General features: G+C 37.1%; 2 protein-coding genes across 2 annotated transcripts; one reads left to right on the top strand and one right to left on the bottom strand.

Moving 5' to 3' along the window:
- Positions 1-6,917: 6,917 nt before the first annotated feature.
- tafa3a (TAFA chemokine like family member 3a) lies at positions 6,918-130,682 on the top strand. Its single transcript, XM_082189661.1, has 5 exons — positions 6,918-7,366; positions 88,199-88,311; positions 123,286-123,435; positions 126,476-126,600; positions 129,938-130,682. The coding sequence occupies exons 2-5, from the start codon at positions 88,200-88,202 to the stop codon at positions 129,947-129,949; spliced, it is 399 nt and encodes a 132-aa protein (XP_082045787.1). The 5' UTR covers positions 6,918-7,366; position 88,199; the 3' UTR covers positions 129,950-130,682.
- On the bottom strand, positions 70,610-72,889 carry LOC309473814 (baculoviral IAP repeat-containing protein 2-like). Its single transcript, XM_082135981.1, has one exon. It carries the CDS (start codon positions 72,856-72,858, stop codon positions 71,434-71,436), a length of 1,425 nt encoding a protein of 474 aa, XP_081992107.1. The 5' UTR covers positions 72,859-72,889; the 3' UTR covers positions 70,610-71,433.
- Positions 130,683-226,279: the final 95,597 nt, after the last annotated feature.

Raw genomic sequence — 226,279 nt, 5'->3', positions numbered from 1 at the left:
AGAAGAATTGTAATATAGTGCAATAGTATTACTCATGCAATATATTACACTACTTTTAGTATTTCTAGCTCTTATTCCAGGTCACGCATAGCATATACAATTGAATCAACATTTTATTTTTTCACTAAAAGATTGTTTCTCGCTTGTTTGATTTTTTTTTTTTTTTTTTAATTAAATTTCTAAAATGTTGGGTAACACTTTACAATAAGGTTGAATTTCTTAACGTGTATTAACTAACATGAACCACGAGCAATTGTAACTGTATTTGTTAATCTTTTTTTAATTGTTTGTTCATGTTACTTCACTGTGCATTAACTAATGTTACCAAATACAACTTTTGATTTTAATTATGTATTAGTAAATGATGAAATTAACAAAGATTAATAAATGCTGTAGAAGTGCAGTTCATTAATAGTTCATGTTAATGAATGTAGTGTTACCAAACATAAGAGACTTCTTTCAAAAACATTAAAAATTGTAATGTTTCCAAACTTTTGACCTGTACTGTATGCTAATATATTTATTGTGAGAGATGCTGAAAATAAATCGGATTATAACTAAAACAACTACTTTCCTTCTTGTACTTATAACTTTTTCAAATGAACTCATCACAGTTCACTGTAAAAAATGATATTACCAATAAGTTGACAACATGTGTTTTACATTGCGTTAACTCACCAAAATAAGTTAAGCCATTTTTAAAAAAAATTTAAAGTCAGATTAATGTAATTTAAGTTGAAATTACTTAAACATCCAGGTTGATAGTACTTAAAAATTTAAGGCAGCAACTTTAATGGCATTTACACTGAAATGGTAGATTTTTTAATTCTACAATCGAACATTTTCCATTATAAAAACAAAAGAAAACGGTAGAGAAAATCTTTCACTCACTCATAAATCACTAAAGTTTTCCAGGACTCTTTCTCATTCTAAGCTAAAGACTGACATCTACTGGCTCTCACATGAAATTGCAAGTATTTGTATCCCCCCCCCCCCCCCCCCCCACACACACACACAAAACCCCCACCATTACAGAATTTGACTATAAACCTTGCTATAACAATTTCTGTTTCATTGTTCTGAAAATCATACATGATTATTTTCCATCATACTAAAACTACTGTATATTTTTGGAAAACGTATATTTCCAGCTGAAATATTTCTATTTGATTTTCCACAGGAAATGCAAGAGACTGGATCAACTATTGTATGACCAGCTGCAGATAACAGGTTATATTGGGACAATCTATTGATTAAAGTGTAAATGAACACACAGTAATGTGTACATAACTCCCCATGACTGTGTTGTGAACCTGTTGCATCATGTTGGCAATAACAGGAACTCATATTGAATTATTGATTCACAGCTACTTTCCCCCGAAACCATTAGTTCCCTGTTCTCTCTCTCTTCCTCCACATTACACTTTAATTTTGTTTTAAAGCTCAAGACAAGATGCATTCATCACATTCACAGAGGATACCCTTTGAGTTAAAATGAAGAACATGGTTTTGTTCGAGCCATCTTATTTTGACTCAATGAATAGCTGTACCCTGTTAGACTGGAATATACTTTAGTCTTCCTGGAAGTGAGTTTTTTTTTAATACATTTTTTTTTAACAAAGGTGTTTTTTTTTTTTGTTTTTTGCAAGGTGTGCATATGTTTCAGAAATATTTCTTCTACCACATCTTAGGAGGTCAAACTAAATATTTTATGAACTATATTCTCCAAATCCCCTGTCTTAGGGTTTTAACTATTAAACTTAATGTGTTGCATATTTATCAGTCATGCATAAATGAAAACCGATAATAAACAGGTAATATTTCTACACTCAAAAATCATGCATAGTTTATTGTTAACTTTGCATCTATTTAATTTCATTTAAATAATGTATTTATTTAAATTGCTTAGAGCAATCAGTATGAATCTGTTAATTTTATTCAGTTAAAAAGTATGCACATGGTTCAGTTATGGATAGCTGTGGAACAGGCAATATTAATTTAGTTAAAATGCATGGATTTATTGAGGATAAATAAACCTGGATATTTTGTATTGAAAATAAATTCAGTTTATTACTTCTACAGAAATCTTACCCGTTTCATTTATGACTGAAATATGCATCACATTAACTTTATTAGTTTGTTTATAATAAAACTGTAATCCAAATGGATGGAAGTTTTATATGCAATTCAAATACTCAAATCTTAAATTTCAGTCTAAATATGTTTTGAGTATATGAACTCTTTTTTAAAATCTATTTTATATGTTCATATAATATCACTTTATGGCATGCCTGTTTTCATTTATTTTCATTTAGGATATATATAAATTATTTTAAACTCAGGGTTGTGTGATTGCAAAAAAAAAAAAAAAAAAAGAAAAAAAAAAGATATATATATATATATATGTAAAACTACTTTTCTTGCTACACTATATATTTTATGTTCAGCAAGAGTTATCAAACGTATCAAATAATTCTCAAAAATGTAGGCCTAAATATATGTTTTGAGTATATGAACTCTTATTTTCTATTTATTTTAAATAAAGTTTATGGCATGCCTTTTTTAATTTAATTTAATTTAATTTACGATATGTATAAATACAATTTATTTTCAAACTCAGGGTAGTGTGATTACAAAATAAAAATAAAAAAATAAAAAAATAAAACGAAATAATGATATGAAATAAAATAAAATAATAAAAAATTTAAAGATATTGATTTTCTACAATAAACAAAAATAAATTTAAAACGATCTTTCTTTCTATATATATTTTGTTCAATGAGAGTTTATCAAATGTATCAAATAAATTAGCAACAATTTTGTCCTAAATTTGTTTTGAGTATATTAACTCTTATTGGAATATTTGAATAAAATAAAATAAAAATATTGATTTTCTAAAATAATCTGATGTAAATGTATCTACTTTTCTTGCTATATATATTTTATGTTCAATAAGAATTTATTAAACATATCAAATTCTCACTAGATATGAGCAAAAATGACGTGTTTCAGTAAGTATATAAAGGTTAGAGTTATATAAAATGACACCTTGGCCATAAACCTTGCTCTATGTATTTCCACACACACAAAAACACTATTGTGTCCCAGTCAGCCTTCCACTCACAGTCACAATTGCTTCATGCCCTTGCGTCTCCACACGGTGTGATGGACTGCTTGGCCCTGAAACAAAGGAAACTCAGGAAACATATAACACTCTATCTCCGAGGCTTGAGTTTCACCCTTAAGCGAATGACTAAATGAGATATGCACCAAAAGTGCTGGCTCCAAATAAGGACAGATGTGAGCAGTCCTTATCCTCAGCATATCGCAGATGTGAGCCACTTGTCACTTAGCTCTCATGTGCCTTTCACTAACCCGTTAGAATTCAGAATTTGTGCAAATGACCCCAAGGGCATGTCATTACATCACAGCTGTTATTTCACAATCATGTCATGTGTTCCAACCTGGATATAGTGGCGTCCTGCTTCAATTTTGTTTTGATGCATGCACTGCCAGCAATTCTTTGGGAATATTACACGGCCAGCGAAGATGAAGCACCTTCAGAGCAAAGGTTATATAACGCAGTCCCACAGACACACATCCATCATGATAATGAAGACAGATTACTCCAGAATTCAGATCCTTCATGTTCCTCATCTTCTATGTGCTAACACCACAGCTGAGGACGGGAATATTGTGTTTCTGTTACTAGTCTTGGATCAGTTTTGCTTGTTTATTTCATATAGCACAACAACAAAAAATCAGCTGTTCATCTGAGCATAAGAGCTGCAAATGTTAGTAGTTTTCTAATTCACATCATCACTTCCCATGGCTAACATGTTCATTTATTTAGGTGAATCAAGAAAACTGTCAAGAACTTGTCACTATAAAATGTGAAAAGAGGTCTATTTTAGGACCATGTTTTTATTATGACAGTATATAGCCTACAGCAGTGGTTCCCAACCTTTTTTTGTCTGAGACCCCCTTTTTCCCAAGAAAATATTTTAGGGCCCCCCTTCACATTTAATGATATTTTCGCTCTTGTAAGCTTGCAGCAAGGATGACAAAATATGTTGTTTTCAAACAAACGGTATGTTTACTATAAACAGATATGTTTATGCACAAATAATAGCCTATAATATTGAAAAAAACATATAGGCCCTTTGTAATTTAAAAATGTAAGCCTAGGAGTAGCCTATAAATTTGCCCTATTTTAAATGCAATAACAAAAATATCAGTATTCACACTTGTGTGTAGGTAAAAAAAGAATTAATATAGGCTATTACTAAATGACTTCTGTCTGGGGCCTCAATACTTGCATGTTATTTGTGAGGCTTTATCAATGTGAGGCTTTATTTTTAAGGCTTTTGGCGCTATAGCGAGCGATAACAAACATGATTAACAGAATAATGCGTCTTTCGGAAGAACATTGTAGCCGGAACTACTTCTCTCTCTGTGTGCGTCTATGACGAGTCACGCAGGTACTGGGCTACTCCGCAGCGGCAGCGATCCGAACCAGGGTAAAATAGTCCCAATGTAATCACTTATTATAGGTGTACCATAGTGATTCAGGATAAGACAAAAACACGGTTTGGAAAATGGATTAAGTTCAATTTCCAAAAGATGATTTTTTATTCCTCTTTTTAGTCAACTTTAGCATGGGTGTCTAAAATTATGCATGGCACTGTATATATATATAGATAGATAGATAGATAGATAGATAGATAGATATAGTTATACAGTAATTTGGACACATTGAACAAATTAATTGGATAAACACAGTAAATTAAGTTTCGTTTACTAAAATCCAAAAAGATTTTTTACAGTGTAATTTAAGTAGATTTAAATAATAATAATTAAGAATCACCACTGTTAAGAACATGTCTTGCTATATTTCACAATAAAATGTAAAATAAAGTCAATTGGACCATAAAGTTTCTTACATTATAGGGCTCTACCCAATTCTCATTACCGTAATGCAAAAAATGTCTCTTATGTGAAACAAAAATATATATCATTTTAGTTAATTATTTACCTGTGAAGTATTTCAACTTTATGGTATTACTGCTAATTTTAGCACTTCTAGATAAGAATAAAAAAAAAAAATCTGTTGTATTCCAATAAGGAATCACCTTTAAGAATAATGGAAATTGCAAATAGACTCATTACGGTAATGTCAACGTGTTGTGATGAAAATAGTGTCAAAAATCTTCATGGTCATAAATAGGCTTTATTTCTTTTATGCAGAATATATATTTTGTCTTTTCATTTTCATGTTTTTGTGAGAATAACCTATTTGATACTGACTTCATGTTGCATTTGGGTCATTAGATGACCTGATATATTGATTTATTTATCTGTTTTAAAAATTTATATTTGTAAAAGTTCTTAAAATGGACCAACCGTACAAAAGGCAACAACAACAGCAAAAAGCATTGATCGGTTTGTGCAGGGCACGAGCCATCAGCGGGAGGGTTTTGTTTATGATGCTAGTAGAGTGTCTATGGCCATTAAAGGTGAACACTAATGTACTGTGCATCATCCCTGAGCCAAAGCAATCACTGACCTCATTGATTATTCTTCCCATCTGCTTCTTATGGAAGTGGGAAGCCAGAGCAATCTGATGAAGTCATAATAGTACTGGAATTACCATATGGAACCATTTTATGAGTGAGACCTAATAGAGAATAACAGTAGAGGCCATATTCTGAGCAAAAACATGAACGTGAAAAGATGCACATTTCATTTTGTGAGGCAGCTGAGAAAAGTGCGGCCATCTTTGCAAAGCAGAATCATTCATGCAATATCAAACTCGCTTCTCAGAGGAAATCATGTTGGAATTGACTGAACAAATTAAATAAGTGATTAGTGATCAAAGTTCTGTGCAATTTGGGGTTCATTAACATGTGTTTTGATCTTTATTCCCCTACTTTTGATTCCAAAAGTATTTTGAATTGTAAACAAACTTAACTTCTATGCATATAAAAAATCTCAAATAAAGTTACATCTGCAAACAAATTATGCTAGAGTTTTAAAAAATGAATATGCTTGTTTTTTTTTTAAATTTTCAATGATAATATTTATTTTGAGTTAGACAAAACTGTAGCTCTAAGATAATAGCAAACAAGTTGTTATAAAATATGTTAATATTAAATATTTATCATAAGTATTATTATGAAAAGTTATGCCTGTAAGCAAATATATGGAAGCACATTTCCGCCACATAAAGACATAAAAAGTCGAAACTAGGACATACTAAGTCATATTTATGAGATGAGAAATCTAACTTATGACTTAAATCATAATAATGACATTAAAAAGTAAAAATTATGCATTAAAAAGTCATAATCATTAAAAAAATGTGGAAATTGTTACATAAAAGTAATAATTATACATACAAAGTAAATTATGACAAAAAGTCATAATTATGATATAAAAGTAAAAATTATGACTTAGTATGTCAATTCCGATTTTTTTATCTCATAGTTATGATTTAGTATGTCATAATTTCGACTTTTTGAGCTCATAATGATGACTTAGTATGTCATAATTACTACTTTTTATCTCAAAAGTTCGATATCTTTAAGAAATATCTTTTTTAAGTCAAAATTGACATACTAAGTCAAATGTATGAGATGTCAAAATGATGACTTCAAAAAAATCATAATTTTAATTAAAAAGCCGAAATTATGACATAAAAAGTCATAATGCTGACATAAAAGTGTCATATGTGGCGGAAATTGGCTTCCAGATGTCAATGGGTCTGATATTTTGCAATCTAATAGCAATGACATTCATTTATCACGTGTAACGAGTCAGTAGCCACCAGGGGGCGCCATTTCTCCACAGCGCCGGGCGCGCACAGAACCCTCTCCCATGGGTTCCTCCGGATGCTTGAAGTGCTGAACACTTGAGAGGCGAGTCGAGCACCTCACCATCCCTCTCCACACAACACAGCGAGCAGCCATCCTGAACGCATGACTGCAGCAGCCCAAAGCCCTGACTTCACAACCACATGAGAAACCTAGAATGGATATTTGAACCCTTCGTTACAATAACTGCAACTAAATATCTCATCATCCATGCTTTTTCAGACCCGTTCCAGCGCGCAAAGTTCAGACGCATCTGAAGGAACTTTGGAGAGTGGGAGTTTGAAGGACTCATTTGAGACTTTCTGAACTGGCGCAGGAATCGTTTTAATTTGATTTGCATTCTTGTTTGAATCTGTAGGTGATGCTTTCCTCGGGATCGTTTTTGCGCAAAGGGAAATTATCAGTCTTTGGCACTGCTGGGGTTTTACTTCTGACAATGAAAAGCAAATGAGACCGTTATTATCCCTTCACTTTTATTGACGGCTCAACGACAGGTAAGTCCTAGATTATTATTAGAAATTAGCTTTGAAATAAGAAAAATGCGGTGTATATCTGAGTTACTGACGGAGCATAAAGGATGTTGGAAATGGTATGAGATTTTATCATAATTGATGATTTATTTAATTTTAATATATTGTTATAATTTTAGTTCCAAATTAAAAAAAATAACAAAAACAACAAAAACAATACAACCACACACACACACACACACACACACACACACACACACACACACACACACACACACACACACACACACACACACACACACACACACACACACACACACATATATGAACATAATTGACAGCTATTCTACCTATTCCTGATTTAAAGTGTAGTGATGCAGATTTACTATGTATTTATTTCATAACTGTGTGGAATTTTGATTAATAAATGACATTGAGCTGGTGATATGATATGAAGATGATAATGGTAGTGAGAATACCAGAGCTGATGATGATATATGATGTCGATGGATTGGGTAGTTAATAATAGAGAGATGATGGTGACCACTAAAGTTGGACATATGGTGGAACACATGAGGAACACCCAGCCGATCCGATGCCAAATCTTCTGTGCTGGTGTGTTTGAGAGTTAAATGGCTTGTTTGGATCTGAATCATTGCTGATTGTTGTTGGGGTTGCAGATCAATGTCACATAACCTATAATTACTGAACAAGGATTATTATAGTCAGTCAGCATCTGTGCTGCAGGCCACAGTACAGGTGCACCTTTGCAAAAAAAATGCAATGACTGTGTTCGAAATCTTCAAAATGCTGCCTTATCATTATCAGGCAGGACTGTAGGAAACAATCCATGTTTGGCTGACGTTCCTTAACTTCCAATCCAATCCAATCCCAAAATTAAGTCCCTCCCTACACTTTTTTTGGTTGCACTTTATTTGACAGTTTGTGCACTTTCAGTGTACGTATCCACAAATGTGTAAGGTACTGTGACTGCATGGGTTATGGGGTTTTCCCCAGAAGTATGTCACACTACTAAAGTAAAATGCTTCGAAGGGAAGAAAGGTGTATAGAGGACCAAAAAAAAAACAAAAAAAAAAACTGTTCCTTGGAACGCACTTCTGCGTCATCTTGGAGGCGCAGTGGTTGCACAGTTGTGTACGCTGCTTGCCTGCTCAAAGAATCATGGGAGCGAAGTGTCCATCAGTAGTTCCCTTCGAAATCCTTAATTCTGAAGGTTCCCATTGAAGTGGTCAGTTTTAAGCACTTCAATATGCTGGCCATCAATGATTGTTCTCACTCCGAAGTACCCTTCAGAATACATCTCATTTAAAACACAGCAATTGTTTATATTCATATTTACTGAAATTGCTCCATCTAGTGTTTTTTAAAATCATTATTACACACACACACACACACACACACACACACACACACACACACACACACACACACACACACACACACACATATATATATATTAGGGCTGGGAAAAGATTAATCGCGATTAATCGCATCCAAAATAAAAGTTTGTGTCTACATGATATATGTGTGTGTACTGCGTATAATTATTTTGTATATATAAATACACACACATATGCATGTATATATTTAAGAAATATTTGCATGTATATACTGTATATATTTATATATAATTTATATTATATATACATTTAAATATTTTATATATAAATAACAAATATTTCTTAAATATATACATGCAAGTGTGTATTTATATATATACAAAATAATTATACACAGTACACACACCTATCACGTAGACACAAACTTTTATTTTGGATGCGATTAATCGCGATTAATCTTTTCCCAGCCCTAATATATATATACAGTATATATATATGTGTGTGTGTGTGTGTGTGTGTGTGTGTGAGTGGGATGTGTGTGTGTGTGTGTCTACTTCACTAACAATGATTCCATGAATCTGTACAGTTCAGTGGTTGGTTCAAAGAATAAAAATGGCATCTGACGGAGCGGTTGAAAGTAAATTCATTTATGAATGCCATTTTTTCAGCTTGCATTGCGGTTATTAAATATTCACTTGGTTGTCTAAAGCTCAATTACATTTGTTCTATAGATCATCAGAATTCAAAGCCTTCTGAGAATTTTCGAGTTCTGAAGTCGTAATTCTGATGTGTGAATTTGATGCATCGGATGATTCACAAGTGATTTGGTTCATTTAAGTGATATTGTTTGGAAGTAAATGGACACAGTTAAGCACTTTCATATAAACTTAAGCTCTTTTCACATCCTGACAAAGAAAGGCTTTTAGAAAGCTTTTTACTGCTATTGCAACAAAGTGAACAGCAAAGGTTGCATTTATCGGTGTATTTTATTATTCATATGCTGCCGTCAGAGAACGATGAGAAATTAAGTTTTGTCATGAACGTTCCTCATGAACTGGCTAAATAAGTAGTGTTTTCTGGCATGCCTTTTGCACAAAATGCGAACAGGTTTAAATAGTACAGCAGCGGCTGTGTCTGAAAGCTGCAAAATGCTGTCTCTGCAGGCCGGATACAGAGAAGGCAACGAGGCACGTCCGAATCCAATGTTGGTGCCACATTCTGTCTTAACATCCTGAGATACTTTCATCTGATTCATTTTTGAAGGCAGCAGAGATGTATCATGCACTGCCTATGGTCTCCCACAACCCTGCGTGCTCGATTCCATGATAGTTGAGCGAAAAAATAAATATGGAGCCTGAAAGTGGTCAGTTTGTGTGACCAACTTTTTCATTTCCAGCAAGAACTTACTATTGAAGTTATTAAGTATTTGCTTTGTTATCACCAAAGCTCTTTCTAATTTGTTGTAGATCATTAAACCGTTATGCTGTATCAGTTTTGTGAGGTACCTCCTGCAGAGTCATTGCCTGATAGGGTAGCGAGGCAACAAGTCATTATGCCTAAGCTTTCAGACGCAGCCAACATTTCCCAAATGACTTCGCTTCCACATGATTCTTTAGATGACACACCCACGACTCCCACTTAAAGGAATGACAATTTTCACTCAAAAATGAAAGTTTACATCATTTACTCACCCTCATGGTTTTCTTCTTACGCAGAACACAAAAGAATATAATCTAATCATACAATGAAAGTCAGTGGGGTCCAAAGTCCTTTTTAGAGGTGTCATCGAATAAACTACACTCTGTTAAATCACTGATTAGGCAAGTAAGCAGCTACCTTTGGTTTCAGTAGTGATTGGAGAAACAAAGCTTTTTAATACTCTGAATCAATTTGCTTTGCTTTGATTCACTTTCAAAGCCCTTGAAACACCACATGCTAGTGACACCTGCTGGTCAAAACAGCGTAAATGCAACGAAAACCCAGCCCAAACATACATAAAAACACAATGTATGTTGTGTTACAAATGTTTTCTTGGCCCTCAATTACAGATGTTACAAATGTTTTCTTGAAAGGTTAAAGGTAGGGTAGGCAATTTCGGAGAGGCTAGCAATAGCAAGCTAGCTATCCTCCTCCTCCAAAGCCACTCCTCCTCCAAAACATGAACGTGTACAGCAGGGCGCAAACAACTACCTCATATCTCAAAGCACATAACATTACAATAATAATGAACATAAACAACTTGAAGAGCTCTGAATTATCAGCAGATTCATTTTGGCGTTTATAGTGTTGCCATTGAAATGCAACAGCTCAGAGTTAAACGTCACGGGATGCCATCTCTTTAATGCCATAATTACGACATGGCATGAGCGCAGCACAAGCTCGTAGTTTTGGTTCAGAAGGAACTGTAAAAAGGGGCTGTTGTTTGTTTTCGGCACTCGGTGACTGTCTGTCTACAACTCTGCAAAGCCTCATAATGGAACATACTGATGATGAGCAGGTTGCTAAATACATAGGTTGACAGGCGGGTAAGACATTCTGTCTGAATGCAATGATTGAATAAAAATTTTTTGGTCCTGAGTCTTCCAAAGAAGATATATGCACATTTTTTATATTTAAACCACTTCTATTATTGATTTCTCTCAGGACGTGAAGAGAGTTTCAACCAGCATAACAAAAAGTGTTTCTGGAAAACATTTCCCTTTAATCTATTAAATGCAATATAAAAATCATTAAATACCATTAAATATGAAGTGTCTGTATAATACGGTATGTGTTCTTTTATTAATTTCTAGGGCTTCTTTTTGCATTTAGGCTAGTCAGTCCAATAAGTGACAATTAACTACTGCTCTTCCTGTTTTACTATACAAATGTGTCAGTACAAATGTTTACAACTTTATAAAACTGATCCAACATCAGGTAAAGACCATGGGTCATGGGTTCACTGAGATCTGAAATGGCAAACTTCTTACTATGTAGTAGGCGAAAAACAGTATGTGACAAAAGAAGTATGTCCGAATTCACAGCACTCATAAACGAGTCGGTGAAAAGTACCCGGATGTCCTGCTACTTCCGGCGAGATTCTGAAGTGTTCATATGATGGACACTTTACTTTCCCATGAGGCCACGGGAGAGGATTTATGAATGGCAGTGAAGCGACACAAATGACACTGGTATGTCACATGATAATGACAACATGGCGAATGTACGTCCAGATTACATGTACACATTCATTCTATATAGAACATTCTTTTTTAGCGGTCGTGAAGTAATCACTTATTCAAAATAAGTACCTACTCAAGAGAGAATGTGATTCCGGATGCAGCCAGAGTGTTAGTAATCAAGACCCATAGCTTATTCGCTTATAGCCTGTAATGAAATCCTAAGTGTCAAAATGAAAATGAACCATGCCGTAAAACAAGAGCAGAGCGGCAGAAATGAAAGCGAACACCCCTGCTTATCTTGTCAGCCGGGCCGGGCCCTGACTTCACCAACTCTCTGCACAACTTCTCCTCCTTTTACATCCCCTCCTTTTGTCTCCATCCTTTTCATCTGCCCTTCATCTTGCTTTCCGTGTCTCGTGTGCGGTCAGCTGTTTTTTGCAATTAGCGCTATCATCGCATTTCATCCAGCAGAACAGCGGCTGTAATAACCTTACGGCTTTTGTTGCATGCTGATACTATTCGCCCTTGATTAATTGCGCTCCCAGGAGAGCGACTGGAGAGCCGCCGTAGATCTTCCCTTTCACGCCCCATGACAAGTGACCCATTACTGTGCTTTATAGATCGCCGTCAGCAGCCTTTGAAAACGCCTGTGGGCCTGTTGGGCGATGATTTTATTGTGCCGTGTTATTTGTGGGAATTGCTGACAGACAGACCAAAGGGCAGCTGCGGATTTTTTTTTTTCTGGTTTGTTTCACTGCGAAACGTGGCGCTGCTCTGTTAAAGTCAATGTATCTGCTGGGCAACTTAAATTGGTTATGCTCCCCGGGTCACGCAAACAAAGGTCACAGCATCGCAATCTGTCTCGCATCTCAGAGCATCATTTGACAGTCTGATGACAGATCACAGTGCATTACAGAAACAGACGCTCGCTTTCACCCACATATTGGCATTTCAGATCATTTTCTGCAGCGCCACCGAGAGAATTTGTTATCAAACAAGGCCCAAGAAAAATCCCTTGTGTGTGCAAGCAATAAAGCTCTTTCTGATTCTGATTCTGATTAATCCAATTATTAAAGAAATTTTTGACTCAAATGCAAATTCTGAAACTTCATTATTTCCTCACCATCATGTCAATTAAAAACCTGTATGAACTCAAAAGAAGATCTTTTGTACAATGTCCTGGCTGCTAATTTCCATGCATTTACTTTGAAACAGTTTTCACTCAGAAATTGCTAATAAATTTCACAAAAAAATTAGAACAGCAACACAATTAATTAAATGGGAAATTTTGATGTTGAAAGGCTGGAATAGTATTTTTGTTTTTCATTTACAGTGCAACAGAGTACCCTATAAAACAGTTCATATGACTTATGAGATTTGAAATCTTCTGAAGCCATATTTTGAGGAAAATACCAAAATGGAAGCTGTTATTGAAGTCAAGTCACCTTTACTTACATAGCGCTTTATACAACAAAGATTGTTTCAAAGCAGCTTTACAGTGATAACAGGGAAATTCTTAATTTTGTCTGTTGTTCAGCTTAAGTCAGTTCAGTGTGGATTCAGTTCCGTTGAAAAGATGATCAATTATTAAATCAGTTGATTTCATCTAAAAAGCAGTTATGTCGTCATCCAGCTCAGTTCAGTTCTCAGTCAACAGCGTCAGTACAGTCAGATCAATAATATTGTTGAATAATATTAAGTGTCTCCAACTAAAATCAAATCTCATTCACTCCTGCATTCATGCTAGGTTTCTAGGTTTGATGATGTCAGACATTTTATTTTTAATGGGGAAACTATTCCTTAACTAGAGGTTGCAGCAAAAGTAGCTTTCATATTTTTCAGAATATTGCTCTTGACAAGATGAAAACAATCCCTGGCATTTCTCCTTCCTCTAACAAAGAACAATGTTGTTTTTCCACTAATGAACTTGATACCCTAAACTGAAAATGACAGCATTTTAATGAAGAGTGCTTTTCTAAGCACTTTATCTGACAAGATAGTAAAGGCCAGTTAGATTTGAACAGATATTTCTCGTTTGTAGCCGTGGTCAAGCTCAGGTACTATCCGTTTGAGAGCGTGTGACCTTCTGATCTGTGAGATATAGATAGATGGCGGTCTAGAACGTAGGAAGAGCTCTCAGACTTCCTCTAAGGCAGGTCAATGCGGCAATCGTTAGCAGTAATAGGATGACAAGATACTTTTCTATACAGACATTTGCGCTAGCAATTATACAGGACTTAACATTTGCTTTTAAGGTCAGGAACGTTAGAACAAGACTAATGGATCTGTGAACTACACATGAAGCATATCTTGATCACATTTAGTTTTCCTCTGCAAGTGTACGTATGTGTAAGAAGCAGTAAGCAGGTGGTGTCTAGCTGCCTTTTTGTTTCCTACATCAGTGGTTCTCAAGTGGTGGTTCGCAAAATGGCTTGCAGGTCTAAATACAATTGTAAATGCAAATGATAATATATATGAATATACTGTGTATATATATATATATACTGTATATGTATAAATAGCACTCTATATGAATACAAATAGTGAAAATATACTAAATAGTATTTATGTACTATTGACCAACCTAGTAATATCACTAAATATATATTAACATTGTTTTAATATAGCAATATATTATTGGCAAATTAGTAATATGCATATTATTTGGAATTAATATATATTATCAATTAAATTATACAATGAATATATATATATTATTATATATTAATATATATTATTAATTATATTCATTGTATAATATATATAATGATATGTATTAATTATATTACTAAATAATTATTATTAATATTTTATTAAAATATTATTATTAATTATATTCATATAATTTTTTGTCAAAAAAACAAAAACAAAAAAAACATATATATATATATATATATATTTTTTTATATGACACTTTTTCCAAAGAAAATATGTTATTGGTTGTTGGTAAATATAAATACTAATTAGTATATTGTTTTGCTAATATATATATAAACATGAATTCTGCATTTTGTTGGTCATACGAGACAAATAATATGTTCAGAACTGGATACAACCCATATCAAGAGGCAATGGATGGAAAAAATATTATTTATATATATATATATATATATATATATATATATATATATATATATACTGTATATATACTGTATATATTGTTTTCTTGGCTCTTGATGCCTCTTGATGTCTAATGTAAAATCATGGCCCTGAAGCGAAACCAGTTGAGAATGTCTCTGCATCTTCTATATTGATCCAACTTATTTTTCTAGCCACACCGAGCGATCACAGATCATCATTGTTTGGAGGGAGGGGTGTTTAAGATCACTACACATGCATGAGATGGCAGGTGATTTATTGCAGAGACGAGGCAGAAGTGCGAGAGGGCCGTCCAGCCTGTTTTGTTTCCTGGGGAACAGAACGCTCTATAGTCGTGTCCTTGGACTTTAGCCTGTCGAATTCTAGAGGCTGTAATTTGGAGATATTGCTTTGCATGCTTGTGAGAGGAAACTGCAACCGATGCGAGATAGATTTGCCATTGTCTTCCTGCCTCAGAAATGAGGCTCGGCTCAGTGCAATCACACTGTTGCTGTGTCAAATTGAAATCATGCAGCCAGTCTGGTCTCTGTTAGCAAGGAACGGATGAAACACAGGGACATTGTAACAAGGGCTCGGCAACTAAGAGCTTTTTAGTCAAAAGACCAGTGTTTTTATATGTTATCTAGGGCATGACCAGATCTCGTGCAACTTGTTGGGTTAGATGGGATGTTCAATAAAACCATATGATTACTTGCTTTTGATACTTTATTTGAACCAATTATTATTGCCTCTTTATTACATATGTATTTAAGTCATTTTAAATGCTATTGTTAATTTCACAGTTCTGTTCTTTTACCATAAAATAATCGACCGATAACTGAAATAATCGCTAGTGACAGCCCTAGTTTCAAAATGCATCTGCGTTGTTTTGCTTGATTTTCAGTCGAATAAAATACTATTTTTCTAGTCATATATTTCATCATGGAAGATTTCTTAAAAATAGTGTCAAAATCATCTCCTTTCGTTCTCATGAACCCAGTATCATGTATTGTCTCGTCTAGTAGAGTGTATCGTCATCACACCCCTAATGTTACCCTTTTTGTTGTTTCATGAATTGTGTAGTGTTTCATAAATGTTTCACTGTTTAAATGTAGCTGGAAAACCTATAATAGTATGTTTAATAGCAGGTTTCATTGTGACAACTTACCCCATGTATCTATGCTAACAGAAAAAAAATAAGATATAATTAAACTTATCAATTTGATTGCGGATCCAGAAAGGTTCAAACGTCAATCACCAGTGACAACTGTAGATTCACCCGTAGTAAAATGCAAAAGACTTCGGACTTCGGAGTTGCTACAGAAAAAAAGAGACTGCAACCGGGCTCATGCGAAAACAAGGATAATATCTGAAGGGCATTTAATGTAGTCACGCAATGCTGATGTTGTTAACATTAACAAAGTATAATTTGCACGGTTTGACGTGATATGATAAGCGATCGTTTGATTTAATCAGCGCGATTTACTGCAATGCTTTTTCCCCCTTAGTTGGTCAGGACAAAAGTGGATGTTAATGACTTTTTCAGATTACATTTTCCAGTAAAAATCCTTATGTTGGTCATACTTCCAAAAAGTGGAATCTGTGATTCCGAATGACAGTATCCACACCGGCGCGGCGACTGACGGCCGCACATTCTCCTCAAAACATTGGATTCATCCGCGCTGTGCCGTGCCGAGGCACAACCCACGTAAAGTTGATAATTCCGGGAATAACTGCAATTGCAGATTTCGAACAGAGATTGCGACAAAGAGGAAAAACTACGGACTGCAGCTTTAAAGGGTTAGTTCACCCAAAAATGAAAATTCTGTCAGTAATTACTCACCCTCATGTTGTTCCAACCCCGTAAGACATTCGTTCATCTTCGGAACACAAATTAAGATATTTTTGATTAAATCTGAGAGCTGGATCACTCCTTCATAGGCTTCTAAGACACATTGGGCCCTATCTTGCACCCAGCGCAATTGACTTTGTACATCGACGCATGTATCATTCCTATTTTGCACCCGCGCAAAGCGCGCTTTTCCCTCCACAGAAGCACGTCGCTAATCTAGGGAATGAACTTGCGCTCCCTGGGCGGTTCAGCGCAAAAAAGGAGGTGTGTTCCGGCGCAAACGTTCCTTCATGCTATTTTGATGGTTTAGAAAACAATTGCGCCACTAACCAGGAAAAAATAGTTTAAAGTGGCGCGTTGCGCATGTTATTCATATACTATTTTAAGGGCGCATGCTTGGCCATAATCAATGTAGCGTGTGCACAACGCGCATACACTTTGATTCTCTCATCTACACAGAAGCAGCAGTTTTCATTTTTGCAAATCATACATTATTACGATAGATAGATAGATAGATAGATAGATAGATCGATAGATAGATAGATAGATAGATAGATAGACAATTTATTATAAAAGCATACATCTAGCTTACACATTTACCCAAATTATCATACGCCTGTTTAACCGAAGTTAATTTGGGTGGGTTTCTCCATTTCAATGTAACTTCTCTCTTTTACGGCCGTGACGAGAGCGTTGCTCTCCTTGGCTGTGAACCGCTCCTGGCGCGCGCCTGGCAAATACGCCGTTACAATAGCAATCCGCTATGGAAAAAGCGCGTCTGCTCTTAAAGGGAATGTGAGATGACGCTCTGATTGGTTTATTTCACGTTACGCCCAAACCACACCTATGAATAATGAAGCTACTTCAGACCAACCCATTTTAGATTTGCGCCTGGCGCAAGAGTCATTTATCCTGCCGGGAAAATAGCAACAGCGCCCAAGACCCGCCCACAAAGTTACTTGCGCTTTGCGCTTGACACTTGCGTTTCAGATCGTTAAAATAGGGCCCTATAACTTGCTGGCCAAGAAAATGCATTAAAGAGATCGTTAATATAGTCCAAGTGACTCCAGTGGCTCAATCTTAAGTTTATAAAGCGACGAGAATACTTTTTGTGCGCAATAAAACCAAAAATAACGACTTTATTCCACTATTCATTTCCTTCTCTCTGGGCCTCGAGTTTTTTCACGTAGAATAACTGCGTAGCGCGTCTGTGTTATACGTCACACGTAGGCTCACTATTGGCCGACGCTGGTCATGTGTGTGGTGCGTGTGACGTGCAACACAGAAGCGCTACGCTATTACACTACGTGAAAAAACTCGAGGCCCAGAGAGAAGGAAATTAATAGTGGAATAAAGTCGTTATTTTTGTGTTTTTTTGCGCACAAAAAGTATTCTCGTCGCTTTATAAACTTAAGATTGAGCCACTGTAGTCACTTGGACTATATTAACGATCTCTTTAATGCATTTTCTGGGCCAGCAAGTTATAATGTCATAGAAGCCTATGGAGGAGTGAGACAGCTCTCAGATTTAATAAAAAATATCTTAATTTGTGTTCCGAAGATGAACGAAGGTCTTACGGGGTTGGAACAACATGAGGGTGAGTAATTACTGACAGAATTTTCATTTTTGGGTGAACTAACCCTTTAAGTATATTAAGATTGTGCTAAAGTGGAACTATTGCAAGTATACTTTAGGTACACTTTAAATATCTTGCATTTAAACACTGATATTATAGAGATCATACTATCCTTACTAATAGTGATATTAAAAGACATTTTAGGCTTAATATTAAGAAATGTGTAATTATAATTATGATTATATTAAGAAATGTAATTATAATATTCATATCAGTAAGTCTCAAGTGATAAAGTCAGTAAATATGTTAATGGATTTGTAGTATACTTAGTATTAAATACATGTATTTTAAATACACTTTGGTATGGATTTTTTTCACTAGGGCAATTTTCCTATTAAGTTATAAAAACATTATTTTTGATGAACGTCCAGTTTTTCTTGGTTATGCAAAACGTTATTAAAGACCAGATAACTTTGAAAGAACGTTCTGTTAACATTATTCAAGGTTCTGATAACATTCCTTGTTAGCTGGTATGACAACAAGCCCATTACAAGAAGCCCCAGTCTTCCCATTTACTGTCTTCACTTAGCTTGTTTTCATTCATTTTAGCGCATCCACCTGGTTTTTACATTCTTGCAGAGCTAGCATGGATAATGAAGCAGCATTGGGGATTTTTCCTCTATCGAGTCTTAATCTTTGGGTTTGTAATTAAAAGTACTAAAGCAGTCTCAAAACAGCATGCTTGAATTACCAATTCAGAGCCACTGCAGAGCATTGAATCTGCAAATATAGCAGCTATAGCACACATTGAGATGGATGTCACACTCCACGTAATGTGTCCAAAGCTCAGTTGCGTAGCCAATTGAGAAAGCTGTGATGGCTCATGAGCCATGGCTTATCTCACTGTGTGTGTGTGCAAGAACAATGACAAAGCCTCTACAAAATAACAATAAACAGTCAAGTAACAGCACAGACCAAGAGGAAGAGAAGATGATGCTGGTCCTAATGATGGCCACACTGTTAGATAAATGAATACTTTTATTCAGCGAGGATGCATTCAATTGATCAAACATGACAGTGAAGACATTTACTGTATAATGTTACAAAACATTTCTATTTCAAATGAATGCTGTTCTTCTGAACCTTCTATTCATCAAAGAATCCTGAAAAAATGCATTATGGTTTTCACAAAAATATGAAGCAGCACAACTGTTTTCAACAGTGATAAGAAATGTTTCTTGAGCAGAAAATCAGCAGATTAAACTGATTTCTGAAGGATCATGTGACACTGAAGACTGAAGTAATGATGCCGAAAATTCAGCTTTGCATCACAGGAACAAATGACATACTTTTATATAAAAAATATTATTTTTAAATACATAAAAATAGAATTACAATTTAAAACGTTTTTTTATATTGTAATAAAATTTCACAATATTACTCTTTTACCATATATTTGATCAAATACATTTAATAATTATTATATTTTGAAGACAACTGAAACAAAATGACTATGGCTGCACCTAATTATTATTACTCTAATGTTTAGTTTGGCATTAATGTGATAAAAATCATATTATTCTAAAGATGTCATGGTAATGTTTCCAAAATTACCCCCCACCCACTATTGTAATGTTATGTTAGATATAAACCATATCTATGTCTGTCTACACTCTAAAAAAATGCTGGTTTGTTTCAACCCAACTTTGGGTCAAATATGGACAAACCCAGCCGTTGGGGTAATTTTTTAAATAAAATTTTTAACCCAATTTTTGGGTTTTGTCCATATTTGACCCAACCCCAATTTAAATTTGACCCATTTAAAACAACCCCAAACAGTGTATAGAAAAATCATTGTTTTTTAGACAGTCAATTATATTACCTTAAATGTGTAATGTAATGAGTTACGTTACTAACTGCAATTTTCTTCATATAATTTGTAATCAGTAACAGACTACAATTTGTAAGTAATCTACCAAGCACTGACCATTCATAGGTCTATGATATCTTATCATACTGTTTGCAGCCAGACATAGCAACCAACTCATCCAATGATGTGAGTTTGGGGGCGGAACCTATACGAAAACAGGTGAAATGATCTGGAAACCAATTCGTAAACAGTCATTGTTTTGCAATTCCGTTTGGTGACTCTAGTGGTGCTGAAGTTACTTCACCTTTAAATTGTTTTTAGAGGGAAAATCCATTAAACAGAACTTAGTTGTTCACCACTTAACAGATAGTTGGGAAGCATTAGTCTAAAATCGCATAACCTTGATTATGCAACAGCGTAACCTTGCGGATATTTTGCAAGTGATTCTTCCCTGTGCCGATGTGCTCTTTTTTTGAATGCAGCTCCGTGTGTGATTGGATTTAGCAGAGAGCAGGGCGGCTTTGTGAGCGCAGAGAATGTGAGTGGGCATCCTGGAAGCTTCTGTGCCACCACATAATGCCTGACTGATGTGAGGAGCGAGAGACAAAGAGAGAGAGAGAGAGAGAGAAAGAGAGAGAGAGAGAGAGAACGAGATACTGGAAGAAACAGAAGGAGGGAATGAGAGAGAAGGGATAAAGGCGACGGATAAAGAAAGGGGGATACAAAAACGACAGTGCATGAGAGAGGGATGAGGAAGACGGGCGACAGAGGCCGCATGTTTTATAGATGTCATTTAAAAGAGCGTGCTGGAGTGGAGGCAGACTGCAATGAACTGTGACCGCGACAAAACACCAAGACAATAAACAAACAAATTGGTTGCCTTGGAGTCGTCGGCGTGCCATCCCTCCTCCCACCAGAGCGAGAACATCCCCACATCCTGCACGGTGTGTTCCTTTGAGATTAAAACGGGAAACACATCTCCCTCAGTCTCCTTCTTTCTCTCTGGCCACCGGGTCTCGATTGCTCTCATTCTTTTTCTTTTCTATCTCTTTCTCTAACTCCTTATGTCCTCAAAGGAAAATGTTAATGCTCATTGGTTGCTTTTTCATAGCTCATGAGATCTCAGTTATGTTTCATTCACGTATCAACTTTTTTTTCTTAAAAGAGATAAAAAAGTGAGACAAAAGTTGACAACTTTTTTTTTTTACAGTATGCTCTTGAAAGAAGTCTCTTATGCTCACCAAGGCTGCATTCATTTGACCAAAATACATTAACAACAGTGATATTGTAAAATTTTTAAATTAAAATATTCAATTTTAATATATCTTAAAATGTCACATGGTCCTTCAGACATCATTGTAATATGCTAATTTGGTGCTAAAAACATTTCTTATTATTATCAATTCTGAAAACAGTTGTGCTGATTAATATTTTGAGTAAACTTTTTTTTAAAGGATTCTTTGATGAATATAAGTTCAAAATAACTGCATGTATTTGAAATATAAATATTTTGAAACATTGCAAATCCACTGTGGTTAGTGATTTTCCAAAGTTACTAGCCACATTTTCACTGGCCCCAACTGTGACATTGATACCTTGGGGAAAACACTGCCATATAGATATTTTTAATATCTCACAATTTGGCTGCAGGAATATTAGGCTGCTGTCACTTTAAGACCTGACGCATGGATCCATTATACTGTTACACATGGATTTTTTCCAACGGTTTACTTTCACTTAAAACATATTATTGTGTTTACATGTATACTCGTCAAGCATTGCTTTTTAACATTGTTTTGTGTGCATTTGACTGTTTAAGTACTCAATTTAGTACTGAGAGATGGCTTTATGTGCATTGGGTGAACAGATAAAATAGAAATAAAAAGTAGTAGCGATTTCAATCAGTAGCACAGTTAAGATTATTTTGTTGGATTTGATGAGAAATATTCGAGATTACATTGAGATTTATTTTTTCCTTGCACACTTTGGTATATTTGCTAATCTCAGCAGTTTGCCATAGTTTTTCCCCCTGAAACTCTAAAAGAGACACATGAGATTACTGGAGGATAAATCTTTATTGAATCTCATTGCTTTAATCTCATTCGTAATTTTGCTATATTTATATCTCTACCTCTTGTTTTTATTCCTACTTGCAAATACACCAAATATAATTGTGTATATGCTACGGTAGTTGTGTTTTACTGCAGTGACATCTGTGTGTTGCTTGAGTCTCGAGTGTAATGCTTCCTTCATCGGAATTATCGTAAATACGAGTTTCCTAGTTAAAAATGGACATGATCGCCCTCTCATGCTGTATTTACCACTGGGAATCTCTGGGATAATTTTGATACCCGAGTTCCCGAGTCGAGCGTGCCATAAACTATAAACATGACGGAGGGAAAAACGATTGCTGTTTTGACAGGTATGCTTTATTAGTTATTTCACAACAGCTACAGTACAACACCTTGTTTTATCATTAAAGTAATGCATATTTACATATATGAATAATAATCCTTTGAAGCGTATTGTAGAGCAAAAATAGCCTGTATTTGACCAAAATTCCAGAATCGTCAGTAAGCTGATTATCTAGACAGCGCTGTGAATGTTTATATTGTGGTCAATGAATGGAAATAGTGGAAATGGATTGTGGAAATAAATATCATTTTGGCTTTAATAAGATTTTCCCCAAAATAGGGAAGAATAAACCCAGTGTTTTCCATGATTTCTGTTCTTTCCGACAACAAAGCACTTGACTCGTAATCACGACTTCAGAAGTGGGAAGTAGGATATTTCCGACGGCACACGAAGGCGGTATAATTCTTACAGTCCGCGAGCTGGTCACTGTTTGTCCACTACTTGCCCTGGGCTCCATCAGGCTGAGTTTATGTGGCAGTCTTATTGTGAGGCGCTGTGTAAACACAGTGAAATTGCTCAGGGCCATATTCCTCTCTCCACACTCTCTTTTCGATCCCACCGGACTTATTTTCAATATGCCACTCTCAAAGCAAACCATATTACCATAAGCTCTCTCAATATAGCAGGGCTGTGCAGAAAAATATCGTCCCAGGCTGAAATTTTGATGAACAGCCTAGCGTGACTTTTTCAATTTTCCCGTGCCTACCTGATATCAGATCGACCGCTCATTAGTTTACTTTTACTTACAAGCTTGGAAAGCACAGACGGACAAATTGAGATGCGCTTGGAATTTAGGCATACATGATATTTCTGGTACAGCCACATTGTTTCAGTCACTTGGTCTAACAGCAGTGTGGCTTACTGGTGTATTATTTTTCTCAAAGCCAGGGTGAGAACTGGTTTTGTTTATTAAACTGTGAAGAACTTAGATTAAGGTCTATTCAAATCAAGAGAAAAAAAATACTTCTGTATGGCAAAACTGAATTTTTAGCATCATTACTCCAGTTTTCAGTTTCACATGATCCTTCTGAATGCTGATTTAGTGCTCAAGAACATTTTTGAATAACCAATGTTGAAAACAGTTGTGCTGCTTAATATTTTGGTGGAAACCATAATGCATTTTTTCAGGATTCTTTGATAAATGGCATTTATTTGAAATATAGATCTTTTGTAAAATTATAAAAATGTTGGACATGACTTACTATTTAACAAAACACAAGGGTTACGCTATAGCACACTAAAAACAAATAAAACAAGAAACCAATACACTTACACGCTACTGCTGACATCTGCTGCTTGTCTGCTTCTCCAGTAATACTATACTATTCCCTTGATATGAAATTACTCTTTTTTTCTTTTCTTTAAAAAAAATACTTTTCACCTCTATTGTCAAATTTTAGCCTGAGGAGTTAGCACAACAACCATTAGGATCAGTATCTGACAAGAACATTTGGGTTGTATGAGGATTGTGTCCTTAAAATACCTGTAGAAAAGAAATTCCTATAAACTGGTAGCATAAACTGCTACCTAATAACTGATTTACGGCTTCATTCATTGTATGTAATTAAACAGGACATATTTGTAATGACTATCTCATTTGTTTACAATGAGCACAACATATAATTGAGACATGAGGTGTTTGCAAATGGAGAGCATTCGCTGTAGAGTTGTGCTCCACCATTACAAGTCACGGATGTACCGCCCACGACGTTCCTGACAGCATAATCATGGCAGTGCTGGAACTGGCCTCAGAGGCGTCCCACTTGCCCTCCCCTTCTGTGGGTTCCCGCTCCTGCCACACACCCATGCCACGTTTGTTGCAGCGTGTCGGCGTTTGGCAGCCCTTATTCCTTCTCCTTTCTGTTTTCCCAAATCTCCATTATCTCCAATGCCGCAGAACGTCCTGAGGCCTTTACTGTCAGTTCTAAACAGCTCTTAACGTTCGGTTTGGCTTTGCGTTTTCAGATAAAGCGTTGTGTTGTGACGGAACAGAAAAAGTTGTAATTTGGTGTTTCTTCAACTATGGGAACTTTTGCCCTGTGGAAAATTAATTTTCTCAAAACACTTTTCAAGCTCTTCCCGAATTTTGCCTGCTAAACATATCCAACAGTATATACAGGAGAATTCTGTCGTTTTTGCCTTCTTATGAATTGCCTTCTCATTTCTTATGAATGTCATATACAAATCACCATTAATTCTATAAAAGACGGCAGTGGAAATGACATTTTATACATTTTCAAGGGAAAATGGTCTTGCTAAGGCTAATTTGATAACTTGCATTTCATGTATCTAAAGACACAGAAAAAAATCTATCTATCTATCCATCTATGGATAGACAATTCCATCCATCCATCCATCCATCCATCCATCCATCCATCCATCCATCCATCCATCCATCCATCCATCCATCCATCCATCCATCCATCCATCCATCCATCTATATACCTATCTATCTATCCTGATACTGTTGTCTCACCAAGTGACTCCCTCTCTCGCTCTCTCTCTCTCTCTCTCCCCCCCCCTCTCTCTCTCTCTCTCTCTCTCTCTCTCTCTCTCTCTCTCTCTCTCTCTCTCTCTCTCTCTCTCTCTCTCTCTCTATCTCTCTATCTATCTCCCTCTCTCTCCCTCTCTCTCTCTCTCTCTCTCTCTCTCTTGCTCAAGCAGTTTTCATGCATCCCAACCTCTGCCAGGTCCGCCCCACGCCTGTAATCATTAGGCTGTAATTTGGGGCTGAAAATCGCAATTATAGGCTACGGCAAATCGGTTGTTATTTTTCTCTGATGCTTGTTATTTCTTTGCCTGGGCAGAAACGACCCCTCTCTGATTGTAATTAGGGGAATACGAGACAATAAAGCACACAATTATGTGAAAGGTTTCCACGTTTTTGCGCTTGTCGGGCAGGGCTGGGGGCGGGAGTCCCCGGGTGTAAACTGCAGCAGTGAAGAGTTGACAGATTGAAATGGGCGCCCCTGGCAGTTTTTGACCCTCTCATGTCTAATAAATAAGCTGGCAGAGCAGAGATCGAAAGATCGACAGAGGAAAGATTTCACTCTCTTTTTCTCTCCCTTTTCCAAAACCTGCTAGGGCACTTTCTTCTGACCTAACATAGAAAGTCTTCAAGTTACTCATCGTCAGACAATTCTTTGAAAGAACAGCGAGAACTTCAAAGGAGGTCTCTGATCATAAATTCATTCCACGCCGCCATGTCTTGGCCTTGATCTATGACAAAGAATATGAAACAGAAATCGGAATATTCGCTCTTGTTATCTCTCCCCCTCCCCGCCTCAAACCCCACCCACAATTTGGACTTGGCTCAAGGGCAGCTTTGGGCCTTTTGATCAAGCCATTTTCTCTCATATGTATATGTGAATACGTTGAGATAAGACTAGATTGTCAGGACTCAAGATCGAAGCAATTCGCTAGTTGGAATGGAGCCGTTTGAAAACCTAACAAGCGATCACATAAAGATTCCGTATCGCTGGCACATTTTGCGGGGGAGGGAAGTCAAATCCTTCACGGTCCAATCGAGCCTATCAGTTTTAGCAGTCAAATGCAATATGTGCTTGTTTTAAGCGTTTTTATGACCATCGTGGAAGTCTAACACTGTGCTGAGATTCATTTTTTTGATTGAGTGCTGAGATTGAACGAACCTGGAACACAATCGTTAAATAGGTTCACAACACTCATCAGTCATTGGTTTAGGCTGTTACTACTGTCTACAGCTTGATAAACGTCAAGCCTAGCAAGTAAAGTCAAAGTTGGTTTGTGTCTTTTTAACAAAATGCTTTTTTTTCATTCTTAAACTTTATTTCAGAGCCCCTAAAGGCACGTGGGAATGGGCAAAAAATGAGACCGAAGGAAAAAAAAATATTTCAAAGCTTTTGCGTTCTCTCATAAAACTTTTGCTTTCGCCTGAGAAACTTTTGTTTGCATTAAATCTCGACTCTCTTACAGATATTGTAGACATGGATAATGTCTAATGTTCAGCTGTGAATACATCTCTTAAATGATATAATGACTTGATTGACATCATGTATGGGATATATTTTAAGCAATTAAAATAATTCAATTAAAAATATTTTAAGCAATAATGTAATGTACATGTTTTACACATTTTTTCCCTGATGTTTTTAAAAAAAGATTCCATAACAGGAAAATATTTAATGACAATTAGGGCTGGGTATCGTTCAAAAAATTTCGATACCAATACCGATACCGATACCTTGATTTCGATACCGGTTCCTGAACGATACTTTTTTTCGATACCAATTTTATGAAATCCATTTTAACAATATTACATAACACATTACCTCAGAAAAACTTTGGTTTTATTTTTTCAGTTTGACTCATGCTCCTTAGCCAGTGCACAAAGGAACAACATTTTTTTTATAAAGAGCTCATGCTCACCAAAGCTGAATTTGTTTGATCAAAATTACAGTAGAACTTGTAACATTGTGAAATAGTATTACAATTTAAAATCTTATTTGAATATATTTCAGAATGTAATTTATTCCTGTGATGTCAAAGCAGAATTTTCAAAATCATTACTTCAGTGTCAAATGATCCTTCAGAAATATGAAAACAGTTTGCTGCTTAATATTTTGGAAACTATGATACATTTTTTTCATGATTCTTTGATGAATACAAATTTCAAAAGAACAGCATTTATTTGAAACAGAAATCTTTTGTAACATTACACATGTTTTAAGGTCATTTTTGATCACTTTAATGCATCCTTACTGAAAAAAAATTCTGACTAACCAACACATTTTTGAACGGCAGTGTACATTCAGTAGGTCATTATTGCAATATAAACACAGTCAGAGTGATCAACAAGGTATCTCTTCATTTACCAGTCGAAGATGCAGCAACTTTCTGCTCTTATGTTTACTCCGTGCACTGTCAAGGTCTTCATATCTGTCGTGGTACCGGTCTTTGCAGCAATTATTTTACCGCAAATACTGCATCGCGCGCTGTTGACATGGAGCCTGGAGAAATGTAGCCACACTTTTGATCGACTTTTCCACATCTTTAGGGTATTGTGTGTGTGTGCGCTCGCGTCTCATATGAGTAAGTGCGCGGAGAGTTTGTGTGTGTGTGCTCGCGTCTCATTGAGTATGTGCGCGAGTTTGTGTGTGTGTGCTCGCATCTCATATGAGTATATGCGTGGACAGTTTGTGCGCGCACGCGTCTCATATGAGTATGTGCGCGGAGAGTTCCGCGCGTCTCGTGTGTGTAGAGTTTGCGTGTATGTGCGTGAGCGACTTTAGGTGTGTCGTTGTGCATTTCATATGTATTTGTTTGAGCACTGACGTTGACGAGTTAACCCCTTAGGTATCGAAATCTGGTACCGAAAAACAAGTCATTTTTCGATACTCGATAGTATCGAGGCAATTCGGTCGGTACCTAAAAAGTATCGAACTCGGTACCCAGCCCTAATGACAATAACAACAAAACTTCATAATACTCAAAAAGACACTCGCCATCTACCAGTAAATTACCATATTAGCCAATATATTGGAGTAGTACTGTTGGAAAAATAAGCAAAGTATGTACGCATACATAATATTCATGGTGATTTGAGATTTACTGTTTGAGAATTAATGACTTTTAAAGCATTCTGACAGTGTCTCCTTCATATCTGTCATATCATACTACAAGAATTCAAGATAATGGAAAGACATTTTGTGCCCTACTTATCTAATTTAAAGGTCTGAGGCAGATATCTTTACAAATTAGATTTTTTGGGAAATGAACTTGCTGGAATTTTACACATTTTTGCAGTGAAAGTATTCATTTTACACATTCATCTCATTGATTTCGATTTTCTATGGAGCCAAGAAGCTTACAGAACAGCATCAATCAGTCCAACAAACACTCTCCCCCCCAAAAAACTAATAATAATAATAAAAAAAAAATCTTGTCACTAGGGCAGTTCCCTCAAATGGACATCTTTGTACATTAGGGAATATTTACATGACAAATTATGTACAAAATACGGCAAATTTTTTCCATCGCGTTTTTTGCGTATAGACGACAACGTTGTCAAAATGATTCCTGTTCACAAGGATCCGCAAAAACGACTAAAAATGCTGTATTATCCTGCCAGGCCAGTAGTTGGCGATGTCACTTTGTAAAGAAACACTATCCGGCTATAGACGGAACCTGGACTAAACACTTAATAATACACATGCACATGATGTCAGTTTTCACAAATTCGCGTTCTTGTAGTTTACACCGAGTAAATAATGGTTCCGTTTTCAAAAGTTTGCGTTTTCAGACCCCCAAAACGCCATTGTCGTGTAAATTAACGAGAAAAGAAACTCATAAAAAGTCATTTTTTTGTTGAAACAGTGACGTGTAAACGGCCCCTTATTTACCCCTAAAATGTTCATCGCAGTACCTTAAGGGTACATATTACTACTCTGAGGAAGTAATATGCACCTTGTAGGGGTAGATATGGTATAAAGTTGTCCCTGTCCCAGTGACAAGCTGCTGTTTTTCTTCTGACAGTAAAGAAATATACTGTACATACGGCTAATTGAGAAGAGGTGTAATATTACCTTTCCAGACTAATATTGACCTGGTGGAGGAAATTTTCCATAGACTTACATTGTCATGTAATATCATGAGAGTGAAACGTTTGGATTGTTAACTTTGGACACTCATTGATAGATCACCAGGCAACCAAAAATGCTGCTCTTTACAAATTAAGCCCATTAGGCACATATGGTTGGACATCTTGAATATTTATGTCACAGTCACTCAAAAACAAAACAAAAAACCTTTTCAACCATTACATTCTCCGGGTTTGCTTCCAGAAGAATTTTAAGCAGTCCCGCGGATTTTACCCTCGATTCTCCTTTTCCACAAGGCATTGCAGTGGGTTGGATTCCAAAGCAACATTTTGAGACAGTGTCAAGAATTACAATGTAAGGAGAGAGAAGACAATGGCTTATCTGCAGCGCCTCTGCATCTGTGGAGGTGACTAATTTCTCTGAGCTACGGAACCATCACTTAGAGTTCAGCGGGAAAAAAAATTATAACGTGTAAGAGAAAGAGGCACGCCAAGATTGGATGAGCTGTGCTCTACTTTTCACAGGAAGGAAGAGCTACCCACATCGCTGGAACCTGACATGCTCTCTTTTCCCACTCTATGGCCTCCTGTCTGTTTGACAGCCTGATCCATGTTTACTTCCTCTCAAAAGCTACGGACAAATCATAGACGGCCATGAACGCCGCCTCCTCTTCCTCTCCCTCAATCTTTTTTCTGTGTGCGAATGTGTGTTCGAGATGCCAACCCTGATGTTTCCTCTCTCCTGCCGGTATTTCCACTTTCTCAATGCATGTCAGCCAAGTGGAAAAGACCTGTCAATCAAATAAAGCATGCACACAAGCCAGTATTTCCGAAAGAATTCTTTCTTTGCAGAAACCCTCCATGCAACCGGGTCCTAACTACATCCCTTATTTTTAACATTTGTTTATTTATAATTACAATTAATGTTGTGAATTTAATTGATTCATTTGGAGGAATTTGCACCTTGACCATTGCACCTTGACCACTACAGTGCATGGCATAATAATAAAGATTTTTTTTCTTTCACTGGAGCAATTTGATTTCATGCTCATTACAAGTATTATTAGCTCATAAGAGTCATCTAGTTGTGTGCAGCTAGCGAAACCAATGCAATAGAAAAGACGTGTTGTCTACAACATTTTTTTTTATGCCATCACATTCAATTCAGACTGCCAACTCACAACTCGGGAAAAACATAATTTCTTTTGTCATGGCGCTGTGAAGGAAACACTGGCACGCACATAATTAAACGTCAAAGAACACATGCGGATCTTGCAGTAAAAGTAATTCTACACTTCCAAAATTACTCTGAATTTTGACAACAGACAGATGTTTCCATTGATTCATTCTTTCAACGGAACGTGTTCTCTTGAACTTACATGAAACTCATTACACAAAACTTTCTAGATGGCTTTCCTAGAGAGCCACAATTAAATGTCAAATACCATTCAAAAGTTTTGGGGTCAGAGTAAGATTTTTTTTTATCTTATGCTTAACAAGGCTGGATTTATTTTATCAAAAAATACAGGGAAACAGTAATATTGTGAAAAATTATTACAATTTAAAATAACTTTTTTTCTGTTTTAATACATTTTTAAACACAATTTATTCCTGTGATCAAAGCTGAATTTTCAGCATCATTACTCCAGTCTTCAGTGTCACATGATCCGCTGATTTTCTCCTCAAGAAACATTTATTTTTATATGTTTGTTGAAACCACGATAAATTTTTTCAAGATTATTCGACCCCAAATTTGTGAACGATATATTCATGATCATTAGATCATCATCAAAATGAAAAATGTATTTCTTTTATTATCCTATATATAAAATGTTCAAACTTTATTGAAAATTAAAAATACACAGAGATAAAAGGAAGGTCTTTAACGACCACAGTGATGAATGTGTCTCACAGAAATCTGGCCATAAAGTTGTACGATCCGCATAAGTGGGCACTTAGAGGGAAAATCTTTCTAGGGCTAAATTAAGTTTTAAACAGGGCGCTGACCTACAACCCACATCTCCATAACTGAGATCTCTGCAATCATTTTGAAAGGATGCTCAGTTTCTCAGTGTCCAAACAGTTTGTGTTAGTGGTGTTTTTTTATTTGATCAAGCCATTCTCATTCACTTCCAGGCACTATATTTTGTTCATTGAACTCTCTCCCTTGTGCACATGGCTTTGACCTTTTCTAGTCTGACTATAGCACAGGGCTGTGAAGTAGCATATCATTGGTTGGACATACTGAATGAATATGCCCGTACTACTGAATGAGCAATACTTTCCCTGCCGATCAGAATCAAAACACATCATTAATGAATGACTCTTTTGAGTCGGTTCACTCGTGTGAGTTGGCTAAACATCATAGCAGTATTGTCTGAATCGGTTCTGCATTAAGTTCAAATCTTTTAGGCAGTTCATTCACGCACTGAATCATTTGTAGCAGTTTTTCTCGTTCCATAAAACAACGCAATAGACTGAACAAAAAAGATCAAAAGAGCGAAGTGAATATTTACTTAGTCTTTTGTCATCAAACATAGAAATCCATCCTGGTTAGATTCGAAGAATTTAAGTTAAATCCTGGTTAAATCCCATCATGCAGCCTGTGAATGACTCTGTATGATCAGGCATATCCAACCAGAAAATATATCACGAAGTAAAGTAAAAAGGATATCTTACGAATTCATTTAAAGAATCATTATTACCGTGTGTCTGCTGAATTCCAAACGCTATAGAAATACGGTTGGAATCGGTTCATCATGATTCAGTTCGAATCATTCGGTACAGCCTTTGCTGTGACGCGCTAACAGTCGTTTGAAGCGGTTACTCGTTCCGTAAAACATTAACACGAAATTTTTTGAACACAAATAGCGCCGGATTAAGTAGATATTTCCATACAATCCATAGAAATACATCTTATCGTCTACGAGCGATGAAGGTCTTCACTGTGTGGAAACACCTGCACGCACCACCGCCGAATGACTCTCCAGGTAAATTAAAACTCGAATGTATCATGCAATTACCATACACTGTGGTTCTTTGAATTACCTTAGAGTAGCCTACTATGTAAATATCAGAGACCACTGAGGACATTATATGTTAGCCTCATTTAGGCCTAAATTGCATGGTATTACCGTTTGAGTTCACTGTGCTATGGAAGGCTACTTCTGTAGTTTTAAAGGGTAGTTTTGATAAACTGTATCGTGTGAGTAAGTGGTTTAGAGATAATTTGACTTTGACAGTTTGTGCACCTTGCATCTGGCTTGTTTGTTAACCACTTTTCACTGTCTCTCCTTATTAACACACCAGCTGGCAACACAGGTTTTTTGTTTTAGTAGGCTAGCCTACTCTTTTAGAGATATTTTTTTCTTCTTCTAACAATTACATCATCTACAATCTAACATGTAGGCCTATATAGTCCTATGCAGTCACAAAATGTAGTCGCCTATATAGTGCTATGTAGTCACTAAAAACATGGTCACAAACAACTGGTGAAATTATGTAGTTTATAGAAAGTGTCACTGAACAAATCGGTTAACAAATCAGAATGAATTTTTTTGGTGAACAGAGTCAAAAAGATACAAATCTCGAAATCCCCTGCACTAGCTCGGCTCCTGCATATGCATCTGCACACCCACATCTGTGCATTCATGTAAAACTTCGAAAGCACTATTCTCCATTATTTATAGCCTCGTGTTTCAGGGATGGTGTGTGTGTTTGTTGATGAAAGCAAGAGTGTGTGTTGATGGACATGTCGTTTGGCCCCTCATTAATGACAGCGAGAGAGCATGAGGCTTCTCTAATGCATTCTCTTACCTTGTTCTCTCTCCTCCGTAAGCGGCCTTTGCCTTCCCCTGACAGGACAGAGCCGGTTCTCAAAACAGGTGTGATGTTCGACAGACAATTTTCTAGTTTTTTTTTTCTTCAACCTCCTTTTTTACCTTCATTCTCTCGGGTGAGAGCACCGCCTCTGTGAGATGGAGGGATGAAGTGGGAAGAGCAGGGACGAGAGTGGGCAGGAGAGTGGATAAAAAGGCTGCTGTTCTTTTTCATTTGTGTCTTCTTTCTATTCCCCCCCTCATTTTCCCTCTTCTCTCAGCCAGCTTTTTCTCTGGCTGTCCTGGTTTCTGGTTCTCCAGGGCCAGGGCCTATATTCGGCCGCCATCGGTGTGGGGCTGAGGTTTCTCGCAGATTCTTTGGTTTAATCAACATTCAGCAGGCTGATAAAACAGAAAAATTCTAAGTGGAAAATCCAGCTTTAGTTGCTCTCTTGTAGTGATGGACGAAATGGCTGGTGCCGGTATCTAGAGCATATGGTGGCTTATTGCTGATATAATGCCAATGCAATGAATGAGTTCATTTGCAGCTAAAGCTATTTAGTCTATAGCAAATATTTATCATAAAGCTGTGCTGATTTTGATTGCAAAGTAAAATTATGCAACATTGTGATTACTGTAGTGATCTTAATGCACTTTTTATTTCATTAAGTTTCCTGAGGAGTTTGTCATTAGACAGTTTTTGCGATCCTTTCTTATCATCGTTTGAGAGCATATTTAATTAGTGTGCCTGATTAAAACTTTTTCATTTAGTTGAATCCACCACTTAAGCTGTTTGTTCGAAATTAGTTTCTTTGAAAAAGCCCACTCAAGTCAACCTGATGGCATTACATGATGGTAAACTTTACATTTTTTTTATGGAAGTTAACAAAGCATGGGTGAATTTCATTTGAAAGTGTGCATCATTCACTATGTATGTCCTACACTGTAAAGTCCCCATGAAATCAAAATGATTGTTTTTTGGCTTTTAGTATGAATATGTTAGCCTTACTGTTATCTATATGCTAATGTTCTCCAAAACAATGACAAAATTAGCATTTAGAAGTTATAAGCATTAAAAAATTACACTTTCACCAATATGGATCAAGCCTAAATTAAATCTGTTCATCATATAAAGCGATTGAGTCCCTTCAGAAAATTGGGACTAACTTGTCTGATTCATATGGATTAGTTTTACGATCTCATTATGAACTTTTTGAAGCGTAAAAGTAGTAGTTGTGTAGTAGTTGTCAACAGAGGGACAGAAAGCTCTCAGATTTCATCAAAAAGATCTTTATTTGAGTTAGATCTTTTTAAGTCTTGCGGGTATGGAACAACATGAGGGTGAGGAATTAATGACAGAAATAAAAATTTTGGGTGAACTATCCCTTTAAAATCCTTATGGAGAAATTTAATAAGAAAAATACTCTCAAGGCTCCCTAAAAAGCGTTAATAAATGACCACACATTTCAAAATAAATTGTCAGGGATCATGTTGATCATAAACCGCACATTACTTCCTTGAAATGACTGTTGTATTTACATTTCACTAATGGCCTTCGAATGCCTTTCCCTTTCTTCAGTGATTCCGAAACTGCCATTTATAATTCGCCCCATAACGTACAGAATGAGCTAGTTAATTTAATAAATGTGGGGTGCAAGTAGTATAGATTACGGTTTACATTAGTGTGCAAATAGCATCTGCCAAACTTTATTTGTAATGTTTCATTTAAGGTTTTGTATTAAGAGCTGTACCTGTAAACAAATGCAATGTGCAGTTCCGTAGCTCATTCACAACGTGGCTGTTCTCTTTGCCACTATTATTTGCTAAATGACAATAAACAAACACAAGAGCAGAATGATCTCTTTTGCCATCGGATATTAATAAAATTCTCTTCCAGTCAGGCTGCTATAATGAGACTTATCCTTTGTAAATAATTGCAAGTATGTAAATGGCATAAAACGAGGGCTACTGCACAATGGCTGTCAGCAGACTTTGCAGTGAGAACTGTATTAAACTTGCACAAGAAAATCAATTTGGAAAATATAGAGGCAATTATTTTGTCTCCCACACAGCCTGACAAAATAACTGCCAAGTGAAGCTGGGAGGAGAAATAAATAATGAAAGCGAGAGAATGAGAGCAAGCAGTGAAGAGACGTGACTACAGGAGACACATAAAGAATCTCGCAGCCGCACAAACCCAAACAGGCTTTTAACACGTTTATTGACATATGTAAATGTAAAATGTAATGTTGCATTGTGTTTGTCCTACTAAATTATAAGTAACTTATAGAATGTAAAGATATTTTAGTATTACTGTCCTTAGGAGTTCGTTTTAAATTTTTTTTTAAATTTAAAGTCACCACTTAATCAAAATTGACAATTCCTATTTTATGGAATATTGCAGTATTTATTATAAACAATTTATCTGTGCATGTGTCCTCATAATCTTTAATCAAAATAACTTAAAGGGATAGTTCACTTTGAAATTAATTTTTGGTATGTTTTAGCTTACCTCAAGGGCATCCAAGATGTAGGTGTCTTTTTTTCCGCAGTAGTTTCAATTTTGATATTTTTAGGTCAAACCGTTCTTGTCTGTCAGTCATATAATGCAGGTCGATGGTCATTATCTCAAAACACAAGCACAGAGTTCAAATTAAAACAATTCCCCGTCGTCCAAATTACACAATTCCCCATCGTAAGTACACATTGATGGCCTAAGACACGAAACGAGCGGTTTGTGTGAGAAAACGAACAGTATTTATATCGTTTTTACCTCTTATACGCAGCCATGTCGAAGTGATCTGATCTGACGTGTACGCAGACTGGTGGATAGATATATACACTAGATGTCGCCTTAAAGACATTCGTTCCAATGAACTGCCGTAGACAAGGCGACATCTAGTGTGTATATATCTATGCACCAGTCTGCGCACACGTCAGATCAGAACATTTGGCACGAGAACACACGTGGCTGTGTTCAAGAGGTAAAAACGATATAAATACTGTTCGTTTTCTCACACAAACCGCTCGTTTCGTGTCTTAGGCCATTAATGTGTACTTACGATGGGGAATTGTTTAATTTGGACTACGGGGAATTGTTTTAATTTGGACGACGGGGAATTGTTTTAATTTGGACTCTGTGCATGCTCTTTGAGACAGTGACCATCGACCTGCATTATATGACTGACAGACAAGAACGGTTTGACCTAAAAATATCAAAATTGAAAGTACTGCGGAAAAAAAGACACCTACATCTTGGATGCCCTTGAGGTAAGCTAAAACATACCAAAAATTAATTTCAAAGTGAACTATCCCTTTAACCCCTGTTTTTGACGTGAGGGCGGGACCACCTGTCACTCACATGACATCACAGCAATAGCAAACCACAACAATCCAACCGTCCAATTAATTCCTGATGGACAAATTCAAGTCCCGTTCTAATTTTTTTCTCTTGTTCGAGAAGCCGTTTGTACTTAGATATACGTCACAATATGGAAGAAAAGACTGTTGCAACTTCGCAATATCGCATCTGATATTTCCCCCATAGTTTGCATGCAACAATTATGCCCCTGCGAATACATTTTGGGGAATTAAAAAAAATTTTTTTGTCAACATGAAATCAAAACTGATCCCATTTGCTGTCTTAATGCGTGTTTCTGGTCTTCATCAAGATATTGTGCAATGAAAGTGGTCGACTGAATTTTTTTGATGTTATAATACATGGGTGTCATTTTTTTTGTTGGTTGTGGCAGTTTCACAAACATACCATTTTTGGGGGGTTCAAATTATCCCAAATATTATTATTTATTTACTAAACCAAGATTGCATTCATATGTCATTGCATGTCAGAGAACACATTTGTTTGGAGCAGTTATCAACTGTAGTAAAATGCCCCTGAGAACTTATTTTATGGTGTTCATAAACCTTTTGATCTATACCTTGAGTCCACAGTTTAAGCAAGAAAACAAAAATATTGCTTGAAAGCATAGGCGGAAATAGCCAAGCAAACCATTGAAAAACACCAGATATTCTCCATTCATTTTATCCAATCAAAAAACCGATTGAGATTCTGGAACCTCTCTGATTGGTGGATCTCACACTGGGTTTTGGCGAGTCGTAAACACACACAATTATACCGTTATATTTAGCATTACAATGTAACCTGACACAAAAACTTGTGCTTTGTTTTTTTGCACAATGATAAATTGCATTTTGTTTCTCTGTATGTTTCTATACTCTAAACAAGAAAAAACGGATCTGCTGAAACAGAAAATTGTACTGTTTAAGTTAAAGCATTGTGCATTTGGTTTAGTGGATTTTAAAATATCCCTGTTAAAACAGACACTACGTCCTTGGAATGAATTATGTTGTTTTTGACGGCATTGGCAAATATCGAGGGACTAAAAAGCATTTTGTTGAGTGCTGCACTTTTTGTAGAGCTGATGGAAATGACTTTGGACCGTCGTGTTGGACAGAGAATGAGCCAGATGAAGACTCGGGATCCATCAAGATGAACTCATTAACTCACACTCTACAGAGAGCTGATGAATGGACGGAAGTTTGGATTTTGGAGGTGTGTCTAACTGACAGGCTCCTCCCATCTCCACAGGGTCTATCTATCTGTCTGTTGCTCTCTCTTTTTCCCTTTCTGCCGCTGTATCTGGCCCTTTGGGTAGGGTGATGTAACCGTGTGACAGAATCGTGCAAATAGAGGAAAGAAAGAAGAGGATGGATGGAGGGATGAATTTGTAAAAGAACGAGTGGGAGATTGTGAGGACAGGAAGACACAGTGGGAAGATCAGGTGATCTGAATCTGATTAGACCAGGAAAGCATGACTGTAGTTCTCAAGGGCTTGACTGTATTCTCAGATGGCTGATTATTTTTGCCTACATTTCAATTGGACCTCAGTTGTTATACAAGAATGGGAAACCGTTCATCCAAAGACAGTGAGGCGTATTGACTAAAGTGACACTTAGTGTAAAAAACAGCATTTTATTCACTAACCTTCAACAATTCAGCTTAACCAGTGACTTTTAGTCAATGAAGTAATAAATCAAAGCAGATAGTGTGGGCAAATAAACTGGCTCAATGCATTCGTTTAATTTTTCGCCGAAGTCGACAACCACATTTTGCCCTCTTGTCCTCCCACATCTACTGTAGGGGTTTTATTTTGACTGATTCAGGGGTGAATTTTGAGTGAGTTCTCTTTAAACTCAAATCATATGGTGTGTGTTTGTGAAGGTTGTTATTTGATTTAATAGCCAGTATGTCAGTGAGCTTTGAAATATTCATATTTTTGAATATGACAGCTGTGAGAGCTGGAATATGGGTATGCGTGTACACATGACAGCTGACGCAGAGATAATGATAAAGGTGACAGAAAGAGAGGTAAAATCGGTCAGTTTTGTGCCACTGAGTGACTCTTTTATTGACTTATTACTGTTTTTGAACATACAGTAGCTGCTGTAAAACAGTTTTGATGTGAGTTACAGTACAACTTTTGATTGATACTAGAGCTGAGCAGTATAGATAAAAAGTTGATCACAACATTTTTTTTTTTTTATATCAAGATGCTTATTTATCTGAAGTGCTGGAGAGGTAGATTTATAGGGTTCCCACGGGTCCTTGAAATCCTTGAAAGTTTGTGAATCTGAAAAAAATAAGTTCAAGGCCCTGGAAAGTTTTTGAAAATAAACAAACATAGATACAGGTCCTTAAAAGTGCTTGAATTTATTTTGTGCAAGAACTTTTCTGGAAAAAAATCTATTTTATTCTCTCCGGTCCGCTAATGTGTTATTTCACCAATGCTTCGTGGCCTATGCGTACTAGCTTGCTTGATTTACATTAGTTACGCACATTTACGCGTTGTTAAGTGTTTCCCGCGTGAGGTACTTTGTGTTGTACGTTGCCATGACGTTCACATGCACACGAAACTACTGCGATGGTACCAGGGCCGTACCTACCATTGAGGTCTCCGAGGTTCGGACCTCAGTAATTTTTTGGAGTGTATATAATGAACGTTGTGAAATAAATGGTAATGTAATGATTCGTACATCGCGACGAACCGATCTTCTCATCGGAGCTGCTTCAGCACTCAAACGCCGCTCGCCGGCAATGGCAAAATGTTTGAGACCAATCAAAGCAAGCAGGATTTATGTTCACAGAAGCACGAGCCGAGCACGAATCCCAACGCCACGCTTCAGTTAACGGTCATACAGTGCGAGATAAGATGTAAGTAGCTTAACTAAACAGCTATTTTATGATAGAAGTTTTAAACGACTGACAGAAATAATCAGTTTGCAAAGATCAATCAAAGCTCAGCTTTGGGAAGGGGAAATTTACAGGTCAAGATAAAGAGACTGAGAGAAGAAGAAAGAGAGAAGGTGATGGAGATAAGAGAGGAAGAGCAGGTATTGCGTACTGTGCCCAGAATGAGATTAACATTATTCCAATGGATTCTTATTTAACACAGATATACTGTAGGCTACATATGTTCTTTGCCAAAGACTTTGGAAACTATAAGCTCAATTTAACAACACAAGCACCTATTAAATATATTGCCATTATTATTGTCTGTTTGCGCAACTTGCAACATCATTTAGCCAGTAGGTGGCGTCAAGTGACATGAGTGAACAATTGAACCATTAAATGAATAGATAAGTCCAAAAATATTGATTAATTTAGGGGGAAAAAAGTAGAACCTCCCGAACCCCCCTAGCAAGTTCACTTTTGGTACCTCGGTATTTATAAAACCCTGTGTACAGCCATGGATGGTACCTCAACGTTTCACAGACACACTGTGAAACATTGCAAAAATAGGCTGAAACTTGATGCCTGGAAGATGCAAGGTTCAAGACATTTGGCTCACCAAAGAAGATGGCTTGTAGGGTTGCCACCCTTCCCGTAAAATACGTAACCGTCCCGTATTTAAATAACATATTAAATACATATACTGAAGAGTTATGTAGAAATAAATACAATAATCAAATGTAAAATAATATGTGTTCTGTTGCAAGTTCACATACTTGATCTCATGCTTTCTCATGGTTTATATTTGAGATGTCATGTTGAAATAATCAGTTCCAAGACCTTGACACATTTTTATTTTATTTAATATTTTATTTGATTATTATCATTATTATTTTTTATAGGAAACAGAAATACGACAAATAGAATATCAGATCTCTGTCACATGGGCAAAAATAAATGAAAAAAAATACGCTTTTTTGCATAGTTGTGTTTGACACATGAAAACTGTAACAATGTATCTTACAAGGTTTCATGATGTACTGTAACCTTGCTCTCACTTGAAATGTGTCCCCACATTAAGTCCTTTTAATTTGAGGGTTTTGGACCTGGAAAGTCCTTGAAATGTCCTTGAATTTGAAGTTAACCAAGGTGTAGGAACCCTTATTGATGCATTATTGATTTATTTTATTCATTTATAATGGGAGGTAGACTTCCTTGAACATTTAGTGATAAATAAATGCAGATAAATCATTGAATCTATTTTGAATCAGTTCATTGCTGTCAGCATCTTGGCTTCAACTGATTTGCAGAATCGAGTTTTCTAGCGCTGGTTTTGCTACTGAGCAAGGAAGATTCATTAAGGTAATCTAATAAGATGTTTTAACTCTACAGCTAAATAATAAGTACAGTAATAAGCTGTAAAATCATTGCAATATTTACAAAGTTGTTTAACTTTAGATTTATATACAAGATCTTTATATTGAATATTCAATATATCGTCTAGCCCTGATAGTACAATATTTAATAAATTTTTAGTTTTTTTTTGTGCTTTGCAAATTAAATCTTTTGAAAAGATGTACAGTATTTTCATTGTTTCTTCTTCAACATGAACTTCTTCTGTCTGAGAACTGGCTTTTTGGCACGAGCTTCAGATGTGTGCGCACACAAAACTGGCAAGGCTTATAAACGTGCAAATTATAAACTTTTCATGATGCCTCACTGGCCCGATCAGGCAAGTGACAGTCAACTGTCCCGAAGGACGTTTACGCTGGCCCCAGGCCATCGGGCAGTCCTTATTGTCTAGCCCTGCTATCATGTCTTATAAATTATTTAGAGAATAGCAGTGTTCACTAAAATCTATTATTATCAGCACTTAGTAGTGAGCTGCATTTGTGTGCCACAACAAATATTGAATCAGCTAAACCACACCTCAAGTAAAATATTAATACTCTCAAACTTAATATGGGTTTGTAGGACTAGGCCATAAATACATTACATAGTATAATATTTTACAATTGCTGTATCAGGGATTTTTTTTATTTTAAAGATGATAAATATATTTTGTACAAAATTGAAAGTATGCTGTGAGTGACAGAATACTGTATATTTTGGACTTCATTTTAGCATTTAATTTCATCTTTTAAAAAAAAAAGAAAGCAAGATCTAGTGTGCAAATATACTAAAACATCAAATGTGTTAAATTACCAACAACAAAATTACCCTTAACACTGCAGGCCCTTAATTTAACTTCCGTTTAATTAGCACTAGCGACTACTCTGCAAATTTTGGTAGTTATGGGCATATGCTCAGCAGGCATTGCCTGAATCCACAAAAAGTGTGTTCATAACTGATATGATTCTGCATCATATACTGTTGATCACTTCATCTAAAAATAGTCAATTGCATAGTGTGGAGTCTCAATGTAACATTTCTTTATTTTATTTTGTTTTATTTCCTCCGTTGTTTATCTTATATTTTAGTGTTGTCTATAGGGACTTGATTTGATCTTAATGATGTGGCATCAGATTGTATAATGATGTGTTCATTCCTCCGTGCCACTTTCTTGTTTTTCTTCCTGTACTCTAGAAGAAGAGCGCAAGAGAGGCCACCCGGTAAACAAGGCTAAAAATAATGACTCCTAAGCAAGGTTTGATTCGGCCGGCTCTGTCTTCTTGTCCCACAGGAATTACTCTCTGAATGCACACGACACCAGTTTTGCCTTGAATTTGCCTTTTCTCTGTCATCAGAAACATACAAATGCCCATTCAATGGCTTTTGTTAAATGAGTTAAGCATTTATTTGATAGTCCACTTATACATGGCTATAGTATTCCTCCCTCTTTGCTGTGTGTACGTGCGTGCGTGTGTGTGTGTGTGTGTGTACAGGCCAGGGTGCACACGTTGTTTCTACAAATTTATTGCTCAGGTTGTTTTTTTGCTCCCAACAAATCAATTTAGTAGCGAAGCAAAGGCCTTGTAGAGATGAAGATGCAGTATAGTAGGGCTTTGCATTATGGTGGTTTATACCAGTACACATTGTACACTACCGTTCAAATGTCTGAGGTCAGTAAAAATTGTACAAATGTTTTTGAAAGAAGTATCTTATGCTTGCCAAGGCTGCATTTATTTGATCAAAAATACAGTAGAACAGTAATATTGTAAAATATGATTACAATTTAAAATAACTTTTCTATTTGAATACATTTTAAAAAGTAATTTTTCCTGTGATGGCAAAGCTGAATTTTCAGCATCATTACTCCAGTCTTCAGTGTAACATGATACTTCACAAATCATTCTAATATGCTGATCTGCTGCTCAAGAAATAAATGTTGAAAACAGTTGTGCTGCTTAATATTTTTGTGGAAACCATGATATTTTTTTTCCTTCAGGAAACTGAAAGGTCAAAGGAACAGAATTTATTTGAAATGGAAATCTTTTGTGACATTATTGTTCAATTTAAAACATCTCTACTGGAAAAAAAGTATACATTTATTTAAACTAACATTTTTGAACGGTAGTATATGTTTTTGTCTGTATTGTTGGGATTGGATTGATAACTTTTGACCTCTGGTACTTCGGTGTCAGCACCTCAGCCAACGAATAAACAGTCTTGGGCGACTGATGAAATGAAATAAGAAAAGACAACAAAATAATGTGTAAGCAATTCATTTAGATGACAGCTATATATACTTTAAGTGCATATTAGATCAATTCAACAGACAGTATTCCAAACTTTTTGAGCTTCAATGGTAATTTATATCCCTGATAAAAAGAGTGCAAATGATTTCTGTTTTTGGAATTGGTTTATATAAATTATATTGGTTTATATTTGATAAATGAAGTGTTATAAATGCATTAAAGCAATAGGCTAGATTACCCAAAAATGATACTTCTGTTGTCATTTACTCTAACTCCTGTTGTTACAAACCTGTAAGTCTTTCCTGTCCTATTGTGGAACATTCAACCAATTTTGTCCAGTCAACCAACATGCTTCAAAATATATTGTTTTGTGTTCCGCAGCAAAAGAAGATGCACATGTTTTGGATAAACATGAGGGTGAGTCAATTTGCTGAATATAATCGTGTGAAACGATTATATGAAAACGTGGTAAATGCTGGTTCTCTGGTGCTACAAAACAGCAGTAAATCCAAGCTTTCAAACTGCAGTTAGGCTCTATTACAGGGACACCATGGGTAGTGACATTTAGAATTATGATTCATAAGTGAGTACTACGCTCAACTGTGTGGCTATACTTTGATAACTGTAGCTTTTGACTCAAGCTTTTAAGGGCCTTTCAAGTCTCAAGACATCCCAGAATTCGTACGGTAGACTGGCTAAAGCATTTCCTGTGATGTAAAAATGGAGCTGTAGTTTGCTTTTGTTGAAGTGACGCTCACCTCCCTGTAGGTTTGATCCATTTGAGAGCCTGTCTTGCTTGTGTTCTCCACCGTCAAACTGAAATGGCTTCGTTTCCCCAAAGCTGAGACATCCGGAGATCAAGCCATCTCGCCTGGTCTGTCTCACAGCTCCAGCTGAAGACTCGACAATGGCGGCGCGATGTTCTTCGCATACCTGCCGTGTCAAAAGATAAAAGCCTTTCGTCTTTGTGGCGTCTGAATACAGATTGCAGTGCGGTGGCAACTCTCCATTCTCTGACCTCCTGCCCAGGCATCTGCCATGTTTGTGCACTAATTAATTGCCTTTTCGAAATTACAAATGTCACGTTCTTCTCGCAGACAGATAAGCCAAAATGACAGCTAATAAATAAAAGCCGGAGCAACAGAAAATGCACTGGGTCTTCTGGATTAGAGAACAGATGCTAGGGCTGCTTGTGTCGTGCTGTATTTTTCCTGAGTTTGGCGGAAGCCCGTGAGGAACATTGCCAACCGATTAACAGCTTCGTTTGGCAGATTCGTTGTTTTCACACCCTCTGATGTGAAACAAAAAGGAAGTATGACATCACAGAAAGCTTGACAGGAACATGCAGAACTGTGGCTGAAGGCTAGTTTCGCTCTCTTTATTCGTGAGTTGCCCTTTCCAGCTTTGCGCCCAAACTTTTGAGAAGAATGTCAAAGTTCATTGATCTCATTTCAGGTCTAATCCGAGTACAGCTGCACAACGTCTTGAAAGAAGAATCTGATCGTTAAAGTGATGCTATTCTAACTTGAGAAAGACGAGGTGCGCTCGGAGCTCACCTCCAAACCTCTTCAAACCCTCAATATCATCTCGACTAGCTCACCTTCAACACATCACTGGTTAACATTCAGCTCACCGTCAGTTCCAGCCTGACAGGTCACAGCCTAACTGAGAATTAAAGATTTGTTTCCCTGAAAGGATGGAGTATTTTCTTTCAAGCTAATGAGAGGGGCTCAGGGCATTCCTGAGTTCTGTAAAATCCTTAGCATACTCATCCAGAGGGCTAGCAGTGCCTGCGGTCTAAGGGTCGATGAACCGTATGTGGTTCCACCTGAACTTCAAGGCTGTCATAAGTTAGGCTTAAGAGGCCTTTCTTCTGAAGTGGATAAAGAAAATCTTGCTACTACTGAATCATGTTTTATCATGTTTAGGGATGTACCGATATGAACATTTTGGCCGATACCGATAATTCTTATATTTGAAAGCCGATAGCCGATATATTGGCCGATTCAAAAAAAAGTTTTTGAGAGCCAAATTACACATTATTAAAAGCCATGTATTAAACACTTCAACATAATTCGTATACAGTTCATTAGCCTAGTTTGAACCAGTGTAAGTTTTAAAATTAATTTTACACTACTAAATATATAAAACAATGTCTAAATAATGCAAACAAGTCATTGAACAAAATGCATATGCAATGGATTAGCGTTAAGATATCAGACAAAATTTCTTATCGGACCGATAACGATAACTTTAAAAATGAACATATATTGGCCGATACCAATATGATGGCCGATATATCGTGCATCACTAATCATGTTGTTGCCTGGTATCTCAGTGCAAAACCTGTGGCTCATTTACTTTAACTACAGTAGTGGCCAAAAGTGATGCCCGGAGGGGGATATTAGTTTATGTTCGATTAACAATCAAAATATGTGGAAAATATTTTATATATAAAAACAAAACTTTAAAAATGTATTTTATAAACTAAATTGAATTGAAATTGTTTATCCAAAATGTAAATTCTGTCAATTTTACTCACCCTCATTTCATTTGAAATCCATATGACTTTCTTTCTTCAGAAGAAAGATAATTAGGCTATTATCTTTTTCTTTTGTTTATTATTTTATCTGGTTGGGTAAATTACAGCATATAATTTACAGCAAATTGCAGCATATACTGGCACTTTTTTACAGTAAAATTTTTCTTTTTTTCTTCAAATTGCAATCACATTTTTTAAAACCTGATTTGCATAATTCCTTTTTTTAATTTGGGTGCTACAACAGCATCAACGTGTGTGACTAAACAGTGCTGTTAGCCAACGCAATGTGTTCTCGATGAACTCCCATCTCATTGTTTGCCCATCATTATATGATGTCCTGTAAGTTCAAAATCAAATCAACCTTCCTTTTCTAAAATGTGATAATTGCTGATGAATTAGTAGCTCAAAATGACAAATGTGCAGCTTTTTCTCAGAACAACAGAGCTGCAAATTACAAGAGAAATATTAATTATGCTAGAAATGAACCCACGGCACACAAACTGTTCACGGCGGGAGAATGCTAAATTTGCTGCAGTCTTTTGTTTATTTGATCCATCAGTTTCCCCTGTTGTTTGCAGATGCAGTTCTGGAGGAAAAAAAAAGAAAAAAAAGAAAAAAAAACTCAAATAGGTTGGGAATTTTGTTGCTGTGTGCAGCTACATTATGTTCAGCCTCCAATTCCAAAGAGTTAGATGTTATGCCTGATACATTCTAATGCTTGTATGCTAATATGCTTCGGGTTTGTTGCTGTCAGGAAATGAAAAACGGTTGGTCACACATTGAACTGTTTCCCTCACCTTATCTCTGAGCCCGGCCACAATACAGTAATGAAAACCGCAGGCTGTTCCTTTCAGAGTTTGACTTTCTTACGGTGATAAGGTAGATGTGAATACAATGTGAAAGGCTAATGGATGAAGATGTCCAACAGGTTCATGCTGTCATGCAACTGAATTAAATAATGCCATCATAAATCAAGGAACGCTGCCATAAAACTATAAGTCTTTGTCATTGTGCTGACACTCACACAGCAGAATATTGTGCAGGCTTTTTGTGTATTTCTCAGTAATCTTCTCCACAATCATCTCCATGATTAATCATCTTCTTGATTAAAAAAACACACGACGCTCCAAAAAATGTAATTATTAGTGAATCTGGTTAATATAAGCCTCACTATTATTTCTTGACATTGCAGCCCAAACGGTGCGTTATGAGTTAAGTTACTGACATGAATGATACTTTAAATTGTATAGTTATTTGTGAAAAGAGTTGTGCTTTAACTGTACTTAAGTGATCAGACTTACTTTTCTAATGGCTGACATTAAAATGTTAAATCCCTTAAACTTACATTGAAAGAAAGCATGTTTTTGGAGTATAATATTGGGTGGTAGTGGCGCAATGGATAAGACACATGCCTTTGGTGTGAGAGACCCGGGTTCGAATCCACTGTGAGACACCAATGTGTCCCTGAGCAAGACACTTAACCCCTAGTTGCTCCAGAGGCGTGCGACCTCTGACATATATAGCAATTGTGAGTCGCTTTGGATAAAAGCGTCAGCTAAATGAATAAATGTAAATAATATTGCCACTCTAGCAACTGCAAAATAATAAAGTCAATGCTTCTTGCGCTCTCTCGCAAATGTTTTGCGTTCCCCAAGAAACTTTGTGTTCACTTGCAAAGAGCTCAAAAGGTTTTGCAAGCGAATTAAAAGTTTCTCGGGGAATGCAAAAGCATTGACTTATTATTTTTTCTCCAACACCATGTCCCTTAGGGGCTCCGTAATTATATATATATATCATCATTTCAAATTATTTTGAAATCATTTATATAGTTTTAGGTGTGGATGGGTATTAGATGGTTTTATGCTTCAGCAAGTGTGTCAGTCAGCGCGAGCACTGCATTTTGTGCTTAACACTTTTTAACATCAAGCATGTCCTGCTCTTTATTGTCTCATTTATGCGTTTCATCACTATTAAGTGTATATATTTACAATACAGTGATATACACAATATAGCAAAATCTCTAACAATAGACATTTTATACCATCGCCAAGATACAGTATATATCGCCATGCCGCCCAGCCCTAATGGAAAGTATTTCTGGTCTTATATGTTGTAATCGTAACAACTATGAATAAAGCTGTTGCACAAAATAATAAAATGGACTTTATCTAAGAATATTTGCCTGATGTTATTGCTTTATAGATACAGCTGTATATGTCTCTTCTCATTGAGTTGAGGACATGGAGTATAGGAGGTTATTTGAGATCATGCAATTGGAGACTACATTCGTTTAGGGTTAGTGTAATTCTTGCATTTGTGATAGTTGCAAAGTGAAATAAAGGGAGGTTTGGGGGGTTTTACTCATCAGTTTTGTTTTGTTTTCAGACACTGCCTATCAGATATTATGGATCTCAACTAGGTTTTTACTTTGTCAATAAGAATGATCTTGTGCTATTTTGAGCGTTTGCTTGACAAATGATTCGGGCATTCAATGAAATTAATTTGCTTTATCTTTTGGATGGAAGGGCTTATCGTCTTCACATTAAATGTAAAATCAGATAAGCCCTCTGGAAATAAATCTGTAGAGAGCACATTATATTTATGGATTTTCAAAATACAATTTTATAGCTTCTGTCTGTACCGAGAGGAATTTATTTCAGTGTTTACTCTTGTAAATATTTGTCTGTACTGTTTCATAGTAAGAGATCTGATGGAAATAAAAATATTTGGCATTTGCATCCATTAATTTATTATTTATTGCATTTAGGCCTGAAAGTTACTTTTTAAGTCGAGCATTTTTTAGATACACAAGCTCGATTTAACAACTCAACGGGACACAAAAGGAGTTATTTATTGCACAAGTCCAAGCTGTTCTTTTCCACGCAATGAAAGTGAATGGTGGCCATGCAAGATTTTCAGTAAACAATGACTTGAACATCTCAACAAACAAAAACATCTCTTTTTGTGTTCCACAGAAGAAAGAAAATCATAGTGAAGAGTTGGTAAATGATGACCATTTAAATTGTAGGGTGAACTACACTTTAATGGCATTGACATTAACTTGATTGCCCCTGAAGTAATGAGGTTTACCACTATCAAAGTATTAGCCAAGCATTTGTGTCTTTGTTTGCATACTTGCATAGACCATGTTCTTAGACACTTTCTTACTAAATCTGCTTTCAATACAAGGCATACTGCATTTAAGGGCAATGCCCTTAACCTCAACAGCATGCCATATTTGAGAACTCCTGAGAGCACTAAACTGTCTGTGCACTGGCACATTTTCAGTTGCACTATGGTAAAGTCTGTGTGATATTGAAAATTATGTCAAAGCTGGCTTGCAGGGGAGGGGAGGGGAAAGGAAGAAATGATGTGAGGAACATGTTTCAGAACCATGGACAGCAACCTAAATAGGCACTACACATTAGCAAGTGCTTAACGTCTAGACTCTGCTAGTTCTCCAGAATTATAGAATTGGGTGCAAATGGTTTATAATTTTTTAGTGTTCTTCAGTCTGCCGCTGGCACTTATGTTTAGTGCGGTAATGAGGCTCTGTTGACGGGACCTTGTAGTCGAGCTAATAGAGCGTAGGATAGATTTGACCAGCTCATCTCATTAATTGTGGCTGTGTGACATATACCATTACCACTTCGACCCAGATTAAGTGGACTATATTTTAACATTCAGAGGTCAGCGGTGCTTGCTCACGCTCAGATTGTCCCGGTCACTGTGACTTTTTAAAGTCACTTTGAAATGTTTTTGCCACCCCTTCTACTTCGATAATATGACCCAAGTAAAGAGGAAATTTAATGAAGAAAAATGGGGTGATCATGGCTGGTGGTCAGATGGTAACATTACATAATTGCAAAATATTCTGATTATTCTTTGAAATACTAGTGAATCATTGAGGTATTTGTATGAAGAAAATAAAGAGGGGCTATTTTGATGTTTAAATCTGTCTCTCTTTCTGTTTTTGGCATGATCTAGTGCCCCATTTTTGCATCTGGAGTGCTGAAAGGATTCCAACCACAATATTGCCTTGAAGAGATAATTTATGTAGAGACAATCATGCAAATCAGTGTTTAACATACACATTAATAACTGTTCTATATTAGATTGAAAAGAAGGTTCTGGGTTCAAAATAAGTTCTATCAGTAGCATCTCTGGCTTGCTGTGAATTACCTGAGATCATGTTGACCTTTAGTTTGTTAAATACACTTGCACAATGGAGGGGCGAGGTGTTCTGAAGTGGTTAAAGCAGTGTTTGCATTAGCATATTATTATTACAGGAATGTAAAAGACATGTTAACACTAATGCAATTGCAATTGAGGCCAATGGGCAGGGCATTCAATTGGGTTTGTGTTACAGCATGTTTATGAATTCTTATGTACAAAAATGATAATCTTATTTATGCTCAAAAGAATACGGTCTTCACTGTAAAAAGTGGTAACCTGCAATTGTTACCTTAAAGTGTGATTTCTACCTCATTCGTGTGAATGTAATTGGTTCAGTCATGTTAAATAATATTTTTGGCTTGAATATAACCAGTTAACGCTTCCCCACCAAACACGGAATTTTACGAGTTTCCGTGTTTTCATTGTTATACGCCAGTTTCTGAAAGAATACTGAATCTCCTGATCAAAGCACATGCGAAGAATTTGCAGAAACAAGCAATATCATATGCATGTAAAATAATGCCATCACCAACATTAAACAGCTTATATTTAAAACTGCCTAATGTTACTGAATGAAATGTCGACCCAGGATGAGCTACAGGACTGTGAAAGCATTAGGGGTGTTGATGGACTCGATCTACTCCATCTATGTTTTGATCATTGTTCTGTATCCGATCCAGACGTAGTCTTTGGCAAAAACTTGATTTTCTCTGTTTATTGCTCAGAATGTTTTTTTTTTTATGAAACTTACCTATATTCAAGAGTTGATAAAAAAAGAATGCATGAAGCTAAAATAAAATATTTGTTTAAAAAGCAGAGAGTCTGTTCTTTCTTTCGATGTATTGCATGTTCAGCTAGTCATACAACAAAATATTCTGGGGGCCATGACATTTTTTTGAAAAAATGATCAAAAAACGCTGGCGGTGACTGGCAACTTAAAAAAAAAAAAAAATGCTGACATTTACATTTTACATTACATTTACATTAACAAGAGTTCATTTAGATTTTACTTTTTTTTTTTCAGTGTTAAATTATCTTGTGGGTAAAGTTTGCTTTGTTTATTCTAACTCATGTCATTCCAAACCTGTGTAACTTTGTTTCTTCTGTGAAACACAACATGGTCTGAAGAATTGTACAGGCCAAAGTCTCAAAAACACCATAACAGTAGCTATGTTTCCATCCATATTTTTATGTGCAGTTTGGGATATTGCATAAAAATGAATGTAAACGGCAAGATGCACATGAATTCTAAAAATGCACATAAAAGTATCCGTTCAATTTGCACAACGGGACATTATAACCGGACCAATCGCGTTACACAGCATCTGAAATTTTATTTTGGTCATTCTGAAATGCCTTAGCCCAACGTCTGTCGTCAAAGTGGTTCGGTATAATTATCTCCCAGAACTGTCTTAAACTACTGGATTCCCAAACAGCATGTATCTGCCCCTGAAAGTAACTTAAGCAAGATAACATGACACCATTTATTGTGTTTCGTCTGCGCGCTCTGAGGCGCAAGTAATTTATTATGAAAAAAAAAAGACCCGCAGTGGTTTCTCCTACTGCAGCAACTTCCATTTTTCTTAGTGATATTTTGCTCTAGTTTATCAGGAAGTGACAGTTTTGTTCTATTCAACTCACTGGATGGAAACAGTGTTTTATATGTTTTATACGATGTTCCAATCTTGCGCACAAGTTAAATTTGCAACTTTGGATGGTAACATAGCTAGTGGTCCATATGACTAATGTGTCCAAACCCCATTGAATGTAATTGAATGCAAAACACGAACCATTACATTATTCATAACCTGTTCCTTTTCTGGAAGAAACTAAGTCACCCACAAACATGGGTTTGGAACGCCATCCAGAACATTCTTTTCACCGCAAACCAGTTTATTATTTTCTTAGTGCATGTTCTTGTTCTAAAAAAGTTAAGTAAGATAGAGAGAGTGAGAGTTGGAGAGAAGGTTTGATATTGAGTGAAAGTGAGGGGACAGACAAGAGGAAAAATAATTATAAAAAAAGAGTTGACATAAACGGAAATAAATAGACGTCTCTCCGTCACCTGGGTGGCCCCTGGGCTACGCCCCTGAACTCTGCGCTTTGGAACTGCAATTGTGGAGGCAGTGCCCTGCCCCAGGCTTCCTGCAAGGGGTTAACTGGCAATTATGTCTGTTTAATGCAATGTCAAGAGCATCTATTCACAAGCGAAGAAAACGCTGTTCCCCTCCCAGCCCTTTCCTCTGTTCATTTTACACATAAGCAAGCACAGGCTCATGCAGATGGCTTGCCGACAGCACAATCTTTCCCGGAATCCCTCAGTAGTTCTGTGATATTCAAAAGGAATACATTTGTTAAAGGAGTATTAGCATTTTGAAGTCCATCAAAGGGCTTTTTGTTAGTAAAAATGAACTGCATAGTGATGCCTTCTTTTAAAATGGCTGTGTAAATGGCAGAATTTTTTCCAGTTCTGTCCAATACTAAATTGTTATTTAGAGAAGATAAACTACACTGGCCTCCTTTGTGGGCAAATAGTTTGTTTACTTCTAAGTGTGTGTACCTATTTGACTTTATTTCTTATTTTAACTCATGACTCATGCATGGTATTCCAAGTTTCCTAAAACCATGCAGTAGTGTTGTGTGATGGGGAAAAATTGATCAATCAAAGTCATTATTCACTGATAATCTTTTCCAGCGCTGCTTTCGTATCTCATTTGCATATATTCAAATATGGTAAGTCAAAATGTGTCAAATGTCATGTGGTTCTTATGGGTATCATAAGCAATCACAACATGCCAAATTTGAATATGCAGATATTTGCAGGAATAAGAGCTATGGCAGTGATTTATTTTAATTTTTTTCATTTCAGTCTGTTTGCATTTTGTCTCTCAACACAAAGCTACTGTAAGAGACGTAATGTTGTGCACAAGTCATATGGTTTTGTTGTGCTTTTTTTGGTCTGTCTTAGTTGTTTTGGTCACTTTTTAAAAAATATATTTAGCACCATAAACATAAACATCATCATTTCTGTTTGACACTAGACAGAAACTCAGATTTGCAGCAACATAAAGTTGAGTAAATAATGACATAATTATCAATTATCATACTGTTGTCTCTACGAAGTGTCTACATCCAGTTTGTAGCTGCTTTATGTTCAATCATATTTTTTGTTAATCTGCTATATGTTTTTATCTTTATTCACCGCAGTTTTCTTGCAGCTGAAATATAGCCTTACGGTCTTAATTAAATTATGAATAATATATGGAAAGAGTGTTTATTTCTCTTGTAATTTGCGTTTCGAAATCATGGTGATAACAGCAAAACATTTTGTGTCATAAAAGCAGCTACCAATTTAGTGAAGCACTGCTAAACACACAGCTTTATGTAACACGTTAGTTTATGATGATATCCGGTAATATTTTTCCATAATGCTGCGGGTGGGTGTAAATTTGCTTCAAGACTGCTATAGGCAAAATAAATATTAAACTCTATGCATAGCATCAAGTCAAGACTATGTGCATAAGAATAAACGGAAGAAGGTGGAAATGTGCTTCGGCAAAATTGCTTGTGTGAGATAAAAAGAGGAAACCAAAATCTTTACAAAAGTACTTTAGAAAGAAGAAATGAAGCAGTTAGGAAGTCAAACATGCCATTTTCTTTGTCTATCAGCTATGGAAATTAAGAATGTCATATATATGCATGAACACATACGGCCCTTAAATACTAGGGATGGGACGAAATATCGTTTGACAAAATATCGCGATACAAAACGTGACGAAACGCATCGAGGTCGAAAAAAATGGATCGCGAAATAAAGATAGATGGCACTGCTGCATGATTTGCGTAGTATATAAATAATTTAGTATATTATATGTGTGTGTATGTATATGGGGCAGACATACAGTTGGTGGCAGGCTGGCAGCACCATCTGCTGATCAAGCAGGGTAAAACTAAATGAAAAAAAAAATTATATCCGGGGAACGGTGCGGTACGTCGTCACGTCAAGACAGCGGTTTGTTTCTCACAGTAAACTGCCATGCAGGCTAGAATTGCGAAACATTATTGGATAATTCTTATAATTTACATTTCTCTGGGCCAATCGGAATCTTAGCACTTTTTCTCTTGGCCAATCGGAATCTTAGCACTTGCGTCATAATCTTGAAGCACACACACATACCGTGCGAGTCTAATGGAAACTCACGCATGAATTTTCCTGCATTGAACTTGTTTTAGCGCCCGCCAAAGTGAATTTTTGTCCCGCCAAAGTCTTATTTGATCGGTGAGTAATGTAGATGAACGGCTGCGTTTGTGACAGGGCGCATGTTTTAACTAAAAGAACGACCAGAGAGAGAGAGAGCCGGCCGCGCGCGCGCACTCTCTGTGTAAACGACTTCACCGTCTCCAAACTAGGCGGTAGGCGCTGTGTTGCTCTCTCTCCCTCGCACATATTAATCAAAATAAATCGACACGGTGGTAAAAGGTTGGAAGACCAAAGTTTCGTGTGGAGCATTCGGATATTTTTTTTCCCTGAATTATACTGCTGGGTGTGAATTGTGCTAAATAAGTTTCCTTATCTTCTCTGAAAAGCGTTCCGGACATTCAGCTGACATAAAACAACACTTTAATTAAACGAAATAAAACTATACTGTGATGAAATGTTTTCTATGTTGACAACTTGACACAAATCTTGGATGTCCATGTCCTAACTGCTGGGATAATCACACAACGCGCACGACACGTCCAATTCGCGAACTAATAATGACTCCTTTGAACCGATTCATTTTAATGAATCGTTAAAACAACTGATCTTTCCAACAGTGAACTCAGGAGACGTCTGAATCGGTGTATAACTAATCAGTAACACTTTACAATAAGGTTCTATTTATTACATACATTATATAAAAAGTACAGTTTGCTAACTCAAGCTTAAACTTTAAAATAAATAAAACCACTTTTTTTTAAAAGCATTTTAAACATTTTTCCACACAGTGCTATCAAGAATCGATAAGAGAATCGTTAAAGAATTGGATCGATAATCAGAATCGTCAGTGGCATTATTATTGATAAAATCTTATCAAATCCCATCCCTATGTGAAGACAGTAAAATTATAATCAAACATTAAAGAACATACATAGGCCTAAATAAAAAGATGCTAACATGAGGTCTTATTGTGTCACTGTCAGTCTTGTTACATCTGTGCAAAACTAGGGTATGCAGATTAATTATTATTATTATACATCATTCATCAGCATGCATTGATTAATCCCATGGCATGTATAAAAAAAAAAGTTAGTCTGCACTACCTTTTTTTTCTTTTTTTTTCTTTTTTGATATCGTATCGTGACGTATCGTATCGTGACCCTGGCATATCGAGGTGCATCGTATCGTGAGTTTAAGTGTATCGTCCCATCTCTATTAAATACTCCACCTATGGTACATAGTGACTATTTTCTTACAGTTCATAGCTTTATTCCTGACGTTTTCTTGCTGAGAAACTGATCTGTATGCATTAGGAGTGGCTTGCGTAATGATTTTAAAGAATTCAAGATTGTGGAACGTTAACAACTGAAATAAAGGAATAAAGGCTCAAAATTGCTCTGAGAATTAGCTTGTCTAAACATGCCAGAAAACTCAATTACATATCTAATTAATGTCAGCAGCGTCTCACAAGGCTAAGAGCTGTAGCGGTTTTTATTAGCTGCCCTTGAAAGGAATTTCACATTTTGCAAACAAGCACATATGTTGTGCAGATTCAGTACAAATAAATGTCATCTGCAAGGCTTTGAAATTTAGTGCTGCTTGCTGAGGAACATATCATGATTACTAATGCTCATCTTTTTTTCTTTTTTTTTTAGTGTCTGAAAGTATAACTCATCCTGTACCATTTGTTCTCCAGATGTGAATAATATTTCAAATCATGTGGCATGTTGAGTAGAGGTGTTGGAATTTTTATTGTATTTTATTTCATTTTATTTTTTTAAGTGGTCAGACTTACAATTTTCACCTGGCAGGCAGATGATAAAATATGGGGGGGAAAATCCACGGCTTACATTGAAGCAGGGACCCGAACCGTATCTAGGGACTTCTCTAGGGTTCTTTTGACTTTAGTCGGTAAGCAACCACCCAGAACACCCTAGCAACCACATAACAACATGCTAAAAAACTGTACTGTACACAGCTGTATCAATGCCATGGATGTACATTTGATTCAAACATTTTTTAGCGCAAACTCATGCAGTCTATACTTTAGATTTATAAATGAAAATAAAATTCTAGGGATATTGGTAATATTTAGGAGCCAATTCAACACACACACACACACGCTCATGCACAGAAACACAAACAGTAGTACATTGTAGATTTGAAAGTCATGCTTTCCCCCATTATGGTTGAATCACGGAAGTTACTTTTGCCAAGAGATTTCTTTTTTTTTTTTTTACACATGTATCAGACACAGAAAAACAGGCATAGAAGAATAAGGCTATACAAGAGGTGCTCTTCATTCCAGATTTTTCTGATCCCCATTTCTCTATTCCCTCACCCCATCATGCCAGCTGTAAATGTGTTTCTCCTCCCTTACCCCTCATGCCTTTATGTTTCTCTGGAGTGGTACAGTAAGGATTGAGCTTATATACACCACTGAGGCAAGGTAGAAAAACATGTTGCTTATGTTTAAAATGGAACTTATACCTCATGCTTACACATGGCACAATCCACTTTCCACACTAAGAAAACTCTCCCTCAGTGTATACATTTGTGGTAGATTTGCATCAGTTAAAAAACATTCCTTTCCTTGCAAAGAACTTGCCAACTGTACACAGTTGAAGTATCATCACCAGTGGAACATCTCTGCTCAGTGAACATGTTGCATTCCACACATACTTGTATGCAAAATATAGCTCATCCCATATCTCTCATCAGCACACATGTACAACAGACTCCACAAAATACATTATGAAATTATTATGAAAATGAATAAAGAAAAATAATACTAAAAAATAACATTAAACAGTAAAAAAAATTGTCTTCATACACGTGTATATATATATAGATAGATAGCATTCTTGTTTTTGACTTTAGTGGTCATGGGTTGCATATACAGCTTGTAATAAACCAAACAAAATTGCTACTAAATGTTTTTTTTGGGGGGGGGGGGGGGGTCATGAATGGGTGCATTTTATTTCGTGACTTCGCCAGAACAGAGAGTGTGTTGCCGAGCGAGGTGGATTGTGTACTTCTCCAGAAAACCGTGTCAATTAAACCCTTTTGCATCCATAAACCAGCTTAAAGTATCAAAAAGAACTTGAACAGGACAAACACAAAAAGAAAATCCTTTCCCATTTAAATTGTTGGTATGTAATGACTTCGAATAGTCGTAACATGGTGGCAAAAGTGTAGGCCGTGGTAATTCTTTTGCGTTATTTTGTCATCCTATTATTCCTTGTGCTTGCTCATCAAGTGGTGTTTTTTTCCCATGGTAGAATGGTGCAAAAAGCACCTCTTTAAACTCAGATTATCCTGCTAACCCTTTTGTGGACTATCTTGCTCTCTCTCCCTCCCTTTGCTCGCTTCCCCTTTGCAAGCTGCATTGGTCAATAATGTAAGACTGCATGCTCGCTGCTTCTTGACAGCAGGGCAGCAAATGGAGCAGCCAAACCTGTCTGCTGGTACTGTGAATAATGCAAGGAGGCTGTTCACCAGGCAGTGCTGTTCCAGAGGCACACCGTCTTCTCTCCGCTTGCTGACTAAGACTAATGCGGAGAGAGAAAGATTCCTGATCCTAGATCAGCATTCTCACTCTGCAGACCTTCACAGCAGGTGTTTTAAAGAAGCCAAAGCAGGTCTGAGAGTTTGTGGTTTGCCTCTCCCTCTTTTGCTTAGCTTTAATTCCGCTGCTCTCAACCCATTAATGTGAATAATTTGTTTACTTACTAAAAGCTTAGTGCTTAATAAAACACAAGCTTATAGTAACGGCTGACCAGTTTCTGGAGAGCAAGGCAGCCGGTGCATTTGAAATAATTGCACTATTGTAGCTTGACTTTAGTTTATATTAGTTACTTTGGTGCTTTGGACTGAACTATAAAATGGAAAACTTATTATTAAATATGGTAATTTTATTTTAGTGTCATTTTAAAATATTACAAATATTTCTTTGGTAATTTTAATTTGTCATTAATTTATACTTATTTTGCATGTCCTGCAGGTTTTCCTGTTAGTCTTTTGTTAGACTTTAACAGTTGCCATTTCCTCAATGATTCTATTCTATTCTATTCTATTCTATTCTATTCTATTCTATTCTATTCTATTCTATTCTATTCTATTCTATTCCGTTTTCTTGCCATTGTGTAAATAATCAAGTTAAAAATGTATAAAGTTTAATTTTGAAAGTCTATTACCCTGTAATACAATATAATATAATATAATACAATATTATACAGTATATATGTGCAATATACAGTATATACAAAAGAAAAGTGCCTCTGCTTCTTTTTTTTTTATATCAGCACTTGAATGTGGATAAGTTTCATAAAAAAGCAACATTTAGAAAAAAAGATGAGAAAATCTGTCTGTAACGTTCATAAGCAATGCTATTATCGCTTGTTTCTGCTTCGTTTTTGCCTGTGTTTAGATCCAGAGACTCACAACTCTTTCAGAAATTGCGTAATGGTGTCTACCGTTTAACAGTGAAAAGTCGTAAGGCCGGAAAATTTCGTTAAGTGAGACATGACTAAAATTGTTAAAATGGATGAACTCTTATTTTGCACAATACTATTTAAAACTATTCAAAAAATATTTTTAAACTGGAAAATGTGCATTATTGTGGTGATATTGGCCATTTGATCTGTGCGTCTGGGGTATTGGTCGACTGCTTTTTGTTAATAGAGCCTCCTGTATGGTTTTAATATTTCACGGATATGATTTGAATATATACGTGTAGGCAGCTGAAACCTGGTTGTAGAAAACAGAATGTTTCAGACAATATATGTCATTTATTGCATCATTCTTTCATCTGTAGCTTACAGAAAAAAGTCTTGCTGTTATTGTCTGTACAGATGACAAGTGCAACATTGAAGAAAACACAATTATCGATCAAACTCGCAGTCATAGAGTGAAAATCACAACAGATCATTCTGTTCGAGCTCTTCTCTGATAGAAACTCTGCAGTGTCCAATGTTTCATGGTGGTCTGGTTGTGAGGGAAGAATATAGCTGTCTGATGTTAATTGACAGTAAAAAGTGTTTTGTGTTCGAGTCCAAGAGAGAGCCATGAGACGATTGACACTTGCAAGAACAGAGCAGCATGATGTCATATGATTCACAGTTACTAAACCTCTCTGCAAAATCATGTGCTTATCATACACACAACTTTTCATCTAAATTATTGAATGTGTACAACTGTAAGAAAAAGAACCTTTTCTGGGAGCACTTTATAATAAGTATACAGTAATAAAGTAGTTACAAATTTGCCAACTATTAGTTTATAGTAAATATATTGTAGTCTATTCATTGTTAATATATTAATAGGCTAAATAATGAGTTCTTCATACATTGTCACTGCAATTAACCAAATTATTATTGTTTAATTGGCTCATATGTAAAGAGTTTTATAATGTTTTTGACGCTATAACAACTTCTCTAAAAACAGTTCTCAGTTTAGATTAGGTCATGAAAAATGGGAAAATGTCATCAATTAAATGCATTAACCAACCATTATAAGATATTAGTTGCATTAGTATTAAGTAAGTGTTTCTTAAAACGTGTGTGTGTGTGCTTATTGTATTTGTAAACTTTTTTTTTTTAGGAACACTACTCATTACTACTAATTAAACAATAATAATTGTTTTAATTACAGTGACAATGAATGAAGAACCTTATTGCCTATTTATATATTAACCCTTTAGAGACTACAATATATTAACTATGAATTAACTATAAACTAATAGTTTGTTAATGATTAGTAAATACTTTATTACTGTATACTTATTATAAAGTGTTACCTGTTTTCTTCATTGTGTAGAAACTCTCTCCCTGAGTTCAGCAAGACATCTATTTATTGTTCACAGTTTAATCTGAGAGATGTTAGTCTTCACTTGATAAAACAATTTATCAAGTGAAGAAAAAGAAATATCGCATTGTAGTGTTCTGGTGAGGTCTATATATATATATATATATATATATATATATATATATATATATAATAATTTTTTTTGTGGGAAGAACAGTATGCTGACTTTATAGCAGTGTGCTGACTTTATGAATCATTGGGTTTTATAAATGTTTGGTCATGCCTGTTGAATGTTGGTTTTGCATTGTTTATGGTTTTGAATGCATGCAAGTATGCTCTTTTTTCCCAAATGTTTACAATATGATGTTAAAATAGAATGCAATGGTTTCTAGAGCCCTATTCGGACGGGATTCGTTTTACAGGGGTAGATGTAGTAGTAATATAATTTTACCACAGGACGTCTGTAATATTAATGGGCAATTCGCACGGGACAAGAGATTTCAGTAAAACTAGCAGGAGTGGAATGGGTAACTCAATTTACGCACCGACTTTTTGGGACTTTAGCTTATTCACTGTATCCCCCAGAGTTAGATAAGTCCATACATACCCTTTTCATCTCTGTGCGTGCTGTAACTCTGTCTGATGCACCCACCGCTAGCCTATCTTAGCACAAAGACTGGAGGTAAATGGCTCCAGCTAGCATACTGCTTAGAGCCCTGCACGGGGCAAAAAATCCAGCCTTAACCGAGACCTGGCTCATGGTGTTCAAGCCCTAATCCGGCCACAGCCCCGAAAACGTCTGCAATTTTTCAGCCCGAACCCGACCCAAGACCAACATCAATATCACTTTAAGCTCTCTCTGACGCGCGCTCTGTGATGTGCGCTGTCTCTGCTAGACGCACACACATCCACACACGCTACTAGGTCAAATTTAACGGCTCAAACATAACTACCACCACCGACAATTATGCCCACAAATATTAATACAGACTGTCCATTACAGAGAAGCATAAGCATGCAGTAGAGAATATTATATAGCCAAATGTGATCCAGCAGTAAATAAAGATTTACTGCCTACCTCTTTTTGATGTTAAGTAACTTTACTGAAGAACAACGTTTCAAAGAACTCTTCGCCAACTGGCTAACGTTAAATAATAATAAAAATATAATAAATAAATAAAAATCCGTTGAACTGAGTAGGCTCATTCACTGTTTATTCGTGAGTGTTGTGAAGAAAAAGAATAGCATCCACTGTTGAAGGCTTCAGGCTCATTGTTTGTTGTGGTAATCAAATCAAAACTCTTTCAAAATGCAGCTCTTCCTGAAGTATTGGGAACTTTTAGTAACTCCCCACGCTCCAACTTCTCCCTGATGCTCTGCATGCTCAACTGTCACCTAATGCATTGCACGCTCGTCGCGTTACTCGCGTAATCGCATATTGCGTTGCATATAATATTATCAATATAACAATATTACATACAGTAGCCTGCGCTCTGCACGTATATTATGGGCACGATGAAAGGAGAGAAGCTAAATGAGCCCGAGTCCGACCGAAGCCTGATCTGTAAAAAAAGAAAAAAAAACTGCTCCCAATAAGTGACAAAATAACGCCAACATTTTCCTATTTACATGTTGTGATTTGTATAGTCACAGCGTGTACAAATAACAAGGTCACATGAGACACAGACATCTTCTAACCGTATAGCCTACATACTGGGAACTATATTCTCAGAAGGCGAAGCACTGCTACTTGGGCGGAGTGATTTGCTCGCAGCACTTGAGAAGCCCTGTGGTGAGCAGCAGAGTTCGCTCAGAGTTGGAGTAAATCACTCCGCAGTTGTAGCAGTGCTTCGCCTTCTGAGAATATAGAAGATGGTTGTATCTCATGTGACCTTGTTATTCGTACACGCTGTGACTATACAAATCACAACATGTAAATAGGAAAATGTTGGCGTTATTTTGTCACTTATTGGGAGCAGTATGCTAGCTGGAGCCGTTTACCTCCAGTCTTTGTGCTAAGCTAGCTTAGCGGTGGGTGCATGATGCATCAGACAGAGTTACAGCACGCACGGAGATGAAAAAGGTATGTATGGACTTATCTAACTCTGGGGGATACGGTGAATAAGCTAAAGTCCCAAAAAGTCGGCGTGTGCCTTTAACTTCAGATTGGATTATGTTGGTAATAGGCATTTACCTAACGCTAAAAGAAGTTTCTTGTCTCTAACAAGTGATTTCGACCTTCTTTTTGATCTGAGTGGTATGTGGAAAACACTTGAGTTTGGCCACAAGACTTATCCCAGCGTCTAGTATTTACATACATATTTACAGCGGGTCTATTAGCATGGAATTAGTATTACCTGAGGTAATTTTTCCGGACCTTTTTACAGAAGGTATAAGTCACCTTACATTTAAGGTGCACACCTGACATTGTCCGTAATGATTACTGAGATGCCACATTCGGACGGGACTAAAATAACAGAGAAGCTCTGGTAATAATTACTTTACCCCACCTCTCCATGTTAAACTAATCCCGTCCGAATAGACACTTGTGTTTACTGGGTTGATGTCCTCTGATAATCTATTGATTAATAATGATACATTAAAGCAATAAGCCCCAAGAAGCTGTGCAGTGAATTTAGAACAGCTAAGGGGGATTTATGCACCCCACTCAACTCCTGTGCCTCTAATAAATGCATGGCCATCGTCAAATGCAGGTGACACCCGTAGTGACTACATCACTAAACATCTCCATTTAAGACACAGCCGTGTCAGGGAAAGAGCTCAGGGCAGTCCGGTCACGGTGTGGTGTAACAGCCAGCCGAACCACCACAAACAACCCACGGAAATCTCTTGATTTTAATCCAAGAATGTCCATTTTATGGCTGTTTAGAATATCAGAGAGAAAACTGCAAAATAAAAAGAGCCCACTTGAATGAGTCACTTGGCATCTCTAAAGTGCCAAGCTCTTTAACTCATCTCGGCCTTGCATATTTCTTTAAACAACAGCATGGAAACTGGAATGCAATTAATCAGCTTTTTGACTTCGTACACAACACTACTGCAAAGCTTCATTTTGTGCAAAGAATTTCACTTCAAGACTTTTCTAATGCCTCTAAGCAGGTACAGTATTTATTTCAACTCTTAAATCTAGTTCATGCCAATTTGTGGGTTCTGTCATCAGTATTAGAGCTTTCAGACTCCAGGGCTCACAGTTAGGAGGAGGAGGATTTTCTTATGACTGACAAAAACAGAAGCATAATTTTCTGCTCGGGCAGACACAGTGTCAGCTGAAAAGCACTGGGGGGAAGCCTGGAGATCCACTCCGCATGCCTTTGATCGCATTACGGCTCTTCTGGCCTTCAATATGCTTTCAATTTGTGTCAGATTTCCCCCTCGTGCTTTAGCATTAGCATTTAGCAATCATCTGCTTGAGTGAAATCTCGCTCGGTGGAGGAGAGAGCAGTTTGGGCTTTGGAGGAAAAATACTAGTAGTTTGAAAAGCGGGAAGGTTTTTAAAATAATCCAGAGCCCAATATTCAGATGAAAGAAACTGTTAAAAGCAGTCAGGGTTGCATACTGATTGCTCTGGTTATTCAGAATGCACTTCGCTGGACTCCTAGAGACTTTTGCCTGGAAAATGCAATGGAAAATGACAGCTTCTAGCTGAATTTACATGTTTAAAGGTGTATCATTTCCTATCCTAGGTTAATGTGCAGAGACCATGACCTTGATTTTCCCCTTTACAAAGTTGCTCTTAGTCTGACATAGCCACAGGCGTTTCTTTATTTTCTAATTCCACAAATGGTGCAGCAATAACAACAGCTTTTAAATAAATGGGATATTTCAGTACTTTTTGGATGTGCATGCTTTCTATTACTTTTTTTGTATTTACTCGATGCACTTAATGTTACCTGTTGAATGTTGGTTTTGCACCGTTTATGGTTTTGAATGCATGTGAATATGCTCTTTTTAAACATTTTTTGTAAATATAATGTTAAAATAGAACGCAATGTCTTGTTGGTTTCACTGTCTGTGACATACGTGTGTTTACTGGTTTGATGTCCTTTGATAATGATACATTAACTTTAAAAAAAAAACTTTCTATTAAAAAAACAATACAAAAACTTGGCAAACATTTGAGTTTATACTTATTGTAGAATAAATAGAACAATATTATAGTGTCCTAATCAAACATGACGTGATAAGGCATTAAAGGGATAGTAAATTCTGTCATTAATTCCTCACCCTCATGTTGTTCCAAACCCGTAAGATTTCCGTTCATCTTCGGAACATTAATCTGAGAGTTTCCTGTACAAACGCAACTAATGCTTTGAAAAAAAGATTTAAAGAGATTGTAAAACTAATGAATTGAGCTGTTTAGTCCAAATTTTAATACCAGTCATGTATGTTAATAATAGAATTATGAGGTGGTGGTGGGTAATTAGGGCCTGAGCACCAATGGTGTGAGGAATTGGAATTGCTCCGTTTTTGTTGTTGTTGTAATTGTCATGTGATGTCTGGTTAGGACACAGTGTTATGCAACTGTAAGAGATTGTGATGGCTTTTGTCTCACTAAATACAGTTGTTTCGGGCTTCATAAGCGTGATTTATTTATTCATTTATTTATTTGAGTACTGTTTTTTTTGTCCGTGGTACATTGTCATGATAGTTTTATTAGGGTCAGTTGTTATTGCAGGTAAATGCAAAATTGAATTAAAAAAATCCATGGGGACAGATCATTTAAATAATACGATTAAATTGTATAAGTAACTCTTGCTAATTTAATGTAATGTTTAAAATAAAATCAGGTTGGAACATAATAAAAGTTATTTTCTTAATAATCCTACCATTTTTATTTTTCACCATGCAACTGTTTTATTAAAAATACAATTCAGTATAACTGTCCCCCAAAAAGATGAAAGTGACATATTTTTGTTCTTGTGGTGTTGTTTTTTTCACCCAATGCCCAAACGAAATGTCCTCTGATCTGACATTACATGTGACATGTTCTTTGCGTATCCTCTTTGGAGTTGTATGCTAGTCCAAGTCATTCCGAAATCTTTGACCTCTGTTCCTCAGCGGGACCAATATGGAGAGACCTGGAAAATGAGAGACACTTGCAGAATGAGTTGGGCACATCCTCAGGGCAGTCTGACACAAGCAGAGCCAAGATAGTGTGTGTGTTTGTGTACATTCATGTACCATACGCGTGTGTCTGTAATCCAGGAGTTTTAAACAATGGGCCCATCGGTCAAATGTGTGTATGCTTATTAAGTATTATTGGGATAGTTCGCAGACTCGTAGATATTTGAATATATTCGAATACATTGCTTGATATTTGATACCCGTTCGAATTAGATTTTTCTCAAAAGTGACAGCCCTAGTTCCAAACAACATTAGACCCCTTTGACTTGATTTTTTTTTTCTACTGTCCCTTTAATAATTAAGCCTTAAATCTGAATGTGTGAATCAATTTGAGGTTTTCTTCTCCTATAATCGCATTAAATGTTCTCTCGGCCTAGTTTAAGTAACATTGACTTATTAAGATAAGATGACACTCAACTGGATTCTAACGTGTCTTTAGTTTCACGACTCTCCTTTGCACATCATTCCATTCCTTGTTCCAACAGATGTTTACTGGTAGACTAAAGACAGGTTTCCAGCAGCTCAGTTCGTGTTGTTGCGGAGTCTTTCATCTGTAAATGAAGAGCACAGGCGAATTTGTAAGGAGTTTCCAGGGTGCCATAAAGTGGAAAGATCACCCAGAAAAACAAAGAAAACCCTTTGTATTCTCAGCCCGGTGAAATGCATGCAATCAGTGTGAGGTTTGACTTTTACAGAAGAGATATGCAAGACTTCGACTAGCTTCCCCCATATTTCACAGCCGCTTCTTGAAAAGGCTGTCTTGAAGCTGCAAGGAAAATGAGGTTCAGCTCTCACATTCATACAGGTGTGTAATCTTGCAGAATTCTCTTTCTTGTATCTATATTGCATTCTCTTTCCTTTTTCTCAGTTTTTTTTCCCCAATCTTACAAAAAATTGTTCCAGTCATTCAAAGTTATGTGTGCCTGACGGTAAACCATATAGCATCAGATATCGTCCTTTGAGTCAGAACCTGGGTGTGAATTAGGACTATATTCAACGAGGACATTTTTGTTAAGTCTAAGCTGTGAACCAAGACTTGCTACTTCCTACTGCTAAATCACAATTTAGTCTGCATATTTTCATGTCACACTAAAAAATGCTCATTTACATAAGTTGAAAGGTAACTATAGCATCAGTATGCTTTGTTTTCTTTACTGCTCAAAACCCCAAGACTATCACAATAGAGAGAGTATAGAGGGGTACCATATGTCACTTTTGAGTGATTTATGGCCCCTCTAAGCCCCGCCCCCTTTTTGACCGTGGGAATATTCCCACGCTAGCTCCTCCCACTTATGGGCTGTACGTACACCGTGGGAAAATTGGACTTGTGGCACGCCTCCTTATGGGTTGAACATCTGAAGCGTGGGAAAATCTCCCATGCTCAGTAGTTCTAAACAGTGTATATTAAAACTTTTTAAAGAAATGTACAATAAAGACAATAGTCGGAGATGAGATCAATGTTTTTTATTTATTAAACAAGACATATGTACATTCACCACTTTTAAAACGTTAAAACATCAATGAAATAAGTTTAAATTGAATTTTTTCTCTAAAAAGAGTTATTAAAAAATGAGTTAGTGTTATTTTAAGATGTTAAAACATTAAAACAACTTTTTCATTTACAAAAAGATCATTTTTACATACCCAGTTGTTAAAAACTCGAAGGTTTAAAGACAAAAGTGTTTTCCATGTGTATTTTTTCTGGAGCAAAGTGAAAAAATGTCCACACACGCCGAAGATTTGTCAGGACTGAGAGTGTGTGAAGGCTGCAGAGAGACAGACCCAAGCTCCGCCTCTACCCCCACCCACAACAGATGTCACCGTGGGAAATTCCCACATCTCCTATCCACTCCCAAAAAGAAAACACATCCGGTCATCTCAGTGGCCAGACTTAAATGACCAAAGAATCATGGTGCAACAGCTCGAAGAGACCACACCCCCTAACACACCCCTCTCAAAAGTGAGTGGTCAATTTCGATTTAAGGGTGTGTGTAAAAAATGACATCACTAACGGGAATCCCCCTCCCACAGCGTCACAGTCACATGAGATGTTTAAAAAGGAGCGCAAACATGACAAGAGATACTTGTGATTTTACAAAACAAATCTGCAATGGCAACGGCTGCAACCCCGAAAACACCTGAAAAAAGCATCGATATGAAATGTCTAATTGTCACAAAGTTATCCTATGTTTTAAAGTTTAGGCCATAGTTTTTAAGGTTATACAACACACACACACACACACACACACACACACAAACGGTCGGATCCATCAGGTCTGCAGTTGCGCTGATATCAAGCTGTTTTATGCTTTGTCGAGCGAGAATTAGTTTTTATTACAGGCTGTATCCGGGAAAGATTATCCGGACATGTAAACAAAACGACCATATGTTGTTCTAGTTGTAGAAATCACGACGAAGACTTCACGCTTGTGAAAGGGTGAACTATATCCCTTTAATGAAAGATGCAGACATGTGTTTGGCTTCTTCAAAAAGCAAGGAACAAGACAGTATTGCACTATTGCATTGCACTATGAGTGGAGTAGCCTAAAGTTAAGTCTCTGTTAAACTGCCACCATGTCTTTATTAGTTATTTGTAACATTACAGAATTAATTAATTTACGTATTGTTAAGGTCAATATAGACTAAAAACCTTAATACATTATCCTATTAGTTTCCTGATTCCTCCGCTTATTTAGCTTATTTATTTCGAAAATTAATTTTCTATGGGCATATATATGGCTGAAACAGGTAGCCTAGTGCATCATCCCAAATTTTTCAACATCAACATTTTAATATAATTATAGTCAAATATGGCCTTTAGAGAAATGTGTTTTTTTGAGGAGGGGGGTAGTGCACTATAGGCCCCTGTGGCGCGGCCTAAGCTTTTGTCCTTAATGGCATTTTTTTCCTTACATTACTTTTACTTTTATACTTTAAGTAGTTTTGAAACCAGAACTTTTATACTTTTACTTGAGTAAAAAGCTTGAGTTGATACTTCAACTTCTACAGAAGTCTTTTTAAACCCTAGTATCTATACTTCTACTTGAGTAATGAATGTGAATACTTTTGACACCTCTGCTCATCGCCGGTAGAAACATGATTGAGTATAGATCATGTGTGAAGCAGAGTCTCCGCCCACCTAACGCTAGATTTATTTATAATTACACTAGTAAATAACATTTATAAAAAATAATAGTTGTTTAAAAAATAAAAAACTCATGTTTCAGTTAATTTTGGACTTTTGGTGAAGTTAACAAATATTCACTACTGATTTATTCACTCTTCGATAGGATAATCCACATCTCCCAATGGAGAAATCTGATCATTGTTTGAGAATGCGTTTTGGAGTAAAAAAATAATAAATCTGTTCAAAACTATGTGATTTAAACTGTAAAACCGTGAAACGTAAGCGGCAGGCAAACAGTTTTCTTTTCACAGACATGTAACACTTTCACATATAACTTTTTAAAATGATACAGACCTTTAAAATACAAAGGTGTAGTATTTAAAACGTTAGGCCTATCAGAAAAATGTAAAACAAGTTAGAATGTTTTCCTTCACCTACAGATTTTAAAACCTGTAAAAAAAAATATTATAGAATGTCTATAGAAAGTTATAGAATGTCTTTCACGAACGACTTTTAAAGATACCAGAAAAATGGTAAATTATGTTTTTTAAACAATGTTTCAAACGTGAGCAACATATCAAACATATCAAACTACAACAGTTAAAAAATACATCAAACAAATAGATTATAAGCAAAACTTTTTAACATAAACTTTTGTTTAGTTTTTAGCTAACAATATCTCTTACGCTGTCCTGCAAAGCACATGAATGAGAAATAGAGTCTCCGCCCACCTAAAACTCCGCAACATGAGAATACACATGCGCAGCGCTAGCCTATAGCTACAGATTTAAATCTTGGTAAAAAAGACTTATCAAAACAACGTTCAAAATGTTTACATTTTTTATTTAGGCTAATTTAGTTATTAATTCACTATTAGATATTTCTAGCCTAATATTTTCAAGCATCTGTCCACACACACACACACACACACACACACACACACACACACACACACACACACACACACACACACACACACACACACACACACACACACACATACATACGGATGAACGTCTTAAATTTTACGACATCATAGAGAGAGAGAGCATCACTTTGTACCATGCTGTGTTATGCCTAACGAGAAATTATCTCTTCTGAACTCTGAATGGCATTGTGAGCTTTGGGTGATACTGTAAACTTTTGGTTTTCTTTACAAGAAATTGATGAAAGCTATTTTTAGAGTCGACATGAAATCAAAATTTATCCTATTTACTTTGTTAGCGCATATTACTAGTCTTGTGGTGAAAAATTAATCCGTGCAAGTTAATACACAGGAAAAATGGTTGGTCATGGTAATCTTTAATCAAAGTCTGAAAAGCGACTTCCGGTCTGGAAATGGCGTTTCTTTTCTGATGACGTCAGTTTGACGGCTTAACCACTCCTTAAACCGTCTGCTATGAGCAGAGATGGACAGGAGGAGTCTGTTCAATATTCCCTTTCACTTGGAAATACGTCACAACAGTGGAGAAAAGTCGTTTTGCAACTTCCGGTTCACGGGGACTTTAAAAAACATTAATACAACTCTTTGCTTTACAAAAACTGTTTATTACACTAAAACAAGACACAAAATAGGATATTTCATTTACCCCTACAGTAGTCATAATAGTTCTTTCTTTATTTTTATTCTGTATTTTTACAGACCTAAAACCATGAGGCTTCAAAGTATGGATTGGAAGTAAATTACCAAAGACACAAACGATTTTGAACATTTATACATTTGTGTGTTGCAAAAGCAGAAGTCTATCTTCTTTATATAAAGAATCACCTTTATTTATGCTTTAATTTCTTTAAAACAATCTGGTGACCTGCATTATTTCTGTGATTACATGATTAGTAATATTGCGAGAGGTTTCCTCACACGTATAAAAACTCTTTAGATGTCTTTGTGACAAACACAACATCTTCACTTAAAATACTTTTTTTTAAATGTATGGCCGATCCTTTTTCTTCTGACAAACTTACATTTCATATTAATTACCTGAGGCGTTTAACAACCACATATAGGGAATGCATGTTAATTAAATGTTCGAGAAAGCTAATATTGGTGTAATCTCTGAGAGGTCTCACCCCCAGATGCAAAACTATGCGTTGGGATAATCCAGACATAGCTTTACTAAAAGAAAATATTATGGAAGTCATTTTCAAACTGTGCGTAGGCTATGCTTCAACATGTAATTATACAATATTTTATATATTAATATCATGGTTCCATGTTGTTTGTTTGTTTGTTTGTCTGTTTGTTATTAACTAATACCTTTATCTTTTAACTAACACTTCAACATCCAGAACTAAATTAAAGAGATGTATGAGCTAAGGATGTTCTCTGACCCCAAATAAACGGATAATGGAATGTTCACAATCTACAATATACAGTTAGATATTCTCCTACTTAGTATGTGTAATAGTTGTGCTTAATTCTTTGGGTGTATTTTTACACACCCTATGGACTAACTTTAAAACATAATCTTTATACACGAATCACACATGTCCTTATAATCCATGTAAGATTCAAAAGACCAAATCACTAAGAAAAGAGCCGTTTATAATAAATACACAAAAGTTTTCCAAATGATGGATTTATTACTCCGCTAGATTTAGTCATCTTGTTCAGATAGCACAACGCTGTTTCACATGTTGTATGTTGGACTGTATGTGTTTTAGCTGAAGACGTTTCTTTGAGAGCTGAAATAAATGACAATTAAGAATTTAAGTGATAGTCTTTCTGTCTGACTAAATTGATACTTCATTTAGTGCAACTTTCCCTCTATCTACGAATTACACAAAGTGCATGCTGTTTTACACTTAAACTATTACAACAGAATCACATCTAACTATTGCACTGAGAGAGGCATATTCATCCAAGCTCGAGGCTGTTAAACTTCCACACTTTGGTAAAACCTAAATTCTAGAGGTCAATTGGGTTAAAAGTAAATGCATCATCATGAGCCATTTTAAAACAAATACAGAAAAGCCACTATAGTGACCAGTTTTAGCGTGTGAATTGACATTTTACATATTACGCTGTTTACATCTTGTTTTTGTACAGTTTTTGTTCATATAGGAATGTATGAAAAACATGAACAAATATTGCATAAAGATAATTAAATGACGGTCCTTCAAGTATGAGAGTGACTAAACAAATCATATTTATTTTAGAACATCTTTCTGCTATGTCTACGAAACATTGACGTGAAAGATGAGTATTACACTTCAAACTCGTCTAACACTTATTTTGTTATTATTACACGGTTATTTTGTGTGTGTGTCACTAAACAACATGGTTAAGCTAATGAATTATAGTTGATGCGTGGTATTTTTACGTGAAAGGAGGAAAAGGAATATTTAACATGTAAAAATACAAATATTTTAACCTATCGTCAATTTCAATTGTTAGATAAATCATCTAACAATCAACAGTTATATGTGAAACAATTAGAGTTGGTGTAAATTTGCACATCCAAAAACTGTTGTTACTTGGATGATGAATATCTTCACTTTATGATAGGAAAGTACGTACAGCGCCTTTGACCAATCCTCTACATATGGGACACTTGCGCAGAGAAGGCGCACATTCTTTGCACACAACTAGGTGACCACAGGGCATGAAGACAATGTTCACTTCCTTATCCATGCAAACTTTGCATGTGCGCTCCTCTTGAAGTCTTCTTAACTGTTCCTCCATAGGCAAGTCTGAAAGATCTTGACTCGGTGATGCAGCTTCATTTGTCTGGGTCATCAGTTTTCTCAGCAGGCAGACATCATTCTTCTTGATCCAGTTGCGGAAGACTTCTGCTGCTGCATTTCCTTTCGACAGGACTAACTCAATGAGCTGCCCTGTCTGCTGCTTGACTATAGTGCAGTTACGAATAATGTCATACTCTTTCTGTGAGATGACGTTCTCCTCTAGAAGATGGTCCATTAAGCTCTGCACGCTTTTTAGCTGCTGTGAGATGACATGATGATGTTTCTTAAGAAAAGTAAAACCATCTGATGCCATTTCCTCAGCAAGAAGCTCTCGCTCCTCCTCTCTCTTCTCATCTTCTGCACTTAGTAAATCAGACACCAACTCTTGAACGGTTTTGTAATTTTCTCCACTTGCGAGAATTTTGCTCTGCACGGTTTGCTTCACCAGGCCACGCTCAAATCCCATCTCTAAAGCAGACTTCACCACAGGATTGTTCATCATCACTGCATCTTCTGAACGGTCTTCTCCAGGATCCAGGTGTACAACAGCTGGATCAACAAATTCTCTCGAGTTACTGTCTCCATTAGTCAATAGCTGTTCAAATAGTCTTGGAAATCTTGCTTGAATCTGATGAACAAACTCTTGGCCCTTTTCTTGCAACAGGTATTCACATCTTGGAAACCACTTGGCATGCTCTACCCATGGATCATCACCAGACTCCCAACATCTGAGTCCACCATCACAACAAAAGCACTTCACGTCATCACGACGACCAACATAGTAAAAACCAGCCTTAGCCAATTGGTCTGGTCGAACAGTTATTCTTGAGGGCCAGTAGACAAATGTGAGCAACCTTTCTTCACACTGTTGCATTGCCGAGTTAGATACATTGGAAAGGTCGCCGCCAGATAAAGGTACATTATCTGCACGGTCACCTCGAACAAAGCGGCAGTTGGGGTAATGCCTCTGGTGCTCTGATACTGCCCGATCTCCCGGTTCCCAGTTGCTAAGCTGGCCTCCACAACTGAAGCATGCCACTCTGTCGCCCTGGCCAAGGTAGTAGAAACCACTTTTGGCAAGCTCGGCTGGACTTATTGGTGCAAGAGTCCAATTCTGAAAGGTGTCAAGGCGTTCCTGTTCCCGACGCATGTCAGGACTGTGACAAGCCGGAGGTCGCTGGTGAGACATATCCTGGTGAGACATATCCAGGTTTAAGTAACCCACCAGCTCCTCCATTTGGTCTGAAACGGATGCCGTGGTGGTCGATGTTACGGGTGTCGCAGGGGCTGTAGGATGGCTACTTTGCGAAACGGGAGAAAAGGCAGGGTGTGAGGACGACAGGAGGTTTTGTCCGGGTTGTGTGCGAAGTCCTGAAATATTTATCAGGACAACAGCTCACTCCGCCCCGCTGGAGGGGTTGTCATCATGACGCCGTAAACTGCTGTAGGCCTATAGGATTACATATAATGCCACATTGAATCAGAAGTATAGCGTCATGGAGAAGTTATGCATATGCCACCGGAGAGATGTCTATAATTACACCAAAATTTTATATATAAAAATATACATATATTTTTAAAACATAGCCTACAGTATGCATGGGTGAATTGTACGTCATAAGATCTGTAACAAGCATGTAGAAAGTAGTTAGGATGTATTTCATTTTGCCTAGGCTTTAAGTTAATTTTACCAACTATTAAGATGTTAAAGTTCATAGACCTTTAGCACATTCAAATGTATTGAGTTAAAATGAAAACGTGATATCAATATCGCATTACCGAATTCATGGGTGTTTAATAGCTTCCAGCTGATAAAAGCACCAGCTGATTTAAGTTTTTCTTCAAACAAAAGTAATTTTCTGACAAATCATTGTACACATACCCATGTGTTTTGTTGTATGCACAGATTTTGAGGGTCGCTTATAGAAAGATGTGTCCTTTGTTTCGCGGTATTTTTAAAAAACATAGATCTACATAGATGTTTTACACGATAAGATATGTCAGAGAACCTTGTACGACATTCTATATCCGCATAAAGGGTTAAAATGTAAAATATACATTTTAGCGCTATTTAAAAACTAGGACGGCATAATAATATAATGTAAATGTCTCACGTGAAGATGATGGTTTAAACCATAATTTTATCAAATCAAGTCAATTCATGTGAATACTGTCGTATATGAACAAAGAGAAGACCTAGAGTTCACTAACATCACAGCTAACTGTAGGAAACAGATATCCGGGGGAAAGTGTAAAGAAAACGCCATACAAAACATTACAATCACACCCGACAATATGATAAGTGTTACGCTAGTGATGATAAAAATTGTTAAACAATTTCAAAACAGGGTAAGATGCCTAAAAACAAAGGTGTCCAAAATGTTACATGCTAATACTTGGTCTTGTTTCAGAGTCGGTATGCTCCGGTGAAAACTGTCTGAACTTTGATGAGGCCGACAACAATATAGGGCTGTTAAACATGCGGTAGAATAACAATGTTCAATATAAACAAGAATTCTGCTCTAATGGATGTGCAAATTTACACCAACTCTAATTGTTTCACATATAACTGTTGATTGTTAGATGATTTATCTAACAATTGAAATTGACGATAGGTTAAAATATTTGTATTTTTACATGTTAAATATTCCTTTTCCTCCTTTCACGTAAAAATACCACGCATCAACTATAATTCATTAGCTTAACCATGTTGTTTAGTGACACACACACAAAATAACCGTGTAATAATAACAAAATAAGTGTTAGACGAGTTTGAAGTGTAATACTCATCTTTCACGTCAATGTTTCGTAGACATAGCAGAAAGATGTTCTAAAATAAATATGATTTGTTTAGTCACTCTCATACTTGAAGGACCGTCATTTAATTATCTTTATGCAATATTTGTTCATGTTTTTCATACATTCCTATATGAACAAAAACTGTACAAAAACAAGATGTAAACAGCGTAATATGTAAAATGTCAATTCACACGCTAAAACTGGTCACTATAGTGGCTTTTCTGTATTTGTTTTAAAATGGCTCATGATGATGCATTTACTTTTAACCCAATTGACCTCTAGAATTTAGGTTTTACCAAAGTGTGGAAGTTTAACAGCCTCGAGCTTGGATGAATATGCCTCTCTCAGTGCAATAGTTAGATGTGATTCTGTTGTAATAGTTTAAGTGTAAAACAGCATGCACTTTGTGTAATTCGTAGATAGAGGGAAAGTTGCACTAAATGAAGTATCAATTTAGTCAGACAGAAAGACTATCACTTAAATTCTTAATTGTCATTTATTTCAGCTCTCAAAGAAACGTCTTCACCTAAAACACATACAGTCCAACATACAACATGTGAAACAGCGTTGTGCTATCTGAACAAGATGACTAAATCTAGCGGAGTAATAAATCCATCATTTGGAAAACTTTTGTGTATTTATTATAAACGGCTCTTTTCTTAGTGATTTGGTCTTTTGAATCTTACATGGATTATAAGGACATGTGTGATTCGTGTATAAAGATTATGTTTTAAAGTTAGTCCATAGGGTGTGTAAAAATACACCCAAAGAATTAAGCACAACTATTACACATACTAAGTAGGAGAATATCTAACTGTATATTGTAGATTGTGAACATTCCATTATCCGTTTATTTGGGGTCAGAGAACATCCTTAGCTCATACATCTCTTTAATTTAGTTCTGGATGTTGAAGTGTTAGTTAAAAGATAAAGGTATTAGTTAATAACAAACAGACAAACAAACAAACAAACAACATGGAACCATGATATTAATATATAAAATATTGTATAATTACATGTTGAAGCATAGCCTACGCACAGTTTGAAAATGACTTCCATAATATTTTCTTTTAGTAAAGCTATGTCTGGATTATCCCAACGCATAGTTTTGCATCTGGGGGTGAGACCTCTCAGAGATTACACCAATATTAGCTTTCTCGAACATTTAATTAACATGCATTCCCTATATGTGGTTGTTAAACGCCTCAGGTAATTAATATGAAATGTAAGTTTGTCAGAAGAAAAAGGATCGGCCATACATTTAAAAAAAAGTCTTTTAAGTGAAGATGTTGTGTTTGTCACAAAGACATCTAAAGAGTTTTTATACGTGTGAGGAAACCTCTCGCAATATTACTAATCATGTAATCACAGAAATAATGCAGGTCACCAGATTGTTTTAAAGAAATTAAAGCATAAATAAAGGTGATTCTTTATATAAAGAAGATAGACTTCTGCTTTTGCAACACACAAATGTATAAATGTTCAAAATCGTTTGTGTCTTTGGTAATTTACTTCCAATCCATACTTTGAAGCCTCATGGTTTTAGGTCTGTAAAAATACAGAATAAAAATAAAGAAATAACTATTATGACTACTGTAGGGGTAAATGAAATATCCTATTTTGTGTCTTGTTTTAGTGTAATAAACAGTTTTTGTAAAGCAAAGAGTTGTATTAATGTTTTTTAAAGTCCCCGTGAACCGGAAGTTGCAAAACGACTTTTCTCCACTGTTGTGACGTATTTCCAAGTGAAAGGGAATATTGAACAGACTCCTCCTGTCCATCTCTGCTCATAGCAGACGGTTTAAGGAGTGGTTAAGCCGTCAAACTGACGTCATCAGAAAAGAAACGCCATTTCCAGACCGGAAGTCGCTTTTCAGACTTTGATTAAAGATTACCATGACCAACCATTTTTCCTGTGTATTAACTTGCACGGATTAATTTTTCACCACAAGACTAGTAATATGCGCTAACAAAGTAAATAGGATAAATTTTGATTTCATGTCGACTCTAAAAATAGCTTTCATCAATTTCTTGTAAAGAAAACCAAAAGTTTACAGTATCACCCAAAGCTCACAATGCCATTCAGAGTTCAGAAGAGATAATTTCTCGTTAGGCATAACACAGCATGGTACAAAGTGATGCTCTCTCTCTCTATGATGTCGTAAAATTTAAGACGTTCATCCGTATGTATGTGTGTGTGTGTGTGTGTGTGTGTGTGTGTGTGTGTGTGTGTGTGTGTGTGTGTGTGTGTGTGTGTGTGTGTGTGTGTGTGTGTGTGGACAGATGCTTGAAAATATTAGGCTAGAAATATCTAATAGTGAATTAATAACTAAATTAGCCTAAATAAAAAATGTAAACATTTTGAACGTTGTTTTGATAAGTCTTTTTTACCAAGATTTAAATCTGTAGCTATAGGCTAGCGCTGCGCATGTGTATTCTCATGTTGCGGAGTTTTAGGTGGGCGGAGACTCTATTTCTCATTCATGTGCTTTGCAGGACAGCGTAAGAGATATTGTTAGCTAAAAACTAAACAAAAGTTTATGTTAAAAAGTTTTGCTTATAATCTATTTGTTTGATGTATTTTTTAACTGTTGTAGTTTGATATGTTTGATATGTTGCTCACGTTTGAAACATTGTTTAAAAAACATAATTTACCATTTTTCTGGTATCTTTAAAAGTCGTTCGTGAAAGACATTCTATAACTTTCTATAGACATTCTATAATATTTTTTTTTACAGGTTTTAAAATCTGTAGGTGAAGGAAAACATTCTAACTTGTTTTACATTTTTCTGATAGGCCTAACGTTTTAAATACTACACCTTTGTATTTTAAAGGTCTGTATCATTTTAAAAAGTTATATGTGAAAGTGTTACATGTCTGTGAAAAGAAAACTGTTTGCCTGCCGCTTACGTTTCACGGTTTTACAGTTTAAATCACATAGTTTTGAACAGATTTATTATTTTTTTACTCCAAAACGCATTCTCAAACAATGATCAGATTTCTCCATTGGGAGATGTGGATTATCCTATCGAAGAGTGAATAAATCAGTAGTGAATATTTGTTAACTTCACCAAAAGTCCAAAATTAACTGAAACATGAGTTTTTTATTTTTTAAACAACTATTATTTTTTATAAATGTTATTTACTAGTGTAATTATAAATAAATCTAGCGTTAGGTGGGCGGAGACTCTGCTTCACACATGATCTATACTCAATCATGTTTCTACCGGCGATGAGCAGAGGTGTCAAAAGTATTCACATTCATTACTCAAGTAGAAGTATAGATACTAGGGTTTAAAAAGACTTCTGTAGAAGTTGAAGTATCAACTCAAGCTTTTTACTCAAGTAAAAGTATAAAAGTTCTGGTTTCAAAACTACTTAAAGTATAAAAGTAAAAGTAATGTAAGGAAAAAAATGCCATTAAGGACAAAAGCTTAGGCCGCGCCACAGGGGCCTATAGTGCACTACCCCCCTCCTCAAAAAAACACATTTCTCTAAAGGCCATATTTGACTATAATTATATTAAAATGTTGATGTTGAAAAATTTGGGATGATGCACTAGGCTACCTGTTTCAGCCATATATATGCCCATAGAAAATTAATTTTCGAAATAAATAAGCTAAATAAGCGGAGGAATCAGGAAACTAATAGGATAATGTATTAAGGTTTTTAGTCTATATTGACCTTAACAATACGTAAATTAATTAATTCTGTAATGTTACAAATAACTAATAAAGACATGGTGGCAGTTTAACAGAGACTTAACTTTAGGCTACTCCACTCATAGTGCAATGCAATAGTGCAATACTGTCTTGTTCCTTGCTTTTTGAAGAAGCCAAACACATGTCTGCATCTTTCATTAAAGGGATATAGTTCACCCTTTCACAAGCGTGAAGTCTTCGTCGTGATTTCTACAACTAGAACAACATATGGTCGTTTTGTTTACATGTCCGGATAATCTTTCCCGGATACAGCCTGTAATAAAAACTAATTCTCGCTCGACAAAGCATAAAACAGCTTGATATCAGCGCAACTGCAGACCTGATGGATCCGACCGTTTGTGTGTGTGTGTGTGTGTGTGTGTGTGTGTTGTATAACCTTAAAAACTATGGCCTAAACTTTAAAACATAGGATAACTTTGTGACAATTAGACATTTCATATCGATGCTTTTTTCAGGTGTTTTCGGGGTTGCAGCCGTTGCCATTGCAGATTTGTTTTGTAAAATCACAAGTATCTCTTGTCATGTTTGCGCTCCTTTTTAAACATCTCATGTGACTGTGACGCTGTGGGAGGGGGATTCCCGTTAGTGATGTCATTTTTTACACACACCCTTAAATCGAAATTGACCACTCACTTTTGAGAGGGGTGTGTTAGGGGGTGTGGTCTCTTCGAGCTGTTGCACCATGATTCTTTGGTCATTTAAGTCTGGCCACTGAGATGACCGGATGTGTTTTCTTTTTGGGAGTGGATAGGAGATGTGGGAATTTCCCACGGTGACATCTGTTGTGGGTGGGGGTAGAGGCGGAGCTTGGGTCTGTCTCTCTGCAGCCTTCACACACTCTCAGTCCTGACAAATCTTCGGCGTGTGTGGACATTTTTTCACTTTGCTCCAGAAAAAATACACATGGAAAACACTTTTGTCTTTAAACCTTCGAGTTTTTAACAACTGGGTATGTAAAAATGATCTTTTTGTAAATGAAAAAGTTGTTTTAATGTTTTAACATCTTAAAATAACACTAACTCATTTTTTAATAACTCTTTTTAGAGAAAAAATTCAATTTAAACTTATTTCATTGATGTTTTAACGTTTTAAAAGTGGTGAATGTACATATGTCTTGTTTAATAAATAAAAAACATTGATCTCATCTCCGACTATTGTCTTTATTGTACATTTCTTTAAAAAGTTTTAATATACACTGTTTAGAACTACTGAGCATGGGAGATTTTCCCACGCTTCAGATGTTCAACCCATAAGGAGGCGTGCCACAAGTCCAATTTTCCCACGGTGTACGTACAGCCCATAAGTGGGAGGAGCTAGCGTGGGAATATTCCCACGGTCAAAAAGGGGGCGGGGCTTAGAGGGGCCATAAATCACTCAAAAGTGACATATGGTACCCCTCTATACTCTCTCTCACAATCATACATTTATTTATATACACTACCTAGTGTTGAAGTACTCAAGACCGGTCTTGGTCTCGAGACCATTTTTGAAGGCCTTGTTCTTGTCTCGGTCTCAGACTAAGTGGACTCTATTTTATTTAAAGACCGGGCAAGACACAACTGCAGGGATATCACATAAGACATTTCCCAGGCAGTAAATATGGATCTTTTAGATGAATTTAAGGAGTGTTGGTCTGGCTTTGGTCTTGGTCATATTACACTGATAAAATTAAATGTTTCTTATGCACCAAATCAGCATATTAGAATGATTTCTGAAGGATCATGTGACACTGAAGACTGGAGTAATGATGCTGAAAATTCAGCTTTGCTGCACAGGAATAAATTACATTTTAAAATATATTCAAATAAAACAGAGCTATTTTAAATTGATATTTCACTTCTACAGTGTACAGTATTTTATCAAATAAAAGCAACCTTGGTGAGACTTTTCAAAACATTTAAAAAAAACTCCAAACTTTTGCATGGTAGTACAGAATATGTTTATTTTATTTATTTTTTACAGTTTGAAACAGTTGGCTAACCATGTTAGGGACTTTTGAGACTAATCTTAAAAATAACTTTTGAGACTAACCTTAACAGATTGCTTATAGAAATTCCTTTAAAACATTGACAACTGAAAGTTATTGTTTTGCAGATCAGTCTAAACTCAAATGCAAGAGAATCCATTTAAAAATCTGCATATATTGCTATTGATTTCACCAACTGACTGCCATCAAACGCTGAGCTTTGAAGGTTCCATATTGGCTGGCATTAGAAGTTTTCAAAGTGATTGAACCAAAAGGCTTGTCACACAAATGGTTCTGCCCACCATATGTTGTCTTTATTAATTTCAACACAAATACATTTTGATAGAGTTTCTGATCAAAAAACGAATCGTATTGTTCTGTCAGTGATAACAATGCTGTCTGACAGTCTTCTATAGATAAACAGATTGTGTCCACATTCATTTTTTATAAAAATTTTTGAGATCATGAAATAAAAGATCTAGTGTTTAAATATTACTTGTGGAAATCCTTTGAAGGAAAAATCAATTTGGTCGCAAATAGCCCCTTTGAAGTGAAAGTCTAATTTTGATGATTTTATAATTGTATTTGATTTTTGAAGTTTTAAATTAGCAACAGACTAATATATTATTTAGTTTGATGATCACCATGTTTTGAAGGCTAAGCACCTTCTTTGACTGAGCATTTGTAGAAAAAGGAAACTAATGCAGTACTTCAGACCCATTTTGATTCCTATTTGTGGAAAGTGCCTAGTGCCCGAACGTCTGTTTTCCCCTCCTGGCTCTTGCTTGTCAAGGCCCATCAATGGTGCTGTGGACCCATAACTACACCTGAGGCCCTCATTTCTTCCTTTGAATACATTCCTCTCTCTTTCCTTTCAGACATTCTCCATCTTTGATTCCCCACTTCACCCAGCAGATGTCTAGATCTTAACTTGCTCTCCTGTGGTTGGCGAGCTGGCAGACGCGAGCCTCGCGTGCCCGGTTCCTTCAAGCCCTGTGGGGGAAACGCGCCTACCTGGGCGGCTCTGTAATTTTGTTTTCTCTTCGCTTCTTTCATATGAGCGCACTTACATCCACGCAGCAAGGTCAAGCGAGTCTGGAGAACTTGTATGATTCTACATCTGCAGGACTAAATGCATTTACCGCCTCCGTACGTACGAACAGGGTGAGTTTGAGAACCAGAGAAAGGAGTGATTTGACGGGAAGGACCAAAATAAATATGTCAGACATCTTGCCATCTGCACGAGGGGCATTCCAAAGGGACTAATTAGCCAGCCGTGGTGGGCTGGATTGCTCGTTTGAAAGTGATTCGCTCTTCTAGGGGAGAACAGGTGGAGGAGTTGTTTTTTTTCCCCTTCACTCACTTTATCGCGTTTGAGTGGTTTGGCAATTGCACTTTTACTCTTAATGCCTGTTCTTCTTTGAGTGTTTCATAAAATGCCTTCATTGGTGTCTTTAACACTGCCAATCAGCTGCTGTTGTTGGTGTCCCTTAGGTGAATAGTGTTTTACACATATTGCAGTGAGATGATGAGTCTGTGGAGGAGACGCTTAATAACTTGTTGGTTCTTTCCTCCCTCTGGTTTATGTGTTTATACGCTTTAAAAGTGAGTCATACTGCCTCAGAGGGAGTGAAGAATTGTGGGTCCACAAAGGAAAAAGCAGGATTTGTAATAGTTTATTACTATTATTACTTCAATGTGTTGTGTTGTTTGCATTGTATGCACATTTTATGTGCTACCACTTATAAAGATAGTGTGCAAAATATGCATTTTTCAGCTAAGAATGCAAATGAGTTATGAGTTTTATCGCAACATATGTGCATTTATTTGAAATAGAAATCTTTTGTAACATTATATGCTAGTCGTTACATTCACTTTTGATCTTTGCTAGATAAATGTATTAATTTTTAAAGTATTAGTATTAATATTAGATGTCCATCCATCATCTTCCGCTTATATTATGTATTAATATTAAATCATACTGACCCCAAATTTTTCAACAGTAGTTTCTGCATTATGTAGTATATATACTGTGCACAGAATGCAAATGTTTATACTACTTCTTGAAACATTTACCGTTGTGAAATGCATTCTGCTTCACATATTATTTAAAAAACTTAGTAGGCACTTTAGTTTATACTGGCCAAATTAATAATGAACTTATTGGATGCCTCTATCATACCCTGAATTAGATTATGTTTTGAGAATTTGATCGGATCACATGAGGGCTTGTCAAAGGCTACATTGTTTGAATCTTAACACGTTAAAAATGCAATTGAATTGTTCTGCCCTTAAACCAAAACATGTCCGCTTAGGAAAGTGTTGTTGCATGCCGGGGTTTGTTAGGAAAAAAACATTCTGACCTCTTTGGCTCCTATTTACCAACGTCTCTCTTCAATCAATATGTGCAAGCCCTTTGGGTGCATGCAGGGCGACGTCAGCTATTTACAGTGTGTGTGTTTTCAATACTTCAACTCCAGTGACTTGTCAACGACCTCATAAGCTTGTGAACCCCATCGGCTTTGTGCGGTTATTGCGGACAGAGAGTCTAATTGTGCTTATGGGTGGGAGAAAGAAAGCACGAGGGAAAGAAAAGACGCTGGGGTGATGAATGATACTTATGTGTGCAAAAACTTGAATTTTCGAATCAAGTTTTAAAAAGCACATTTCATTTTTTTAGTGTTGTTTGCTAAGGCAATCATCGCTGTTATTATTTCTTGTAGGATTTTGAAGTCTGTTGTAGTTTGTGTTATGGACATGAATAAAACCTCAGATTGTGTGGCTTCTTGAGGAGAGGTGTTATTACTTTTCTAGGTAATCAGACTTGACGTTTTTCACCTGGCGAACGATCAAAAGGGAAAACTGTACAGTGAAGCAAAAACTTAGCAACTCCCTAGCAACAGCATTCTAAAATAAATATACTTTACCAACTGCATAACAACATCCTACCAACAATACTAATAGCATGCTTCAAACACTCAGAATACTTTTTCATCTGCATAACAATGTCTTTGAAGAATCCCAGTTAGAACACCCATAATCAAGCATCATCTTAGCTCGAAACACCTTACCAACTGCATAGGAACACACTGACAACCATTAAATAACACCATAGCAGCTACATAGCAGCATCCTGCCAACTAGAGCTTCACGATAAATCATTAAAAGACAGCAATCTCTATTCAAACACCCACGTGATCTTGTTCCTAAGCAGGGTTGGGGAGTAACGGAATACATGTAACGGCGTTATGTAATCAGGATACAAAAATCCAGTAACTAATCCGTTACAGTTACGTAAAAAAACTTAGTAATCAGATTATAGTTACATTTTGAAAAAAGGGGGAATACTTTCAGGATTACAATGGTTTCATTTAAAACTAAATAAATAAGTATTTTGGCATAATAACACTATATTAAGCGCTGCTTGATTGTACAGTAGTTCCTGGTTCTGTTGCCAGTAATGACTCACGTGTGCCACGCGCTGGTGCGTGTGCAAATAACAGCTTTCTACAATCTCCTCAGACGCTGAATGAATCACTGCTGCTAGTAGAAACGATGCTGCCTGCGGGTAAAATCGCTTTTAATTCATGGAAATTCCGCTGCTATTTTGTAGAAATTAGGAGAGTAGCTTTTTTAGTACACAAAATGTCCTTTCTTAATCTTTTCTCGCAACGGGATGTTCGCTGTCTAGGTAACGTAGGGGAACTCCCACTGCCAACGCCCCAAGTTCAGTCAGGCAAATTAAGAAAGATCACGGCTTTAGTCAACATGTTGGCCTATTATAAAAATTGTAAATGTTGTGTTTTTATTTTTTAGTTAAAAATTTGTAAAAAATATAACAAAATAATCTGTAATACTATACATTAGCCACTAGATGTCTGTATAGCCCTTTACATAAATATATATTCAGGCATGTGTGTATATTTTGCAAATATTGTACACTGGACCAAATTTTTTATAAATATATATATATATTTTTTTAATAATATTTCTTCTTGCTTGACTTTATTTATATACGTGACCTTGAAGTAATCCAAAAGTAATCAGTTACATTACTTTCATATTATAGTACTTGGATTACGTTACTGAATACTTTTTTTATGAAATAATTTGTAACTGTAACGGAATACATTTTTAAAGTAACCCTCCCAAGCCTGTTCCTAAGTGACAAGGATTTACCTGTCTATTAAGCCTTTGACAAAATCACACTGTAACATTCAAATCTGCGTTGGCGCTGACCCAGAGAAAAGTGTTAACATGTGTAGGTATGAAATGGCTTCACAAACACATCCAGTAACGAAACACGTGAAGTATTTATATGAGTGAGTCATTGAATCATCCGTTTAAACCGAGGTTTTTAAATAATTCAGATTAATTAAACAATTAAAAGACACTGCAGCGATTAACATTTTGTCAGAAACTCTGGTAATTTGCGTTATTTTGTTTCGTTGTTTGTGCAGAATCGTGGGGGAATCGTGATCTCTGTTTGAAACAAAAAAAATCGTGATTCCCTATTCAGAATCATGCAGCTCTACAGGCAACCACTCAGAGCTTGCTTGCATCCACATAGTGACATTGTAAAAGTCACTCTGAGCACTATCAGCAACACAGAAATGCCCTGACAACCACCAGTACACCTTGCCAACCGAATAACAAAGCCCTGGCAATCATCCAAAACACCCCAGCAACCGCATAGCAACACCCTGACAACCACCCAGAACACCCACCACTCACATGAAACTCAGATATAGGCACTCGAATATTAGTTTTTAGAAAAATATAAAAAGCCTTTATTATTTCATGGCTTAAATTTTTAAAACAGGTGACAAGCAATGGCACACCTACGCGTTGCGGCCAATAAGCCTTCATCAGGGTGTGAGTAACAAACACAATCAGAGTTCTTTTAAACAGCAATCAATTAGTCACATGACGATCACCTGGTCATGCAGCACAGGACAAACCACCTTTCTGAATAGAATCACCCAAGCAACCACATAAAGTTGTACTAGAAGCAACTTGTATCACCTTTCCTACTGCAAACTCCATGATTTCCATGGCAACATACTACACAGCTAATAAAAGTATGTTCTAAGAACGCTTTGCCAACATTCCTATTAAGTTCTGAAAACAATTTTTTTTTTTATGTACTCTGAACGTTCAAAACGTCCAGTTTTTTTTATTTAAAAAAAATGAACAATCTTGTTTATGTGAATGTTCCATTTTATAATTTTGAAAACATGATGGAAACTTTACCTTTGAATGTTCTCTGAATGTTCGGAAACAAGTAGTAACATTTAAAAAACATTACACGAACATCCAACAACATTTTTCGGGTAAAAACTTTCCATGAACGATGTTTAAGTAATGTTTTTGTGCTAACATTTTGAGAACATTATGAACTCTTTCCCCACCATTGATGGAAATGTCCAGATTTCCGTGTTTTCACTGTTATACGTTAAGGGGCGCTTTGACGCATCTTCTGAAAGAGTACTGAATCTCATGATCAAAAGTTGGTAGCAACTTCATAGTAACATGGTGAAAACACTCTATGCACTATAGCTGCATAGCAACACCCTGACAACCACAAGAACACCCTGGCAACCACATAGCAACTGAAAAGCAAAGCTCTAGCAATCGTCTAGAAATCCCTAGCAACTGCATAGCCACACCCTGGCATCCAGTCAGAAGTCTATTAGCTGCATAGGAAAGCCCCAGCAACCACCCAGAGCACTACTGTAGAAATCTAGTTCTTTCTATATATATTTAAATCGATGTAGTGTTCATTAACATGTTTAAGACTTTTTTTTTTTTTTTGGCTTGCAAAATGCAACTGAGGGCTTTTTCTCTAATCAAATAGTGCTGATTCAGAAAACGTCTGCCTTAATCAAAACCTCAAATTGGGTTATTCGCATACTTCTGCTGCGGCCATAAAAGCCAAACCAATGTTCTTTTAGTGTAGTGTAATGAGGGACAGGGAAACCTCCAGAGTCTGACTTACTGCTGAACATATGCAGAAAAGCCTCACAGTCTCTGCCAAACACGCAGGCTCACAGCCCCTCACATGGAGCCCGCCTATGCTGTAATTTGAGGAGAGATGCTGGCAAAAGACATGAAAAGATGCCTGTGATACTGCTGTTGTCCCCGCTCCACAAGTATAAGACAAGCTTGGCATGTCGGCACGATGATTGCTTTTGTGTGTTCTGGTCTCTCCGGACCCCTCAAAGACAGAGAGGGAATTACTGGCCTGCAGCCTCTGATAGTATATCAAGATTACGGTGCTTTCCAGACAAGAGCGGACCACCACCAAAAAGCTTGATTGTGTCACTCGCTAACACATTTGAAGGATGGCTGATATTTGAGGAAATTAATGGCTGTTTAGATTCGTGTCTGCTGCGTTCCAAACGATTTCGCATTTTGAGGATTTATGGGTCATGTTGTTTGTAGTTTGACTGACTGTATTTCAGAGTAAAATAGGATATTTGATCTGACATTTAAATGGTAAATGGGCTATTTTCTAGGTGTTTGAGGCAATTAAGGGGAATTGTAAAGTTGTTTGTTTGCCAAATGGGGTAAAATGAGAATGTTTCCCTACAGAAAAGTAGCATGGTATCACATTACAATGAACAAGAAATCATAATTGCCGTTTTAATGTAAACATTTGTCACTTGTAGAAAAGAACATGATTGAAGTACCTTGCAGTGCTTTCACATAACCGATTTTAGGCTAGAAAAAGCTGTTGAACATTTCCACCCTTATTACCGAACACATCTTGACCTTTTGTGACAACATGTCCCGATAGTTTAAACAATATTGTGTTGTCAAAACGACAACAGCAGGTTAGCAGTTTTTTTTTTTTTATTGTAAGTAATAAATTGAATTATGAATTTATAAAATTTTAAATACAGTACAGGCCAAAAGTTTTATTTTTAATGTTTTGAAAGAAGTTTCTTCTGCTCATCAAGCCTGCATTTATTAGTCTGCAAAGATACAGAAAAAAATGTAATATTGTGATATATTATTACAATTTAAAATAATTGGTTTTCAATTAATTATACTTTAAATGATCATTTATTTCTGTGATGCAAAGCTGAATTTTCAGGATCATTACTCCAGTCTTCAGAGTCACATGTGACATCCAGTCTATCATATGATCCTTTAGAAATCATTCTAATATTCTGATTTATTATGAGTGTTGGAAACAGTTCTGCTGCCTAATATATTTGATGAATAAAAGGTTAAAAAGAACTGCATTTATTCAAAATAAAAATATATTTTCTAATAATATAAATCTTCTTTACTATCACTTTTTATCAATTTAACACATCCTTGCTGAATAAAAGTATTGATTTATTTCAAAAAAGAAAGAAAAAAGATGACTGACCCCAAATTACTGACCAGTAGTGTATATTGTTGTTACAAAATAAATTCATCAAAATATTCATCAAAGTATCCTAAAAAAGTATCACAGGTTATGAAAAAATATTAAGCAGCAGAACTGTTTCCAACTTTGATAATGAATCATCATATTAGAATGATTTCTAAAGGATCATGTGATAGACTGGAGTAATGATCCTGAAAATTCAGCTTTGCATCACAGAAATAAATGATAATTTAAAGTATAATAAATTGAAAACCAATTCTTTTAAATTGTAATAATATATCACAATATTTTTTTTTAAATCTGTATTTTTGATCAAATAAATGCAGGCTTGATGAGCAGAAGAAACTTCTTTCAAAAACATTAAAAATAGTAATGTTTCCAAACTTTTGGCCTGTACTGTATATCTGACAGTAAAAATATGAAAAATTACGGTTAAAATCTACCTCTATTATATTGTTGCCTAAATATGCTAGTGGGGTTAATTAGATAAATTAGGTTAATTAAGGCCTATGTGACAACTAGCCTCGTTATCTAAAATAAAAGTACTGTAGTTTTACCATTTGATAGCATTACTAAACCATAGTACTATTATTTCCATGTGTTTGATGGTGTATTTAAGATAAATTAGCTGTTTACTGACTGTTATTTCCCATATGTCATTGAATCATATGTTAATAATTGCCTCAATGTATTGTGTGTGTGTTTGTAGGATGCAGGAGAGGGAACTGCAGCGTGTGGGCAGGAGATTGCTGCTGTTGGGCATCTGTCTGCTGTCTCTTTGGGGTCAGCTGAGTCTGGCCTCAACACATCGCAGCCATATTGGTGAGTTGCATGCAAACATATAAATATACACATTAACTTTAATGGGAAGCATTAGAGAAAACAGACTATCAACTCAGATGTTGCCCACTCAACTGCTGCATTTAGCGTAGGATGAGCTTGATCCCCAGGTTCTGAAGTCCATTTTTCCTGGAAATTCATAGACAACTGTTGCTTTGTTGTACTTGGGGTTGAACAGCCTTGCGTAACTTGTTTTCGAAACCATCTGCTTGACCTTGATCAGAAATATGGCATTAGCTTGAATGAAAACAAACAAAAAGATCTAAGCTTACATTTCTCATATTGGAGATGCAAGCTGCTGAATATTCAATATGTTGGTCTTTCTAAGCTTTTGAGATTGATCCGAGTTTGTGATTATGGTTCATCATTACAGTATCAACTTTGTCTCAGTTTGCTATAGGAGAAAAAAAGGGCAGTTATTACAGTTGTTAAAGCTTCTCTTTTGTTGACAGCAGCTGATTTATAAGCAGCACTTATAAATTACAAGTATAAGTTGTAAGTGACCCAAATGCTTGTGTGTAAAAGAACACAGTGTCGCTCTTAATTCTGAAACATGCAGCACATATATTCATGTAATTAAGTTGCAACTAGTCGCATCACCGCAATATCGCGTTAATGAGATGCCTACCGCGGTGTGAGGTCATCACCGCACTTTTTTTCTTTTTTTTTTTGCTGAAAGTTACAGGAGTGCATATAGTGTGTGATATGAACTATAAACACATTAATATTTGCTAATAATTTACTGTATTCTGCGAGTCCCATGTTCAAGGGCTTCTGGAGAAAAAAAAACGCTTCCTGCTCAAGGGAGGGACAGTCCATGGGGGATTTATTTTTTGTGTGTGTCTGATTATTATTAATTAACTGCTAGGTTTCAGTACTTGTGATGTTTACAGATAATGTTCAATTAAATACAAACAAACACAGGCATAAAAGACAAGCATAACGTAAACAGTTGGAGTTAGATTTTAATTGCAAGTAGCGATCTCTCTTATGTGATATAGGCGATAACAGTTGATGGCGCTAGCCGAATGACATTATTCAAAAAATAGCCACGAATCTAGTGTCTAAGCCAAATATTGTGTCGCCTTTGAGGCAGGTGACAATTAAGGGGAAGCCGGTGAATTTGGAAAAGGCAATATGCCGTATTTGTCGCACAAAAGTATCCGTCTCGCGAGGAAATACCACTAACTTAAGACCACATCTTAGAAAAATGAACCATCCCTGTGGCGTTTGCTGGACTTAAGTGCAGCACACCTACCTTAGGTCGGTGACACACTGGCTGCGTGGCGTGTCCGTTTTTATTTCGGCTCCCATGTTAACAGGTTAGAGCTTGCACACTGCCTGCGTGAGACGCGCGTCTCAGTTGCGGCACGAGCCGCGCGGAAAACGCGTGCATGCTAGAAATAGAACCGACGCCTATTTTTCACGCAAGCCTGTTGGAAGCGTTTCCTGGCAAAATAGAATAGGAAAAGATGTTTGTATGTCATTTTGACATGAATGCATATAATGCATATCGGTTAACCGCCAAACCGCGAGATTTGTTGCTTCTTTACCGCGGTAATAAAAAATCCCATACCGTCACAGCCCTAGTTGCAACCTTTGCATTTTGATGAAAAAAAATGTGTGTTTTTACTCACTCAGGAATTGCTAGTAAATTCCACAAATAATAACAAAGAAATGTCAATTTATGAAAGTCTGAAATAGTAGTTCCTTGTAAAATGTATTCCAATCATTTTTTTTATTTACAACTACGAAATAAGACAGTAAGCATTACGGTTTTATTCCAATGAATTGTGCAACCCTAGATCTGTTCTCCATTTACTCTCATTGCTCCTGTCTAGGAGAAGCCATTTAGATGTAAAAGGGATAACTTTTGTGATTTCTCTTTCTGAAGTCTCTTGATGGGAGTGCAGCGTTAGGTCAGTGGAGCCAAGTTGCAGGCCAACAGGGGCGCCAGAAGAGAAGGTGTCAGGCTTGTCACTGAAATGTCATTGTAAGGAGAAAGCGACAACGTGAAGGAGAACCCTGGGCAAAAGGTGGAAGATGTGAATACACATCGCAATAATGAGACCCCATCCACAGGGGCCGAATGGCAAACCGTAGTGGACCAGGAGCGATTAGAGAAAGTCGTGTTTGAGCACATACACACACAGACATTAGCTGCGTATATCCTGGTGAGGCTGTCTTCCTTTCTCTGTGTTCGCCGAAAGCCACAAAGACCCATTGGGGAAAAGCCAAGCAACAGCGACAATTAATCTCCTCTTATCAAGTCAAAGGCCGACTCTAAATAAAATCATGCAGCTTTTCAGGCACCGCGACAAAGATAGCAACAAGTTTAGGAGGGCCCCATCCTTCTCCCGTTGGATGTGTACGTGCGGTATGTCGGAGGTAGAAAGGATGATTGATTACAGAGCAAGTTGCCCAATCATTCACCCTGTTTTGGGAAGAGAGTGGCTTTCCACCCGATGCCGGCTCCTCAGCTCCAGGCTAGCACAGAACTAATCACAGAGTAACTCCCAGTGGCTCGGGGAGGTCAGGCCAAGGTGTTACCCAGTAAACAAACCTCTTTAGCCCCGCTATTTAAGAGAAGTGCGGGCCTCCTGCTGCTTTGGAGAGTCAACCTCTCAGAACACCCTTAAGAGCAGATCAGCCCAATAACACCTCAGGGACAACAGCAATGCCAGGACTCATTAGTTAGTCATGAGAGAGAGAGAGAGAGACAGGGTAACATTGGGAGGAAGATATGGCATGAGATGAAAAAACAGAGTCAGAGGGAATGAGGGAAAATCTGGCAACATCAATAAATAAATAAAAACATAAAAAACTTGCAGAAATGCATTGAAATGGCCTAGTTGTTTTTGGGGTCTCCCCAATAAGCATGGACAATTTAAATGTGTGCATATCTAGAGAAAATGTTGCTAGGTTTTTTATATTTTAGGAAATATTTGAGACCTGTCTCAAATATTCCTTGAGAAGGCTGCTTTGAAAATGCACTGCAAAATCCTTTTCCTTTTTGTTTGCTTTTGTCCCCAGTAAAAATATCTTAACATCATTAAAATAAAATCCCTTGAGAAGCAAAAACTAACAAACAATTAAATAAAGAATATTTTTTCAGACAATATAACTTGAATTACACTTTTCTTAACCCATTTGCAACCCATTTTGTTTTTAATGGCTAGAAAATTTTCAATGGACTCGACTGAATATTTGTTAGTTATTAGAAAAAGTAACTTGACACTGGAGAAGCTATTTAAAAAAAAAAAGAAAAAAAGTTGAGCTTAAAAAGTTAAGTTAGCCATTGCTAATTGTGCTCCTTGTCAACCGTATTTCCTTTTCATAGATACAAATGAGACAACTGTTGACAACAAGATTTGATCAAGTGGTATTCACCAGATGTCGCATAGGTCATACTAGATTGCTTAAAGGCGAGGACCCAACTCTATGTATGTTCTGCAAGACCCCCCTTTCTCTTAAACATATTTTATTGGACTGTCCCATGTTTCATGCAAGTAGACAACATTTTTATGCAGCAAGCTCATTTAAGGACTTTAGTAAGATTTTACCAGAAAAGGTTTTAGAATTTTTATCATGTGTAAATGTTAAACATTTTGTATTGTATTGTTCTTTTGGTTTTTATTTTTTGTGTATTTATTAAACTCTTTTGTGTATTTATAAAAAAAAATTGTGACTCTGTTTTTGCCATGAAGATAGCCTCAGATGCTGACCTGGCATTAAAGAGCTATACTACTACTACAGTAAGAGCTGTAAAATTGGGTATTTATATTGGTAGCTTTGATCATTTGGTCTTGGAAGAATTTGTTGGGAAATAGTTTATATTGAAATTTCTGACTTTTTATTACAGACTTTGGTGTCTTGGCATATCTGAACTCAGTTTGTGAAACTCAAAGCGATATTTGAGAAATGTCCCATTTGCTCACCTCTTAATCTTATTGCTCTCTAGGAGAAACAATTGAGATTTTATTTATGTCATGTATGTCCTTTGTTGATTTTGAAGACGCTGATGTGATGCATCAATGTAAAATCATAAAGCAATAAGATCATCTCTTGGTGTTGATTAGATGAAATGTTTCCCTCCTCTTTTCCTTAAATAGATGCGTCTCCATATTAATATGCAGCAATCAAGCATTTTCTGATTTGTTCGTCAGTAGCTGCAGGGGGAGATTCTGCAAACGCACGCTGGAATAATGGAGGCGTGAAAACCACATTGCAAGAACCGATTATCAGATTTAATCTGACAGCTGGTTTCTTTTCTTCAGATATGGGGCTTGAAGTGATACAACCTTGCAGGTCATAAAGTTATAGATGTAACTGGCTTCTGGAATAATGTTATGTTGATGCTGAGATGAAATATGGCCCCACACTGAATTGAATTTGTAATTTCATGAGATCACCAAAACAAAAAGGTTAATTTGCACATACCCACTTACACTTTAACACTTTCACTTGTATAATAACCTTCTTTGTCCAGAAAAAGAATGGTTGACATTATTCATTAGCATTGTCTTAGCCCCTGCCAGTAGATTGCATAATTACACCATTCATATCTCACTCCAGGTATAATAGAGTTTCTGGGTTGTTATTATACATTTCATGAGGGATCCTTGCTGGTATTGTTCAGGTAAATTTAATTTTTAAACATTTTTTTTTTTTAAATCTTTAAAGTTCGTTTAATATTCGTTTACATGTTGGCTGCCTTGCCACAGACTGCAGAATTTAGAGTGGGCTTGCATGTCTACAAGGGGCATGCCTCAGTGCACTTCGTGTAGAATAGTGTAGCTATAGCTTGTACCAGGGAAAGACAGGAGGAAGACAGTGACATTTTGCTGTCTGCAGGGCAGGTCAGTGTTTCTTCCGGGACACTGGACCTCATGGAACACATCTCACGGTATACTGGAGTAAAGACATGGTGGATGCATGATACACAGATAGATAGATAGATAGATAGATAGATAGATAGATAGATAGAGTAGACAGACATGGCATAAATGGCCTCAAATCATTTTGATATATTTTGACTTAAAGTACTGCATGTGACATTTAATGCAGGTAGTAATTGTTTCAGCTGTCATAGATGGCATTTGCCTTGGGTGAAGTTTGACCATTTGTTTGACACAACACTGAAAATGTGAAAGAAGTGAAGGGATAACAGCCAGCAAGAGTCTGGTAAATACAGTATGTGAAGTCCTTTAATACCATTTAAAGAGCATCCCAGGAGTGTGCAGAGCTCATCTAGATAGAGGGTACTTTTTAAGAAGCTGATAAATAGATATTTTTTGGCCTCTACATAATTAACTTCCATATTGTTATTTATTACCGCAACATCTTTCTGTAAAGCTGCTTTTGAAACACTGACCATTGTAAAAAGCGTTATGTAAATATAATTGAATTGACGTCTCTTAAAGAGCTAGTTCACCCCAAAATGAAAATTCTCTCATTAATTACTCACCCTCATGTCGTTCAAAACCTGTAAGACTTTCGTTCATCTTCTGAACACAAATGAAGATCTTTTTGATGAAATCTGAGAGATTTCTGTCCCTCCATACACCAACGCAACTATCACTTTGACGGTTCAAAAAGTTAATAACGAGATCTTAAAACTAATCCATATGAATTGAGCGGTTTAGTCCCGATTTTCTGAAGAGACACGATCACTTTATATGTTAAACAGATTGAATTTAGGTTTATGTTTAGGTCTTTTTTTCACATATAACTCATACATTAGTTGTTGTAAATGGAAGCTCAAGCATGTTTGCTTGACGTGTAAGAACCAATGAGGTTCATTCTCGTGTTACACTGCACGTTTGAGTTTCTGCAAGAACCAATGAGGTTTGTTCTCACATGTCAGGCAGGTTCGGTTGAGCTTCTGTTCGCTGATCAATGTTTAAATGTGAATAAAAGCCTAAATTCAATCTGTTCATCATATGCAGCGAATGTGTCTCTTCAGAAAAGTTGGACTTAACCACTAAATTCATATGGATTAGTTTTACGATCGCTTTATGAACTTTTTGAAGCGCCAAAGTAGTAGTTGCGTAGCTGTCAACGGAGGGACAGAAAACTCTCAGATTTCATCAAAAAGATCTTGTGTGTTCCGAAGATCAACGAAAGTCTTACAGGTTTGGAACGTGAAGGTTAGTAATTAATGACAGAATTTTCATTTTTGGGTGAACTATCCCTTTAAGTGTTGAGTGGACGATAGTAATAGTTAAGATAGTAATAGTTTAAGCAAACATATAGCAACAGTAGTAATCAGTTTACATTCAACATAATTTACTGTTCCCATTTTCACTGTTTAAACAAGTTGTTGTTTCAAGTCAAAGTCCATGTCATTATCGCCATCATTATAATTCATTTGACTATTCATACAGGTGCCGGTTGCATGAGTCTTACAAGCTAGACATCTTTTTTTTCTTTTTTTCTTTAAGACTGTTCATAGCTTTTTAAAATCAGTTACAAAAAAACATAGATTAGCCTAATATGATACTGAAAAGTAAGACTGACTGACTTCCCCTGACTAACTGCTAGTGGGTCATACTACAACTTAAAGGGATAGTTCACTTTGAAATAAAATGTTGGTATGTTTTAGCTTACCTCAAGGGGATCCAAGATGATCTGAGGGCGCGGGCGGGTAAAGATATATACACTAGATATCGCCTTGGCTACGGTTTCGTTCCAATGAACTGCAGTAGCCAAGGCGATATCTAGTGTATATATCTATACCCGCCCGCGCCCTCAGATAATTTGGACGCGGCTGTGTTCAAGAGGTAACAACGATATAAATACTGTTCGTTTTCTCACACAAACCGCTCGTTTCGTGTCTTAGGCCATCAATGTGTACTTACGATGGGGAGTTGTTTAATTTGGACGATGTGGAATTGTTTTAATTTGGACTCTGTGCATGCTCTTTGAGACAGTGACCATCGACCTGCATTATATGACTGACAGACAAGAATGGTTTGACCTAAAAATATCAAAATTGAAAAACTACTGCGGAAAAAAAGACACCTACATCTTGGATGCCCTTGAGGTAAGCTAAAACATACCAAAATTTTATTTCAAAGTGAACTATCCCTTTAAGACACTGTCTTAACATAATGGCTTTGTTTATGCAACCGGCCCCAGAGCTCATACGACAAGCCTTTACCTATGACCAGCATCTCATTAGTAGCCATTGAGACTTCCTGGCGGTCAGTCTTTGACTGAGCAACATGATTTTTTTTTCTATTTTGTGCAGAATAAAAGGGGATCATAATGGTTTTAACTGAGAACGGCAATTAGCAGAGAAGTGCTGACAGCAGTCTAGCGGGCCTTGCTGAGAACAGTGTTAACATCGCCATCACGAAGACTTTAAAATTACTCTGTTGTTTTTTAAACCTCACATTTATGTGTTCTTGGACCCTGCAATTGTAGCCATTCATTTTTGAGACAAGTGTGACAGGTGCTTTTTTTTTTTTGCTATTAAAGGAATGAATTAAATACCTTAGCTTTGGATTTTTGAATTTGAACTTTTTCAGTGGGTGTAACCTTTCCCTGCTTTATTGAAGAGTGCATGTAAGATACAATTAATTTTAATTTACCATCCAATATGTAGCCTGTCAATTATTATTACTATAATTAAAGTAATATTGCATAGTAAGGCTAAACAAGAAATCAATTGATTTTGAATGCGCACATTGCTTTTTAGATTTCACTCTGTTAACTGCGGTGCTATGATAACGCAAGGTATTTTTTTCTCACGATTCGTATGCACACCTCCAGTAGAGTCGCGTTTCATGATTTGAGGACGGTTATATTTTTACCCAGCTGAGGATATGTCAGGAAACTCAATATTTCTCTCTCAGCTCTAATAAGGAATTCCTTGCTGTTATTACTAGAACAGATTGATGGCCCCAGATCGCAAATTAAAGATATTTGCTTTAATAACTGTCCCTTTGAAACTACCCACTCAATAAGTGCAAGTAATAATACGATATCAATCCTGGAAGACATTTACGAGCAGACATCCTTAGCAAAACAAGAGGAGGCGAGAGAACTATTGTGAGAGATGCTCCACAGATTTTGTGGATTTCTCGGGTTGTTGTTTCCCTCCTCCTTTCATTGGTTTCAACTACCTACCTACCTAACCCCCCCCCCCTTAATACAGTAATATTAATGACTTAATACAGTATTTAAAATGAATTCTATCAGTCCATGCAGTCAGTTCATAAGTGCTCATTTTCTTGGTCTTAATGTACATGATTCATTGGTACACATTATTGCAAAGAATACATTATTTTGTCTTGTCTTTGCAAAGTGAAATCGTGAAATCGAAATATTTGTATTTTTGTAATTAAATGTTTGCCATGAAAATAGCCTTAGATGCTGACATGGCATTAAATAAAACTATCTATCCATCCGTACGTCCATCCATCAATCCATCCATCTGGATTTTAACAGTAATAAAGGCACCAGTATGTTACCACATGAAAAAATAATTATGTTCATCCTATTTCCAGTGCTGATTTTACATAATGCATCAACATAGATTCCTGTGTTTGTGAAGTCAAATGTCTAAATATCTGCCTAAAGGGTTGTTAACCCATGGATGCAGAATTTTCCTCCATAGGCCTATCCGTTTACTCGTAAACCATCTGCATGCTAGTGTACTCCTAAAATAAAGCAGATATACAGTACGCATTTTAAATTTAAATGACTTTCTCTTCCCGGAAAATGGACCAAAAATATTGATGACTCATCTTGTACACTGCAATTACATTTTATCCAGCATACAGGGGGCCTTTTGAGTCAGATATACTTAGAAATGTGAATTACCATAAATCTCCATAATAGCACATGTTGGACTAACAATATTCTCTTGAAATTTGTACCAACAAGCCTAAAAGAGTGTAAAAAAAATAAAATAACATTGAACAATGCGATTGAATATTTAACCAATATTTAACGATTGGTTAAAGGGTCCCCTATTATGGATTTTTGAAAATGACCTTTCACGTAGTGTGTAACATGAAAACATCCTGCAAAGTTTTAAACCCTGAAAGTGCACCGTATATAAAGTTATTGTCTTTCAAAAGTAAGAGTCGACTCTGAGTCAATAAAATGAATTGTTTTTCAAACGATTCATAAGCCGTTTCGTTGTGACGTCAAACAAAACATTAGCATATTGCCCGCCCACTTATTGTGCGCGCAGACTCCAGGGAGAACTTGAACCTCAAACCAACAGCTGATTCCTGTGGACAATGGATAGCATCATGTCGAGAAGACGGCGCTGTGCTCTATAATGTGAAGGCAAAGCCAGTTTTTTTTTCACTGCCCAAGGACGAGCATGTGAAGAATCAATGGTTGAAGTTCATCTTTACCATGATATCACAGCAGTATAATCCTAAACTTTTGCTGTGTTCCCTTTATTTCACTGATGACTGCTTCTCAAATCTCGGAGTTCAATGCAGGATTCACAAACCGCTTGCTCTTGAAAGATGGTGTTCAAAATACTTACTGTAGTTTTGAGTTTAATATTGGGTAGGTCTCCTGCTAACTGGTTAACTCACATTATTACTGTCTTACTGAAATACTTCTGCTAATCAGTTGTGGGCCACTATTATGTCTATTAATGCAGATTGTCTGTCGTTCCCACTACTTGAGGAAAGATTAAGCATGGAGAAAGATTTGTTTTTACCAACATTTATGTTACATCAGTCATTCACATCAGTCATTCACACTAGAGCTCGGCTAATGTATACATTGCATACATGCACTGTTATTGATATAGTTTCCACGTGTTCAGCGCAATATATTAGAAAAATACTCGGTAAAGAAATGAGTACAAGTAAAATAATCGGTTTGTTGATGGACATGAACTTGTTAATGCTGATGGTGAGGAATAACAGTTGCAACATCTCATAATGTACTTCAAACTGAGTCCTGCTCGAGTCGTCCTTGCGATGGAGGTTCGGGTTGAATAACTAGTTCTTCCAATATTTCTTCATCGGACTCACGTTCGCATTGATATGGTAAAATTGACGTCATTGTTCATTACTGTCAGGGTTCCAGACTGCGACCATTTTTTGAGAATGTGCGAGTTAAAATTTTATGTGGTCGCATTTGTTCGAGTGCATGGTTGTTAAATTCACGCATGAATTTTCCTGCATTGAACTTGTTTTAGTGCCCGCCAAAGTTCATTTTTGTCCCGCCAAAGTCTTATTTGATCGGTGAGTAATGTAGATGAACTGCTGCGCGTGACAGGGCGCATGTTTAACTGAAAGAACGAGCAGAGAGAGAGAGCGTACGCACTCTCTCTCCTGAGCCAGGCGAAAGTGTAAACAAGACCTCACCGTCTCCAAACTAAGCGCTGTCTTGCTCTCTCTCCCTCGCACATATTAATCAAAATAAATCGACACGGTGGTAAAAGGTCGGAAGACCAAAGTTTCATGTGGAGCATTCGGAGATTTATTTTTTATTTTTTTATTACCGCTGGGTGTGAATTGTGCTAAATAAGTTTCCTTATCTTCTCTGAAAAGCGTTCCGGACATTCAGCTGACATAAAACAACACTTTAATTAAACGGAAAAAAACTATCCAGTGATAAAATGTTTTCTGTGTTGACAGAAATCTTGGATGTCCATGTCCGAACTGCTGGGATAATCACACAACGCGCACGACACGACACGTCCAATTCGCGAACTAATGACTCCTTCGAACCGATTAATTTTAATGAATGGTTAAAACAACTGATTTTTCCAACAGTGAACTCAGGAGACGTCTGAATCGGTGTATAACTAATCAGTAACACTTTACAATAAGGTTCTATTTATTACATAAATTACATAAAAAGTACAGTTTGCTTTAAAATAAATAAATAAAACCACTTGTTTTTTTGAAAAGCATATGACTACATTTTTCCACACAGTGCTATCAAGAATCGATAAGAGATTATTATTAAGGCATTATTATTATCAATTCCCATCCCTATGTGAAGACAGTAAAATTATAATCAAACATTAAAGAACATACATGTTTTTTTAATAGTTTTTTTTTTTGAGAGTTAAAAGATTAAAACATTTTGCTAACACAAGGTCTTGTCACTGTCAGTCTTTTTACATCAGTGCAAAACTAAGGTATGCAGATTAAGACCACTATTCATCAGCATGCATTGATTAATCCCATGGCGTGTATAAAAAAAAAAAAAAAAAAGGTGCGACCAAATCATATGCTGGTGCGACCAACTGAGAAAGTTGGTAGCACCAGTGCAACCAGTGGAAAGGTTAGTCTGGAGCCCTGACTGTGTTTAGTTTACGGTGTAAGAAGCCTCAGGACAAGCAGAGCTGACGTTGTAATGGCAATGGGTGTTTTTGTTTTCAACACGTACGCTGTACAGGGGTAAACCAATCACAACAGACTGAGCCGTCTGGCCAATCAGAGCAGAGTAGTTCGCGGAAAGGAGGGATTTGGAGAGATTGATTCATCTGACGAGTCGTTTGAGAATTATTAGGAACAACATAGGAAACTATGAACAACATTGAACAACAAAACAACATTAGGAAACTTTAAAATAGCATAATAGGGGCACTTTAAGGGTCTGCAAGCTCCCAGCATGCATTATTGCATGTGGTTAGAGTTGTTGGATTAGTCACTATTAGGTATTTGTTGTGTGATGTTGTGTGAAGTCTTAAAAAAACTAAATATAAGAAAGAAATCGACAACCCCATAATTCGCTCTCAAAAGTGGATGGTAATTTATTATAATTTTTTTTTTAAATGTACCTGTGCATATCATTTTTGCTGTGATTTAATTTGGCATTCATATCGTATATGCAGTCTAATCCCTGTCTGGTGACCCACAGTGACCAGTGACACTACTAGAAAAGTGATGCTGGTTAAATTATGCAAAACAAAATGTTCAGTGTCAGGGAGCGATGTGGTGTTTTCAAATGTGAATTAATTATGACCAGCAGCTACCATTCAGTAAGTTAATGACTCTTGAACAGACCTAAGTTAAAGTAATTTAGACTATTAAGAATTCATAATTGTAATATTTCACCTCTGGCTAGCAGCAGCTTTGCTTAACACTCATTGTAATTTGGCCGATTAACAATTAATGCTAGCAATATTTCACCTTGACCCGAAATGGCATACTTGAATGAGTCAGAGCTAGTAATGGAGGTTTTTTTATGCCCTTTGCCTGCCATGGTGGTTCTGGTTGGAAATCTATTGGGTTGGGTAATATTTTTGGTGAACTATCCTAAAATATTGCCCTCAGAGATGAACAACCTTCAAATCTTAGTTACATTTGAAAAATTGCACCATAATACAGTAATACAGTCCTGTTAATATAGGATTTGTTTTATTTTGGAGCATGCACTATATTTGATATGATTCTGAATCCGAGAGAGTTGTGTTTGTTTCCTTTCCACCTCAGACTGTAGACGACAGCACAGGAAGCTGATTGGTGTTGTTTGTTACCACGGCAGCATGTGTGATGACATCTCTCCTGTCAGTCATGTTTTGCAGGCTCAGAGGAGAGTGTATGTGTGCGTATGTGTGCATATGTGAGATTTAAAGCACTACTGACACTTGAGGGTGGGGACAGCATGCTATTTAGAGCAAACACTGTAGTGAGAGACAGGATGCATTCGGAATGAACAAACACACGGGAAAACGAACACCGAATTCCCTGCTAATGGAGGTATTAGGCTGAATGTGGCTCCAAAAATGAAAATGCACCATTATAGTAGTCCATATAAGTAGCCTTTGAGCATATTTTGATATATCAGTATTTTTCATATGATATTACATCATGATTTCATTTATTTTATCAGCTTTGGGAATTGTGGACTAGCTAGAATGTGCTGTTAAAGCCATAAAGTAATATCAAACTTGAGCCTTTATAAAGAACTTTGTTGTGTTGCAGCATTTCTGTCATTTTATACATTTTTCCTCCCTTTATTTTCCAGTAGAGTCAGGCGCTTTGATGTGAATGGTATGTAAGCTTTTGACCTCGGATGCTCCTCTAATGGATGAGGAAAGTAACTAAATACTGAAGCTATTGTCTTGAAAGCTAGACAAGACAAGAACACGCAGACAGGCAGGTGTAATAATAGTCTTGGAAGTGAGAAAAGTAGATTTCGCCCCTCAGTTCCCAAATGAACGACAGAGCAGCCAGGGCACAATTTAACTATGGAGGGATATATTTTTTAGAATATCTATATTCAGTGTCCCATGATCCTTCAGAAATCATTCTAATATGATGATTTGATGCTCAAGAAACATTCATTATTATTATCAATGTTGAAAACAGTTGTGTACAAATTTTTTTCTAAATTCTTTGATGAATAGAAAGTTCAAAAGAACAGCATTGAATATTTTCTAACATTATAAATGTCTTTACTGTAACTTTTTGATCAGTTTAACTCATCCTTTATGAATAAAAGTATTGATTTATTTTATTTATTTCCCCCAAAAATAAAAAATTAATTCTTACTGACCCCAAACTTTTGAACGGTAGTGTTTAATGTTACAAAAGCTTTAGATTTCAGATAAATGCTCTTCTTTTGAACTTTCTATTCATCACACAAAAATGTAAATAACTGTTTTCAACAATGATAATAATCATAAATGTTTCTTGCGCATCAAATCATCATATTAGAATGATTTCTGAAGGATCACTGAAGACTGGAGTAATGAAGCTGAAAATTCAGCTTTGATCACAGGAATAAATTACACTTTACTGTGTATTCACATAGAAAACAGCTGTTTTAAATTGGAATAATATTTCACAATATTACTGTTTTTGTTATAAATGCAGCCTTGGTGAGCAGAAGATACTTCTTTTAAAAACATTAAAAATCTTACTGACCCCAAACTTTTGAACGGTAGTGTGTGTGTGTATATATATATATCCTTTTTGTGAGCACAGAGAGTCAGGACCTCGGTTTAACGTCTCATCCGAAGAACGTTCCATTATGTATATAAACATAATGGAACCTATGGAACTTTGTATTACAGCACAACTTACTAACTTACTGCCTCCTTATATGTAACTACTTTGTTGTATATTCCTTATTTGCAAATCAGTCTGAATAAATGTGTCTGCTGAATGAATAAATGTAAATTTTGCCTAATGTATCAGCCAATATTTGGCCATCTTGAGAATATGGATCAATAACTAACTATGGCCACTTGGCTGATTAACAGAAGCATTATAACTTCCTTGGGTTTGTTTCAGAGTCTACCAACAGCCTTTTCTGTTTTCAAATATTTTATTTATTTGCTTATTTATTTAATTGCTTATTTGCTTATTTACATATTTATTTATTTATAACGTAATGTTACTTTTAAGTACACTGATCATCCAATTCAAAAAGTTAATTCTGAATGCATCGTGTTTCCTTCTTGAGCATCTGTGAATGTTTTCAGCTTTTGTAGTAGTTGTGTGTGAGTCCCTCAGTTGTTGCTGTGTCCTGTCCATGTGAAAAGATGGATCTCAAAATCATACAGTAATAAAGGGTTCAAATTTGCAAAAGATGCTGGAAAACCACAGATTGTGCAGGGCTTGGAGGATTTTTTTTTGAAGAACATTGGGGAGTTTAACTGCTCAGGACAAACAAGGGACTCGTGAAGAACCATCATAAAAAAAACAGTCGTGGATCATCCAGGTAATGACAGTATTAAGAATCAAGAGTAGGCTATAAACTTTTGAACAAGGTCATTTTTATAAATTCAATTATTTGTCTTGTGGACCATATGTAAACATCTGTTACTGTATGTGAAACAGTATTAGACAAAAAATAACATGCAATTTTTATGATTTATTAACATTTTCACATGGGTATGTAAACTTTTGAGGATGTATCTGTACTGTATGTATGTCTTGAGAACTGCAAAACACAAAAAATAAATCCTGGATTTAAAATCTCACAGCTCTTTTTGCCTTTCTAGACTGGCATTTCTGAAATGCTGGAATAGCAGTATTCTTCACCTTTACTTTCATCCACCATTTGCCAAGTGCGTGTCAAACAGTGACAGCGACTCTATTAGTTTCAGGGTGTTGCTCTTTTTCACAACAACTGAAATGTAATAACATTCAGAGACCATTGACTGAGATGGGTGCGTGATTCCTCAAGGGAGGACCATTGATCAGGGGCAGCCATTAATGGTGCAATGTAGAGATGGATGGTGTTGGACAGAGGTTCATTTGAGCCCTTGGCCGATGTGTTCTGAATCTGTCAGCTACTGCAATCTGTCACCAAACCTTTGGCTTGACCACTATGTGCACTCTGGTGTCTGGGAAAGGATACAGCAGGGGAAGGAAAGAGAGCCAGAGAGATCTTTCAAATGGATACCGCTATGATGAATGATATTTACAGAGGGAGAATGGTAAGCAATGATCTGTAGAGAATTTTGGAATCACTATCCCTGCCTCATTAAGCTGTGTGATTATGTGTTGACCCAGAATGCGAAAATAATATTTCTCAAACTGTTTAAGCATTCATGTAAATGCAGATTTGTTGATAATCGCATTATGGTTAATGCGATAATTAGGAAAAAATCACTCATTCGTTTTTAAAAAGAAATAATGCCAACGGAAAACTCGGGTTGTGTTAAATGATAATGATGTCGCTGGTGATGTCTCAAGGCATCATCAGTGAAATGGAATTATTAATAATGTTGACTTGTGCTTAGAGGGTTGTAATGTTTATTTGCAGAATGCTGTCTGGGAAATAAAATGAATGTACCTTGAATTTGTTATTAGATTTTGTGTTTGCACAATGGAGGGTCAATCGAAAACCATAGTATTTCTGAAGAATACATTTGATATGTTAAGGAAATTTATTTAGATAAATAAAGAAAATATTAACAATATTTGTACTGAAGATTTTAGTCTGTTTTCAAATAGTGTTTCTTTACATTTTGTTTTGTATAACTCAAGATATGAGCTCAGATCAATTATACAATTTTGTTGAATATTTTATATTGTAAAAAAGAAAAGAAAAGAAAAGCATAATAGAAGCACTTTCAGTAACTAGGCACAAATGGATATTTTGACCCTATATACTGGATGTATATTTACTCTTTCTACTTTTCTACTTAATTGTTAATATTGAGAAATTCATATATTTAAACAAATTTTATTTTATTAAATTTTATTTATATATATATAAATCCCACATGTCAGTGGGGAAACTCCTCAGTGGGGGAACTCCCAGACTAGACAGCTACCTTACAGTACATTCCCTACCATCAAAATCAAGCCTTTTTCATTTACAGATATTCATGTGTGATGCGATTGTGTGCTTTTCAGTTTCTGTTTACACCAGTGTGAGGTTTTGGACCTCTGCCCAGACTCACTCCTGTTTTGGGAGTGTTGACTTCATATTAGCCTTTGCCAACCACAGAGGTACTTCAGCCGTGTATGTGTGTTGTTCCTCAGCAGAACCTGAACGGCCATATCTTGCAGGCGAAAATTTGCTGTCAGTGCCCCAGACCGGGCTTTCCACGGCTCGTTGGTTTTCAGAGTGCGTCTTGTGTCAGGGAAAAACACAGCGTATTTGTGTCAAAGCTCTGACCCGTTAAAGAACATTTGATGTGACATGTATTCATTTAGAGTTTTTAGAGACCATCTCACCCCTCTTCACACCCAAACACCTCTGATCAGGTAACCAGTGCGACGTCGAGACGGAACGTTTGATCTTCCATTTCTGCCGAACGCAGATGGCTAGCTCTCCTATCGCCTCATAACAATTTCATAAGTGACTTGCTGTAAATTGCCATGGTGATGGTATGGTAATTGGGTTGCCACTCTGCTTCACTTGCTCTCTCTGATCAAAGAAAAAAAAAAGAGAGAATCATTTCTCTTTCTTTTTGCTGCAGTCACACTGAGTAATAAGTGTTAGGACAGACGGAGTGAAAGTGAGCTTGATCATGAAGTCGAGGAAAAAAGAGTGCACTTATTTCCTGCAGCGCAACTTGGAATGTGCTAGTAATGTGCAACTCAATGTATTCGAAGAACATTTCCTTCACTGCCTCTACTGACCACCCATGTTGTTTAAAAATGCAGCTGCACAATTTTTTTTTTTATATATATATATTTTTGGTTGTTGAAGTTTGCAGCTTTGTTTCTTGGCATAAAAAGTTGGTCTACAGACATAGGTTAGTAATGAAATTTCCTTAAAATGGTAAAATGGCAGTAAGATTTTTTTTAATGTTTTTGAAACATTGAAACATTTGAAACACTCTCGATGCCAGTGAGCTCTGCTCCACTCATGTGCCACTCACGCTCACCGGTAAAAGAATGTTCTCTCAAATCCTGCTCAGACATGAAATTTCTCTGTACTACATTATACATATTTCTGTTTGTAATGAAGTTCTTGAATAAATGTCTTGATTACGGTAGGCCTATAGATAACAGTAATGTTATGTGTGACTTTAAAGCAGTATTGTAAAGTGATATAAACTAGATGTACCTCATGGCGGTACAAAATATGACCGCCGCTCAGGCCTGCACTGGCTTTCCACAAAAATAAATGACGTGGAGCAATTTGGCTGTATTGCGTGTTTATGTATATACCTAAAAAAAAGTAGTAGTATGTGCATGTCTGTGTGTGTGTTTGTGTTTGTGTATGTGTGTGTGTGTGTGTGTGTGTGTGTGTGTCTGTGCGTGTATGTATGCGTGCGTACATGTGTGTGCGCGTGTGTGTTTGTGTTTGTGTGTGTGTGTCTGTGCATGTGGATTTGTATGTGTGTGTATGGGTGTGTGTCTGTGCGTGTGGATGTCAGTGTGTGTGCATGCTTGCGTTTGTTTGTATTCCTGCATGTGTGTGTGTGACAGTATCATCCTAAACCAGCAACCCTTCGCTCAACACCACCATCTACAGGCCGATGAGTGTACAGTCACTAAATGTGCACATAAATGAATTTATTTTATACCCCCCCCATGGATGAAATTCTACGAAACTTAGCATACCCCCAGAGGATGTCAAGTTAATCATACACATGAAATATGGTGCAGTTCTGAACATCTCAACTGAAGATAGGGGCGATTAAAGCAGAATAATATTGCATTTTCATTTTTTATGGGAGGGGCGCAAATCACAAATGAGTGATTATGGGCTAGGTTGATGTGGGCCCTTAAGACCAACATACCATAAAAATTTCTTCATCCTCGGTGCCACGGTTCAGGTAGTTATTTTGGAAAAACTGCATTTTTTGGGTTTGGGGGGGCCCAGCGCGCGGGGGGGGGGAGTGGCCCCCGGGGACCAAACGAAATTTTTCCGTAAAAGTCTAGTGGGGCTACATGCCCACCAAATTTCATGTTCCCCGGTGTTTCGGTGTCCCTGGTATCGTTGACGAAAAATTCAGTAGATGACAAAAAAAAAAAAAAAAAAAAAAACTTTGACAATCCCTATATGACCGCTTTCGCTAGCTACGCTAGCGGCGGTCATAATAAGTGACGTGATTTGACTGGATAGTGCCGAATTGCTAGCCTGGAAATCCAGACCTAAATCTGAAAGATTAATGGTCTGGCGTCGACTAATGAAAATCAGCCAGCTCGAGGGGCGGCACCAAGCATGCATTTGAAACAGGGATGGAAATTAACTTTTTTTGTCCACCGGCCACTGTGGCTAGTGGATTTCAAAATCTACCAGCCACTCAATGTTTTTACCAGCCACTTTCTTGTTTTTAACCGACAATGTGTAACTGCATGTGAAAATTAATACTACAAGATCTACAATATTTAAGCAGTTTATTTAATCTCAAGTCTCAATGAAATGCTGACATTTTCTCTTTCTTTCTTATACACACCAATGTATAAATGTTTAGTTTTAAATTTTTTAAAAAGCTGGTTATGTCTCTATTGATGTTTCTGCGCAAGTTCAGCAGACAGCGGTTCGGGTTTGTTCCGATCAGAGCTTGTGAGTGGAGAGCGAATGGCCTGAGCCTGGCTCGAAAATATGTGGAATAAGGGCTGCCTCCGACTTAAAAAAATTTTTTCTAGTCGACTAGTAGTTGTTAATTTAAGCCATTCGTGGACAAATCACCCCTGTATATTATTTTAATTATACTACTTAAATAGGCTATATAGCCTACACAGGATAATGAGCGTTTACGTAATATAGCCGCACTCAAGCGCACAACCGCACGCTCAGGGCCTGAAGTTAACTTTTTTGACCACCAGCCACTGTGGCAGGTGGATTTAAAAAATCCACCTGCCACAGTAACTTTTTACCAGCCAGTTTTTTTTTTTTTTTTTTTTGCCTCATAAAGGTGAAAAATAGAAATCACACAAACATTGTTCTTTAACTTGTAAGAATACACATTTAGGTGCTGCATCTTTTTATTCATTTGTTGTGTCACAGACATAGTCATATGTCATATTCATATATACTGACTGCTGCTAATCTGAGTCCACAAAAAAGGAGCAGATGCACTCCTCTTCCTCCACTGCTGCATCTTCATGAGGTCTGGTGGTCTCCTTGACATGTCCCCACCACTTTTTGACATGTCCCCACCCCCACCAGAACTGGGGCCCCCCGCACCCAAGACAAAAATGGTTTGGCCACTGATCAAAATTTGATGTTATCATTTAATTTGAAGTTCAGTACGCTTAAAATGCCCGTTCAGCACAAGTCCGGTGCTCAGAAGAGGAAAGAAAAGAGAAGAAGAAAATAGAAGTTTTCTAAACATATATAAAAATATAAAAAAGCGGTGATGGTGAAGCTGGAACTAGTAAAGTCAACGTAAATCAAGGTAAGAAACAGCGCAGCAAACGCTTACGAGCATTGTCAGGAGTTTTCCTGCATTTAAATTTTTGGGGCGGCCGAAGATTTTTGTCCCGCCAAAGCCGTCTCGATTTTTGTCCCGCCAAAGCCTTATTTGATCGGTAAGTGATGTAGAATAGAATGACTGCTGCGCCTGACAGGGCGATAACGAGCAGAGAGAGCCCCGGCCGCGCGCGCGCACTCTCACGTCTTCAAACAACTGGTTGAGCGCTGTCTTGCGCTCTCTCACTCGCGCATATTAATCAAAGTCAGTTGAACCGTTAAGCAGAACTAAATTAATATTAATATTACTGGTAAAGTTACCGGGTACCGGACATTTTCTCACTGGTTCCCAACTCAACATACACACGCACACACATCTGTGTAACTGTCATTGTACCATAACCAACGTCAGCTTTGCTTTATCTCATCTCATCCCATCTCACCAACAGTTTAATACTGTTACTCGCACATCCAAAACATCGTATTTTACGTCGCGGACTTAAAAAATAAATAAATAAAAAAACAGACGCAAAAAAACCCAACAACTAATGAATCACTCAATTCTCATTGGCTACCCGCCAATGTGGCAGGTAGATTGACAGTTTTACCCGCCAATTGCAAAATTCACCCGCATTTGGCGCGTGGTCGGGTGTTAATTTCAGGCCCTGCGCACGCTTAAAGCTTGCCACAAAGAACCGGTTAAAGTAATGATTATGAATGTGTCTAAAATAGCAAGGAGACATTTAATTATTTATTAATAGTGGTTTTCTGTGTCGCTGCAAAGATGAAGTTGACGATGCGGACTCGCCATGAACGCCAGAGAGAAATACACTTTTCATATGGATATACATATTTCACATTTCACAATCAGAGAGTAGCCCATTTATTTTGGTTTTGAATATTTTCGTTTAAAAGTAGACATTTCAAGCTTTCTGTAATATATAGCCTATATTTCTCAAATCTGTGAGGCACAAGCTGAGTTTCGGCGCCCTTCAGTTCACGTGCAATGCAAGTGATCGTGTCGGCGCCTTATTACATTGTCTGCTATATATTTTCTTTTTATTTATTATTAATACGGGCAATTGGTTGATAAAACGATCAAAATTAAGATACAATTTATACAAAACGAAAATCTTTTAAAAAGAGTCTTTCTACAAAACAAAACTCAATGAAGTGGTCAAAATCATGTCTTACATGTCATGTCTCCAGGCATATTTGCGCATCTCATGATGTATCATATCCTTCTCGGCGACCAGCGCCGTTGCTGGGAGGGTGCCAGCGCCTCTGCCTCGCGAGTGGATGATAGCCCTGAAGACGCCTAGCAATGGTATACCTTTAGTGGTAGTATACCTTTAGTTAATTATACCTCAAGAGTCTTCGTAGCACACTAAGAGACAACGCCAGGTATGATGCGTAATGGAGATTACAAAGCGCTCTTCTTCTTTGGTCAGAACCATGGAGAGCGATCGCGGATTGGGCCGTCCTATGCACCGACACTTTTTACAACGCAACAAAATATTTAAAGAGCATCAAGCTATTAAAATCTATATTATACGCACAGATAATATAACAGTATATTAGTCCGTAATTTTTATTAGGTTAAACAGTGATTGAATAACGTTTTTAATTTAAGGCCCACCCACAATTGGTCTGGCCCATCCAAAACTGGAACCCTGGCGCCGTGCCTGACAGTATTAAGAGCAGGCGTGCTCAACTCCCAAAATAATATATGGGTGCGAGTAATAAAGACGTTTATCAAAAATAAAGATGAAAAACCGCACTCTCAAGTCATATTTTCATACATTTATTACTACTATGTCCTCACAGACGCGTTTCGGCCTAAGCCATCATCAGTGTGTACTGTGAAACACCGAAAAGATTGTTTTTTAAAAAAAAAAACACACATCACAGGTGAACCTCATTCCGCAAATCATCAGCACCTTCAGGTGCATCAAGTTACCAACATTGTGGAAACACCAGAAATGACACAACACAATATACCATCTGTAATGTCCATGTGACCCTTATGAACACTTTATACAAAAAAAAAAAAAAAAAAAAAATATATATATATATATATATATATATATATATATGAAAAAATAAAATAAAATAAATATAAACAAATTAATTTCAGAATGCCTGGTAAATGGAGGGGCAGAAAAACCCCTCATGATTCTGGAATACAAAAATACAATAGTAACAGCCTCTCCAAAAAAAAACATAAAAAAAAACAAACAAAAAAACATGAGTAATAAATGTAATTGATTTCAAAATACATGATTTCATAAAAAACAATTCAAAGGCAATTCTTCATTTAAACCATTGGGGTATACTGTTTGAAGTGTATAAATCCAAAAGGCCTCTCGTTGAAGAAGGTAGCGCTCCCTATCTCCACCCCGTTGAAAAGGTTTAACTAACTCGATGCCTTGAAATTTCAAAGTACAAATATCATGTCCAAACTCATTAAAATGTCTCGCCACGGGTGACTTAATATCGTGATTACGTATGTTACTTTTGTGTTCGTGTAGTCTTGTTCTTAACTCTCTTTTTGTTTTACCAACATAACAAAGCCCACATGGGCATTTGAGCAAGTAAACAACAAAGGACGTACGGCAAGTAATTCTCCCTCTCACAGAGAATGTCTTGCCGGTCCGTGGATGAGAAAAGGAATTACCCATAATCATCGCATTACAATTAATGCAACTCCTACAAGGGAAATTGCCCGGATCAAGGGCTGTAAGCCAATTGGTAGGCGGAATATAAGAATCAGCTCTAACCAGCATATCTCTCAAATTACGCGATCTCTTATAAGCAAAAAGCGGAGGGTTTTGAAAAGACTGACCGATCTGTGTGTCACTAGATAAAATATGCCAATGTTTATTCACTATTGATTTGATCTTACCCGAAAGAGGAGAAAATGTCGTAGATAAGACAACTCGATTATCTGAAATGACTGTTTTTTTCTTAAAAAGTAATTCACGTTCAATGCCACGTACCCTGTCCAAACTCGAGTCGAGATTCATATTATCGTAACCTTTTGAAAGGAACCGGTTATATACTACTTTCACCTGATTTTCAAATTCTTCCTCGGTACTACAAATCCTTCTTATACGCAAAAACTGACTATACGGGAGGCTTTTTTTCATAGATGGAGGATGGTAACTTTTAGAATGTAAAAAATTATTCTTATCTGTGGATTTACGAAATACTGTCGTCTGAAGAGTCCAGTAGATCTAAAAACCTTAACGTCAAGAAACGATATAGAAGACATACTGTATTCCAAAGAAAATCGTATAGAGTCAAGTCTGGAGTTTAAGAATTCGTGAAATTGAGTCTTCTGAACAATCTTCTGAAGCGTGTTGACGACATACCGAGCAGAACTTGTCTCGTCGTAAACTAACCAATCGCGGGACTCCCCATTGTCTGCTTTTCTCCATCGTTCTTTAAAAAAACGTTTTTTTTTTTTTACCTTCGCCTATTTGTCCACTGGCTCCTCCTGAGATGTTTTCTCTGCAGAACTCTTAACGCCTGCGATGTAACGCCACATTTTTTTGAAGGTGTGCCTCCTCTAAAAGTGTCCGCCGTCCGTGTGAAATAGTATGCTATTTTTACCCGCCACGGTGGCCGGTAGGTGAAGCGAGTTTACCCGCCACAACACAAAATCACCCGCATTTGGCTGGTGGCGGGTGCTAATTTCCATCCCTGATTTGAAAATCTCACAGCACGCAACTGGATAACACTACGACCAATCACAACAATAAACCCCATACGCTTAGCTACCAGCGGAGCTAACTGGTAGATTATACTCTTACCGTATCTGGTCGGCAAAACAGCAAAAACGTCCTTCTTGCAAAGGAATGATTTGAGCGGTGTCTTCTGTTCCTGTTTTAGATAAAAAGCCAAGTCTAACTTGTTCATTGTAGCGGCCAAAGCCATTTCAAACAACTGGTGTTCATCCATAGCCATCTTGCAATGTTTACTAATGACTTCGACGTCACAGCGCTGTCGTCATCTGTTTAGCTCGCCTCTGGCCCGCCTATATCAGATAACCTGAAGTGATTGGTGCAGCTCAGATCGAGGGGCATATTTAATGAGCATTGTTACTCGACACCAGAGTAACTCGCTGAGCAAATTCAACTTGTGCTTTCGCGAGAACTCTGGTTTACCAGGGTACCGAATTGCAGAGCTTGTGCAAACATATCCACATTGCTATGATCAGATGCTTTCTTTACTGCTGTTTTCTCACCGCAGGTTTTAATTTGTTGTATGTTTATTTTGATATTGGGAGAAAAGCACACAGCACTAATTTACATATTCATCTAAACGGCGCGTGGACGACATCGGGATGTTCGTTAACGGTATACTGTACCACTGCGAAGGTATTTCAAACTTCTTTTTACCTCTAAGCAAAGAACGCCGCTGAGTAAATCACAAAATGAATCTTTGCTAACGCAGTTTCTCCACACTCCCTTTCAATTTCTTCTCCTCCTTCGTTCTTAACTTGTGTTTGCTGTGAATTTATAGGCCTATAAGGTGTGCAACTACAATAAAACAATTTGAATTCCTTAAGACATATTGCTTATTTCACGTATTCTCGAACCAGCATAAAAGGGCATTCTGGGTTGAGTGTGCGGCCCTGAACGGAATAAGCGAGTTGAGAAACTTCAGAAATCATTCTAATATGCTGATTTGCTGCTCAAGAAAGATTTCTTACAATGTTGAAAACAGTTGTGCTGCTTAATATTTTTGTGTAAACTGTGATGCAATTTTTTCAGGAACTACAAGGTTCAAAAGAACGGTATTTATTTGAAATAGATTTTTTGTAACATTGTAAAAATTGTACTGACCCCAAACTTAAGAACAGTAGTGTACATGTATGTAGATAAATATTTTATATAATTTTTTATTTGCTATATACTGTGTAATATATATATATATATATATATATATACTGTATGTATGTATGTATGTATGTATATTAAGGTGGCCCTTTTTTTTCAAGTTTTGATTTATAATTGTCTGACCCCCTCAAGTTGTTCCAATACATGAAAAAATAATTCAGGCAAAATATGAGCTCATTTGAACAATATTTAGAGGTGGCTCGATGACGTTGAAATTTTGTATAATCAGTTATTATGCTCAATTTGTGATAATTACCACTTGCCTAATTTGATCTAAACTATTTAAATTACATACTTGCTTATTTAATGGCAATTCTGAATTTACACCTATTTTGCACAAAATATATTCTATGCATTTCTTGCAGAAGCATAAATTGTGTTAACGACGGGCTAACAAAGCCACTTTCACAGAAATGCGTGGTGTTAAGAAACTCTGAACTATTGACTTTGAACTGTGCAAACTTAGTCCAGGCAAAGTAGCGTTTTACGACAGACTAACTGTAAAATAATTTTTTGCAGCTTAGATCATTTCTATGAGGTGTCCAGAACAACATACTAAGTCCTAAGAAATCCTAGTTGAGGAAATATGTTAAATTCTCACCAATCCGAGATGTGTGCCAATAAGGCCAGGCAACAATACACCCCAATGGGGCTATTTTTTCCTTTACTCCTATCAAAATGAAACTTTACACAATGAAAGTACCCACGAAAAGTTTGTTTTATTTTTATTACAGGTTTCTTTGAAAATTTATTTTAATATGCAAATGAGCTATATACTAATCGAATATGTCCAAAATACACCCAAATAGGCTTAATTTTTTCCTTTACTCCTACCACAATAAAACTTTACATAGTAAAATAAATGAAAAATCATTTTTTTTGTATTACAAGTTTCTTTTGAAATGATTTTGAATATGCACATGAGTGCCACACTTATTGAATATGTCCTAATTTGCATATAGGCAGAAACACCATTCATATGTATGACAAATACATCGACCCGATCTTCATCCAATCATCCTACTGATGGCAATGCTGCTTTTAGACTGGACTCTAACCTGAAAACTGCCTGGCTTGGTAGTACCTGCCAGGGGTATAACCCCCACTGGTATAGTCTTTAGGGTCGGTAACAACAGGTAACAACAACATGGGGAGGTTTTTATTTTTATTTTAGTTTTTATTTTAGTTTTTTGTTTAGTTTTTTTCTTTAACTAACCTAGATATTGCTGTTGCTAGCTTCTCATAACACAGCAAAGCTACTTTACAAACGGTGGAAGTCTGATGTGTGGTTCGCCTGGTCTGAAATACTTGCTAACTACAAAAAGAGAAGCAGTTTTGGTGTCTGGCAAAATTATTTTAAAGAGCTGGAATGTCTGGAAAGTGTGTCTATCCAGTTTTTCATCTGTCTTCTGTGTGAGAGTGAATCGTTTAGTTGGTAAGAATGACTTCTGCCTCTAATCTCGTAATCTTACCAACAATACCAATCATTTGTAAATCTACCAGCCCAAAATTTAATCTCACCACGTTACTAATGACTAAGATGGCTATTCTGACTTTCTTCTGATGTTATCTGTGGGGGAATGTCATTAGGTAAGGCTTGTTCGCAAAAAAAAAAAAAAGAATTTAGAAAGCAACTGCAGGCAAGATTGTGCAATCAATTCTTAAGGTCAATATAAGTCTTTTTGTGGCAAGTGACTTCAAATTTATCGTGTTTATGCATAGGTTAACTTACTGAATGGACATGAATGTGTTAGTTATTTGGCCCCTGTTTTTTTCTACTTGTGACTTTATGGTTTCTTGGCCATAAGTCAATTAGGCCTAGTGTTGAGCTCATTTGCATATTTAAAATAGATTTTTCAAAGAAACTTGTAATACAAAAAATGTGACTCTTCATGGGTACTTTCATTGTGTAAAGTTTCATTTTGATAGGAGTAAAAGAAAAAAATAGCCCCATTGGGGTGTATTGTTGTCTGGCCTTATTGGCACACATCTCGGATTGATGAGAATTTAACATATTTCCTCAACTAGGATTTCTTAGGACTTTTAGTATGTTGTTCTGGACACCTCATAGAAATGATCTAAGCTGCAAAAAATTATTTTACAATTAGTTCTATTTTTGGCTCCAAAATTAGTTACTTTGCCTAGACTAAATGTGAAAAGATGCGTATCATCAGTTATCTTACAATAGTCAAATGTATGTTGTTTAAGATATATTTGGTTAAATAATTAATATAGTACTCACATTGAACTGTGATCAAGTAATAGGCTATGTGATTTGATGCATTCTGCAAACTGTGTATAGTATTGAATACAATGCTCAATGCTAAACGTTTTAGAATGAAGAATTTTGCTGACTTGTAGAATTGCCTAAAAAAACCGTGAACTTTGATGTGCTTGAGCTACCTCTAAATATTAATATTTTTGCCCCGTTTTTTTTTTTCTGGGGTGTTTTTAGCATAAATGGAACAAATCTAGCGGGTCAGGCTGCAGGAAAAAAAAAAATATATATTTCGTACATTTAAGGGCCACCCTAATGTATATATATATATATATATATATATATATAGAAAGGCAATATATGGTGTGTTTTTTAAAATAAGCAGCAGTTAAATATAGCTAAAAAACATAAGATACATTTAAAACAGAAATTTGCTACTATTTAAATTCCATATATGATGATTGTTGCTTTTAACATTGCCGTGCATTTCTGTTTTTTTAAAGTTTTTTTTATATAGGCTACTATTAATCACAGTGTACGTGCGAAAAGTAAGACTTCTGTTTTCTTTTTTTTTTTAAGGAAGGTGTTCTGTGCATGTGCCAGTGTGCTCTGGTCAGTGCACCATTAATGAATACTTCATGATGTTATTTAACTCTCGGATGACTAAATCAATATTAACCTTCCTTCTTCATTGAGCATAGAACATTGATGAAGGAACAGATGGTTCTTTACTGCCATGAAGAGTCAGTCCATCTTGGACATATCATACTCCTTCCATCATACAACACACACACACACACACACACACACACACACACCATCTCTGCTCCATTGAACCGTTGAGGCTGATATTGTCTGTCAAGCGCCTTGGGATGGAGAGACTACCAAGATTCTTGCGATGAATGTGTGTTTGGTTCCAGGATGAACCTGCCGACTTTGTGAATTCTTTAATGAATGTTTTTAAGCATATTGCATTAACCATGTGTCAGACCAGTGGTGTAGCGTTTAATATACGTGTAGCTGTTTGTGAACAACTCTGCAAAATTATTGCAAAAGTTAGTGTCTCCCAAAAGAAAAAAACAATTCTTCCTGAAACGAGTTGTCAGTAATTCTTCCTGGTTTGTAACAAATCTGCATAATGCCAGTCTGGTCTTCATTGGCTGCCGGCGAACAATGTCTCAACCCAACTTGTAGTTGTATCTGAGGCCTGGAAGAGTTGTCGACATGTCGAGAAGATGCTGTTTTCGGGGCTGCGAAAGCAAATCCTCTTTGCATGCACTTCTAAAGAATGAGGACTCGGGCTGGAATTGAAATGGAGAAACCGACGGCATTGTTGATGTTTGTATCACTGTGCATTAAGTGCCGAGGAAGATCCAGAGCTGAAATTCAGAAATGGTGATTGGTATTTCGTTTCTGACACGCACTGTAAGCGGTAGACCAAACACAACAGACTGGGCCATCTGACCAATCAGAGCAGAGTAGGCTCTCGGAAAAGAGGGGTTTAGAGAGACGGATTCCTTTACCAAACCATTTTAGACGCTGTGAGAAAAGAGTTGATGTTGCAGTGTATATTATGAGAAAATTGGATGCATGTAAGTTAATTGTAGGAGACCTATAAAAGAAAATTAGGAACCTTTAAAATAGCATAATGGGGCCCTTTAAAAATGACTGAATATCTTTGAATGAAGTTTGATTGTGAGAAATCTGTGTTAGTTATATACAATTATTCAGTGCAATGACATTTTTTACGTGAGATTTAAGTGTCAGAATGTTTTGTGTGATACAGAATCCAATCTGGTCTGCAATGGTTTATTTTTTCTCTTGGTTAAGCAAACTGTCCCTGTAGTTATTAGCTTTGAGGCTGCAAACAGAGCTTTGCGTTTGAAACGTAAGAGGAGTTAATAGATATGAAGAGGCTTTGTTATTGCTCATGGGTAATTGTTGCCTGTCACATGAAACGAAAGAAGATTGTACTTTTAAGGACATCCCTTTATGCTTTTGTTCAGCATGGCAACATAATAGCTGTTTTGATGTGTCCTCGGCTAATGATGGTTTAATCATTTGTTTACTACATTCAGTCGTATATGGTTATATTTTGTCAGCCTTTGCTTTAACGGTTTAGCAGCTTGCACTCATATTTTCGTCCGGCGTCTCCGTCACAGTGTTTCTAGGTGGAAAAACAACCTTTGAATAGCAATTTTGTGAACACAAAGTCTGTCATCTCTCTCTCTTGCACCAAAGCAGAGGGTGTCTGTGTTATGCTAATTCAATAGGAGCTTAGCAGGAACATTTTATGTATTTTCTCCCCTTTTTTGTTATTTGTCAATATGTTCGCTGACTATTTGTGGTAAAAGAGCCGCTCTGCTCCAAAAAAGCTCATCAATGACAGACTGGAAAAGCACAAAAGTAAGGCATAAAGGGAGAAAATGCATGCTTAATGCTCATACTTGCATCTGAGGCGGCAATCTGTTCCGTTTTATTTTTAAAATGGCCTTTACCCTTGTGGAGAATGTCACACATCCCAATGTTAGATGATTTTACCCTTCAACTCACATTAATGAGAAACTGCATGGAGACTCTTAGATCCTAACCACATCTGACAAGTGCCAGCAACATTTGCAAATCCTGTGAAATAACCATATGTTTGTCATTGCTTGAAAGACTTTTTGGGCAATTGGAAAAACCTTATGTTTTATTTTTATATATTTATAAACTATTGTTTTTGGAAAGGTATTTGATATTTGTAAATAATAGTATCCGGACACTTTAGCCACACTTAAAATATGATGGCCTGGTTTCACAGACAGGGCTTAGATTAAGTCAGGATTAGACCTTAGTTCAATTAGAACTTTGAAGTAGCTTTTATAAACATGCCTTAGAAAAAAACATTACTGATGTGCATCTTGTGAAAAAACAATGGCAATGACATTTTAAGATATGTCAGTGCAAGTTTCTTTCAGTTAAAACAGCTCAAACATACTGTACATTTTAATCTTGGACTAGTCTTAAGTTTTTGTTTTGTTTTTTTTGTTAAAGGGATACTTCAGGATTTAGCATTAAGCTTTGTATTAGTTGAAATTTTCGAATTACCGTGCTTTCCACCCTCATATCCCCCTGAGACGAGAGATTTATGTATTTTTTGTCTGAAAAAAATCCTCCGATGACGCAAAAATCTACATTTGGCGTCATCTGAGAATTTTGTGGCCAGAGGCTAAAGACTACAGCCAGTAGGAGGGGCTGTCCCGCATGTTTTCAGCCCGCCCATAGGAGGTGGGATCTCACTCACAGAATGTACACATAGTATCAGCCGTCTTTCTTTGGAAGCTAAGCTAGCAGGCTCTTGTTCTGTGGAGAAAGCTGAGTAGTAAGAGAAAGCTGAGTAGTCGGGGTTACCATCCTCTTTTTCCCGGACATGTCCGGCCGTTGAGATCGTCCAAAATGTACGGGATTCGGCTTTTGCTTTCTGCAGTCGCCGTTCATTGTTTACATGCACACCTTTTGTTTCAATCTAACTGAATTCATTCCGATTGGTGAATCATCTGAGTGTTTACATGAACGCTAAACAAGTGATCGGTTGATGTGCGTTTTAACATTGCTAAGAAAATTCCCGCTCCTCCGTGAGAGATACGAGATCGGTGCGTCTCAGTAATCACGCCACCGGCCTCGCGCCGTTCTCCCGCGCCCCTCAGTCTCGTCCTGCTCGCCACAGTAAACATGATGAATGGCGACTGTAGAACGCAAAAGCCGAATCCCGGGCATTTTGGGCGATCTCGAAATCCCGGGCAGACTCTCTTTTAGGGTGACTTTTAACATCTGTCCGGGGACTGCAGATGAAAAATAGCCTTCTGGCTAACTCTGGCATATTGGCAGAAATGTTTATTAATATGCACTGTCCCTGTAATAATAAATAAATAAATAAAAAATAAATAAACTCTTCACGGAGACTTACTAGTAGCCTAGCCTTGTTGTTTTCAACTGCGCTCTCTTACCGGTAGGCGTGGCTTGGGAGTGGCCTCCTAGGGCAGCGAAGCAAGTGCATTCTGGGAGTTGTTGTCTTTCATCCACATAAGCCAAAAATAAATTTTCTGGCTTTTCTCAGTCTAGAAAGCTCCAAATTCAAAAATAATTTCACATTTCTTCTACATAAATGTAGAGGTGAAGTATCCCTTTAAATACTTTTATTCAGCAAGGAATCATTAAATTGATCAAAAGTGACAGTAAAGGCATTACAAAAGATTTATATTTCAAATACATTCTGTTCTTTTGAAACAAGTTTTCACAAAAATATTAAGCAGCACAACCGTGTGTTTTTTAAGTGCCACATCAACATTTAAGATTGATTTCTGGAGGATCATGTGATACTGAAGATTGGAGGAATGGCTGCAGTATTTACTTTTAAAATATATTAAAACGGGCTGTTAAACGATTATTTTTTAAAATCTAATTAATTACACAATGTGGCGATTAATTAATCAGATTAATCCAAAATTAATCGCACATCAAATTTGGCTGAGAAATTATCCCTTAAAGATCATTTAAAGTCATTATTGTGTTAGATGAGAAAAGCATCAAATAGACATTAGAAAAAGTTTTGATTCAACAAAATTTATTACATAAGCGTTTAGGCTTCAACTGCCATGAAGGGTGAGTAAATAACGACAGCATTTTTGGGTGAACTATACCTTTTAATGTTTTTTTTTAATTAATATGGAAATACGATTTTTTTATTTTTATTAAATGATACTCTAAATAAGAAACTAAAATTGCCAATAGGTGGTGGTAAATGTCTAAATTAAGTAATTGAGTCATTCATTCATTCGATTCGTTCAAACGACTGATTCATTCAGGAATGGAGTAAATGGCTCTCTTTGCACTCATGCTTTTTGGGACAAAAACAGCACTCAACATTCAGCACTCATTACTCGTGTGATATTGCTTAACTACATCATGATATAAATATAAGACAAAAACTCATACAGGTGCATTTTTGTCTTGATATCTTAAATTGTACGGGCATAACTGCATTCAGGCTACATCACTCAGTGAGTTGTTGCCCTGCTTCATGTTCGTCACCAATCAACATTATGAAATGTAAGATGAACTACATAGGTTTGTGGGCTGGGTGCGTTAAATGAGTTAATAATTTCAACACGTTATTTTCCCTCATAACTAATTAATTAAATTAACGCGTTAAATTGACAGCCCTAATAAAAAAATAAAAAAACAAACAGTTTTTAAAATTGTAATATTTCACAATATTACTGGGGTTTTTTTTTTTTACTGTATTTGTGATCAAATAAATGTATAATAATAACAATTTATATCAAATATAGCTCCTCATTTATTTTGGCTTTTGTCAAATAGCATAAACTGCGTTTATCATCCTTCTAGTTTATCCATTCCTCACCTTCCTCAGTGCTTGTCAATGTGGGATCAATGGATGTGATTGTGGTGTTGAGAGCAGTGCTTATAAGAGCTATGCCAGCCTCCATTACTGTTAGCGCCCCGATCGTGCCCCCTCCTGCTGCTGAGGCAGACGTTCCCTGACTCTGCCAGACGACCAGCCTGCACACCTTAAGTGAAACATATCGATCGCAGCTATTGCAAGTCCATGGAAATTTTGCACAGATGTCCAGAGATAGACACAACACCTTCTTAGAAAAGGTCTCACATCAGTCGAGTTTACGGAGCCAAGAAGTAACTGTTTAATTCTCTTTGTTGGTCCTCGGGCACCTTGCTGAACACTGGCCACTTAATCTTCACAGGAGCCGATTGCTCACGTACACACACACACTGCCTATAGATTTGGTTGGCTTGTTTATGACCTTGGTGAAAGGGTTATGGTTTAATCAGTAGTTTGCACTGTTTCTCTAGGCCCCGCCAACCTATTCCTGCAGTGTAATGAAGGCAGCTATTCTGAGAGAGGGTTCCCACAGCAAGTTGAGCGCTGATCCGGGATCAGGTGCTCCTATGTCAGTGCTGATCACTGTGGCGCTGCCAAAAACATTCTGTTCCAGGAACACGACACTTTCTTTGTTTTGCAAATTTGATTCAATTTCAGTGTGACCTCGAGTTGAGGAACACATTTTGATCAGTGCCAAACATAGAAACTGTTAATTTTCACTGCCAAAATTAAAAGCTTTTGAGTTTTCACTGAAGCTCATGAGCACACAGATAATATAATTTACATTTATGCATTTTGCAGACAATTTTTTTTAACCAAGGCAATTTACGGTTCACTCAAAATATTTAAATATGTGTGCTCTTAAGGATTGCACCCATGACATTGGTGTTGCCCGTGCCATGCTCTTCCACATGGGTGTCAAACTAATTTTAAGTGGGCTGATGGAAAAAAAAATTATACATTTTTTTCTAAACTTGCTGTACCCATTATTTACCTAGTTTTTAAGAGCAGATTTTGTATACATTATACTTAATACATCATGTTATTTTCAAAAGGTGATTTACTCTATTTTATATTTGAACTATAAACTTTTATCCTGTTACTTCTGTGATAATTTGAATTATTGTAAGACTTAGATACTGTGTGGTTGAAAAGACTGTTTGTGAATCTGTTTCATACCTTTACATGACAACGGCTCACTCTGGCTCAGCGGCGGCGCAAACACAGGTTTGAATTGGTGTGATCGTTCTTGTCAAAGTTTTAATACTGTAGCCGAATCCTTGTCATTCAGGAATAAGATTGCGTGGGTGTTTGAATCGAGATTGCGATCTTTTAACAATTATTATTGCAGCTCTAGTGTCAATATTCTGTTTTAAATAGCTTATTAAAGTTAAAGTCATCCAGCTAAGAGCAGTGAACAGCTTCCTCTGTTTCAATATTTCCTGTTTCATTTAATTGCATATTTTCTTATGATCATTTAACAGTGAATTTTTACATAGCTGAAATTGAATATTCTTAATATATCATGCCAATAAATTAATGAAAAGTTATTTAGCATGTTTTAACTTGACTATTTACACTCAAACCATACAGTATTTCACGTCATTGCTACCAGTTAAGCGAAATTAACGTAAAAAATTCAAAAGGTAACTTAAAATTCCCCCAAAACCCCAGCTTGGAGTAACCCAGCCCAGCTTGTTTTTCTTATAGATTTTTGAAGCACTGTTGAAGGTGCACAAATAAATAAAGGCGGTAATGCACATTGAATGAGTCAAAGCAATCATTTTCTATAAGCTGTAGGAACAAACTCCCACCATTGAATATTCAATTTGCATCCGCTCAAACTTTTTGAAATTAACTTTGGCCCTGCAGTGTGTTCGGGCTGAAAGATAATCACACAAAGGGGGTTCAGCCCTTCACCCGCCAGCGTTTGCATCGGTAAATCTCTGTTTTTCTTTTCCAAGCCCACAATCGGCCTGCCGCTCGACAGACTCTTTTGTGCGCACGTTAAAGGCTCTTTATTGATTGTAGGCAAAATGTTTTTAATGTTGTTGATGAGATTTTGAGATTGGCCAGCTAATGGGAAAACGGAGGCCCGTTTTTCAATCAATTTTAAACTCAAGTCTTAAATTGAAAATCTTTACCAATGCAATTAAGGCTGATTTGAAAGGTACACTAAAACTTTCAAAATGTTTTATTCTCTTTTTTTTTAGCTCCTCAATTTAGATCTTCAGAATGATGTGTGAATACACACTTTCAGATGCTAAGTAATGTTCCTCCCCGCTGCTGTTCAGTCAAAGGTGAAAGATAAACAAAACAAAACAAAAAAATTAATAAATTGCCTGAAGACCCTTATAGATGCTTGAAGGCCTATGATTGTCAATTAACCGTTTTACTTGTAATTACTAAAACCCATCGTAAAACCCAACCTGATGATCACAGAGATCATTTTCTTCTGATTTCTGACCTGGGACAAATAAAACTGCTTGCATTAGCATTAATTAAATTGTACACTGCCTCCATGTCAAATTCATTTCCATTGCAGCCAACGGCAGCAACAGAATATGCATTAGTGCCTCATCGTTTCCTTTGTCGGCAAGGGGAGTTTGAAACAGCTGGTTGATTTTAATAGACTCGGTGTCCTTGTTGTTTTTCCTCAGTGCACGTCAAAGCGGGAACCTGTGAGGTCATTGCAGCCCACCGCTGCTGTAACAAGAACAAAATCGAGGAGCGCTCCCAAACTGTCAAGTGTTCTTGCTTCCCTGGGCAAGTTGCTGGGACAACAAGAGCAGCTCCTTCCTGTGTGGACGGTAAGACTGTTTTTATTTGTTGTGTGTGTGTCTGCTGTTTGATTCTATTAAGCTATATATATTAGCACACGCACATACGTTAACATATAAAAAATTAATGAACATAATTTTAACCTGAAACAAATTTTTGTTTTGTTTTTACGAAATACAACATAACTAAGTTATAATGTAAAAATAACTAATTAAGCAAATTTGTGACATTGACCATGTGAACTTTGTACAACTTTTCACTCAAATTATAGTTCTGTAATTTATATATACGTGTTTATACTGATGAGCCAAAACATTATGACCAGTCAGAGGTGAGGCAAATATCATTGATAATCTCCTAACAAGGCCACATATTAAGGTCTGGTAGATTAGATGGTAAGCAAACAATCTAGCGATTGTTCTTGAAACAAGTTCTCGTAATCAACGTGTTTGATGCAGGAGAAATTGGCAGGAATAAAGATCTGAGCGACTTTGTCAAGGGCCAAATTGTAATGGCAAGGCGACTGGGTCAGAGTATCTCTGAAACGGCAAGGCTTGTGGGTTGGAATATGTCACAACACACAAGTGCATCGCACTCTTCTCCGTATGGAACTGCGTAGCCATAGACCAATCAGAGAGCTTGTGATGACCTACAATGGGCACGTGAACTGGACCTGGGTTCCATTTTCTTTTACATCAAGTGGATGACTGTGTAGGTGTGCGCTGTTTACCTGAGGAAGTGATGGCACCAGGAAGCACTGTTGGACAATGACAAGCCGGTGGAGGGAGTGTGATCCTCTGGGCAATGTTCTGCTGGGAAACCTGGGTCCGGCTATTCATGTGGACGTAAATTTGACACATGCCACATGTAAATTTGTACCTTGCAGACCAGGTACGCCCCTTCATGCCAATGGTGTTCCCCTGGTAGAAGTGGCCTCTTTCAGAAAGGATAATGCCACACTGCACATGTAATGGAGGCCAGCTAAAAGTCGCTGTGCGAGTAAACCTCACTCCTCTGATCTCAGTAGGCGCTCTAGCGACAGATGCTTGAGGCTGCAGTCTTTAGCCTCCTTGTTAAAGCGCCTGACTCTCACGCCGGAGACCTGGGTTCGAGGCCCGCACAGAGCGGGGCGAGTAGGACACGGTTGGAGGGGTTACACACACATTGTTCAGGAATGGTTTGATGAAGAGTTCAAGGTCTTCTAAATTGCCCAGATCTCAATCCGATTAAATATCTGTGGGATGTGCTGGACCAACAAGATTGATCAATCTACAGGACTTGAGGGATCTGCTGCTAATGTCTTGATGCCAGACACCACAGGACACCTTCAGGGGTTTTGTAGAGTCCATGACTTGGTGGGTCGGCACTGTTTTGGCATCACGAGGAGGACCAACAGCATATTAGGCAGGTGGTCATAATGTTTTGTCTCATCAGTGTTTAAATGGAAAGAACGTACTACTACGTTTTACAAAAGAACACAGTAGAAAATGTGCAAGAAATAGCCAGCTGCTTTTGTCTATCGTTTGTCTGTTTTATTATTTTAATTAGTAATGCTTCTAAATTAAACTGTCAATTTAAAGTTGGCTGTCTTTTTTTAAAGTCTAGCTGCCCCTCTTTATCTCAGTCTCATCTCTCTGGGCTGTCACATCAGAGTCAGGGTCCGTTTGAGTGTGACACTGTCATCCTGCTGTTCGCTCAAGTGCAGCGTGGGCTGCTTGTCTAATAACATGTCAACGGCCCCCTCACTGGACAGGTCAATCGATCTTGATCTTCTTTTCTGCCCTCTAATGCATCTGACAGGTGCTGCCACCCCCTGCTGAGCACCGAGACCACAGCGCATGATTCTACCTGCTGTACGAGGACAAAAGCCACTGCGCTTATGACTGAAAGACATTTGACCTCTCTACATTATTTTTATGCTGTAGATTGTCATACTGTGGGTTAAAAAAAAACTGAGACCACATTGGAAATCATGTTTTTTTTCATGCTTTCCCCCCCCCCCCAAGCTTTTTGCCTAATTTCTTTGTTCTGATAAGTAATTTGTAATAAAATAATAAAATAAAATAACAAAAAATCCAAAATAGAAATTTCACTAAGGATATCAGATTTTCGGACACCACAAGCAAAAGAAGTTTTCAAAGAAATACCTGTAGAAATCTGCAGAAAGTAGCATTTGCTATTGAAATATAAAAATGACCATTAATTATAGTTGTGATATTCACTTTGCTTATTGATATTACTGTAAAATTTTAATTCATGTGGGATTTCCTTCAAATAGTGTAAGAATATCATCAATTACCATATATTTATTGTAGTAAATATAACTGTAGCAAATGTTTTTTTGGTAAAGTTTTGTAAAAGTGTCCAAATTTTGACCATCATAATGTTCTTTCTCATTTTGAAAGTTGGGATAGAAGATATTAAAGGGCTATTGTTAGTCATTTGCTGGTGTTATTTGGAACATTCTCATTTCAGCACACAACATTTGTGGTCTGTTTTCCTAAAAATATATCTGGTAAAAGTTTCAACACAAGAATTTTATATTATATTTGGATTTAAACCCAATAGATGTAGACTTAAAGGCAAAAAAACTTTTGTTTAAACAGTCAGTCAAACCATCTTCCTCTCTGCTCTGAATTAAAAATTGAGGCCCAAAGCTTTACAATGTCTCCCTCTACTTCTCGATTCCTCTTAACCCTCAACATAATGCCAGCTCCCCCAACCGCAACCCTTGTCATCTTGACATGAAGGTTGAACTTTTTCTAGAAAGACATAGGGGGCGTCGAGCCCACTGAATTGATGGATTCAAACTGTCAGCTTTGAATCAAAGACCACCTCCTTTATAGCCTCATTGTTTTAGGGAGAAAGAGATAGATTGAGGTAGTTTCATTTCTTTGTGGACGTGACTGAGATCTTCTGAGGTTTTCTCCTCTCAATCTTCATTGATTCATCTTTTAAAATATTGGGCACCATGGTGATTTGGGGATGTGTCTTTCCCATTTTGGCAGTTTCCACAGAGTGAGTGGAGAGCTGAGACTCTTCTTCCTGTCTTTTTCTCTGTCTGCGCAGCTTCAATAGTAGCACAGAAGTGGTGGTGTCAGATGCAGCCGTGTATGGAGGGCGAGGAGTGTAAGGTGTTGCCAGATCTAAAAGGTTGGAGCTGCAGCACAGGAAACAAAGTCAAGACGACCAAGGTGAGAGAGAGCCCATCAAATCACAGTACTATATCCATCAGAATAATATCAATACCAGAAAACACCTCCGACCCCAGAGGGTTAAGAAATGTTTCAAAATATCTGTCAGACCATACAACAGAAATAAAGTGGGCCAATGTATATATATATAAATAAATATAAAACGCTTGAGGTGCTTTACAATAAATTAATATTTAAAAATAATCATATTTAAATGTATACACAAAACTGAATATTATATATTCTTTAATTATTATTATCATTATTAATAATAATTCATATAATTTTTAAATGGTCAAGTATTATATGTTTTACTGTTGATTGATTTAAAAGAAAAAAGCCTTTTGCTAACTAGTGTTAAGGCCCGTTCACACAAAGAACAATAACTATATTAGCATCCACACCGATGAATGATAACGCTCTGTTTATTCTAAGCGCGCACTGCAGTTTTGTCGTCTGCCACTTTAAATGCTGAAGCTCTTTAAAGCTGGATGGATTCTGATTGGCTGTCAATGTTTTCACCAGCTGGAAAAAAAAAAAACATTCTGAAAGTGATTCCAATGACATTGTTTCTCTCTGCCGTTATTGTTATAGTTGTGCTGTGGACTATTCTTTTATATTTACTTAAATCTTTATCAATATTGTTATAGTTATCATCCTTGGTGTGAACAGGCCTTTAGTCATCGCTTCCGTTCTTCCACAGAATGCACTAGTTTTCTGCTTTCCTCGACTGTCATGCTTTCAGCTTGTTAGTGGTCCTTGCATTTGACTTGGACTTTAAATAAAACACAATATGGGACCCTAGACAAACTTTAATGTGCGAAAAAAGCCCAGAAAAAAGAAACACAGCGTGGCGTTGAATTTAGGAGAGTCAGGGCAGGGCAATGACGCACTTCTGCAGGCTAATGCGAGTTATCGTTTTTATGTTTGCCGACGTGTGTTTTGCGAGCCACTGTGTATGTACGGTTGACATGCTGGGCTTGTAACCATCCATCAGGCTGAGAAGTTTGACTCACCAAATGCTTGCGCTTGAGTCAAGCCCTCCATTATTCATGGGGCAGAGGGGCCTGCGTGAGGCAGACCTTTTTTTATTTTAGCCCTGTTAATAATTCATGCCACTGCACTCACACGTCAACAGCAGGCAGACCTCTGAGGTGTTGGGAGCTACTCTCAAACCTGAGCTTGATTTTGGGGCCCTCCAGGCCACCGTCCTTGCACATGGACATGCAATAACCGCAAGAAGAAACACCAGAAACGATGAGAGCATGATGGGATTGTTTAATCTGTGCAGTTTATCAGAGGTCTGATCACTCTGATCATTACTTTTAAACTTTTGCAGCAGGTCCATTGACGAATTATGTTCAATTGGATATTTTATGCATTTTACAATTATTTAGCCATGTTCTGGTTTCAGCATTTTGTGCTAATTTTGAAGTTTTTGTTTATGTACTCAATATTATAAATTTTATGTGCAACAGACTTTCGTATTCTGTAAAACAGGGTGCATCGCTTTCGGTTCAGGTCTTTTGTGTGCTTTGTTTAGTAGAGAGCCGTTTTACTCCATATACCTTCAAAGAAGGGAGCAAAGATGAGCATAACCGCTGTCCATCGCATATGCAGGTTGATATCTAAAAGGTTTTATTTTTCATCTTCACACTAACATTTAGATATTTAAATCTAATAAAACGCCATGAGATCTGTTTTCCTTTTCGCTCATGTGTCAAAGACAATAAAGCCTATTTTGATGATACCAAATTTTCAATGGTCTATAACAATAAATATGATATTTCAAATTCTGAACACCACAGCAAAAATGAATATACAAACTAATTTGTAATTGGGGATAAAAAGTGAAAATGTATCAAATGTTGCATACACCACTGTGTTTTAGGGCTCAGTATTTTATTCATCAAAGGTGCATTGTGAATTGATCAAAAGTGACAGTTAAGACATTTATAACAACAAGATTTGTATTTCAAACAAATGCTGTTCTTTTGAACTTTCTAAACTTCAAGGAATCTAAAAAAAAAAAAAAAGCATCACATTTTCCACAAAAAATATTAAGCACCACAACTATTTTCAACATTGATAATAATCAGAAATGTTTTTTGAGCATCAAATCAGCATATTAGACTGATTTCTGAAGGATTATGTGACACTGAAGACTGGAGTAATGATGCTTAAAATTCAGCTTAAAATTTCAGTAAACTAAAGTACAAAACAGTTGCTTGTAAATATATTTCACAATATTACTGTATTCTTGATCAGATAAATAGAGCCTTGGTGAGCATAAAAGTCTAACATTAAAAAATACTTACGACCCCAAATTGAACAGGAGTGTAATGGAATTTACTGTGACCAGCACACCTTCCTCTTCCTCTGTGTCCTCCGGCTGCCTGCTGGCTGTGACCTGAAGGTGTAGATTACACTGGGCTTCCCTTAGCAGCCTGCCAGTCTGGCCTCATCCACAGCTATAGAGACCTGCCCCTCCCTGGCCTCTGAACCCAGAGCCGTGCTTTCGTGTTACAGAGCTGGAACAGGACCAGACTTGCATGCTAAACCCTCTCAGATCCAGAGGAACTAATGGCTCCAATCTCTCAGTGTGTGTCTATTTCAGGCCGCTACCGCTGAGCTCATGCTGGTGGTGTGGTTAATGACACTTGTAGGTGACAGTACAATGTGCCTGTGTGAGCATGTGTCAGTCTCTTACTAACACCTCATGCCTTAGAGGAATAATTCTAATAGTAGAATTTTCCAATTTGATAGTGCTGGAGGCCCTCTGATATTCAAGAGGTAATTAGCTAACACTCTGTGATTGTTGTCGTTATGTTATGATGATATAAACTGAAGTGTTATAATGTTTAGTCCAGCGATGACACCTCACATTTAACATTTCAGACAGACTGAAAAGTAGGAGTGGGCTATACACACACACACACACGCACACGCACACGCACACACACACACACACACACACACACACACACACACACACACACACACACACACACACACACACACACACACACACACACACACACACACACACACACACACACACACACACACACACACACACACACACACACACACACACACACACACACACACACACACACACATATATACCTGTGATTCAATTTAATGTTAAAGCTGCATGTTTATTAATAATATAATTGTTTTTATTAAGAAATAATTGTTTTTTTTTGTCCCCAGCTGTGTAGCCCTTGCAAATGTATCTTCTGGTATAAATGGTTGACTCTGATTTTTATCCAATCCAGCCCTGCTGAAATAATATGCAGACATTTACGAAATAACTTGGACTCCTCTTTTTCAGGTCACACGATAGTCTGGGACCAATATTCATTTGGGACTAGCAGCATTTTTCTTTTTTCTTTTTTTTTTGATCAAAGCAATGGAAATGAAGATACATAGACTTCAAACTGCTTCATAACTTTTGGGATCAAGTTGTTGGACTTCTGAATACTAATGTCACTTGGAATGGACCATTTAAACACATGGAGTATTTCTCTTTCCCCCCCTCCCTCTTCTACAGTATTTTCGCTTTTCCAAACTCCCGTTTTTGTTTTACAACAGTGTTGGACAAGATCATACACCATGTAAAGTAAATATTCCATAGAAATCAAGATGTGGACCAGTTCAGAGACAATTCTGCAATTTCGGAACAGTGGATTACATTTTTGAAGCGAATGTGGACTTGAAAGGTTCACTTATTACTTGAATCATATGTTCCAGAGGCACTAATATTCAGTCCCCTATCTTTTGGTGCCAATATTTTCTTTCTTCTATCTACTATGGACAGACTTTTTGATCCGTGTGAGGTGTGTGATTTTTGGGTATGGTTTTGGGGCACTCTGCTCCATTTTGAGACGGACTTGAGCAAGAGGCGAGTATAACGATAAGAATTACAGGTATTAATAATGGATGAAAAGTTGAAGTGGTCTACGGGAGCAGCGAAAAAAAAGATAGCAAAAAGATTTATTGTTTGTTTTTAAAAGCCTTGGTGGCCAATATTGAGTCAAAGTGTCAGTATTATCTCAAATAAAAGTATCTCTATGGGAAATCTTGTCCAGTTGTAACTTTGAAGAAAGTGCATTTAAATGTAACATCCACCCACCAACAGAACAAAAAGAATAAACAATCAGACATCTTTCATTATCCATTAACACATTCGCCAACTTTGATGAAATCTTCAAGAACATCAAGATGTCACATGACTATGCTAATGTTCGCATTGACATTGACATGTAGCCTCTTTCTTTGATATACATATTTGTGTGTAGACGCCACTTTATTAGCATTCAGTCTGTGAATCACGTAGCGCTTATGCAGCTGTCACAGAACACTTCAGACTGACTTGCATAGGGCAGGGCTAATGCTATTAGCATAATACCATTTGCCAGCGATTTTGTCTGGCTAATTTACCATTAACAGGATCAACAGTAGAACAAGGAGGGGCACTGCGAGGTTAGTCAAGATGTCATTTACTTTGACAAGTCAGTCACACAAAGGATAGCTCCGAACATGTCATAAACATAACATTCAGGCGTTCATAATGATGGACTAATGTACTAATGTGTTTAGCTAATTGCAGACAGTGAGCAAGCTTTCAAATGAAAAAAATGTGTCATTAGCCAAGACTAGGAGATAAAAGCATTTAGGAATGTGTGTGTGTGTGTGTTGTGGCAGTTTTGAGTGCTTTGACTGTGTTTTCAGGACATTGTGCGGCAGGTCATGGCATTAGGACGAAGGTCTGTCCTCTGAAATGGAGTAATCAAAGACCTTTCTTGCCCTTGAATCACGGTAGGTGTTTGAAATATTCATGACAATGTTGTGGAGTTATAACAAAGTATCAAGGCTAGAAACTTTTACTTCAAGACTAAAAACTACATCTTACGTAGTGTGACAATAATAAAGTACTTTTCCATCCAAATGTTAGCTTTACGGCTGAACTGAGGCAGTAATCAAATGATTCTAAAAGTGTTTTCTGTAGGTGCGCATTCAGAAATATGATTCTTTTCAGTGAATTGCCTCATTTGGTCTGAACGATTCAACGATTCAACAATCCATGTGCAGCATTTAATGATTTTTTTATTAGTAGCGAAATGTTTTAATAAACTTTGTGACTCATTACGTTTTTTTAAAGTAGTGTAAAAAAAAAAAAAGTAGCAATATTCCCAATTCGTGAACAAATTGTTATTTTGAGTCAGATCTTTTCAGTGAATGATTTGTTCACAAAATGGACTGCACAAATACATTTGTATTTTGGGTTGCACTTTATTTTAAGATAACGTAGTTACATTGCACTTACTTTGTAATATTAATGAACTACATGTACTCTATTATGTTAGGGTTTGGTTTAGGGTTAGTTACCTGTAATTATGTATAATTTATTGTTATTACTATAGTAAGTACATGTAACTATGTCACCTTAAAATAAAGTGTTGCCGTATTTTGTCTTGTTCTTTCCTGGGTTTGTTGAGTCATTAAGTTACTGGCTGAAGAACCATTTGGACCAGTCCAATATGTGAATTAATCTTTCAGTCCTGATTCATCCAAATAATCCAAAGCATTTTTTATTTTGCAAAGCAAATTTGTTTATACTGTATAGTAGGTACTACATTTGGTTTGTAACTTACTTTGCGGCCATTCTATATAGCCTACTACATCCGCCATGTTGTCATTGTCATGGGCCTCATAGGATAGTAAATTGTTCATTGAATGCACCCTTCAGTATCTTGCCGGAAGTAGTATGTCATCTGGATACTTTTCGCCTACTGTTTTATGATTGCTATGAATTCGGACATACTACTCTTCCCACATACTGTTTTTTGCCTACTATATAGTATGGAAGTATGCATATTCAGACGCAATGTCAGAGACGACAATTTTTTTTTGTTTGTGATTGAACACCGATTGTAAAAATAAAGTTTTTTGATAGTGATACATTTATGAATCTTCTTAAACGGCTTCCATGTACTTAACAAATTTTTCTTACTTCATCTAACTCTTACTTTCTGGAAATGGTACCTTGACTAAACTTCAGTGAATTAAGCTTCACCAACACCAACAGCTTCTACAATTAGGATTTTTAACAATATAGCATTTGTTTGGAGATCTTTCAGGCTGTCTTGACTCTTTATCTCAAAACTCCTGCCTTTAGAAAACTGTAGGTGTGTCTGCATGTTTCAAATATACACAGTTAGCAGAGAGTGTAGTTAAGACTGCCATGTTATATAAGCCCAGCTGTGGAGTCTAATGAGTGGTATCAGACTGAGGACAGTACCAGATATGGTACAGCGATGATACCTCGTGGAGTAACCAGGATTAAGCAGACTTTGCCATGCTGGGTCTCTCAGCTGTTAATCCGTCTGGGCCAAGGGCAGTCGCAGCAGCACCAGAATTCACAAGGCTTTCCAGAAGATCCTGAATGAACCCTTATGAATTATCACGCCTAGCATCCTTATCTACATGCGGAGCGCGCTCGGTCACTATAGAGCAAGCTGTGAAGGGGGATTGAGTCCACGGGCGTCCGGGCTCATTAGGGTGCAGGGAAGACACAGGTAGGAATCGGTTTGTTTGAGTCATGTACCATCACCAACCACTGCTTTCATCACCATCACCTGCATCAGAATGGTAATGGGGACATTAGGAATACAGTCACATTACAAAAGGTATTGGAATTGGAGGAATGCCAGAGCGTGTGCTTTGAGAGTGCAAAAATGTCAGGTTTTATTTAGATTCATTTTAAATGTTTGTCACTTCTGAGGATTTCTAGTAATTGAGACAAAGATTTGCATAATGATCAACAACCTCAATGAGGTTAATGGATGGTGTGGAAAGGCCAGTTATGTATGGACACTTGCTGTGTTTTTTCCCTCCTTGACCTCTGTATGATGCCAGATGAGAGGGATGAATGTGAAACTGGAGAGAAAGAGATTTATGTAAATGAAGATTATCATATTCCATGTTTATAAAGTAGCATCCAGACGTTCCCATCAATTCCGAAATCCCGGGAAAGGATTGCATTCATGCGCATTGTGTGGCTTAAGTATGGGGTTTAGGCACTAACTGGACATGGATTAGGTATGTTGCATGCATCGATGCATGTTGTTCATCAAACATGATGACCAGTTGGTACACAGAAGATTTTAAAGGAGTAACCCTCGCAAAAAAATAACCTTGTGTCATTATTTACTCTTGTTGTCATAAACTTGTATGGCTAACTTTCATCTATGAAGCGCAAAAGAACCTACACCTAACATTTTGGCACAATGAATATAGTTCATAGTCACCACATCTGACCAAAAAACACCATAGAAGTAGTTCATACAATTAAAACAGTTTTTGTTTGTGCAAAAGTAATTTTCCCCCTGTAAACGTCACTATTATTGAGTTGCACTAGAGTTGCAAAATGTGCCAACAATTCGTTTTTTCTGTGTCATTTTGCTAAGTCCAACTAATTGACATAATATTTACTTTTTGATGTCAGTTGGTGCATTGATGGATCCATAATCAAAAGGTGAAGAAAGCAAACAACGTGCACGTCATCTGCACCCTAAGTGGACACGCCATATGCACAGAAGGGCCAAAGCAAGGTTCTCCAAAAAGCCATTAGATCAAGTAGACACTGTAGTGGCATGAGTGTTGCAGTTCGACTTTAATATGAACGCTGTCTGTTGGCATTTCCTTCTGAGCATGACAGCGCATTGATAAGCTTATCAGCATTATGCTTTGAATATAAAATCACGCATTAGAATGAATGCTACACGCTGGATGTTTCATAATCCTTGGACATCCTGATTGAAATGCACAAGCTGTCATTTGAAGGATACATGAAGAGGCAGCTAATATAATCTATTGGAGCTGTCATGTCAGTGTAGTTTTATAGTCCAAATTAACCCGTCCTCATCTATAGCATTTCTGCCCACATGCAAATTGTTATCCAAATCCCCTCATAATCCTCAGATTTATACATTATATCACGTTTATGGAGATAAGTGTTGCTGCCGCCTTTTGATGTGCGCTTTGAAGTGAATCGTGTACGCAATTATATGTAAAAGCTTCGTTAATGTTTCTCTTATCAATGGAATGACTCATGCTCAGTAAATCACAGCTCTCATTTAGGTCCTGTGCTGAAGCAGCCCTTTGTGCAGAAGAGTTCTTCACAGAGTAATAAATAGATACTTCAGCTCACTCGGTAAATAGCAAACTTTCAGAATTTCGGCACCTCTATGAGAGCATTCGTCAAGGCTTTCTTTTGTATTGTTATGTCAGTTTTCCCATCGTAATTGAATCCACACTCTCACCACAGGGTAGTCGCGATAACGAACATAATTAATTAAGTAGAAATTAAGGAGACATACTCCCAAAGATCAGACCCTTGAGATGCAGGGGAGGAGGATTCGGGTTACGCTTAGTAATCTAGACCGCAGTCTTGTTTGGTTTAAAGTCATTAAATTACAGTAATGACTAATTTCTTATTCGTGCACGCAACTCGCCAGAGACCGCCACAAGTTTTTAATAAAGGAACGCGACTGAATGAGAAACATTGCGGTGTGCGTGCGCGAGGGAAGGAGAGAGAGCTTTGTAATTGTGCGAAGTAATCCAAAAGCGCATTAATAAAACAATACAGAAACATTCTGAAATCGCTTGAGATAACGTACATTTGCATAATTCATTAAGATTAATCAGACCGCAATACATTCAGCTGCTTTGTGGTGGAGAGGGCAAACATGAGAAGACCATTCCCTGGAAAGCCCTCTTTAATCTACAAACAATGATGTAAATCTAGGCTTGGATACTGGAATTAACCTCTCTGCACCTCGTAACCCCATTAGTACTGAAACAAAGCTTCTGTGGTTCACCTTACGTCTATAATAATGCATTAATATTAAACACTTTATTCATCTGAATCCTCAGAGCGTTCCCTTATGTTCTTTGTAGGCTAATGTAGTCGAATTTTTTTTTTTTTACAATTTACTGTATAAAGGTGTTAGACATCTGTTGATTGGGTGTTTAATACTTAAATGGTCTCAACAGTTGAGTCTGCTCATGGAAACATGGCTGCTTATGTGCCTTTTTCACAGAACTCATTGCTATTTCTAAACAAATTTTTGTATTTTAACTTAAACGTATTTCAATTAGTTGCCAAGGCTACATTTAAAATTTTTGAAATGTTTAGGTTTTTCATTTAATATACATATTGCGTTACACTTTAGTCCACTTTAGGCATTCTACTAACTATAAGTAACTTTGCAGCTACGCGTCAACTAACTCTCATTTGTATTAGTGGATTATTAGGTTAGGGTTAGTAGCACACGTTAGTATTTACTTGCAAAGTTACTTCTGTTGTGTCTGTTGAGGGACCATCAAAATAAAGTGTTAGCAGATATTAAGCAGACAGTTCACTAATAATCTAAAAACTATAGTTGACATGCAGATGCAAAGTTACTTATAGTTAGTAGTAAAATGTCTAAGTGTTTCCTTATATTTTATTTAATTTCAGCTGTATTTCAATTACCGAAAATTGTTTTAATTGCTTTAGTTTTAGGTAACAGTAACAACACTAGTTTGTGTACATTTTCTAGTGATTAATCATGATCACGGGACGGAGAAGTTACAACAGCCCTTTGAACCATAAAGCATGTAGAACTGCCCCTAGTGTGCCTCTTGATATCAGGGAAGTGAGGTTTATATGCACAGCTCTCACTAGCCCTCTCCGTTACACTCACCCCCCTAAATCTCACTCCCATCCGGGTCACGGCACCAATATAACCCCTCCGGTCCAACACACCCCACTTCGAGCGGGACTCAAACCAGCGTCTCCGGCATGGGAGACGGACGTGCTAACAATTCTCTAATGCGTGTCTTGAGATCAGGGGAGTGAGGTTTACATGCACAGCTCTCACTAGCTGACCTCCATTACACCAGTAACCATCTAGAACACCCTAGCAACTGTATTTTAATGTATGAAAAACTATTCGGAACACTTTAGCAACCACTAACAACACTTTAGTGGTGACTTTTACACAGACAAGCACTATTGAACTTGGCTGCCATCTTGGCTTTATGCCACTGCTATATATAACACTGGATCTCACAAACCTTCTCTTTCGGTTGGTTCAAATGGTACATGATGTATTTTGAGATATCTAGAACAATCCAACAACATTTATGTTTGTTTTTCTTCTTCTGGCATCAGTGAAGCAGAGATGATTTGCTTTGAGGCATGAAATGAGACGGGGAGATGACTGTAACGAGGAGGCACCGGCAATCTCAAAGAGGTAATGGTGCCCTTTAAGAACCTGGTGGGCAAGTAGCAGGGTTTCATCTTACACAAACACCATCTGGTGGGATTGTCGAGCCTGCACCTTGACAATATGAATTAGTTTGAAATCCTGTCAGATACACAGAATGAAATTAGGTTTTCCAGTTAGTAATGAAACCTGACGGAGCTTAATAAAAAAGCATTGGATCCGGAAAATACTCGAGTCAAACTGGGTAAAAAGTCGTACCTGAGAACTTTGGCGTCACATTGATCTAATTGCTCCATATCCAGATAGCTTTCATCTTCACATTGTATGTTGTAACTTGGTTATGGGTGAATTTATTTTTGAGCAATTTAGTTGCATGTGCTGTTTCTTGTGAAGAGGGCTGTTTCAAGGGCTACTTTGCTATGACTTCAAGCAAAATAGGATTCTCTAGAGAGAGACAGAACTTTTATTAAAGTTTTCGTCTCCACCTGAAACCTCATCTGACTCCTCTGCGTGTTATTTTGCAGTTACTCAGAGAGGTTGTTTTAAAACACTTTTTTCCTCTCAGACTTCTCTCAGAAATCTCTTAAGCCAAATGCAACTTTTTATTGTTTACAGCCTTTAGAAAATCGAGTAAAGGACTTTTTTTCTTGGGGGAAAAAAGCCCAGAAAGGAGTTTGTAACCTCTCTCTTTTTGCACAGGTCATACTTGAGGACTAACCGATTAAAGCTTCAATCTTTATTGTCACTCAGAAATTATACAATGGCACAGGAGAGAACAAAATATAGTTTAATCAGTACAGTGCAACACAGAAAATGGCATTAAGTGGTTTGTTGTCAATACAAATACAGTAACTCATGAATTGGGGCCTGTACCATGATGGTAGATGAACAAACTCAGGGTTACAGGAAGTTGACAAAACCAAACCATTTCAATCAGGCTTTGTATAAAATATCTTGCAAGTGTAAGTTGTGAAGTTAGTTTATATAGTTGATAATATATACAAGGGCGTAGATTTGGTTTGAACATTGGGGGGGTTGAAGTTTGGGTATGCCTCCTGATGCCTCCTTTTCATGTGATCATGGTATAAATATTGGGGGGGTTGTAATGAAAACATTTAAATGTTTTAAATGGCAAGTCCATTAGCATCTCTCTCAAAAAAATGACCAAAGAGTTTCGATATTTTTCCTATTTAAAACTTGACTCTTCTGTAGTTACAGTACATCGTGTACTAAGACCGACGGAAAATGAAAAGTTGCGATTTTCTAGGCTGATATGGCTAGGAACTATACTCTCATTCCTGCGTAATAATCAAGAAACTTTGCTGCCGTACCATGGACCGATTCAGTCCAGCAGGCGTAATGATATGACGCAGCACCCGGTAACTTCCAACATGACCGGGACTAAGTTTGTCTAACCTGTTAGACCTATTTTCAGGCGCTGCGTCATATCATTACGCCTGCTGGACTCATGGTACGGCAGCAAAGTTTCTTGATTATTACGCTGGAATGAGAGCATGGGCGTCGGAAGCAAAAAAAAAGTGGGTGGGTCCTCCCCCAGAAAAATGTTACTTACACCATTTCATGTATTCTGATGCCTTTTAATTAAACAAGTAAACTAAACTCGCATCCACGTCGTGCATTACATGCACAGATATCCGTGGATTAACCTGCTGATACCATGGTAATTTGCCAGCATTGACAACTTAAAGCTGTTATTGATGTTTGCAACGCAATATTTGACTGGAAGGGTACAACGGGCGTTTTTTTCGTCAGTTGCGGCTCGTTGAGAAATATAATGTAGCGATTTCAGCGGAAATGGAGTTTAATTCATTAGGGCATTCCTCAAGTGGAATGGATTTGACTGACGACGCTCTGAAAAGCGAACAGCTATGCGCTGAATGTAAAAGTAAGCGGGTCCAATATCATTGGTCTTAAAAAGTGGGTGGGTCTTGTCCCACCCATATACAATGGTTCCGACGCCCATGAATGAGAGTATAGTTCCTAGCCATATCAGCCTAGAAAATCGCAACTTTTCATTTTCCGTCGGTCTTAGTACACGATGTAAGAGTCAAGATTTAAATAGGAAAAATATCGAAACTCTTTGGTCAAGTCTAAGCTATGCTAAAAGTGGTACTGCCAGACCCGGAGATCGGCTGAATATGGATTCGAAAATGGTAAAACTCAACTGTTTAACTCTGGGGGAGTTGTAAAATGAGCCTATTTCCAAAAAAAGTGGAGTCTCCCTTTAAATAAAAAGCAGCTTGTAGCTTGGCAAACAGAAGTGCACTGTTTCCCGTCCGGTGTGCAGGTTTAGTGTCCTTCGAGCGAGCAGCCAGTCTCTAATCAGATGTACATTTTTGCCCCGTTTATGCGCACGCCACACCAGCTGTCAAATATTGTTTGCGAACATAACCCTTGCATGCCTCCAAATACCCTTTCTCCTCGATTCTTTCCTATCAGCCTTATTTCCGTCGGTAATGAATGCAGTGTTTTGTGAGGTTTGCCTGAGGAAGTTATCCTCAGAACCTCATTCTCCACTCCCTCTCTGCATCGCCTCAATGCCCAGGGGTCAGCTGAGGGGGCCGCAGTCATTTGAAAAGGAAATTATCTTTTGTGATTCTTACTAAAAGAGATGGAGAGCGAGAACGCGAATGAGGAGGAGAGATGGAGCGTCTGAGAGGGGGGAGAAAAAAACGCCTCCTTTCTTTTGCAACCTGTGAACAGGTTAATGGGAGCTGGTGCTGGAATGAGTTGATACCTATCTGCTCAGAGAGAGAGAGAGAGACAGAGAGAGATACGCATAGAATGACTATTTGATGGCTTCCTAACAGCTTCTTTCTCCTTGGCCCCATTTCTTGATATGTGTGCATTTATTTATTTATTTATTCTTCTGCTGTGGTAAATGGCTTCTTGGGGAGAGAGACAATTTTGCCTAATGGGCAAGATTCCATGAGGTGGGTCAGAACATTGATAGCAAGGCTGATGAGTTGGCAGGAAAGGTGAGTGCTCTCTTTCGACAACTCTCTCATTATAAAGCTCCCTCTAGAAAGGATGTTGATGCGAGGAAGGACGAAACGCTGGGATGAGAGTACTTTTTGATGACTGTCAAACATGTAAAGTTTATATTATCCTTAATGGCACTCATCTCTGCATCTTATTTTTCAATACATAGGCCTATACAGGTATATGTAATATACACATACACACATATACACATATACATATACATACATATATATATGTATTGAAGCATAAGATGCAGAGATGAGTGTCATTAAGGATAATGTAAACTTTACATGATTGACAGTCATCGTGATGACTGATATTTATATGTATCTTGCATTTGATGTGTCTTTGAGCTTCTGCTTCATCAATATACCAATGGTATGACCTACTGAGACAATATTTTCTGTTGTGGAATATAAAAGGAGTGCAGGAGTGTGTGGCATTCAGAATTTAATTGAAAATGCCTTTTTAGATTCCATTTCAGTTTCTGGATTTGAAATGAGATGGTAAACATGATGCAGAACTGCAATTTAGAATTGAATATAAGGAAGTAGAATACAAATAATAAAATTCATAGAAATGGAATCTGTAATTTTTCAAGACAAACTTTCAATGTTGGCCTGAAAAAATGGCCTGAAAAACCTTTGAAGGATTAAAGCACTGAATAGAGATATGTGGATGGATAGGATTTTTTTCTCTCAGATTTAGCAAAAATAACTGCTTTATTATTTTTTTGTATATATTTTGTTTATATAAATAAACACTATATTTTTTATGTTCAAAATGATGGATGGATGGATGAAATAAAATTCTGTTCAAATTAACCAAATGTATTCTTAATGTGCAATAATCTTTTATACACAAAGAAACTACTTTTAAAAGAGAGATGGATGGATGGATGGAGGGATATATAGATAGATAATCAGTTGACAATTTAGCAGTTTTGTTATTAATTCTTTTAATATATTGATATAAATTTGTACTATTACAAAATAATGAAAATGTTATATTTTTTGCTATAAAAAATTGGTCAAATTGTTTATCTAAATGTAAATTTTAATGTGCTATACTTTTTATATCAAACACTTTTTATAGATCGTTACATTCATTTACAAGAATACTTTACCTGTGTTAGATTTCTATTCTATTCTATTCTATTCTATTCTATTCTATTCTATTCTATTCTATTCTATTCTATTCTATTCTATTCTATTCTTCTTAGCTCTGGCTCATTCATATCTAAAATTCTTTTGTTAGTTCTGCTGAGATGCACAACACTGAATCAAACCCCTTTCGATTCGTGCCTCACTTTCATTCAGCATAATGCAAGTGTCGCAACATACCGCAGAACGTACTTGATCTGTATTCGTTACCATAATCAGCGTTAAGTCCCTCAACAGGCAACACGCCGCAATTCATCATCCAAAGCAATAAAGGCTACGGCACCCACCGAAGGCCAGAGGCTTACTCAAGCTCTCCGAGCCCTCTGAGTTTGGAGGAACCTTCTAGAACAGATGCTCCTCACTAATTATGTGTTGTAGTGCAGTGCCCAAATGCCCACTGCTGCCTTCTTGCGAGAGACCTGGTCATCCATGTCTCATATGCTGTCTCCAGTTACCAGAGGGCACACCCCTCCATCTGTGTGGGACCAGACGAGTGCCAGCAGAGGTACGGAGTGCAGGCTGGGTTTCTCCTTAAGCCCAGGGCCCTCGGTGCAGGGAAGGGGATGGCTGTTAACATTCATGGGTAATTAGCAGATGAGATTCCCATGCCTGGAGCAGCAAACACTGTTGGCACCTCCTCCTCATCAACATCATGTTTTTCTTGTTGTGACATTGAGTTTGTGTCATTACAGAATCTTTCCTCTGCCATCTACTCCACCACAAAACCACAATACTATTATTGCAGACTTGATGTTGTCATAACGTAGACTTATATTAGTACCAGTTTGCCACTAATTGGGGATATTAAAAACAAATATCCAGCTCTAATGAATTATCACCAACATGTCAGTCAATGGAAATCTATTACACCAATATATGCAACATCTGGCACATCTGGTTTCTGGTCTAATCCTGCCTAGAAATGTAAAATAAAAAATTAAAAAACAACCCAATCTTCCATTTTGCTTTAACTGCTTTATTATTAATCATTTTTGAAATAAATATTGTATATAAATTATATTGGTAACACTTTTAACACTTTAAGATTAGCAAATGCATTAGCTAACATAAAATAACAATGAGCAGTATACGTTTAAAGCATTTATTTATTATTGTTGATGTTAGTCAGTAAAAATGCAATTGTTCATGTTCACTGTGGATTAATTAATGTTAACAAATACCACTTTGATTTTAAAAATGTATTAGTAAATGTTGAAAGTAACATTTAGTAAAATTAAGCCTGAAAGCCTCCCCAGCTCGGTAGACTATAGGGTCGACTATTTTCAGGCGCTGCGTCATATCATTACGCCTGCTGGACTCATGGTACGGCAGCAAAGTTTCTTGATTATTACGCAGGAATGAGAGTATAGTTCCTAGCCATATCAGCCTAGAAAATCGCAACTTTTCATTTTCCGTCGGTCTTAGTACACAATGTAACTACAGAAGAGTCAAGTTTTAAATAGGAAAAATATAGAAACTCTTTGGTCATTTTTTTGAGAGAGACTCTAATGGTCTTGTCCGATTCAATGATCTATGCTAAAAGTGGTACCGCCAGACCCGGAGATCGGCTGAATGGATTCGAAAACGGTAAAACTCAACTGTTTAACTCTGGGGGAGTTGTAAAATGAGCCTATTTCCAAAAAAAGTGGAGTATCCCTTTAATGAAGACTCTCATATCAGTGGCCTAAACTAAGCTGTTTTATGTTAGACAGGGCAGGTCACATTACTGTAAATAAAAATGAAAAATCTAATCCGTTCTTTTTTTTTTTTTGGGACTTTTGTTGCAAAATTCTACAAAACTGGGCTATTTCTTATATTTTGTATGTAAATTTACATTAGGAGCCCCATCTCATAGCAATTTTATGTTCCTTGCAAACTGTTAAGTGCCACCGGCATTATAAAGTCAGCAAGAAAATGTGTCATGTTTTGACAGATCTCCCTTCTATGTGTGCTTTACTCACAGAAAGATATTTTTACATGATTATCTAAATGGAAGAACACGATTCCAATTTGGCAACAAAGCAAAAGTGGAGCGCTAGCTTCACAACGGCAAACGTAGACGCCGCTGACATGGCTTTGTCAGTTTGAAGCTGCCTGCTAAATGAAACAAACTAAATGTGTATCGTGGTCCCAGAGCTCTCTAAGAATAGGCATCTGAATTTAAACCTAACACCAGGTTTCTCTGCTCTCATCACTGCACTCTCTGCTGAGGTTGTTAGCTCATTTAGGGATGTGAATAATTCAAGGAAAAGGCATTTTCATCCCCAGCAGCACTAGCTGAAAGTGCTAGTGGGCTCATATGTGACCCTGGACCACAAAACCAGTCACATGGGTCTATTTTTTGAAATTGAGATGTATACATCATCTGAAAGCTGGATAAATAAGCTTTCCATTGATATATGGTTTATTAGGACAATATTTGGCCGAGATACAACTATTTGAACATCTGGAATCTGAGGGTGCAAAAAAAAATCTAAAAATTGATAAAAATGCCTTTAAAAATGTCCATTTATGTTTGCGATTGTGTTGCATTCACTTACAAAAATAAATGTTTTATTTATTTACGGTAGGAAATTTACAAAATATCTTCATGGAACATGATCTTTACTTAATATCCTAATGATTTTTGGCATAAAAGAAAAATCGATCATTTTGACCCATACAATGTATGTACAAATATACCCGTGCTACTTGTGACTGGTTTTGTGATCCAGGTTCACATATGCATATGTGTGTTTAACCCCCTCCCACCCCCCAAAATTGAGGGCATCATTTTTTTGTTCATTTTTAGCAGTCTTTTAATGAAAGGATTCATTTCATGCACCATTTCGCTACTCTTTTTAAACCTCCAGTTGTGTAATTTTGTCAACAGATATATGGATGTATATACATATTCACTACCATAAGTTTGCATGTGGTATATTTTGTATATGTCAGTATATTTTTATAGACGATTTCTGTTTCAAATAAATCAGTTATTTTGAACCGTCTGTTCATCAAACAATCCTGAAAAAAAAAAGGATTCCACAAAAACATTGAACCATTTTCAACATGATTTCTGAAGTATCACTGAAGACTGGAGGAATGATGCTGAAAATTCAACTTTGCACCACAGGAATAAATTACATTTTAAAAGATATTAAAATAGAAAACAGTTATTTGAAATAGTAATACTATTTCATAATATTTCTGATAAAAAAATGCAGCCTTGTTGAGCATAATAGACTTCTTTCAAAAAGTTATTTTTTCAATCCGGGGGTTTTTTCCAATAACTTTTGTAACAAGGATGATTGATTCCCCTCAAGTGAACACAATATGAAATCTGTCATCTTTTCAGTGCAGAATTCCCAAAACGTGGCAAAAATGAAAAAACGAGCTGTGAGTGCCATGTGGCGTGCTACTTTGGAGCCGGAAAAATGATGTCATGCTTATCGGCTGATGTTACTACAAGACCATTCACAGTCTCAAACCCTTCAAACAGGTGCATGCGACATCTGCGATATTTCAAAAATTACCTCCAAAAAACTAAAAAGGGTAAAAACCTGCTGAAAACAATATCATACATTAATGGCATGTTTTTTGGACAATTAAAAATATATTTGTTCTTCAATAACATAATTAAGGGGCGTTCTGACATTTGACGCGTTTAACAATAGCATGTTTTAAAATGTATGTTGTGGAATAGTTTATCATTTTGTACCCTCTGTGTACCCTAAAATGTGTGTGAGAGGGAAAGAGAAGTAGCAGAAATAGAATTGCTACCTTATTTTTTGCCTTAACTCACACTGCCTCAATTCAGCCTTGAACACATTCAGCATGACAGTGTCCTTGTACTGTCAGTTGTTACTGAGGATTCGAACGCAGACAGGATATCCTGCGAGTCACAATGCAAAACTGCCGATAAACATGTTGTGTGACATAGCTACATTTGGCATTTTGTAGAACACCTATTACAAAGTCAATTTTCAGGTGTGCTATTCTTCTTGTTCGTGACCGCCCGGACTCCTAGAAGCCCCCTCATCCTTCTTTTCTTTTCTATAATGACCCAATCAGTCATTAAATCAGATATTTGCTCATAATGTCAAATATCAACGTGATCCAAATGATGATTACTAGTATATGTGGATTGTTTTTTCACGGTACCCATGTGACATTCAGTTTATCAGACTGAAGCGTATGACAGGAGCTCTATAATGACTGGAGGCCAGGGCTGTGGAGGCCTGCAGGAAAAATGATATATGTGCCTTCAAAGTCTCAAATCTATGTGACCAGACTGGGATCCCACACTGCCGAATGGCTGCTGCTGTATCTAATCACATCCTGTGGGACGACATAGAAAAAATAGCCTAAGTGTGTGTATGTCTGTGTGTAAAAAAGATAGAGAGAGGAAGAGTGTGTGTGTGTGTGGGTGTGTGGGTGTATTTGTGTGTCTTTGAGGTTTTCTGAAAATGGCTGTGGCAGCAGCTCACTCTTGTTTGGCACGATTCAGTATCGGTAACCATTTTTAATTTCCCATTAGACCCTTTGCGGAGATCGATTTGCGCTCGCAACGTAACTCATTAATTAGCTGTGATGCATTTGTGACTATGAGGAAAGGCCAAATGGTGGTTTGCACAAATATATGTATATTCACAGCAGAACAGATGGACACAGAAAAAAAAACAAAAAACTTTTTATCAGAGGTAGTGTGAGGGGGTGTGTGTATGGCAGTGGTGACCGGGACACTGAGGAACACCTTGCATCATATTATGCGGTATCAAGACTAAATCTATGCAAAGGAATCAGTGAGAACAGTTTAAATGTCACCTTTTGAATGTTGTACAAAACTTATGTGTGTATGTATGTGTGTATATATATGTATGTGTGTATATATATGTATGTGTGTATATATATGTATGTGTGTGTATATATATATATATACTTATATAGCTTAGCAACAGTGTAGGCCTTTGTGTAACCCACTGCATATAGCTACTTACCGCACTCTTGGCATACTATAGTCATTAAAACTCCACGTGTCACATGACAACTAACACAGTGGCTCTCAACTTGAGGGGCCTCAGGATAACTTCAATATATTATATTATATTATATTATATTATATTATATTATATTATATTATAATATATTTATTATATTATATTTTTAATACATTTTTTATAATTTTTTTATAAATTTTTAATACATTTTTAATACATTTTGTAACATTTCTTAATTTCTGGAATTACAAAATGCCTTGTGATTAATATATCAACACTCTGTTTCAATTAATAAATCACAGCCAATCAGAAACTGATGTTTTGTACACAGTTACCTAGAGCAGTTAACTTTGAACCAATGAGATTTTACTGTAGGCGGAGCTACGCAGCAGCACCTCAAAAACGCCTCGGTTACGACTGTAACCTCGGTTCCCTGAAGAGGGAACGAGCGTTGCGTCGAGAAAATGACGCTGTGGGAACGCTTTGCGTGATGACGTCTTGAAGCACATGTAAAATCAGTCCAATGGTGTGGCGGAACGTCAGAGGCGGGTGACGTCACGTACCAGGAAGCTATAAAAGCCGGCCCGAAACAGAAAACGAAAGCTTCGTAAAGTCTGAAGTCGCGCTGACAGGCATGAAGGAGATATGGCAAGGCGACGCAACGCTCGTTCCCTCTTCAGGGAACCGAGGTTACAGTCGTAACCGAGGCGTTCCCTTTCAAGGGAACTCCCGTTGCGTCGAGAAAATGACGCTGTGGGAACGTCTATACCAACGCCTCCATAGCTACAAATGTCTGTCCTGTGTGAAATCCGTAGAGCAGCACTAGGAAGACAAGACATGAGACCCTGGAGCAGAGTCTAGATCCAGAGAGTAAAACCTGACGAAAGTGTGCGGTGAGGACCAGCCTGCCGCATCACAGACGTCCTGTAAAGAAACTCCTGAAATAAGGGCCTTAGAGGCCGCCATACTCCTAGTAGAGAGCGACCGGACAGCCAAAGGAGAAGGCTGTCCAGCCGCCTCATAAGCCAGTGAGATAGTCTCAACCACCCACTTGCTCATCCTTTGCTTAGACACTGGACCTCCCTTGTTAGGGGAGCAAAAGTCACTTTTACGCCACAGGGCAGCTCTGTGGACATACGCGTCTAACGCCCGAACAGGGCAAAGCAAATTATTCGCCTCCTGGTCCGATTTCGAAAGGGAGGAGGACCTCCAAGTGCCACGAAGGAAACGAGATACCAAGGGGTCTTTCCCCACAGACATTCCACCCAAAGGACTGTGGTAAGCACCTATGGCCGCCACATAGACCTTTAAAGTGGACGGGGTCAGACCTGCAGTGAACCGTTCCTGCAGGAACTCCAGCACTGTACCAATTGGGCAGTGGACTGGGTCCAACCGACGGTCACTACACCAAGAAGTGAATACTCTCCACTTCAGGGCATAAAGTTTCCTCGTGGAGGGAGCTCTGGACTGTAGAATGGTCTCAACAACCTCGGTTGAGAGACCTGACTCTATGAGCTGGGCCCCCTCAGAGGCCAAGCCCACAGGTTCCACAGTTCTGGCCGAGGGTGAAATATCGAGCCCTCTGCCTGGGACAGAAGGTCCCTCCTGACGGGTAACTCCAGAGGATGCCCGTCGAGGAGGGACACAAGATCGGGAAACCCGGTCCCTGCGAACTCTTTCCAGAACTCCCGGGAGCAGAGCAACTGGGGGAAAGGCGTACAGACGTAGCCTCGGCCACGTCTGTACCATAGCATCCAGTCCCAGAGGAGCTGGATGCGTGAAGGAGAACCAAAGTGGACAGTGAGACGTCTCTCGAGACGCAAACAGATCCACTTATAATTTCCATATCAGCTCCACCACCTCGGGGGTGGAGCCACCATTCCCCGGGCCTCGGCCCCTGTCTCGACAGAGTGTCTGCTCCTATATTCTGGACCCCGGGGATGTAGGCTGCCTGAGTGACAGCAACTTCCCCTGGGACCACAAGAGGATATGGCATGCCAGCGCAAACCCCCTTGATATAGGCGACTACCGACGTGTTGTCCGTATGTACTACACATGGTGTCCCCTGAGACCTGTGATAAAGCTCCTCAGAGCCCGGAAGACAGCTAACATCTCTAGGCTATAGAATGCCAGGAACGATGATGGTCTTCCCACAGACCTTGAGATGAGCGACCCTCAGGATCGCTCCCCAACCCGTGAGGGAAGCATCCGTCGTTAGCAGTTTGCGACGACAAGGAGCTCCCAGCACTGGGCCCTGGGACAGGAACCAAGGTTCTTCCACATAACCAAGGCACGTAGGCATCACCGCGTGACCTTGATTGTGCGAAATGGGTTGCCCCTCGGGGAAAAACCCTCTGGTCCTGAGCCACCACTGCAGGGGCCTCATGTGCAGCAGTCCAAAAGGTATCCCGTTGGAAGCTGCTGCCATGAGACCCAACAGTCTCTGGAACTGTTTGACAGTGAGTAGCTGGCCTAGCTTTACACTTCTCACAGCTGCCAGGCTGGAATCGAAGCGTGGCGATGACAGGCGCGCCTGCATCGACACTGAATCCCAAACCACGCCTAAAAAAGTGGTCCTCTAAAATGGAGAAAGCACACTCTTCTTGGCGTTCAGCCGTAACCCCAACTCTTTCATATGGGCGAGAACAACATCTCGATGTTGAACCGCCATCTAATGCGACTGAGCTAAAATCAACCAATCGTCGATGTAGTTCGTGATGCGAATACCCCGGAGGCGCAGAGGCGCCAGAGCTGCATCCACGCATTTGGTGAAAGTGCGGGGTGATAAAGCTAGGCCGAATGGAAGAACTCGATATTGGTATGCTTTGCCCCCGAAAGCAAACCTCAGGAACTTCCAATGACACGGACGGATGGAAATATGCGTCCTTGAGGTCTATCGTGACAAACCAGTCCTCGGACCTGATCTGTGGCACGATTTGTCTCAAGGTTAACATTTTGAACTTGAGCTGCATGTACTCGTACAGAACTCGAAGATCTAAAATGGGACGCAATCCCCCGTCCTTTTTTGGAACTATGAAGTACCGGTTGTAAAACCCGGTTTCCCTGTTGGAGGGGGGTACATATTCTATGGCCCCTTTCTCTAACAGAGTGTTTACTTCCTGTTCCATAACCAGAACCTGCTCGGGGCCCACCACTGTGGGCAGGACCCCCATAAACCGCGGTGGGCGTTAATAGAATTGTATCTAATACCCTTTTTCCACGGTCTGCAGGACCCAACGAGAAACATTTGACAGTAGCTTCCACGCTGTCAAAGATTCTACTAGAGGTACCAGTCTCTCGAGACTGGTTTCTGGATTTTGTTGCTGTTGAGTAGTCGGTTCGTCGCCCTGTAACGGCGCACCGGCAGGGAACGACCAAACAGACTGCTCCAGCACCCTCCTCAGAGGGGGCGGGCATCCCGAGGCCACTACGTTTCCGGGTGGACCTTGAGATATGTGCTCGCCGGAGACCGCTGCGCCCTGTAACACCGGAGGCGGCAGGGTTGGCAGAACGGTCCCCTGAGGGCACCGAAGAGAGACGGCACCGTATTTTTCTCCTGCTGTTGAGTAGTCGGTTCGTCGCCCTGTAACGGCGCACCGGCAGGGAACGACCAAACAGACTGCTCTAGCACCCTCCTCAGAGGGGGCGGGCATCCCGAGGCCACTACGTTTCCGGGTGGACCTTGAGATATGTGCTCGCCGGAGACCGCTGCGCCCTGTAACACCAGAGGTGGCAGGGTTGGCAGAACGGTCCCCTGAGGGCACCGAAGAGAGACGGGCACCGTGAAAAGAGGTGTTAACCGCTCTGCTTCGGGGGGACTACCCTCATTTGTCCTGAGCCCTCAGACATCAGGACTTTTCCCCAGCAGCCTTCTTGGCGGTAATAACGGTCCGCAGATCCGTTTTACCCCTCGAAGACTGCTGGGTTTGAGAGCGCCCTCCGTGTCCCCGAGATTTTTGTGGGGGAGCACGAGAGGACACACTCTGTTTTTGAGTGGCACGATGTTCAGCGCTCTTTAGAGGAGTGAGGCTGCTCCCGCTCAGCAGCCTCAATGAAAGAACGGCGGGGGAGAAGTTTTTGTAATGCAGCTGCCTGTTTAGCAGCTTCCTGAGATTTAGCTACCGCACTGTTTACTGCATCACCAAATAAACCAACAGTGGAAACCGGAGCATCTAAGAGAACGAGCTTTTCTTTCTCTTTTATATCGCTCAAATTGAGCCACAGATGCCTCTCAGTGGCCACCAGGGCTGCCATAGACCGCCCGATTGATTTAGCGGTCTCCTTGGTGGCCCTGAGAGACAGATCTGTGGCTCTGCGTAGTTCAGCCACTGTGTCAGGACCAATTCCCCCGCCCTCCTCTAAATCCCCCAATAATTCTGCCTGATAGGCTTGCATAATAGACATCGTATGCAGACACGCTGCAGCTTGACCAGCGGCTGCATACGATTTATGAACCAGAGATGATGTGAATTTTACTGGCTTAGAGGGAAGTGAAGGAGCTTTCAGGGAAGATGCCGTTGCTGGAGAGAGATAGCTCGCAAGCGTCTCCTCCACCTTCGGCATCTCCCCATAACCATATTCTTTATATTTGTGAATGTAAGAATAGTGGGATGTTTGTGGTGCATACACTCTGTATGAAACCGGTTTTCCCCACGATTTCGACACCTCGGTGTGGAGATCGGGGAAAAACGGAAGGCTTCTTCGCTGAGGCTGTGTACGAGATGGCAGGAAGCGTTCGTCGAGCTTACTTTTCGAACGAACGTCCTGCCTATCCTCTGGCCACTCAATAGATAGTCTGTCAACTGCTCTAGTAATAACATCGAGCAGTTCCTCAAACGCCTGAGACTGAGGTGGCGAATCCTCAGACTCAGCTTCAATACTCACAACATCCAACTCCTCAGAGCTGGACAGTTGCAGTATTGGTGCCTCTATCGGGGGGGAAGAAACCGCAATGCGTGCTTCCACACCCTGATGAGAGGCACTGGATCTGTCAGATTGATGCTGAGATAAGGCAGAGCCCGTCTCAACATCCACTGACAGATCCATTTGCGAACCCCAGGTCTGAGATCGCCGCCGAGCCTCAGCCGCGGCGGGACCCGAGCCCTGGGGAACGCGATCGGGATTGAACCGAGCCAAGCGGGATCGGAGCGTGCGCAATGGAAGCGCGTCGCAATGCACACAGTCACCACCCTCGAGTGCTGACTGGGCATGCTCCTCACCCAAACAAACAACACAAAGAGTGTGAGTATCACCTCCCGTTAAATAACGCGGGCAGGGATGGACACACACTCTAAACTGCTGCTTGCTCGCCATACTGAATATATATATATAATATAGACAGACAACACCAAATAACAAGGACAGATTCAACACAGAGCGCAACTGAAGACTCAGAAAGCTTTCGTTTTCTGTTTCGGGCCGGCTTTTATAGCTTCCTGGTACGTGACGTCACCCGCCTCTGACGTTCCGCCACACCATTGGACTGATTTTACATGTGCTTCAAGACGTCATCACGCAAAGCGTTCCCACAGCGTCATTTTCTCGACGCAACGGGAGTTCCCTTGAAAGGGAACTGAAGGCAGTGGGTCTCATTCACTAATAATTGCGTACACTATTCATATTTCACTACTCACGAAAACTTTCCACCTAATTCACAACACGTGTGTACATGAATTTGTTCTTAACCTCATTCTAATGTTGATGAATTCGGAGTATTCTACGTAATTTACATAAAACACGCCCAATCCATGTCCATATAAGGGCATTTTGCGAACCCTTTTCTTTCAACGCTCTCAGCAAACATGACGCTCTCTAAAGACTCTCTAGCCCGAGATCAGCGTAGCAAGAGGTGACGTCCGGCAACTCTTTCAGTCTTTGTTTAAAAACATTTTCCCTGAAAGTTAAAGTTACAGTAGTTTGAAAGTATGTGATTATAAACACAGCGAGGCTGTGAAAGTGCACTAGTGAGTAGATGAGTTTACCTGTTCAGATGATGACGGTTAATGTCCCAGAATGCCTCTGCAGTTCCATTTAGCCACTTGAAAGCAAACACATTGTACAAGACAAGTAAAAGGTTTAAAAAAAAATCTAAAGAGGGTATTACTTGTGTATTTTATATCATTGAATAAAAGTGAAAATATCTTGAGCTTGTGTTCACTACAGTCCTTATTTCAAGCATTTAACCAAAAACCCATTCAAAAAAACATTTAACTTCAGGACGATGGAACCGGAAGTGCTAAAATGCAAACTAGTTTACAAAAATGCATCATCCCTTCAGCATTATAGCCAACTGTTAAAGGCTATTTTCAGTAGCTCTACCCACCATTTCACAGAAATTTTACCTATTTTGCAAATAGCTTAGTAAGGGAGCGCGGGGCACAACCTAACGCGGGGCTAGTTGTAACACGCTTGTTTTAAATACTTCCGCACATGCTTGGATGACGAAACTTTGTGTATTTACTAGTTGCCATATCAACACTATATAGAAAAAAAAATTCCGGCAAATTTTTTTTTTTTTTTTAAGATATCCATAGACATTTATTAAACCATAGCAAAAGTACATTTCTTACTTAAAGCTGCCGTCGGCAAGTCTGGCAGATTGGGTCGATTAGCCAAAATTTTGAATGTTTACAACTCTCATGCCCCTCCCCACTACCAGCGAGCACCCTCCCATCGAGGTCGTGCTCGTCAGTGCGTCACTGTGCGTGTGTACCTGATTTTCTGTGAACGCGTCCGTCTCTTCAGCATCTATCAACACCATGGACTCGGAGGTAGGCTGCCCTGGCTAATCTATCCATAGATAGCAATTAACCGAGGAATTGGAAGCTTGTTAGTAGATTTTCTCTCCGCCATCACGCTTCATGCAATCTCCAGGCGAACTTCAGGCGTGGCGTGTGCATGTAATATTAACGTGCGCGAGTGAGGGGGGATCTGTGGCGTGTGCACGACCTGTGATTGACAGTCAGATCTCACACCCCCCTGCGCTGATTGGACCTGATGAAGCGGGAGCGCTGGATTTTTGCAAAACAAATAACACGCTCCAGGTGGAGTTAGAAGCTCGGGTTTTTTTCTAAAACCACCTTATTTATGTTGTTCTGTCGGATTATAGTGTCGATTACACTGAATATGATCAAAAAAATGTTGCCGACGGCAGCTTTAAGTAAATTTTTCATCTCTATTTTTTGTTTATTTAAAATAAGACAAATCCGATATTATTTTAATCTCCAAGATGTTATTTAACAGTTGAGATAGTTCTTTAATGCTTCGCTAACTAGCAGAAGACACTGGCAGGGTTTAAACCCCAGTTGTGCAGGCGGGGGCATGTTGTAACACTGCGTTACAATGAGCCCCTATTAGAAATATGCTATTATATTCTATACTTTTATTAATTTTATTGAGAAAACGTGAGAAAAAGGTGAATAAAGACTCTGAGAGTCAATGTTCAGAAATTACTAATTATTTATTTGTTTTGAACTATGTTGTATAGCTGTGTTTTCATGTGTTCGTAGTCAAAACTCAAAAATGAGTTTATATTTAATTATTAAAAATTGCCACTATTTTATATGAAAACGTTTTTTAATTGTATTTTATTTAGAAAATATTTTAGTTTGTTTTGTATATATTTTTTTATTAGATCAGATAACATTTTAAGCTGTCATATGTTATGTTACAATGTGCCCCACACATGTTACAATGTACCCCACCTATGGGGCATGTTGTCACATTTCACTTCCATTCTTTCGGGGTGTATCAAGAAAAAAGTATATACTGTATTAATAAAACAAAAACACATAATTGTACTAGACATGTGGGAAATTAATGTGGGAAAAAAGAAATACTCTGAACCATAAGTAGATTTACACAAACTGAGAAAGTCAAAAAGCGTTACTTTGTGCCCCGCTCTCCCCTACTTCCATTTAATTTGTATTAATTATTATTATTATTATTATTTTTTACATAGCCTCTGCCAAAATGAAAACCATGTAACAAAATGTCAACATCGGACCATTGGTTGTGGTTGCAGATAACTAGAAAACAAATTCAGGTTTATGCGGGAGGGAAAAAAAACTATTTCTTGTTACTTTATCACGTCATTTCTGGTTAGGACTCCAGACATACTGGTTAGGCTATGTGTTTCTGTCTTATGCACTTACTTGCTAATTTCGGCACATATAGGACCGCTCACATAATTAAATTCCTTTAGTCTGATCCTCAAAAACTAGCACAACTTCACCTGAAAGGAGGGTCGAAAGATGAGCTGCATGCATTACAAACCAGACCTCTTCAATGTGAGGCTCAACACCACTAACAATTATGTTGACTATTGACTTTTCTCTCCGAAGGTGTGATCAATTGCCGTGAAAGTAATGACATCGCTTGTTGTTGTGACCCGTTCAGTGAGCAGGCAATTTATTTTTGGTGACAGAGGACTCATGAGAGACGACAGGTCGTCAGAGGTTTGGCAGCGATCAGAGAGCAGAGAAATCTCTCGGGCCGAGCGACGAGGCGCACCTATTAGACGCAATTACTTCTTCTGATTGACTTGCTGAAGTACGCTCTTCCAAAGCACAGCCATTTAACTCGAGACTATTCACATATCTGTGTAAATGGACAGTGTGGCATTGCAGCATAAAAGTGGTTCGAAAGCATTGTTTTTTATTTGTCATTGGCATTGAGCTAAAGCAGCCAAATGCCTTGAAAACCATATGAATATATTTATTTGGATGTTAATGTAACATGCTGATTTTGAGTGATTGAATATAGAAAAAATGCAGTATAAAATATATGCACCCCTAACCATTATTACATGCAAAAAACATTCACATTTTCTGCAAGACTCCGATAACATGGAAGAGATAAAAGGGACTCGTACGGCAACACGGCCTTCATGCGTGACATGGAAAAGGTTGAGTGGGCAGAAAAGATTTTTTTTTTTTATTTCATCAGGAGATTGTATTTCTCCGATAACCGGCTCGGAGTAAGCAGGATAATAGATTAGATTGATGAGCTCTGAGATACAGAGTTTCCTCGCCGAGAGCCGCTTAAAATGAACTCTTTTCTCTCTTTTCCCCTCTCACATCTGCGTCGGGCTGTGACACAGATGAATAGGCCAGTTGAGGACAGGGGAAAAAAGTCTCCTTTAGTTCTCATGCAGCTCCGGAGAACAGAAAACAATCCGTCTCCGTTCCCACTCCCGATGTCCCCTTTGCTCAGACAACCACTTGATTCCTCCATTTTCTGTCTTTTTACTCCTTTTCCCTGTTGCTCTTTGCACACTTGTGCAGTGGCAGCAACTTTCTGAACTTTATATTGGGATGTATATGCAGTGATGTGACACCTTTAGTACCTTTAGTTTAATGTGAATGGCTGCATACCAGTTTGCACACTTAAAGACGAGAATACGTACACAAAGTGTGGAGAATACGTAATCAGTTGGTGTATGCAGAGGCTCTGCCTTCTTTCACGTGGAAATCTTCTCCGGTTCATTTCTTTTGTGCAGTCCGTCAAGGTCAGATATCCGTGAGTGAAAACATGAACACACTGGAGAGCTGCTTTATAGTAGAAAATGTTGTACTTCTGATGAAACGAGACACTGACACTGTTTCATGTTTAATAAGGTAAAGCTGCTTGATTTTAAGCAGTCTATTAAGTGCCATATAAATAAATGTTACATGACCTTACTTGAGTGCTGAACTGCGGAGCTCATGCAAACATATCCACATTGCAATGATCAGATGTTTTCTTTGCTTTATTATAAAAAAAATGCTTGCTGTTTTTTATATTTTGTTGCGTGTCTATTTTGTTATTGAGAGGAAAGCGCGCTGTACATATTTACATATTCATCGAACCATCGCTCTCAGAAGTGTGGACGGCGTAAGATGTTCGCTAACAGTATATCGCTGGTCACATATAAAACTTCTTTTTACCCCTATGCAAAGAACAAAAAAGAACTTTGCCATGAGTTTATTACGGAGCCTTAAGGAACCGATATGCTTCAAGTGAAATTTAAGACAAAATGAAGTTTGTTTTGTGTTCATTTCGGGAGATTAAAACAGCTTGCCAAAGCAAACTTTCCGGAAAAAAGTTCACTCTGGCTGGTAAACGCTTTCAAATACCATTGGTGCGTGGCGATAATGTAACATGTAGGTGTGGCTCTGAGGCTCCGCCTCCTTTGACGTGGAAATCGTCTCCAGTTCATTTCTTTTGTTCAGTCCGTCGAGGTCGGATGTCTGCGAGTAAAAATGGACACGATTGAGAGCTGCTTTACAGTAGAAAATGAAATTGTAATTCTAATCGAAAGAGACACTGACACTGTCAGGAATAAACTATATTTAAAAAAATATATCCAAATAGAAAAGTTATTTTAAACTGTAATAATATTTCACAGTTTTACTGATTTTACTGTATTTTCAATCAAATAAATGCAGCCTTGGTGAGCTTTAGAGACATTTTCTTTCAGATATATATAAAAATATTATATATATATATTTTGAATGGTGGTGTACAGACATCTAAGGGGGAAAACAGTGCTCAATGTAAATTATAAAATGTAACTAACCAACAAAATGAATGTTTTATTATATAAGAGGATTTTCTTCCTATTAAAAAGGAAGGAGAAAATGCTTCCCATATCTTTTAGTTGTTGATGTCATATTCCCTGTGTCCATTCCAAGTATCATTCGTTTTGTAAAATCTGGCCAATACTGGTAGATGCCAACATGGACAGGTTGCATAACATCCTTAATACACAAACAAATAGCAAAAAGCAGACAGAAATGTGTCATGCAATGAGTTATTGGCTTCAAGTGTGTGAAATGAGACATTTAGAAAACAAACACAACATATATAGACAATGTAAAATGGTGGGCTTGTGTAGTTTCAGTGATTTTAAGGACATTTTTGTTTACTTTCATACAGTACCTTAAGTTAAGTCAAGAGTCACCTTTATTTATATAGTTTATATGCTATATATACAGTTTAGATTGTTTGGTAACAGGAAAATTATGCATTTCAGCTTAAGTCAATTCAGTGTTGATTCAGTTCCATTGTAAAGATCATCAATTATTAAATCAGTTAATTTTATCCATAAAGCAGTTATGTCGTCATCCAGCTCAGTTCAGTTCTCAGTCAACAGCGTCAGTACAGTCAGATCAAGAATGCTGTTGAATATTAAGTTTCCCCAACTAAGAAAACCAGAGGCAAGGAACCCAAACTCCATCATGTGACAGAATGGAGAAAAAAAAAACCTTTGGAAAAACCAGGATCAGTCGAGGAGCCAGTTCTCCTCTGGCCAACGAACGAACAAACACAGTGTGATTATGATTCGGACTGCATCACAAGTCAGAATTCAGACCAGGATCGGTAGCATTCAAACATTCATCCAGATTGATATTGTGTTGATATTGTGAGTCTTGAAGCAAATCCACTACTGAAGAGCACACAGGCTTAAACACTCTGTTAAGTATAATCACACTTTTTTGAGATAGCATCTTCATTCTTGTGACATAATGTGTGTTCTCGTCCTCAGCTAGAGTAAGTAACACAGGAAAGAGTGAAGTCTCACCGTGCAGAGTTTTTGTTTTAATTAGATATCAGCAAAATATGCGAGACGTAAGAGGACAAAAGATGGGCGCTGGCGTTCAGAAAGTGTAGAGGGATGAAAACAGGAGGTATTGTTAATTCCATAGCTGTCTGCTTACATTTTTATCCTCATTACTCTGTGTGAGAATACGTGCACGCGCACTCTGTTGTGTTCACGAGCTGACAGGGAATGTTTCGGGTGAGAACGCAATGGTTTGTGTGGCACTGCAGAAATTGCAGATGCTGTGGTGGTGGGTGAGAGAACGAGAAAGTGAGAGAGAGGAGAGGAGAGCGCCACGCTCCTGGAATGCTAACGACACCTCGCCTCACTCTCCGAACGAATGTTTCAAAACAAAAAAGAGGAGTATGCGGCACTTTGGAACACTGGCAAAGGAATTGAAATGAATGGTTTGCCCCAGAGCTCTTAAGCTTGTGACCTTCAGTGTTCTGTCATGTACTTTTCACATGAGATGGGCTTTTGAATCCTAATATTTGAGAATAAAGTATCGTGCCTTCTGAATAAAAATTAGGATGGGGGGAAAATGCTGGAGCTGATGGTTTATTATTATTATATATTTTTTTAAAGAGGTTGTCTGACCTTGTTGTACTGGTTAAAATGCATTTCCGAAAACAATGATCCAATTTTGATTTAGGCTTGCTAATGTTTACAGTACCGTTCAAAAGTTTGGGGTCAGTACGATTTTTAATGCTTTTGAAAGAAGTCTGCTCACCAAGGCTGCATTTATTTGATTAAAAATACAGTAAAAAGTGTAATATTGTGAAATATTATTACAATTTAAAAGGAGCTGCTTCCATTGTAATATATTTTAAAATGTAATTTATTCCTGTGATGCAAAGCTGAATTTTCAGCAGCATCACCCCAGTCTTCATTTTCACATGATCCTTCAGAAATCATTCTTATATGCTGATTTGCTGCTCAAGAAACATTTCTTATCATTATCAATGTTGAAAATGTCAGTTGTGCTGCTTAATATTTTTTTTCTGGAAACTATGATATATTATTTTTGTGATTTTTTAAATAAACAGAAAGTTCAAAGAATAGCATTTATTTGAATGTATTTTTTGTACCAATGTATAAGTCTACTGTCACGACTGATCAATTTTAATGCATCCTTGCCAATTAATTTCCTTAAAATCTTACTGACCCAAACTTTTGAATGGTAGTGTACGTGTCTTCAGAACACACAGAATCTTATAGCACAGAATCAACTTTTATTGTGCTTTTCTTTGTCATTTTGAAGCTTGATGGACTTTCATTACATGGAAAAGAGCGACCATTGGATTCTTCAACCTTCCAAACTAGAATTAAAGTCATATGGGTTTGGAACAATATGAGGGTGAGTAAATGATTGCATAACTCCATAACTCATTACCTTGACCACCTGACTTGCCCACACAAGGGCAGTACCAGCGCAGGACACCACTGGCTCTGCCAGGGTCACCGTGAATTTGCCAAGCAAGACATGTTCTTGGATCAACATATTTTGTAGATCCTGGAACAACATTCCAGTCTGAAAATGTTGTCCTAACCTTATCATTACCTCTAAACCTAACCCTACTCATTAAGTTATCCCTTAAATCAGAGGGAAATGATAGGGTAATTACACTAATGTAGAAGGCTGTAAGCCTAAACTTGACATAAACTGTAAACTTCCCCTAAAATCTGATTGGTTGATTGGAATGTTGTTCCAGGATCAACAAAGATGTTGATCCAGGAACAACAAAGATGTTGATCCAGGAACATGTTAGACTTGGTGAAATCATGTTCATCCTCTGCCAGCCAGGGGACGGCCCAATCCACAGGTCTTAGAGCTGTCAATCCAGGAACGCACAATAGTCACAGAAAGCATCTACCTCTCGAAGAACTGTCGATACATCACACACACATGCCCAGACACTCCCTGCCTGAGGGGATGGCCACAGCGCCGTACCCAGCTGTCACCTCTCCACCATTAATCCACTGCTCTGGCCGACAAAATCCATCTCCCTCTAGCAGGGGTTTGACAGAGGGTAAAAGTGCCGCTGAGATAGCCAGGTTCGGATCAATCGCTTCGATCCCAGCTCCTATGCCAAGACCCATTCATCAGCCTCTGGTTGTTATTGTTTGTTTCTTGCTTTCCTCAACAACCTGTCTCTCGAGTTTTAGAAGCAGCAGGTTCAGGGCTGGGAGCAGGGATGTGGAAAAACTGTGGCATGAAGTCAAGAACTCGAGGAACCCTTGAGCTTTCACTTCCTTTACTGTCTTTTAAGGGATCTTTGAGAGATGGGAGATAGGGGAATTACCAGAGATGTGTATAATGCTCAACAGGTATGGGGTTGTCATTGAGCGACTGCTGATGTCTAGAGAGCAGAAATTTGTTTCTTTGATTAATGATCTAGAAAAAAAGGCAAAGAATATATATTTTTTTTTACTTCAGAATTTTTTCTTTTCAAAATCCTGAAATTTACTCTTTAATTCCAGGCTTACAGTAAAGGGTTTTAATCAAAAACAATCTCAGGTGCCCTTTACACAACACTGTTTTCAACTAAAAACGTTAAACTTTATGTCCTTTGGCTGTTCATTTACAAGACAATGGCATATAGAGGGCCTTTCATTTGCTCCGGATGATTATTGTTGGAGTTACAGGGTCTGAATCTCCGCATGGAATTGCGCGTATTGAGCATAATTTTACTCATTCCCGCAGATTTTGTGCTCACACCCAAAGTGTAAAGTATAAAGACAAGTATATTGGCTAGATAAAACGTATAGTATGGGTCTGTGTGTCAGGTCTTAAAGTGAAAGTAGTCTAATATACCAGCTGCCAAATTATGAGATTATAGTTTACTAAAGTTTTTCCCTTTGGTATCGATGTCAAAATTGTGGCCAGTGAAAATGTTGAGTGGCTAGTAACTTTGGAAAACCACTAGCCACAGTGGCTGGTGGGCAAAAAAAGTTAATGTCAAGTCCTGTGTGACTATAATATAATATAATTTAGTAAGAGCAAATGAGATATACATAAAAATGGTTAGATTTAATAATGAAATCATATTTTACACTATATTTACTGAATATATATTTGAAATATATTTGATTTCAATTAAAAATAAATTCTTTCTTTTTAAATATATTTTATAATGTCATTTATACAAAGCTGAATAGATTTAATTACACTGTAGTGTCCAAAAGTCTTAAGACCACATTACAAATCTGGGATTCATAATCTGATGTAGGCCTGTATAATATAAACTACCACTCAAAAGTCTGTAAAAACAGTAATATTGTCAACTATTATTTCATTTTAAAATAACTGTATTCTATTTTAATATATTTAAATAAAATATTCCTGAGGCAACGCTGAATTTTCGGCATCATTACTCCGGGAATCATTCTAATATGCTGATTTGTTGTTCAAGAAACATTTATTATTAGCATCAATTATTAGGCTACTTTAAAAGAAAGTTGCAATGCTTACTTGTAATGCTTAGATCCAATGTAGATGAAGATGAAGATAGGATAATAGGTTTAATAGATAAATCCAAATAGACTGCAAACACGAAACACTAACAATACCGGACATTGAACAGAACACAGACAGGAACTTAAATATACATTGGTGATTAACTAAAGGACAAACAGCTTTGATGATAGTGTTATTGTCCAAGGTGACTGATGAATGGCGGGAAACTAGAAAACAAAGGAACACGTGATGAATGAAAACAAGCAGAAAGTCCAAGAAAACTAAAACAAACTGGGCCCGGTTTCCCGATAACGCTCACTCTTAGCGTGCTAAGAAGACTCGAAAGATATATCTTACCAAATTTGTTTATGTTCCTAAGTGTGTTCCCCGAACTATACCTTAGAAAGCTGCTTAAGATATACCTTCTTACGTGCGACGTTACCCGGCGCTGTCCGTGGCGATGCTGCTGAATTGGTTGAAATCGATGGCTCGAGAATCAATTATTCTCTCGTGCAGGGGCTGTTTATGTGAGAAAGTGGTGTTCTTTATTAGAGAAGCACTTCAGAAATAGTTGAAATTGCATTTTTATGATTATTTTATATTATAAAAAATAATCCAAACTATAATAGCCTATAATAACCTAGCCTACATATTTTAAAATTGTAACATATTGCTGCCACAATAACCTTTTCAAAAATGTACGTGCCTTCTTCTCTTTCCCATTTTTGTTCGCTGAGGTGGAGCTGCGATGAAATATTGTTCTTGGAAATACTTTCATTTCAGTAATAAAAGTTTACATCGTACGTACGGTGATCGGCAGTGATCAAAAAGGATTTAAACCGTGAATTTCGAATCTCTTGTAAACTCAGAGATATGGATTCAGGCGGCAATTAAATTACCACACGACCTGTTTGTCAAAAAACAGAAGGTACTAATTTGGCCAGGGATTTTTACGCGGGTTGGGTGAGAAAAACACTGATATTATGGATTCGGACGGCACTAAAATCACCGACTTACCCCTGTTAATGTTTAAAATACGACGAGCCCATGAGAAAATATATTAGCGTCCGAATAGGACTTAACCGACAGTAGCCTATGCTTTCACTGGCCTTTAAAAGAGCGTTTTAATTAAATTAATAATATTGTATAATAATATAATTTAAAAAAAATAATCAGTGTAATGACAATTTTATTCTTTGCATGAAAACACTTGAATTAGCCTAACTGAACACTGTCTGGGTGTATTAAAACTTCAGAATTATATTCATATAGACCTGCAACAGTGATAAGGTAAAGCTAAGAGTGGTCCAGACCAACCTTACGAAAGTGTGACTTACAAAAGATATACTTAGCGTACGAACGTTTCGGGAACCGTCCCATAAGGTTAAGAGAGAGGTTAAGGAATAGGTTAAGAACTACTTAGAGATAAGAACGCTTTGGGAAACCGGGCCCTGGACATTACAGTTTTTTGGGATTCTTGTGACGAATAGAAAGTTCAAAAGAACAGCTTTTTATTTGAAATATAAACAATTTGTAATATTATAAAGATATGTTAGATTAATAACCAAAACAAAGATCTGACCTCAAACATGAATATCAGAATATCAGAAGTTGAAACTATTACCAAAGAGAACTTTGGCAGAGATAAAGATCAGAACCCTTCAATGTTGCCCTCAAGAATGTGTTAGTTTGATCTCACAGCTGAACCCTCACATCTACGGTATTCTGTCTGTCAGATGAAGTGTTTGGTTGAGTTTGTTTGGACTGTTGTGTGGGCTTCAACGGGATCATTCTTTACTGTTTTCCTCTTCTTGATCTGAGCTCTGTGTGTGCTGCAATCTTGGCAATTGGAAGCAGAGCTGATGAGAGCTGAAGTCTTGGCGGAAGTCTTTGGCAGTGGATCGTATGCTGGGGATCATCTGACGTGCCAATTCAGTGCTGAACAATGAACTAGCGTAGCCACTGTGAACGAGGTGAACATTACTTATGGTTAATGAGGAATTCAAAAACAACTGCTGCAAAATTTGCGATTTAGTGGCATCTGTTCATAGTTTAGCTAACATGAAAAACATCTTAAGTGCTTGAGAGACGCATTGAGAGGTCTGATTCCTCCAAGGACGAACTATTGATGTCACTTGAAGATATTGTCAATCAATTAAAAATTTGGTACATTTTGGCACTTAAAAAAAAGTTAATAGTTCACCTAAAAATGAAAATGCTGTCATTAATTACTCACCCTCATGTCATTCCAAACCCGTAAGACTTTCGTTCATCTTCAGAACACAAATGAAGATCTTTTTAAAGGGCCCCTATTATGGATTTTTGAAAATGACCTTTCATGTAGTGTGTAACATAGCTCTAAGTGAATGAAAACATCCTGCAAAGTTTTAAATCTGAAAGCGCACTGTATATAAAGTTATTGTCTTTCAAAAGTAAGAGTCGACTCTGGGTCAATGAAATGAATTGTTTTTCAAACGATTCATAAGCCGTTTCGTTGTGACGTCAAGACGAAACATTAGCATATTGCCCGCCCACTTATTGTGCGTGCAGACTCCAGGGAGAACTTGAACCTCAAACCAACAGCTGATTCCTGTGGACACTGGATAGCATCATGTCGAGAAGACGGCGCTGTGCTCTATAATGTGAAGGTTAAGCCAGTTTTTTTTTCACTGCCCAAGGACGAGCGTGTTTCTTCAGTGGTTAAAGTTCATTTTTACCACGATTCCACAGCAGTATAATCCTAAACTTTTGCTGTGTTCCCTTTATTTCACTGATGACTGCTTCTCAAATCTCGGAGTTCAATGCAGGATTCACAAACCGCTTGCTCTTGAAAGATGGTGTTCAAAATACTTAGTTTTGAGTTTTATATTGGGTAGGTCTCCTGCTAACTGGTTAACTCACATTATTACTGTCTTACTGAAATACTTCTGCTAATCAGTTGTGGGCCACTATTACCTAAAACTCTGTCTATTAATGTAGATTGCCTGTCGTTCCCACTACTTTGAGGAAAGATTAAGCATGGAGAAAGATTTGTTTTACCAACATCAGTCATTCACGCTAGAGCTCGGCTAATGTATACAACATGCACTGTTATTGATACAGTTTCCACGTGTTCACCGCAATATATTACAAAAATACTCAGTAAATTTTAAATAAATAATTCTTAAATAAATTAGGGCATGCTGGACATGCACTTGTTAATGCTGGTGGTGAGGAATTACAGTTTCAACATCTCATAATGCACCTCAAACTGAGTAGTGTGTCACTGAGAAACACTGAGTCCTGCTCGAGTCGTCCTTGCGATGGAGGTTCGGGTTGAAATAACTAGTTCTTCCAGTGTTTCATCATTGGACTCGCGCTCGCACTGATATGGTAAAATCGACGTCATTGTCCGTTACTGTGTTTAGTTTACTGTGTAGGAAGCTTCAGGACAGCTGACGTTGTTATGGCAATGGGCGTTTTTGTTTTCGGCACGCTGTACACGGTAAACCAATCACAACAGACCGAGCTGTTTGGCCAATCAGAGCAGAGTAGCTCGCGGAAAGGAGGGATTTAGAGAGATTGATTCATCTGACGAGTCGTTTGAGAATCATTGAAAAAATGTGGTGATGTGCAAATATTATGAGTATTATAACAGTTTTTGACCTTTGATGCATGTAAACCTGTTGAAGGAGACTCCAAAACAACATTAGGAAACTTTAAAATAGCATAATAGGGGCACTTTAATGAAATCTGAGAGCTTTCTGTCCCTCCATTGACAGAAATGTTCGGTTGAGCTTATTTGTGTTCGCTGATCAATGTTTATACTGTATATGAATAAAAGCCTAAAATTCAATCTGTTCATCATATAAAGCGATCAAGTCTACTATTGAAGTCAATGGGGTCCATTAAATGTTTGGTTACCAACATTCTTCAAAATATCTTCTTTTTATGTTCAGCCGAAGAAAGAAAATCCTACAAGTTTGGAACAACTTGAGAGTGAGTAAATGATGACAGTTTTTTCATTTTTGGGGAAACTGTCCCTTTAACTTTATTATTAAATTATTTTAACACATACTGTATTTTACCTTATTAAATTGACAGTCCTGGTAAAGACACAAAAATCTACATAGAAACTAAAATATAATCTCATCAAACTATAAAAAAATAAAAAAAAGCACCCAGAAGACTGCCATGTGTCTGTATGGGATTATAAACCATAACGTTTATAAACCTCCATAAAAGAGAGAATATTACAGATAAGAAAAGAAAATCGAGAATATATATATTGTAGGCTAGATAAGAGTGATGATTAGTGTTTGATGTGAATGTGGGAGCTGGTGATAAGTGAACAATGACTGCTGGTCACACGGGCCAGAGGAAATCCAGTCAGGCAGTGTAGGATGCACAAGTTGGAGAGAAGTTTCCTTTTCTCTCGCTCATTTATATGCTAAATGTGTTCCCCAGGGGCTTCTGTCTTCCTTTTTTAATTTTACTTATCTTTTTTTAATCAATTTTTCTTTTATCTCAAAACTTATTTGAATGCTGCTGTCTTATTCCTTTCTAAGCAAGAGTGCATGGGATATCAATTATTCAATGTTGGCAGAGAGCAGCAAAATATGCTTTGCACCTTGGACTAGAAGTGTGAATGACTGAGGTGTTCCCTTCTGCGTCTATCACTCCGTTTCAAAACCTAGTGAGATACCTAGAGGGCTTTTAAAGGAATAGTTCTACCAAAAATGAAAATTCAATCCTTTTTTTACCACATCCTGCTGTTATCCTTTTTTTCTGTCAGCATTGCTAAGCATTGCTTCACGTAAGTTTATAATTAGCCTAGACTAGTAAACAGTCAAAAATGAAATAAGGAACGGTGAAAATACATATACATATACATTTTACTTATACAAAACACAGATATGTTGCATTTAAAAGCTGCCACTCAGGCAACGAATTGAACACCGTTGTACATTTATTTTTTTGTATCAGCTTTGTACCAACACTGTAAAAAATTTCTAACCCTCCCAAATCAAAAATTTCAAGTGACCGATAACATCTACATTTTTCAATTGGCCCAAATGAAATTCTTGTTGCAATAGTCTGTTAACATTGGCTCAATGAGAAATAATACGTCAGACTAATTGAAAAATTTTGATGTTATCGGTCACTTGAAATTTTTGACTTGGGGATGTAATTTTTTTTTACAGTGAAAGTACAAAGTGTGTGTGTGTGTGTGTGTGTGTGTGTGTGTCTTGGATTTTTTTTTTTTTTTTTTTTTTTTTACAGCACCTCTGGGTTACTCTCAAGTCTAAAATATTTAATTCCTCTTATTAAAAGTCTATAAAATGGTTTTTAAAAACCCTTTCTAGCAAACAAAACCAGCTGTAAAAGACATGCAAATTCATAGTTGAAAAGCAGTGGGAACCTTGGTGTAAAGGAAGTTAAAGGAAGCCTGCAACGGCGGCCTTCTTTCATTTATGTTTTCTCTATCAAGAAAGACATTAGCCCTTTGAAGCCTCCTCTGCAATTAGTCTGGCATTATGAGACTTTATTGGTTGTTTCTCTGTTTGTTTGATGGAGGTCTAATCACTCTTAATGACAGTACACAGGGGGTCAATACTGCAGGCCTCAGGGACATGCAGTCTTCTCCAGAAAGCTCTCATTAGCCTATAGGCCACCTCCTTTTTTGTTCTCTCTTTCTCTCTCTCTCTCTCTCTCTCTCTCTCTGGACATCTCCCCAATCAACATTATTTATTTAGCTCAATTCATTTCATTTATTTATCATAACATATGCTCACCCCTGCAGCGATAGAATCAGTTTCATTAATAATCCTGTCTTTCCTGTTTTTGCCCGTCTCTCAAAGCCTGCTCACACAGACCTGGGGTTCAAATACTGTACTGAACGTGTACGCACACACGCACACATTCACGTAAGGCCATTAGATGTGCCATGTTGCCACTGAGGCAGCAGTTTCCTGTGGTGCGATATGCTATAATTCATCTAAAGCTTTTTTAACAGCACTTTATAAATGATTTCGCAATTATTATGCATGCAGTTTTACAAACATACTGTATATTAATTGAGAGACTACATGGAATAGTTGTGCTTTTAAAAAAAAGTTTGCCCATTCAAAAAATAAAAACTGGGCAATTTCAGCATTAAGTGAAAAATCGTTTTCTTTTATTTATTTATTTTCTAAGAAAACGTGTTGTGTATCTAGAGTGCTCTGAGTGGTTGCAGGCAGTGTTGGGTAAGTTACTCTAAAAAGTTATAATTACTACTAATTACATATTCAATAGTGAAATTAGATTAATGTAATTACTCTCCTTAAAAAGTATTGCATTATTACTAATTACATTCTAAATCCAATATCAAGCTCTAACAGTTGAACAATAAAAGGAAAGACATGGAACTGCTCTTTTAATTCTTTCAAATAAATATAAAATTGCATAAATTATTCTTGAACTGACCAAATTATTTAAAGGAAAAAAGGTTACATTAAAACGTACATTTAATCATGTACATTTTGATGTTAAATCCACTATTGTTTTATATAGAATTGTTCTACAGTCTATACAGTATTTAATCCAATTACATCAGAAGTAACTGTAAATAAATCACAGAACAATTAAGAGTAGCCTAATCCCTTACTGTACAAGGGAAAAGTAATTAAATTACAGTAATGAGTTACAGCCAACACTGGTTTCAGGGGGTTCTAACTGGTTACTAGGGTTTTGCTTGGTTGTTGTAAGTGGCTGCTAAGGTGTTACTAGGTTGTTCTAAATTATTGCTAGGTTATTATTAGGGTGTTTTAAGTAGTTGCTAGGCTGTTTTAAATAGGTACCATGGTGTTGCCAGGTTGTTTTAAATAGCTTTAAATGGTTGCTTTGTGTTTGAAGTGGTTGCTAGGATGTTGCAAGTGGTTGCTAGGGTGTTGCAAGTTGCTGCTAGATAGTTCTAAATGGTTGCCAGGGTGTAATGTTTTAAGTGGTTGCTAAGTTGTTCTGGATGTTTGCTGGGGTGTTCAAAGTGGTTGTTATGGTGTTCTAAGTAGTTACCATAGTGTTGCTATGTTGATCTAAATAGTTTTAAATGGTTGCTAGGGTGTTCTGAGTGTTTTCCAAGGAGATGCTATGTGTTTGCTTACTGACCCCCTCCATGTTTTTTTTTTAAGATATTGCTATATTTTATATATACTGTATGTATTGGTTCATTTCTTCAATGTCTTTATTTGTTTTACTCTTGTTGTTTTCTGCCAATTGAAAATCATAAGTTTAATCTCTTAAAAGTACTACTATCACACCTCTCTTCAAGTAGTTACCATGGTGTTGCTAGGTTGTTATAAATTGTTGTTTGGGTGTTTAAAAACGATTGCTACGGTGTTGTTACGGTGATCTGAGTTATAGTTAGGGTGTCACAAGGTGTTGCTATGTTGTTCTAAATAGTTGCTAGGGTGTTACTAGGATGTTCTAAGGTGTTTCTAGAGTGTTCTAAGTAGTTACCATGGTGTTGCTAGGTTGATCTAAATGGTTGCTAGGGTGTTCTGAGTGTTTTCTAGGGAGATGCTATGTGTTTGCTTACTGACCATATCCATTTTTTTTTTTAGATATTGCTAGACTTATAGATATTTGTTCCATTCTTCAATATAAGTCTTCTTTTTTTTTACTCTTATTGTTGCTGCAAATTGAAAATCAGAAGTCTAATCTATTTGGAAAGTACTATCACATCTCTCCTCAATAAGCTGCACAATCATATACTGTAACTGTCCATACATTCTGATATAAAGAAAGAGTTACAATAGACCAAGATATGCAGTGTGCCTTCCAGACAGACAGGGTTTGAAGCGCACGCTTCATTAGAGCTACACTGACGAAACAGCTCTGTCTGTCAAAGCTCGGGGCAAGCTTATTAAAGAGAGAGAGAAAGAGAGAGAGAGAGAGTCCTGCAATGACAATCAGAATGAAGTGTATGAAAACTCTAATGACTCTGAAATGACAGCTCCACTTGTGAATAAGTTTCAATCGGGTGTTCATAACAAGTGCGCTTGATTTCTTACAACAGTGGTTCACAGCACGGCTCAAATTAAGAAGGCCTTGAGCTGTAAAAAAATAAATAAAAAAATAAATGGAGATGTCGCTCCAACACAAGGATCCCACACACAAGCTTTTGTTATGCAGTGGTGGAAGGGATTCACTGACCCCAAAGCAGTTGCTCCCGCAGGAAGGAGAGGAACACTTCCTCTGAGGTGAATACAGATCACACCATCATGAATCCAGGGCCTGTCTACAAATATAAAACCAGACAACCTCACTCTGGCTTGAGATGCGTCACACTCTTCTCATTCACCTGCTTTTTTTGTTGTTGCTCTCTTTCTCTCTTTGCCTACATACTTGTTTCTATCATTTCTATGAAAAATGTATTCCAATCACTCTCCATCCATAGTGACAGCATGTTTTATTTTGAAGTTGTTCTCTGTTTGGGGTCAGGTGGAACCACTTTCTACTGGCTGTGTTCACACACACACACACACACACACACACACACACACACACACACACACACACACACACACACACACACACACACACACACACACACACACACACACACACACAACTGGAAATAAATGGTTTACTGTGGTTTTACATACCAACTAATATGTAACAAAGAGAAACTTTAGGATTAAACAGAATCTATGAGGTGAAAATGAAACAAATTATAAATACTAGTTCTGTTTTATACACATTTCATTGGTCCAATTCAATTACTTAGGCTAATTAAAAACAAATTGAAATCCTTGTATTTTTTTGTATACTTTTTGTCAGTACTCGCTTTACACTTTTCTGATTCATTCAGTTCTGATGGAATGTGTTGATGTTATTTTGGGCATTTTAGCCTTTCCATCTACTACTTCTCTGTATTCTACCATTTCTTTGATAGTTTATTTTTCTGGAGTCTGACATTTAGAAAGTTTAAATGTGGTGGGTTCTACAGCAGGCTATAGCCTGAAGGCTAGATACTTACATTTCTGTGTCAGGTGGTTGAAGGGCAAAAATTCACAAATATTATACTGCATTATTATTTATTTTTTAAAGAAATTAAAGTACCACAGTAAAGTCACAAAGATTTATATTTCAAATGCTGTTCTTTTCTTTTCATCAAAGAATCCTGAAAAAAAAAGTATTACAGTTTCCAGAAAAAAAAATTCAACATTGTAATAATAATAAGTCATATTTATTCAGCAGCAAATCGACATATTAGAATGAGTTCTGAAGTATCATGTGGCACTGAATACAGCAGAAATCTTAATTAAAAAACAATATTTCACAATTTATTTTTCTTTTACTATTATTTTGAATAGAAAGTGCAGCCATGGTAAGCATAAGAGATTATTAAATTATATTATATTATATTATATTATATTATATTATATTATATTATATTATATTATATTAATTATATTATATTATATTATATTATATTATATTATATTATATTATATTATATTATATTATATTATATTATATTAGGGTCAGTAATTTATGTCGATTTTGATTGTTGACTTTTGTCAACTGTAACTTTTGATAGTCACTTAAAATGACAGGAGGGAAGAATGTTTAGTTCTAAAATCTCTGCTTCGCCAACCAACAGCAAAGAGACAAATAAAACCATAATTTCATCAGAATGCTGTGACCCATACGCCAGCATCTCCCTTTGTATTCTCTTTGTACTGTAAGTACTTGATACTTTATTTAAAGCAATATCATTTATTATTACAGTAAACATCTCTCTCTCTCTCTCTCTCTCTCTCTCTCTCTCTCTCTCTCTCTCTCTCTCTCTCTCTCTCTCTCTGTGGGAGTGTGTGTGTGTATGAATACAGCCAGTAGAAAGTGGTTCCACCTGACCCCAAACACAGAACAACTTCAAAATAAAACATGCTGTCACTATGGATAGAGAATGATTGTAATACATTTTCATGGGAACGATAGAAACAAATATGCAGACAGAGAGAAACGGAGAGCGACAAAAAAAAAGCAGGTGCATTTGATGAATTATGCATTTTGCTGGTAGAGTGCCAACCTCCTTGAAATTCAAAAGTAGGGCGAAAAAATTTGTGATTTCGGTAAGTGCTTTTGGTTTTTAATTATCCAATACTAACTGGATTTAATCATGTTTAGGATTTGAAAAGTAAGACCCTGGACTTGATATACAGTGCCACCCAAAAAGCATTAACGCAAACTTTGTTATATATATATATAATGGCATGGTGGCAGTGCGCTGATAAAAAGGTTTTCACCTCAAATTATACTTGAAGTATCAAAATGGCTTAGCGTTTCTCTATGAATGAAATTCATATATTTTAAAGTGTAGTTTAAGCATCCAAAACGTACACACACAGACACACATGGTTGTTGGCACAGTTTGCAGCCAGACTGATCTTTCGGTGACACGGGGAAAGGTCTCATGCAAATCTGCATGCCTCTGGCCCTCGGCTCTCTGGCTCTCCAGTCAGTGTCACTGTTATTGAGACGTCCCTCTGCACTGAGCAGTCATAACACTCCACATAAATGTCAAGAGGGAACCTTTGAGCTGGGGCTGTATATAACAGCAGATAAATCGTTAGAGTGGTAGATGTTATATAGATGTGACAAAAGCATTATTGCGGAGTCCCTGGATCTATCTATAATTCATCTGAGGAGAAAGTGACTGTCAGTGTGTTTGTGTGTGAGAGAGAGAGACAGAGAAGGAGAGAGTGTGTAAATGACAGGTGTCATTTTGAAAATTGATTTCCCCTTGTCTCACTGCGAGTGATGTGTCGAACATTACCTGTGTAAAAATACAGATCCTTGTAGAGTTACTGTGCACCTGTTGGCTTATGGGTAGACATGGGTCATTCTCAGGTATGGTGGCATTTGTGCAAAAATCTGTGCAATTTTTTTTTTTCTAAAATGTTTCACTGTGACTTCTATGACATTTAATCTGACATCACTTTTAAGGTGATCACACTTTATTCAAATGTGTCCGTGTTACAGTGTAATTATGCATTCAAGTACTGATTAAAGTAACACTTTATTTTACAGTGTCCTTGTTACATATGTTACATGAAATTACCATAGTAATAACAGTAAATATGCATAATTACATGCAATTAACCCTCAACCAAATCCTAATCCTACCCTAACCCTATAGTAAGTACATGTAATTAATTAATATTACTCAGTACTTAAATATATAATTACACTGTAACAATGACACCTTAAAATAAAGTGTAACCCTGATTAATAATACATGCACTTACTATAGAGTTAGGGTTAGTTGCACATAATTATGCATAATTTAGTTACTACAGTAACTACATGTAACAAGGACACTGTAAATTTATTAAATGGCACACCAAATTCTAGTTATTCTACCAAATGTTATTTATAATTATAATTATTTGTATAGCGCTTTTCACAATACACATAGTTTCAAAGAAGCTTGACAGAAAATGCATGAGTCCACATTACAATTTAGAGTTATCTGTTATCAGAGGTAACTGTCTAGTTATGTTTTTTCATAAATGTACATATACAAAATCACAGTTAGCTAAAAATGAATTAATTTAAACAATGTCATAATTTAAGGCAGAAACAATAAGCTCATTGAAGAAATGAATACTTGTTAATAAATGATTATGACATTTAGAAAAATGTAACATTGGTGCATGTTGATTCAGAGTTTGCGTCATCTGAAGTCTTCGCAGGAGTTGGCGCCGTCTCTTCGTATGTGTTGGCCATCTGAAGTCTTCATAATAGGCTGGATCCAAACTGGACTTTTTTTGTCATGGTTGAAATAATGTAGAAATTGATTTTATAATAACATTGCTGTTTTTACTGCAATGCAGTAACCACATATTTAGGATTGTAAGTAATCGAATTGGTCATTGAGAAACTAATTTTTCATACATATAATATAAGTAACTAATTTGAATACTGCCTCTCTATGGTGGCCTATTTATGACGTGTTTACTGGCGGTAGGACGGAACCACCTGTCACTCACATGAGATCCACCAATAGCAAACCACAACTACCCAACAAAAACAAGTCCCGCCTCACATTTATCCTTGTCCAAAAAGCTGTTTTATTCAGATATAGTCCAGCTGAAACCCATTCAAATGAAATGATTTAAACAAAACCCTGAATTTTTCAAGCAGTTTCCTTAGAATGTCCCACATAAAGACGAACTGTGCATCTATAATAAGCCTTCAAGCAAACGGAATAATTTCTGAAATGTGAGCTTAAGGCCCTGCTCACATAAACTGTGTCAGAAACACTTGCTGCATTGTAGTTTTATTTTTGTTCATCAATTTGTTTAATAGGGACCGTGACCAATTTGGGAGTTGCACCGGAGTTATGCAGATAGCTAATTTACATGTGTATTCCCCAGACAGCAAGCACATTAAAATACATCACAACAGAGAACAACGAGGAGCAAACAGCTCATGCCAGATCACAGCAGAGAAAACAAACTTAATGTAATGCAAGGAAAGAAGGAAAGAGGAAGTACAGTACCATTTGTTTATGATGATGTCAAAAGATGACTAATTCACATGTGACTGGACAGTAGATGTTAGTCCAGAGGCTCTTACACTGATGACTACTCAAAGTGTTAAACTGCATACTATCAAATCTATCATACTACTTATACTCTTCATGTCATAGAAAGGTACGATCAAAATAGTAAGAGTATCTGAATTGTTTTTTTTCTATGCTCTTAAAGGGATAGTTCACCCCAAAAGGAAAATTCTGTCATTAATTACTCACCTTCATGTCGTTCCAAACCTGTAAGACCTTCATTCATCTTTGGAAGACAAACGCAGATATTTTTTGATGAAATCCGAGAGCTTTCTGACTCCCATATAGACAGCAACGTCATAACCACTTTCAAGGTCCAGAAAGGTAGTAAATATCGTTAAAATAGTCCATGTGACTACAGTGGTTCAACCTTAATGTTATGAAGTGACAGTAATAGTTTTTGTGAGCAAAAAATATATAATTTTTAGGGGGACTATCCCTTTCAAAATAAAGGTTCCAAAAGGGGGGTTTCACAGTGATGAAGAATGATTTTTGGTAACCTTTCAGTGAACAATTCTTACTTTTTTTTTTTTTTTATCTAAAGAACATTTTACCACTATAAAGAACCTTTTGTGGAATGGAAAGATTCCATGAATGTTAAAGTTTCTTAATGGAACCATAGACACCAATAAAAAACCTTTATTTTTAATAATTCCTTCCTTCCTTCCTTCCTTCCTTCCTTCCTATTTTTGGGTGAAGTATCCCTTTATTACTCTAATTTGCTAAGTTGCTGGGTAGTGATGATAAACCACTTAGTTGGTTAGCAGAGAAGTTGTTTATTCCGGTAATTGTTAATAATACAATCTTTATTAAACTGTCCTTGCCTTGTCCTTGTTTTATAAAAGTAATAAACCACTCCAGTCGGTTTAGGCCACTCGAGAGTTTTAGGAACATCCCTTATTAAATTCTGTAATTGGTGTAATGAGTTTTCATTGTCACATCTCAATATGATGCATCTTTTTACATCTCTAGCTAGTATTTAATGAATACCATGAAGATCTAACAGTGACTTCAACTGTCTATCAACATATAATGAAAGCCCAGAATGTTCATTTAAGATCAATAACCTCAATCTGGCAACCCAGCTGTCAAACATATGGGAGCTCTTAGTATGATAAACCGTAAGCTCTATTATGAGCTGTATGAGATCAAAAGAACCCGAGAAGATCCCTCCAATGTGTGAATGTGTCGATAAATCATCATGTTTGGTCAAATCAGGGGTTGCATGTGTCACATACCAATTTACAGTGAAAACTGCGGCGGCAAATGCAAAACAAGCCCTGAAGAGGTTGCTAACTTTCACATAATGTTATGGCTCCTGTCCCCCCTCTCTGCCCCTCTCCACAGATGTTGTGATAACGCTGTTGTTGTGTTCGAAGCCTTAGGACTGCCAGGGTCCCTAGAGACACGATGGTGCCGTACATTTGAATGAGATAAAGAAAAGAGCCCCCAGGGCTTCCCATTCAAAGGTTTCTCTTTCCCAACGAATTTGTTTCAGCTTGGCATAAAGCACTGTGTGGTGTCATGCACAAAATAAGATTAATCTGTGCAACTATATGCTTGTCAACTAAAGTAACACATAATAATAATAATAGTAAGGATTGGAAAATAATAAATGCATTGGAAAGGTTGAGGTTATGTTATTGCATCATTTATCTACAGTGCAGTAAATATTAATATAGGGGCCGTCAATCGATAAAAAAATTCAAAAACAAATTACTTTATGTCGACCGATTGATCAAATTAATCAACTTTAATCGCATATATCGGTATTTGCTGAAGCAAGACATTAGGCCTACATTTAGCAACCAAGGCTTATTGTAAAAACCTACATTTTTGCAAAACTCCATAAACATACAGAACACACCTAAAAATAAAGGTTCTTTATTGGAATCAATGGTTCAAAAGGTTCTTTCTAGTGGAAAAAAAGGTTCTTTAGATTATTAAAATGTGCTCTACACTTTACACTAAAAAAGGGTTCTTTTACGTCACTGAAAGGTTCTTTAGGGGGGCAAAAATGGTTCTTCTATGGCATTGAACTTATTTTTAAGGGTATATACAATTCACTGCAGTTTCCAACTGAAATTAACACTGGTAGCAGTAAAACACCATCGACTTTTATACATTTTCTCACAAATTATGATGGCAGGGCAGTTTTGACCTTGAAAAAACTTTTACCACAGTGCATGATTTGTGACTGAATGCATTTCTATGAATACATTCAAATACATGTAAGCAAGCTACTGGCATGGTTGCTTTAGAAAATTGTGTTTTTATCTCATGTTTGCTTCTGTTAACAGGATCGATTTGGTTTTTGGTAGAGTTTAATGTAGGTGGTATATTTTATTCAAACATGATAGAGCAAAAACTTTTCAATGGCATTCATCGGACATTTCATTCCTGAACTGTTGCGATATATACCCAACCTAAAACATTGCCACATTCTTCTGTTTTGTACTGTTTAATGATGATGGACATACATGTTCTGTTATTGTAAATGAACACCATAGAAACTTGAAGCAAGATAACTTACATGTTAGGAAATGCAGTGCCTATAGCATTCGTATGCAAGAATCACATGCATCCTGAAATCATCTTTGACTGAGGAGCTAAAAGACTAGAAACATCTCTTTCCTCTCATGCATAATTTCTGCTTCTGCTTTTCATGAAGTATGTTTTTTGTTCTGTTTATGTCTAAATATAGCTCTGTGAAATGATTGCATTCAGCCTTTGGCAATGCAGAATATTAAAGCTACTCGCTAGTTTCACTTCTATTGAGTTTGTGGTTGTATCTGATGCCAAGACAATACGTTTATTATTTGGTTATGGTGCATAATGCATTGTTCATTTAAATAATCAGACGATGTACAGAGCTTGACTGTTGTTTTATAAATTTGAAGCATTGCAGATGGAGAATTATGAGGATATTAGCACTCTGCTAATGCTAACTGTTCATTTATCTGTGAAGGGGTGTGCTAAAAGACATGAAGGGTTTTAAACACTGTACATAAACACAAAGTGGTATTGAAGTGAAACGGTAAAGGTTTGGCTTTTTGTTTCATCATAACCACAATTTAATTAATCTATCTATCTATCTATCTATCTATCTATCTATCTATCTATCTATCTATCTATCTATCTATCTATCTATCTATCTATCTATCTATCTATCTATCTATCTATCTATCTATCTATCTATCTATCTACAGTATGTATATATGTGTGTAGATATATATATATATATATATACACACATACGTCTGAATCCAGTATTTCTGAAATAAGTAAAATTTGATTTTAAGGTTTATTGATATTTTAAGATTTTGTGCCTGCATACATCACATGCATTTTTAATTTAATTTTTTTATTTGATATTTTTTATTATTACAATTATTATTATTATTATTATTAAAACAAATTAAATACCTGGTTGTGGCTAACTATGCTCTGTGTCTAGAAGCAGTGAAGTCAACATCATATGTTTTTTAATAGACTAACAAATGATTATGCTTTTGGCAAGTGAAGGTTTAGTGAGTTTTGCACATATGCTGTCATGGAGATTAATTACAGCTAACTGTGTAAACAGAAGTAAATGGAGTTCTGGCTAAAATAATTTATTTATTTCTTTGAGATATCATTGCTTATATCTGCCTAGTCCTCCGTGCGTGTTTCAAGCTGCAGTTTGTCTCGAATATATGAAATGTGATAATTGCCATCATTTTTCAAATAAGCAGACAGAAATAATATAAGCAAAGGCATTTTGGTCCTTTGATTATGTTTCTGTGCCAGCGATGATCATGTTCAGCTGAATGCAAAATAGCTACAAATAGTTCATGCTGTGAGCCGATGGTGGGATTTCTGATTTCCCTGACATCACCAGTCTGATTTCAAGACTTTTAGAAGTCCATAATACTTTTTAAGTGCATGAAACACATGTTTACAATATTTGTTCAAGACCAGATTTAAATATTTTCTGAAGAAAATGTGAGTGATATTTGCCTGTGCAAAACTCAGTTTGCTAGTGTGCTTGTTGGGTATTTCCAGGGCATTGCTATAGTTGCTAGCATGTTCTGAGTGGTTATTAGGGCATTAAAAGTGGTCGACAAGGTGTTCTGAGTGGTTCCTTGGCAGTTACTTACTGCCTAAAGTAAAAAAAGCCTTTAAGATATTCAAATCCCTAATCCATTCCCAATCCAAAAGCCTCAAAAAGCAGCATGTTTTGAGAAATCATACATGTGTGTAGCACAAACAACTAACCCTATAGGGTTATGATTTGAATTAAACCCCTTTGGCATGGAATAAGTTACCCGCTAGAATGTAAAACTTAGGGTTAGTTCAAATCCATAAATATGAGCAATAGTAACGCTTGCCTTAGCATGCACAACTAATAAGTAGTCAGAAATTGCATGTTTGACTGTCACCTTTCCTGATTTGTTCAGGAAAAGCACCGTGTGATGTTACATGAGTAATGCACAGATTGACTGTGAATGTTGATCAAGGTGGCATAAGGAGGAATAGAGAACAGGGTTGACAGAGACCCTGAAGTCTCACAGGCAATCTGCTCAGCTGAGAAAGCGAGAAAGATAGAGAGAACGAGAGAGCACACACGCAGCTCATAAATCCATCATCCACCACATTGAATGGAGTAAAATAAAGACAGAGTAGTGCAGATGTCCCCAGAGTGACACCAGCATGACTGATTTGGCATTCCAGGGTCTCTGACACACTCTTAGACTGAATAATTAGATATTGCCATATGTCTCTGCCAAACTCTAAAGAGTCTAAAGCACGACACGCTGATGAATGCAAGCATTAGTGATTCAACAAAGTGAAATAATGTAACTTGCTTATAGCGGCATTATCATAATTACGACCATGATTAGGAAACCATAAAAGCATTCATAGTGATTTACGATGTGCTCACAAATACATTCAGTTCTCGATGGTTTGTATATGAAGAATGCAAAGCATTAGACATCCATATTCTATTGGGTAAGTAAGTGAACATAATGAAACCACACTAGCATACATTAAACAGTCAACTATGTAATGTAGATGGATATTAACCCAAACGTTGAACTGTGTTTTGAAGACAAGGGTTCTTTTTTTCATAATTGACAAGTGTGTGTGCGTGCGTGCGTGCGTGCGTGCGTGCGTGCGTGTGTGTGTGTGTGTGTTTAGGTCCCTTTGTAAAAAGTACATTTTAAGAAAACAGTTGCCCGCTTTTTTTAAAAGTACAATCAATAGGATATTTAAGTCATTTCAACTTAAATTACATTAAACTGACTTTAGTCAGTTAAAAAAATTAGTTGTATAACTTATAAAATTGCTTAACTTATTTTGATGAGTTAAAGCAATTTAAAAACATGTGTTGTCATAACTTATTGATCATGTAATTTTTACAGTGTAAGTGTGTTAAATAACTAACTCTTTAAGCATTAATGGTGGAAATGTTTGAAACCTTTTTTTGCAAAGACTTTAATGTACAGTATGTGTATATGCACAGAAAATGGCTTTAAAATTGTTTAAATATTTTGAATAGATTTAATTGTTTTCAAATACAATGCAAATTAGTTGTTTAGGTTTAAATGAAATGCTTAAAATAGGCAATTTAAGTTTGGTTCTCTTTCTGAAGACATCCCTGTTGTAGTGTAACAACATGCCCCGCTATTAAGACATTACTAACTATTAATTAAATGAACTGTATCTTTTTTCCCCTCCTAAGCTTAAATAGTGGAAGTGTTCAAAACCTTGGTAAGACAATATTGTAAGTGCATATATAGAAAATTGGTTTAAAAAATTTAAAATTTACCGTATCAAGTTTTTAAGTAAACGGTGTAACAACTAGCCCCAATCTCTACAATATAGCTAATTCATTTTTATTCTATAAGTGACTTAGACAGGAAATGACAAGGATTCAAGAAGAAAATGATAGATGATTGCAAGATGGAGTCGATCCCCGTGTTGCCTGCATGAGAATAATGGCTGAATGAATCAGAGCGTCTGTGCGAACCGCTAAGCCATTGCAAGTCAAGAAACATCTCTCTGGTTGAGTTAAGTCTGGCTGATAACCTGATGCATCTGTAGCTTGACAAAGGCCCTGGCCTGCTCTCTCAGTCAGGTGAGTCCAGCTGGAGCGACGGCAGGATTATGCACCTGGCCGTGTTGGAGCATTGCCCACATCATGTCAGACATCCTTCCTGAGGAGCCTACAAACCCATCACTTTCAAAACCTCAGAATTATTTGTTTCAGATGTAGTAACTTTTGCTTCATCTGCATTTATCTGCTAAATGCACATAGCAGCTTGAAATGAGTCTTGTGCATGTTGCTATTATATACAAAACACATTGTTCCTGTCAAAACTTCAATATAGGGTTCCAGTCAAGGTGAGTAAATCATGGGGTAATTTTCATTTATGGGTGAACTAACCCTAAGCTACTGAAAATGCATCAGTACTTTTTAGTTAGTTATGTTGTACAACACGAATGCCTCTTTTCCCCTCCGTTTCATTGTTCACGAACCAGTTAAAGTCATTTGACTCATAACAAACCTGTTCTGTCAGTCAGTTAGCCGACAGTTCCATTACCTATTCTTGGATGTGCAAATACAGGAGGGATAATGTCAAGCGTTGGCCTTATTGTGCCCTGCCATTAACAAAATCTAAGACGCAGTGAACGAGGTCGCTGTCTCCGGTGAGAGGAGGTTTTCACGGCAACGCGTTCTGCGATTACCCTCCCACCCGCAATCATGCCACCCACCGTGGATCATTAATATTACAAACCTGCAGGGGAGGACGTGGCCTGCAAATCCTCACTGTAATTACATTAAATATCATACACACAGTACAAACAGTGATCAAAGCCTGGAATTACACGGTAGAGAAGTCATAGCAGCCAGAGAGAGAGAGAGAGAGCGAGAGAGAGAGAGAGAGAGCAGGGTTCCTGGAGAGCAGGTTCTTCTTTTTACTCGCTCTCCTTGTCTGTCTCTCCCCCTTTCTGCTCGATGTCTATGAGTTTTTCTTCGCCATATTTACTCTGTCAATTTGACTCCTTTTCAGTTTGAAATGTGTGTCCTGTGTAGCTGAAAAATATTATAGAATGTTCTGCAAGATTATCACAGAGCGCTGCAGTCGGGTTGTCTGGATGTTTTCACCGTATAAGTTAAGTAGAATACTGAAAAGAGCTTTTTTGACAAGTGCATTGTGGCGTGCTTATGCCCTGTATGCAGGAGTGAAAATACTTTTGATTCTGGCCGACAGTCGACAGTCCAGGAATGACACTCATTTCAAAGAAACTATATATATATAGCAAATATATATTATAATTTCACAATTTTTGGATGAAATTATTTGAATATGCTCTTTAATTTAACAGTATTTATTTATTTGTTCATAATAATTAATGAATTATTTTTACATTAAAATATAATTAAATAATAATTAAATGAACTTTTAAAATATAATTAAATATTATATTTTTATTATATTATTATATACAAATATGTATTTATTTACTATTATTTTATTAATATTTATTATGATCATTATTATGTATTTGTATACATTTATCTATTGCCATTATTTACCTGAAAAATCTTCACACTTATTTTTTTCCATACAACAACATGTATAGTGACTAAACTCCAAAAAGGACAAGCAAACACCTTAAAAGTGGACTATAAAAGTGGTGCGTATGACTCTAGAAGTATATTATTCCAAGTCTTCTGAAGTCAGACAGTAGCCAGTACTCGCTATTCACTGGGAAAATTCATGTCTGTGTTCACATTCAAATAATACTGTGTCGGGTCAGGTTTGATGGCACTGATTTTCAGTGAATAAATCTTTAAAATGTGATGCACAAATCAATTGAATTTACGCTTATAGTGTTTTTTCTCTGTCATCTTTGGAGTTTGACAGACATGGTCACAGAAAAAAATAACATGCAAGTTTGTGAGTTTATGACAGTTTGTTTTAGGTTTCATTTAGGTGAACTATTACTGTAGCATCACTATGTTCTCCTTAACACACTGTACTCTGTCAAATTCCCTGTTTACTGCATCAGCACAAACCTTGCGCCTTCACAAACTTTTGCCTTCTAGATCAAGGTCACCACTGTCAATTGTGAGGTGGCATTGTTAAGGGAGGGAGGGACGGACCCAAAAATAGAAGTGATTTCTGTACTTTGTCAAGCCAGCCGTCTCCATTTCCCTGTGGTTCGGCCCATGATACTGATCTAAGAGGCAGCCTGGTGATAAAGATCACACATTGAGCGGGAAACCTCCCTCAGGAGTTAATTGAAGTCAAAGTGAGTCACACCATCTTAGATCTGGCAGATGACCCGTGCCGCTCTCTATTGTCTTTTCGCCGTCCTCTCACGTTTTGATCAACGCTTCGCCCCTACTTTAACTTTAAATAAGCAATATCCAGGGGATGCTGCTCAATGTCAACGGCAACACTTGAAGGGTCACCTTCCTGATGCCGCTGATCGTTCCTGCGATAGAGATCCGTGCCTTACATTAGAGGATTTCCATGTTATGTTTTAAGAAGGAAGATTAAGGCTTACTGTTACCTACAATCTTATTTACATGTAATGTCTTGGATGCACTATAATAGTCTACATGTTAGTGTACACGATTCTAGATTATGCACATTTTCTGTGTGAACACGTGACCTTCACGTTTACCAAAATGTGCAGCATGCACAAGCTAGCATACTGTGTGTGAAACTGTATCCCACAATGCAATGCGCTCGGTTTGACCTTCCTTCCAGTGTGATGAATGAACCAGAGGTGACTCTTTTTTTTATTAGCGTTTTTGTATTTAGTTTAAAATTTAACATTTATTTCCAAGCTGATAATGGTGAGTGAAAATACTGCAGTCCAGGGATCCCTTTTTTTTTCTTTTCTTTTTTTTAAAGCAGCCTATGAATATTTGTGCAACTATGAATATTGTGATTTTACAATTTATGACTGGAATGATTTTATTTATTTAATAGTTACACATTTTTAGTTAAACATATTTATTTTATAATAATATTTATTTTTATTTTATAATAATATTTATTATTATTATTATATTCAAACAAAATGTACTTTTATTAATTACCCTCATGTCATTAAAATTTTTCAAGAATCTTCAGATTTTTTTTATTTTTATAATTAGATAATTAAAGAAATAAATATGCAACTTAGTATGAGGTTGTGACAACAATATAGCACACTACTGTTTGAAAAATTTTGTTGCATATTGTGCACCATTTTCTGCATAGTATTTTTCCAAACATAGCCAATGTGTGTATAAATATTTCATATTAAAGGGGCTTTGTTGTCAGCAGTGCTGGGAGCTATTGGTTTGGATACTGAGGAGTGCAAATGGGACATAAGAGGTAGAAGGCAAGATTTTTTTAGAAGTTTGTCCTTAGAATGTAACACACAAATCGAATATGAATTTCATTTATGCTACTTTTATGATGTCGTTTTTGGAGCTTGACAGCCTGTGGTCACTAAATGCAAAAAAGGATCCTGCTTTTGTGTTCCACCGTAGAAAGAACATCAAGCGGGTATGAACGCACATTTTTGGCTGAACTATCTCTTTAATAATGTAAACAACAAATTTTAACAGTTCCACATCCATGTGAATGTCGCTGACTCCTTTTTTTTTTTTTTGCCACTTGCTATAGTCTCACCTGTGCCAAATGTCTCATCCTTGACAGCAGTATATCCACTGTGAATTATGCATTTGCTCTTCACTCTTAATTACTTACTCAGTTACAAGATTCCTTCCACATACATCCTAATGTTCCCGAGAGATGTCTTTGAGGGAGGGGACATTTTCAGATTGATGCCCTTCCTCGAGATCTGGATGGTTCCGCCGCAGAGCTTCATGCACCAATAATGACACATGATGGAAGTCCCTGTCAGTGTGTCACCTTAGAAAATGAAGATAGATGGAAGGATGGATGGAAAGTGATTTTGTTGAGCTGGAAGTTAAGAGACATTGCAGTGGTAATAGGCGAGCGTGATTACCGCCCGCAGAGTCACTGAATGTAACTGGAACTTCTTTTTTTTTTTTGTGTGTCCAATTTAAGAACGAGCTATTAGGCACTGGCACTGTTGTCAGCTTTTTTTGTGAGCTTATTGCTTTCGGAGATATTAGGTGATTTTGGGATACATTATTTCTTCTTAGATAGACACAAGGGATGGGTGACACATTCGTAAAGAGATAGTTCACCAAAAAATTAAGATTCTTTCATCATTTACTCACCATCATGTTGTTTCAAACCTGTATGGAACACGAAAAGATACAGTATTTTAAATAGTTTTTTTGCATAATAGGTCTTCTTAAAGGGATAGTTCACCCAAAAAGTGAAGACTTTTCTTCTGCAGAACAAAAAAGAAGATATTTCGGAAAAAGAAAGTAGGGTCCAGGCAACACTGGGTCCCATTGGCTTTCATTGTCTGGAACCTTTTTAGAAATATCTTCTTTTTTGTTCTGCAGAAGAAAAGTCTTCACTTTTTGAGTGAACTATCCCTTTAAGCTGACCTATTTTGCATGCAGGTTAAGCGAATGTATAAATCTTTGATAGATTCAGTGAATGTAACTTAATGAATTCATTAGGAGGAAAGTGTTGTGCTCTGGCCAGGGAGTCTTGCCGCTTAATTAAAACTGCTCTGTTGTAAGCAGACACACTGTATACATACCCTCTGGTCAAATCCAGATTTGGAGCGGCTCCTTGCATTGGCTGCTTACCATTGGAGTCTGTGTTCTCGATTTATAATTATGAAAACTGATTGGATGAGCCACGTTCAAAGCCGTTGAAAAATAGCTGGTACATGCACACCTGTGACCGCACGTGAATTGAATTTTATATTAATGTGCCAATTCTTTAGAGTTAGAAGAACTATGAAGTAAATTACTTGATTAATTAATTGTTTGTTGTGTAAAATCAACTGGATGTTATTTTTTTTTTTGAAGAAGAAAATGTGAGTGGTGTTTAACCACTCAACACAAAAAAAACACCAACAACTTGTTGAAATGTGGATGCTAGGGGGTTTCCGGGAGATTCTGGGTGGTTGTTAGATGGTTTCTAGGGAGTTCTGTGTATTTGTTTACTGGCTCAAGTAAAACAATGTAAATATCCCCAATGAAATTCTGTTTTACTATATGGGCCATATAGGGGTTTCATCTTTTTTTTTTTTATCATTTGACAAAATAAAAAAGAAGAAAAATTGTCAGTTTTGATCACATAGAAATGTAAAAGCATTCATCTTGTCAAAATGATTTAAAAATGTGTTAACTAAAGCAAAGAAGTGTTCTTGGGTACAACGTAAAGGCAAAAACATAAAGTGTTCAATACATTGTTATGTTTAGACTAAGGTAAGCATCAATATTACTATTGCTTATGCTTGGGTTCAGGGATTTGAACAAACTCCTAACCCCAAATATTAAACTTCAGCATTTAACAGATGGCCCATTTTGGCTTATTATTTGTTTGCAATAATGCTATGAAATGTATTGTTCCGCAAATCCAGAAAGGCTTGAATCAATAAGCAATACTTGATCCAGGCAACCCACTTGACAATACAGCTGTGTATTAACTCAACATTTTGGTAAAAATACGGCAACAGTTTCTTTAAGCTAGTCGATTTCTCGTTGTGTTCTGGATTTTTAAATATGGTCTGATGGAAGAAAGCTTGTGTTGTCTGTTGCTAGAGCAGATATGATTCCTCCTGCAGAGGTTGATGAGACATGTCACCTGTCCAAAAGAGTTTTTTCAAGTAGAGGAAGTCCACGTCGCTTCCTTTAATCTCAAAACTGAACTGTAACTCTACTATCCATCCATCTATACCTCAATCCATCTATACCTCCATCCATCCATCAATCCATCCATCCATCCATCCATTGAATGGATGCACCTCTCTCTCTCTCTCTCTCGCTCTCTCTCTCCCCCTCTCTCTCCCCCTTTATATTTTACATCCGTGTACACACAAAAGCCGTCGTTCACTTGAGCTGTGGGTGATTTTAATTTGTCAAAACTGTTTACCAGCACTGTGCCAGGCTATTACCACTGTGTCATCTTGGGAACAGATAGGTAATGAAAGACAGACAAAAAAGAGAGAGAAAAGGAGACAGAGGACGACGAGGGGGGTTCATTTGGTGAGATTCTGTGAGGGGGGGGGGAATATAAAGATCAGGCACAGATTCATTATTCCGTCTTTTCCCTCAAAATCAATTATGCTTACATGCAAATCAGGCCAGTTTTCTATTAGCAATGAATTATTAAAATATTTACTGGATGTGTGAGAGAGGACATCATCGGCTGCATCAGTTAAATGCCCTGAAGTATACAGTGTAGGTCTAAAATCATACATGCTTCTTTCAGTACAGCCACATGTACAATTTCTGTATGTAAATTAAGTTACAGAGACTGATGTTTAGACTGAAGTCTATCTCATATGAGATGTAAACACTTCCTGTTGAACATGTATTTACAGAGTGTAACGTCAGATGTAGTTTGATAATTGTATTACTAGTGACTTGGGTTATTCTTATTGTTTGCTTGTTGCATTTCTAGAGCATAAATTAGAACATAATTATTTCTGTCATGACAACTCTCAGAGTGTTTGGCATGTTAATGGATATGACAATGTTAATTTGTTTAGTCTTGGTGGAATAGATCTTATACGCTGTTGCTGCTGCAGAGCAAGTACGGGACTTGCTACTGTCAATACACACACAACACACTGCTGTGAGCAAGTCAGACATGCTGCTGCTGCTGTACAATATAGCATACATGAATTACCCCTCAACTACGGTGGCTGAGAGAGCTCAACGCGCTGCATCTGAAGAAAACACATGCAAATAGAAAAACATCCGCAAATTAAGAAAACATCTTCATCAGTTTTACAACACATGTGTGCTCCAAATATTCACAACACAACCAAATACAGAAACGCGCTGCAAATAGAACAGAACACAACGGAAATGTTTCCAGAGGACCCCAATAAGTGACGAACCCGGCTGGGATGTGCTTACTGCTCGTGAGCATCCCTATGCCCTACTCCCTTCGAAGGGTAGTGCCCTTGAAGTGGGGACTTTGGAGTGAGCAGGGCACTTGTGTGCCATTATGTAGCCGTTTGGAACGCACTTGGTGAAGGGAGCAACGAAAGACAACGTCATTTCCTCAGTATTTTCATCTGGGATGTTCCCATGACAACACAACATGGTGTCCATCAGCTGAACAGCTGTTTTTGCGACAGAAATTTCGTATTATTGCTGTTAACATAACTGTTGCAAATAAATATACATTTTATTCAAAAAAAGTATTTAAAATATGTATTCTATATCTTAACTTTAAAACTTGCCATCTCATCTTTGGACCCTGCATTACCTAACATTTCTTATGAAACTTATTTAAAAAGAACATGACAAAATTTGCGTAACTGATGTATAGATTAAAATCTTTTTCTTTTCATCTTTTTTTCAGCTCATTGTTAACTCTTCTTTTCTCATTTGTATTCTGATGACATTGAACATATTGTAGGCTATGCAAAGTTTTGTGTCATAAACATGTAATCTCTGTATGTTTTGAAAAAATTTTAATAAAATTTTTTTTAAATAAAAAATAAAAAAGTAGACTTTGAGCTACAAGCACCGTACTCAACAGAGCAGGTGAAAATGAAGATTGAACAATACAAACCAAGTTTACATCATGCAAAAATCCCCCAACATGCAGGAGACAAAAGAGAAAAGAGAGGAGCATTCACTGCTGCTGCTTTATTAGAAGAGCCATTAGAACAGCATGCATGCTAGCAATGTGTATCTTAGATATAGAATTTAAGAGGAATTCTGAAAAGATACTGCATATTGCTACAGCAGAGGCTGACCAAGTATTTAAAAGTTGAGCAGCAAACTCATTGGCTACTGATACAGCAGGAACCAATCAGCTGTGGCCTATAGAGAACGATGTGATTGCAAGCAGTTTAAGTAAAAGACCTATCAGTCTGTGCCATCTAGTTGTTGGCAGAACTTTGTATTTTTTCCTTTGCTACTGTGCCTTTAAGACATTTATGTAAACACTATCTATTTATGTGGGTAAATCTGGGTTGTGTTTTCCAAAAGCATCATAAGTAGATTGTAGAAACCATTGGCACCAACGGTCTTTGATCTACGTAGGTTTACGATGCTTGAAACGCAGCCCTGGGTGGTCGTTTTTAACTTTTGGAACAAGCCATTTCTTAAGCTTACTTTCAATAAACACTCTTTTTGGACCAAGGAGAAAGTTTTCAGTGTTGAAACTTAGATTCAGATTTGAAAAGATCTGAAAAAGTTTAAATCAATGCATTTTAACTAACTTCAAGTTGTAACCGTAGAGTAAAATATCACAACAACTTCTGTGCCAACGCATTTTATTTTTAGTCTCATTAAGTGTTTTGTGGCAACAACGTGGTCACATAATTTAATATCCCATAAATTATTCCACAGGACTACACATGGAGTCTCTTCTTTCTCTTCCCAAATTCTCACTCATGTCCCTCTCTGGTGTATTTTCATGGGGGGTGCATTAAAACTTTATTTTCTCTATTTTTCTCTACTCATTTTTCTTTTCTTCTGATCAGTATTAACATTTCTACTGTAGCAACTAGATCTTATTTTCAAGCTGCCAGCTGTCTGTCGATGTTTTTTAAAATTCGGTAAACTACAAAATTTTTGGGTTAATGCAAACTGTGTATGACCCTCTCAACATCAATCTTTCATATAAAAACATTGTACTAACCTGTCACAATCCAGCATGCTTGTAAACTTCTCAAAAGTCTTTTTCTTCTCTCTTGTCTTTTTTAATACACAGCCTCACCCTGACACCCGTTCCTCCTATAAACTCACAATGACTTTGACAAATTCCACAACCCGAACTGTCGGCTCCTGGGCCCGGTGCCCGACAAGACTTGTCATGCTTCTCTGGCCTGTACGGCGCCGGGGAATCAATCGCTGTCCCTATTCATAATCCATACCTCACTGTACCCTGAGCAGCCATTTAAATCCTCATTTGTCCTCGGCATCGCAGAGGTGAAAAGTTGATGAATAAGGAATTATTTGCATTGCACATTCACACCAGTCTGAGCGCTGATGTCCTATTTTTGACAGTATCGTAATAAGCTGCTGAATTCTGTCATTTGTCACCAGGAATCTGGGGCGCTGAACAGTACAATTTTCAGCAGTTTTTTTTTTTTGTGCTGCAGTTATTTTAAGTGTATATCATTAACCACCCGATGTTTTGTGAATCTGGTGTTGTATTTGAAATATGACATAATGAATTGTTATTTCATGATAGATGTTGCCTTTTCAAGATAGTCGAGAAGTAGTTGTTGCAATGGTTCAATAAGACAGCCAGTTAATATGAGGTCACCTGCCTTAAGGGCAACCAATGAACAATGTCAAAATCTTCTCTGACCAAAACATCCAGAATGCGCAAGTTTTGACATTCAAAACTAATGAGACCATAATAAACTAATGAGACCGCCCAGAGGCTTTCAATGAACATGAGGAGCACACAAACAAGTTGCATGTAAATGTCAGCTAGTTCTGTGTAAAAACAAGACTGTCTACTCATTAGCACTGATCTGGAAGTACTCTTACTCGGATCAACTCTAAAGCATCAAAATGCAAATCCCTCCATCAGCACATGCAATCTCGAATCTGAAGGGTAAGGCGACAACAGGCTCGTGTTGTACTTTCACACTGACAGTGTGTTTCTGCTGTTTAACTGAACTTCAGCTTTATACAGAAAATAAATTATAAAACGGTTATCTGGAGTGTGCCATTAAGAATTATTATTACCAACATGATCATCAGGAAATCTAATTCACATCCAAATGGTAATTATTATACATAGAACGGAACCCAAACAGGCTGTAATCTGTTTAAATAATCAGAATTTAATCAAATTTGCTGAATATAAAGAGCTGTTTGCTGTCTGTCACTGAATGAGACTTGCATGAGACTTCCATCGAGCCTGATCGATGTTGTTTTTCAAACTTAGAGGAAGAAGTTAGCTCTATTATTATTTCATGCATTTCAATTATGCTATAGTGTATTGAACTGGACAGAAAATGTAGCAAATCACAGTTCATGACTATGATATAAAAGACTATTGGCTATTTAAAAAAAGAGATATGCTGTTTGAAATGCCCATCGCCAACTTCCTGTCTTTTTCAATAAACAGTCAAAAACTGCATTATATGGAGTCTTTAAACTTTATCAGTGTTTTTTCTAAAATTATATTTTTTTAATTATAACATTATTTGTTAAAAATGAAACTTATTTGTTCATGCTGCCAAATAGAAAATATTTAAAAAAATAATCATATTTAAAATGAAAATATTGTTATAACTATTTAAAATGTAAATTTAGGATCAATTTAATAAAAACAAACAAAATGGAAGTCTATGGCACTATTCTACTGAAGGGTTTAAAGCATAAATCTGAAGCTTGCATTTTTCTAAAAGCGTTTACCTGAAATATTCACATCAAAATTGTTTATTAATTGACCTGTAAAGTTGTCATAATTGTTTATTTTGAGGTAGGACTACTTTTCTAAGTGGATGAAGATCTGGTTATCCATTAATGCCGTGTTTAAGTATTCGCCATGAAAAATGTTGTCGATTAGTGCTTGAAGGTGCATTAGGCAACTTTTCATGTTAAAAATACCCGTTTTCTAACCCATACATGCTTAAACAATTGCCTGATGGGCTGAATGAGCCCTTCTCTGATCACTGAGATTGTCTCTATAATCCTGTAAAGTAAAATAAATAAGAGGGATTCGGGCCGGAATTTTAGACTGGGCGTGACGTCATGCGCGTTCACGGCACGCTCACCTGGCTGTCTGGCAGGTTTGTGTATTCGCCGCCATTCTCCGTAGAAGATGGATTCTAAGAGACCGGCTTGTAGTTCATTTCAAACACCAACGCAAACTCCACGTAAGATAAAAAAAGAAAACTTTTGTCCGTGAGCGTGCACACTTCTGGCTGCAGTTTCGCTTGCCGCCAGAGGGGGCATAGTTCTGCAAAAACTCAGAGACTTGCGCAATGCACCTTTAAGTTGTATAACCCAGATGTTCCTTTAAAGGGGTGGTTGATTATGATTTCACTTTTCTAACTTTAGTTAGTGTGTAATGTTGCTGTTTGAACATGTCGTAGAAATGTTAAACTGTATATTAAATTAACCATGTTTCTAACATCTAACCTTATTTGACATCTAACAATGGAACAGGATGTACTGTACGAAATCAATGGAAAACTTGTGACTTTGACTGTGTGTGTATGTATGTATGTAAAAATAACATAGTTTGGGAAATGAAACTAGACAGTCTGTTAGAATCTTGTGATTACCAAATTAAGTCATCATTAAAACAGTTTGCTTGTGCCAGTGACAGAAGAAAAAGGTTGGGGCTTTTGAACCAATTGAACCAATCGAACCAATCATATTGAAGGTGACATGTTAGTCTTATTTGTTTTCTCGATTCTATAAAAACTGTTGCATCTGTGTTTTACGGTGGGATTCTCAATGGAATTTGTCTGAGATCCTCCGGCCTTGCTTCTTGGGAGAGATTCCCTGAGAACTGCTCGGGAATATCTCCTGGCCGTGATTAAAGCATTTAACGGACATTTGCTAAGGTCTGTTTGTCGATTATTACTGCTGCGCAGCAGGTCAGTTTAGGGAAGCAAGTTAGTTAGAAACTCGGCCAGTTGTCGACTGAAGACGCAAGAGCTAGAGTATAAAGGTTATTAAGTGTCGATTTGTAGACGCTCTGTGTCGATCAGTAGACGCAACAGTTTTATTTATTAAGTGTCGATTTGTAGACGCTAGATAGTCAGGGTTTAGGGAAAAAATCCATTACGAACATAAACAACATCTGCAAAGTTACGACGCTCAAAGTTCAAAGCAAAGGGAGATATTTAGCTTTTTAAGGACAACAACAAACGGCTGGTAGGGACTACACGAGCTTCCTCCCGGGTTAGTGACGACATCAACCCTAAAATTTACATAAACCCTGTCCCCGGAACACAATTTATAGATTATCATGACAGAATATGCTAATCAATGACTAGAAGATAACTACACATAAGCTACATAAATTCATCAACTAACCTTTCAGAAATGTTGTCTAAATGTTGTCACTTCTACTTGTCACATCTCTCCATCTGACTCCGATTTGAACATAAAAGGCTAAAAGGTTTTGAAATTTTCAGTGCATGTCTATGTAAAGTAAAAGGACACAAGCTGTTGTAGCTCCGCCCTCTGTGCCGGGAGCTGTAGCTCATTTGCATTTAAAGGGACAGGCACAAAAACGGTGCGTTTTTGCTCACCCTCAAAAAGTGACAACTTTAACATGCTAAATAAAAATATCTGTTGGGTATTTTGAGCTAAAACTTCACATACCCACTCTGGGGACATCAGAAATGTATTTTACATCTTGTGAAAAGGGCATCATACCACCCCTTTAACAGCTTTCATATTCTTCAGCTCGTGGGATTTGTTTGTACTGTATTGTGCAGCGAGGGGCCTTTGGTGGCACGTGTTATAATTTTAGGAGGTTAAGAACAGACAGGAAAGGTCTTTTCTGCAGAAGAGCCACCATTGACAAGGACATGCCCATCTTTCTGTCCTCGTTTAAATCCCATGGAGAAGGCCACCGCACAGAGTCAACGTTCATTAGCATCACTTGCTGTTATGGAGGGGAATTAATTGGCCAACTCTTAATGACAGGGCACACTAATGCCTAACAATGATCGCCATCTGTGTTTAAGATCTCGCTCGGATTGCACACCGTGTGAAACATCAGAACTGTCCCTACAGACATTGCTAGTACAACATTTACTTATAGATGCTGGGATAAATGTTATGAGGAACTAGTGTACTTAACATGGGGTTCTATTAAGTTATAGAAAAAATATATTTCAAATTCTTAAAGTTTTGACTTTTTATCAGTGATAAGAAATGTTTTTTCATCAGTAAGTCCTTGCAAAATGAGACTGAAACTGCAGATTTTCATCTTCACACAATAAGAGGTTACAAATCTTTAATTTATTATTTTTCACATACTTAATAATTATCTCTCTATTTACCTTTGTGCTGAACTTTTTTTAACTGACAATTAGCAAGGTTGTGCACTATTGTTAGAGTTGTATTCAGAAGTACTTTTGAATTTTTATGCAATTCCTGACTTTGAACTGAGGAAGCAAACTGAATGCAGAATTTCAAGCCCATTGTGAATGCAAAGTAAAATTAAAATGAACTGAAGTTCAAAGAAATGTAACGTAATTACATAATTAAATAATAGTTTTTTTTTTTTTTTTTAGAAAAGCAAGGTCTATCAAGAAAAATGTTTGAATCTCTAAAGGACTAAACTAAACTTCTTAACTTTTAGGAATTTTTAGGAATTTGTAATTAGTAATTAATATTGAGTTATTCCTGTTCCAACTTCCTGTGGGGTGTGGCTAAATCAATTAAAATTCACACACATGATTGAAAGGGAGCCAATTCTTCCATTCTCAATTATGTGAATCTTATGCAGAAAGGACCAAATTGTATGCATTACTATCCATTACATCATGTTATTGCATGATGTTATCGTTTTAATATCCAGATAATCCTAAATGAAGTATACATGAAGTTTTATGTATTACAAGTTGTGAAATTACCATAATCTATAAAACAGGATATAAGGCAGAATTTGAACATCAGTAGAGCCGTCCGTTGTGCAAGTGTCATGAAGAAATACATGAACTACAACATGATGCAATTTCAGCAGCATAATGCCGCAGAAAGTTACTGACACCATCAAAGCAGAGCAGAGGCGTCCGAAATAAGTTTTGAGGTAGAGACGACTGGCATGGAAAACGGGAGGAAGAAAAACATGACAGAGAGGTTAATGAGAAAAGAGAAATGGAGAAGGGCAGCAGCATCGCTTGAACCAGCTCTTCAGCAGTCGGTTAATCAGGTCACGTTCTCTGATATGATAATCCCAAGGGCGCTGCATGAAAGGAGAGGCTAACACCATGCTGACAGTGAGGGAGAGGGGAATCTGATAGAAGGAGCTGTTTGGGAGGTTCCTCTATGATGTCTCCTCTCAATCGTGTTCAGGAGGCCTTGTAGTCCCACACTCGCTCTGCCTTCAGGCGTGGTTGGGTATTTAGTTGTTTGTGCATTTGGTCCACCCAGATTGACGGCTCCATCCGTGGGGAAATGAATAGCAATGAATTGTGCTGCTGATTGTGTTTATTTGTACACGTTGAAATTTGAGACAAATAATAGAGGTCACATGGATATTGCCAGGACTTAACAATAAGGAATTTTCTACTTGCCAAATCAGAATAGCAGTGTATATGTATATATGTATATGTATTTATATGTATATGTATATGTGTGTATATATATATATATATATATATATATATGTGTGTACTGTATATATGTGTGTGTGTGTGTGTGTGTGTGTGTGTGTGTGTGTGTGTATATATATATATATATATATATATATATATATGTGTATATGTATATGTGTGTGTGTGTGTGTGTGTGTGTGTATATATATTATGTCTAATTATACAATTTATATTTCAGAAGATCTTAACAAAGCAATTTACAACAAATTATTTTTCATTTTCAAAAATAGCTCAATAATAGAAAACTTTTTTGCTAAAAGGGTATTTCTAATGGATACTTCCAAGTCATTCCCGAACTTTGCAAATTGTCAAAATTTTATCTACATTAGTCATTTACTTATTTATTTCCTTGAAATGTCACATTTCCTGGTTACACTTTATTTTGATAGTCCACTTTAGCCATTCTACTAACTAAGCAACTTTGCAACTATGTCAACTAACTCTCATTAGAGTAGTAGACTGTTAGGTTAGGGTTAGTAGAAAAAGTTGACATAATGGGAGGACCATCAAAATAAAGTGTTAGATATTAAGCAGACAGTCTAATAATACTCTAATGACTGGTAGTTGACAAAGTTATAGTGGAGAAAGTCTAAAGTGGACTATCAAAATAAAGTTACCCATTTTGTAAAGGCATTGCATTTTTTCGTCTCATGAATTCTCTCTAATAGACCCCCATCATACTCTTACAGCCCCCATTTGAAAACCCCTGAGCTAGCTAATGTAAAGAAACACATTCAGTACATAACAGAAATTATAATGTTTAAGTTGTGAGGCTTAAAATGTATCAATGAATGCAAAATTTACATACAACACTGAACTGTATCAATAGAGCCAGTGACAGTTCAGTCAACTAGCCTGAATTTTCCTCAATGGTCCCAAGCCATCGGACCATCCCTTTTGTTGAGCCCAGTTTTCTAGCTTCGCCACTAGTATACATGTCTGTGTGTGTTTGTCTCGGTATGTATTGAAAACACAACTGTGTCAGCCTGTATTTTCTGCCATCTCGATGAATCAGTATGAATGAGGTGAGGGATGAGCTGCACTCTTCCACCTCAGCAGTCAGAGAAGTGTGAGATTCAAATGAATAAGATGCTTCCAGCTGTGTTTGAGGGATGTCAAGGTGTCAGAACTCGAGCTCGGCCAAGTCCTGCTGAAATTCACTGTGCAAAGACGTTCCCTAAGGCTATAGTAAAGGGCCGAATGCTCAAATGTCAACGGCTGACTCTTCCCTTCAGTAAAAACAACACCTACTACTGATGAAAACAGCTATAACCCTCTCTGGCAGGTTACATTTCAGTGAACAGAACTTCCCAACATGGAAGTCACATGATGTAATGTATGTATGAGTCGCGATGAGCTACAGAAGACAGCTCAATTCTACTGGGCAGGGTTACTATACTATTCAGAAAATGTTAGTTTTTATTTTGGTTTTTTGTACTTTAATTTTCAATTTCAGTTTACTTAAAGTTGCAGTAAGCAATTTCTGAGAAACGAAATTGATATCAACACCCAAACAAACAATTTTGTGAATAGTTGTTAGATATCTGTTCTCTGTGTGCTGAAAAAAGAAATAATGTGTTTGTACATGGCCCTGGCTTTGTAAATAGGAGGGGGAAAAAAAACCCAGAGTGGATCGGGACAATCCACGGAGCACCAAAATAATCATATAGCTAATTAGCAATAGGCGACATATACTGTGTACGCTTATGACGGGAGGAGAGAGGATGAGCAAGCAGGATATTTGTAGAAAGCCTAGAAAGAGAAATGGCTAAGAGAAAAGGTCAGAGGAACATAATTGGAAAAATAAGGTTATGATTAGGCAAGAGCTAGGACCTGTGTTAATTTTGGAAAAGACGTTGGAGTGCAGGGAGGCCTGAGAACGATGTTGCTTTGTTTCTGCTCGATATGTGAGCAACACTGCTTTTTCTATGTTTTACAGAACCAAGACATGCTGTTGTTGTTTTTTAATCACAGCTGATTCCTTCATTTTTAAGCGAGCTGTCTGATGCGCCAGCTGTTAGTCGTTGCCTGTGTTGCATTGCATGTTTGTTAATTTGGGGGCGGAGCAATGAAGGTAGGGGTGTGTTCAAATATCAACAGTGCTTAATGGGTTATCTGTGTCTGTTTTGGGTGGGTTTTGCGTGTTTTTTTGTTCTGTTTCCTGTCTTTGTATAAATTTCCAGTGTCTCCCATTGTTAATTTGCACCTGCTCTCTATTTCGTTGATTAGTACGCCCTGGTATTTAAACCCTGTGTTTGTTCTGTTCATGGTCCGTTCATGTCGCATTTTACCCGGTTGTTCTGTTCCTGTTTGCCCAGAGTGTTTTGTTTAGTGTGTTGAAGTTTAAGAAACTGTTACTGCCTGTGATTAGATCCTTCTCATCTCATCTTTACCACGACCGCACTTGACACAGTGTTTCTCAGAAATTGCTTACTGCACCTTTAATAGTTAACAGTGGCCCCAAAAAGTTTTTGGACACTTTTGGGCACTTAAGTTACACTTAAAGTGTAACACTTAGATGCAAAATATCATACCAAATAACATCTGCACACAATTAATGCTAAAGTTTCTGAGTCACTTTTTAAAATATTTTTAATCAACTGATCTCGATGGGTCATTTTTCGTGTGACGTTAGTTCCTCTCAAGTTCACACAGAGGAGTTCATCACATTAAGAACATGTTCTGAAAAGTTTGACAACCAGTAAGTGATTTTTTGGCCTCATTTAGATGAATGCTTTATATTTTGAAATTTAACTAACATGATTTTGTAAATGTATGTTTTAGTAATATTCCTTAAAAATAAATACCATTTGTTTAGATATTTTGTTATCTAATGCAAAAAAAAAAAAAAAAAATGTATTGTGAACTAAGTGTTCAAAAAATGTTTTTAGGGCCACTGTAAATATTTTTCAGTTTTTAATTTTCACCACAAATTGTTACATCTGGATATGATGGCATACTCTTTATCAGAAGCTGCACTATAATACTGCTTTATTTGTAAAAAAAAAAAAAAAAAGGTGTCATTTGTCATATTCAAAGGACTACAGCTTACTGCAGTAATTACTGCAAAAGGAATATTCTATAAATTGTATCTGTATTTATGATTCAGCAGCATGGACCGAATGCGCTCAGGTGTGGCGTCAGATGCCCCGCACCAGAGAATACCTACAGTAAAGCTGCTGGATTTGAAGTTCATGGTATAGAATATCATATTCAAAAGTGTAGCCACATTCTGGTTTATAATTGTTGCATCATTGATTTCAGATTGATTTCTGTCTCTAAATGTTTAGTAAAAGCTGCTGGATTTGAAGTTCATAGTAGGCTATAGAATATCATATTCAAGAGTTTAGCCACGTTCTGGTTTATAATTGTAACATCATTGATTTCAGATTGATTTCTGTCTCTAAATGTCTAGTACAAAAAAAGCAAACTGTAGTTAATATGTTGATCAGATGACCCTACCTATCTAAATTGGGCAGATTTTGGACAGAATTCACCAATAATCTGAAGATAGGTTTGAATTTCTCTCTCTCTCTTTTTCACTGCTAGTCTTCACCTTTAACTGAAATAGTTTCACTAATAACTTTGCTATACTGAGCCTTGATAAGTTTTCAAAGAATTTGTCCATCTAAAATGAGTTAAAGAAATTGCAGTTCTGATGACTCAGGGTTACTGAGTGCTGCCGCAGAAAGAGGAGAGGATAAGCCGAAGATTGCCGGTGAGAATTTCATAAAGAGGCCTCATGCTGCTCGAAAGAAATTGAGAGGGGAGACACTGAGTGTGGCGTCATGCTGTCGCAATCTCAGATGTGTTAGACCATTTACAAGAAGAGCGTCACAATCGGGTGGCTTATACAACCGGGGCATAGATGAGCGTTCTCCATCCCAGCGTGAAAAGACATTCAGTTCGAGATATAATTGAACCCTAGAGCTAATTGGAAACTTCTTATTGCTATCTTTTCTAATTAATCATGACTTTAAAAAATGTCCAAATACAAAAAAAGAAGTAGGATGATGCAAGATATGAGGTTGTTTTATCAGGTGTTTGTGCAGGCTGAAGAATAATACAGGGCCAGGGAGTGCTGTCATCTAATCAAAACGGTGTATTCACTGACATTTGGGACTCCGAGCTTCCTATACCACTAGGGCCTGACTTTGCCAGTGTGACATTTAGATTGAAAGGGAAACTTTGAATGTTAGATAGTGTGCTTTACATCGCACAGCATCAATCAATCAAAAAAAAAAAGAAAAAAAGGCTGTATTTCAAACAGGGATGTGCACCATTAAAAACAAGAAGAAAACAATAGAATGGCTTTTAAATTACAATTTTCTTGTGAATTTGAATGGAGGAAGTCTATATTGTATACATATATATATATATATATATATATATATATATATATATATATATATATATATATACTATATATACATATACATGTTATTGAATATGGAAATGTTAATGTATTTAGATTGGTTCTGCTACGCTGCTGTTGATTATTTCTGCTGGACTTGCAACTGCTAATAGATACACAGACACACTGCTGTGGGCATGTAAGATATGCTGCTGGTGCATAAATAGACATACATAAATCCAGTAGCAGATCTAGACTGGGGAGGTGGAGGGTTTCAGAGGAACTCTCTGACGCTGCACAACCAGCTTACACCAGACTATTTAAAAAGTGAGCAGCAAGCTCATTGGCTGCAGGATCAGCAGAGACCAATCAGCTTGTCTCATGCGGTAATAATATGATCGCTTGTAGATTGCATGTAAAGGACATTTCAGAATTTCATGACAGAACTGTGTGTGTGTGTGTGTGTGTGTGTGTGTGTATCTATTAGCAGTAGCAAGTCCAGCAGAAATAATCAACAGCAGCGTAGCAGAACCAAACTAAATACATTAACATTTCAATATTCAATAACATGTACAGTATATGTATATATAGTAGCATAGCAGATCTAGTCTGCCAAGACCAAATACATTAACATTGCCATGTTCATGCAATGTATGTATTTTGTAAAATGTATGTAGTCCTGCAATAAAAAATTATAATAAAAAAAAATAAAAAAAACATTGCCATGTTCAATAACATGCAAAAAAACTATTCCAATTGTTGTTGTGATGCATTAACTTGTACATACAATAAATAAGGTATATTTGGAAAGATTCATATTTAGCAAATTAGGCAATTTTTGGAAACCAACAGTTGTGGAGTTTAAGGAACTGCTGAAATGTATTTGAAATTCAAAATTAAGGGAATCATTTGTGGTGGTCTCAGATGTCCCATTGAAGCACTTATTGATTGCTCATTGAAGTGAACCACAGATGAGATTACATTTTTGGTGTCTATCTTTAGTATTTGGCCCTATGATTAAAACATAACTGCATTTATGGCATCAGGGATGGGCTTCGGGCACTTAACACCAACTGTTTTTAGTAAAGTCCAAATGTTTTTGTTTATCACCTTGTCTTTGCCAATGAGTTTTCATGCATAGTCTGTTTTGAGTATAATAAAACTATTCAGATTTTTTAAATACCGCTCTGTTCTTCAGATGTCACAAGACCTGCATAATTCTGCAATAAAAGTTAAATGTAATTTAAATTACGGCACTGCAGTCTGTTCTGCAGACAATAACGAATGGATTAGCTGTGTTTTGTGAATTTTGTGAATAGTTTTTCCTCTATATTGGCCTAGGTGTATTCAGAAAATGTATATCTTAGTTGATAATTAGGCTAATTTTGACAGAGCTGGTTTGGTTTCTGAGAGACTTACAAAGACGGAACGCGGCTGTTTGACTAGCGATCTTGCTGTGCTTATTCCGTTCATTCGTGTATCATATCGTACAAGGTTTAAATCATTTACATATCAAATAATAGAAAATGTGTATGATGCAGTATTTTAGTTGATTTATACTTGCCAAGCTGACACACGGAGAGGCAACGGCAACACTGCTATTTGATTTGCGCTCATTTCAAACATAGTGTCACACTCATTCACACTCTCATTGCGTAGTGATTTTAGAGGTTCATCATGTATAACATCATGCTTCCCCCTGGCTCACCTGTTATCCAGCAAACACGAGGAGTGACTGTGTCAGCCTCAGCCGAATATTATTTGGCAGAATTATTTGTTATTCGATTTGAAGCCATTACACGTGCCTTAAATAAGGTATTCGGCGACACTCCTACTAGTTACTATCCAGCTTGGACATTCTCCTAAACTTCTCCTTTGTGTTCAACAGAAGAAAGAACATCACACAGGTTTGGAACAACATGACGGTGAGTAAATAATATGTTTTTTAGAGAACTGTTCCTAATTTTATTCTTACATCAAAGCATACATATATTGAATTTGGTCATATAATTGTTTTGTCATTTTTAGATGCTTTTATTGTGATCAGATGACCTCCACCACTGCTTCTGCCGCAGCTTTACATTAAAATATTCCCGCTCCAAGATGTTAGCATTCAGCCACATGTTAATGTCACCTATTTCCATTTGAAGGGTACGACACGGAGGAGGTCAGGACATGCGCCTCTTCCATGCAACGTGGAACCTCAGGTGCACAAAGCTGAAAATAGGCTTTACCGTATCAGATGCCTACATGCCTGGGCCTGCGAGCAGCCATCTTGACCTTTTTCACTATTCATTCCCCAATCGCATCAGCGGTCCCTTAGCCAATCAGAGGGTGGGGAATTTGCAGGTCAGCGCAACCACTTCAAAGGAGAGGTGGCAGAGTGGGAGGGGGAAGGTCGAAGACCTCTATGCGGTGCCGGGCTTATCTGACAGTTGAAATGAGATGCGATTTCCCAGTGAGGGGTAAGAGCAGCTAGGGCGGACTAGAAAATGGCCCGTCCTCAAACAAGCTTTAATGTCAAGTAATCTCATTGTGTGGGGAAATTGTGTTGTGGGTGTTATTGGGCAGGGCAGTGAATATAACACTGAGCTGGCAAAGGTAAAATGAACTGTGGTAAATATGAGGTGTGAGGCCTTCATTGCTTGTTCTCCTAGCTTTCCTTTATACTGAGGTAAAGGAGACATTCACACTTTTGTGTTGTTAACTGAAATGTTTACATAAACCCACCCCCGGAATGCGATTTATAGATTATCAAAACAGAATATGCTAATCAATGACTAGAAGATAACTACACATAAGCTACCTTAATTCATCAACTAACCATTCAGAAATGTTGTCTACATGTTGTCACTTGAAGCTCCGCCCCCTGTGCTGGAAGCTGCAGCTCATTTGCATTTAAAAAGACAGACACAAAAACGGTGCATTTTTGCTCACCCTCAAAAAGGGACAACTTTAACATGCTAAATAAAAATATCTGTGGGGTATTTCGGGCTAAAACTTCACATACACACTCTGGGGAAATCTTGTGAAAAGGGCATTATACCACCCCTTTAACAATAATTTCACTTTCCCAGTAGAGGTTTTGCTGTTGACCCAGGTTTGTTTGTATGGTTTGATTAACGTGAAAACCACTTTCCTCGTGGTTGATATGAATGTGAACCAGAGGTGAACTTCTGTTGATTACCCATATTTTGCAATCGGTGCATAGGTTTGTATCCGTAAAAATAAAAAATCAGATAAAAAAAAAAAGTTTAATAGCTTGTTGCTCGATCACATCATGTTAGTGTGAGTGGACGCTTTTGGTCAGAATAAGCTGCTAAGTTGAGCAGACTTACCTGTATGTAAAAGTATGACTCTGTGAGACTAGAGGGAGTCAATAGTCAGTATTAAAAGGAACCTGCAAGGCTGGATCGATCCAGAGAGTAAGCTGAGTCAATGGCTCCCTACAGAATCATATGTGGGCTGTGTGTGTAGTGAGATGACACAAGTAGGCATTTGCTTTAATCTTTGAGATGCATATGCCGGGTCATCCTGTGACACAGAGCTGTGTTGTGCATTCAGATACACACTCCAGCTCAAACCCTCAGGCAGTGAGGCAAATCTTTGGGCCTTCAGTATAGTCAAGGATTAAATAAAAATGTGAACTTATGAAATGTTATTTCACATATTTTAAATATTTATACAGTATGTCCACTAGTAGACACTAATAAAAAAGGACACAGTAGCACAGATGCTCGGCAAGGCAAACATCACTTACTATTGATCATGTTTAGTTTTAGGGGGGTTTCGAAACCCTTAACCCAAAGTATTAAGCTTTGACAAGTAACTCAATTATTTGTGTTTGTACTTTTTTAGGAATTCTGACGGTTTTTCGCCGACCGATAAAATTGGTGAGTTTTGCATAAGTACCACTTACATGTAAAAAATATAGTTTAATTAGGCATTTTCCTTGACTTTGCCCATCATCTTGGATGAAAGGATAATCTTGTGGCAATACGTTCTGGGATTACATTATCTATGAATATAAGATATACTGTGATACTATGATCTACTCAGAGCTACTTGATCATCTTGGCATAATTTTGTTGTCTACAGCTAATGTGCACACCAATGAAGCCTATAATAATGTTATTGAGGTTGGCAGCTTAGGGTTTAAAACAGAGCATGCTGTTATTTGTTCATTTTCCTTTACCTGCTCATCATTTTGTAATGAAGCAGGGCAAACTGAATATAAAAAGGAAAAGTGGCAAATGCAAAATAAATATTATTTTCTTTTTTAGATTGTCCTCATCCCCCATAAATAACTTTCTTTGGCGCTCAATATCCATATCCATATCCAACACGCATCCAAAGGAAAAAATAAACTTGAAGTGGTTATTTGGCCCAAAGTTTTTGGAAATAACCTCTGTATCTCACAGAATGTGTTTGCAATCCAAACATTTTAGCAGCCGTTTGAATCCCGAGTCCTCTGAGACCGCCATATATGAAGCGAATCCTCATTTTGAATTTCAAATACATTTCAGCGGTTCTCAAAATTCATCCATAACTTGGTCTCTCAGGGACAAAGCAGTTGCTTTTGCAAACGGCCCCATATGCTCAATATGAATCTCAAATGACAGTCCATGGAAATGTAAGTCCTCGTAGGGCAAAACCGTAGCATTTTATGTAAAATTAAATGATTAACATTTTTCAAGGAGGTCAAATGATAAATAAAGGGAGCTATGAAACTGAATAACCCTCATTATTTTTGTTTCATGCTAGATTGTCAGTATTTATCTTTCTTTTTTTCCTTCTCTTTTTTTCTTCTTTTTTTTTGTGCACATTCACTCTTTTAGCGGACCATTCAAAGCCTTACCAAACAAATCAATACATTAAATTGGAATAATGCTCCTAATGGCTTCCATTCAATGCTTGCCATTTGATTTCAGAGGGGAGGCAGGGTGGGCCTGCTTAGCTACACAAACACAAATGAATAGGGCCCAAATTGAAAAATCCATTGTGTGCTTCTCTTCTGCCACGATTTCAGTCTCCCGCTTCCTTTGTGATGCACGTTGTCTTAATTGAACTCATATTTGAATGAAATAAGCTACGTAAGCTATTTCCCCCCCCACTACATCCTACTGTGCTGTATTTCGATTGAATTTAAGGCCACATACTTCCCTGTTTCTCACAGGTTGCCATTATCTATTTTGTGGAAATACATTTAAATAATAGAACGTGGGTAAAAATAATAATTGAATATAGCCTGGTCTAATGCTATTATTTTCAATAATAGAGCCAAATGTGGTTGTCTAAATAAGCACTGCACCTGTTGGAAAGAGAAATCACATCTCTGTAATGGCTAAATTTGGTTTTCTTAAAGTAAATGAAGAATTTAGCTGAAATCTCCTGCTTCTCCGATTGTTCTCATGAGAAAAAGACCCTAGTAATCTCACATGTGTCTCCTTTAGAGTTTCAGAGATCTCAACAAAGTCGCCATGAAAGCGGCCTCGCAATCAGAAGGTTTGATGTCATATTGACGTATTGATCAGCATCGAGGTAGTAATCCCTGCTGAAAGAAAAACCACAGTGCATTGAATGTGATCCATTATTGGTGGGATTTGAAGGTGACAGAGCAGAAATCTGACTCCGCTAAAGAGCCCGCAAGGGGAAAACCGGCAATTATCGCGTCTATAATAAAGTGTCAAGAGTCCAGAAGACTATAGGACACATGTGGGTCATTCCTACTAATGCTCTGATGCTGCTCTGATTCTGTGTAAATATAATGCTGCATCAGAGCAGCTGTATTGTTGTCATAACAAAGCTTATTTTTCACAATGAAAAATTTTAATTTCACATTTCCATTCATCATGTTCCCATTTAAATAATTTCATATTTTAAACCATTAAATTAAAAATAATTAATGCAACCTTTGTGCCTCTTGCATTAGTTCATTTTCTTTTTTCACAATATCACAATTGTAAACAAGAGACAAGAGTAAATCTTAAATTAAATAACTTGCTCTCTAAGCAGATGCTGCAATTTATTTTGTTTTATTTTAATTTAATTGCAGTTTGTGTTGTGTTCCTGGCTTCCTCACTAATGTCTAAAATGGAATACTAGTAATTTATTAAGAAATTCCTGATGTGTTTGCCCCATTTAGCTAACTGAATTATTTCAAGAAAATGTTTTCTTGTGATTATATTTTAAATCTTTATTCAATGTGTTGTTCTCAGGGAGACAATCATTGAGTATTAGTAATGAATTTGATGATATCTTTATATATTAACTATTTTGTCTCACTTGATGTTGGGGGGGTACGCATTAAAAGTAACGCGAGTTCAAGTAACTAGACTTTAACACAACAAAATATTTGAGTTACTTTTTCACATAATGCAACTTTGTTTAGTTACACTTTACATCGATAGTCCACTTTTGACATTCTACTAAATCTAAGTAACTTTTCAACTGCATGTCAACTAACTCTAATTAGCAAATATTAAGCAGACAGTCTACTAATCCTCTAATGAGAGTTAGTTGACATGTAGCTGCAAAGTTACTTATAGTTAGTAGAATGTCTCAAGTGGACTATCGAAATAAAGTGTTACCCTTTGTTTTCCCATTTATTAACTGACCATGTTGAGAGAAATCATGAAAGAGTGCAGAGTGCAGCAAGAGGCTTATTCATTTAACTTTTGGTGTGAGACGGCCTTTACATTTGCCAAAAATGTTGTGTTTTCTGTTATTAAAAACAAACCATCATGCCCAGCCCAGGAGAGAAAAAGTAACGCTAAAGTAAACATTTTACTTTACATAAAAAATAACTAAAGCAATTATTTACTTTTTTAGGGAGTAACGCAATATTGTAATACATTACTTTTAAAAGTAATTTTCCCAACACCGGTCTCACTCTAAAACATTCAATGTTTGAAATTACATAAATTGGGATTACAAAATTCCAAAAGACAGATTTGACAACCTAATGATAACTATTTATTTACATCCTATTCATTGATAAATTTGACCAGAGCATGTTTCTGAAGCCTACTGTGACCTTTTATAGAAATACTTCCTGAAATTACCACACAAGCATATTTATTTTTAGGCACAGAGTTGGAGACTTCTGGCACTGCATAACTAGAATGACAATACAGCGGATGCTGAGCCTTCCCTCACGTAACCCAAAGAGAGTGACAGTAGCCGCGTTTCCATTACCCTTCAAATTGCTCAAATTGAAATTGAAAATTGAAAATATGCCCAATGGAAACACGTCAATTTCGCAAAAACTCCCATTTTTCGCAAACAAGTTTTTTACGCTCGTATAGGTTTTTCAGCCAATTCAAAAAAGAAATATTTCGCAAAACTGCAATGGAAACATTTTTTGCGCATTTACAGGTCAGCTGACGTAGATGACGCGGTGTGTTTGGACAGAATACGAGACAGTTCTTTATTAAATTCTAAAAAAGACAAAAAAAATTACAGGAATACTGGATTCTAAACCTCAAATAAATGCCACAATCAAGACCTCGAAGCAGATATGAGGGAGAAACACCCAGAATATGTGCCGCTCTCAAGTATAAGGGTCTTTCCTTGCCATTAATGATTGGATAACACACATATACGTCTTCTTCGATTAATAATAATGGCCAGTGCAGTGGCTGGGATATACATAAACGTCCGTTGCCATGATTTTTGGAATGACTTATCACGAGTGGAAAAAATGAAGTTTTAGTTGCATAACATCGGTTAATGGAAACGGCGTCATTTTGCAATATTTTTTTGTCGACCTTTAGAAAAAAAATCTGCAATGGAAACGCTCCTAGTGAGTGTTGGTAGTGGCCACTAATTCTCTTCCTCCTATCTCTGTACTTAATCATCCAATCAATCTTGCCTTTGACAAAGGCTCCTGTGATAGAACATCTCTGCCTGCAATCTCTTCTCCATCTCTGCTGCTCTCAGGCCTGTGGGGAAAGAGAGAGAAGGACTGTGCGGAGGGGGTCTTAATCTACTCATTCAATTCCTGCCAATGCTCATCGCTCTCTCTCCGTTTCAAAGGGCAAATGGAGCATGCGGCCAAAAAACACCACCACCAAATTACATTGTCTCTTCTGAGTTCTCTTTCCTTCTCTCTGCACTTTTTCTCTAGATTTCTCGCTCTTTCTCTGTGTTTCAGTGGCAGTGGCCGGCTTCTGAAATGAGAATGTTTTGGAGTTGCTAGTCAAGTGTAAATTAATGTTTCAGTTCGATTTGATCGTTACACGGTTTCCAGTTTAAAGGTATATGGGACAGCATTTAGTTGACTCTCTCAACAAGTAACTAAATTCTATTCCTGTGCCTTTTGAACTCCTTTAACCTATGAAAAAAATAGTATGCAGACACACATAGATAAAGTGTAATAAAAGTGTATACACAAGTACATAAAGTGTAAAATTGGTCAAACTCTTCAAGCGTGTTGCACAAATGTCACGGCCCTCACCGTATCCATCTCATCACTACTAATGCAGCTCAGCCAGGCCTCGTCCCTTTATTTAGCGAATTCCTTGTGCGGGAATGATTTAAATAAGGCATATTGTGATGTGTACATTCCCGGAAGAGAACTCAAGACTACAGTCGAGGCGTTTCAGGGAGTTCAGAAACAGTGCACACTGATATAGAGAATAGTTAACTTTGGAGTGACTTTGTGCTTTGTAACTTTGCAGACCTTTTTCATGCTCAAACAGCAACATTACACTCTAAAGAAAGTTGAAAATGTAAAAAGGCATAATAGGACCCCTTTAATGGGAATATAATGCCATAGTGGATTTATGCTCAGGCACTTAAACTAATATTGAGTATAGTTCTCATGCTTTGCCCATTATTTGCATCACGTGGTGTTCATTAAAAGCCCAGCAAGTGTAAACACGTTCATTGTTAATGGTCGAGAACATTTGTTGTTTGCTGTTGGGTAAGTTATTCAAAATCGAATAGGTGATGTGCCAACGGATTTTATTCTGGCCGCCGCTGCCACTGTTTTATGTTAAGCTTTATTTGAGAAAACAGTCATTTTGCAGGATTACCAGTCAATCTGTTCATTTACCAACTCACCGCCCGTGAACATTTGCTGTAATTCTGCATAATAGTAAAAAATTATTTGAATTTTAAAGTTTATCACGATCTGTTACATACATGTAATCGTCTGCTGTTCCAGTCTAATGTTATTTGAATGAATGAATGAATGAATGAATGAATGAATGAATGAGGCATTTATATAGCGCTTTCATATGTACTACTGTACACCCAAAGCGCTTTACAATCATATCAGGGGATCTCTCCTCAACCACCACCAATGTTGATTTATTATCAACATTGGTTCCAAAATGCCACGATTGATGTTCAGTGTCTGTGATGTGGAAATGTCTAGCTAATTTGCTTTGGTCTGAGTGATGTCATGATGTGTCAGCTTACATTCAATTTGGTTGGTTTTGTGTGTCATGCGTTTTGCAACCCTGCCAGTTGTCACCATATCCCGCTGAAATGCACACACTGATTGTGTGATGATGCAATTATTTGTGATGAGGATTTTCATTTTATTACATTTTTGTTTTATTTTGGTGCTAACTCTCAAAGTCACCGTCCTGATTGCTTGTTGTATTTCTTGTCAAAGGTAACTTACGCAGTACTATAGAGGAGGACATGGTAAGCTTGACTGATTTTTGGCTGTTTACTTTTTTTCCCGACGAGTAAAGGGAGTGAGAGGGCCAAGGCCAAGATTCACGGTTCGCTACTGAGCTTTCCACCTCCAGCATCTCTCTCTTTCTGTCTCTAAAATGGAGCTCTTTGAATTCCTCTCTGATGTGAGGATCTTGTAAGATGTGGACGGGCTCAGTAAGAGAGGCTCGATTTGATGCAATGAGTTTGCTTTCAAGATGTCACTCCATCCTTCTTTTTTGCTTCCAATCTTTCTTTTTCTCTCATCTCATGAAATCTCGCCCACTTGCTTCCCCTTGTCTCTCTCTGTTATGTATGCACAGTCACTCTCGTGCCACATGCGCAAACATTCATTCAATATTATATTTGCACAATTATCACATAGGGCCTCGTAGGGTTCCTTACCTACACTCGAATTACCAGCAAAACAGTCATTCCGACAGAAGCACCATCTGTGTATTTTATGTACAAGCATGTTGGTTTAAAGATGATGCGTTTTGTTACTTTCTTATATTCCAGTTTAAAACTGAGGTGCGCATTTTCAGCAAAAAAACTTTTTTTTATTCTGCTGAAAAATGCAAACACTGTGGATTTGTAGTGATTTTAAAACAAAACATTCTGTTTGAGAATACTCAGCCCAGCATAGCAACACTGGCTTAACCAATGACGTGAGTTTGGGGCGGGGCTAACTCTTTTGTCCGACCAATGGCTGATATGGGGTGTGTTCTAGTAACTTGATTTGAAATCAAGCTAAAATCACGCACTGAGTAGGTACTACATTTGAATTTGAACTTCACGATTGTTAAAAAAAAGTACGTTCTATATAGTTTGAATGTGTGTAGAATTAAAGTAATCCGGACACACTACATCCGCCATGTTGTCATTGTCATGTGACCTACCAGCGTCAGTTGCGTCACTTCACTGCCATTCACAAATCCTCTCCTCTGGCCTCATGGGATAGTGAAGTGTCCATCGAATGCGCACTTCAGAATATGGGCGGAAGTAGTAGGTCATCCGGGGACTTTTTACTGTACTGTTTTTCATGTATTCAGACATACTACTCTGTTGGCATACTGTTTTTTTGCATACTATATAGTAGGGAAGTATTCTATTTCGGACGCAGCAATTCTTTTTTTTTTTTTTTTTTGCTATTCTTTTCATTCATAAATTATACACTTCGGATTTTAAATTATTGAAAAGCACATAATACAAATCCCTGATATGCATCTACTAATTTTGGCTTATTAAAATAAAAAAAAGTTTGTACTCAAAACGAGAAAACGTGGCCACCAGACCATACTTTTTGATAAATGAATTTAAGATTATTTGAAAACAACAAAATATTATGCTAAATTATTTGTGTGTAACCTAATTAATATTCAAGAGATAAGCATCAGTGAACCTCACCACTTTTTAAAATAAAGTGAGTGACACTCATGCATCAGTTTCAGGAATCTCTCTCTCTCTCTCTCTTTCTCTCTCTCTCTCTCTCTCTCTCTCTCTCTCTCTCTCTCTCTCTCTCTCTCTCTCTCTCTCTCTGTATAGGCCTATATATTTTTTTTTCCTTACTTTAAAAAACGAAAACAAGTGAAATGAAAATGAAGCCAGGAGTTGAAACAGTAGAAGATCCGAATGTACTTAAAGCAAATGTTTTGACAGAAACATGACATACTACCAGACAGAGATATATTTACCCGACTTCTACTGTCCCGCAAGACCTCTAAGCACTTCCAGCTATCAAGCAGCGAAGAAACGTCCTTCTCTACTCAGTTTCCGCTTCAGACGGTCCACCCACGGTCCACCCACACTCCCTTCACTGACCGCCTGATGTATATTGCTCACAAAACTGGAAAGCAGTTTCTCCATCTGGCAAGATCTAAGGTTTTGGCTGGCTTGATGCAACCTCCAGGAGAAAGGCTGCACAGGTGTGTTTTTATCATTCTGTCTGGAAAAAAAGTTGTGTGCAATGAGAGCTTTTGACGAGGAATTAATCACTGGGGTTGCCAAAGTTTGCCAGGTTAGTGGCATAAAATGTTTATACTTTGAGACAATAAGTACCAAGGTAACTAGATATCCACGAGTAGAACTTAGTTTTCTGAGTCATTTTCTGACAGACTACTAAATCTTCCTGCCGACTTTGGAAGAAACATTTCAAAAATGGTCAAAAAAGTAATAAAAATCTGTAAAAACACTTGATAAATCAATGACATTATGTCACTGTATCTCACTCAGTCTCACAGTAATAATTTTATTGCTTTTAAATGATATTTAATGTTATTTATTTTCTTAAGTCAGAATTAATGTGTTTAAAGTGAAACGCTACATTATAAAACCTGAAATAATTAAACAAGTATATTATCCAGTTTAATTAAATATAATGATAAGTTGAACAGTTGTCAAGATACCATAATTAAATAATGGTCATTACATGTTTTAAACATTTAATTAGGTCATACATTTCATTTCATTTCAATTTTCATTTTCATTTTCATTTTCATAACTTGGGTTGCATTTCCAAATGACTGCATTGGTAAATATTCTATGGTTGTATAATCCCTTTTTTTGAACAGTTATTTTAAATAGATGATAGACGGACGGACGGACAGATAGATCATATAAAAGTTATACTTATATTTATTCATTAAGAAGATGATTTTGTTCAAAGTGATTAGCAAATTAGATAGGTAGATAGATAGGTAGATAGATAGGTAGATAGATAGATAGATAGATAGATAGATAGATAGATAGATAGATAGATAGATAGATAGATAGATAGATAGATAGATAGATAGATAGATAGATAGATAGATAGATAGATCGATCATATAAAAGTTATACTTATATTTATTCATTAAGAAGATGATTTTGTTCAAAGTGATTAGCAAATTAGATAGATGATAGATAGATAGATAGATAGATAGATAGATAGATAGATAGATAGATAGATAGATAGATAGATAGATAGATAGATAGATAGATAGATAGGTGTAAAAAAAAAATCTGTTAAATTTACGGTAAAATACCAGCAGCTGTGGTTGCCAGAACTTTACCGTCAAAAATACGGTAGCAACATTTTAGATTTTACAGACTTTACTTAAATTTACAGTAATAAACCGTATTTAATTACATGATATAATGTTAATTTATTGACCTATTGATGTATTTATATCTGTTTTGTACAATAGTAACACACTGACAACCACCAATCACAGTGGAGATGAAAGTCACATGATGAATTAAAGATCATCACAAGCAGCGCTTCATCAAGAAAGTTAATAATAATAATAGAAGCTGCACAGTGTCATTCATACAAACACTAAACACCATCATGGTAACACACCTGAAATTTTAGAAATGCAATAAGCATTAATTTAACAACATTAAATGTAACATAAAACCCTAATGTACATAACTGATTAGAAAAAACTAAGAAAACTATGAAGAAACAGTTTTTTCAACAAAAATACATCAAATGTGAAGTGTCACGCAGGGAATTGTGGGAATGTCAATTTACGCTTTTTCACTGTAAATTATACAATGACTTGTTCTTTTTCACTTCCAAAAACTGTAAATTTAACAGTATTTTACAGTAAAATTACATTAAATGTACCGTTAGATCTATCACAGTTGTTTACCGTATAAAGTAAGGACACTTTCTCTTAACCATTTAACAGTTTTTCACTGTAGCATTTTTACAGTCTTTGACCGTTAAAATCACGATAATTTTTTTACAGTATAGATAGATAGATAGATAAATAGATAGATAACACAAGATATAATTCGCCTGTAATGCTTTAAAATGCTTTCTAGGTAGGTTTTGTAACTGAGATATATTCTGAGCTTGTGTCAGCCTGCTTACAGTGAAGCAACCTTCTGAGTTTAACGTGCGATACTGCGGTATTTGATGTCCTCAGGATATGACAACCTCATCCTGCAGGAAGAAGACAGGAACTCTCTGTACATAGCGCTTTGGAGAAAATCGTTGAAATCTGCTTGCTTTTCATAGTGTACAGTAATGTTCTCAGGTAACCTGTAATCAACTTCCAAATGACAGCATAAAGAGGGAGAAGATGCAGGAGTGAGTGGTGTACGAACAGTGAATTCACTCAAAAGCATCTGCTTTCTGAGAGCGACGAGGTGTTGTCGTTAATTACTTTTACCTATATTTACTCGCCCATTTTGCTCTCACAGATCAGTTGACATCATATCTCACTGTCTCAGGTGAGAGGTGAGAAAACAGTGTTAAATTTAGAATATGAGCATAAAATCTGAAACATGCACAGTTAACTGGAATGGAATTGGAATCATATTTTCACACATATTAGCACACAGGAGTGTTATATAGTCTATTCAGTGTTTAGTTACTCAATTAGCATGCTCTTCAAATTCATAAACATTAATGAAAGTGACATTTTTGAGCCTGTCAATGTCAAAGATGTACTAATTGCAAGAAACTGTTATTTCAAAGCTGTATTAAAATAAAACCTCAAATAAAATATTTTTGATATTTTTATGAAAATATTAGATAAAGCTTTAAAGGTTATATTTTGAAGTTGCAGGAATTTAGAAAAAATTATTCTCAAAGGCATAGTTCACCCAAAACTTCTGTTATTATTTTGTATTACATTGAGAAACAGTTTAATACAATTTTCATTTAATATATATATTTCATAATATGTATTTCAAGAATATATATATATATATATATTCTTGAAATACATATTACTTTGATTCTTTAATACTCCTGCACTTTGCTGGGTTACAGTAGAAACATTTGGTTTTCATGGGATGCTGTATTATATCTATTGCATCATTATTCACAGTAGTTTTTAGATCTATGTGTGTGTTTACGCTTAAATTTCTGTTTTTGTTCCCCTTGTGATTTCCGTCTTCCTTAACTTCTCCATTCACTCTAAATGTAATTAAAAACTTTCGACCCAGCTAAGCTGATGCCTGTTCGGTAATAAGTCCCACTGGATTGCACAGTGGGTTTGGCACAGCCAGAGAGAAAGAGAGAGTGTGTCCAACTGTGAAGAAGTCTCCTCTCAAAATGCAATGTAAGCTGTTCAGCAGAATTAAGTGCTGGAGAACAAGAACTTTGGTAAAAAACTTTGGTCACAGGTAATAGAATTGTTTAAAGATTTATTTATTACGTGGGACTCTAATATTCTGTAATTCTGATCACTAAACTGTTTATTTGACAATTTCCTATTCAGTGCCGTTCAATAAAAAAAATCTCTTATGCTCACCAAGGCTGCATTTATTTACAAAAATACAGTAAAAACGTTAATATTGTGAAATATTATTACAATTTCAAATGACTGTTTTCTGTTTGTATATATTTTGAAATGTAATTTATTCATGTGATGCAAAGCTGAATTTTCGGCATCATTCCTCCAGTCTTCAGTGTCACATGATCCTTCGGAAATCATTCTGTGATGATTTGCTGCTCAAGAAACCTCACTTATTATTATGAATAGAAAGTTCAAAATAACATCATTTGTTTGAAATATAAATCTTTTGTAATATTATAAATGCCTTTACTCAATTTAATGCATCCTTGCTGAATTCCTATTATTTTTTAATCTTGTCTTACAGTCTGTAATATAAAGTTCTATAAAGTTTGGCCACAGATCTGTGTGATTTCTGTCACTCCAGGATTGCTCTGAGGGGTTTCTCTCTCTCCAGTGAGCAAGGAGGGGAAAAGACCCGGAATGGAGCTGGACCCGGAGTGATTTAGAGAAATCTTTGTTGCTTCGCTCCACTTCTGTCAATCTATTTTTTGGTTTCCTTTGAATTTTTTTGGTTGGTGTAGAAAAACAAAAAGAAGTACACAGTCAAATTTTGCACTGAATTTTGTCGGAAATTGTGTGAAAACCCATGTTGCAATGTGCTCAGAAGTATACAAACTTGATGCACTATTGAAAAATACACTGAATTTCTCAAAAACATAGTGGTCCTCTGCTATCAAAGAACAACTGTTTGAAAAGCTCTGAAAATCCTATCTATCCGTGTTCCGAGGAAAAGCACTGTGGCTTCCCCGGCTCCCATCAGAGTTTGACCAATCGGAGTTGTCCAAACCCTGGTGACTCAATAAAGCAAGAGGAGACCATCGGTAACTCCCACAAGCCTCTGTTTGACAAATAGCAGAGTCCTTGAGCTGAAGCAGTCGACGCTCAACGGATTAGCAAGCTACTGTATCTTACTCCCACAGCTGGAAGACGCGACTAAGAGCTGCTCCACTGCCTTTTCTAAGCGATCTGGCAAGGGAAAAGTTGCAAAAGATGTTAATAAGAAACTGGACGTTTAAGGCAGGAAGGAATAAAGCTGGTCACAGATACATTGGAGCAGTCCCTCAAAGCTGTTCAACAAAATTAAATTTGCCTTTAAGCATCTTAGAGATCCATGTTTTGCAAAAAAAAAAAAAAAAGGAAGTCTTTGGAGTTAATTTGTCAAGGGTAGGTGGAAATCTTTTTATAGGACACTATTACTAATGTTCTCACATACTTGGACAGGGAAAGGCCGTCTGAATGACATGTAAAGCAACCAGCCGCAGTTTTTAATGTGTCATTTAGGGTCGGTTTATCTGAAATAGAAGATACCACACTAATAAATGTAATTTAATTAATGGTGCAGCATGCAAATGGTTATGTAAGTAAAATGTACACAAAAAAAAAAAAAATGGTGTAGAAAAACATAAGAATTTCTGCTAATACAAATAAGTACAGACTATTTTACAGACATACACTGCCGTTCAAAGGTTTAGGGTCAGTAAGATTTTTTTTTTTTTTTTTTTTTTTTTTTTAAAGAACTTAGTACTTTTATTCAGCAAGGATGAATTAAATTGATCAAAAGTAACAGTAAAAACATTTATAATGTTACAAAAGATTTCTGTTTCAAATAAATGCTATTCTTTTGAACTTTCTGTTCATCAAAGAATCCTGACCCCCCAAAAAAGTATCACTGTTTCTACAAAAATATTAAGCAAGTGTTTTCCACATTGATAATAATAATAAATGTTTCTTGAGCAGCAAATCAACATATTAGAATAATTTCTGAAAGATCATGTGACCTTGTGTAAATTCAGCTTTACTATGACAGATATAAATTACATCATAAAATAAAAAAGTTATTTTATATTGTAATAATGTTTCACAGTATTACTGTTTTTGATCAAATAAATTCAGCCTTAATAAGCATAACCTTTCAAAAACATTAAAAAAAGATTACTGACCCCAAACTATTGTAGAACATGCAGTTCTTCCAATGGATTTCTGTCTTTCAAAAATGAAATAACTTGACAGACTTTAGCAAATGCAATGACAATCCTTATTGATAGCAATGATGAATTATTCTATCAGCCAGATACTTTTAAAACACAATTTTGTTTTCAGATGGAAACTGCCATTACAGGCTTAGAAAAGATGCTAACCTGCTTCTTATTAGAATCCTTTGACATCATCTTGTTTCACCTGTAATTTTTTTATTGCATGTTCTTTGTAATTTTTTCCACTGGTCTGACAAAGAATATACGAAACCAAGAGTGGTCACTTGATAAATTGGACATTGTCTTGCCTGGTTCAGATGCACTAGGCAATGAAGGTGATTATTTGTCACACAGGCCAGGGAACCAAGCACCAGATGGACCTTGGCTCTACTATTACCAGCTTGCATCTGCTTGTTTAGTGGAGGGGGAAAAAAAGCCTGAGGCTTCGCCCGTACCAAATTAAGTCCCAACGTCCAGAGCGAAACAACACAGATACCCAGGAACAGCTATAAAAAATATGTGTCCAGATCAATTGGGAAGAAGTGTTTTGACAAACGGCCCTCCAATGCAAATTCCCCAAGAAACATGCTTGAGTCTATTCACTGCTGTTGAGTATGTGGCTCAGAGCCTAAAGGCACCATTTGAGGATCGAATTTTGTTTTGCACGCATCCCAAATGTTTTGTGGGCTGTATTAAATATGTTTTATGCGCATACTACATGTGTAAGACTTTCTAAAATTGGAAAGCAGCAACCTAAAAAAAAAATGGAACTCCAATGAGAGCTGTCACTCAAGATGACTGACAGCTCTCTGCCTCGGGTCAGTAGTGTTCTCTGTGTTTTCTCTGCTTTACTGACTGCAAGTGGAGAGGAAGATGCAGGATTGGAATTGTGACAAGCTAAAATCAACAATGAAACTGTTCTGCGTCTTGACGGATATTGCTCTCAGTGAAAACATTACATCAGACACGGATACTCATTAAAATCTCGGCGCTGACGCACAATGTCTTATTTCTGTCATTTGTGCCATGATTTTTTTGGTTCGCACTTTGAGGATCTCACTTGCAAAATTTCATCTGGAATTCTGTTTTAATTACACAACCAGAAACAAATAGATTTTCTGAAAACATTACCATATTTCTAGTTAAAGGGATACTTTAGAAAAGAAAAAGACAATTCTGTAATAATGTATTAATATATCTTGTTCTTTATACACTACCATTCAAAAGTTTTTGAAAGTCTGTTATGCTCATCAAGGCTGCATTTATTTGATCAAAAATACAGTAAAAACTATAATATTTTGAAATATAATTTCTATTTTAATATCTGTTAATAAGTAATTAATATCTAAAGCTGAATTTTCAGTATCATTACTCCAGTCTTCAGTGTCACTTGATCCTTCAGAAATCATTCTGATTTGCTTCTCAAGAATTATTTCTTATTATTATCTGTTGAAAACAGTTTTGTGGCTTAATATTTTTGTGGAAATGGAGATACAATACTTTGGTGTTCTTTGGTGAATATAAAGAACAACATTTATTTGAAATATGTATTTTTTGTAATAATGTAAAATCTTTACTTTTAAACAAAACTATATATATATATTTTACATATCCTTGCTGAATTAATTTCTTAAAAAGAAAAAAATCTTACCGACCCCAATCTTTTGAATGGTAGTGTATGTGTGACACACAGAGCTAGTAAAATGTCAAGCCTATGTTTTTTTTTCTATACAATAAAGTAGCGTAATATGAGAAAAAAACATCACAAAAGTACACACACCTTCTGAAGCCATATGATAGCTTTATGTGCGATTAAAAAAAATATTATCTCAAACACCTTGCATCATGGTTGCAAGACGCAAATGAGATTTCACAGCTATGCTGGAGGGGAAGATTTGCAGCAAAAAAAAAAAAAAAAAAAATCACAGTGAGGTAATTTTCCTTTAATTTTCCATTTGGATGAGTTAGTATTTCCCTACTCAGAGTGGCCGAATTCAATCCTTCAAAGGTTCAAGGCTTCCCTCTCTGAGTGATTATGAAGGTGACCCTCATTTCCTGTAGAACCACTTACAGCGCTCCATTGGGATCTGGCCCCTCAGCACTATAAATCCCTCAAGTCATGTCAGCATATCCCAGAGGCACCCTGCAAACCATAAACACCTCTGGAATCTGGTACCTCGGAGCGCTTTTGCCAGCCTGATGGGAAGTGATATTCCTTAAAAAGATGGGCGAGCTGCACTCTATTTATCAAATATGGCGCATAGAGATGCATGAATGCATGAAAAGTCCCTGTAGCTGCATATTGACTTATGCATCAATAATCCTAATGTGCCTTACATAAAGCTGAATGATACCCAAAAGTTCCACACGGAAAATTCATTATTCTCTGAAAATTCTGCATTCTGCCGCAGCCCTTCAATCTCCATATTTTGCATATTCAAAGATGCAGCGTCACTTTTAGCATTTTTATTTGTTTATTTGTTTTCATGAAATAACAGCCTGAAACTTCCTTTCACGACCCATGGATGAAAGAAAGCCAAACGGATTTGGAACTTTAGAGTGAGTAAATTATGACAGATTTTTCCTTTTTGAGGGAACTATCCCTTTAAATATATATTTTTTTAAACTCTGGTGCCCCATAATATGGAGTTGTTTTTGCAACTTATATATATATATATATATATTCACACACACACACACACACACACACACACACACACACACACACACACACACACACACACACACACACACACACACATACACAGTTACTGGTATACCGCCCACTTCTAATGTGAAACATTACATCAGTACTGCCACTTGATTGCAATCAAGAAAAACCCTGAGAGTGCATAAAACATTATTATAAGCAGGTGACATGTTAAATCAAGTTCAATTTCCTAGTTCACACATAAGAGGAAAACACACAAAGTACTCAAGTAAAGGTTAAAGGTTGACAACTGTATAGATTGTTCCCCCCTGGGACAAAGAAGCAAGAGTAACCTATGGTTTACAATCATGAGCTACAGGATGTCCCTCAGTAAATTACACTGCTGATTTCCATGTAAATGTTGCCATGAGATTTATGAGCAGCACAGGCAGCATGCTCACACCTTGTTCCTATAAGCTCTTTGGGTATGTTTTATGTCGGGGTCACATCCATTAGTTTAAAGACTAGTTTATGTATGAAACTTTGATCAGTCTAAAAATAGTCTCTATACACTCTAAAAAACAAGACATTTAACTCAGTTTGATAATAAGACGTGTTTTTTTTGGCATATATAATGACATATATAATACAATATAATAAAAAAATTTACTTGTAGCCTTAAAAAACTCAACTTGCACAGTTGCATTTTTAAAGGGGGTGCTTCGCTGGCAAAAATGGGCTTTCAATAAAATTTGGCTGCCTGTACATGTCAAGAGAAAACAAACAAAAAAAGGCTTTTGTCGTCTCTTTTGCCAAAATAAGTAGGGAAACTTCAACACCCATAATGCACTGGGCATGTTGCCATCCAAGGCCACTCCCCTCAATCTGCTATGGATACACTTACCAGAGTAAAATACCACCTTGCTTTAGCAGGAAATACCCATTAGCAAACTTGTAGTCATAGTGGTGTCAACTTGTTCCCGGGTGCAATAATCCAAAGATAGACGTTTAGCGGGAGTGTGTTACTTTCATTTTCCAGTGAAGGATCCAATGTGTTGTAGGCAAGTAGCTAAAGGCTCAGAGAAAAAATCGAATACTTCCCTGTTATAGTATGGCTATGCGAAAAACAGTTCGCCAAAACAGTCGTATATCTGAATACATAGGCCGTTTCTCAATAAGCATTCTTAAGCTATCTTGCATTCTTGTCTTCTCATACAATGGCATCATCAACCATTGAAATTCAATTCCAATACTCAAGGAGTACAGAGGACACATGAAAGTACTCAGATGTGTTCTTGGTAATGAGAATGCATCGTATGCAGACTTGAGAGAATCAAACCGTTAGAAATACCAGAAGACCCTGCGGGAGGACCATGTACGAAAGCCTGTAAGCTTTAAACTTCTCGTTCTCACTTAAGACATTCCAGCTGCAGGCTTGCAAATATGTGGTGGCTTGTGAAAAAGAAACATTTGTCCGTTTGTTTTGCTTAATTTTAATGAAGTGATAAAGACCTGAAGAAAGCCTGCAGTATTTTTATAGGCATATTAAAAAGAATCTTAACATTGACAAAGCATAACATTACTTTTTTTTTTTCACAAACACACTCGGTAAAATAAAACAAGGAACTATACGGTTATCCGGACACACACGTGTGTCTTTTAGTCCCGTATAGTCCGTATAGTCATCCCTGATTGGTCTTAACCCCAGTGACGGGTAGGTTTAGGGGCGGGGTTAGGGGTAGGCCATCGTATGATTGGTCTTAACCCCAGTGACGGGTAGGTTTAGGGGCGGGGCTAGGCCATCGTATGATTGGTCTTAACCCCAGTGACGGGTAGGTTTAGGGGCGGGGTTAGGGGTAGGCCATCGTATGATTGGCCTTAACCTCAGTGACGGGTAGGTTTAGGGGCGGGGTTAGGGGTAGGCCATCGTATGATTGGTCTTAACCCCAGTGACGGGTAGGTTTAGGGGCGGGGTTAGGGGTAGGCCATCGTATGATTGGCCTTAACCTCAGTGACGGGTAGGTTTAGGGGCGGGGTTAGGGGTAGGCCATCGTATGATTGGTCTTAACCCCAGTGACGGGTAGGTTTAGGGGCGGGGTTTGGGGTAGGCCATTGTGTGGTCCGGATAACCGTATAGTACCTAAAACAATGTCTATAATAATTGAAAGGAAATGTTTTAATTAGTTGTGACATTTGTTTGTGATGTTATGTTGTATTTATTGTGCATTGGTTGCTACTTATGATATGCTGGGACGGTCAGTTGAGCAACAAGATTGTTTTGTGTCCTTGCGTCCCTCCGACTTCGTTCTTTCAGTGTAGCCTGTCAAGACCGGTGTCCATGAGAATGTCCATGGAAAAAATTTAAAGAAACTGCTGTTCTGAAAACTGTTGCCATAGTATTCAATTTTTCCTTAATGCTTGTTAAAGAGACAAAGTACAATACAATTTTCAGTGATAAACCTTCCCTTACAATATGTGTTTTGTTGATCCGACTGTCTGTGGGCGGGGATACAAAAATCTGGAAGTACAATCTGTTGTTTTCACAAAAGCACTGTCATAAGTCCGCCGGATGATGCGTTTTGTGAATTTCTTGGTCCAGGTAACACAGAGAACGAGTAAACACTGTTCATTTACATACATAATGTACTGCCGACATTGTGATAATACAAAGCAGGTTGAAAATCGATTACACTTTAAGTATAGTTTCACTGCAAAACAACACAACAATACTAATTACGAAAATTATTTTTTGCAGTGTAATGATTGATAGGTTTGTGATATGAATTTCATTGGAAATGGGAAAGCAAGCAAAAATAGTAGGCTGTCAAACAGAGGTGAATTTACCTGGTTCTGAATCGCTTCACTGGGAGGGTTTGGAGAGGAGGTTTATCTCCCCGTGAAGACACTCTGGAAGGGTCATTGGAGCGTAAATACATTGTGGGTGGAAAAAAAATAAAGTCAAGGTTTGCATTGTGTTGTTTTAAAGGCAAAGGATTTATTTGTCTCTTTGTGATTTTGTTTTGTGTTTACATGCAGCACAGCACACTGGGAAAGGAAAAATAGCCTTAGACTTGCTGCTCTGTTGAGCTAATGGACAACTGAAATGAACTGAATTACTGCTGAGGGTTGGCTGTACGAAGGCTGGGCTTCTTGGTGAATATGGTTTGTTGTAGTCAAAAAGGGCCATTAGAACCATCCAGGGAATCTCTGAAGACCATGGAAAGCCATACATTAATTTTTTATGGATAATGAAAATAAAATGGGATTCCAATGCCATTTTTACACAAAAATGCACTGTTTGCACTTGACCATAAACATAGGAAAGGCCTAGCAGATGCCACAGAGACACACACTCTCTCTCTCTCTCTCTCTCTCTCTCTCTCTCTCTCTCTCTCTCTCTCTCTCTCTCTCTCTCTCTCTCTCTCTCTCTCCACACAAAATCATGTATTTATTCAAGCACACACATATGCAGATTTTCATACTCGTTTGAGACATAGCAAAGAAAAATATGACGCTTAATACACAAATAGATTTTTCTAATTAATCTTTGCACATGAGAACATGAGACCTTTAAACACTAAATGGAAATACAAAAACATACATTTAATCAATGTATTGCTCACTCCTGCTCTGCTTGTGCATGAAATCAAAGTAACCTGCTTTCTTGCTTAAATGAATTTGCTTTTCAGCTGAAGCATTTCCACGACTCAGTCAATTCCCATTATGTTGCTTGTATACAATAATTCATTAAACCATTCATTAAATTCATTAAAAAGTTAATGTTGAAAAACGAATATTTTCCTACAAAAACCAACACAATCCGTGTTATTTTGGTATTAAATGTTTACTCTTATAGTATTTATTAATATTTTGAATCAGCTTTTTTAATATTTTCAAATTTACTTAAAGAAGATTCTATTTTGTTATGTGCTGGTTATTTTTATTTATATTATTTAATATTTCTATTAAGCTTTAATTAATTTTTATTTCAGTTTTAGTTTGAATCATTTACCAAATTTAGAACTTAAAAACGTTCTTGAAAAGACCTACTTATGTAACTTGAAAGAGTCGCTGAAATACTGCTTGAACTAACTGTTACATAAATATACTGTAAAAAATGGTATGATCAATAAGTTATGTTTTTTTACATTGCTTTAACTTGTAAAGCAATTTTCAATCTTATACAATATTCAACTAATTTTCTAGGTCAGGTTAATGTAATTTAAGTTGAAATGACATAAACATCCAAGTTGATTGTACTTAAAAAATGAAGGCAACTTTGTTTTCTTTTGTTTTCTTTTTACAGTGTATGTATTGTTCCGATTATGGTCTCTAATGTATTACTGATAAAGTCACAAAATATGAGGAAAGGCTCTTTGCAGAACTCCTATTCAGGTCACAAATGACCACCTCAGTTGACCCCATGCTTATTGTCTGAACCCCAGGCATTGTTTCAACAGTTTTCAAACGCTCTGCGGTCTCCTACTATTCGAGCCTACAGATGAGCACTGCAGCCTCCCCTGCAGAGCATCAGGAACTCCAGCAAATGAATTTCCATTACTGAGCAGTGACTGGCTCAAATAAATCATCATAAAAGTGCTTCTCTGGACTGTCATCTCTGAGAGAGCAACAGAGACTTGTGGGACCATGGAGGGACCTCGCCCATCACATGACTCAGTGAAGCAGAGACAATGGAGAGGGCCGTTTGGGGAGGTTGCCTGAGCCGGAGGCGACATCCAAGCTAGCATCACGACATGATTAAAATACATCACGCTTTGAAGTCTCCACTTCAGACTTGTTGTTTTGTAAGTGTCTTCGAAGAATTGTGTTTATTAATAATTCTTATGTAAGGGGTTAAACCCACATGATGAGAAACAGAGAATTATGGTAATCAGAAAACTGTTTTCCATTATCGCACAGGTTCTGTAAGAAATGCTTCTCTTCAGGGATTGCAGTCTGGCACATTATGGGGAACTATAGCGTTTTTCATGCACTGAATTCTGATTGTTTTCTTCAACTATACAATGTTGATGTCCAGCGTATTATTGTGCCGTTGTTATTGCTCATACTTAGGGTTATTGCTTATTCTTTTCTAAGTGATGTTTTTCAACCTGATCTCATGGCAATTCGTACGAATTTTACAAGGTAATTCGTACGAATTTTACAAGGTGGCTAATTCGTACGAATTCAAACAAATTCTTGTACGAATTTGTACGATTTTTGCTAAATCGTACATATTTTATGAGTTGCCCAATTCGTATAAATTCGTACGAATGACCTACCCCTGACCCGGCCCCTAAACCCCATCACTGGGGTTTAGACAATTCGTACGAATTGCCGTGAGATCGGGTTGAAAAAAATCACTTAGAAGAGAATAAAATAAAAAAATACTATGAGCAAAAGACCCTATAATGCCCTGTCTCGTTAGTACACAAACATGTTGTATAATCACTCTTTTTAAACCGTGACAAGTGAGCAATAACCATGTGCACATAGCTTGCACACCTTTTAAAAAACATCTGTTTTAGTAACACCTGTTTGTAAGAATGCAAAATCATTGTCAGCCCTTCAAGTGCATTGGTATGCAAATTGTATGCATTTCAACAGTTAATAAGACAGACTAGTTTCATGTGCTCACTTCACCTGCAGCTAGCATACATGTATTATATGCTTTTTCCTATAGCTGCTTTCTCATTATTAAACTATAGCATCATTACTCTTCATGCTTTGGTTTGTTCTCGGCCGTATATCATAGTTTTTCTGCCTTCTCTAATTGTTTTTCTTTCTGCATCTTATGTAAATCTTGCTGTTGTATTGGATTATTCATTGTATCTTTTTTTGAACACTGTTGCCCTAATCTAGAGTTTTTAGTGCGTTTGAATGTGATAAGGTCAAGTGAGCAAAAAATCCTCCCACTGCAAGCAAACGTTTTAAAGAATCTGTAATGCTGAAGGTTGAATCTCTAATGAGCCCTTCTAACAGACCTGCCCAATCCACCCCCTTAAACTAATGCAGTGTCTTTGGCATAAATAGCAACACTGCTAAGGATGCCCTGACTGCAGACTCCCTGCCTTCTGCCTGTAAGCATCCTAACCCTCATGGAAACACATAAGTGACGGATTTGGATGCTGTAAATGCACTTGATTCTAGTAGAGTTGCTAAGCTACCAACATGAGTATCAGTCTCAAGCACCAATACACCAGCAACTGCGTGATGCTATCATGCCAATGGACCAAAATCTGGGTGGAATGTTTGCCATGAAGAATTAAGGCAGTTCTGAAGGCAAAAGGGGGTCCAACCCGGTACTAGCAAGGTGTACCTAATAAAGTGGCCAGTGGGTGTAAATGCTGCCTAGACCTAGCAACATGTTTAGCTAAAATCATGATTAGTTATAAGTTATGACAACATGTTTTTTTTTTTTTTTACATTGCTTTAACTCATAAAAATACTGTAAGTTAAGCAATTTTCAATCTTATACAATATTCAACTAATTTTCTAAGTCAGGTTAATGTAATTTAAGTTGAACTGACATAAACATCCAAGTTGATTGTACTTAAAAAATTAAGGCAACTTTGTTTTCTTTTGTTTTATTTTTTACAGTGAGTGTAAATGCTGCCTAGACCTAGCAACTTGTTTAGCTAAAAACATGATCCTCTAATAAGAATTTAAAAAAAAACATACACAGTAATTATTTAATGAAACACTGAACATGAAAATTATTCATGAAAGACTTTTTTTTTCAGTATTATCTAGTAATGAATTACTTGTAATAGTAATGAATAAGTTTATTAAAGGTGCAGTAAGTGATTTTTGAGAAACACAGTGGATATTTGAAATCAACCCAAACAAACACAAACACCGAACACATTTATATTTATGCATTTGGCAGACGCTTTTATCCAAAGTGACTTACATTGCATTTCATGATACACATTTTATATTCTTATCAGTTCTTGCTTTCCCTGGGAATCGAACCCATGACCTTGGCGTTGCAAGCGCCAACGCTCTACTGTTTAAGGTACAGGAAAGCAGAAAAGCATGCAAGCAAAGCAAAGCAATCCAAGAGTGGATGTCTCTTTATCATAGCTGAAGCAAAGCGAAATAATGCTTCGCAAAAAATAAAGCAAAGATGATGAACGAACAACAAGGAAGAACAAAAAATGAACATACAGTTCACAAGAGTATATACAAGCAAGATGTCTCTGTTAGTCACCACCAGCACAGCAGCTTCAGACAAACAATGACACTCAAAACTGTCCTGTTGTTACTATAGCTACTGTAACATTACAACAACAGCATATCTCGGTTCTGTGAAACAGCAAAAAGCAAAATTACTCACATATGGAGCAGAAGCAATGCAACCTCTGTGTCTCTTTTCAGGCCTTCCCACTTAGGTCTCTCCAGCGCTGGAAAGCTTTTCTAATATTAACGATTTTGCCTGATCATACTTTTTTGGAGTGATATTCCTCTGACCTTTTCTCTCAGCCATCTTTCTTTCTACAGTCTTTCTTCAAATCTCCCTCTTGCTCATTCTCTCTCCTCCCTCTTCATGAGTGGACACGCCCCCTACTGCTGATTGGCTACAAGTGTGTTTTGATGCTCGGTCCGATCCACTTTCAACAGCGTTTCTCAGAAATCGCTTACTGCACCTTTAATAATCTCGCCCCCTGTCTGCCATCTAGGATTTTGTTCACTGAACTTGTTGCAGGGCATGTTAGGATTGCAATCTAAAGTGAATGATAAATGTGATGCTACAATTTGTCTAAAATGATTCATTACAAAAAAACAACAACAACAAAATTCATTTTGTTTCTTTTAGTTTGAGCGTGTTTCGTCCGAATTTCCTGTTCCTATATAAGACATGCGTCACTGCACTCATAAGGTGATTTATGTGAAGCCTCTTACTACTTCCTGTTGTTTCCCGTTTCAGGATCCCCCTCTCCCCTTCTCCTCCTTTATGTATTTTGCCTATGTTAAAGGGGGGCAATCGGAGCTCGAGTAGAAAATCCTCTCAGAGCCCCTCTATCAGACAGCAAGCCTAATCTGTTTAACATGTACGGTAAGATTATATGGACACACAAACTCGTGAAAAGGTTTGAAAGTTGCTTAACTTTTAAAGCGGCTTCAATGTGGTATCATCTATGATGCATTAAAATGCTGTCTCCGTAGGTACTTCGTAGGTTTTAGAAATGAGCAAGAAACATATGCTATATGTAAAAGCCATTGCAGTTTCTTG

This window comes from Leuciscus leuciscus, assembly GCF_965113295.1.
Source record: "Leuciscus leuciscus genome assembly, chromosome: 14".
NCBI lineage: Eukaryota > Metazoa > Chordata > Actinopteri > Cypriniformes > Leuciscidae > Leuciscus > Leuciscus leuciscus.
The sequence above is the reverse complement of the archived record's forward strand: the minus strand, read 5'-3'. Positions and strand labels throughout refer to the sequence as shown.

What these genes read in the sequence shown, in the direction of transcription:
- LOC309473814 (XM_082135981.1), bottom strand. Translation starts at nt 72,858, where the DNA reads ATGGAGGAGCTGGTGGGTTACTTAAACCTGGATATGTCTCACCAGGAT.
- tafa3a (XM_082189661.1), top strand. Translation starts at nt 88,200, where the DNA reads ATGCAGGAGAGGGAACTGCAGCGTGTGGGCAGGAGATTGCTGCTGTTG. An exon ending in AACACATCGCAGCCATATTG is followed by an intron (nt 88,312 to 123,285) that starts GTGAGTTGCATG and finishes GTTTTTCCTCAG; the next exon opens with TGCACGTCAAAGCGGGAACC. An exon ending in AGCTCCTTCCTGTGTGGACG is followed by an intron (nt 123,436 to 126,475) that starts GTAAGACTGTTT and finishes CTGTCTGCGCAG; the next exon opens with CTTCAATAGTAGCACAGAAG.